At 38.4% G+C, this 221,676-nt stretch overlaps 2 protein-coding genes and 1 long non-coding RNA gene across 35 annotated transcripts; 2 read left to right on the forward strand and 1 right to left on the reverse strand.

Moving 5' to 3' along the window:
• Window positions 1-4,159: 4,159 nt before the first annotated feature.
• On the forward strand, window positions 4,160-22,157 carry HTATIP2 (HIV-1 Tat interactive protein 2). 7 transcript variants are annotated; one of them, XM_035266023.3, is made up of 6 exons: window positions 4,160-4,209; window positions 4,634-4,911; window positions 7,592-7,699; window positions 16,844-16,981; window positions 20,609-20,670; window positions 21,383-22,157. In XM_035266023.3, the coding sequence occupies exons 2-6, from the start codon at window positions 4,717-4,719 to the stop codon at window positions 21,618-21,620; spliced, it is 741 nt and encodes a 246-aa protein (XP_035121914.2). In that variant the 5' UTR covers window positions 4,160-4,209; window positions 4,634-4,716; the 3' UTR covers window positions 21,621-22,157. The 7 variants fall into 7 exon arrangements, with proteins under 7 accessions (XP_035121914.2, XP_035121916.2, XP_078196894.1 ...); XM_035266025.3 differs by having other exon boundaries at window positions 4,716-4,911; XM_078340768.1 differs by having other exon boundaries at window positions 4,209-4,257.
• LOC144578141 (uncharacterized) lies at window positions 20,990-24,795 on the reverse strand. The gene is made up of 3 exons (XR_013523359.1): window positions 24,664-24,795; window positions 24,494-24,508; window positions 20,990-21,116 (listed from the first exon to the last, which is right to left on the reverse strand). It is a non-coding gene; the product is annotated as an uncharacterized LOC144578141 (long non-coding RNA).
• Window positions 24,796-25,940: 1,145 nt separating this feature from the next.
• PRMT3 (protein arginine methyltransferase 3) lies at window positions 25,941-164,536 on the forward strand. 27 transcript variants are annotated; one of them, XR_001914452.4, is made up of 18 exons: window positions 25,941-26,169; window positions 26,412-26,544; window positions 28,116-28,198; window positions 29,871-29,920; window positions 30,589-30,691; window positions 37,686-37,845; window positions 39,433-39,577; window positions 44,462-44,527; window positions 59,146-59,267; window positions 72,202-72,301; window positions 95,019-95,097; window positions 107,801-108,006; window positions 110,325-110,411; window positions 141,307-141,426; window positions 143,681-143,852; window positions 148,885-148,935; window positions 149,128-149,215; window positions 163,564-164,536. XR_001914452.4 is itself a non-coding variant. In XM_054242167.2 (18 exons), exons 1-17 carry the CDS (start codon window positions 26,142-26,144, stop codon window positions 149,445-149,447), a joined length of 1,701 nt encoding a protein of 566 aa, XP_054098142.1. In that variant the 5' UTR covers window positions 25,941-26,141; the 3' UTR covers window positions 149,448-149,463; window positions 163,564-164,536. The 27 variants fall into 27 exon arrangements, 22 of the variants coding, with proteins under 22 accessions (XP_054098142.1, XP_054098143.1, XP_054098144.1 ...); XR_013523358.1 differs by having other exon boundaries at window positions 107,819-108,006; XM_054242167.2 differs by lacking the exons at window positions 141,307-141,426; window positions 143,681-143,852 and adding exons at window positions 120,796-120,893; window positions 149,346-149,463.
• Window positions 164,537-221,676: the final 57,140 nt, after the last annotated feature.

Below are 221,676 nucleotides of genomic sequence, written 5' to 3' on the forward strand. Positions count from 1 at the left end.
TATAAAAATAATATATATAATATATAAATAATATATATATAAAATATATAAATATATATATAAATAATATATATATAAAATATATAAATATATATAACTCTGAAGTGAAGATGCATGGATTCCTGATCCTAAGGATTCTAAATCTGACCTAAATACAGTTCCAGTCTCCATTAATCCCCATCCTACAGCATATCCTGTTTTGAAATTTCTCTGAGATTCTATCTCTCTTGTACATGATGTGTAGCCTTAGAATATTCGCCATCTTTACTCAAGTCAGCATGAGTCAGTCTCTGTTCCTTGGAGCAAAATGAATGTAATGAAACAGTCCCCATCTTACAGATAGGGAAATGGAGGCCAAGATATATAAAGAGACTTCATCAAAGGCAAACCTGAACGTGGCAGGCAGGTCTTTGGCCAAGGATCTTTCCATGCTACCTCCGTTTCCTTATGTCCCCTTTCCCTCCTTTCCTATGCTTTCCCCTTCCCCTTAGCCCTGAATTTTTGTGGTCTGGTTGTTCTAGTAGCCTAGGTCTTGTCACATTATCTGAGCACCTGGATAAGAAGGTTCTAGCTGTCAGAGAAGGAAAGGCATGGACTTGTTTTTCTCTGAGTTTCCTTCTATTTCTGTACACTCATTTTGGCATTCAGCATGTGCTACCCTATGAAAGATTGGGGGATGTTTTATAATGTCACTTAACTTTATTTAGCTTCCCAAGTATTTATGACTTCCTTCAAGAGAAGAGTGAATTTGGCTGGTATCTGATTCATCTTGAAAATCTATAGTGCCTAGCACAGTATCTGGCTCACATTAGATAATCAGTAAATATCCATTGACAAGATTGACTAAAAGAATCTTACATTAGGCAAAACGCTGGTTAAGCTGCTGTAACAAAATTACAGTGGCTCCAACATAACAGAAGTTTATTTTTCTCTCGCTGCCCAGAGGTGTGCAGACAGTTCAGGATGGGTAGGCAGCCCTGTTCTGTGAAGTCATCCAAGGACTCCTTGCTCTGCTCTCTTATAGGGTGTCTTTCTCCTCATGGTCAGAGCTGGTTCACCAGCACATTCACATTCCGTCTTCAGGAAAAGAGGAAAGGGAAAGTGAAGGGAAAAAAGGTAACTTCTGTATAAAGATGTGATTCAAATCGGCACATATGACCTCTGATTGCATCTCATTGGGTCAATCATTGTTACGTGGTCATGCTAGCTAGCAAGTGATACTAGGAAATATAAAATCTTAATGGGCAGCCACATGTTCTAATAAACCTATGGACCATATTGCTAAAAAAAAAAAAGGCAAGGATAGGCATGGTGGCTCATACCTGTAACTCTAGTACTTTGGGAGGCTGAGGCAGGAGTATAGTTTAAAGCCATACACCTGGCCTTAAGGCCAGCCAAGACCTGCCTGGCCAACATGGCAAGATCCTGTCTCTACAGAAAATTTTTAAAAATTGGTTGGCCATGGTGGTGCACACCTGTGGTCCCAGCTACTCGGGAGACTTAGGCAGGCAGATCACTTGAGCCCAGGAGGTCAAGGCATGATAATGCCACTGTACTACAGCCTGGGTGACAAAGAAAGACCCTGTCTCAAAAAAAAAAAAAGAAAAAAAAGAAAAGAAAAGAAAAAGTAAGAGAGATGAGAGATGAGCTATTTGACCCTGGTCAAAACTAAAAGACTGATGATACCAAGTGGGTGGAAATATTATATAAAATGATACATCTATCTTAGAGAATTCTTTAATCATAGTAATAAAAACATATGTCCAAGAATGGCTGGGCATGGGCCTATAATCCCAACACTTTGGGAGGCCGAGGTGGGCGGATCACCTGATGTCTAGAGTTCAAGACTAGCCTGGCCAACATAGCAAAACCCCGACTCTACTAAAAATACAAAAATTAGCCAGGCATGTTGGTGCATGCCTGTAATCCCAGCTGTTCAGTAGGCTGAGGCAGGAGAAAAGCTTGAACCTGGGAGGTGGAGGTTGTTGCAAGCCAAGGTTGTGCCATGGCACTCCAGCCTGGGCAACAGAATGGGACCCCATCTCAAGAAAAAAAATACATCCAAGAGTAATGAAAACATGTGCCTGCAGAAAGACTGGTCCAAAAATGTTCACAGGAGCCTTATTCATATAACCAAAAGGTGGAAACAAACCAAATGTCCATCATCAACTGGAGAATGTTTAAACATGTTATGGGCTATTCATACTGGAATACTGGAAGGCTACTCAATAATAAAAAGAATGAATACCTGATACATGAAACAACCAAGGCTGATTTACTCATTTGGCACAGTAGGCACGGTTCTGGGGCCTGTGAAAATAAACATTTAGGTGGAGGAAAATGTTTTATTATATTGTCAGATTCATCTTTATAGGTATATAGTCATAGACCTAATTTTGATTCTATAAATGTGGGGTGTGTGTGTGTGTGTGCATGTGTGTATAAAATGAAGGGGCTCATGAAGTGCTTAGGGCCCGCAGAAATCATAATGCAGCCCTACAAGCAAATAAATATCTTAAAATACGTATTAAGCGAAAAACCTGGGACACAAAAGAGTACATGCTGTATTCTTAAATAAAATTCTCGAACAGGCAAAACTAATCTATGATGATAGTGACCAGAAAATGGTTGCCTCTGGGGTGGGAGGGATTGCCAAGAAAGGAATGAAGGCACTTTCGAGGATGGCAGACATGCTCTATATCTTGATTTTGGTGGTGGCTACATAAGGGTATATACAATTTTATAAAATCATGGAACAGAACCTTTAGGATCTATACATTTTATTGTATATTAATTATGCCACAATTTTCAACAAAGGGAGAGAATGGACACTAGAGTACAGTGAATATGTGACAGATTTGATAAATGAATTACTAGGACAATGTTTGCCGTCAAGGTTTAACATTGCATCCTCATAGAAAAGCTTTAGGAACTCAAAGGGAAGAGCCCAGGCACTGAGACAGGCTAGTGGGGAATGAACCACGCTGCTCTGTATCAATGAAGCTTTTTGATTACAAACAGCAGAATATATCTGGTAAACTTACACTGTACAGGATTTTATTAGAAGACTAACAGGAAGTACTACTGTGAATATTCTGTATATTCACAACAGTCTCTGAAAACAGGCAGGAATTAAGGAAGAAAGACCAGACAAGATCAGACCATCAGATGGCTGGTGATGGATCATATGACGCCATCACCTTATACCCTTTCCTCACCCAACCCACATCAGTCTCAGGCCTTTATTGCATCTTTTCATTACTCCTCCAAAACTGAAAAAACTATGTGGGAGCCTTTGGTTGAGCCTAGGAAAAGCCTACATATAATAACCACCAAGGAGATGGAAGAGAGAATGTGTTTCATTGGCTTCTAGATGGGAGATGGGGCCCCTAAATGACAAATGTTCCCAACACAACCTGAACAATCTGAAATTTTCAGATTCCTGCTTGTCATTCTAACCTCTGTTCAGGACTTCCAAGACCCAGGATAGGCCCAGTATAGCTAGCTATGTTCCAAACCACTTATCTGGGCTTTGAAGCCTGAATCACGGGTGTGGAAGGTCACCGGGGGTTCAACCATCTAGGAGACCAAAGTAGGCCAGTTCTTGGGCAAGGAGGCCAGTTATACTTCGGAGATATGATGATAACTTGAATTACATGGAAGAAATATTTGTAAGGCAGATGGGATAACAGGGCTTGATGAATCTGTAGTGTGGAAAGGTTAGAAAAAAAAGAAGTCAAAGGAGATAGTCTGATTTCTGACTTGACAGGGTAGAAGGAGGTGTGTGTGTGTGGTGTGTGTGTGTGTGTGTGTGCACAGTGACACCTAAGAGAGGCTAGGAATACGTTTGTTTTATTCCTGTTTAGGGTGGGTGGTTGTGTGGTTGGGTGGGCAGGGTTAAATTTTTGATACGGTTAATTTGAGATGATGGCCATATACAATTGACATTCCCGTCTGGGGGGCCATTGAAGATCAAGTCTGGGAAGTCTATTAGCAGGGGCCTTGGTGAGCTGAGCCCAGCAGGTGAGGAAAAACACAGGGAGAGGGTCCTGCAGATTCCTGACTTAGGAAAGGTCTCAGCTCTGTACACGTGCTATCAAGGTCACCTTCCCCGCGCGGCTGCGAGTCCCGGGAGTTTGTCCCCAGGTCCCGCCCCTGTGGGCGGAGCAAGGTAGCGTCGCCGCGAGGCCACCCGGAAGACCGAGCCCGGTAGGCGCTGGTCCCGCCCCCTTCAACCCTCGGGGTCCAACCGGGAAGGTGGGATGCTCTGATGGCCGGGCCCGCGGTGGTGAGCGCGGCGGCGGCGGCGGCGGCGGCGGCGGCGGCTGCGCTGGTGGCCGTCCTGCTCCTGCTGCGGCGTGAAGACCCGGGGCCGGGGGCTGGCCCTAGGTAACCCCTCCGCGTCAGGGACCGAGCTGGGCCCGGACTCGTGGCTGGGCCCGGGGATACCGTGGGGGATGCCCTGTGGTGACAGTAGCTTGTGGAACCTGGGCGCACCCTCCAGCTCGGGCCCCTTCGGATGGGTCGGCTGGCTCAGGTGCGGGGATGGCCCAGCAGCCGCGCCCTGCACGTGACTCAGCACTTTCCCCTGGGCCGGGACTGCGGAGAATAACAATATCCTCTTCCCGATCAGATAAACAGCCCTTGCTCCTCCGGAAGGACAGGCAGTCCCCCTGACACCCTAAGACCGGCAACTGTCCATGTTATTTTCCCAGCATGGCCGAAACAGAAGCACTGTCGAAGCTTCGGGAAGACTTCAGGATGCAGAATAAATCCGTCTTTATTTTGGGCGCCAGCGGAGAAACCGGCCGAGTGCTCTTAAAGGAAATCCTGGAGCAGGCCCTGTTTTCCAAAGTCACGCTCATTGGCAGGAGGAAGCTCACCTTCGAGGAGGAAGCTTATAAAAATGTGGTGGGTATTTGAGCTGGGACTCAAATGGACCCCCAGTGATTCTGCGAGGTGAACATATTTTATGCCTAAAAGCTGAACACTGCTCTGCCAGTGGTGGGGGTAGCGAGAGGCCGTTAAAACTTGGCCAAGAGTGGTTTGTGAGAGTCCCTCCCAGAAGTTCGACTCCTGGATTGTAGCCCAGGTGTGCCCTCCTCCTTCTCATTGTGTGGCCTCGGGCAAAGCCCTTCTCTCCATCTGCAGCCCTGTAGAGCTGGGTCTGGGTTGTAATGTGGGTGGGGGCTGCTGAGAGAGAAGAGCATTGTTTTCAGGGTCCTACAAGCTGGCTTCGAAGAGGCAGCCCTGACAATTTTCTCAGCAACTTTGCCGATTTTGTCAACCTGTGCACTTCACACTAATGTCAGGAATTCTGAACTGCTTTGCAGTGAGAAAGATCTGTGGCAGTGAAAGTTGGGGTTATTCACTTATAAGAATAACCTTGCCCTGCCTGACTTCCCAAGCTCGTGTCTGGAAATGGAATATTCCCTTCACTCAAAGTTACACTTTTTTTTTTTTTTTTTTTTTTTTGTGATGGAGTCTTGCTCTGTTCCCCAGGCTGGAGTGTAGTGGCATGATCTCGGCTCACTGCAACCTCTGCCTTTCAGGTTCAAGTGATTCTCCTGCCTCAGCTTCCCGAGTAGCTGGCACTGCAGGCATACATGTGCCAACGCGCCCAGCTAATTTTTGTATGTTTAGGAAAAGACAGGAGTTCACCATGTTTGCCAGGTTGGTCTCAAACTCCTGACCTCAGATGATGCTCTCGCTTCAGCCTCCCAGAGTGCTGAGATTACAGGCATGAGCCACCGTGCCCAGCCCAAGTTACACTTTCATGATTATAGATATGATATACCAGACTTCTGTATAGTCATAACTCCCTAAATATCAGAAGCCTGAGTTTCTTGGAGATTCTGTTCTTTAATTAAAGGGAATTATCTGTGAACTGCAAGAAATTAATATAGTGTGATCCCAAGATACCACAGCTACAGAATTTGGCCCCACAGGTTTCATAGGAAGAACATTTCAAATAACAAGCCATCTTGCAAATAAATGTTCTTAATTCTCACAGGTCTGCATTGAGGTGTGAATGCCTTTGGTCCGTCAGGGCTTGTCTATTTAAAATAGACGTCTTTGATCAGGCTGAGACAGATAATGTGTTCTTACCGGCTTCATTGTTTGTGTCAGATATTCAGAATAATTAGAAACTGAAATTGAAGACTGGGTGCTGTGGTTCATGCCAGTAATCCCAGCACTTTGGGAGGCCCGAGGCAGACGGCTCTCTCGAGGTCGAGTTCAAGACCATCCTGGCAAACATGGTGAAACCCCGTCTCTACTAAAAATACAAAAATTAGCCGGGCATGATGGCATGTGCCTGTAATCTCAGTTACTCAGGAGGCTGAGGCTCGAGAATCATTTGACCCGAGAGATGGAGGTTGCAGTGAGCAGAAATTGTGCCACTGGACTCCAGCTTAGGTGATAGAGTGAGACTCCATCTCAAAAAAAAGAAAGAAACTGAAATTGAAATCCGTGCTTTGAGTGTCCAGTTTTAGTGGCACATCTTTTGACTAGGTACTTTGTGAAACTCTATTTTTCCTTTTTTTTTTTTTTTTTTTTTGTTAATCAATGAGCGCATGTAACGTTGCTCAGGTTGGCCTTGAATTCATAGTCTCACCTCCTCAAGTGCCAGGACAAGGCTGGAGCCACCGTGGCCCCTGTGAAACTCTATTTTTCTTTAGTGTATGCAGTATCAAGAAAATTCTTTTCAGAGTTCATGGTAAGGATGGAAACTAACATTTTATCTGAATTCCTGGATGATAGAAATTTCTTTCTTTTTTAAGTTATACAGCAAACTTATAAGGTTAGGTGGGGGTTCTTAATCTTCTGTGTGCATGAGAATTAAGGTGGGTACTTGTGAAAAATGCAGACACACACACAGACACACACACACAAGATAATCACTTGTTAACCGAGGAAGTAGCCCCTCACCAGACACTGAATCTGCCAGCACCTTGATCTTGGACTTCCCATTCTCCAGAACTGTGAAGAATAAATGCTTGCTGCTTAAAAAAAAAAATGCAGACTCTGATTCAGAACTATTGGTGGGATGAAGAAATATGCCTTTCTATCAAGCACTCCCTGACTAATTATAATGCAAAAGGTTCATGGATTGGACTGAAGGAAAGATATATCACCCACATTTTACAGGTGAAAAAAAAAGCTATAGTGTATGATGAATAACTTCCCACCATTACACGTCTAGTGAGTAGCAAGCCCAAGATTTGAAGCCAGGTCTTCTTTAAGATGCCAGACACCCTCCCTTGCCTTCACATCATACCTCAGTGGTCTCCTTCCTGGTAAGCTACACACAGGTCTTTTATTTTTCCAGAGAGAGATTATAATTGAACCTGGCTTCAGAAATCTGGACCACCCCTAGTCCAGTTATATGAGTTATATGGACTGTGGACATACGTGTGTATTATTGAGTTTCATTGCTTTTTGGTTGGAGAAAAGGAATTTGTACAATTTGATGATGTTAAGTGGACAGGCCTATCAGTAATGTTCTGTAACAGTCTTTAAATCTAGAGGGATTTTTTGGTCTGTTGTTTAAGTAACATGAAACTACACATAACTTTGTGTCCTTGCCTAGAATCAAGAATTGGTGGACTTTGAAAAGTTGGATGACTATGCTTCTGCCTTTCAAGGTCATGATGTTGGATTCTGTTGCCTGGGTACCACCAGAGTGAAAGCCGGGGCGGTAAGGAAGTCATTTGCTCTTTTCCCTTTTTGCTGGCCAGTAATATCAAGGATTCTTTTCTTGCTCACTCTTTTTCTTTGGGCCTATTGCAATGCTTAAATGTGAATAAGCCCTTATTGTTTAAAATTCTGTATGCTGCACCAACCTTTGCTATCCTTTTAATAGTGCTGTTAAGTCCATCTTTCAAAGTAATCCTTGAGTTCAGGTCCCAGTGCTGGAAACACTGTAAATATTCACATGATTGTGAATATCGCTATTATGAATATCGCTATCACTACATCCCCTGAGTAAGGCAAACCGCGATGTCTGAGTAAAACTAATTGGTTTATGCTGTTAACAGTCAGCTTTTTTTTTTCTCTTAATAAATGTTTTACATTTGAAATGTTCTCTCTCACTTTCTCTCACTTGAGCGATTTGCTTTAACCTATTCATGTCAAGCTTTAAACTTCTGTGATAGAACATCAAAACACAGGCACAATTCAAGCAGCCTCCAGCGATGACTCAGCCCTCAGCAATGATTCAACCCCAGTGATGATTCAGTCTTTACTGACGCAAAACTCTTTTAACACACATTTTATTTTCTTTTCAATAGTGTTCCAAATTGAGTCAGCTCCTATCCAGAAGTCAGAGTTTACTACATAGTTAGAAGTCAGAGTTTACTACATGGATTCTGGTCAAATGTTAATGCAGGTACATCTTATTTAATTTATTCCTTGACTTTAGTTTATCGCTCTGGCAGAATTTACTTGCTGGAGCTGATCAGACCTGCACGTTCTGCACATATATTCTACAACTTAAAGTAAAATAAAAAATGTACAATAATGAATACATAAAACAGAAGAAAGTGAAAAAAGTAAATAAATAAAGTTGGTTAGCCCGGGCACAGTGGCTCATGCCTGTGATCCCAGCAAAAACTTTATTTAAAAAAAAAAAAAATATATATATATATATAAAATATACATATAGTGTATGTGTATAGTATATATAAATGTATAAATTATACACACACACACATATGACTCTGTCATGGGAACTCTCTTTAGGTTTATAAGCCAGCCCCTTTCACCTGAATTATTAAGGGAGCATATAGTGAAGAATTATTCATTTATACCAACCGAGTAGTTAGATTCAGATGTATTTCTCTGGGCCTCCTTGTGATGCAAATCATAATTCTATGTATGCTTTCAATCAAGATGTATTTCCATATCTTCTGTGGTTCTGCATCTCTACCCTGGAAATCATAATTCTATGTATGCTTTCAATCAAGTTGTATTTCCATATTTTCTGTGGTTCTGCATCTCTACCCTGGAACACAGCTGGGATTTGAGCTCTGTGATGGGAACTATGGATTATAGAGAAGTTTAACTCTCCCAGGAATTGGCACATTATCTCTCCTAGAAAGGGTCATTCTCCTGCCTAACAGTCTTTTCTGTCACAAGTGGTGTGCCCCCGAAAAGCATTGAGAAACTTTTGTTCCAGGACACTGCAGGTTTGTCTCAAGTGCCAACCTGGTTGTGGTGGTGAGTCAGCAAAACAAAATGCTGCATTAGGCACAGAAGGGCTGATTTTCATGACATAAGGCAAATCTCATTATAGAGTGTGCCAGGGAAAAGTCTAAACTGCTTTTTGTGTTCAAATTGGATAATGCAATTTTAATCAGAGGAATTATGTGTCTTCACTATCCAGAATTTTCTTTTTTAATAGGGTTGGTTCTCCACCTCTCACTTTACTCAATACCTTTTGTTCTCCTTTAAAATCAATTTGGAAAGATAAAAGTAATTAACTAATAAGCAACAGTAGACTAATGAGCCTAGACTATTTACCTGACTTAGAAATGAATTAGGACTTAAATGATTTAAGAGGTTAGTGGTGGAAAGCAAGCTGGCACTTATACCAGAAAAGAGTTTTGTTTGTTTTTGAGAGCTTTTTTAAAATTTTAAACTAATTTGGAGTGGGTACAATATAAGGGAGGTTGTGATAACTTTAGCCAATATGAAAGAGGTGACAGTTGATAAGTGGCTAAGTATCAATAGTGTTTTAAGTGGGGGTTGTGGATTTCCAAGTTTATCCCAGCTGGTGTTCTGGGTCAGCAGTCCTCTCTGTAGAAAAGAGTTCATTGAGTGGTTTATCGGATGAGTACTACAAAGCTAGTGGCAAACATAGTACACTTTACTGGGGATTTTGTAACTGGAACACCCCATATATTGCCTTAGCCATCTGGGTTTCCAGTAGAGAATCTTCAAGAAATTCAGAGTTTCTGTCTCAGTTTTGAGATCCTCTGAGTAGCTGGGTTATTTCCCTATGATGTTGAGTGTATTAGTTTACTAGGGCTGCCATAACCCAGGTGGCTTAAACAGCAGAAATGTATTGTCTCACAGTTCTGGAGGGTAGAAGTCTGAGATCCAAGTCTCAGCAAGTTTGTCAGTGCTCCGAGGCTGAGCCCTGTGAGGTTCAAGGCTCTCTCTTTGACTTATATAGATGGCAGCCTTCTCTCTGTGTCTCTTTACATGGTGTTTTCACTGAATACCCTGTCTATGTCCACATTTCCCCTTTTTATAAGAACACTAGTCATATTGGATTAGGGACCACCCTATTTAGTATGATCTGATCTTAACTAATTACATCTGCAATGAACTTATTTCTAAATAAGGTCATATTCTGAGGTCCTGGGTGTTAGGAGTTCAACATATACATTTTGCGGGGATATAATCCAACCCATAAAATTTGGTCTACTCAGGTTTCTGATGACACTGGTGCTAGGGAAAGGTTTATTAGCCTTCTTCAGCTGTTTGGAAGACTATTTCCTTTAGCAGTAGCTCAGTAAATGCCAATCTTCCTTTTCACATTCACAGAACATAGTTGTTGAATCAATGCACTGGCTCCCTGAGTTGGCCCTGATCCAGATCTGCTGGATCAGAATCTCTGAAGTTGGAAGCTTGGAATCTGTATTTTTAGCAGGCTCCTTGGAAGATCCTGTTGCAGTCAACTCTGTCCTTGTTGAACCTGCTTTCAAGAGGCATTGGGGCGTATTAATTCTCCTCACTTGCCGGTTTTCTGGGTACTGTGGTCCTAGATAACCTTCACCTTGCTTTAGTGAATAACTTGTTGCTAGTGAAGATTGAAATAGCCTTCAAAAACCAGATTGGTATTGTCCTGGAGTGGAGCACAAAAACTTAAAGATGCCAGTGAGAATAGTTCATTTCCCCTTATTTGTATCAAGAGAAGGATTTGATTAGTGAATTAAAGGTGGTTCGATGTGGTTTCACCTTTCCATTTTCTCCTCACCTGGTAGTAGTAGGCTCCAGAAGTCCAGATTCCTGGATTCTGTTGAGTGGATGATGTCATTAATGTGATTACTGTGGCCACTGTAACATTTATTAGGCTTCCTTAGAATTTCATGGCTTCTGATTCTAATGATCTACTCTTCTAATTCAGAGGTTTGCACTACAGCCTGTGGGCCAGATACAGCCTGCCACCTGTTTTTGTACAGCCTGTGAGCTAAGAATGCCTTTATATTTTTAAATGGTTAAAAAATTCAAAAGAAGAATGTCATACCACATGAAAATCTAAAAACTTCAAATTTTATTCTTTATACATAAAGTGGTGTTGGGACACAGCCATGCTCATTACTTTATGTATTATCAGTGGCTGCTTTTGTGCTATTAATATAATGGTAAAGCTATATAGCTGGAATGGAGGCCTGCAAAGCTAAAAATAGTTACTGTCTGATCCTTTACAGGAAAAGTTTGCCCACCCTTGTTCTAATCTCTATTGTTTTATTTGATGTCTAGGAGGGGGCTTGTGAAGTGGCGAGGTCCCACCCAGATCACAGGCCCTGTTTGGATGCCAAGTAGCTGTGGAGCCTGGAGTTTGCTGGTTAGCTTTTGGAGGCCACTGCCTCCTTGTCTGTCAGAGGGACATGACCAGTGAACCCACCTTACTACTGCAAATCTTAAACATTTCTCTTTTTTTTTTTTTTTGAGACACAGAATGTGTCTGGAGTGCAATGGTGTGATTTCAGCTCACTGCAGCAGTGTGATTTTGGTCACTGCAGCCTCGACCTACCCAGCTCAAGCAATCCTCCCACTTTAGCCTCCCAAGTAGTTGGGACCACAAGCACACGCCACCACTGCCAGCTAATTTTTGTGTTCTTTTGTAGAGACAGTGTTTCACCGTGCTTCCCAGATTGGTCTTGAACTCCTGAGCTCAAGTGATCTGCTTGCCTCAGCCTCCCAAAATGCTGGGATTACCATGAGCCACCGCACTGGCCTGCATAATTATTTGACTCTATGAAACACAGAAGAATGTCCAAATGGAAAGCTTTTTTTGAGAACATATAGATTGAGCCAGGGATCCTCAGAATCTCCTTCATTTTATTTACCTATCCAGAGTTCTTTCCCTAACCAAGATCTTTCCCTACCATTGAACATCAAATATAGAGATGCCCTCCAGGACATAAACAAAAGGTGCCTCAGATTATACCATTTGGTGTCCATCAGCATCTTTGTTTTCTGGTCTAATTTATAGGTTGGATTGAAAAGGGAGTGAAGGAGAAAGAACCTGAAGCAGCAATATGGCTAAGTGGGACAAAAGTGAGACAGAATGATAGATGGACCTTCTTGGAAAAAGATCCCCATGATTTACTTTTTTGGTAAATTAATTAATTTTTTAGAGACAGTATCTCACTGTATTGCCAAAGCTAGACTCAAATTCCTGCGATCCAGCAATCTTCCTGCCTCAGCCTCCTGAGTAGCTGGAACCACAGACCATCGTGCCTGGCCCCATGACCTTCTTGAGTCGTTTAGATGTGCTTACTTGTGTTATCAGTTAGCACTAAAATACTATACCTTGTTAGGATGAGTTGTTCTTAAGCCAGAGTGTTGCCTCTAGTTTTCAGGCACTGGTAAGGAAGATGAGAAGAAATATTTAGTAGCTTTGGATTTTAGTAAGACGTAAGAGTAGTTGGAGAATTTGTTGCCTTTGATGTTTGTGAAGCCTATGAGGATATTTCTACTGAGTGTGGTATACTGTGTTTATTCTTTTTCAGAGGGTGCTGGGAAAGGACTTTATAGTGGGAACTTATTTAATTAATTCTTTTTTCTAGAAGGGACTTGGGTACCTAGCTTAGAGTAAGACACACTGGCTTGTGAAGACACAATGGCAAGTGGACTTAATACTCTCAGAAGAAATGTCTGTCTTTTCTCTTGCCACTTGGTTAGGGAAACTAAGTACAGTTTTTCCAAAAATTGTGTTTCTGAGATATGAAGTAGCTTATTTTACTTTTTCTGTTGTTTTTTAATCGAGCTATTGGTGAACAATAAAGGATATGAATAAGATTTTAAAGATTGCTCCTTTCATCTGTAAATAGAATCTTCCTTACTCCAAAGAAAATTGGTGTGTGTTGATATCTCCTAGTCAGTCACCAGGACCCATGCTTCAGTTTGATTTTTAAGTCTTTGAAAGTTGTTGACCCTTTTGCCTTTGAGTTTCATTCACCAACTAAAAGGCTACGCCATCAGGGTGACGGAAGTGAAATTCAAAATTTAGTGGGCTTGGAAAAACGCGTATTTATAAGCAGCTTGAAGGCTCAGAGGATTTGTGAAATCATTTTGGATTAACAGCCATTGATTGCTAATAAAACAATATTTAGCTTTGTCCAGAGAACAGCAATGGAGAAAGGTATGGGCACCTTGTCAACAGGCCCCATTGAGCAGGGATGATGGGCTAAGTGTGGGGGTCTCTGTAGCAGCGTGGGTGCTCGTCCTTTAAGGAGTGGTTGTCAGTTGTTAGCGAGGCTGTTGAAAGGAAGGACGCCAGACTCTGATGGCTGGGGTGGTATTGATGTGCCTTAGCTGACTAATCAGATTGAAAAAGTCCCATGGTATTTATGTCACTTTAATTTTCATCAAACAATTGGAGACGACAGCACTCTATTAAGGAGAAGTTGATCCAGAAATAAAGCCCAATAAATTAGGGTCTCAGTTTAATCAAATTATCCTTTTACTGGCTCTGGATTAAGTGAGAGAGACAGCGTCGGTTCAGAGACTTGTGATTGGCTGAATCTTTCCCTTATTTTTAAAGAAGCAGATGAAAGAAAAAGTATTTTGACAGAGACAACTATACTAATCCTTCCCATCAATCGTGCTAAAACAACAAAAAAACTGTATGTCTTTCACTAGTCAGCTGTGTCATTTTGTTGTGAATAACTAACCTGTCGTTAAAATCAGAGCTCTGATGAACTGGCATGAGGGGAAGATATAGATGTGGAAGAAAAATTTAGTGTTTTAGAATTTTTCTATGTAGTTTTGGGCTGTTTCTTGGCACACTTTTAGCACATCTAAAGTCTCAATCTGGAGAATGGCTCTGAGGATAATCACCTCTCTCAGGATGTGCTGAGTATTAAAATTGGTTTGCTTTACACTGATTTTAAAAGCAGTAGCATGAATTTGAGTCTGTATGTAGACAGCTTGGCAAGTCTGTTGTTTAGAATTCAGTATCAAAGAATACAACACAAAAGGACATGATGATGACTCATGGGTAAAAAGGTAAGGTAATATTACCCATAAACTAAGATAGAAAAAGTAAGGCAGAAATATAACAGTGTCCTCCAGGTGGTGGATAGAGTTACAAATGTACTTGTGAGTGATGGGAAAGGAGGATGAGGAAGGCTTTTAGGGTAATGGTAATGTTCTATTTCTTGATCTAGGAACTGGTGGCAGAGCATGTTCAGTTTATGAAAATTTTTTGAGCTCTATACTTATGTTTACTTTTATGATATACTTCCATGCAAAGTTAGAAAATCCGCATGAGCCTATTGTTTTAAAATTGAATTCTGTATTAGTTTCCTATTGCTGCTTTAAGAAATTCTTCAAATTTAGCAGCTTAAGACAACACAAATTTATCATCTTAGAAGTCTGACATGGGTTTCCCTGAGATAAAATCAAGGTATTGACAGAGCTGCATTCATTTCTGGAAGGCTGTAGGAGAGAGACCATTTCCATACCTTTTTCAGCTTCTAGAGCCCCCCCCCGGCCAATTCCTTGGCCTGTGGTCCCCCTTCCATCCTCAAGGCCAGCAATGTGGTAGCCAAGCCCTTCTTATGTTACATCACTCTAACCTTCTCTTCTGTGTCCCTCTTTTACTTTTAAGGGCCCTTGTGATTACACTGGCCCACGTGGATAATTCAGACTAACCTCTCTATCTCAAGGTCAGCTGATTAGCACCCTAATTCTAAATGCTGAATTTCGAAAACACTGAATTTCTCTTCCACATCTATTTCTTCCCCTCATGCTGGTTCACTAGAACTCTGATTTTAATAATGGGTTTATTACTCACAACAAAATTGTACAGTTGACTAGTGAAATAAATTCAGGTTTTTTTTTTTGTTGTTGTTCTTTTAGCATGATTCATCTTGCTTCTGCCTAAATGCCATCTATGATGGAATTCCCCATTGTCATATAACCTAACATATTCACAAAGATTAGGACATGGGCATCTTTGAGAGGCCATTATTCTTCCTACTCTAATTACAGATTAGTCATTTTGATCAACGAGAGAGTGGGGGTATAAGAAGGAACATGGGTACAGTGAAAAGAGCACTGCTCAGAGTCCAGAGTCTGTACTCTGCTGTTAGTTCTCCCGCTTCCCAGCTGGCAGCCCAACCACTGGACCTTGGTTCCCATCTACATCATGAGGGGACTGGATGTGATAATTCCTAAGGTCCCTTCTAACATTCCATAAAAGATACATATCACCATACCAAATAAAACATTTAGAATCAGTTACTACTACAGAGGAAATTTTCAAATAAAAAATCAGGCCAGGCGTGGGTGGCTCACGTCTGTAATCCCAGCACTTTGGAAGGCCGAGGCATGCAGATCACCTGAGGTCAGGAGTTCAAGGCCAGCCTGGCTAATATGGTGAAACCCTGCCTCTACTAAAATACAAAAATTAACCGGGCATGGTGTTGCACGCCTATAATCCCATCTACTCAGGAGGCTGAGGCAGGAGAATCGCTTGCAGGAGAATTGCTTGAACCCAGGAAGCAGAGGCTGTGGTGAGCAGATATCACACTACTACACTCCAGCCTGCATGACAGAGCAAGACTTTGTCTCAAAAAAAAGAAAAAAAATAATTATGTGGGCAGTAATCCAGTCTTCAGATTTGGAATTCCTACTACTCTAAGACCTGATTCTATGATTATGACTACCTGTGAAGTTCAGCTTCAATAGACTTTAGACTTCTCTTCAGCTGTCTTGGGTTTGAGAATGCCAGAATTTATGGTGATCTCAAGAGACTGTTACTCTATGGAATTCCCTTTTCTGGGTAAAGGTGCATGTCTTTCAGTTAGGCCCTGGAAATAAGTTTATATTCTGTTGTGTTATTCTCTACCCTTCTCCTTTTATTGCCACTTAGTTCTGTTTTTTCCAACTGGATTTACCTTTTCTCTGCTTTCATTGGATTTTTGTTCATTCATTTTTGGAGCATTTACCATATGCTGGACATGTGCTGATGCTCAGAGACGAATTAAGTAAAAAGACCCAGCCACTACCCTTCACTGGATTGACTCTAGACTGTCTCCAGACATTTTTGGTTATAGACCCACTAATAAAAAATTTGAGGATGCATTCCTTACTAATGTGTGAGGTACAGAAAAATTGGGAATTAAATAGACTTTGTTCTATTAGTGCCTGGGGAGTATCCTCACCCACACTCAGAGACCCTACCACATGAGAATCAACACAGAACAAAAAAAAAAAAAAAAGGAGAGAGAAAACATAGAAGAGTGTAAGTTGTAAAGTTCTTAAGACAAAGAAAAAAATGTGCGGCTTAAAAATAATTTCTCAGCCTGATCTTATTGTTCCCTTAGTTCTTTGCAGATTTGTTTGGTGTCGGTGTTTCAATGTCATCCTCCTTGTTTCTTTATTGAAGTCCAGCCTTGCTGCTAAAGCTGGTATGTCTATCCGGAGGACCAGACCTGGAGCCTTTCCCAAGGTCTAAGCCTGAGTTTCGTGTATTGCTTGGACACATTTTATTTAGATCTCCATCTCTCCAGGCCTCCCAGCCTGCTACCCAAGCCAAGTAGTAATCTTTAAGATGAACTTGCTGCTTTTTGGAAATAACTCACGTCCTTTTCCCCCTCAGGAGGGATTTGTTCGGGTTGACCGAGATTATGTGCTGAGGTCTGCAGAGCTGGCAAAAGCTGGAGGGTGCAAACATTTCAACTTGCTATCCTCTAAAGGAGCTGATAAGTCAAGCAGTTTTTTATATCTACAAGTTAAGGTTTGTGCATGTTTCTGTCTTTCATACACTTTAAAGAACCCTAGCTATTTGGTGGTACTAAAGAATATAAAATACTACATAATACAAAAAACATCAAATATATTATATTATGCATTTTTATGGCTATGGGACTGCAGGAATATATTTAATAAACAGGAATGATTTGAAAGATAATTTCCAATGTCTTCCTCTCTATTAATTGTCCAGCAACAAACAGAATGAGATATGGCATCTCCAGCCTTGACTGTCAGGATGGCAACTTAGCATTGGAGAAACTTGGAAGCAGTGATTCTTAAACTTTTACATCAGTTTTCCTAATGGCTGAGAGGAAAGAAGAGCTTTTATTTGTCTGGAGATTTGAAGACATCTATCCCAAAGCAATATTCTGGTTATAAGCTCAACTTTTTCTTTTCTTTTTCTTTTTTTTTTTTTTTTGAGACAGGTTCCCAAGCTGGAGTTTAATGGCGTGATCTTGGCTTACTGCAACCTCTGCCTTCTGGAGGATTAAGTGATCCTCCCATCCCAACCCCCCAAGTAGCTGGGACTACAGGCACAAACCACCATGTCTGGCTAATTTTTGTATTTTTGGTAGACATGGGGTTTCGCCATATTGCCTAGGCTGTTGTCAAATTCTTGAGTTCAAGCAATCCACCCATCTCAGCCTCCTAAAGTGTTGGGATTACAGGCATGAGCCCCCGCGCCTGGCCTCAACTTTATTAAAAGTCTTATTTTATCTTTCAAAAATGTATGCACATTTTGCTATTCTTAGTACTATACATATCCCTGTTTATTTTAATTTAAAAGGTTTCTATTAACTGACCTTTGAGTTAAGTTGATGCTGCCGGATGATAAGACAAGGCTTTGTGTTTGTGTGCCTCCCAGTGTACCCTAAGTGCCCACAGTTTAGGAAGCAGAGCCACAGAGGCCATTCAGCTATAGACTTTTCCTAAGTGAAGTCCTTTTATAGAAATTCATCTCTCTTTTGCTTAAATAACCTCCAGCACTGCAGAGTTTACTATCTCATTAGCCAACTTTTTCTATTTTTGGTCAGATCCACTTGTCCAAAAGTCTTTACCTTGAAGTGAAATTTATTGCTAAGTAAATGCTAATTGTTATCAGTTCTGCCTTTTAAAATAACAAAAACAAGTCCAGTCTTTCTTTTGCATTGTAGTTTTTAAGACATTTGGAGATTATGGCCTCCTTAACTGTATGTTTCCCAGGCATAATACCTTTAAATCCTTGCACCATTCTTTATGGGTTCCTATGTCTAGCTCCTTCATGATAACAATTAGCATTTACATAGCAATAAATATTCATTAGGAATGTTTATTCTACTCAATGAAGTTTCAGTTGCATTCACTCACAGTGGGCCAGCTCTGGGGGCCTGGATCAACCATGCGCTTTATGGGCCCTCTGCTGGTGCTGTGGGGAGATGTGTCGGGGTGTGGAGCCCAGAGCACTAGATGGGCCCTATCCTCTGTTCACAGGGTTTATAAGCTTTGGTTTCCTCATCTGTTCAGGATGAAGGTACACTTTCCAGACATGTGATATTTTATTATTGGGTATCATCCTTGACCTCAAGGAGTTTATAATCTGTCTGTATTGGGGGATCCCCAAAGATACACCCAAGTTTGGGAATTCACTGGAAGGTTTCATAGGACTCAGCCTATAGTCATACTCACAGCTACAACTTATTCTATTGAAAGGATATAGAGCAAAATCAGCAAAGGGAAAAGGTGCGTAGGGTGAAGTCTGGAAGAAAGTAGGTACAAGCTTGCAAGAGGCCGCTCCCAATAGAGCTTGCATAGGACGTGCTTAATATCTCCAGCAATGAATGTTTTCTGCCACAGAAACTCATCTGAGCCTAGGGATGCAGGGTTTTTATGGGAGCCAGTTACATAGGCACATCGGCCTAGCAAAATTACAGCCCTCCAGAAGAAAAGCAAGTTTTCAGTATAAACCACATTGTTCGTACAGAGAGTTTAGGCATAGTTCGTTACCCTTATCAGATAGGGAATGGTGGGAACACACCCAAAATCCAAGTTTGCAAGCACAAGCAGGGGCCAACCTTGCAACAGGCCTTTCTAAGGATAGCAGTCTCAGCCTGCTATGGTATCCCTTTTAGGCACACTGCTAATAGAGACTAAACACATCTTCTAAAAGGCTAAGAAATGTGTGTCCACATAAAAACTAGTGTATGACTGTTCATAGCAGCATTATTTATAATGGCCAAAGAGTGGGAACAACCTAGACGGCCACTGACTGATGAATAGATGAATAAAATGTGATATATTCATGCAGTCAATGTTATTCAGCTATAAAAAAAAATGATACACACTACAACACAGGTGAACCTTGAAAATATTATACTAAGTATAAGGGGCCAGTCATAAAAGGCCACATATTATATGATTCCATTCATATGAAATGTCAAGAATAGGCAGAGCTATAGAGATAGAAGGTAGACTAGTGGTTGACTAGGTACCCAGAGGGTAGGGTATGGGGAGTGACTGCTAATGATATGGGCTTTCTTTTCAGGGTGATGAAATATTTTAAAACTTAGATTGTGATGAAGGTTGCACAGTTCTGTATCTATTCTAAAAACCACCTAAAAAAAAAGAATGGCTAAGCATGGTGGGCTCATGCCTGTAATCCCAGCATTTTGGGAGGCCCAGGCGGTTGGATCACTTGAGATCAGGAGTTCAAGATCAGCCTGGCCAACATGGTGAAACCTCATCACTACTAAAAACACCAAAATTAGCTGGGCATGATGACGGTTACCTGTAATCCCAGCTACTCAAGAGGCTGAGGTGGGAGAATTGCTTGAACCCAGGAGGTTGAGGTTGCAGTGAGCCAAGATGGTGCCATTGCACTCCAGCCTGGGTGACAGAGTGAGATTCTGTCACAAAAATAAATAGATTTCAAAAAATAAAAATAAAAACATTTTAAAGAAAAAGATATTTTTAAATAGGTATCTGAGTCTATGATGTGACAGGTTATGTGCCAATTGAATGGTACACACAAGAAGAGAAAGAGGAGTGGATCACTGTGTGACTGGTAGTTCACAGGCCTTTGGACGTGCCTGTGGTCTGAGCTCCTCAAGCATTTTGTTTCCAGAGATGCCTGCCATGAAAATTCATGCTTTAACAAATTAGATTTAAAGCATCATCTAGACGTAATCTGTCGATCTTAAAATTTTGTGGGGTTTAAGAAGTGAGTAATATGGTGGGTCTAAGGGTTTTCTGACCCACTGGAACTACCTATAAACCAAAAAAGGTTAGTGTCTGCTAGCATGCAACATGAATTCTGACTAAAGGGAGGATTTTATTTTATGATTGTACTAACATATTATACTAACTGAATCTGTTTTAATATCAATAAAGTGAGAGGACTGACTATGCTGCCCTTCACTCATTTAGTGGATCTTTTAAATGCGCGACTACATATCAAGATTAAATGATCTCTTCCTTAATATCCCAAACTCCTTGGAACCCAAAATTCTAGATATTTTGAGTATTGAGACCTGCAAAAGCAGATTATCTTCAAAACTGCAAATTATTCTCTCTTAAACTTCACATAGGTGAGCTGCTCTTGATTGAATACTAAAAATGTGTTTTTTCTGAATAGGGAGAAGTGGAAGCCAGGGTTGAAGAATTAAAATTTGATCGTTACTCTGTATTTAGGCCTGGGTAAGTACAGTATTTACACTGTCTGAGAGTATGCCACTGTTACTTAATCCCTAGATGCTAGAAGGCTGACAGCTAAAATATCTAAGATATGAAAGACATTGGCTAGAGGTGGATTGCTTCTCTGAAGGACACACCTTTTTGCTTAGAAAGAAAGGGAAGATGGTGGCCCACTTCAGAATAGCCTGGAACTTCCTGGACAGTATTTTCTGCCTTCTCAAATCCTCTTCATGCACCAAATAAAACCTTAAATCTACTTTATTAATCTGCCCTGGTTGCCATAACAGAATACCACACAGATTGGGTAGCTTAAACAACAGGTAATTATTTTCACATGGTCTGGAGATTGGACGTCCAAGATCAAGGTGCCCTCAGTGTTGATATCTGGTGATGCCTCTTTTCCTGGCTGGCAGATAGGCGGCCTTCTGGTAGTGTCCTCACATGGCCTTCTTTATGTATGCAGAGAGAGAGAGACCTTTGATGTCTTTTCCTCTTATGAGGACCCCAGTCTCATCACACTAGTCCTGTTCCATCCTTAAGACCTCATTTAATCTTAATTACTTCTCTTAATGCCTTATCTTCAAAGATAGACCCATTGGGGTTAGGGCTTCAGCATTAGAATTTTGAGGGGATACAGTTTGGTCCATAATGCCCACTGTGGTCTCAGTGCAATTTACCACCTCTTCCTCTGCTTTCCTTTCCGTTTTTTTTAAAGAGTTCTGTTATGTGATAGGCAAGAATCTCGCCCAGGTGAATGGTTCGTTAGAAAGTTCTTTGGCTCCTTACCAGCATCTTGGGCTAGTGGGCATTCTGTGCCTGTGGTGACTGTGGTTAGAGCAATGCTGAACAATGCAGTGAGACCAAGCGACAAGAAGATGGAACTGCTGGAGAACAAGGCCATCCATGATCTGGGGAAAGCGGATGGCTCTCTCAAGCCGTGCACACTAGAGTAATTGTTTTTACTGTCAACTTTAACACCCATCACCAAATCGGTAATTTCAGGGTCTAAAAAAAGCCAGCATGTTTTAATTTTATTGTTTTACTATTCTCAGGCATCCATTCCAATCAAGAAATGATGGTGCTCTGCATCAGTGGTTCAGAGCCTGTTATATATATATATATCACCCAGGGAGTTTTGGAAAAATAAAGATTTGTAAGCCCTATCTCCAACTTGAGTCACAATTTCTGGGAGTGTTGGCACAATAATGTGTAATTTCCTTGTCCATACTTCCCCTGATGCCACTGGTTGGGAAGCCTGCTTTGAAATGATTGTCTGCAGAGTCACAGCAACAGTGAAAATCTTATGACCATGCATATGAGCTCTGCTCTAAAACTGTTGACATTCTTCTCTCTGAATTACAAAAGTGCTAATTAACTACATGTAACTTCTAAGTAAACATTGTGCCTTTACTACTTCTTTATGTAATAGAAGTTATATACCTAAGAATACATGTGGAAGATTAAATAAAGGAATAAAGATAAATGGACAACTCTTGGGTACCTCTTAGATTGTTTGAAAATTCCCATGTAATGACAGGGCACAGTGGCTCACGCCTGTAATCCCAGCACTGTGGGAGGCTGAGGCAGGCGAATCACAAGGTCAAGAGATCGAGACCATCCTGGCCAACATAGTGAAACCCTATCTTTACTAAAAATCTAAAAATACAAAAAAAAAATTAGCCAGGTGTGGTGGCACATGTCTGTGGATCCAGCTACTCGGGAGGCTAAGGTGGAAGAATCACTTGATCCCAGGAGGTGGAGGTTGCAGTGAGCCAAGACTGTGCTACTGCACTCCAGCCTGGTGACAGAGCAAGACTATGTCTAAAAAAAAAAAAAAAAGAAAGAAAATGCCCATGTGGTAGTGGTGATATGATGCAGCATTTCAGCCTATGGGGTGATATGCTTACTAAGTACCAGGCTTTACATGTGTTATCTGTGCTTTAACCCTCCTTATAAGCTATCCTTATAAAGTTATACTATCATGATCTTCATGTCTTAGATGGGGAAATGAGGCTCACTGTGGTTAAGTGTCTTGCTCAAGAGTCCAAAGCTGAAGAACTGAAGCTAAGAAATGACAGTCAGGATTCTAACCCAGGTCTGCCTGATCCCATTAGATCTCACAGATGTGTTTTTAATGACCCTGCAAGATCACTCTGTTTCTGTATATTTCCAGGTAGTTCCAGTTAATTGTTACTACATGTTGTGGATGAACAAAATGGAAATATTTGGGTTTCTCCTTTGTTCTAGTGATTAACCACAAAATGTTCACATAGCCAGTAAAATTCTATGCCACCAAACTTTAAAGTGCTCATGCTGCTGCACTTTAAAAATTAAGACAAAGGAAGATGCCGAAGAAAAGGTCAAAGCCAAGGGGAGCACACATTGCTAATTTCCATCATGGAACAAAAGATGGTGAAACTTAACGTCTACACCAGGAAAGCAAAGTGATTTGAGTGATTCAGTCAATTTTTCCAAGGCCTGCAGTGTGTCAAATACATTTCAAGCTTCAGTATACACTGGAGGATAAAGGCCATGCCCTTTAATTTGGGGTGTATATCCTTAGAAGGGAGTAGACATTCCCAATGTCAGTCACCCAGAAAAGAGGCAAAATTTAGGGCACGGTGGAATCTTGAAATGTGAGCTTTAGAAGGAAATGGAATTATCTTCCTCCTGCCAGGTGGGGTTCCCTGGGAGCTGGACTTTGAAGAGCCTAAATGTGTGGTTTTGGTGGTGAAAAAGCATGGGCTGAAAATATGCTGAGGCCTCTGGGCTCTGAAAGCAGCTAAACCCAGTGGCCTGTTTTAAGTTATTTTCCTTATATTATTTCCTTACAAACCTTCGAGCAGGTTTTATTCAACATGTTATAATGGTCTCAGTAGTGATGTGGGATGAGGAAGGGTCTGTGTTCACCTTGGGAGTAGAGAGAAAAGCAGCCCTCTCTTGAGCTCTGCATTGTGATGAGATATGAACTTTCTAAGGAACAAGATTCTTGGCCAATCCTCCACACTGGGTGTTAACTTGTTTTATCGTCAGCAATGAAAGGACTGAGTGTTCCATTTAGTACTAAGGGATTCAGGAAGTTTTCCACCACATTTTACACACACAGAAAAAGTTTATGTTGGAAGGATGAAGGGAAAAGTTGGATGGGCCCATGTAATCAAAAGTGTTTAATTCATTGATTCATTCAGCAAATGCTTATTCAGTGCCTCCTAGCAACCACTGAGCACATAGGCATTGGGAATGCATCCATGAACAATGACTCCAACTCAAGGGAGCCAGCAGCTATTTTGACAATGTCCTAGAATGTAAGAAAGCTTCCAAACGAATATTTGGGCCAGCCACAGTGGTTCACGCCTGTAATCCCAGGACTTTGGGAAGCTGAGGTAGGTGGATTACTTGAGGACAGGTGTTCAAGACCAGCCTGACCAACATGGTGAAACCCTACCACTACTAAAAATACAAAAATTAGCCGGGCATGGTGGTGGGCGCCTGTAATCCCAGCTACTCAGAGAGTGAGGCAGGAGAATCTCTTGAACCCAGGAGGTGGAGGTTGCAGTGAGCCAAGATCACACTGCTGCACTCCGGCCTGGGTGACAGAGCAAGGCTCTGTCTCAAAGTAAAAAAAAAACAAAAACTAATTATTTGATGGATTCTGTCCTTTAGGAATTTTTCAATGAAGGGAAAGGAGTACATTCAGAAATACATTTAGCAATATATAAGACATAATTTTCATTCAGTAAATAAATTCAGTGTCTATTAATACTATGGGCCAGACCATATATTATTATGTGCCAGAGAAATGAAAGTAAAGAGACATGGTCCTTACCCTTATTGTGCAGCGCTGTGGGGTATCACCAAAAAAGAAAGAAAAAAAAATCAAGTAAGCAAATGGTAGGTGCTAAGAAACGAACAAGATACTTCTGAAGCAATGGTGGAAACTATTTTGGAAATGGTGGCTTGAGGAAAGTGTTTCTGGTTGAGACCAAAAGGACTTACCCACTTGTAGAGGATTCAATGATTAGCAGTAAATAAAAGGCTGAGGGCAAGTTGGAAAGAAGCAGGATTATGCAGGGCCTGGTAGGCCAATTTAAACTGTGCTAGGGCCTCGGGCACTCCCTCCTGCGAAAGAATGCTGGCCTAAGAAAGAATTAGGGGCTCAGGCCCGTAATCCCAACACTTTGGGAGGCGGAGTCGGGCAGATCACCAGGTCAAGAGATCGAAACGAGCCTGGCCAACTTAGTGAAACCCCGTTGCTACTAAAAAAATATAAAAAATTGGCCGTCGCTACTAAAAAAATATAAAAAATTAGCCAGGTGTGGTGGTGTGCACCTGTGTGCTACTTGGGAGGCTGAGGCAGGAGAATCACGTGAACCCGGGAGGTGGAGGTTGCAGTGAGAAGAGATCGCTCACTCCAGACCCGGCAACTGTGCGAGACTCTGTCCCCACCCCCCAAAAAAATTAATTCTATGGTTTGAATAGATATTAGGAAAGGAAGAAGGAAGTGGCATGAGGCAGGCAGGGGAACATTTGTATTCTTCCCCACACAGCACTCAGAATGTTACTTTCTCAACAAATCCGAGAGCATCACTGCCTTGGCTTAAAAATAGTTTAACCGTTTCCCATTGTTTAGGACCAAGTGTCTGAACACTTTACATGTATTAACTCATTTTATCCTTACTATACTGCTGAGGTTAGTGCAGTTATTATCCTGGTTTTGTATTTGATGAAACTGAGGCAGAGAGAGGTCGAGTAACTTGCTCAATAGTTACAAAGTGACGTGGGTAGGATTCAAACCCAGTAAGCTGCCTCTGGCGTTCACGCTCTCAGTTAACCAAAGATTAAAATCCATTTTGGGGGCTTTGGCTCCTATCTGTCCCTGCAGTAGACCCGTCCAGGCCCATACAGTTCGTTCCCTTTCGCCAGCTGCACCCACTCCAGGACCTGAGAGCCCAGAAACCAGCCGAGCCTCCAGCGTTTGGCCTCATCCGCCACCAGAGGGCGTTAAGGGCCGGTCGCCCCTCCGCTAACCGCTCTGTGGGGCGAACAGAGGACAGGATGCCAACAGCAAAACCACTGCGGCGTCTCTCTGCCTCGGGGCTCAGGGCTGCGGGCCAGGACCTCCCGCTAACGCCGGCCCCAGCCCAAGAAGGGGACAAAAGTCACCTCCTGGGCTGCAACATTCAGCGTCATCAACGCGCCTCCTCAGCGCGCGCTGCGTCAACCTTGCGTCAGGAGAGGGTGGAGCCCCCGTTTTCGCCCCGCCCCCACCCCACGTGACCCGCACCGCGCCTCGAGGCCGCAAGCGCGCGCGCTCCGGCGTTCCCGGTGGTCTGCGAAATTACCGGAGCCCCCGGCCTGCCGCGGGCTCGCGCTTCTCCTCGCGCTCGTTCCCGGAGTTGGCGGCCGCTGCGCGCGCTCGTTGCCCAACCCGGTCCCCGCCCCCAGACACGCCGGGCTCTTCGGGCACCACAGCCATGTGCTCGTTAGCGTCAGGAGCTACCGGTGGGTACCCCTGGCCCCTCAGCACCAGGCTCGCTCGCCCCCAGGCCGCGCCTCTGTGGGGCCAGTGGAATACCCTATTGGACGCGGGCCCGAGCGGGGTGGGGGGCTCCCAGGGAGCACGGAGGAGTTGCTGAATGAGGGCCGCGGGCGAACAGGAAGTGGGAAGCCCATTCTCACCTGTTCCTCGAGCACTTGGGCCGCACCGGTATCCGAGGCCTATCTGATTGTTGTGCGTGTGTTAGGCGGCCGTGGCGCTGTGGAGGATGAGGACCTGCCAGAACTGTCTGACAGCGGGGACGAGGCCGCCTGGGAGGATGAGGACGATGCTGATCTCCCCCACGACAAGCAGCAGACCCCCTGCCTGTTCTGTAACAGGTTCGTCCGCCTTAGCGCCTGGCCCCTGCCCTGGGGTGCCCGACCGCGTGTGGTCTATGTGCCCAGGAACCACTTCGGGCAGGAGGCGAACCAGAGTGGCCTGTCCTTGAATTCTGCAACCGCTGGTCTGGGGTGAGGGCTTGTGGAAGAGGACCCTCTGTAGTAGAGAGGGGGAGCCGTGAACTGGAAGGCCGATTGTACTACGAGCTTTTGACTAGTAGTGCATTGAATCTGTGGTTCCCAAATCTTGTCCCTTGAGACTGAAAAAACGACAACAAAATGATGCTGAACTCTGCACCTGAATCCTTCTAAGTCAGGAACAAGGTCTAGGAATCTTCTGTTTTTATAAGGACAAGATCAGAAGTAACAATGAAGTTACTAATGAGTAACAAATTTGGGAGCCACACTGAACTTAAGGAGCCTTCCAGCTACATGCTAATTCTTTGAGCAGTAGAGAGCTTCTCAGGTGAAACATTTCTGTTGTATTTGAGCGGTTTAGGTGGTCTAAGAAGGAAGTTCACCTTCCTTAAGTAGGATATTTCACTTAGGGAAAAAGAGACTGCAGTATCAATCATTTGCTCAAAGTCACAAAGCTGTGGTGTGCTTATTTCCAAATTCACATTCCTGCCACTTAAAATTGTGACTGTTCGTCTTGGGAAGCCTTGGCTGCTGTCCTAGGCAAGTAGGCATGTAAGAGGCCCTGTTGGCATTGGCCAGTGTTACTTTAATACATTTTCCAGTATTCTCTGTATCTGGACATGGTGCTGATTGGTGGTGTGTTAGTGTTCTCATCTGTCGCCCCATTGGGTAGGTGGAATGCCTGCATATATTCTAGTTGTCATAAAATATTTATTGAGCACTAGGGGTGCAGTGCCTGGGATAGCATTCATAAATACTCCAGATAACCTATCTCGGTAAACATTTGTTGAAAACTAATGCTCCACATGTGTTAGGAATAGAGATACGGTATGCAGCTTCTCTGCTGTGTATTCCTGTCTTTAAATGTCCTTCAGATTTGCATGTCACATAATAAAGAGGTTTGATGCTCGCAGTGTCTGTAATGCAGGTATGTTGGGAACACCACAAGATCACTTTTGAAATAATGCACTTTGTTAATATGCCAGCTGTAAAATTACATTTTATGCTTTATTTCTAAAAGCAGTTTGAACTGTGCCAGTTCAAAGCCTCTGAAAGCAGAGTTGACACTTAGAGGAGAAAAGAATCTCAAGTAGGGAAATTGTATGACTTAAGAGAAACAGAATCTATCAAAGGGAACTCTCTTAAAAGCCTTTTGATAAAATCAGTGATATTATTTGACAAATTAATTAACTTTGACATTTAAAGGATAATTGGTTTTAGGTGTAAAATGGGACTCAGAAGTACTAATTAATTCCCTTTGGAAGTGCTGAGTTCCATTCCTTTCAGATACAAGTGTGTTTGTTTTTTCTTAATTGGAAATAAAACTAGAAACCAGCAGAGTAAAAAAAAAAAAAAAAGTGTATATGTAATATAAAATCAGTATTTAGATTTCTTAGGGGACTATTCCATGAAGCTGTTGCTTGATTTTTCAGGTTATTCGCGTCTGCTGAAGAAACATTTTCACACTGTAAGTCTGAGCATCAATTTAATATTGATAGCATGGTTCATAAACATGGTGAGTATTTTTTTAGAATAAAGGCAATCCAAGTTGTGAAATTTGGCCAGGCATGGTGACTAACGCCTGTAATCTCAGCACTTTGGGAGGTTGAGGTGGGTGGATCATTTGAGGTTGGGAGTTTGAGACCAGCCTGGCCAACATGGTGAAACCCCATATCTACTAAAATACAAAAATCATCTGCGCGTGGTGACACACACCTGTAATCCCAGCTACTCAGGAAGTTGAGGCAGGTGAATCGCTTAAACCCGGGAGGTGGAGGTTGCAGTGAGCCAAGATGGCACAACTGCACTCCAGCCTGGGCGACAGAGTGAGGCTCTGTCTCAAAAAAAAAAAAGGTGTGAAATTTAAGTTCAGATATTATAGTTTTCCAGACCCTTTTTCTGTACAAGTCTAATATGGTGAATCATACAGCAACATCTTATGTGGAAATGGAGTTTTTTGACAAGTGGTCCTTGAGGAAATAATTACTCTTCTAGACAAGAGTCACTATATTTAAGCTTATATTAGCTTTACAACTAAATGGAAAAACAGGCTTGGCATGTGATTACATTTTTACATTTTATGTGATTACATATTAGAATTAGGGAGAGCAAGCATAGAGATAGAATTTGAAAAAGGAGGTAGGTCATTTGAAAAAAGACAGCTCAAAGCATGACATGAATTTCACGGCCTGTGAGACTGCGTTTTGTACAAAGTTTGGTAGACACTGGAAAAAGAGTAATGAAGCAAAACATTCAGGTGCTGTTTCTATTGAAACCTTTATTTAAACAAACTTGCCTTACAATTAAGGCCTTCCACTTCTTTAAATGGATATAGAAGAGCTACACTACAAAAAATTAACTAAATACAGAATTGGTCTTTTGGTCCCTATATTTGTTGAAAACTAAGGAGGGACATTATTGAGGAATAGCAAATACTAGACAGATACTTCAGTGTCAGATAAATACGTGGTATCGCATGTTTATAACTCATAAATTCAACTTGAAGTACTTTTGTAAGGTATAAATGACAGCCTCATTTTTAAATGTTTTTAATGTTGTATTTCTAAAGTATTAGAATCATACTTGAGATATAATTTTATATTTGTTTTCACTTACCAATATAGGGGGTTTCTATACTATTAAAGCTTTCTCATAACAACAGTTTTATGAGAAATAATTGGTTAGTTGGATATATTACTGCTTTCCTTTGTTATAGATGCTGCTTCATTTCTGGAAAGATATGAGAACCAGATAACAAACCTCATTGGGTTTGTATCATTTAACTTCATGTAAAAGCTAGTATACATCATGTCCTGGCAAAATTATAATTTCATACAAGCCATAAAAATTAAGGATTTAAAATTTTTAGCTGATAACAATTATCAAATACTTGGTAAAATGTAGGACCTAATTTTCCAGATTTGTATTGTTCTGACAAAGGAATAGAATTTTAAAAATCAATTTCCCATCTTTTTAGAAATACGACAAAAACTTTAATTTGTCATCTATGGCTGTTTCTCAGAATATTCAGAAGTATTATTCTAATTCTTAGTACAATTCACAATATCAGTTGTAATTTAGAGTGAGAAGTATTTTATTATTTAATCAGAGATCCCTTATAGAACAGGTCAATTAAACAAAATTCACATTATGTTAAAACAGGTGAATTTTCTTTTTTCTCTCTTTAGGACTTGAATTTTATGGATACATTAAACTAATAAATTTTATTAGACTTAAGGTAAGTTGACAGCCTAATTTATAATTTTGTTTAGAAATTAAAGAAATGCTACATTGACTTGAGTCTACTGATGATTTAATCAGTCAGACTACTGATTATTTAAAAGAATATGTGGAATTGTTATATGAAGAACTGTGTTAAATTTGGTACCCATATTGGGGGACTTGTGGACATTAGGAACTAGCATAACAGAAAGCACCATGTAAATGTCTACCATAACTAACAGGTGTTATTTTCACTGCATCTAAGAGATGAATCAGTGTATGTGAAAAAGTAATTCAGTGTCAGATAAAGGGACGTATTGATGGAGAAGATCTGTGAAATCAGAAGTAATTTCTAATGTCATTTTAAGTATTTTGGTTCTTTTTTGTTCTGTTTTTTCAAATACTTTGTGGGTGTTTTTGTCCATTTAAAGGAATCTTTAATGACATGACAACGCTTTCCCCAAATCCAAATAGTAAAAAAAAAACCCTCTGCATTGAAACTACTGATTAAGCAATCATCCAACAAGTTAATGAAATGACAAGTATATACAGACTTCTTAGAGATATACTGATTTTGAGTAATGCAGATGTGATTTCCTTTTTGTTAAATTTCTGTAGTTTTTACTAAGGAGATTTTGTGGTTATATGTAATGGAAAAAAACATACAATTAATTTTATATCCAGAATCCTACAGTTGAGTATATGAATTCTATACACAACCCAGTGCCTTGGGAGAAAGAAGAGTATTTGAAGCCGGTATTAGAAGATGACCTTTTACTTCAATTTGGTAAGATGAACATAAGTATGTCTACAATTAACATAAGGCCATTTGTTACGGCAAAATGGAGGTAAAGTGTTTTAGGAATAGACATGCCTTTTAAATTTTTCTAAATGCCTCATCAGGTAGTTGGTTTCAATGGAAAAGTTAAGTTGCTTAAAAACTAATAATCACACTAACATTACCAGAAAGGAATTTAAAAGTATGAGCTTGTGGCCAGGTGTGGAGGCTCCCACCTGTAATCCTAGCACTTTGTGAGGTGGAGGATCACCTGAGGTCAGGAGTTTGAGATTAACTTGGCCGATATGGGGAAACCCTGTCTCTATTAAAAAAAAAAAAGTAAAAATTAGCTGGGTGTGGTTGGTGGACACCTGTAATCCAGTTACTGGGGAGGCTGAGGCAGGAGAATCACTTGAACCCAGGAGGTGGAGGTTGCGGTGGGCCAAGATCTCACATTGCATTCCAACCTGGGTGACAAGAATGAAACTTGGTCTCAAAAAAAAAAAAAAAAAAACAAGTATGAGCTTATTTGAACATTTTGTACAGTATGTTTTAAAACAGGGAGACTTGAGAGAATAAATTTGTTGACAAAAAGTCAAACTCTAATATTTGAGAGATTTATTCCGTGCCAAATATGAGGACCTTGACACAGCTCTAGGAGATCCTGAGAACGTGTGCCCAACATGTCAGGCTACAGCTTGGTTTTGTATGTTTTACAGAGACATACCACATCAGTCAGTACATATAAGAAGTACATTGGTTTGGCCCAGAAAGGTGGGACAACTTGAAGGGATGGGGTGGTGGCTTCAGGTCATAAATGGATTCAAAGATTTTATGATTGGCAGTTGATTGAAAGAATTAGTATCTAAAGAACTGGAATCAACTGGAGGGAATGTCTGGACTGAGATAAGGGATTATGGATACCCAGGTTTTATGATGAAGATGAAGTTCTAGCAGGCTTCAGAGCTCTTTTTAGACCTAAAAAGTAACCAGAATGGCTGGGCGTAGTAGTTTACGCCTGTAATCCCAGCAGTTTGGGAGGCCGAGGCAAGCAGATTGCTTGAGCTCAGGAGTTCAAGACTAGCCTGAGAAACATGGCAAGACCCTCGTCTCTACTAAAAATATATTAAAAAAAAAAAAATAGCTGGGTGTGGTGGTGCACACTTGTGGTCCCAGCTACTTGGGAGGCTGAGGTGGGAAGATTGTTTAAGCAGGGTGGGGGTGGTGGGGAGGTTGCAGTGAACTGAGATTGTACCACTGCCCTTCAGCCTAGGTGACAGAGTGAGACCCTGCCTCAAAAAAAAAAAAAAAGGTATGGGTGTCTTAGTTAATTTTCTGCTGGATCAGGGCAAAGGCCTGGAAAACTTTTTTTAAATGATGACACATTCTGTTGGTGAGGCTGTGGGTTAGATAGGCACTCTCACTGTTGATAATAGAATGCAAATTTGGCAGTACTTAACAAAATTATATATGTGCTTTTTAACTTAGCAATCTCATAGGAATCTATCTTGAAGGTATACCTCCTACATTCTGAAACTACATGTACATAAAGTTACTGATTTTAGCTTTGTAATTTCAGAATGTTGGGAACAACTTAAATGTCCTTGCATAGGAGAATTGTCACATTTGGAGTAGTACACACCTTTTAAAAAGAACAAAGCTCTCTGAACTGATACAGAGTGATATCCAGGACATACTGTTAAGTGAAAAAGGGCAAAGCCCAGAAGAGTGTGTTGTGCTACTCTTTGTGTAAGAAATGAAGGGATTTGGCTGGGTGAGGTGGCTCACACCTGTAACCCCAGCACTTCGGGAGGCAGGCAGATCATGAGGTCAGGAGTTTGAGATCAGCCTGACAAACATGGTGAAACCCTGTCTCTACTAAAAATACAAAAATTAGCCAGGCATGGTGGTGCACGCTTGTAATCTCAGCCACTTAGAAGGCTGAGGCAGGAGAATCACTTGAACCTGGGAGGCGGAGGTTGCAGTGAGCCGAGATGACGCCACTGCACTCCAGCCTGAGTGACAGAGCAAGACTCTGTCTCAAAAAAAAAAGGAATTTGAGCAAATGAAAATGTTGCTCATTTGTGCAAAAGAAATGGAAGAAGGATAAATCAGAAACTAAAGGGTTTCTTACTTCCAGGGGTTAGTGGGAAAGGGATGAAAAGAAGGGTGCAACGAGAATGGGTAACAGGGTAATGAAGGAGTGACACTTCTGAATAATATTTTTTTGTTTGGCTCTAACTTTAGGGATTATAGTAGTGTTTCTCGTAGTCGTCCTTTAATCAAAAATAAACAATTGAAAAAAACCAGGATGTGGAGGGGTAGGTAGGGGAGGAAGGTGATGGTACAAAATGGAGTACAAACACTGACAAGTAAACATTACCGTATTACAAATGAAAAGCATAACTACACGGAAAGGACTGGGGGAGAAAACTAAATAACTGGAGTCTTGATTAGATACTGTGGCAAGGCTAAAGGTAAAAAGAACTACATAAATGCTGTAATTTAGTAAGTAAAAGTGTTTCTTATGGGTTATGGATTAGCAATTCTGACAACTTTTTGTGTATCCTAGAATTAAAAAGTAAATATGTATATTATGGATGATAAGAGCCAGATTTCTCACTGCTAGAGAAAGAACTTCCTAATAAGAAACTGGAAAAGAAGAAAATGAATCCTGTGATGATAGATTGGAAATAGAGCTATCAGTATAAACTTACAGTTTTTAATGTATACACAGATAGATACAGAAATAGTAGATGTATGTGCATGTGTGGGTTAGTATATATGCATATATTTCCTGGCTCTGTTTGCTGAGAGGGCCTAGAAAAACCCCAATGGCAATGAATGCACCTAATGCCCAAATCTTAATTTCTAATATTTTCTGTAATAAAAGGAACCAAGGCTCCTTAAAGTGATGATTGACTCTAGGCATGGGGGAGGAAAAATACAAGATGAATCTGGGACATCTTGTGCCAGAAAATAAGGAAGTACTTAAAGAAGAGGAATACTTATCAAAAGAGCACAGGAACTAACCTGAAGGAGTTTCTGATGGCCAATACTAGAATGATTTGAACAACACAGAAAATAACAACAGCATTAGATTTCAGTCTGTTGGATGAAGTAAATATCCATGAGTCCATGCAAACAAAAATAACCAAATAAATAAATGGAAAAGGAGCAGCTGAACCATAGTACAGCATTCCTATTAATATAGAAGGAAAGAGAGAATTAGAAAATCCCCTTTAGGCAAATACCGCAATAATTACTTGCAGAAAAGATCCACCAATTGAGGCTACAATAACTGGGCAAAAATTTAAGGCAAAACAGGATTTGTATAGATCAAAGTATCTTCCAAAGAAATGTATTAACTACAAAGGAGTAGGAAACTTTAATAAAGAAAGCCAGTGGACAGTTAACACAACCAAGTAGAAGAGTTTAATATGACCAGTAATAAGACATAGTCACCGCGAAGCCTATGATGTGATGCACTGAGTTTTATCTGGTGTTATTGCCAAAAATGTATAACTTCATGCAATCATGAAAAAATATCAGACAAACCCAGGTTGAGGGGCATTTTATAAAATTACTGATCAGTGCCCTTTAAAAGTGTCAAGATCATGAAAAACAAAGACAGAGGAACTGTTACACACTGGAAGAGACTAATGAGAAGTAACCAGATGAGTGCATGGCATAATGTATTATTTAAACTTCTAATGTTTGGTTTTTTCCTCGAAACAACTTTTTATTAATTGATTCCTAATTTTTATTAATTGATTCCTAATTTGGTTCCACTGTAGTCAGTGATCATATAGTGTCATTTCAACCATTTTAAGTTTATTGATATTTGGCACTGTAATCCTGTAATCCTAGCACTTTGGGAGGCCAAGGCAGGTGAATCACCTGAGGTCAGGAGTTCAAGATCAGCCTGACCAACATGGAGAAACCCTCCACTAAAAACACAAAAAATTAGCCTGGCATAGTGGCAGGTGCCTGTAATCCTAGCTACTCAGGAGGCTGAGACAGGAGAATTGCTTGAACCTGAGAGGCAGAGGTTGCAGTAAGCTGAGATTGCACCATTGCACTCTAACCTAGACAACAAAAGCAAAACTCTGTTTCTAAATATATATTCATTGATACTTGGTTTTATGCCCAGGCACGTAGACATAGTTTTTCTTGGTGAACATACTATTTACATCTGAAAAGAGTATATATTCTCCAGTTACTGGGTACAGTATTCTATAAATGCTAATTAGGTCATGGTGCTGAATAATTTTATTTAGATATCTTTTATGTCTTTTTGGATATATTTTATATAGTTCTTTTGATTGTTGAGAGGCATATGTTTAAATCTCTGTGATTGCCAGGCACGGTGGCTCATTGGGAGGCTGAGGCGGGTGGATCACTTGAGGTCAAGAGTTTGAGACAAGGCTGGCCAACATGGTGAAATACTGTTTCTACTAAAAATACAAAAATGAGCTGGCCATGGTGATAGGTGACTGTAATCCCAGCTGCATGGGAGGCTGAGGCAGGAGAATCGCTTGAACCTGGGATACAGGTGACAGAAGAAGACTCTTAATTTTGAAAAAAGAACAAAATTCTGTGATTAAAGGATTGTCTGTTTTTGCCTTTATTTGCTTCGGGTATTTTGGAGCTCTTATGTGAGGTTTATACACATTTATAATTGCTATATTTTATGGAAAAATTGGCCACCTTTTGCTATAATTTTTCTCTGCCTAGAATAAGTATCCAGGTGATTTGGACATCCTGAAACAGAAGGTAGATGTGGAAAATTGTCTTTCTGAATATGGTTTAGGCCTTTAAATTAGACTATTTTAGCATGTTTTAGTTAGGAATCTACTGTTTACTGAATCCTTTCTCCTTTTCAAATCTCTAAGTTTCATCTTTAATTGTATAATTATCTACCTGTTCTTAACATTAAAAAGTTTTTATTATGACTAGTTTTTATTGCAGCAGAAAGCAAAACAGAAACTGCCCAAAGAGTTTGAAGAATTTTGAAATCAAAATACAAAATGAGGTTTGTAGTAGGAAGTAGAAAATACGGTACACCAGCCTTAAATAGTTTGGAAATATTTTGTTGTGCTTATTAATTTTTGGTGGATTAGATAATGAATGCAGTTTTTAAACCTCAGTGACTCAATATTCTTCCAGAGTAATGAGAAGCTAGTTACACCCTGCACTGCTTTTATAACAGGAATTCAACTTGGACTGTAGTCTCTTATGGTATTATGCATCCGTTAAGTTTAGCTATTTTGTCCTCACTTTGAAGACGTATCTTCACAACGAGAAACTGAATAGGATTTTTTACAAAGTCACATTTCTCCCAGTGCCATCCTGAGGGGAAAATGTAATATTTGCACTACTTATTGCCTTAAGTTGGTCTGAAAGTTACACCAGTAAATGGGCATTGATTTTGTGAAATTCACTAACTACATATGTTAACTTCTTTTTGCAGAGCTGTTAATTCTACAGAAGTCAGTGATTTAAATGTAGTGAAATTAAAATTAAATCAATAATTTAAAAATAATACTGGGAATTAGGATATTTAGTAATATCAGCAATGACTTAGTGTATAGATTTCACTCCACCTTGCCTGGTATGAGAAATTGTTGAATATGTGGAATTCTTTACACACTGTTAGGAATTTTTTTTCCTCCAGGTTTATTAAGATATAAATGAAAATTGTGTACATTTCAGGTACACAGTGTGATGATTTGATATGCGTATACATTGTGAAGTGATTACCATAAGCAAGCTGATTAACATCATCACCTTTCCATTTTTTATTTTTGTGGTGAGAACACTTAAGATCTACTGTCTGCAAATTTCAAGTATACAGTGCAGCATTTTCAACTACAGTCACTGTACCATAGATAGATGCCCAGAACTTACTCATCTTGTAGCTGAAAGTTTGTACCCTTTGACTAACATCTCCCCATTTCCCCTGATAATCAACCTCTGGCAACCACCTTTCCACTCTCTGCTTCTGTGAGTTTGTTTTTTTTTTAATTTCACACAAAAGTGGGATCACACAGTATTTGTCTGGCTTATTTTGCTTCACATAATGTCCTCCATGTTCATTCATATTGTCATATATGGCACGGTTTCCCTTAAGGAATATCTGAATTTAATACCTGCTATAATAAGGACATGGGCTAGGAGGTCGCTTTGTGTAATGGCAAGAACATGAACTGGGAAGGCAGGTGTGGGTTTAAATCTTAGTTCCTCTATAAACAGATATATAACTTTGGAATAGTCAATTTGTCTGAAATTTATTTTTTCCATGCCTAAAATAGGGATAAATATATCTTAGCTTTGTTTTAAGAATAAAATGAGATGTAATGATGTACTTGAAAGATACCTGCTGATCAGTAAATATTAGTTTTTTTCTTTCTACTTTTTTCTTTCTTTCTGGATTTGGTTGAGTATAATTAATACTTAAATATGTGTTCAGTTTAGCGAAGTAATGAAAAACTTAGACTAACAGCATGCTCTTTGAATTCAAACTGAAATAGTTTAGATGATGAATATTAATTAATATATATATTTTTTTGAGACAGAGTCTTGCTCCGTTGCCAGGCACCAGGCTGGAGTGCAGTGGTGCAATCTCGGCTCACTGCAACCTCCACTTCCAAGGTTCAAGTGATTCTCCTGCCTCAGCCTCCTGAGTAGCTGGGGCTACAGGCCCGCACCACCAAGCCCTGCTGATTTTTTATATTTTTTTAGTAGAGACGGGTTTTCATCATGTTGGCCATGCTGGTCTTGAACTTGCCTCAAGTGATCTGCCTGCCTTCCAACCTGCTGGGATTACAGGCATGAGCTATTGTGCCCAGCCAAGATGATAAATATTTAATAAAAAGTACTTTCACTAATCTTTCTCAATTGGCCACATAATAGAAACTTAGGGCATGTTTATTCCTAACATATTTTTACTTGTTTTATCGTTATAAGACGGCCTGATAATAATGTCCATTTATTTCCTTAGATGTAGAAGATCTTTATGAACCGGTGTCAGTACCCTTCTCATACCCCAATGGACTCAGTGAAAATACATCTGTTGTTGAAAAATTGAAACATATGGAAGCCAGGGCACTGTCTGCTGAAGCTGCCTTAGCTAGAGCACGTGAGGATCTGCAAAAAATGAAGTAATTTATCAATCTTACGAAAATTAATTGTTTAGATCCCCAAAATAATACAACCAATGGCAAGGTAGAATATAGTAGAACATTTCATATACTGGAAAGTACAATGTTGGTATTTTATCTTCATACTGTTAAAGATATGCATCATTTTTATACATTATGCATGTAGTTAATATAAAATTTTATGGTTTTACCTATTCTGATATGTTATGACAAATGTTTTCATTAATGTTTTTGTTCTTTAATATTGCCTTCCTTTCATTTTTTCCTGTTTCTAGTTGATTTCTCCTGTTGCTTTTTCTATCCTAGATTTTAAGTGGAGGGATTAATCTTTTTGAGGTTTGGGGGAAAATACAGGGTTGAAATTTTTATTTTTAAAGAATCAAAATGTAGGCTGGGCTTGGTGGCTCACGCCTGTAATCCCAGCACTTTGGGAGGCCAACATGGTTGGATCACGAGGTCAGGAGTTTGAGACCAGCCTGGCCAACATGTTGAAATCCCATCTCTACGAAAAATACAAAAATTAGCCAGGTGTGGTGGTATGTGCCTGTAATCCCAGCTACTCAGAAGGCTGAGGCAGGAGAATTGTTTAATTCCGGGAGGTGGAGGTTGCAATGATTCGAGATGGAGCCACTGCACTCCAGCCTGGGCAACAGGGCGAGACTTTGTCTCGGTGACAAAAAAAAAAATCAAAATGTAATTATGGTATAGTGTGAAACCAGAAAACCAGATACATGGTGACAGTTTTTCCATTGAGTAAATTAGCATTCTACTGGTGTAGTACTTTTCAACGTTTAATGTGCATAGGAATCAACTGGGATCCTGTTAAAAATGCAGTTTCTGATTCAGGAGATTGAGAGTAGGGCCTGAGATTCTGCATTTCTAACAAGTGTACCTCACAGATCTTCCTGTTGGATTTGTAAGCTGTTTGCTGTTGCGTTAGTACCCATTTGAGGGTTTGCCAGAATGAATGTCCAGCAGGAAAGATAGTAGAGCCAATTGTAGTTCCTCTTCCCTGTGTCAGAATTTTTATGCTAAATAACCTAGTAACCAACACCAACTTGACCTTCTGCCCCTTTGCACTTTCCCCTTATGTGTACCTAATAATTTTCCTAATATGTCATGATCCGAGAGGGATCTAAGTTTAAGAGCTGGAGTGGGTGGTACTGGTGTATGTAGATAATTACCTAGTTGGGTCTACTTTCTGCTTGAATAACATTCCCAATAAATTAATATAGTTTTTAAAGAATGTTAATAGATCTGAAATATGCTATATTGATTAAGTTGCAAAAAAGGGATTTTAAAGCAATAGAAATAATAGAGGATAATAAAAGTAATATGCTTATTTTGTTCAGTTGAAAGACATAAAGAGCTATAATCTGCAGCTGGCATTGCTTTCATAGTTTGAAGGAATGCATAAAATTGTTTTTGAATATTGCCATTGCTTCAGATCCAGCAGGGGGAGCTTTCAGTTGTTCAGAGGCCCATCACACTCTGCTCCGTCCTCTTTCCTCTTCCTCAACCTCTAGGCTTTCCTTTATTCATGGTCCAGTAAACCTGTCTCAAGGGTGTATTTCAAATTGATTACAGACAATTTGCTCAGGATTTTGTGATGAACGCAGATGTCAGAACCTGCTCGTCATCTACTAGTGCCATTGCGGACCTCCAGGAGGATGAGGATTGTGTTTATTTCAGCTCATACGGGCATTATGGGATACATGAAGAAATGCTAAAGGTTAGAAAAGAACACAAGTGCGCCAAATCCTTACTAAAGGAAAAATAGAACAGGTTCTTTCTTAATATATATGTACACTGCAAGAGACCTCTTTTTTTGGGGGGTGGCGAGACTGCTTTTTAAATACCTCTTTGGTGCTTATTAGCTCATTTGGGTTGAAAATATTACAAGGGCACAGTGGCACACGCCTGTCATACCAGCACCTTCGGAAGCCAAGGCAGGAGGATTGCTTGAGCTCAGGAGTTCGAGACCAGACCGGACAATATAGTGAGACCCTGTCTCTGTTATAAAAAAAGAGAAAGATTACAGAGCCATCTGTCACTTTTACTTTCCATTTAAAATCATTATTAATCTTTTTATGAAATCACCTTTTCCTTAAAATACTGGAAAAACTTGACTATTTTAGTCTTCTCAAGAGCAACTATTAAATAGGAACAATTAGATGGATTAAATTATATATTTGCCTTTTAATGTGTTTAGGAAATGATTAATTTCAGTGTTTTAAATAGCCATACTGACTTTCAATTGGGCCAATAATTCTTTGATATAAAGTTCAATTATAAATCTTACAATTACTATGGTATAACTTTTTTACATTTGAAATAGGAGTATTTCCTGAATTGGTGAAATAGTTAAAATTGTGCACTGCATACTGATGTTTTGGTCAATTAAACTACATATGTGATGGTGCTTCCATGAGACTATAATGCCATATTTTTACAGTACCTTTCTATGTTTAGATATGCTTAGATACACAGATACCATTGTGTTACAGTTGCCTACAGTATTCAGTACAGTGACATGCTGTACGGGTTTGTAGCCTAGGAGTAATAGGCTATATTATAGAGTCTAGGTGTGTAGTAGGTTATATACTATCTTCATTTGTGAAGTATTCTCTATGATATTCACATAACAACAAATGTCTCAGAAGTATCCCTAGCATTAAGCAACATGTGACTGTACTTAAATCCGGCTTGTTTTATTTTTATAATGGTCTTATCCATATAAAATAGAAGTTGATTTCTAGCTGTACTTGGTAATTATACATTTTATTAAGTATTGTAGATTATAAAATACGAAGATGTAATTTTTAGTTCAGTGAAATTGAGAATACTATGTAGAGTGAAATAAATGTTGGAGTGTAAAAATTGAAAATTTTAGATGTTTATCTCTGAATTTTAGATGCCACCATTACCTGTTCTTAAAACCAACAAACAAAATATCTCTTTCTAAATTCTTCCTCCAGATACTGTTTTATTTTGTGATTTCCCTGAAGCATAAGCATTTAAGCTAACCAGAGATATTTGATAACATGTATATATTTTGTTGATTCAGTTTTGCTGGATCACAGAATAGAAGCTTGGTAATTGATAATTGTACTTATGTGGGGTCTTTTAAAACTGTCATGTCATTACTAATTACATGTGATGATTGTGCTTTTTGTTGTCACTTGAGTAATAGCATAGCATTATAAATAATAGATACCTTATTGTAAGTAATACATTAAGTCTCAGTGGATTTGTTGAAAAGAAATTGACTTGCTTCATTTTTTAATTAAAATTTATTTATTATGTTCAGAATATTTTCTTTAAAGAAGTTTATCTAGGTCTATGATTGTCATTTTAAATCACCCCATTGCTTAAATACTATAAACCTTGAATTCCTTTGGTATGGAAATTGTGTTTGCTTTTTCAGGCATGTTAAAGGTCACTGAAACTTTTAATAGATATGAATGTTGTAAGTACAATCATTAGAGAAATTCAGGTTGAGTACTTATAATATACAAATCTTTATCCTGGATGCTTATAGCTATATGTCAGTAACTGTAAGATTTCACACCTGATCTGGTATCTTTAACTCCTTTTGTTGTACCTATCGATTTAAGAAGTTCCAACTTGAAATTTCCAATGCCACCTCTTCCATTTGAGAGAAGCACTTAAATATCATTCTGTGTGCCTTAGCTGCCTTTAGTTTTTATGCAAGGTAATTTCCTCCTCTTGGAAATGATCTGATTAAATGTCTATAGGAAATATGGATAGTTGATTCAAAAAGAACTGTTTAACCATTTTGCTAGGTTATGTGCTGTGCATAAATGTGAAGCATGCCTTATATCACAGCTTTATTTCTTGTTTCTTATTAGAACGATTCTTAGCACACATAAACTGTTCAAGGTATATTACTACTAGAATCTTACCTAATTTTTATAGATCACTTAAAATTGAGAAATCATATTTACAGGACATATTTTTATGCTTCGAATTGGCCTTGTTTTTATACAGTATAATTTGGATTTTTTTGTTGCTTAGTTTCATGTCTTTTAGTGACATTATTTTTGGTACATGTTTTGATTATAGTTTTAAGTAAAATTAGGTTGTGATCTTATTTCTTCAGATAAGATAAAGATACCTTTTTTGAATTCCAGAGATATAACTGATAGAGGGACAGATTACATGAACTTTCAAAATTCCTTACCACTTTATCTTTTTGAAGAAGAGTCATGGCTGACTAATACTATAAATTGAAATGCGTCACTTTTCTTTGCTTTAAGAGAAACATTATTCATCCTGTTGTACATTAATCACAGATCATAGTACCATTTAGTAAATTGAAATATCAGTAATTTTCCTTTACTGCATTCTCTTTATCATATCTGCACCTGTCTCATGCACTCGGTCCACCTTCACGAGCTTGTCAATTAAAAACATACTGTTTGTATATGTAATATTTATAGCATATAACTTTTTTCTTTACCTTCGTTCTTTTTTAAATATTTGTGGGAATAATTTCATGATACTTTACTAGGCTTAAAATATTATCTTGCTCCTAAGCATTGAAGCTATAATTTTGTTATTTTATTTTTCTTAGTTTCAAGGTTGATATAAAAAAATTTTAAATTTCTGCTTATTGTTTTTTATTGACATGTTAGCCTTTGTTAGAATAAATTTTTAGAAATGGTTATAAAGGCTACTCTTTTGTTTGCTCGCATTTTCATATTTATTGGATTTTTCTTTTTCAAAAATTCAGTGACTAAATTGAAGCTCTACTATATACAAGGCACTATGTTTAGTATACTTTGGATTTTGTTACACCAGCATGAGCATACAAACAAAAACAGATGAATATATTGAAGGAGCCAGAATGAAAGATTGTAGTTTAGCTGAGCAGCAGTGCCTGGAGTTAGGACAGCAGTTGGAATTCTATTGATTAAGTTGAAGTAGTGGTGAGGCAGATGATTGGTGAGAGCTTTCTGAATGACTGCATTCCTGACTGATGTTCACCCTGTGTAGGTTTTGTTGTTTCAGCAGAAATCACTGGTTATATTATCAGAAGAGTATAAAGTTTGTACAAATGCATGAAATGGTATGATTTGAAAAAATGAGTTTTAAAATTATATAACTAATATATATAAATTTATCTAAGTAATTCTTAAAATAACTTTAGGAAAAGATTTAATAAGGCTAATTTTAAAATTTTTTTGTAAAGCATTGAGAAATAATCAGAAAACATGGAATTAAGTATAGACAGTTTCCTTTTTAGGTCTAGTACTTAAGTAAAACAACTTACCCTGTAAGATCTCCTTTTATGCTTTTAAAAAATTTTCAATATTGGCATTAAAATGTTTTGGGGATGTGATTTGTATAAAATTTGATATTGTAGCAATTGGTGTAATAGTTTCTTTTCACCCTAATGTGAAACTTAAAACTAGAATTCCCATTCTGTGATATTTACTTTTATCACACTCATATTTTACTTACTTGAGAGCATGCAGACAGTATGTGTTTTAATCTAGGGAGTCAACTCTGTTCATTAACCAGCATAAATGTTAGAGTTGCATGATTGCCTTGGTCACAGGTTATATGAGACTTCAGAATGTAGGAGCCTTATAATGTGCGCTGCAGGGCTCAAAGGATTTACTTTTAGGCTTATAAGCGTTTAAACATCATTTCCTGCTAAAGAAATTTTTACAAACAAAACAGGAATGTTAATTAGATAGGTGGTGGTCAGTGACTTTCTTAGAAAAACATATGCAGTTCAGTGTAATATTTCATATGTAGCTATAGTGTTTACATTTATTTGTTTGATCGTTTGTTTATTTATTTGCTTATTTATTTATTTATTGAGACAGAGTTTTGCTGTTGTTACCCAGACTGGAGTACAATGGCACGATCTCGGCTCACTGCAACCTCTGCCTCCTGGGTTCAAGCAATTCTCCTGCCTCAGCCTCCTGAGTAGCTGGGACTACAGGCACGCGCCACCATGCCCAGCTAATTTTTGTATTTTTAGTAGAGACAGGGTTTCACCTTGTTGACCAGGATGTTCTCGATCTCTTGACCTCTTGAGCCACCACGCCTGGCCTATTTGTTTATTTTTTATCTCCCTTATTTTTATTTTTGTTTTTTTGGAGTCAGGGTCTCACTTTGTTGCACAGCCTGGTCTCAAACTCCTAACTTCAAGTGAGCATCCTGCCTCAGCTTCCCAGAGTGTTGGGATTACAAGTGTGAGCCACTGCACTTGGCTTCTCCCTTATTTTAATATAGCTGTAGTACAGGGAATCAGACTATAGTTTCCGGGAGGTATTGAAAGGAGCAAAACATGTTTATCTTCTATTAGCTTTAATTATTACAATGATAATGGACGTAAAGAGGAAAATATATACATTTTTAACAACTTGGGTCTTATTTTTCAGTCTTCTTAAAATATTTTATTTGTGTTGTTGCTATTTCTATTTATTGTATTCTTAGGAGAAGAAATAAGCTTGATATCCCAAGTATAAAAACTGCTATGGAAACTAGCAATGTGTGATAAAATGGCAAATATATCCCTTTAAAAAAATTTATTTGTTTAGACTGTCCTATAAACAGTGTTTTCCTCTCTTCACCCTAGGACAAAATACGAACAGAAAGCTACCGAGATTTCATATACCAAAATCCACATATCTTCAAAGACAAGGTAAGTAGCATTAAGTTATAGAATTATACATTTTATGTTTTTTGGGGGGCAGTAGAAATCCTCTCTTGGGTCATCCTTGTGATAGCAATTGATTTAACATTCTCTGTCTTTATTTCATGGAAGACTTTTATGATGCTGCTCTGTGGTGCAGAGTACTGATAACAGAAATGCTGATTGCTGCTGTCATTCAATATGCTCTTTTTTAAAATTGGAAGTTAATTACAGTGACATCGCTTAGTTAAACTTTGCTTATTCAGATAATTTTGCTTAAACTGTATTTTTTACTTAGTTAGTCCCATGAATTTTAAATGTATCAGATAAGCACCATGTCATAGCACACTTTTAGTTATTACTCTAGTGTTAAGTAATTGAAAATGATTTTAAGAATAATAATAAGTAGGGTTCACTATTGTAATATGGTATTTATTTTATATGCTTTATTTTAATACTTTACTCCTTTAAGAGATACTTTATATTTTATAATTAGTTTTAGTATTGCCTCAAGTTATTTAAAAAATGATCTTATACTCTGTGTGTGCATGTGCCTGTGTGTTTGAAATTTGTGTTTTTTGACTTTTCTTCCTTTCACATTTATTTTTTCCATTTTTTCTTTACTCCCTTTTCCCCTCTCTCTTTTCCTCCCTTTCCACATTGGCATGGTTACTTAAAAGTTTGGGTTTTCTGTTTGTTCTTCCTGATGGGAAATTAGTCCCCTAATTTAATCAGGAATATTATGATCTCTTCCATTTATATACCTTTCCTTGGGAATTTTTTCCTACTCCTTTTACTTTGAGAACTGGTATACTGATAATGTATCAGGCTGTTATAATTATTGGTAACGTATCAGGCTGTTATAATTCCACTTTCATCTAAGGTTATTTCATAGGCTTTACATGATATGACAGCAGCAGCAACCTTTAAGTTTTAAAAATCCTTTTTCCTGATTTTTATATTGTTTGGAATATAATCTCTGGATTGGCTTTTCATTTTCCATACCTCTTTTTTAAGAGCAGTCTTTCACTTGTGAGTTAGCTTAATTGGATAGATGTACTGTAATTTATATAGTGCGCTGATATTTTTTGCCAAAGCATTGCCCCAATGAAAGATTTATAATTGTTTATGCTGACTCCCACCATAGACAAATAAATGATTTCATTTAAAAATTATCAGTTTTTTATATTTAGCGTTTTTGTATGCTTTCTACATATTTCTGTAGTGGAGAGCTTTCATAGTTGTTTTATTTGCAAAATAAGTGCTGGAAAGTTGAATGTTTGTCTAAAAACCACGTTGTTTCTAGTGAAGCAAATTATGTTACTGTCAATAATGTTGCTTTATATTTCTGGTTAGATTATGCCCAGATTTTTGTTTTATTTTTTCGTTAATATGTTGTGTAGAGATTAAACATGAGAATCACTAATCCTGGCTAGTTGGAACCAGTTATATAATTTTGGGCCAAGTGGTAAGTCTCTTTGGGCCTAATCTATAAGGTGATTGTAAAAATTATTTCCGGTTCTAAAATTCTGTGGGCTTTGTTACGGTGAACATCATCATTGCCTTTCTTTGAGCCATCTTCCTCTTAATACTCGATGATAGGAATACCAGAGGAGCTTATTAAGAAAGTAAGTTAGAATGTTCCTTCAGTATGCTTCTGAATGTACTTGTCTTATAATAGGTAAGTAAATATTGAACAGCCTTAAGTATTAGTAATCACAAGATTAATCATCAAGATATTAAGTATTATTATTAAAAATGTTTTCCTTCCTTTTTCCCTTCACTTCTCTTCATTTCTTCCTCCCAGCCTCCTTTTCTTCCTTCTTTTCTTAATATTGTTTCAAATCACAAAGCTCCTGTGGAGGCCATATGGTTTCTCAGATTAATTTAACTTTGGGTAGTATTTAATCGTGTTGTCACCCACTCATAATTAATTTCTGTTTGTAGTTTATTGAAGAAATTCCCAGTTAGGTGCCTTTATGCTTCTGGTTATTATCTACAGTTACAGTTCAGTTTTTTTTTTTAAGAAAAAAAATGAATCAAATTTTCTCATCATTTTATAAAGTAATGTTGATTCATTCTATTCTACTTCTTTGATTCTATCAAATTTTAGTTTTTCTGCCTGATCACCTAATTCTAAGCTAGATATAATAAATAATTAACATACAATTAAAAATAAGGGTTTTCGAAGCAGAACCTGTGTTTGAATACCGGCCCTACAATTTACCGGTTGTATGACCCTGGACTGACTTCTTTATTTTTATTTCTTTTTTTTTTTTTTTTTTTTCTTATTTTTTTATTGCATTTTAGGTTTTGGGGTACATGTGCAGAGCATGCAATACAGTTGCATAGGTACACACATGGCAGTGTGTTCTGTTTGCTTTCACCCCTTCACCCACATTTGGCGTTTCTCCCCAGGCTATCCCTCCCCACCTCCCCCTCCCACTGGCCCTCCCCTTTTCCCCCCAATAGGCCCCAGTGTTTAGTACTCCCCTTTCTGTGTCCATGTGTTCTCATTTTTCATCACCCGCCTATGAGTGAGAATATGCGGTGTTTTATTTTCTGTTCTTGTGTCAGTTTGCTGAGAATGATGTTCTCCAGATTCATCCATGTCCCTACAAAGGACACGAATTCATCATTTCTGATTGCTGCATAATATTCCATGGTGTATATGTGCCACATTTTCCCAATCCAGTCTTTCATCAGTGGGCATTTGGGTTGATTCCAGGTCTTTGCTATTGTAGACAGTGTTGCAATGAACATTTGTATACATGTGTCCTTATAGTAGAATGATTTATAGTCCTTTTGGTATATACCCAGTAATGGGATTGCTGGGTCAAATGGAATTTCTATTTCTAAGGCCTTGAGGAATCGCCACACTGTCTTCCACAATGGTTGGACTAATTTACACTCCCACCAACAGTGTAAAAGTGTTCCTTTTTCTCCACATCCTCTCCAGCATCTGTTGTCTCCAGATTTTTTAATGATCGCCATTCTAACTGGCGTGACATGGTATCTCAATGTGGTTTTGATTTGCCTCTCTCTGATGACCAGTGACGATGAGCATTTTTTCATATGATTGTTGGCCTCATATATGTCTTCTTTCGTAAAGTGTCAGTTCTTATCCTTTGCCCACTTTTGAATGGGCTTGTTTTTTCCTTGTAAATCTGTTTGAGTTCTTTGTAAATTCTGGATATCAGCCCTTTGTCAGATGGGTAAACTGCAAAAATTTTTCCCCATTCTGTTGGTTGCCGATTCACTCTAGTGACTGTTTCTTTTGCCGTGCAGAAGCTGTGGAGTTTGATTAGGTCCCGTTTGTCTATTTTGGCTTTTGTTGCCAATGCTTTTGGTGTTTTGTTCATGAAGTCCTTGCCTACTCCTATGTCCTGGATGGTTTTGCCTAGATTTCCTTCTAGGGTTTTTATCGTGCCAGGTCTTATGTTTAAGTCTTTAATCCATCTGGAGTTAATTTTAGTGTAAGGTGTCAGGAAGGGGTCCAGTTTCTGCTTTCTGCACATGGCTAGCCAGTTTTCCCAACACCATTTATTAAATAGGGAATCCTTTCCCCATTGCTTGTTTTTGTCAGGTTTATCAAAGATTGTATAGTTGTAGATATGTTGTGTTGCCTCCGGTGCCTCTCTTTTGTTCCATTGGTCTATATCTCTGTTTTGGTACCAGTACCATGCTGTTTTGATTACTGTAGCCTTATAGTATAGTTTGAAATCCGGTAGTGTGATGCCCCCCGCTGTGTTCTTTTTGCTTAGAATTGATTTGGCGATGCGGGCTCTCTTTTGGTTCCATATGAAGTTGTGGTTTTTTCCAGTTCTGTGAAGAAAGTCAATGGTAGCTTGATGGGGATAGCATTGATTCTGTAAATTACTTTGGGTAGTATAGCCATTTTCACGATATTAGTTCTTCCTAACCATGAACATGGAATGTTTCTCCATCTGTTTGTGTCCTCTCTGATTTCGTTGAGCAGTGGCTTGTAGTTCTCCTTGAAGAGGTCTCTTACGTTCCTTGTGAGTTGTATTCCAAGGTATTTTATTCTTTTTGTAGCAATTGCGAATGGCAGTTCGTTCTTGATTTGGCTTTCTTTAAGTCTGTTATTGGTGTAGACAAATGCTTGTGATTTTTGCACATTGGTTTTATATCCTGAGACTTTGCTGAAGTTGCTTATCAGTTTCAGGAGTTTTTGGGCTGAGGCGATGGGGTCTTCTAGGTATACTATCATGTCGTCTGCAAATAGAGACAATTTGGTTTCCACCTTTCCTATTTGAATACCCTTTTTTTCTTTTTCTTGCCTGATTGCTCTGGCTAGAACTTCCAGTACTCTATTGAATAGGAGTGGTGAAAGAGGGCATCCTTGTCTAGTGCCAGATTTCAAAGGGAATGCTTCCAGTTTTTGCCCATTCAGTATGATATTGGCTGTTGGTTTGTCATAAATAGCTTTTATTACTTTGAGGTATGTTCCATCGATACCGAGTTTATTGAGGGTCTTTAGCATAAAGGGCTGTTGAATTTTGTCAAATGCCTTCTCTGCATCAATTGAGATAATCATGTGGTTTTTGTTTTTGGTTCTGTTTATGTGGTGAATTACGTTTATAGACTTGCGTATGTGGAACCAGCCTTGCATCCCCGGGATGAATCCTACTTGATCGTGATGAATAAGTTTTTTGATTTGCTGTTGCAATCGGCTTGCCAATATTTTATTGAAGATTTTTGCATCTATGTTCATCATGGATATTGGCCTGAAGTTTTCTTTTCTTGTTGGGTCTCTGCCGGGTTTTGGTATCAGGATGATGTTGGTCTCATAAAATGATTTGGGAAGGATTTCCTCTTTTTGGATTGTTTGAAATAGTTTTAGAAGGAATGGTACCAGCTCCTCTTTGTGTGTCTGGTAGAATTCAGCTGTGAATCCATCTGGACCTGGGCTTTTTTTGTGTGGTAGGCTCTTAATTGCTGCCTCAACTTCAGACCTTGTTATTGGTCTATTCATAGTTTCAGCTTCCTCCTGGTTTAGGCTTGGGAGGACACAGGAGTCCAGGAATTTATCCATTTCTTCCAGGTTTACTAGTTTATGTGCATAGAGTTGTTTGTAATATTCTCTGATGATGGTTTGAATTTCTGTGGAGTCTGTGGTGATTTCTCCTTTATCATATTTTATTGCATCTATTTGGTTGTTCTCTCTTTTATTTTTAATCAATCTGGCTAGTGGTCTATTTTGTTGATCTTTTCAAAAAACCAGCTCTTGGATTTATTGATTTTTTGAAGGGTTTTTCGTGTCTCAATCTCCTTCAGTTCAGCTCTGATCTTAGTAATTTCTTGTCTTCTGCTGGGTTTTGAGTTTTTTTGATCTTGCTCCTCTAGCTCTTTCAATTTTGACGATAGGGTGTCAATTTTGGATCTCTCCATTCTCCTCATATGGGCACTTATTGCTATATACTTTCCTCTAGAGACTGCTTTAAATGTGTCCCAGAGGTTCTGGCATGTTGTGTCTTCGTTCTCATTGGTTTCGAAGAACTTCTTTATTTCTGTCTTCATTTCATTGTTTACCCAGTCAACATTCAAGAGCCAGTTGTTCAGTTTCCATGAAGCTGTGCGGTTCTGGGTTGGTTTCTGTATTCTGAGTTCTAACTTGATTGCGCTATGGTCTGAGAGGCTGTTTGTTATGATTTCAGTTGTTTTGCATTTGTTGAGCAGTGCTTTACTTCCAATTATGTGGTCAATTTTAGAGTAGGTATGATGTGGTGCTGAGAAGAATGTGTATTCTGTGGATTTGGGGTGGAGAGTTCTGTAAATGTCTATCAGGTTTGCTTGCTCCATGTCTGAGTTCAAGCCCTGGATATCCTTGTTGATTTTCTGTCTGGTTGATCTGTCTAATATTGACAGTGGAGTGTTAAAGTCTCCCACTATTATTGTGTGGGAGTCTAAGTCTCTTTGTAAGTCATTAAGAACTTGCCTTATGTATCTGGGTGCTCCTGCATTGGGTCCATATGTGTTCAGGATCGTTAGCTCTTCTTGTTTTATCGATCCTTTTACCATTATGTAATGGCCTTCTTTGTCTCTTTTGATCTTTGTTGCTTTAAAGTCTATTATATCAGAGATGAGAATTGCAACTCCTGCTTTTTTTTGCTCTCCATTTGCTTGGTAAATCTTCCTCCATCCCTTTATTTTGAGCCTTTGTGTATCCTTGCATGTGAGATGGATTTCCTGGATACAGCACACTGTTGGGTTTTGGATTTTTATCCAATTTGCCAGTCTGTGTCTTTTGATTGGTGCATTTAGTCCATTTACATTTAGGGTTAATATTGTTATGTGTGAATTTGATACTGCCATTTTGATGCTAAGTGTCTGTTTTGCCCGTTAGTTGTTGTAGATTCTTCATTATGTTGATGTTCTTTAGCATTTAGTATGATTTTGGAATGGCTGGTACTGGTTGTTCCTTTCTATGTGTAGTGCCTCTTTCAGGAGCTCTTGTAAAGCAGGCCTGGTGGTGACAAAATCTCTGAGTACTTGCTTGTTTGCAAAGGATTTTATTTTTCCTTCACTTCTGAAGCTCAGTTTGGCTGGATATGAAATTCTGGGTTGAAAGTTCTTTTCTTTAAGAATGTTGAATATTGGCCCCCGCTCTCTTCTGGCTTGTAGTGTTTCTGCCGGAAGATCTGCTGTGAGTCTGATGGGCTTCCCTTTGTGGGTGACCCGACCTTTCTCTCTGGCTGCCCTTAGTATTTTCTCCTTTATTTGAACCTTGTTGAATCTGACGATTATGTGCCTTGGGGTTGCTCTTCTTGTGGAATATCTTTGTGGTGTTCTCTGTATTTCCTGCATTTGAGTGTTGGCCTGTCTTGCTAGGTGGGGGAAATTTTCCTGGATGATGTCCTGAAGAGTATTTTCCAGCTTGGATTCATTCTCTTCGTCCCCTTCTGGTACACCTATCAATCATAGGTTAGGTCTTTTCACATAGTCCCACATTTCTTGGAGACTTTGTTCATTCCTTTTTGCGCTTTTTTTCTCTAATCTTGGTTTCTCGTTTTATTTCATTGAGTTGGTCTTCGACTTCAGATATTCTATCTTCTGCTTGGACATTTCAGCTATTGAAACTTGTGCATGCTTCGCGAAGTTCTCGTATTGTGTTTTTCAGCTCCTTTAATTCATTCATATTCCTCTCTAAGTTATCCATTCTTGTTATCATTTCCTCATATCTTTTTTCAAGTTCCTTAGTTTCTTTGCATTGATTTAATACACGTTCTTTTAGCTCACGAAAGTTTCTCATTATCTACCTTCTGAAGTCTAATTCCGTCATTTCGTCACAGTCATTCTCCATCCAGTTTTGTTCCCTTGCTGGTGAGGAGTTTTGGTCCTTTCTAGGAGGCGAGGTGTTCTGGTTTTGGGCGTTTTCCTCCTTTTTTCGCTGGTTTCTTCCCATCTTTGTGGATTTATCTGCTTGTTGTCTGCGTAGTTGCTGACGTTTCGATTGGGTCTCTGAATGGACACCCAGGTTGTTGATGATGAAGTATTTCTGTTACTTGGTTTTCCTTCTACCAGTCTAGCCCCTTCGCTGTACGACTGCTGAGGTCCACTCCAGGCCCTGCTTGTCTGGGGTGCACCTCTAGCAGCTGTGGCACAGTGAGGGATGCTACCAGTTTCTTTTTCTGCTATCTTTGTCCCAGGATGATGCCTGCCTAATGTCAGTCTTTTGGATATAGAGGGGTCAGGGAGCTGCTTGAGGAGACTGTTTGTACTTTATAGGCGCTTAATTGCTGAGCTGTGAGCTCTGTTGTTCATTCAGGGCTGTTAGGCTGCTATGTTTGATTCTGCTGCAACAGAGCTCATTAAAAAAAACCTTTTTTTCTCAAATTCTCTGTGTTGGGGGGTTCGGGCTTTATTTTTGGATGTGGGTTGAGGTGTCCTGCCCAGGTAGAAGGCAGACTAGCCACTGCAGGCTGCGTCAGCAGTGGGCGTGTATCTCAGTAGGGACGGGTTGCCTCGGCAACGGCTGGCTGCATCAGCAGTGGGCTTGTATCTCAGTTGGGGCGGGTTGCCTCGGTAATGGTGGACGCCCCTCTCCCACAGAGCGTCTCGGACCGCCTGCATGGGGATCGTTTGAAATCGCGGTTTTGTTCGTCCCACTGGGCTACCCCAGATGCTCTGTCCCTGCAATACCCTGGGCTGGCCCACTGTCCAAGTCTCGTTCAGCCTCAAGTCCAGCCCTCTCACGTCTCAGGTTGCCGGTTCAACAGGGCACCCGGACTAGCGCGCCCTGTGGGAAGCGCTGGGTATGGCTGGCTGCCGCCACCCCGGCTGCCGGCTTCGCCAGGCAGAGGTACTGCCTGGCGTCCCGCGTCTCCTTTATACTTGGGAATTTCCCCATTCTGTGGGCAACAAAGATCAGTCTGGAAATGCAGCTCTGACTCACCTCTCCGTGGATTCAAGGAGAGCTCCAATCCTGGGTTTTTGTCACAGCGCCATCTTGAGTCCTCCCCCCCATTTCTAGTTTTTTTTGAGATGGAGTCTTGCTCTGTCACCAGGCTGGAGTGCAGTGTTGCAATCTTGGCTCACTGCAACCTCCCCCTCCTGGGTTCAAGCAGGTCTCCTGCTTCAGCCTCCCTGGTAGCTGGGAATACAGATGTGCACCACCATGCCTGGCTAATTTTTTGTATTTTTAGTAGAGATGGGGTTTCACCATGTTAGCCAGGATGGTCTTGATCTCCTGATCTCTTGATCCACCCACCTTGACCTCCAAAAGTGCTGGGATTACAGGCGTGAACCACCATGCCTGGCCACCCTGGACCTATTTCCTTGCCTTCCTACAGCTCTCATTCTTCATTTGCAAAATGAGGATTAAATAAGGATTTTTACACTTACACATATATGTATTGTATATACATTATATCTGAATGTGTGTTTGTATAGTCTTACCAAAAAACACATACTCTAAGTGGAGTATACTAAACATATTCTTCTGTACTTAACTTTCTTTACTCAGCAGCTTTTCTTGGAGATCATTCCTTATTATCTTTTTTCCCCATGTTTTCTCTTGTGGTAAAATACACATGACATAAGGTTTGCCATCTTCACTATCCTTAAGTGTATAGATCAGTGGTATTAAATTCATTTATAATGTCATGCAGCCATCACCACCTCTATCTCCAGAACTCTTCATCTTATAAAACTGGAACTATTCCGATTAAAACATATTTCCCTATTCTCTCTCCCTCCCAGCCCCTGGCAATCACTATTATACTTTCTGTCTCTGTGATTTTGACTACTCCTATACATCATGTAAATGGAATCTTATAGTGCAGTCCTCCCTCAGTATCTGTCACAAAGGAAATACAGTCAGCCCTTTATATCCCTGAGTTCCAGGACCCTCCGGATGCCAGCATCCACAAATCCTCATTTACTTGATATAAAATGGTATAGTGTTTCCATATAACCTGTGTGCATCTTCCTGTATACTTTAAATCATCTCCAGATTACTTATAATACCTAATACAATGTAAATGCTATATAAATAGTTGTTATACTGTGTGTGTGTGTGTGTGTGTGTGTGTGTGTGTGTGTGTTTTAAGAGAGTCTCGCTCTCTCACCCGGGTTGGAGTGCAGTGGCACAATCTTGGCTCACTGCAACCTCTGCCTCCTGGGTTCAAGCGATTCTCCTGCCTCAAGCCTCCCAAGTAACTGGGACTACGGGCACATGCCACCATGCCCAGCTAATTGTTTGTATTTTTAATAGAGACAGGGTTTCACCATGTTAGTCAGGATGGTCTCCTTACTTCGTGATTCGCTTGCCTTGGCCTCCCAAAATATTGGGATTACCGGCGTGAGCCACTGAGGCCGGCCTATACTGTATTGTTTAGGTAATAGTAACTAGAGAAAGAAGACTTCATGTTCAGTACAGTTGCAAATTTTTTTCCCTAATGTTTTCGATTAGTGGTTGGTTGACTGACTCCTTGGATGGGGAACCCGGGGATACAAGTGGCTGACTATATTTCCTTTTATGACTGGCTTATTGCACTTAGGGTAATGTCCTCAAGGTTTGACCTTGTTGTAGCAAATGTCAGAATTTTTTTTGTTCTTAAGGCTCAATAATCTATTGTATGTATGTAGAATATTTTACTTATCCATTCATTCATCTTTCTATGGATGTTTGGGTTACTTCTATGTTAAAGATATTGTGAATATTGCTGCTATTAACATAGGTGTACAACTATCTCTTATAGGTCCTGCTTTTAATTATTTTGGGTATATACCCAGAAATTTCATTTCTGGGTCATATGGTAACTCCATTTTTAATTTCTTGAGGATCCACCGTGCTGTTTTTTGCAGTGGGTATACCATTTTGTTTTCCTACCAGCAGTACACAAGCGTTCTAGTTTTTCCATATCCTTAGCAATACTTGTGGTTTTCTGGTTTTTTTATAATAACTATCCTAATTGGTGTTAGGTAATACTTGTTTTGATTTGTGTTTTTCTAAATGATTAGTGATTTTTGAGCATCTTTTCATTAATATTCTTTTAATGGTTCATATATCCACTGTAAGAGTGTCCATAAGTTGTTTCAGTTTTTATATTAGAAATAATGCTTCATATAAAATATTAAAAATATATATAAATATTATATATATATATATATATATATATATGGGAGTACAATTATAAAGTAATTCTTTAGCAATGGTCTCCCTAAGTCAAAAAGGGTATATACCATGTATGGTGTCACCAGTTGTGCTACCAGCTTGTCGTTGGTACACAGCAAGGGAGTGTTGGTCTTCCCGGATACTATCACCAAAGCACTTTTAGTGAACTTCTATATTCTACACTAATCTTTTATTTTTAGTTTTTTAGTTTTGTAAATGTTTTATTTTAATGAGAGTTTCTGGAAACTTATTACATACTATTCTATTGTGTGTATTTTTCTATTTTATTTTCATTTTCTTCCATATATTTCAAGTTGATGTACTTCAATTGTACTATATACATATATACTATATAGTATACTGTTTTCTTGCTACTTTGGTTAATACAATTTATCTGGAACTTTTAAAAAATCCTTTTTGTTTGCAATGATGTATATAGATTACATGTTAAAGTTCTTAATGATTGTAAAAGTATTTATGTTAAGATCTATTTACTCACCCAGACAGGCCAATGTGTTCAAGAACAATCAAATTCCCACTGAAACCATCTGGGCGTAAGATAGGAAGCACAAAGTAGTAGCCTTTCGACAACTTTATTTCTTCAGTGGATATCAGGCTATTAAGATTTTTCTCTCTTCTGGAGTCAATACTAATAAATTATATTTTCAATATATAATGGAAGGAGCTGGGCATGGTGGCACCCACCTGTAGTCCCAGCACTTTGGGAGGCCAAGATGGGCAGATCATTTGAGGTCAGGAGTTTGAGATCAGCCTGGCCAACATGGTGAAGCCCACTTCTACTAAAAACACAAAAAAGTAGCAGAGCATGGTGGCACACCGCTGTAATCCCAGCTACTTGAGAGGCTGAGGCAGGAGAATCACTTGAATCGGGGAGGTAGAGGTTGCGTTTAGCTGAGATTGTGCCACTGCACTCCAGCCTGGGCAACAGAGTAAGACTCTGACTCAAAAATTAAGAAAATAAAGATATAATGGAAGGAAAACTTCACTTATAATAGTAAGTAATACAGAACTTAAAATGCAAAGAAGTGAACGACTAGAAATATGCAGCACTTATATAAGAAAAGATTTTTTAAAAAAACAACTAAAGTACCTAACAGACAATTTAAACGAACTGGAAGTCATACCAGGTTCTTTAATAGGAAAACTCACAATTCTTTTTCCTGAATTTTAGTTCAGTTCTCATAAAAATGCTAAGACTTTTAAACCTAGACAAACCAATCTCTTGCTTATATGGAAAAATAAACATAAAAAGTTTTCCAGAAACAATGTGGAAAAATATTTGCAGTGAGCATGGACCAGACTTACTAGATATTAAACCATTTTATAAAGCTTCAGTAACTAAAATAATTCCTGGCACATGAATATATAGATTAACAGAACTGATTTAAAATCCACTAATAAATGCAAATATACACAAATATTTAAATGAATGTTAAAGGTCACATATCAAATCAGTGGGGGAAATCTTGTTTAATAACTGATACTGGGACAAGTGGTCAGTCATTTGAACAAAATGTTGGAACCATGCCTCCTAGTGTATACCATGGTTGAAAAACAAACTATGTTAATGAAACTGTGAATGTACTGGAAGGAAATGTATGAGGATGAAATGGGATAGACTGGAGAAGGCCTATCTAATTATGATCAAAGTCCAGAAGACATTATAGAAAAGATTAATAAGTTTAATTGTAGGTAAAGAATTTGGGCATAGCAAAAATCACTAAGTAGAATCAAAAGACAAAAATACATGCTCTGAGAAAACACTGCATGTCATACTCTAGAGGATTATAGAGGGCTAATCTTAATTTACGTAGACCTCTTATATGCTAAGACAGATTGATAAGAAAAGGACTAGCAACCGCGTGGAAAAATGGAGACAAGATAGTTCACATAAAATTACAGATGACTACCTGGAATGATGCTAAATCTCAGAAATGCATATTAAAACTAAATTAACTTGTTATTTTGTGATTGCCAGATGGGTAGACATCCAAAAGTTTCATTATATGTTTCATAGGCTAGTCTCACCTGTGAGGAAATTGGTACTAATTCATTGCTCATTGGAGTCTTCATTAGCGGAATTGCCCTGTAAGATCAATTTGGTTATATCTAGCAGAATTAGAGATATGTATATACTTTTTGACATAAGTGTTTTCACTTCTAGGAATATATTCTTTAGATTACTAATTCATGGGAATGGGCTTAGATATGAGGTTATTTACAGCATTTATTGTCCTACTAAGATTTTGAGAACACCTAAAATGTTCATCAGCAGAGAACTGGATTGTGATACAGCCATAATGTGGAATCCTATACAGCTACATAAAAGAAAGGAGTTACATAAATTGTTATGGAGAGATCTCTAATTTGTATAGTTAAGAAAAAAAAAGCAGTATGTAGCACAGTGGGTATAATATGCTATCATGTGTAAAAGGAAAAGGAAAAACATGTATTGAATTGTAATGTACATAAAAAAATTTTTAAAGGATAGGAAATGTACCTGATGTTTAAACGATATTCTATTGCCTAGTGAGAAAAAAAATTGGTATACAGTAGAATCGATTCTGGATTCTACTTTTATTTTTCTTAGGATAGTTTCTCATTACTCAGAGTAAAATCCAAGGTACTCTGTGATCTGACTTCACCAAGTGTCCTCTTTCTGAACCCAGCTCAGCCGCACTGGCCATCTTGGCTTTGCCTGGAATATTGGGCCTTGCAGTTAACACCCTCCATGACTGAAATGCAATTCCCTAGAACTTTGCATGACACTCTTCTTTATTCAGTTGTCTGCTCACATGTATCAGAGAGATATTGTCAGACCTATCTAGAATGGTACAAGAAAGAGTGTTTTTCCTCTCCTCTGGTCTTAACCTCTGCTCTGCTTGATTTTTCTTACTGCCTGACCTTATTGTATGTTCTTTGTTTATTCATTATCTCTCTCTCTCTCACAAGATTGTGTGTGCCATTAAGTCAAGGATTTGGTCTTGTTTGTTGCTGTACCCCATCACTGAAATCAGTTCCTGGTACTTAGTAATGCTTAGTGAATACTTACAGTATGAGGGTACTGAAATAACTTCATATTTTGGAACAAGTATATATGATTTTTAGGCCGTTGATAATGAAAGATTTAAAGCACTAGTTTTCAGTAATTTCACAGAATAATATACTTACAAGGATTTTGCTAAATGTGTTTCCTTGGTGACTTGCTTTTGTTTTTACTGTAAACTAAGTAGGCTTCCCTATACTATTCCAGGGAAAATCATATTAAATTATTGACGTAAATAATTGCTCCCCACCCACTCCTGATAGCATCTTAAGCTTTTGGTTCTAATAAATACTTTTCTTTCACCAAGAATTACCATTTTTATAACTTAAACTCTCAAGTTACTGAATTTTGACAGCTAACTTATTTTTACTGTACTTTACTGTTAAAATGGGCTGAATATTTAATTTTGGGGGTAGGAAGGATGTAGTGATATTCCATATCCTTGATTACTTTATAACCCTTTTTAAATTGTATTGAATCAGGCTATCCTGCTCAAGTTAATTCCTGCCTCTCAAACTTGAAGAAATTTATTTCTGTTAAAATGTAGAATTAGCCTAAAATAGAATATACATACAATAGGGAAATTAAAAACAGTAATTCTCTATTAAAGCTACAGACATAATTTTTTTTTTTAGAAATAATTTTTTTATATAAAAATCTCTTAAATTTAGCATTGTTGGATCTAATTACAACAGACTATGGCCAAGTATACTGTTATTAATTTAAAACAACTCATAGTAATAATATCTTCAGTTTTCCCAATTGGAAATTACTGTGTATTTGTTTAGTAAAGTTTAACATTTTTTATTGTGATCTTTTTCTAGTCAGAAACATCATAATATATGGATAGAATTTAATATAAAAGACCTTTTTGATAACATCTGTTTTTTGTTTGTTTGTTTGTTTGTTTTATTACCACAGGTAGTTTTGGATGTTGGGTGTGGAACTGGAATTCTCTCTATGTTTGCTGCTAAGGCTGGGGCAAAGAAGGTTCTGGGAGTTGATCAATCTGAAATACTTTACCAGGCAATGGATATTGTAAGGTACACATATTTTAAGCCTTCATTTAAGATTATTTTAAAATTTAATGATTATTTAACAGATTTTCTTGTCTTTAGTAGCTCTCTAAGAAGACTAAAGACATTTGTCTTTTTGTAAAATTTCACTCCAGAATAATAAGATTTTAAGTTGAATTGAGCTAGACACATTTGAGCTGTGCTGCTGAATAATTTTTTCATAGTTCTCATTGAAAGAATTATTTTTATATAGTTTTCTGGCTTTCTGACTATGGCTATAAATATGCTAATTCTAATATTATAAAATTAAAAATTATTGATACTAATGATAATACGGACAGAGGACTCCCTATAGAACTAAATATATTAGTAATATTTTCTTTAGCAAATAGCAGTTACACTGAAGACTAAGAGTTATTTGTCTTTTTCTTTTGTGACAACACTGGCCCATGTACCTCCTTCAAATAAAGTAAATCCCAAAGTTGCCAAAAACAAGGCAGAGTGGATTTAGTTTATTATCCCCTAAAACATCTATTCTCTAAAAATCTCTGTCTTTTGAGTATTTAGCTGGGTGGACTGATTTTACAGTTGGTTTATGCTCTAATAAGAAGGCCTTTATTTGAGATCCAGCTGACACAGCTGGATTTTTTCCCTGTGTGCTTAACAAAAGCACGTTAAATTTGGAACTTAGGAGTCATTTTCAGAATACATAATTAATAGGAGTCTTCTCATAGCAACTTTTAAGTGATTCTTCAAGTTAAACTAATGTTCCACTCTTAAAACTGATTAATGTTGGCTGGGCATGGTGGCTCATGCCTGTAATCCCAGCACTTTGGGAGGCTGAGGTGAGAGGATCGCTTGAGCCCAGGGGTTCAAGGCCAGCCTAGGCAAAATAGTGAGACTCTGTCCTCTACAAAAAATATTTTAAAATTAGCCAGGCATGGTGGTATATGCCTGTAATCCCACCTACTTGGGAAACTGAGGCAGAAGGATTGATTGAACTGGGGAGGTGGAGAGTGCAGTGAGCCATGATTATGCCACTGCATTCTGGCCTGGGGGACAGAGTGAGACCCTTTCTCCAAAAAATTTTTTTTTAATTTGGTTAATGTTGGTCTTTTCTGATTAGTTAAAAAATTTAAATATGATTGTGTAAAATACTTAAATTTGTTTAGATATTATTTTGCAATGTAGAAGAATAGTGTTGTGAGTAGAAGAAGAAGTTTGAATCAAGCTTGGGATGGAGTCCTCACTCTACCATTTAACCAGTATTTTGAACTTGGGTTAGAGTACATCTAATGTGTTAGAAATCTCAGTTGTTTCACTGTCAAATGAACTAATAATGGCTGTCTTTTGTGGTTGTAAGATGTATAAGTTATAAGTAAGACATATATATATAAATCAGTTTGGCCTATCGCCCATCACATACTAAATACTTTGAGATGGGGAAGTTTTAAGTAATGTAATATTGGGGTCCAAGGGTTCCGGGTGCCCTCAGCTCCCCTGAGAGGACGTTTCTCCAGGTTCTTGGTCTCCTGCCCTCTCATGAATGAGAGAGGGGACCACGGTGCAGTGCGCAGTAAATGATGGACTCATAAGTGTTTGTAGAAAGTGATTTATTTAAAGAGAGAGAGAAACAGGAGAAGGAGAAAGAGCTCTCACACTGAATGGGAGAATCCAGAAAGATGGAATCCGGGAGAGGAAAGCAGCTTCCACTAGAGTGTTAGGGAATAGAGAGAGATGGAGTTTAGGAGGAGAAGACAGGTTTCCATGAGAGAGTGTGGAAGGGGACTGTAGAGGGAAAATCCAGGATAGAGAAAAACAGCTTCACAAAGGGAGTGTTTGTGGAAGGGGATCCAAACATGGAGTCCAAAGGAGTGTGGAAGAAATTAACCTGGGAGGAACCCCCACCTTCTCTAAGACCCCAGGCCAATGAAAGTTCTTTAGAACTTCTGCTGCAGTGATTGACTCTTCGTTCCTTCCCATGCCTGCGAAATTCAAACACAAACCATTGTATCTCCAGGATGGAGAGAGATGGGAGGGGGGCATGGCACTATGAAGTTCTTGTTCTTAAAAATATGCCCCCTTGTGGACCCGGAAAGAGAACACCTTCCCTCAGTAAGATACACATATAGATAAATTTGGCCTATTGCTTGCCACATAGTAAATATTCGGAGCGTTAGCTATGGTTGTTATTAACAAATACCAAATCGGTGTTAATGGAAAAATCGCCCTGAATTTGTTTAGGTTTTTCATAGATAGTAGTTTGTGGTTGGGATTTTTGTATTGGAGAATATATATATATATATATATATATATGCACACACATATATACACACACACGTTGCAATTGTAATTATAGAGTTGCACATACATATAGATAGATAGACAGATATCTAGTAAAGTTTTTTCTAGCTACTATTAAGTACAACATGATCATTTGGGGGGTTCCATAGAGAGTATCCTCAATTGCTTGTTCATTGCCATCCAAACAAATATGAGAACCACTGTCCCAAAAAAGAGATTGTTTTAGAAAAATTCTCAAAAATTTATTGTTGATAGTAAAATGATGAGCTATTTCTACTAGAATTTCTAGTCTTATGAAAGAACATGGACATTTATGAATTAGTCATTTTTTTATTACTATGAGAGTAATAAATGAGAAATGTGCTCTCATTTTGATTTCTGAGCTCTATGAAAGAAATGGAAGGGAATTATACTCACTTTGATTTGTTTTGTATTGTTTCATTTTATTTTACAGAAGTCCTGATTCCCAGTGTCTCTGTAGAAACATGTTTATATAATGATTACACCTACAATTCATCATGTGTGATATTAATATTTAGTGCTAGGGTGTACAGTGTCCAAGTTTCTTAATAAAATATTTAAAATGTTTCTAATATATACATTTAACGTTTGGTTACTTAAAATCATGAGGAAAATGTTTTCTGACAAATTATTGATAGAGGGAAATTGATTTTCAGTTCCTTTTTATTTGCGATCATCTAAACACTTCATAATATATTACTTTTGATCTAGAGTAAACAGTTTTGGAGGAACAAGACAGTGGCATTTGTTTGTTTCTAGTATTTTGATGAGCTCCCAGCAAAAACAATCGCTTAAAATATTATATTTTATGATTATTTTTCAAAATAAGTGGTCAGCCAGTCTGTGTATATCTTATAATTTAATACTAGTATTAAAAACTTTGAAAGTATATTAAAATATTAAAGATATCACAGTAATTCAATCCAGATTTAAGAATAATTTTTTTTCTCCTCACATAATCCTAAATATTTTTATTAGTTAGAAGAACTTCTAAGTATATTTGTCAGTGGTGCAGAGCCCAGAATAGTTTGGGATTAATATTCTTTGTTTTTAAAGTCTCCAGGAAAGCTGTCAGCATACTTTCAGTTTCATTATAGGCAGTATTTTTGCCGGTCACTACTAGAGTCATGACCATGAGCAGAGGGAAGCAATTGTTCACCAGAAACATTTTGCAAAAACATAAATTATTAAAATTTTGTTCACAAAACTGTAGAATAGTTATGTAGTCTGACCCCCCGCCTTTGCTTTGAAATATCAAAGTTATTCCTGAGAATTCCTTAAAAGGATTTTTGAAATTTTCAGCCATACACGACAGTAGAGAATGATATGAATTCCTGTGTACCTATCACCCAGCGTCAACATTTATCAATTTTTTTACCATCTTTTTTGATCTATTTCCCTCCCACTTTTTTTTGTTTCTTTTTTGTGTGTGTTTGTGTTAGAGTATTTTGAAGTAAAACTTATACATTATATCAGTAAATGTGTCCTAATACATTTGAGTGTTGGCACATGAGAACATTTATTGAAAATGACTTAGCACTCAATCTTTGTATATCCCAATTTAATAATAAAATTGCTAACATTAATTTAGTTCTTTTTACTGAATCTCCTTTCGTGCAGGGATAACTGAACTTCCTTTGATGTAGATTGTTACACCTATTATAGAGATTAAGAGGCTGAGTGTGGTCGTGTGTGCCCGAGGCTGGAGAATCACTTGAGACTAGGAGTTCCAGGCTACTAGTGGGTTTGAATTGCACCTGTGAATAGCCAGCATACTCTAGCCTGGGCAACATAGTGAGACTGTCTCTATAGTAGGGTCAGAATTAGTTCTCAGGCAGCCTGACTCCACAGTCTATCCTCATAGCCAATTTGCCATTCCTTATCTCTGTTTAACTACTTACAGGGGATGTATTGGTTATATTCAGTAGTTAGCTTTACTTAGAACCTATAGATAGTTTGAAAAGCAGGCCCTTTTGGTTTTGGATAAGCCAACATTGTACTGTTTCTTCAGAAATTTTCTTTAACTTTTTTATATTGTGAAAAGGTAGTTATTTTTATGGTGTTCATATGGATCTCTCCTTGGTCTTCCATATGAAATTTTAAAATTATACTGTGGAGTAAAATACCTTCTATTCCTCTGTAAATGTACTTCTGAAAGAATATGCAGGAAACAGTTAATTGTTAATATCCCCACAGTTTACTGACTCATTATTCTAACCAATTGAGGAGGCTGCAGAGCATGCTCATCTCAGCATCCAGACATGACTTGAGTTCTAAGTTTTCTTTCACAATTAGCGTTATAATCGTGGGCAAATTATGCAACCCCTTTAAGCCCTGATTTCTTCATTTATAAACTGAGGTTGATCATGTCTATCTCATAAGACTGTTATAGGAATTGTATCCATTATGGTGCTTTGCAAAATGACTAGCCCTGTAACTGCTTACTAAATGTTAGCAGTAATGATAATCATGTTAATTATTAGTAGTGGTTATATGTTTGGCTTGGCATCAGTGCCTCAAATAATATTTTACATTTGGTTGGTTATGTTTCTAAAATGGACATTTATTGCAGCTATCTTGTCAAAATATGACTCACTTTTTTGTCTTTATTTCATGAGCTCTGTTCTCTTATACCATAAAACTTCGAGCTTTCGTCATACTCTGTACTCACTTGCCTCTCTTGAACTCTATTCTCAGCTTCTCTGATACTTATCTATTCTTGCATATTGGAGCTTTCTATAATTAACATCAGTCAACAAAAGCAGCTCTTCTGGTTAGAAGGCTCTAAGTTGTCTTTATCCCTTCTGAGGCCCTTTTCTCTGTCAGAAGTCTATATACAGCACAATTTCTTCTGTTAAAGTCCACAAGCCTACATCCATAAAAGGCACTTTAAATTCTAAAAGATAGTTTTAAAATACAAAGTCTCTTATTTTTTCAAACACATGCAATTTAACAATCTTTGGATTATGTTTAAAATAATTTTTGGCTAAGCATGGTGGCTTAAACACTTGTAATCCCAGCACTTTGGGAGGCTTAGGAGGATCCCTTGAGACGAGGAGTTCAAGACCAACCTGGGTAACATAGTGAGACTTGTCTGTAACAAAAACAATAATAAATACTATTACTACTAACAGTTTTTAATCTCTTTTTTATTTAAAAAGGTGATCTAGCATTTCTAAAGAAATGAGTTTAGGATGGGATAAATTTTGGTTGTTACTGTAAACTGACAGTATATCAGGTTTTGAGAAGACTGGGCTGGCTCTTCTGAGGTTACAGATATGTATAAAACAATACAGATTTTCTGAGATGTTATGTTAGTAAGGGCAAATAGGTCTCAAAGTGATATATGAAAGAGAATGAGAAATTGTTTATTATTCTTGCTATCATACTTTGAACTCTGCAGTGAAAGATCATTTCAGCAACATAAACTTAACCTAAGGATAGCAAAGCTATTCAGTTGTCAGACAATTGTATACTGTGTTTACTACCCCCAGGAAGCACAGGTAGCTTCTGTTTAATATTTTTACCATCATCCTGAATGTCTTTGGTTTCTCATTGACACAGCCATGGAATAGCTTATTATTCAGACTTTCAAATGTTACTGCAGAAGAGTGTTTAGGAAAAGGTTGATCCATCATATGGCCACAATGCAATACACTCAATCTCGTTATGACATAAAAGATGCAATCTTTTATATTGCCTGTGTCTAGAATACTGTTAGAAAGAAAACATTAAGAAAAGCCTAGAGAATATTTTTATTTATTGTCATGTTTATGTAAGTGTCTTTCTCTAGACATGAGGACAGGACAGGAGCTTTGTCTTCATCTTTTTATCCCTGACACCTAACAAAGTGTCTGATGCACATGGTAGATGCTTAGTTAAGGTTTTCGAATAGAAGTAAAAGATCTTAGGGCAATGATTTTAAAGATTGTGTGTGTGTGTGTGTGTGTGTGTGTGTGTGTGTGTGTGTGTGTGTATTTTGGAAAAAGATTACAAAATACACCAGCAAAAATTCTTGAAATAAGGGATGCTGCTTCATCTTTTGTTTATAAATTTAATAGAAATTACAGAAATGTAAATTAAAGCCAAAGAGAAATTTGAACCACTGATTAGGCTAAAATAGTTTTTTAAAACATTTGTTCTTTGAAAGCCATAGAACTCTGGTTAAAGTCATGAAGTCAATAATCTTACAGGAAAATTTATAATTTATAAATTAAATTAATAATCATGTATCCATTATGGTGCTTTGCAAAATGACTAGCCCTGTAACTGCTTACTAAATGTTAGCAGTAATGATAATCATGTTAATTATTAGTAGAGAGGCTCTGCAGCCTCAACTGGTTAGAATAATGAGTCAGTAAACTGTGGGGATATTAACAATTAACTGTTTTCTGCATATTCTTTTAGAAGTACATTTACAGAGGAATAGAAGGTATTTTACTCCACAGTATAATTTTAAAATTTAATTTATAAATTAAATTTATTTCCCTTGCTAGTATACTGCAAAGCCCCCTCAATTTCTCATTCACCCAGTGGTTCTGTCTTTGTGGGGAACATTCCATGACCACCCACTGGTTCAGTGATTTACTGGAAGAACTTACACAATTCAGTATAAAGCTATACTCATAGCTAACATTACAGGAACTGGTGCAGTGCAGAAACAGCAGAAAAGAGATACCCATAGGCAAAGAGGTCACAGGCAGACTTCCAAGGTATTTCTCTCTCTTTCACCACAAGAATTACACAAGACATTTTCTTCCAAGCTTCACACCTCAGAGGCACATGTGAGATGTCTCTACCCAGGGAAATGTGCTTGAGTCTTAGAGACTGTAGTTCTCAAAGTTAGCTGGTCAAGTAGGCTTATTTCCGCCATGTGACCAGCCATGGCATATACTCAAACCAGGTAACAGGTGTGCATGACGAATCTTGATTTTACTTTAAACATGTTGTCAACCTGGTTCATCTGAACCTACTGTCTCAGGTAAATAGAGTAACATCATTATTCTGTAATCATTCGAGTGGTCTAGGAATTTGTGTTTTTAGAGTTTGATCAAGAATCATTGCCATGGCCATGGAGATCTACACAAGAACTGAGTAAAACAAAACAGACCTGCTGCATTAACTCTTTTTTTCCAAGTTGTAAACCTGGGATTCGTACTTGACATTTCTTCCCCTTTACCCAACATATCTGTTGGAGACAGAGTCCTGTTGAGTATCCTTAATGTTTCTCAAATGTGTCTCTCTTGTATCCATGATGTTTTTCATGCCTTACTTTACATTCTTAGATCTCTCACCTGAATTAATGCATCTTCACTTAACTGGACCAGTTGCTTGTACTTTGTCTTTGCCTCCAGCTACTCTCTGTCATCTGTTCTCAGTAGTGCAGCCAGACTGATTTCCCCACTTGATTCTCCTCTACTTTAAATAAAAAAGGAAGAAAGGGGGAAGAAGGATATTTTTGTGTTGGGAAGACATACAAGAGACAAATTACATATGATCCTACTATCAGAGATCACTTTCAAAATTTGGTGTATTTCTTGCCACTCTCAAAAGTCTTAGGTCACAGGAGATGAAATCCAGAGGAATGTAAACTTGGATAAAATATCAGCTCCCTACAGTAAGACAGGAATTTTTCTTTTGTTCATTCATTAATGTGTCCCAACTACCTGGGAGGGAACCCAACACATCCTAGGCATTCAGTGTGAATACTTACTCAATGAAGAATTAATCAATTTTAAGACTCAGGACATGATATATTCAAAACCAGGTAAATCATCGTCACCAAAGCCTGAAAACCCATTGTTTCTGATAGATTCCAGATGATGCTGTTTATCTTTTTTCACTTTATTGGAACTGAATTATTGCTAATTTCAAACAATGAATGTCCTCGGTGTTAATAATTCTACAGCTACACATCTGTAAATAAAGATGATACATTTGGGAGGGAGCAGCTCATAGAATAGCCTTGTTATGGTTCCAAGTCTATGCCCCATACCTTCTTGGTAGTATTTACTTCTCATGGAATGTGTGTAAATCTGCCCCCAGCTTCATATGGTTAAGAAGTCTTGCATTTTGTTGACATTTGTGAATGAAGGACTAGATTCTTTAATAAAGGCATAGGTTGTGTCTCTGAGGGGAGGAGGAGGAGAGTGGTCAGTTTACAGTTACCCTAGTAATGTTTTTGTCCCTTTATCACTCCCACTTTGTATACCTCTTGCCTCAAGGGGTTTATGTTGTAAAGAATGGCTTCATGTCCACTATCATGTTCGCTGGTATGTGCACTGAGTACAGGGTCCTTTTTCACAGGTGTACAGCATATTTCATTACCTTTTTTTCTCACTAAATTATGAGATTCTTTGGCTTTTTCTCTCACTAGATTGTGAGATTTTTTTCCCAAAATCTTCATGCATTTATCAGTATCTTACATTTTGTATTACTGTAATTTCACTGTGCTTAGGGAGCAAAAGAGAAATAAATATGTATACTTTGATGACATATTGAACTGAAAGTAAATGAATAGTATGTATTGTACCTACTTATATCTACTAGGATATTCGTTTCTTCTCCTCCATAAGCTGCCATCCATATATTCTAGGTGAACTTTAGATTTGTTTTTTCACTGACTTTAAATGCACTTGATTAGGTGTTCATTGTATGAACTCCCACATACTTTTTGCTGTTTATGATGTCCCTGTATCAGGAAGTGAAAGTTAAATTGCTACTTTTAAGATAGGAAAGTATGTGTTCTAACGAAATTTCTTCTCAGAAAAAGTTGATAATTTCATTTTTATTGGATTAATTAAGAGAATTACTTAAAGACATTCTTTTTATTACCTTATCATATTTCTTTACATTAGAATCAAGCTAGTTTTTCAGTAGGTGTTCCGAAGATAAAGATTCATTTCGTTTATTCTGAAGTAGGATTTAGTGAGTAGCCACTTGAGAAAACTTAGTAAAATCTATATATTTTTTTCCCGAATGGGAAGTGGCAGTTTCATCCCAAAACTGTCTCCCATCCCCAGGTCCATGGAAAGATTGTCTTCCACTAAACTGGTTGCTGGTGCCATAAAGGTTGGGGATTACTGATACAGAGTATCTACAGTAACAAAACCTGTAGCCAGTATCTTGACGAAGCATTGAAAGCATTCGCTTTAAGTTCAGGAACAGGATAAGGATACCTTTCATCACCTCTTCTATCCAACACCATAAAGGAGATCTTAGCCGATGTGCTTATATAAAAACAAAACTATAAGAATTGGATATGAAGCAACAAAACTGTTTGTATGATGTTTATGAATACAGACATTAGAAAGAAGCTATAAATATATTACAGTAATAAAAGTACCAAGATGCTGAGTACATAATTAATCAGAGCTTATTATTATTTTTTGTTTGTTTGAGACAGAGTCTTGCTCTGTCCAAGTTGGAGTGTACAGTGAGTGGTGAAATCATGTCTCACTGCAGCCTTGACCTCCTGGGCTCAACTGATCCTTCCCCCTTGTCTGTAGAGTAGCTGGGCCACAGGTGCACGCCACCATGCCTGGCTAGTTTGTTTATTCTTTGTAGAGACAAGTTCTTCTTCCTGTGTTGCCTAGGCTGGTCTTGAACTACTGGGCTCAAGCAGTCCTCCTGTCTTGGCCTCTCAAAGTGCTGGTATTATAAGCGTGAGCTGCCACAACTGGCTTATTGTCAATATTTTTAACCTCCTCCCAGACAATGCAAGGACATTAAGTCACTTTAAATGGAAAATTCACCCTGGGGATGAACATCCCCCAATAAATGTTGGCTATGAATCATGGGTCAGCTGTTTGAATTTCTTCCTCCCCACTACCTTCTGACTTTGATCATTATCTCCTTGCCGTATATTTCTCAGCTATCTTTGGTTTTATTGTTTTCTGCAGTCACTTATGCAAAGAATAAGTTTGTAAAACCATTAATGACCACCAGGATTTGAACTGTCCCCTACAAAACTTGTTAATAATTTCTTTGTAGAAGCCTCATCTGATTTCTTTTTCTCATTTTTCAAAAATGATTGAGTTCTTCTCAATGAGCTGGTTGTTTTTTCCCTTCTTTCTTTCCTCTCATTGATTTTTTTTTTCCTTTCTATATTAAAAACATTGGGTGGTCTCCGTACTTGTTAACTGAACCAGTCAATCAGATCGTGCCTCCTGAATTCTTGGCCTCCTAAGATTACATAAAGTACTTGGGAATGGGGAGTTGCTAATTTCTACATACATTGTCACCTGTGTTCATAGCATTAAATTATATTGTTATCATAAAGCCAATTTAAGTTCATTTGTACTCCTAGCATGTACTCCTTCAGAAGGACTGTTTTCTTTATATGTGGGGAAGAGAGAACGGCAGTTACCCTTCTTTGGGAAGGTATGCTGCAATCCTGCTTTTACTCACTGTGGCAGATTGGTTGTCATACCACCTGGAAGAATCTCATCACAGCCATTTGGGGATCAATCATCAATTCAGTTATCCCGTCTACTCAGTAGTATATAAAATAAGTGGTGTGTTTCCCTGATAATTTATGCCAGTACTAAATGTTGAGAGTTTTTGCCGATAGTGAATCACCAGGCTTTTTGGTATTTCTCTGTAAAATCGTATCTTGTCTTTTTTACTGAGTACTCTTAGAACATAGTAGTCCCCTAAACTTGTCCATTAGCTGCATTGTCTTTGTGGCAACTCATAGTTTTACGTTCATTACTGTCCTAGTGAATACTTCATCTTTCCAGGTAGACATAAAAGCATAAAGAGGTCTTTGTGAGAGGAAAAACTGTTTCTCTTGCCATCATTTCCTCTTTGAAATGACTGATATTTATTAGAAACTCTAGTAACAGATAGAGAATGGGATTTTTCACTATCTTCTCTTCTGCATACTATTCCCTATCAGCCCACTAGCTAGTTCTCTTCATCTTGCCATTTCATACCAAGGTTAGGTAGGCAAACATCCTAGGATTCAATCCTTTGCCAAATTTTAAAAAATTCCTCCTCTTTCTTGCTAGAAAAATTTCCTTAGCTTTTTTGATTCATGGGTATAACAGAGAGTCCTGCACACAGCACTATTCTGAGCTAACATATTTTCAAGTCAGACTCACATGAACTTAATTACCCAATATTACCGAGAGATTACCCAGCTTTAAATTTTATTAATAATTTCAAAGGTACAGTCAATCAGGAGACTTAGAAGAAGTAGAGATTAATCTGGCACATAGAGCAAGGCTTCTTACTGTGTGAATTGATAACCTGTGCACCACATTTGAAGACCTTTTCTACTCTGGGCCAGAGATTGTATAGTCATATAGGGAAGGAAGGACTGAAGCAGCTGCTTTTAATATCCCAAATCTCTTTAGTCTGTACCTCTTGATTCCCTGTATTTTAAAAATTATTTTTAAAGCTTGACACTGGATAAGATCTCTGGTTCATGTGAGTTAGATTTGACACTCTGATCTTATGTATTCATTCACCCACACATGTCCATTCATTTTTCTCATTCCTTCCTTTTTCCTGACCATCTAGGACCAGTTTTCTTTTTCTGAACTAATTTTTTAATATTTCCTTCATTGTCCATTTATGTCAGTAGCGAAACAGAATGTTGTCTCTTTATCTGAAATGTATTTTGCCTATATTCTTGGAGATATTTTTCTCTACATAGAGAATTCTATATTGGCAGTATATTGTTGTAGGATAGGAGTTGGTAAACCTCAGTCCATGGGCCAGCTACCTGTTTTTGTAAGTAAAGCTGGAACCCGTCTGGGCCTTTTTGTTTACATATTGTCTATTGCCTCTTTCATGCAGCAACAGCAGTTGAATAGTTGCAATAAAGATCATATGTCCTGCAAGTCTAAAATATTTTTACCTTGGCAGTTTAAGAAAAAGTTGTTTCATATTACAAAAGAACGGGAGGTTGAAAATATGTGCTAATCTTATGATCAAGCATATAAAAATGTCTAATGAATGTCATTGGTCAAGGTTAAATAATTTTTGATAGTGATAGGATCTCAGGTTTTGTATGACACTTAATGTTTTGCTGTTGATGATAACGTCGTTATTGTTGATAGATACCTGTATAACTTTCACAAGCATTTGAGCCTAATAGCCTGTGAAGTAAATAGGGTCAGTATTGTCATTCTCTTTTACACATGAGCAGCACAGGCACAATGAATTTACTTAAAAATTTGGTGAAGGTCCACATAGCTAACAAATGCTAGAGTATCTGGGGATTAAATTAAGGGCTTGGGGCTTCACATTCTCTCATCCCTTTGACAGACACACTGCTTCCCTTTAAACCATACTTTTGTATGTCTTACATGTCTGTCTTCACCACCTTGTTGTTTTTTTGTTTTAAAGACACGTAATTTCATTGACATGTTATTCTTGATAAAGTTTGGATTACTTTTTAGACTCAAGTTTTAAATATTGGTTTACTTTGTTGCCATATTAACCAGAAACATCTTGGGCATTCATGGAGTAACCATAAAATAATTGTATTGTCCAAAGAACAACTAAACTTTGATTGAACATACTTTTTTGTTCCACAAAACAATATGAGTTGTTGGCAAAAGTTATGTAATTTGACTAGCTTTCAGAATCTGTTTAATCTAATCTAATTCATTGTGATAATTTTCAGACTAAATAAACTTGAAGATACTATTACACTAATTAAAGGAAAGATTGAAGAAGTTCATCTTCCCGTAGAAAAAGTGGATGTTATTATATCTGAGTGGATGGTGAGTGTTTACAGAAAAAAACTACCTTCATTAGTAAAATGAAAAAATATTATTTTAAGTAATGAGTAATAGTTTTCTTGAATTTAATTATATTTGATACATGGCAGAATGGTGACATTATTTTTTAAATAGCTACATTAGATGCTATAATGTGTAATTTTAAAAAACAGCTACAGTCTTATGATAGTTTATTCTGAAATGGTGCTTATTTATTGGCTATTCATAATTTTTAAAAAGTGATAAATTATTTTCACCTTAAAAATCATAATAAATTATTTTTCTACTCTTTCAATAATAAAAGTATCAAGATGCTGAATACATAATTAATCAGAGTTTATTATTATATTTTGTTTGTTTGGTTTTAGATGCCTAAATGTTTGCAGAAAAGTTTTAGATACCTAAGTGTTTGCCCAAAAGCCTCTAAGGACTAATAAGGACTTATTAGGACTGTTTCATCAAAATTAACATGCTGTTGCCACTATTGTCATACTGAATGTCCTATCTTTCTAATCTATTGGGCTATGTAATCAATGTCTGTTATCACATAAAATAGAATTTATTGCTGTTATTAAAATACTAAAAGGAAGGTATATTATGTAGCTGTATAATTTGCTGTTAAAATCTTGAGTCAAAACAGAATATTTATTTTTAAATATATGAGAAAATAAAATTAATGGAGGCGGGGTATGGTAGCTCACATCTGTAATCCCAGCACTTTGGGAGGCTGAGGCAGGTGGATCACTTGAGGTCAGGAGCTCCAGAGTAGCCTGGACAACATGATGAAAGCCCATCTCTACTAAAAATACAAAAATTAGCTGGATGTGGTAGCAGGCACCTGTAATCTTAGCTACTCTGGAGGCTGAGGGAGGAAAATGGCTTGAACCTGGGAGGTGGAGGTTGCAGTGAGCCAAGATCACACCCCTGCACTCCAGCCTGGGTGACAGAGTGAGACCCTGTCTCAAACAAACAAAAATTAATGCTATTTGACAGCTGATTTGACTTACTGATATGTCAATTTGACAGAAATAAATTAGATAGTATTTCTAATAAAGATTTTAAAATTATTTTGAAATAATTTTTTTTCTTAATGTTCTATTTGGTAGATATATTTTCATGAAATAAGTTTATCAGAAAAAATTGAAAATGAATTTTGCTTTATAATTTTTTTTATAAATTTTGAATGAACAGTTATAATCCTAGGAAAACAAATTTCAAGGAACTTTTGGAGTATTCAGATTTAATGCAGTAGCGTAGGGAGTTCCATTCTAAAGCTGGTGACAGTCACAATTGTTGACAGTTACTATTTTGTATGAGAAACAGTATGTTGTTTTTTTAATGCTAAGATTCACTTTATACAATCTTTAGTCATATCAGTATTCTTACACCAAATAATTTGTATCAGGACTCTGATTTCTCATTAATTGAAGTAGTAGATATGAATTAAAAATTTAACATTTCTTTAAAGACTATGTAAAGATGCTTCTGAGAAAGCACATTTGAGGCATATATGACAAGAGTTTTAAGTAGTGTATGCCGTATATTTTACTTTTCTTGAAAAATGCATCTTTTAAATTACTCCAACATAGATTTAATAGGCAAACTAAAAGAAGTCTAAACTTCCTGTTACCTCAGTTGAACATTATTACGTATCTGATTACAATAACTAATGGGATAGTTCTTGCTCTGCCTAGCAGAATTATAGTTCTGGATATTGATGTTCTAGGATTTTTCACTTCCAAATCTGAATGATGATCTAGAATTATTAATATGCAATTATGTCTTAGACCAAGCTGTTATAATAACTGCAATTAGCTGAATTGAATGAATTCATGAGATTGTCTTTAAGATGTGAACTTTAGGACTGGGCGCGGTGGCTCACTCCTGTAATCCCAGCACTTTGGGAGGCCGAGGCGGGTGGATCACGAGGTCAACAGATTGAGACCATCTTGGTCAACATGGTGAAACCCCGTCTCTACTAAAATTACAAAAAATTAGCTGGGCACGGTGGTGCGTGCCTGTAATCCCAGCTACTCGGGAGGCTGAGGCAGGAGAATTGCCTGAACCCAGGAGGCGGAGATTGCGGTGAGCCGAGATCGCGCCATTGCACTCCAGCTTGGGTAACAAGAGCGAAACTCCATCTCAAAAAAAAAAAAAGATGTGAACTTTATTGAAAGTTGTACTGGTCTTGGGCTAGTTTGCCCTCAGATTTCTTTTGTACCCTTCTGCTTTCTTCTGTACTATGGAGGGCTAACCCCGGAGGCTTCCTTTCCCAGGCTCCAATGATGGCTGACTTCTATTGAGTTTGGAGAACCCAATAGGAAACACTGGAAATTCTAAATATCCCAAGATTCAAAAAAAGGAGAAGCCAGGGCATTTCTTCCCTTCTTTCTTTATCTCTAGTGTGTTGCTGACAAAAGCTGTTCTTTTGTGGTTCCAATTCCCACTGGACAGGCATGCTGTAATTCCAGCATCCACTGTGTAATCCCAGCCCTGGGTTCTTGTAGCAGTAGCCTAGGAATGCTAGCTTCTTCCGGGCATTACTAAAGTCTGGTTGTGTCACTCTCTTCTTGATGACTTCTCATATCTTTTATCCTCTGTATAAGTGACTTTTGACATTATTTTCCTCTATTTTAAATAGCTTGTGTGGTTTCTCTTTTTTTAGTTTGTATTCGTAACTCGACAGTCCCCAGACTTCTTGGCACCAGGCACCAGTTTCATGGAAGACAGTTTCCCCATGGACTGGGGGGTGGGGATGGGATGGTTTTGGGATAAAACTGTTCTATCTCACATCATTAGATTCTCATAAAGACCATGTAGCCTAGATCCCTCGCATGCGCAGTTCCAACAGGGTTCACGCTCCTTTGAGAATCTGATACCACTGCTGATCTGACAGGAGGCGGAGCTCAGGTGGTAACGCTTGCCTGCCACTCACCTCCTGCTGTGCAGCCCAGTTCCTAACAGGCCAGTACCTGTCCATGGCCTGGGGTCTAGGGACCCCTCATCGTACTGAAATAAAGAACACCTTTCACTTTAGAGCATTGGTCGGGTAAGACCTCTGCCTTTATCAGGAAGCCAGTCACTGGAGCCTGAGATGAAAGGAGCCAGATGTTTGGAAGCCAAGATGCTTGGAAGCCCTGAAGTAATGAAAAGCAAAACAGTGTGTCCAGGAAGTGATAAATAAGAACTTGTTGTCTTCCTCACCACAAAGGTGTAACTTAAGCATTTGCATTATCACACTGTCTGCCTTTCCTTGCTTTAAGTGAGTTGAAGTCTAGCAATTGTTTTAAGTGCTCTAGGTGGGACATTGGACACTGTAACTAAGCAGCAGTTATTCTATGGCAGTCAGCTCTGTATGGCCTTATTTCTCTAATAAAGTTTGCATTTAAGGCACTAAGAAGGCTTGTGCTAAATTATTTTGAATCATCTTTGTAGATTGGAAATAACATTTATGGTATCTTCTTAATCCTTAGTCCCTAACTTTATTTGGTACTTTCATTAGGATTTTTGATTAGTTACATAATTAAACAAGGGCCAGGTATGCTTTCTAAAATTTATTCTCCACGTTTCAGTCACATTGGCTGAATAGTAGGCAAATGGTAAACAACTATTTTAAATCTATAGCCACATTTTCATGAACCAGCATTTTAAACTTAAATTGCACAGACTCCTGTCTTTATTTATTTATTTATTTTTTTTACATACAACATAATACGGATGCAAAAATCTAAAATGAACCATGGTTAAGCATTTTTTTCTCTCTTTTTACAAGTATTTCCAACAAGGAAAGACAAAAATGGAGAATTGGGCACAGATGTTTAATGGACGTGTAATCCATTATAGCAGTGTATACATCATATATTGCAGAGATGTACGTCTGTTTTCTTCTACTGTGGTCCACTAACTATTCCATGGCTTAATCTAAATATGATTTTTGTCTGCACCTGTTCATGGATTTCCATCTTTATTTTGAAGGATTTTTCTGGATAAGAATAACTATAGTCCTCATGCTATATATTTTTATTTTTATCAGATGGAATTTGTTTGACACAATTGTTTCAGTTAAATGTAAACAGTTTAATCCCCGGAAGATGTTAATACATATGTCTTTATGTATGTGTCCTCATTTTTTCCACTTTAGTCTACCAATAGAAGTTCTTGTTTTGAGAGCTGTTCTTTATGACTTATTTCTGACTGCTTAATAAAACTGTTCAAAATAACCCTCCCTAATTCTGACCCAGTAAGCGAAATTGACTCATTTGGTACTGCTGTACTTCCTCTGTGTTTTCAGCATGACTTTGCAAGGACATAGACTAAATCCACAAGGCTTAGCATAAGTAAATAATGACAGAATGTGAATTTTAAGGGAATGTTCCCAGGCAGAAATTTGCCGGCCACAGACATTTGTAATTTTATGTACAGCACATGAAGGCATGGAGGTAGTATATGACAGGGTTAAGAATGTTGCTCCAAAGGCAAACTGCCTCCATTCTTGGGCACGTTACCGCTCTGTACCTCGATTTCCTTCTCTATAAAATGGAAATAATAGCATTACCCACTTCATAAGATTTTTGTGAGGATTAAATTAGTTAATATGTGTAAATTTCTTAAAACAGTTTCTGACACATAAGATCTCAGTAATTAGCTATTCAGTTTTGAAAGGTATACAAACTTTTGAGTACTCTGTAACTCACGAGAGCTACTACACTAATTCAGTAAATAACAGATGAAAATAATCATTTACATGAAGTAAAGAATATTAATTCTTGGAGGAAGAACATTCTTAGGGCTTCTCCCTTGCTCACAGCCCTTTGTAAAAAGCAGAAGACTTTCTCTTTCTATGACTAGCATTTACTAATTGACTGTCCATGGTTGGTGTGCAGAAGTATGAAAATTAGCTGATGAATATGAGTTATTGGGATTTGGGGTATTGTTGGTATTTTTCTTAACATTAGCATAATTCTGTTTGCTGCCTTGTAAACAGTTTTTAGGCAATGCTGACAATGCCTAATAATTTTAGATAAAATGTAAAATTTCTATTTTACAGTACTATTTTCGAGTACTGTAAGTATTAAACAGGGAGATATAGTACTTGAACAATGAAAGAAAAATTGTGGTTTGTATTTTTTCATAGATATGCTAACATCTGAATCAAGAATAAAATGAAAGCAAAGAGAATAGAAATCTAAAGAATAGGTCCTGTGTGTATAATTATTTCGGTCTTTATAATCTTTTGTTCTTGTCTATGCTCTTAACCACTTCCTAGCATTTCTTTTCTTCAGTCTTCAATAAGTTATAAAGTGTTATAATTATGAAGATTAAAAGGTTAAGTTATTCAGGAACATGAATCAACTGCCCTTACAAAAATTTTTCAGGTAAGCCCTCAGAGAACACAAAATATTGGTTAATTTTGATTTTAAACTCTAAAATTGTGTAACAATTTATGAATATTTTGTCAGTAATACCGTTTACTTCTACTTGGAAGTAAAAGAAAACCTTTCAAATTTACAGCTTGTATTTGTAGGTACATAAGCATTTATTATAAATACAGATTATCTTTTGTAAACTGTGTATTTTAATCCATTCAACTCTTTTTGTTTGGCTGGTTTTTTGTTCATTTGTTTTGAGATGGAGTCTTGCTCTGTTGCCCAGGCTGGAACGCAGTGCCGCGATTTCAGCTGACTGCAACCTCTGTCTCCCAGGTTCAAGTGCTTCTCCTTCCTCTGCCTCCCAAGTAGCTGGGATTATAGGCACGCACCACCACGCCCAGCTAATTTTTGTATTTTTAGTAGAGTTGGGGTTTCACCTTGCTGGCCAGGCTGGTCTCTATCTCCCGACCTCGTGATCCACCCTCTTCAGCCTCCCAAAGTGCTGCAATTACAGGTATGAGCCACCTCCACCTCTCCTGGCTGCATTCAATTCTTTTTTTTTTTTTTTTGAGACGGAGTTTCGCTGTTGTTACCCAGGCTGGAGTGCAATGGCGCAATCCTGGCTCACCGCAACCTCCACCTCCTGGGTTCAAGCAATTCTTCTGCCTCAGCCTCCCGAGTAGCTGGGACTACAGGCACGCGCCACCATGCCCAGCTAATTTTTGTATTTTTAGTAGAGACGGGGTTTCATCATGTTGACCAGGATGGTCTCGATCTCTTGACCTCGTGATCCACCTGCCTCGGCCTCCCAAAGTGCTGGGATTATAGGCTGAGCCACCTCGCCCGACCCTGCATTCAATTCTTAATAGACACTTAGGTTGATTCTGTATCTTGCTATAGTGAATAGTGCTGTTGTAAACGTGGGAGTGCAGATACCTCTTTGACATACTGATTTCCTTTACTTTGGATATGTATACCTAGTAGTGTGATTGCTGGATCATGTAATAGTTCTATTTTTAGTTTTTTGAGGAACCTCTATACTCTTTTTTATAATGGCTCTACTAATTTATATTCTCAACAGTATATAAAAATTCCACTTTTTCTGCATCCTTGCATCCTTATTTTGTCTTTTTGATAATAGCCATTCTAACTGGCATGAAATAATATCACATTATAATTTCAATTTTCATTTCCCTGATGATTAATCATGTTGAGCATTTTTTAATATACCTGTTGGCCCTTTATATGTCTTCTTTTGAGAGAGATCTATTCAGTTTATTTGCCCATTTTTGATCAGATTATTTGGGTTTTTGCCGTTGAGTTCTTTATAAATCTCTTGATGGATAAATAATTTGCAAATATTTTCTCCCACTCTGCAGATGGTCTCTTTACTCTGTTGTTTCCTTTGCTGTACAGAAACTTTAATTTTTTAGTGGCTTTTTTTTTTTTAACTTTTAGATCTGGGAGTACATGTACAGGTTTGTTATTTATGTAAACTTGTGTCCTGGGGGTTTGTTGTACAGATTATTTCATCACCTCAGTACTAAGCCTAGTACCCGTAGTTTTTTTGTTTTTTTTTTTCCACTCCTCTCCTTCCTCCCAACTTCTACCCTCATGTAGGCCCAGTGTCTTTTCTCTTTTTTGTATTCATGAATTCTCATGATTTAGCTCCCACTTAAAAGTGAGAGCATGCAGCATTTGGTTTTCTGTTCCTGCATTAGTTTGCTAAAGATAATGGCCTCTAGCTCCATCCATGTTCCCACAAAAGACATGATCTTGTTTTGTTTTTGTTTTTTGTTTTTTTAATGGCTACATAGCATTCCGTGGGGTATCTGTGCCACATTTTCTTTATCCACTCTGTTACTAATGAGCAATTCCAATTTGATGTCTTTGCTATTGTGAGTACTGCTGTAATGAGTACTATTGTGAGTACTATTTTATAGTAGAATGATTTTCATTCCTCTGGGTATATATCCAGTAATGCGATTGTTGGGTCAAATGGTAGTTCTTATTTGTTTTGTTTTGAGGTAGGGTCTCACTCTGTCTCCCAGGCTGGAGTGCGATCTTGGCTCACTGCAGTCTCCGCCTCCCAGATTCAAGTGATTTTCCTGCTTCAACCTCCCAAGTAGCTGGGATTACAGGCCATCATGCCTGGCTAATTTTTTTGTAGTCTTAGTAGAGACAGGGTTACTCCATGTCGGTCAAGCTGATCTTGTACTCCTGTTGTCAGGTGATCCAGCTGCCTTGGCTCCCCAAAGTGCTGGGATTACAGGCGTGATCCACCACACCTGGCCTGCTTTCTTGATTTCTTGATTTATTACTTTACCTAGGCATAGAAATGCTACTGATTGTTTATGTTGATTTTGTGTCATGCATCTTTACTGAATTTGTTTGTCAGTGCTAAGAGGTTTTCAGATTTTATGTATAAGATCATGTCTTCAAACAGGGATCATTTGACTCCCTTCTTTCCAACTAGTGCTGTGTTGAAAAGTGGTGAAAGTGGACATCTTTGTCTTAGTCCATTTCTTAGAGGAAATGGTTTGAGCTTGTCCCCATTCAGTATGTTGTTGGTTGTGGGTTAGTTATTGATGGACTCTGTTGTGTTGAGTTACGTTCCTTCTATGCCTAACTTATTGAGAATATTTATCATGAAGGGATGTTGAATTTTATCAGATGCTTTTTTTGTGTCTATTCAGATGATCATATGGTTTTTGTCCTTAATTTTTTTTTCAAGTATCATGTTTATTGATATGTGTACATTTTGTCATCCTTGCATCTCTGGGATAAATCCTACTTCATCAGGGCAAGCGATCTTCTGATGTGCTGCTGGATTTGGTTTGCTAGTATTTTGTCTCCAAAGCGCTTGGATTACAGGCGTGAGCCACCATGCCTGGCCAATTTGCTAGTATTTTGTTAAGGAGTTTTATATCTGTGTTCATCTGGAATATTGGCCTGCAGTTTCTTTTTTGTAGTGTCTTTGACTGATTTTGTTATCTGTATAATGCTAACCTCATAGAATGAGTTTGGAAGAAATCTCCCCTTTTGATTTTCTGGAAGAGTTTGAGAGTAATCAGTGTTACTTCTTTAAATGTTTGGTATAATTTAGCAGGGAAGGCATTTAATACCAAGTTTACTACTAAGCAGTAGATTTCTAAATGCAGTTTAAATTTGACTACATTTTCTTTTCTTTTAGAATGTATCTCATGAAAATGTATAGTCAAAATACTGTTGTTTTTTAAGTCACTTGTAGTGGCTATTTTCTCCTTTTATGTTACTAACTTGACATACACCAGATTTCAGTGTTTTCTTTCAGTTTTGGGGAGGATTGCTTCTTTTTCCCTTGTTTAGTTTAATTTTGTGTTTTAGTTATGCAAAAAAAAATTACCAAGTTTTTAGTAATTTTTATGTACATTTTAAGATAACAGGAGATTATATTTTTTCTTCTTTCATCTTCCTTTGTGGATAGATGACCATTTTCTTTTTATCTTTGGGGTTATTTTGAATATATTAGATACGTATGTGTTCACCCTTATGCCAAAGTTAGCATATTCTAGATATTATTTTATACTTTGCTTTTATTCAGTTAAAAATTCTATCTTGGAAATAACTTCATTATTCTATAGAGAGATTTCTCCTTCCTTTTTATGGCTCTACACACATGTGCACCAACTTTCTTAGACACGTATTTGATTGATTCTGCACACACCCCCAGCCTAGACTAATAAGTATACTGCAAATATAAGTTTTTTTATTCTCATAAAGAATAAATTGTATTGATAATTACATTTCTACATAATTAATGCTCATTAGAATTTTATTTTTTGCTATTATAAATATTGTATTGAATATTCTTGTACATGTGTAATGTCATTTTATATTGCTAGAGGTAGGACTGATGGATCAAAGGGTTAATGAGGGCTGGGCATGGTGGCTTCTCCCAGCACTTTGCAAGGCGAAGGCAGGAAGATTGCTTGAGGCCAGTTCTGGAGGGATGTAGAAAGGGAGGGAGAGGGCAACATTACTGGTTATTGCCAAATTCTCCTTGTACCATTTGACTTTCTTACCAACAACAGAATGAGAATTCGCGTTTTCCCACAGTGTTACCAAAGAGTGTAGTGAAGGGTTATTTTTAAATTATTGACTTTAGGTTTTTTCCTGCCCCCCCGGTGTTATAAATCAGGGTTGTATGTTTGGGGTCTGTCTTATGCTTATTGGAGATGGGGTGGAGTTAGAGAGGAAGTATGTGTTTGACTACTCAGCACCAAGGTTCTAAACTGTATTGGAGCAGTGGGCGACAGCAGATGAGATTGTAAATTCACATTTGCTCTGTAGATATGTTTGTCCCAGCTCTGTTATTTAGGGCAATTTCTTCTTAGAGTCCTCACTGTGGTTGAACTATTAGCTTTGTCTCCTGTTTCCTGTTCATTCACTAGGTTTAGCAAATGCTCTCAAGGCGAAAGCCAGCTTACTGATGCATCCAATAAGATGTTCTTTTTTTCCTCCTAGCATATCTTTTGTATTCAGAGTGTCAGTAGATCCTAAAATGTATTGTGCTGGAAACAGAATGAGGTCTTGTTCTTTATATACTGAGTCATACTGTCAGTAACTATTTCCTACAGCTACTAAAGTCTACAAAGTATTCTAGAATCACTGTGTCTTAGTCTGTTTGTGCTGCTATAACAAAATACCTGAGACTAGGTAAACGAAAGAAATTTATTTCTCAGAGTTCTAGAGGTTGCAAGTTCAACATCAGAGTTCCAGCAGGTTGAATGTCTAGTGAGAGCCAGATCTTGACTTCCAAGATGGTGCCTTGTTGCTGTATCCTCATATGGCAGAAGGAATAGACGGGAATGACCCCAGTTCCTCAAGTTCTTTTTTTAAGGGCCCCAATCCTTTCCAAGCTCTCATGACTTAATCACCTCCTGAAGACCCCACCTTTAAATACTATCACATTGGTAATTAAGTTTTAACATACTTGGGGAACACACTCAGACCATAGCACACACTGTTACTATGTAATACTATAATTCTCTTAAAATGTATTGTTTTTAAGAGATTACACCTGTAATCCCAGCACTTTAGGGGGCTCAGGTGGGTGGATCACTTGAAGTCAGGAGTTTGAGACTAGCCTAGCCAACATGGTAAAACCCCATCTCCACTAAAAATACAAAAATTAGCCTGCCATGGTGGTGTGTGCTTGTAATTCCAGTGTAAGAGGATGGCTTGAACCTGGGAGGCGGAGGTTGCGGTGAGCCAAGACCATGCCACTGTATTCCAGCCTAGGTGACAGAGGGAGACTCTGTCTAAAAACAGGGAGGGGGTACTTGGTAATACTGTAGTTTTACTTTCCTTTTTTGAGAAAGAGGGTCTTGCTCTGTTGCCCAGGGCTGGGTGCAGTGGCACAATCATGGCTCAGTCAGCCTTGACCTCCTGGGCTCAAGCTGTCCTCCTGCCTCAGCCTCTGGAGTAGTTAGGACTATGGGCATGTGCCACTATGCCCAGCTAATTTTTAATTTTTTTTTTTTTTTTGTAGAGAAGAGGTCTCCCTCACTTGCTCAGGGTGATCTCCTGGGTTTAAGGGATCTTCTCTCTTGAGCCTCCCCACTGTGGAGATAACAGGTATGAGCCACCATGCCTGGCCAACATTAATTAGTTTTAAGAGTGGAATATCCAGTTATCATTAATGAATTTTTTCACCCACCATGGTGGATTGGCAATATTGTATTAGAAGCTGTTTTTGTGCATCTGGAATAAGATCCACACATGCCTTTGGAAAGATTTTAAAGATTCACTTTTTCTTTTGATAGACTTGATTATTGGACAGTTTTCCACAGTTTGTGGGAAAGGACGGATTTGACTGTCAGTCTTTTGTTGATTAAGTGAGGGTGCCATCTAGTGGGAGAAAAACTTAAACTAACACAAGTTTTTTAAACTTTAGAACATGCAGAGGAAATTATTTCTTGTGCTAAGTTATGTTCTCCAGAAGTCCACAAGACTTAAAAAAATGGGACTGTATGTTGGAAGGTGAGAGAAATGAAAGAAAGTAATCTTGCAGAACAATAGCAAGCATATTATAGGAACCTAGTAAGTGGCAGTTATCACCATGATTCTTATTCTTGCATGGAAGGTAGTGATCAAGTTAAGTAATAGGTAAATAGGAGCTTTTCTGACAGATATTTGTGACTAATACATGTAAAATTTTATTGTCATTTTTTGAGTAATATATAGATATAATAAATTTTATCTTTTTTTAATCTTTAACCCTATTACTCAGGACCCACCCCTAGTCCCCAACAAAATCTGTTACCAGTTTCTAGTATATCCTTCTTAAAATATTTTACTGTATTATAAACATGTATGTATATTTCTGCCCCTTGACATACTCATTCATCTAACAAATAGTGTGGCTACTATATACCTGGCACTGCCCTAGGTGAGATAAAGTAATGAACCTCATATTCAGTGTAAAGTAGGCATATTCTACATACTGTTCTGTACTTTGCTTTTTTCATCACATTTAAACCTATACATTTCCCTCTAATGACTGCTCTAGCTGCATTCGACAAATTTACTCAATTCAAAATATACCCTTGTGATTTCTGCTTTGGTCCATGGATTATTTAGAAGCATGTTTAACTTCTAAGTGTTAAGAAATTTTTGAAATATCTTTCTGTTATTAATTTCTAATTTAATTTGGTTGTGATAAGAGAACATGCTCTATATGCTATCATTCCTTTAAATTTGTTTAGACTTGCTTTATGGCCCAGCATATGGTCTCTCTCATTGAATGTTATACATTGATTTAGAATGAAGTACTCTGTTATTGTTGGAGTGTTACATAATTACCATTTCAGTCAAGTTGGTTGATTGTATTGTTCAAGTCTTTAAAATCCATATTCATTTTGTCTACTAATTCTGTTAATTACTGAAAGAAGAATGAAATTTCTACCCAGGGTTCAGGATTGTCTGTTTCTCTTTTCAGTTCTTTCAGGTTTTGCTTCAGGTATTTTTATGTGGTTATTAGGTGCATACACATTAGATTATTATGTGTTATTCATAGTTTGGCTTCTTTATCATTATTATTGTTCTTTGTCCCCGATAATGTTTTTGATTCTTTAGTCATCTTTGTTTGGTATTAATAATTAACTATAATTTTGTTATGGTTAATGTTTAAATGTTATGGGTTTTCCCACCCTTTTTGTTTACATATAAAAACATAGATAGGTTAAAAGTGGGTTTCTTCTATATAGCACTTGATTGATTTTTTCTTTTTTAAACCTCTCTAACAATCTTTTCCTATAATATTGTTTCTTTTTAAAAATCAGCCACACTTTTTCTTTCCAAAATAAAGTATTGAAAACTATTGTCTTTTTAGCTTGTGATTATTAGCCTTTTTATTTTTATTTTTTAAAAATTTTATGAACAAATAGTATATAACCATGAGACAAAATTCACAAGATATGAAAGAGTTTATATTGAAGAGTTAGTCTCCTTCCCTTCCTAAACCTCTGCTATTATATTCCATCCACAGAGGCAATCAACTCTCTAATTGTGTACAGTTCCACACATGTTATAACCATTTATAAGCAGATATGAATCTGTTCTTTTTGCTTTCACCCATTTTATTGTATATTATATATGCTAGTCATATAAATCTTCCTTGTATAACCTTTTTAGTTATGAAATGTAATATACACAGAAAATTACATAAACTTACAGGTACAGGATAACAAATAGTTATATAATGAACATCTATGTGTTTATCAGCCAGATGAAAATATAGAAAGTAGACATCCAAATATCATTTCTCAGTTATAGCTCCTACCCCAGAGGTAACCACTCTCCTGACCTTTATGATAATCACTTCCTTGCCTTTCTTTTTGCTGTTACCACTTATACTTACATCCCTAAACAGTGTAGTTTATGTTTACCAGTTTTTAAAATTTATATGAATAGAGCAAAACATATATTTTTGTTTTAAAATGTGTTTTTTTGCTTTCTTCACTGAGTCATGTTCATAACATTCATTTACATTGCTTATAAGGATAATTTATTTTCATTTCTATAGATGCCCTTGTATGAATGTACCACAAGAAAACACATCTTAGGGAAGTGCTTTTTTTAATTTTACTGTTGTTGGGCACTGGATACTTTCCAGTTTTTTGTCATGCAAATAATAGTATTATAGTATACTTGTACATGTGTGCTGTTATACTTAAGCATTCATGTCTAAGTATACAATTAGGATTAAAGTTGCTAAATCACAGGGTGTGCTGCTCTTACACATTATTAGGCAATGCAGAAGTACTGTACTTTTCCAAAGTACTGTAGAAAAATTTTATTTCATGCCTCCATGGACTTCTCAACCCTGGGTATTGTGTGACTGCTAATCTGGTAGTCATATAGTAGTCTCTCATTGTGTTTAAATTACTAATGAAGTAATATATTTTTGTTTTATGAAGTAATTGTATATAATTATTTTGCCCATTTTTCTTTTGGGTTGTGTACTCTTTTTTAACAATTAGTATTCTTCATTGGAGACGTAAAATGTACACGTGTATATGTGTGTGGCTGGCCAATATCTTTTCAGACTCTGTGACTTAATTGTTTTTATGAGCAGAGGTTCTGGATTTTAACATAGTCAAATATATTGATCTTTATGATCAGTAATTTTTTCCTGCAGGAACATGAAAATATTCTCCATAAACTCTATACCTTTCCCTTTTACATTTAAGTCTTTATTCCACTCATAGAATTGTGGGAATAAAAATTGTCATAGTCTTGTGGGGCAGTTTGATGATACATATCAAAATTTTGAATGTGTATATCCTTTAAGAATTCTATGTTGAGAAATTTATCTTGGCAAAATACCTTAAACACTGTACAGAGATGTCTGTTTGTATGTATAGATGCCAACACAACATTTTTCCTACCTATTCTGTGGCAAATAAGTGCAAAGGGTAAAGGTATCCCTGGTGAGTGATATCATCAGCCGCCAGTATTTTGCCAGGTGCATAACAGTGTAATATAATTTTTATCAGTCACTGTGGAGCTGTAAGGAAAGCATCTTACCAAAAAGGATGTTATATAATTACTTTGAAAACTCTTGTGTAATTTCATTATCACATTTATGACAAATTAGGTGGTTAGCATTAGCATATTTTAAGATGGAAGGGTCAAGTGATGGGCTGGGGAATTATTGAAAAACTTTGCAGTTCAAATGTTTAATATCTGAGGCTATTATAACAGTGAAGTAAATAGAGATTACATTGCATTCTGTACACCTTAACTTTGATACTTTTTTGTTTTTTTGAGGTGGAGTTTCACTCTTGTTCCCCAGGCTGGAGTGTAGTGGTCCAATCTCAGCTCACTGTAACCTCTGCCTCCTGGGTTCAAGCGATTCTCCTGTCTCAGCCTCCTGAGTAGCTGACATTACAAGTGTGCACCACCATGCCCAGCTAATTTTTTGCATTTTTAGTAGAGACGGGGTTTTATCATATTGGCCGTGCTGGTCTCGAACTTCTGATCTCAGGTGATCTGCCTACCTTGGCCTTGCAAAGTGCTGGGATTACAGGTGTGAGCCACTGCGCCTGGCCAACTTTGGTACCTTTTTTTTCTTTCTTTTTAAGCAGAGAACACAGTAGATTAGGAAAGAATGCTTATTTATTTGTATTTCGGATACCTCTAGAACAGTGGTTTTTCAGTGACGTGGAAGAGGAGACAATTTCGCACTCCTGGGGATATTTGAGTCATGAGCAATCACTGGAAACATTTCAGATTGTTAGAATTTGGGACTGTGGATTGGGTGGGGATAATGGTGTGGTGGGTAGTGCCTAGAAATGCTGCTAAACATCCATCAATGGACAGGAAAGCCCCTACAAATAAAGTTATCTGGCCCAAAATGTCATTAGTGCCAATATCGAGAAACTCTGCTTTAGAATGATCATTTCTATGCATTGATAGTAAGTCAGCTTGTAATTTGGGTCATATTGTAAAGGCTACCTGAGCTGGTATGGGACATCAAGGAGGATTTTCTTGGAGAGGTGACATTACGACAATGTATTTTGTATTTTGTGAAATCCAGATTCCATAACCAACCTGCATTTAACTAATTCACCAAATTCGTGATGTTCTGTGTTCTTTTTATGTAACACATTGCTAGGTTCCTGTGGCTCTTTCTGAACACATAAACCCACCTTCAGCATGCTGCCACTGCTCTGCTTCTCTCAGTTGGCATTGTTTACCAAGCGCTTATTGTGTTTGTTTGCCTGCTTATTTATGTAAAATTAGTTTAATAGGAATACAAACTATTGACAAGACTATATAAAGGATACAGTTGGTTTTTTTCCCATGCAAACCAAAGTGACTACTTTGGAAAAATTGGGGAAGGAGAAAACACTAAACAAATGCTGTGGAATGGAGTAAGTAAAATTGTTTTACTCACAAAACAATTGTAAATAGTCTGTAAACAAATTGTTTTACTCACACCATTCCACAGCATTTGTTAGTGTTTTCTCCTTCCTGAGTTTCCTCCTCCTAGTTTGAAAGACTAGGAGGAGGAGGGTAGAAATCATGGAATTCCAGGAGGATTCTTTACTTGGCAAGAGCTCATAGATTTGTTTTTCTTCTATTTAAAATAACCAAACTTGGATATTATCTAAAATCTGGTTTAGAGAGGGAAGATGCTGAGGATTCCCATCAGTGGATATATCCTCAAAAAATGCTGGCAAACAAATCTGTTTGTTTTTACTTAAAATGTCTTGTTTTCAGTTAATAACTGACTGCTAGCTCCAGTCACATAAAAAAAATTGTGTCTGCAGTGAATGTTACAGAATTTGAGAGTAATATTGGAAAAAATGTTATCAAATACTTACTATGTTTCAGAGATATACTACTTGGAAATTGTGTAGGCTTCTGTATTTGTTGCAGGTAATCTTTTATCTTTAAATATTTTTGATTATCGATTCTTTGCTAACATCCTTCAGTTTAACTCTTCCACTTTATTTGTAACTCTCCTTTTCTTTGATAGTCAAATTTTGCCTAGAGGTGTACCAGTAATTCAGTTATTTGAACTAAAAAAAGTTAGAAAACACCTTATACTGAAGGTATCAAAAGATTCATTTATCACTAATGTATCTAATCCAAGAAGATATCATAAGCAGCCATTTTAAAAATAAGATTCCCACTTCAGTGAATGACTTTAATATTCCCTGATTTAATTCCATATGTTCTTTTTTAGCAATAAAGTATAAGTGCAATATTTAATTTTTTTAAAGTAAATGTCACTGTTGGAAGAAAAATGCCCATGAGTATTATGGGAGAAAATATCAGGTGTGATCCTCCTTCCAGATGGCACCCCTACAGGTGAGGCAGCAGCCTGTGAAATTACAGTCTGAATTACACTGCAGATGAGCAGGGCATTTGGACCAAAGCCTTCTGATATCAGTAATAAATGACTTGGTTCAGAACCAAGGACAATTCCCAGGAATTTAAAAGCTGTCACATAGGGAGCCTGTCGTAAAATGAAGTTTAACAAAGTGGAAAGTTGAGAGAAAGGACAGTGACCATTAGCAATACATATATGAATCTTTTCATCTGCTAATATTTTAAACTGGGTATTTTATCTCATGAATATCATATTAGTTCTGTATATATTCTAGTATGTGCACTGATTTTTCAAAACTAATATTTTCACAGTAAATGGTGGCTAAGAGTCAGTTGCAACTGAGATATTATTCTGAAATGATCGCATACCTGTTGTAAATTCTAATCTTGTTTAATATGGTCTATGGAAAATTTTTCATTTTGGGAATGCTTGAATCCTTTACTACAAATGTAGTGTAATACACCTACTAAATCTTATTTTCTTTTTATTTATTTATTTATTTTGTAGGAAGGGAGGAAGGCAGGAAGGGAGGGAGCGGGGAAGGAAGGGAGGGAGGGAGGGAGAGAAGGGAAGGAAGGAAATCAGGCAATGAGAGAGACATTGCCAACCTGGATCTAGAGGTCTACAAGTTGATTTCTTTTTTTTTTTTTTTTTAGAAAAGGAAAGAAAAAAAAAGGAGTGAAGGAGAGGAAGAGGGAGAGAAAATGGAAATGTTGCTTTATTCTAAAAAAAAATGGGTATTCATAATGGCCAATCAATATTTCATTTAAACCTATGAGTAGGTGTGATGTGGTATTGACAAGAATGTATATTTTGTGTATTTAAAGTGGAGAGCTCTATAAATATTTATTAAGTTTACTTGTTCCGGGTCTGAGTTCGAGTCCTTGATATCCTTATTAATTTTCTGTCTCATTGAGTCTTAAGTCTCTATGTATCTGGGTATTAGGATCGTTAGCTCTTATTGTTGCATTGATCCTTTTACCACTATATCTTTGTTGCTTTAAAATCTATTTTATCAGATACGAGAATTGCATCTCCTGCTTTTTATTTGTTTATTTATTTTTGCTCTCTATTTGGTTTGTAAATCTTTCTCCATCCCTTTGTTTTAAGTCTTTGTGTATCCTTGCATGTGAAATGGGTCTGGATGTAGCATATCGTTGGGTTTTGGCTGTATCTTTTGATTGGGGGATTTAGTCTATTTAAATTTAGGATTACTGCCATTTGATGTTAACTGGTTGTTTTATCCATTTGTTGATGTAAATTATTCTTTATATTGATGGTCTTTACTTTTTGGTATATTTTTAGAAAGGCTAATACTGGTTGTTTCTTTCTATGTGTAATGCTTCTTTCAGAAGCTCTTGTAAAGCAGGCCTGGTGGTAATAAAATCTCTGAGTACTTGCTTGTTCATAAAAGATTTTATTTTTCCTTCAGTTGTGAAGCTTAGTTTGGCTGGATATGAAATTCTGGGCTGAAAGTTCTGTTCTTTAAGGATGTTGAATATTGGCCCCCACTCTCTTCTGGCTTGTAGAGTTTCTGCTGAGAGATCTGCTGTAAGTCTGATAGGCTTCCCTTTGTGGGTAACCTGACCTTTGTCTCCGGCTGCCCTTAGTATTTTCTCCTTCGTTTCAACCCTGGTGAATCTAACGATTATGTGCCTTGGGGGTTGCTCTTCTTGAGGAATATCTTTGTGGTGTTCTCTGTATAACCTGGGGTTGAATATTGTCCTGCTTTGCTAGGTTAGGGAAATTTTCCTGAATAATATCCTGAAGAATATTTTCCAGCTTGGATTCATTCTCTCCGTTGCATTCAGGTACACCTATCAAACGTAAATTTGGTCTTTTCACATAGTCCCACATTTCTTGGAGACTTTGCTCATTCCTTTTTATCCTTTTTTCTCTAATCTTGTCTTCTTGTTTTATTTCATTAAGTTGGACTTCGACCTCTGATATCCTTTCTTCTGCATGAACAATTCAAGTGTATAAACCTGTGCATACTTCTTGGTGTTCCCATATTGTATTCTTCAGTTCCATTAATCCACTTATATTCCTCTCTAAGTTGTCTATTCTCATTAGGATTTCATCAAACCCTTTTTCAAAGTTCTTAGTTTCTTTACATTGGGCTACAACATGTTCTTTTAACTCACAAAAGTTTCTTATTATCCATCTTCTGAAGCCTGATTCTGTTAATGGGATGCGCTCATTCTCCATCAAGCCTTGTTCCCTTGTTGATGAGGAACTGTGATCCTCTTTAGAGGGAGAGGCATTCTGATTTTGAGTATTCTCAGCCTTTTTACACTGGTTTTTTCCCATCATTGTAAATTTATCCACCTGTCGTCTTTGTAATTACCAACTTTCAAATTAGGTCTCTGAGTGGACATCCAAGTTGTTAATTCCCAGGGCCGAAATGTGAACTACCCACTGCGCCAGCCAAAACAGCGGCGTTAAGACTGATGGTGCTTTTCTGCCTGGGAATCTCCAGTCTGGCTTCCCTCTTGAGTCCATAATAGGCGACTCTGCCTTCCTGGAGCTCCAAACGTCAGTCACAAGGGGAACCAGTCCGTTTTACTCTGCACCAAGAGCTGCTGCGCTGAGGTGCTGGCAAAACCACTGTGTCGGCCACAAGAGTCACGCTCGCAACCCATGCGGATCCTCCAAACCTCGGTCAGAAGGGGAACCAGTCCCGTTTACTCTGCACCAAGAGCTGCCGCACCGAGATGCGGGCAAAACTGCTGCGCCAGCCACAAGAGTCGCGCTGGCGACCCGTGCAGCTCCTCCACTGGTAATCTGCTCTGTGAGCGACCAAAATTTGTCTGAAAGTGTGGCGTCCTCTCGTTCTCTGCGCTTTCACTGGGAGCCGCAATCCCGAGATGTTAGCAATCAGCTGTCTTGGATCGTTCCCCTAAATCTTATTTTCAATTAGGCAAATCCATTTAAGAGGCAACATAAAAGCGTGATTCAGAACTTTTGTAGTTAGATCATGGTTCAAATTCTGTCTTATTCACTTCCCATTTGTGTATCTGTGAACTATGTTTTTAGATCTCAACTTACTTAAATAAATTAAATTGGAATGACAATAAATGGTGCTTTGGGGAAGAATTAAATGAAATAATTCTTATAGAGGCATTATAATAATTTTAACAATTATCACTATTGTCAGTTTTAATTTTAGAAAACAAAATGTTGTTTTTAAATGACATTTTAATTTGTACTACAAACATAAAAAGCAAGAAGTTTCATTTTAACAAATGTATTACACACATATAACATTAATTTTTATTCATTTTAAAGTTATGTATTGAATTCCTACTATGTACCAGACACATTTTCAGCCCTCAGGAATATAGCCTCAAACAATATGCCGAACTCCTTGATCTCGGAGCTTACATTTTAGTAAGGAGGCAAAATAAAAGCAAATAAATAGTATTTTAATTCATAAGTGCTATGATGAAATACAAAGCAGGATTAAAAAGTGGAGCTTAGTGAAAGAAAAGATATTTTATGTAGGAGCATTAGAGAAGTTCTTTGTGATAAGGTAACAGCTGAGCTGAAAGATAGAGCTAGAATACTAGAAAGCAGTTTGACAGTGACAAATCAATACTTAAACTATTTTTGGCCTTTGTATTTAATGTGTACTAAAGTGTGAATTTTATTTATTTTATTTTAAGTTTTAAAACACAGCAATCTTGCAAATAGGGGCTTTTTTATCCCACTAAATCTATTAATAGTTTTACTAGCCAGTGTTTTCCTCATAAGTTAGATGCCCTCCATTTAATAATTCCTTGGCATAAATTGTAATTCACTATAAGCAACAGTTGAATGCCTATTTATAATAAGCATTTATTTGCATAATCCGACTTTGACATACTACTGAAGTACTCTATCCAGAAAAACAAGTTTCTGCCAAATCCTAATTTTCCTAAAGTAACACATTAATAAACAAGCTTTGTTCCTAAGCCTCTGTTTCATAGGCAGTTATTTTCATATCAATGAGTCGGTAGGTTGGGAAGAATAGGTTAACATCAGTGTAGAGTTGCTAGCAATTCAGTTCAGTTCCTTTATTCAAGCATGAGAGCTATATTTTCTGTACATTAAAATTGATGTTAATCTCTTGGGAAGATTATCTGTTCTGGGTTTGCAGTTTTTCTGTTCTAGAGAAATTTTTTTTTTTTTTGAGACGGAGTTTCACTCTCATTACCCAGGCTGGAGGAGTGCAATGGCGCGATCTCGGCTCACCGCAACCTCCACCTCCTGGGTTCAGGCAATTCTCCTGCCTCAGCCTCCTGAGTAGCTAGGATTACAGGCTTGCGCCACCATGCCCAGCTAATTTTTTGTATTTTTAGTAGAGACGGGGTTTCACCGTGTTGACCAGGATGGTCTCGATCTCTTGACCTCGTGATCCACCTGCCTCGGCCTCCCAAAGTGCTGGGATTATAGGCTTGAGCCACCATGCCCGGCCCGAGAAATCTTTAAAATATTTTTTGTTGATGTGGTTAAAGAATATTATACTTACCCCACTGGGCATTTATCTGTGCGCAGAACAAATGAGTGCATGAGAACAGTTTTGGTATAGAATACTAAAGTAAAGGTAAAATTCATGTTGGTTCACCGTAAGCAATAAGGTGGTCTGTTTGCTGAGCACTTGACTTTTCCTGCTGCTTTGAGCAGTTGGGGGGTTGGACCCTAGAGGGAGATAGACTGACTGAAACTGGTAGTGTTTTTCTCAGTCATGATTATTTGTCATTTGTATAATAAACCGAGTGTAGTATTAGAATGTAGTATATTTAAAAAAAAGAATCTTGTATATTTGTGACACCAATAGTGGCAAATTCTTTTTTCATTTGTACTATATTATTATCCTTTCTTGGTGTAGGATTCATTATCATACTCTAAAATCAGTAGTATACCAGGATCATATTTCATGAATTATATTTCCATAAACACTAGTTCCGCAAGGTGTTGATAGATGTTAAATAGGAAAAAAGCTCTGTAGTCAGAAAGTAGGTAATACTTAAAATATGTTCGGCAGTTCTCTTCACCATAACAATTAGTCAGAACTTTGTGTGTGCTCATGTGCATTATGAATGGGGGATATGGCAGCTGGTGTTTCTTAAAACTTTTTGACTAAGGATCCCTCTCCTTTCTTTTTTTCTTTTTCTTTAATATACCAAAAAGAAAGGCACTAGACAGGAAATTATTTGGGAAATGGTTTTATAGACTAGAGCTTCTCAACCTTAGCACTATTGACATTTTGGACCAGGTTGTTCTTTTTTGTGAGAGGCTGTCCTGTGCATTGTAGGATGTTTACCAATGTTCCTTGGCTTTACCCAGTAGATGCCAGTAGCATCTTATTCACCCCCCACCCCCAGCTGTGACAATCAAAAATGACTCAGACATTGCTACATGTTCCCCAGTGGGGCAAAATCAAGTGGATATTGCATCATTCTGGGGAGTTGTAGGGCTTGTTAATAATTTGTATCTTAATGTTTTTTAATGAGGAAGAAACAGTAGTCTGGAAAGTAGAATCATAAAGAAGATTCAGTATATTTTACCACAATAAAGTTTCTGGGTTCACTTTATAAGCTGGCCTGGTTTTCTAATGACTTACTGTAAAAATATAGTTTCAGATGTTGTAGAATATTATTAAATATATGGCAGAAGCAAAAATTATTTTGTAATTAATAGAGTAGGCCCTGGTTGGCTAGGGGAGGCCTAGCAGGTGAGTGAGGGACTGGGGAAGGGATAGCATTAGGAGAAATGCCTAATGTAGATGACGGGGTGATGGGTTAAGCAAACCACCATGGCACGTGTATATGTATGTAACAAACCTTCATGTTCTGCCCATGTACCCCAGAACTTAAAGTATAATAATAATAATAATAAAGAGTAGCACTGATATTTAAATTGACCTGCTTATGAGGATGTTGCACCCTTCTAAACTCTTTTCTTCCCCCCCTTTTTTATGCAGGGCTACTTTCTTCTGTTTGAGTCTATGTTAGATTCTGTCCTTTATGCAAAGAACAAATACTTGGCAAAAGGAGGCTCAGGTAAGTATCAAATTCTGGTTTTAATAATCTTATTTTAGTCTAGCAGAACCAAATGAACCTTTGGATTTCACATAAACTATACATGGCTGTGAAAGTTCCCAGTAGAGATGAAAGATGTTTACATTACAAGAAGGTTTAAGACATTTGTTTACTGTATTGTCTTACTATAAGAGATTTGTTTATATATTGTTGAAAGAATATTATATAAGATATGCAGGACTCCAAGGTAATGGTATTCTCAAGAATGCTTTTTGTAAAGAGCTCCCTTTAATAAACCTATGCAAAACCATTCAGGACATAGGCATAGGCAAGGACTTCATGACTAAAACACCAAAAGCATTGGCAACAAAAGCCAAAACAGACAAATGGGATCTAATTAACCTCCAGGGTTTCTGTACAGCAAAAGAAACAATCATTAGAGTGAACCGACCACCAACAGAATGGGAAAAAATTTTTGCAATCTACCCATCCGATGAAAAGCTAATATCCAGAATCTACAAAGAACTAAAACAGATTTACAGGAAAAAAAACAAACCCATTCAAAAGTAGGCAAAGGATATGAACAGACACTTTTCAAAAGAAGACATATATGAGGCCAAAAAAACATGAAAAAATGCTCATCATCACTAGTCATTAGAGAAATGCAAATCAAAACCACATTGAGATACTATCTCACGCCACTTAAAATGGCGGTCATTAAAAAATCTGGAGACAACAGATGCTGGAGAGGATGTGGAGAAATAACACTTTTACACTGTTGGTGGGAGTGTAAATTAGTTCAACCATTGTGGAAGACAGTGTGACAATTCCTCAAGGATCTAGAAATAGAAATTCCATTTGACCCAGCAATCCCATTACTGGGTATATATATCCAAAGGATCATAAATCATTCTGTTATCAAGCCATATGCACATGACTGCTCATTGTGGCACTGTTTACAATAGTAAAGACCTGGAACCAACCCAAATGCCCATTGATGATAGACTGGACAAGGAAAGTGTGGCACATAATACACCATTGAATGCTATACAGCCGTAAAAACGATGAGTTCATGTCCTTTGTAGGGACATGGATGAATCTGGAAACCATCGTTCTCAGCAAACTGACAAAAGAACGGAAAATCAAACACCGCATGTTCTCACTTATAGGCGGGTGTTGAACAATAAGAACACATGGACACAGGGAGGGTAGCACCACACACTGAGGTCTGTTGCCAGGGGCTGGGGAAGGACAGCATGGGGTGGGGATGTTGGGGAGGGATAACATAGCTTGAAATGCCAGAGATAGATGATGGGCGGGATGGAGGCAGCAAACAACCTTGCCATGCATGTATGTACCTATACAACAATACTGCATGATCTGCACATGTACTCCAGAACCTAAAGTACAATCTAAAAAAATAAATATCAAAAGACTAGGGTTTGTAAGCTTTTAGATACTGAAATTCAAATCTAACCCCTTTTTATTTTTAATCCTTATGTCATTTTTTCCCCTTTTTTGCCAATGGCATGTTTCATACTAAATTGGAGATGATTCTTGACTTCACTAAATATGTAAAAAACCTGACTTCTCTGTGATTTTTGTGAGAATATTTAAAGTAGTGACTGGTTTCTAATAAGTTTTAAAAGTGCAACATACCCAATCCTCATATAAATGGATCCTAATGAATTTGGAAGGCTTTCTTTTTATGTTTCTGGTCTGTTTTTACAGACCTTCTGCTGTCAGAAATTGTAGACAAACAAAATAATTGTTTTTCAGGACAGGGATTATGTTTGTTTAGCTTTAACTCTTAAATGAGCTTCACTGCTTCTGGGATGTAGATGGAGCATCTGTCATACATGTTTATGGAATTAAATCATTAAAACAATCGCTAAAACTGAATTGAATGGCCTCTGTCCTCCTTCACTTACCTCCCTGCATCTTACCTTTCTCAAAGTTTCAAGAGCAGCAAATGGTTTCCATGGTCAGAATACAGTTGGTAAAACATGAAAGGGGGAGGCATTTCAAACTAATGTAAAGGACTTCACTGTAGTTATGCCTCTTACCATCCAAGTTCTATGAAATTACTTTGGCAGTTCTGGTACAGTTAAAAATCAGTGAGGCTAAAACATAAAGAACAGAGAAAATTCTCCAGAACAAGAAAGTTCTTTTTATAATAACATTTAAATGGATTGCCTTTCTTTTTCAAAATATGCCCATTTTATCACTTTATCTTCTGCAACCATTTCAAGATATGTTCCCAATCTCTGTCAAGAACCTGGATAGAAGTTTTAGATACATTTTACCCTGCAACAATTGGCTATAACTTCCTATGATTGCAACGGCTTTGTTTTTTTAATGCTACTACAGGTTGAATATCCCTTATCCAAAATGGTTGGGACCTTCAGTGTTTCAGATTTTGTGTTTTGGGAATTTTGAAATATAGTCTTTGCATTATACTTACTGGTTGGGCATCATTATCTGAAAATTTGAAATCTGAAATGCTCCAGTAAGCATTTCCTTTGGGTTCATGTCAGTGCTCAAATTCGGATTTCAGATTTTCAGATTAGGGTTACACAAATTGTAACATTTAATGACTTAAAAACAATGTTATCCATCATTTGTTGACTGTCTACTGCTGCCAAACAGTATGCCTTTATTCATGTTATTAGATGTAATCTTCACAATAGCCCTTTGAGATTTTAGAAACAGTCTTCTTAAAGTGTCCTGGATGACACATATTAAATGGCATATCTTGATTTTTTTTTAAATTCAGATCTGCCTGCCTCCAATATTCATGTTCTTTTTATTATGTTGATATATGATATATGTAATATATGTTGATATATCATATATAACATATATCATATATGTATGTAATATATAATATATATAACATAATATAAATGATATGATATATAATATATATTATGATATATGTATATGTATAGATGATATATATCATGATATATATTTTTTATATATTTTTTTTCTTTTTTTTTTTTTTTTTGAGGCAGAGTCTCGCTCTATTGCCAGGCTGGAGTGTAGTGGTGTGATCTCAGCTCACTGCAACCTGTGCTTCCCGGATTCAAGTGATTCTCCTGCCTCAGCCTCCCGGTAGCTGGGACTACAGGCACGCGCCACCATGCCCAGCTAAGTTTGTATTTTTTAGTAGATTCGGGGTTTCGCCATGTTGGCTGGGATGGTCTCTATCTCTTGACCTCATGATCCACCTCAACCTCCCAAAGTGATGGGATTACAAGCATGAGCCACCGCACCTGGCCAAAATGTATTTTTTAAATATGATTATTGCCTTGAAGTTCTGGGTAAGATTCAAGTAACTGTTTCCAGACCTGCCTGAATTGATCTTACTAAGGAACTAACAGCAACTTAATACATTTAAATTGAATTCTCTGTGAAATTCATTAGCAACCTACAGCAATGTGAACAATGGCAGAGCTATTTCTTATCATCAGAAGGATAAAGTGGAAGCTCATATATCTAACCCTTTCTATACTTTCATATGGCTTATATTAGTGGTAAGATAATACAGAGATGTATTTAAGAGGGGTCAGCATTTAACTCCTTAAGCAGCGCTGTTGAATGTTATTTGTTAACAGAATCAAGAGGAAGAAAGAAAATTTAGAAAAGAATAACGTAAAGTAGTTTATTTGTGTATTTGAGTATGTCTTGATGAATATTACCGGTCATTTCTATGCTCATTGTTTTTTATTGCAAAGCAAAATTTTTCTTTGTTTTTCTGAAGGAAAGATTTACCAAATAATTAGTGGTGTAAAGATTATAGAGGCCGAGAGTGGTGGCTCATGCCGGTAATCCCAGCACTTTGGGAGGCCCAGGTGGGCGGATCACGAGGTCAAGAGATCAAGACCATCCTGGCCAACATGGTGAAACCCAGTCTCTCCTAAAAATACAAAAAAATTAGCTGGATGGGGTGGCACGTGCCTGTAGTCCCAGCTACTGGGGAGGCTGAGGCAGGAGAATTCCTTGAACCCAGGAGGTGGAGGTTGCAGTGAGCCGAGGTCGCGCCACAGCACTCCAGACTGGTGCCTGGTGAGACCAAAGATTATAGAAAGAATGAACACATTATGGAGGGAATATTGAAGACCCATACAAACCTGATGGGACCACACTTTATTTTTACATGAATTTAAGTTCAATTTATGTCTCATCATACATACTACGGTAAGCAGTAAAGGCTTTATAAAACCCAGATGATAACTTGGATGTTCATTTACCCCATTATTCATCAAGCAATTCCACTGTATTTTAAAGTTACATAGTTACTACCCTTCTAAGAAAACTAATTTTGTAAAGTTAGTGAAAGCAGTTCTACTAGCAATGATTTCTGCTATTTCTAGCGAATATTTACTAAGCACTAATTGTGTGTCAGGAATTATAATGTTTTACATGCAGCCAATAAGAGATGAGGAGGAAAAATAGGAAAATATTGGTTATAACCAATGGGTGTTTTTACAACCGCAATTAAGACTAAAATAAACATGTATTTTAGGATGACAACATAGAATATAAATGTTTTATATACTAACAGTGTCAAATACTGCATCTCACAAAAATTGGAAAGGGAATGCATGTGGCAGGTAGAAATGTTTACATTGTAATTGCTTTATCTTTAATGATAGGTACTATGGAATGTTATTTAAAGCTGGCAGATCAAGTAGTCGAATTATTGAGTACATTTAGCACTACAAAGCTAACATTAAATTGAGTGATGAGGTTGGTGGTGGTGGATCCTGTCTATGTCTCTTGACTTTATCAAAGCATGTGCAAATATTCTCACCAAAAAGAGTGAGTTTTGCTACATGTGAATTATATTTCAGAAAAGTGACTTTTTAAATCAACTAAAGTAGCATTCCCCACCTCCTTTGGGTCAAATGAATTATGACATGATTCAATTCCTAATTTTTCTGAAAAGTACTTTTCTTTAAAACTGTATACTAACTCTGTGCCCACCTCTGTATTTGTTGTTAGTATTATCAGTGCAACTCTGTTTTTAATATACAGAAAAAATTTGGTGTTCAGAGAAGGTCCAAAGAGAGTGTGAGAAAAAGAGGAGAAAAGGGAAGGAAAATGATAAGGAAATATACAATTTTATTATTACTTAAGGTAGGAGTTTAGTAAATAGTGTTGAAAAGAGAGAACTAAAGATATTATACTGAAGTTATAAAAGTTGGCTACTAAAACAAAAATACAAAGATCTTTCTAAATATAAAGATTAATACTTGGGAAAAAATCAAAAGACCATGTAGTGGACAGTTTTTAAAAAAAATTTATAGATACAGAAAAAACAGAAAATGGTAGTGTCAGGAACAAAAACAATCTGTTTCTTATGTCAATCAGTATAAATAGGCTAAACTTAACTATTAAAAGAAAAAGAATTTCAGATTGGCTCTCCAAAGCCCAATTCTATGCAATTTATAGAGCCACACCTATAGCAAAATAATTGAGAGAAGTTTAAAGAATAGATAAAGACTTTCAGATAAATTCAAACAAAATGCAAACAGCTGTCATGATGTTGATACCAGGCAAGAGGGAATCAGGGCCAAAATACTATATAATCAATCATATTAACATGAGTAGGGCTAAAGAGCAAAATCATGGGCCCTCCTTCATAGATAGCTAGGTGTAGTGGCATGCGCCTGTAGTCCTAGCTACTTGGGAGGCTGAGGTGGGAGAATCACTTGAGCCCAGGAGTTTACTAATATAGTGAGCTATGTTGGTACCACTGTACTCCAACCTAAATGACAGAGACCCTGTCTACAAAAAAACAAAAGGATAAAATTAAGTTTATATGGAAAAATAAACAAGAATCACAAGGAAGACTCTAAAATAGAAGGATCCATGATGGGGGGGTAGCAGAAAGAATAGTGCTACCAAATATTAAAGCACATAATAAAGCCTTAATAATTAAAATAATATATTATTGGTTCTTGAATGGACAGATGAGTTGAAGAGAATGATATAGACCTAACTATACATGGCATCTCATATAATTGAGCAAATGATTTACTATGGCAAATCGTATTGAGAAAATTGTGTAAAGTTTAATCCATGCAGTAAATTGTACAATGTGAGTTTCAAATGATCAAAGATTAAATACAGGAAAAGTCAAATGGTAAAAATATTAGCAGGAACATAGGTTTATAAACTTGGGGAAAGGGAGTCTTTCTAAATAAGAACTTAAATTCAGAACCCTAAATGAAACATTGATACATCTAATTGCATCTGTCTGAATTTCTAAATGGCAGAATATGCTATAAGCAAAGTCACAAGACTACCTACTGAAAAAAAATTTTCAACTTTTATCACCAACAAAAAGTTAATGTCTCCCACATATAAGTAGATTCTATAAATAAATAGACCACAAACCCAATAGAAAATTGGACAACTAATTGGTGGCTCATAAAAAAAGGAAATACAGATGACTCTTAAACATGTGCTTAGTCTCTGTCATATTAAGAAAAATTTACTAAGAAATTTCTGCTTTACTCAAGGTCACACAGAATTTTCCTGTGTTTCCTTCCTGGAGTTTCAGTTTTTACATTTATGTCTATGATTTATTTGAAATTAATTTTTGTGTATAGTGTGAGGATTGATATTAATATTTCCTAGCACCCTTAATTGAAATGCTGTTCTTTCCCATGAATTGCTTAGCATATCTTGAAAATTAATTGACCATATTCATGTGAGTCTATTTCTGTGTTCTTTTCATTTGATATTTAAGTCTGTCCTTTCACAGTACCATACTGTCTTAATTACTGTAACTTTATACTGAGTCTTGGTCAGGTAAAGAAAATCTCCTGGTTTTGTTCTTTTTTAAAATTGCTTTGATAGTTTGGTTGTGTGGCATGGGGGAGTTGAAAATAAATTTTAGAATCTGGCTATTTCTGCTTAAAAAAAACTGCTAGAAATTGGATTGAATGAATATATCAATTTGGGAATAATCAGCATTTTAATAGTGAGTTTTCTAATTTATGAGCATAATGTATCTTTTCATTTTTAAGTTGTCTTTTATTTTTTATTTTTATTTTTTTAATGAAGTCTGGCTCTGATGCCCAGGCTAGAGTGCAGTGGTGCCATCTTGGCTCACTACAACCTTCGCCTGCTGGTTCAAGCGATTCTCGTGCCTCAGCCTCCTGAGTAGCTGGAATTACAGGTGTCTGCCCCTGTGCCCGGCTACTTCTTTGTATTTTTAGTACAAATGGGGTTTCAACATGGTAACCAGGCTGATCTCGAACCCTTGACCTTGCTTCCTTGCTTTCCCTTTTTAGTGTTTTTGTTTTTGCCTTGTCATCTCATTCCTTTTCTCAGAGCAAAATAAGTAAGATAAATGTTACCATTTTCCTTACTTTGTCCTGAAATTTTACTTACCTCCAATCTTTCTAACACCATTTCTCCTTCCTTTTCTTCCAACAAGTATCTGTTTACCTTAGGAAAGTGGGGTTCCTCTCTCTTTTTCTTCCATTCGAAAAGCATTAAAATGTGGCATCATGCATAATGGAAAGATATGGACTTTGCAGTTAGACCTTAAGTAAATCTCTGCTTTGTCAGCTGATTAATTATCAGATTAGCTGAAGAAGACCAGGTATTTGGGCAAGTTATCTGTGTCCAAGTTACTCTCTGAATTTCAGTTTTTAAAATTTATAAAAAGATTATAATCCAACTTTATAAATTTATTCAAAAGTCTAAATGAGATGCTTGACACAAAATAGTTGCTCAATAAATGTTAATTCCCAGTCCGAGTTACAGCTGGTGAACATGAGATTAGCATTAGGTTTATACTTCATAGAAGTTATTAGATGAATTTAGCATTGTGGTATTAACACTTATCTTTTGTACAGCACTTCACATTTTCTACACTTTTGCATAGATTATCTCAATATAATCAGCCACTGGCATTGGTTCGTAGTGCTTAAAGGATTCCTTTAGTATTTTTACAACTGTCTACTTCCTCATCTTCAGATCTGCTTTTTTCACATTTATTAATTTGAGTTTGTTGATAGAGCAGTAGTATCATTTTCTGTTTTTCAGCATATAATTTTTCAAAGCATATTATAGCTATATGTTAGCCTTAGCTAAGTTTTAGTGGCGCTAGTCATTATTTATAAATTAATGATGGGTAAATGAGTTCAATTTCCAAATAAATATTACTTTTTAAAGATACCTTCATTATATAAACTAGAAACTAATTTTTAAAGTTTACTTAAATTCCCATTTGGTGACTTTATGGTAAATTTTCTTTTACGCTTATCAAGCATTTTTGCTACCATTGTTATTTTGCTAAAATCTCCATATTGTTTATATATATTGTGAAAAAAGTGGTTTATTTTGACTTATTTACTATCTCCTTTGTTTTAAATCTTTTTACTATGTGGTTATTTATATACAAACAGTGATACTAAATTTCTACTGTCTACTAGAAATTGTTTCTTTATGCATCTCTGTCTTATCCTTTAGTGTCCACAATTTTATGAGGCATTTCTAAGGGATAAAGGATTTCCCATCTTTATCTATTCACCATGTGAGCCATTCTAGTGACAAATGAATTCTGGTCAGTGAATCGAGAAGGACACAGATGTCAAAGCCATGAATTTATAAATGGTCTGTTAAGAGGGTGCTTTTGTCCAATCAGCATTTTGTTAATTTCTCCTACAACAAGGAATAATTATTCAATTATAGCTTCTATTTGACAAAAATCAAATGACAAATGTGTCAGAATGTGAAGGTAAAGGGTTAGTCAGGATTCTGGCAGGTGGTTCAAGATTTTAGCCAGCTGTGAGGAGGTGGATATAGAACCAAATTGACCTATAACACTGATTATGTATCCTTATGAATATTCATAGATCTTACTACTGGAAGATTAAAAATAATTTCATTTCTAAATTTTAGCAATATAAAAACTGCTTTTCTGTATTTTTGTGAAAGACAATTTGAAAAATACACAACACTCAAAAATAAAATCATGTTCTTCTTTAGTTTGTTTCTCTTCTAATTACTAACAATTTCAAAATTGTTTTATTACTTTTAGTAAGCTATAATTTTTCTTATAAAAAAGTTATCTTTATTTTTTAATGGTAGTACTAATATTACTTAATGTAGAGCCAGAGATCAGTAAATTTTTTCAGTGAAAGGCAATATAGTAAATATTTCCAGTTTTATAGGCCATAGAGCCCCTGTCCCAACTATTCAACTCTGCCACTGTAGCGCAGTATGATTATAGACAACATGTAAACAAATGAATGTGGTGGTGTTACAGCTAAACTTTATATATTAATACAAAAACTGGCAGCAGGCTGGATTTGATTATGGGCTATAGTCTGCTGATCCTGATAGACTGATGGCATTTTAAAACTTCAGTAAGATTTTAAAAGATATTCTAAAATAGCAGAACTGTATGAACTGTGTTAAGTATCTTGAATGTCTGTGCACTGCACAACTCCAGAGGATATTTGGTTCCCATGAACTATATAGTGTGAATAGCACTCCCTGAAGTAGGACCATATGGTGGCCCTGATAATCCCACCCCCTTCCATTTCTCCTCATTTATATCAAGGGTATGTATGTCTAGCCTGCTGCTTGCTTTGTAGATAAAGTTTTATTGGAACACAGCCATGCCCATTTGTTTACATATTGGCTGTGGCTGCTTTCACACCAACAATAGCAGAAAGCAGTAGTTTCAACAAAAATCATTTTTGCCCACAAAACCTAGATAACAGCACAAAAAAATGTTTGCTGACCCCTGACTATAGCTTTATTATGTTCCTCTTTAATGATGAAATAACAGGGCATAATGTGGGAAAGCTTCTATAATTTTCAGTCCAACAAAGGATATATCAGGAAGTTAGCCACGTACCTAAAGTTCCTTCTAAATTCTTATTTTTTTAATTCAGTGTTTCTCATCTTAAGGATCTGGTTCAGCACACTAAATATACTTCCTTATAGCTGATCCTCTTACTGAGTTAACATTTTCAATAACAAATCAGTTACTTTGAAGAATTTGTATCAATCGAGAATTTAAACAAAATCCAGAGGCTTTACCTGTTTGTGGAAGAAGGGGAGAGTTTGCATGGCAATGGACTCTGGCAGGTGCAACTAGCATACCTCCCTCAATGCCAGTCAGGGAAGACTTGAGAAACTTTTTATCATCAACTTAGTACTAGGTAGTTTTTTCTGAGTATCTCACAAGTTAGGTTTGGTAGCAGTTGCTTTGATGTCAGATCTTAACATGGGCTTTATTTGGAGAATAATTTTGTGCTGCTATCATTGAATAGTAAAATTGGTATGGCTGTGTATAAAAACATTTGGTGGGAGGAGAGGGTAATTTTTCTACTGTTAACATCTGAAACCTGGTCAGTAATCTGGGGTTTTTTTTTTTTTTTGCTGTATTTGGTACATTTATACTTGTTTCAGTTTGCTGATATGAGAACATGTGATTTATATTTTTAATTCATGAGTACTCTAAAAGTTGATATTTGAGATATTGGAAAGACAAGTTAATTCTGTTATTTATTGTAAAAGAAAAAAAGGATCAGCATTATATATAAAGTTTTGTGTTGTGAAGTTCTTTACTTGTTATTAGTGGAGAGTTCCTCCCTCAGTCACTCTTTCCCTAACTCATGTAACACTTACCTTCCTGGTTTTCTTACTTTTGTGGTCCCCGTTTCTCAGTCAAGTCCCTTGAATTCTATTATTCCCTGGGTCTATTATTATTCCCTAGGTCTGTTCTCCTTAGGTCTCATGAACTCCCATTACTTATCTTTCATTTATATGCTTATGGTCTCCAAATTTATGTCTTGAACTTAGCTAATCTCTTTTGAATTTCAGACCTTTATATTCAGCTACATTTCAGGCATTTTTATCTGTTTGTCTCTTAAGCACTAACTGCTCCTTTTCCTTTTGAATCTGCTCATATTTATGTCCTATTACAATGGTTAGTACAACAATCTGTGCTGTTACTAAAGCTAAATATTGTCATCCTTGACCTTTTCCCCCACAGCCAGTCAGTCTCAAAGTCCTCTGAATTCTACTTCATAAATATCACTTGAAAAACTCATCCTTTCCATTCCTACAGCAGTGTCCTCATTCAGATCACCTGGTTTATTTTAACCATCTCTTAGTTTGTCTGTTTTCATCTTAGACCCTCCATTATTCTCCACATTGCATTCCAGGTGGTTTGTCTAAAATCAAAATCTAGTCATGTTGCTGCCCTATGTAAAATTTTTTACCAGATTATCATTATTCATAGAATAAAGTTTAGTTTAGTAATTTGGTTTACTTGGCATATAGACTTACCTTTCTAGCTCTGTGTCTGTTTCTAATTAGATTATATATAGTCTATCCCATCTATTGTGACCCTTTATACACACTGCTGCTCACTTTGCCTAGAATAGGCTTTTCCTCCCCACTCTCAACTTACTGGGCTTCAGTTCTTATCTTACATATTATCCCTTCTCCCCTTCTCCAGCCAAGTATGAATTAGCTGTTGTTATATGTGAATTTTCGGTACTGCAAAAGAAGTAGCACTCGAATATAAATTTAATTTTCTCAGCAAGACAACTTTACTTTTTGCAGAAAGGGTGCTCCCGTTAGTCATCTTGCCATCTGAGGACACTGAACAAAGGAGGCGGGGCCATTTATATCTAACATATCCGCCCTGCTGCTATGTTCTGATTCCATTGGCTGGAACTGCACTTTACACTCTAGGCTGTACCTGATTGGCTGACAACTTAAAACTTTCCTAATGAGGTAAAGGCAGAGGAGAGCAAAGGAAAAGAGGAAGTAACTCGAGGAATGCTTAGAGAAGCAGTAGCATTTCCAAATATGGAAGGGGAATAAGCTTTGACCTAACATTTGCCTGGGCTTGTCCAGGCATGTCAGTGCAAATATCTAGGCTAAAGTATACGAACTAAGAACATTGGATACACTTATTTCTTCATTTTGAGTAACAGCTACTTTAAGATTATTAGCAAAAACTTTAAAATAAATTAACCTTTGAATAAACTTATTTATTTGTATTGAACTTAGAGGAAAGCTTTGAAGAGGAACCTTTTATTTATTCTTATTTCCTACAGCTGTTTTTTGCTGTGAGCTCCCACAGTACCTTGTACACTCCTGTTCTTAGTATTTATTACCTCACAAATAATTGTGCATTTCTTTGTCAAAATTTTCTAAATGTAAGTTTATTGAGGGTAGCGTCCATACTCTGTAAATTAGATGGGCACATATGTCTGGCACATACTTGATGCTTATATTTTTCTATTAAATGAGAAGAATATGAACTAGTCTTCTGTATAACTATAAAACCCCATTACATGATTTTATTACATGCTATATATCTTTTTAAATGATTTGCCCCTTTTTGCATGTTTTTAGAGAAAAATAGGAATAAGTAAAGATCTAGTACCTTTTAAGTTAGCACACTTTAAGTTTTAATATCAATAAATACGTTTATTTCAGGATTGTTTAATTCTATGATCCCATTTTAATTCAGACCGTCTCATTGGAATCCCTGTTTTAATCTTAGCATCATGATAATGGGTATCTTTTTTTAAAAGAGGCTACAAGATGAAACCTGATTGTTTTTCCTGATCTTTAATCTCCCACTGCGAGTAATCCTTACTGGATTTGGTAGTAGCCTTTTAAAAATTATATTTCATAATAAAGGGAGCTAATGCTTAATTGTCAGACATTTTATTTGTTACAGTCTACCCTGACATTTGCACTATCAGCCTTGTAGCGGTGAGTGATGTGAATAAACATGCTGAGAGAATTGCTTTTTGGGATAATGTCTATGGCTTTAAGATGTCCTGCATGAAGAAAGCTGTTATTCCAGAAGCTGTTGTGGAAGTTTTAGATCCGAAGACTCTCATTTCAGAACCTTGTGGTATTAAGGTAGGTGCTCTACCAACTTTATTTTTTATAATGGTATTGCTATTTTTCTTAGTTCAGCATTTGAAACATATTTGAAAATAATATATTGATTTTATATGTGGGCTTTCAAAACAGTACCCTTCTCTTTATAATCAGTATAAAACAAATTGAGGTCATAATATTTACCAGTTGACTATATCATCTCTTTGGAATTACTTCTCTCTATATTAAAACTCCTTACACTCAGTTTTACAATCCTTCAAATCTAACTCTGAACTGATTGAATAATTTATATTTACTTTGCCTTAATCAAGGTAAAAAGTCCTTCTGTATTATCATTTCTGCTTCATCACCTCCTCCTAGCCTGATTTACAGCCAGATTTTTCATTCATATTATATATTCCACATGATTTAACTTCTCTCATTCAGATTTCTTCCAGCATTATTACGTATAGTGAATTTGCCCATGAAACTAAAGCCCTTCTATGTTCAGATTTCTTGGTTACTTCCTTTTGTGTTTTGTCATCTTATTTTTTGCCATGTTAATCTCTGGTTTTATTGTGAATTTTTTTATGTTGAATTTACATGGGTTCACTAGTTACTTTGCAGCAAAAAATAATATTGCTTTTCTTAACTCCATAATTTGTCTGTTTCAACTAGATAATCAAATAAATATACAGTAATATGTTCAGTGTTAGGTTCAGGATATTTCGTCTCTGTTTTCTTTTTGAGACCCAGCCTCACTGTGATACCCAGGCTGGAGTGCAGTGGCATGATCTCGGCTCACTGCAATTTCCGCCTCCCAGGTTCAAGCGATTTCCTTGCCTCAGCCTCTCAAGTAGCTGGGACTACAGGCATGCACCACCATGCCTGGCTAATTTTTTGTATTTTAGTAGAGATTGGGTTTCACCATGTTGGCCAGGATGGTCTCAATCTCCTGACCTTGTGATCCGCCTGCCTCAGCCTCCCAAAGTGCTGTCTTCTCTTTTTAATCATGCTGTTACTTTCATGTAGCATCAATATTTCTTCTCTGTACAAAGTAGATATTTAGTACATATTTAATTTTCTTAAATGGATAAAGCATTAAAAGTTAGTATAGAGTAATAAGCATGAAGTTTCTTAAGAGTAGGCTGATTAAAATTGCATTCAGCTTTTAAGAAAAAAAAACAGTCTGTTTGATGGTTATAAGAGTCTTCAGTCAGTACTCTGGTACACCAATTGTAAAGGGTTTCTTTGGACTCTTTGGCTAAGGATAGGAGTGTACCATTATAACCAATTAAGCCTTAAGGTTAAGCAGAAAGAGGAGAGTTGGTGGAGGTTGCTGATTTCTCTCTGTACTGATCTCTGCTAAATGCAAAAACTACTATGAATAAATAGTTGAAATAGAAAAATTTAGAACTGAAAACAAGGTGTTTAAAAATGTATGTACCCCCTTCATTAAATATGTATTTAAATAAATAGTTTGTTCTTTGTTCTCCAGTCCTCCTACAAACACATTGCACTTTTAAAATTTTTTCTGAAATTGTTTTAAATACTGCCTCAGGTGTGTGGTTACATTAACTGCATTCACTGGGTTATGATCTACTCCTGGCTGGTCAGCTGATGACGGTCTTTACAGCATACTTCTGGTTAGACTGCTTAGTTGAAAGGTCATTCCATTTCTTTTCCAAAGTATAATGGAGAAGGATTTGGAAAAGAGCAGAATGGCAAAATAAAGATACTTGGCTGTTTTTTCCCTGGGATGAATCACCATAGTTAGTTTTGCTGTTTGTTTAAATTGAGTGGTTTTTTCTCATATCTAACAAAAGCTATCTTCAAATACAATTATAGCCATGAATTTTAAAACAACTTTCTTTTCATTAGCATTTATTTTCAAGTTGGCAGTTTCTGTAAATATATTGACTGTTATCACACGATTTATAGCAATTATGGCAAGTATACTATACACAGTAGGCAACATGCTGTTAGGTGAAACACAGGAAAACATTTTTTTTTAAGTATTTATTTTAGTGTGTCAGGAAAACTTTAGCACTTTAGAGCTATGATTCACTATTATTTACTATAGAGTATTATTTACTATAATACTATTGCTTACAAGGAGTCTTAATTATGAAAAAGGAATTTGATTTAAATAAAAATTAACAAAATGGAAGTACTAGTATTCATTAAACGTATAAATAATTCCAAAAACTAGTGTGTGAATGGTTAAAGTTTCAGAACATTGGTTTCCAATAATCATTTGTACATAAAAGAAGTAATGTTTATCTGGGTTGTTGGGGTTGGTTTTTTTTTGGACTATTTTTACTAAGCTCTTTCTTCCACTCCTTTTTCATGGGTAGTATATAGATTGCCATACAACGTCTATCTCAGATTTGGAGTTTTCGTCAGATTTTACCCTGAAAATTACAAAGACATCCATGTGCACGGTAAGCTGTTTCATTCTGCTTTCATAAATTTCACTAGCAGTGCAGTTGATTGGCAGGCTAATGAGCTTAATTACCAGGCTTGTGACAAATGAAAACGACTATTGCTCTGACAGTCTACCATGACCTTCATTAGGCCATTGAACAGATCTGGTTAATAGGTCAGTAAAACCTCAAAAAGTTTAATTCAGTAGAAAAAGTATTAGGAACCCCTGTTTACATAATGGTTTTATAGAGTCTTTATTATTTTCTATCACATAGTCAGGAACACTCAACTTTATCTTCAAAGACCAAAGTTCATACCCTATTCCTTCCTTTAACTCTTAACATTTAATTTAGATGGAAGATATGTTTATTTGGTAGAATATTTTATATTTATATATGAAAAATTACTAACCTCCTGTTGAGTTAACTTTCTTTCAAAAATCAGCTTGGTCTAATAGAAAAAATGCTTTGGAAAAATTAGGCAGATCTTGGTTCATATGTCATTTTACCACTCGCATTTCGTTGTTCAAGTTACCTAAGTAATCTGTGCTTCAGACTATTTTGTTGCTTTAAGAAAAATGGGGATAATTCTATTTCAGTGTATCATTACATGGATTAATGAGATATATGTGAAGCACCTACCATATAGCCAGAAATGTTAGCTTACTAAAATATAGAAGTTTTTTCCTCTCTGAAATAATTTATAAATGTTCATTATTTTTAAGATAATATTTACTGCTGTCAGGATACTCATATTTTTAATAAAATGTGCTCCTTAAAGTATGAGTTTATATAGGTGGTATTAACATGAATATTTATATTATGTTAAAAATAACCATGGTTTTTAAAACTATGTCCTCAAAAGTTAACATTTTTATGGAAACTTGTATTGTCAGAATCTGTAAAATAGATTATAAGTCATGTTAACATTGAGTTTTCTGCCTACTTCTTTTAAATACTTGGTTCAGATTGATATACACAAGACTTCATGTGTTCTTTACAGTAGTTTCAGTTCATTTTGATTCAGTGATTATTTTATATCCAAATAAGTTTAACAATGTACTTTGATGTTTTGAGGGATTCTTCTTTTAGTTGAAGTTGGTTTTATACTTTTTTAAAGTTTAAATATCTAGATTCCAGATTTGTGACTTTGGGGCACTCATCGTAATCATTTGTTTAATTAACAAAAAGCAAAATTTGATTCTTTTTATTTTCCATGCATTTTCTAATTCTGCTTTTTAGTAATTTAAATGATTTTTGTCAATTGAAATTAGAGGCTAAAGACTTTAACTCGTAGACTTTCTCTTTGATGTTAATACATGAGAGTTAAAAGAAGACCATCCTGATTAATGAAAATTCATCAATCATCTGTAAAAGAATTCCTAGATATAAATTGTCATATCACCAATATTAAATATATATTTCAAATATATTTTCAGTAACTATCACATGAATCAAAATAGAACAGATGTAAACCTCTAGTGAAGATGTCAAAAATTGTTTTTAGTTGTACATATTTGTGAACTCTATATAGATAGAAGAGTTTATTGACTTTGATTGAAATGTTCTTTTTTTCTGGTTTATTGATCAGGGTTCTTAGCTCTTAACAACATAATTTAGATCAGCTTGTTTAAACTGAGAGATTTATTAGAGAGAATACAGTAGTTTCCAGATACATTGGGAGAGCCAAAGGAACAGACTGTATTTCAAACTTCTAGAAACTTCTAGAACCACACCTTTGGCCTGCTACAAGGCCCCTTATTTTAAGTAGCCTACCACTATAGGTTCTATTTACCCTAATTCCCCTGGCCCACTCAGTGTTAGCCACCACTGACAACCCCAGATGAACAAAACCCTTTACTACCATCCTGGTTCCTGGCCCTCTGTCCTCCCAACCCATGTAGGCCATTTTTTCCTTCCAAATCTTCATTCAGCATTTCTGCTTGGTGAATCTAGGTCTTGTGGGACTCTAGCTGTCAGTAGGTTTTGGAGAGCAGTTTTAACTACAGCTTTATACTACAGATCTAGAGTTTCATAACATATATGGAATTCTTTTCTATTTCCTGGTATTTGGGATTGAGTACAAGAAGTTTTGTATGAAAAGCAACTGTATCCTTTAGTCATCTTAGTTTTATTCCGTATACTTAAAAGAGTAAAAGGAAACAAAACAAGAAAATAACTGGTAAAGTCTCTTTAATTCAGAGATTGGAATTGAACTTTTAATATTGAAGAATGTAAGTATCAAATAGTTACTTGCTTCATTTGTTCCTGTACAAAGAGTTCCATAAGAAAAATGAATTATAAGTAAACTATTACATTATGTTTATAAAGTACATTTTATTTAGATTTGCATTTTTTTTCTTAACTTGACTGAATGGTGTTTATGAAAAAAGTTTGGAAATTAGGTGAGCCTGAGGTTTGTGAAGAAGGTGGCAGGAAGTTGGAGTGGAGTTATAGGTGTATGGTATAACCTAGTTCTGTAACTTACTTCACAAAGAATGTATGAAGAATATATTGTTATAAACCCTTTATTGGATGCATGCCAGGTACTGAAGATAAAACATGTTAGTAGTTAGCATTGAATGTTAACTCTTCTGACATTATCCTTTCAAACTTAGTTAATATTATCAGAGGAAGATAACCTATATCAACAGTCATTGAATACTTGAATGTCAGATAATGTGCTAATCACTTTAAAGTATTATTTAGTTCTCATAACCATTTAAGGTGGGTACTGATATTATTCCCATTTTACCGGTGAAGGAAAATATTACTTTGTTTTACTTGTGAAATAAAATCTCCTTACTCTTTCCTGACCCCAAAAAAAACCTTCTTTGTGGGATTGTACAAACTATTAAAAGAACAAAAAATTAGCCGGGCACGGTGGCGCGTGCCTGTAATCCCAGCTACTCAGGAGGCTGAGGCAGGAGAATTGCCTGAACCCAGGAGGCAGAGGTTGCGGTGAGCCGAGATCGCGCCATTGCACTCTAGCCTGGGTAACAAGAGCGAAACTCCGCCTCAAAATAAATAAATAAATAAATAAAAATAAAAGAACGTAGAGAAACCTATGAATAAGATCTCACAGGGGTAGAAGAAAGCAGGCTTCATGTTGCATTTGAAACAGATTTAACAATGTTTATTTTTGGCAAATAATCCAGCAGTTGGAATGAAGAGGGAAAGAGATGTATAATCTGAATGCACTTTTCCTTTGAGACAGACCTCACAGATTTATGTGATGAAATCAGTCCCATAGTTCATCCTCTTTGCAGCAGATAAAAAGTAGATCTTTGAAGTTTTTCCTCATCCTCTCAGAATAAACTTACACTTATTTGGCTAAGCATCTGCATTTCTTGGAAACCATTTTCCCAGCAGGAGTAAGATTTTGTGGCCTAATGCTTTTATTAGGTTTTCATTTTTTGTGTGGGTCTCAACTATCCACCCATATTTATTTCAATTCTCTTGTTCTTTGGGGTGTTGTAAACTCTTTACCCTCCCTCTTACAGACCTGTGTGTCTGGAGCTACTTAGGCAAGCATGGCCTGTAAGACTACTTTTGAATAGATACATTAGTCACCCAGCTTATGTGGGAATAATCCATAACAAAAGTATTAAAAATGATGAGTACCTAATTGGAACTTTGTTTCCCCTTTATAGTTAGAAGAATTAGTGAAGATATTTAAAAAGTTTTTTAAAAGCCTAGTAAAGGAATAAATAAAGTAACTTTGGGGAGTAAGAGGAAGAGTTTGGGCATTTTTAGATAGAGGGAAGAAGAATATCAATTTGTACTGCTAAGTACAAACCTTCAGATATTTAATAAAATACTGCTTTTCTCGTGTTGAAACTTGAATGCTTAGCTACTGATTAAGGTGGAGAATTTCTCTATTGTAGTTAGCCCAGTTTAAAAATACGTATAACTTTTCTTTTTTTTTTTTTTTGAGACAGGGTCTCACTTTGTTGCCCAGGCTGGACTGCAGTGGCATGATCTCAGGTCACGGCAATCTCTGCCTTCTGGGTTCAAGCGATTCTCCTGCCAGAGCCTCTCTAGTAGCTGGGACTGTGGACGTGCACCACCATAGCCAGCTAATTTTTGTATCTCTTTAGTGGAGACAGAGTTTCACTATGTTGGCCATGCTGGTCTTAAATTCCTGTCCTCAGATGATCCGCCCACCTCATCCTCTCAAAGTGCGGGGATTACAGGCATAAGCCACCATGTCTGGCCATAACCATTTCTTTCTTTCTTTTTTTTTTTATATTGCATTTTAGGTTTTGGGGTACATGTGCAGAACATGCAAGATAGTTGCATAGGTACACACATGGCAGTGTGATTTGCTGTATTCCTCCCCTTCACCCACATCTGGCATTTCTCCCCATGCTATCCCTCCCTAGCTCCCCGCCCCGGCTGTCCCTCCCCTATTCCCCGCAACAGACCACAGTGTGTAGTGCTTCCCTCCCTGTGTGCATGTGTTCTCATTGTTCATCATCCGCCTATGAGTGAGAACATGCGGTATTTCATTTTCTGTTCTTGTGTCAGTTTGAACCATTTATTTCTTAATGAGATTATAAATGTGTGGCCTAATTTAAAAGTTAGACAAAATTGGATCTTACAAAGTTACAGGATGCTAAGAATACCATTTTGTATTTTATTTTAATAGCATGTATACTACAGATTGATAATGCTTTTAGATAGCTTCTTTAAGATTGTTAGAACCTTTCATGGAAAACATTTTCTTTTGCAGTCTCTTCCACCGCCATATACATACATTCCCAAATGCCACAGATGAAATTTGATGGTATTTTAATGTTTTACATTAACAGACTTTATATTTTAGGAATATAACATGACGTGATATTTATATGTAAATATCTTGAATCTTGGTTGCCTATAATGATTGAAGGATAATTTTTCAATGAATACTCATACCACATACATAGCAATTTTCTGAACATTTCTTTATTCTAGGATATTTTTGACAGTTTAGATAAAATTGTCATTGCTTTTATGATAGAGTATGAATGTTTAGTTGGCTTCTGGCATTTTATCTGTCATATCAGCCTGCTTAACCTAGCCCAAAATGAATAATAACTTTTTATGGAAAGTTTATTGTATTCAAAAGCAAAAGCAGCAAGACTATAATAAAATTATTTTAAACTTAAATAAATTTAAAAAAAAAAATTCATGTTTTGTGAGTTTTAATTTATTTGTAATGTCACTTGTGTAATGTTCTCTTACTCTGTATGCCAAGTGGTATTTATATTTGCACCTGTGTGTCTGTAAGCTGCTTAAAGGTACAGAAAGTCATGTTCTTTCATAATTCTAAGTATACATTAAATGATTTTTAATAATGCTTATTACAGAACAAATGAGTTGTTTACCTTAAAAATGAAAATAGTTAAGATGGATTTACCTGATTACAGTCTCAAACACATAAATAATACAGGTTGAGTATCTCTTACACAAAATGCTTGGGCCCAGAAGTGTTTCAGATTTAGAATTTTTTCAGATTTTGGAATATTTGCATTTCCAGTTATTCATTCCTCATGCAAAAATCTAAAATCCAAAAGCATTTCTTTTGACCATAGTATCATTACCAAAAAGTTTTAGATTTTAGAGCATTTCAGGTTTTCAGATTATGGATATTCAACTTGTATCTTTGACATGTAAAGGTTTTTATTTATCATCTCATAACCATTTTTATATCTTAATTTCAGCATTTTTTTTTTTTATCTATTAGCATGTACCAGAATGACTGGTATAGAAATTTTCAGTTTGCACAAACATTCCTTAATATGTTTTTAAATGTCATTTAAAAATGTTATTTTTCCTAGGAATTTTTCTTTTACTACAGTTGTTAAAGATGAACATGTGAGTTAAAAAAGAAACAGACTTTTTTTATGCAGTCATGCATTGCTTAATGAGGGGGATATATGTGAAGAAATATGTCATTAGGTAGTGTTGTCATTGTGCAAATATCATAGAATATACTTACAAAAACCTAAATTGTATAGCCTACTATCCTCCTAGGCTATATGGTATAGCCTATTGCTCCTAGGTTGCAAACCTGTACAGCATGTTACTATATTTCCAACTATAGGGAGCTGTAACACAATGGTAAGTATTTGTGTATCTAAACATAGAAAAAGTACAGTGAAAATATGGTATTATAATTTTTTCTTCAACTTTTCAGTTCTGGGGTTCATGTGCAGGATGTACAGGTTTGTTATATAGGTAAACATGTGCCATGGTGGTTTGCCGCACAGATCATCCCATCACCCAGATATTATGCCCAGTGTCCATTAGCTACTCTTCCTGATATTCTCCCTCCCCCAGCTCCCTCCCTGCAACGGACCCAGTATGTGTTACTCCCTCCTCAGATACCCATGTGTTCTCATTATTCAATTCCCACTTGTAAGTGAGAACATGTTTGGTTTTCTGTTCCTGAATTAGTTTGCTGAGGATAATGGCTCCCAACTTCATCCACGGCCCTACAAAGGACATGATCTCATTCCTTTTTATGGCCACATAGTATTCCATGGCATATATGTACCACATTTTCTTTATCCAGTCTATCATTAATGGGCATTTAGGTTGATTTCATGTCTTTGCCATTGTGAATAGTGCTGCAGTGAACATATGTGTGTATGCATCTTTGTAATAGAATGATTTATATTGCTTTGGGTATGTATCCAGTAATGTGATTGCTGGATCAAATGGTAGTTCTGCCTCTAGGTCTTTGAGGAATTGCCACACTGTAATCCACAATGGTTAAACTAACTGACACTCCCACCAACAGTGTAAAAATGTTCCCTTTTCTCCACAATCTCGCCAGCATCTGTTTTTTTTTTTTTTTTTAATAATCACCATTCTGACCAGTGTAAGATGGTATTTCCTTGTGGTTTCTATTTGCATTTCTCTAATGCTCAATAATGTTCAGCTTTTTTTCATATAAGTGTTGGCCACATATATGTGTTCTTTTAAGAAGTGTCTGTTCCTGTCCTTTACCCACTTTTTAGTGGGGTTGTTTTTTTCTTGTTAATTTGCTTTAGTTCCTTCGAGATTTTGAATATTAGACCTTTGTCAGATGGATAGCTTGCAAAAGTCTCCCATTCTGTAGGTTGTCTGTTTACTCTGATGATAGTTTCTTTTGCTGTGCAGAAGTTCTTTAGTTTAATTAGACCCCATTTGTCAATTTTTGCTTTTGTTGCAATTGCTTTCAGCATTTTTGTCATGAAATCTTTGCCCTTACTTATGTCCTTAATAGTATTACCTAGATTTTCTTCTGGGGTTTTTATAGTTTTGGGTTTTACATTTATGTCTTTAATTCATTTTGAGTTAATTTTTTGTATATGGTTTAAGGAAGGGTCTAGTTTTAATTTTCTTTATGTGGCTAGCCAGTTCTCCCAGCACCACTTATTAGAGACTCCTTTCCCCTTTGCTTGTTTTTGTCAGGTTTGTTGAAGATCAGATGGTTGTAGGTATGAAGTCTTATTTCTGAGCTCTCTATTCTGTTCCATTGGTCTATGTGTCCATTGTTGTACCAGTACCATGCTGTTTTGGTTACTATAGCCATGTACTATAGTTTGCAATTGGGTAGCATGATGCCTCCAGCTTTGTTCCTTTTGCTTAGGATCATCTTCACTATTCAGACTGTTTTTTTTGGTTCCTCATTAATTTTAAAATAGTTTTTCTAATTTTGTGAAAAATGTCACTGGTAGTTTAATAGGAATAGCATTGAATCTATGCATTATTTGAGGAAGTATGGCCATTTTCACAATATTGATTCTTCTGATCCATGAGCATGGAATGTTTTTCCATTTGTTTGTGTCCGCTCTGATTTCTTTGAGCAGTGGTTTGCAGTTCTCCATGAAGAGATCTTTCATGTCCCTTGCTGGCAGTATTCAATGTATTTTCTTTCTTTTTACAGCAGCTGTGAATGGGAATTCATTCATGATTTGGCTGTTTGCCTGTTGTTGATGTAGAAGAATCCTAGTGATTTTGTATCGTGAGACTTTGCTGAAGGTGCTTATCAGCTTAAGAAGCTTTTGGGCTGAGTTTTTTAGTTACAGGACTATGTCATCTATAAGCAAAGATGATTTGACCTCCTTGGAATATGCTTTATTTCTTTCTCTTGCCTGATTGCCCTGGTTAGGACTTCCAATACTACGTTCAGTGGGAGTGGTAAGAGAGGGCATCCTTGTCTTGTGCCTGTTTTCTAGGGGAATGCTTCCACCTGTTGCCCATTCAGTATGATATTGGCTGTGGGTTTGTCATAAATGGTTCTAATTATTTTGAGGTATGTTCCATCAGTACTTAGTTTGAGAGTGTTTAACATGAAGGGATGTTGAATTTATTGAAGGCCTTTTCTGCATCTATTGAGATAATTGTGTTGGTTTTGTCTTTGGTTCTGTTTTTGTGATGAATCACATTTATTGACTTGCATATGTTAAATCAACCTTGCCTCCCAGGAATGAGGACAACTTGTTCATGGTGGATAAGCTTTTTGATGTGCTGCTGGATTCTGTTTGTCAGTATTTTGTTGAGGATTCTTGCATTGATGTTCATCAAGGATATTGGCCTGAAGTTTTCTTTTTTTGTTGTAGCTTTTCCAGGTTTTGGTAACAGGATAATGTTGGCATCATAGAATGAGTTAGGGAGGAATTCCTCCTTTTCACTTGTCTGGAATAGTTTCAGTAGAAGTGGTACCAGCTCCTCTTGTACCGTACCTATGGTAGAATTCAGTTGTGAATCTATCTGGTCCTGGGCTTTTTGTAGTTGTTGTTGTTAGGATGTTTATTACTGCCTCAATTTCAGAGCTCATTATTGGTCTGTTCAGGGAATCAGTTCCTTCCTGTCTCAATCTTGGGAGGGTGTAAATGTCCAAGAATTCATCCATTTCTTCTAGATCTTGTAGTTTATGTACAGGTTTTTATAGTATTCTTTGATGGTGGTTTGTATTTCTGTGGAGTCAGTGGTGATACTCCCTTACCATTCCTGATTGTATTTATTTGATTCTTCTTTCTATTCTTTATTATCTAGCTAGCAATCTGTTTTGTAAATTTTTCCAAAAATCCAGCTCCTGGATTCATTGATTTTTTTTTAAAAGGGTTTTTCATGTCTCTTATCTCCTTCAGTTCCACTCTAAACTTGGTTATTTCTTGTCTTCTTCTAGGTTTGGAGTTTGTTTGCTTTTGGTTCTGTAGTGTTTTTAGTTGTGATGTTAGGGTGTTGATTTGAGATCTTTCTAGCTTTCTAATGTGGGTATTTAGAGCTATAAACCTCCCTCTTAACACTGCTTTAGAAACTGTGTCCCAGAGATTCTGGTATATTGTCTCTTTGTTCTCATTAGTTTCAAAGAACTTCTTGATTTCTGCTTTAACTTCACTTATTTACCCAGGAGTCATTAAGCAGCAGGTTGTTCAGTTTCCATGTAGGTGTGTGGTTTTGAGTGAATTTGGTTGTGCTGAGTTCTAAGAGACTGTTATGATTTCCATTCTTTTGCATTTGCTGAGGAGTGTTCTACTTCTGATTATGTGATCAATTTTAGAGTAAGTGCCATGTGGCTATAAGAAGAATGTCTTTGTTTTTGGCTGAAGAGCACTGTAGATATCTGTCAGATTCACTTGATCCAGTGCTCAGTTCAGGTCCTGAATATCTTTGTTAACTCATTTATGTCTAGTGTTTCATTATTGGATTGCTAAGCTTGTGGGAGTTATTTATATCCTGCTGCCTAAGGTCATCCCCAAGGTCTGGTTTTTTACAAAAAAATTTGCACCTTCAGCATAAATGGGTTAATTTTCTTTCTCAGTGATTTGTCTAATATTGTCAGTGGGGTGTTAGTCTCCCATTATTATTGTGTGGTAGTCTGAGTTTCTTCGTGGGTCTTTTAGAACTTGCTTTATGAATCTAGGTGCTCCTGTATTGTGTACATATATATTTAGGTTAGCACTTCTTGTTGAATTTACCCCTTTACCATTATAAAATGTCCTTTATTGTCTTATTTTTTTATTAGTTTAAAGTCTTTTGTCAGAAACTATGATTGCGACCCCTGCTTTTTTCTCTTTTCCATTTGCTTGGTAAATTTGCCTCCATTTCTTTATTTTGAGCCTATGTGTGTCTTAGCACCATGAGATGGGTCTTGGATCGTTATCCAGCTTACCATTCTGTCTTTTAATTGCAGCATTTAGCCCATTTACTTTTAAGGTTAGTATTGTTATGTGTGAAGTTGATCCTGTCATGATGCTAGCTGGTTATTTTGCAGACTTGTTTATATGATTGCTTCATAGTGTCACTGGTTTGTATACTTCCTTGTGTTTTTATAGTGGCTAGTAATGGTTTTTCCTTTTCATATTTATTTATTGCTATTATTTATTTTTTTTGGAGATGGAGTTTTGCTCTTGTTTTCCAGGCTGGCGTGCAATGGCATGATCTTGGCTCATTACAACCTCCGTCTTCTGGATTCAAGCGATTCTTCTGCCTCCACCTCCCGAGTAGCTGGGATTACAGGTGTGTGCCACCACGGCCAGCTAATTTTGCATCTTTGGTAGACACAGGGTTTCTCCATGTTGGTCAGGCTGGTCTCAAACTCCTGACGTCAGGTTATCCACCCTCCTTGGCATTACAGGCTTGAGCTACCGCACCTAGCCCTCCTTTTCATATTTAGTGCTTCCTTCAGAAGTTCTTGTGAGGCAGGCCTGGTGGTCACAAATTCCATTAGCAGTTGCTTGTCTGAAAAGTATCTTATTTCTCCTTTGCTTATAAAGCTTAGTTTGGCCAGGTATGAAATTTGGGGTTGGTAGTTCTTTTATTTAATAATGTTGAATATTGGCCCTCAGTCTCTTCTGGCTTGTAGGGTTTTTGCTGACAGGTCCACTGTTAGTATGATGGGCTTCCCTTTGCAGGTTACCTGGCCTTTCTCTCTGGCTTCCCTTAACATTTTTTCTTTCATTTCAACCTTGGATAATCTGATATGTTTCCTGGTGTTATTTTCTCATCGATTCTCTGCAGTTCCTGAATATCAGTGTTGGCCTGTCTTGCTAGGCTGGGGAGGTTCTCCTAGATGATATATCCTGATGTTTTTTCCAACTTGGTTCCATTCTCTGTGTCTTTCAGGTACCCTAATCTGTCATATATTCAGTCTCTTTAGATAAAAAATTTCATCATTCTTGGAGGTTTTGTTCATTCCTTTTCATTCTTTTTTCTCTATTCTTGTCTGCCTATCTTATTTTAGAAAGATAGGCTTCAAGTTCTGAGATTCTTTCCTCTGCTGGGTCTATTCAGCTATTGATACTTGTGATTGCATTGTGAAGTTCTCGTGTTTTGTTTTTCAGCTCCATCAGGTCATTTATCTTCCTCTCTAAACTGGTTATTCTTGTTAACAACTCCTATAATGTTTTATCATGATTCTTCACTTCTTTACATTGGGTTACAACATGCTCCTTTAGCTCAGCGAAGTATGTTATTACCCACCTTCAGAAGCCTACTTCTGTCAATTCAGCCATCTCAGCCTAGTTCTTTGCCCTTGCTGGAGTGGTGTTGTAGTCATTTGGAGGAAAAGAGGTGCTCTGGCTTTTTTAGTATTTTGCATTTTTGTGTTGATCTCATCTTTTTGGGCTTATTTACCTTTGAATAGGGTTTTTGTCAAGCTTTTGTTATTTTTTTTGTTAACAGGGCTGCTGTGGGTCTATTCCAGACCCCAGTTGTCTCAGTTTTTCCCATACGGAGTGTCATACAGGGTATTACCAGTGAAGGTGGAGAAACAGCAAAGATGGCAGCCTGCTCCATCCCTGCAGGGTATCTATTTGTTCCCAGTCTGAACTGCACCTGTAGAAGGTAGCTAGAGACTCCTGTTGGGAGGTCTCACCCAGTCAGGAGGAACGGGATCAGGGACCCGCTTAAAGAAGGAGTCTGGCTCTTTTTTGGGTAGTGCAGCCGTGCTTCGTTGTGGGAAACCATTCCTTGTCCAGACCATCTGGACTCTCCAGAGTCAGCAGGCTGGGACAGTCAAGTCGATAAAACTGCAGACATGGCAGTTGCCCCTCCCCCGAGGGAATTTGGTCCTTCTCAGGCAAATCCCTCTGACTGGAATTCCAAGCCAGTGGGTCTTAATTTATGAGGTGTCATGGAAGTGGGGCCCACAGAATGACACTACTCAGCTTCCTGGATTCAGCCCACCTCCAGAGGTATGTAGGGACAGATCTCTGGCCTTGCCAGGAATCCTGGGCTGGAATATGCAAAACTCCTGGGTCTCTGTGTGTACCCAAGTGGCTGCTCTGCCAGACTCTATACAGGTCTGTGTATTGGACCAAGTCCCTGGTGGCCTGGCACCAGGGGGACACAAGGAGGTCTCCTGGGTACACAGATCCATGGGAGAATCGTGGTTTCTTGGGCAGGATTGCACACTCACTTACTGCTTCCCTTGGCTGGGGATGGAGGGTTCCTTTGGCTTCGTGCCACTCCTGGTCGAGCCATCACCCCACCCTGCTTTTCTTCTTTCTCTGTGGGTCGAGCTGTTTGCCTGGTGAGTCCCAGTGTGAGAACCTGGATATTTCAGCTGAAGGTGCTGAATTCATTTGCTGCTTTCATTCTTCTCTGTGAGTGCTGTAGACTGCACCTGCTTCTAATTGGCCATCTTGGCCTCCTCAGTATTGTAATCATATGGGACCGCCATTGTATATGCAGTCATTGACTGAAACATTGTTATGTGGCACATGACTCCATTTTTACTTAAAAACCTCTTAAAGTCCTTTATTTTGGATTCTATCAAACTTCATATATTAGAGTAGTGTCATAATATTTAATGCCTAAGTCTTTATATTAGCAGATTTAAATAAATATTAAATGCTATGTGCCAAGTACTTGTCTATAAAGCAGGCACATAATAAATAAAACACAGCCAGGCACAGTGGCTCAAACCTGTAATCCTAGCACTTTGGGAGGCCTCAGGTGGATCACTCAAGGTTAACATGATGACACCTCACCTCTACTAAAAATACAAAAATTTAGCTAGGCATGGTGGTGGACACCTGCAATCCCAGCTATGCCGGAGGCTGAGGCAGGAAAATCACTTGAACCCAGGAGGCGGAAGTTGCAGTGAGCCCAGATTGTGCCATTGTACTCCAGCCTGGGCAATAAAACAAAAACTCCACCTCAAAAACACACACACACACACACACACACACACACACACACACACACACACTCTCTGCTCTTAAAAGGCACTTAAATGAAAGGAGGCAAGTACTATGAACATTTTAATGTGAATGTAAAGGTTTAAAAATAGAGATACACAGAGGGTAGTCTGGGACTGGGTTTCTGGAGGAAAAATGTAGTTAGTAATTAAATTTTACAGCCGAGATTCCATGAGGAAGTGAAAAACTTTGCCCCTCCTAAAAAGAAACACTTGAAAGAAGAGACTGAAGTACATTAGTCATTTAATAAGCTCACTTTTAGATAATTTTTTTACCTACTTTTTAATTCATTGTGTTTTTACATTTTTTCTGCTGTTTATTATTGGCCAATAAATATTTTTATTTCAGATTTTTTTGAGTTGTACAATTTCTATTTTCATTTTTAGAGTTATTTTTATCTTTTTCACCAGTTTGATCCATCTTTTGATCTAAATACCTTGACATTTTTAAGATATATTTGCTAATTCTCCGAGCCATCTGTGATTTTGCTTCTCTTCCTTTTTTCTTTTGACTACGAGTCACATTTTGAGTTCTCATATTTTATTCTAGACATTGTATACAAAAATAATACAGACTAAAGTAGGTAATATTTTCCCTTAGAAGAGTATCTCTCAGATAGCGAGGAGGAGGGGTTGATCCCTTTTGATTTCCACTGTCTTAAGCACAAGATCAGGCCCTTTCCTCTGGCCAAGTTCTTGGAAAGACCATCATAATAAGACTGAGTTTATGGTTTACTACAGTAAGGTTGAGCACTACACTGACAGCCTTAATAGCATCTCAGAGGAAGGACGTGAGAGTATTTATGAAATTTTCAGCAGGTCTTTTGGTTTGTTGCATTGGAGAGAAAAGGTCCTGAGTGGAATTTGGCATGAGTTGAGAATTGGTAGACATATCAAGGGGTGGGTTTTAAAGTGAGTCTTGGCCGGGCATGGGGGCTTACACCTATAATCCCAACACTGGGAGGCGGGCAGATCACCTGAAGTCGGCAGTTCAGAACCAGCCTGGCCAACATGGTGAAACTCCATCTCTACTAAAAATACAAAAATTAGCCAGGCATGGTGGCACACATTTATACTCCCAGCTACTCAGGATGCTGGAAGCAAGAGAATTGCTTGAACCTGGGAGGCGAAGGCTGCAGTGAGCCAACATAGCACCGCTTCACTCCAGCCTGGGTAACAGAGCAAGATTCTGTCTCAAAATATAAAGTCTTGAAGAGTAAACAGGGTAGTGAGTCATCTGTTCTTGAGAACAGGGTATTTACTCTCCTAAGGATTCGTTGATAAATCTGTTGTTCAAATAAATAGATTTTCCCGAGGTACCTGAAATAAATACCTTCTTCTTTCTAAGCAGTAGCTTCTGGAATAGCAGAGAATTGAATAGTAAAGTCATGTTAATAGAAATAGTGAACTGTGTCTATGGCCATACCACCCTGAACGCGCCCGATCTTGTTTGATCTCAGAAGAAATAGTGAACTGTGTGACTGCAGAAGGTTTGGCTTAGGAGAAACCTCCTTCTCTTCCTGCTTTGCAGCACAATCACCAGCTTCATTCACCCCAGTAATTAACATGAGGGAGAATTGGTTTACAGAGAGGACCGGCTCTGCCTTCTGGATTTCTCCAAATTCCAGGGCACTATACTAGTGCACCAGTGCACTGGGCCTGGGTAGTAAAAGTTGGCTGGTTTCTCCTTGTCTTAGCAAAGTTTTTGTGCCTGTGGCATTTTTGCTACTTTACCCACCACGTGCATCCTAGCATTGGGTAAATGCTCTCAGGTATGAAAACCACTGTTTTTGCTCAGCTAGGAAGAATTTATTTCTCCCTGGAGACAGTTTATTCAGGCCTATTTGCATGCAAGACTCCTCTTTGGTTTTAATGAGAAATGTTTTGTCTGTCTAGTGTTTTCTTTTTATTATGTCAGAGTAAGGGTCTTTTGCAAACCTCTACATCCTAATTAGAAGTCATTCCTGGATAAAGTGTGTTGTTGTTGTTGTTGATGATGAGAGGGAGTCTCACTCTGTCACCCAGGCTGGAGTGCAATGGCGTGATCTGATCTCGGCTCCCTGCAACCTCCGCCTCCCTGGTTCTTGCAATTCTCTTGCCTCAGCCTCCCAAGTAGCTGGGACTACAGGTGCCCACCGCCATGCCCAGCTATTTTTTTGTATTTTAGTATAGACAGGATTTCACTGTGTTGCCCAGGCTGGTCTCAAACTCCTGAGCTCAGGTAGTCTGCCTGCCTTGGCCTCCCAAAGTGCTGGGATTACAGGCATGAGTTTTTTAAAGTCCAAACTGGAAAATAAATCTAGGCCTACATAGTTAGGATTTTAGAAAGTTCGGGAATAGTTAGGAAAGGTAAATGAAAGTAGACATAAGTTAGTGAAGTAAAAGTAAGTTTTATGTTACCTTTCAGTTCAATTCAGTTCTTTGCTTTTTTCTTTGATGATATACTTGATAGGAGTTCAAGGCTGCAGTGAGCAATGATTGATTGTACCATTGCACTCCAACCTGGGTAACAGTGAGATCCTGTCTCTTTAAAAAAAGAAAAAAACAAAATACTTGACAAGTGATAAAGATATTTAAGAGGCACCAATATTTAGCTTTGGATAGAGTCAAAACAAGTCTTTCACTTAGTCAGTTTTTTAAGGCTAATGCAATTCCTTTTAAAAGAAACTTTAAAATTCAAACCAGTGATTTCATAGTCATAATACTCTTTGTTTTCATTTTACTTTTTAATTAAGCTTTAACATTTTCTAATGGCTTAAGAAGAAAAACTTCAAGATTAGCCCATTTATTTGCAATTACGTTCTTTAAATCTTATAAGGCTTCTGGAGTATCTCTGACAGCAGAATCCTACTAATTCTAAGCTCTTTTTTAGGTATTAAATTAGCTCTTAGTACTTTCTGATGTAAGTTGACCTAATTTTGACCTTGCAAAGCTAATCAGCTAACGAAACTAATTATTAAAACACATCTGTGCTGCTTAGAAATAGTAAGATTTGTCTTGAACTTGCATCATAGGTTTTAATGGGACATCTGGTATATATTTTTATAGGCTTCATCAAGGAAATTTTATGTCTTGAGGAAGAGCATTTCTAATTATGTGATCCCACCTCTCCAGTTGGTTTTAGGTTTCTCCTTGTGAATGACCATGTGGTCTAAAGTATGGTCCTGAACTTTGCACTCTTCTCTGAAATCTGAACCTTTGTGCTGGGCTTATATGGTGGTGAGAACATTCAAATCTCTTAGTTTATTCTCCAGAAATGTTCTTTGAGTAGTAGGACATGTTAGGAGCTGAGGGGCATTGGGAATGTAGTAACAAACCAAAACAGATAGTTCCTCTATTCATGAGGCATTAATAGTGGAAACATAATAAAATTTACCCTATGGATATTAGATAATACTAAAGAATTATTGAAAATTTGGTTACATGCGATAAGGACATTCTAGTTATCTAAGAAAATGTCCATCTTTTTAGAGAGGCAAAAACTGCATTTGTAGGGAAGAAATGACATAAAGTATTTGCTCGGAAGAAAAAGGAGGCAAAAGGGAGAATAGGTGAAGTATGTTTGCCGAATATAGGTGATACAGAATATCAGAGGTTCTGTAATTGTATATGTTCGAAATTTTTCGTAGTAGGGTTCTTGTTAAAGAATCTCACAAAAATAAGAGATGCTTAAGAGTGAGGAGGCAGAAGTACTGCACTGAGATAAAGATATCTCTGTACATCTCAGCTGCCTGCTGTAGTTACCAAAGCTGAATACATGTTTACCCTGTGTCTTAACCGTTTCCCTCTTAGGTGCTGATACATGCACAAAAATATGTTGATAAGTTCACCAAAAAAAAAAAAAAATGTTCAGTAATGTCCATTGCAGCCTTCTTCAGCCGCAAGCTAGAAAGTAGGATAAATAAATGTGATATATATGGAATAAAATACAGCAATGAAAAAGACATGAGCTTGGCAATACAGCACAACATGGATGGTTCATGAACAAACAGTTCATTTAAAAAGGGGGGAAAGGCTGAGTGCAGTGGCTCACACCTGTAATCCCAACATTTTGGAGGATCATGTGAAGCCAGGAGTTTGAGAACAGGCCTGGCAACATAGTGAGATCAATCTGGTCATGGACAGCAGAATAGTTATTATAATTTGTGGGGTGACTTTGATTGGAAAGGAGCATGAAAGAGGTTTCTAGTAGTGGGAGTGGTCCATATTGTGGTCTGGGTAGTGGTTATACAAGTGTGTTCACTTTGAAAAAGTTCACTGAGCTGTATCTCAATGATTTGCTGTGTCTTCTATCTAAAAACAGTAGTTCTCGCATTAGCTAAAGGAAATCTGTTTTCTTGCTTGTATGTAATACTTCAGTTGAAAAGTTGACCAAAGCCAAAAAATGTCTATTTAGTGCTCAGTAATTTGATGAGTTCAAGGAGTTGAAAGAAGCCTAGCATGGCTGGGGCGTGTAGATCATTGTGCTAAGAGATGGAGAGCACCTTGTGCTATTTGGCCATTTCAGTAGTGATGTTTTTTAAGCAAGAGTGTTGTGATTGGAAGGGCCCTTTAGAAAGATTGTGGCTAGAAATATGGAGAATAGAGAGGAGATCGGAGTGGATGTGGGAGGCCAGTGGTAGGTTTTTCTAGTAGCTCAGGCAAAAACTTGTAGTGACTTACACAAAGATAGTTTTAGTGGACTTGTTCATGAGTTATCTCAGAGATAAAAGTGACAGGACTTGAGAATGGATTATATAATGGGGAGTGAGTACAATAATCGTCATTGCTCCCGGTAACAGGGATGACTCCAAGATTTCTTACTCATACACTTTGAAAAATTATGCTCATGTTTTAAGACAAAGAAAACTGAAAGAACAAAAAATTTAGAGGTGAGGATCAGATGGCCAATTATTAGTATGTTAAATTTCATACCTTTGAGTTATATAAGTAGTGGTATCCAGTAGGGAATTGAAATATAGTTCTGTGACCTGTCAAATCATACTTGTGACATATTTGGCCCAGATACATGAAAGTAGGAATCAAAGATCATTTTGTGGAAGACTATTTTGAAAATATCCCCACAAATAAACTGCTGACACTGTTTAACAAAGCATTTTAAACCATCATAATATTACATAAATCACTCTTGAACTGGGATGTATTTTTTAACCTATGCTATTCTTTGAGGCTCTTGGGTTCCAAAAGCTTTTTTTTTTTTTTTTTAAAGCAAAACCAGTAGAGTGGTATATCATATGCAGGTATGATTCATGCAAATACTTTAAGCATTCAGCTAAAAAAAAAAGTCTGTGAGAGAAATAATGATCTCAGTAGTACAGATGATTCTGCCCTCCATTTTATTTTATTTTTTTTAATTGTATTTTAAGTTCAGGGGTACATGTTCAGAACATGCAGGTTTGTTACATAGGTATACACGTGCCATGGTGGTTGGCTGTATCCATCATCCCATCATCTCTACATTAGATATTTCTCCTAATGCTATCCCTCCCCTACCCACCCAGTCTGTTAGGCCCCAGTGTGTGATACAAGTGAAAACATGCGATGTTTGGTCTTCTGTTCTTATGTTACTTGGCTGAGAATGATGGTTTCCAGCTTCATCCATGTCCCTGCAAAGGACATGAACTCAATTCTTTTTTATGGCTGAGTAGTATTCCATGGTGTATATATGCCACAATTTCTTTATCCAGTCTATCATTGATGGGCATTTGAGTTGGCTCCAAGTCTTTGCTATTGTGAACAGTGCTGCAGTGAACATACATGTGCATGTGTCTTTATAATCCTTTGGGTATATACTGAGTAATGGGATTGCTGGGTCAAATGGAATTTCTATTTCTAGATCCTTGAGGAATCGCCACATTGTCTTCCACAATGGTTGAACTAATTTACACTCCCACCAACTGTGTAAAAGTGTTCCTATTTCTCCATATCCTCTCCACCATCTGTTGTCTCCTGACTTTTAATGCTTACCATTCTAACTGGCGTGAGATGGTATCTCAATGTGGTTTTAATTTGCCTTTCTCTAATGACCAGTGATGATGAGCTTTTTTTCATATGTTTGTTGGCTGCATAAATGTCTCCTTTTGAGAAGTGTCTATTCATATCCTTCACCCACTTTTTGATGGGGTTGTTTGGGTTTTTTCTGTAAATTTATTTAAGCTCTTTGTAGATTCTGGATATTAACCCTTTGTCATATGGATAGACTGCAAAAATTTTCTCCCATTCTGTAGGTTGCCTATTCACTCTGATGATAGTTTATTTTGCTGTGCAGAAGCTCTTTAGTTTAATTAGAACCCATTTGTCTATTTTGGCTTTTGTTGACATTGCTTTTGGTGTTTTAGTCATGAAGTCTTTGCCCATGCTTATGTCCTGAATGGTATTGCCTAGGTTTTCTTCTAGGGTTTTTATGGTTTTAGGTATTATGTTTAAAACCTCAATCCATCTTCAGTTAATTTTTGTATGAAGTGTAAGGAAGGGATCCAGTTTCAGGTTTTTGCATACAGCTCGCCAATTTCCCCAAGACTATTTATTAAACAGGGAATCCTTTCCCCATTACTTTTTTTTGTCAGGTTTGCCAAAGATCAGATGGTTGTAGATGTGTGGTATTATTTCTGAGGCCTCTGTTCTGTTCCATTGGTCTATATATCTGTTTAGGTACTAGTACCATGCTGTTTTGGTTACTATTGCCTTGTAGTATAGTTTGAAGTCAGGTAGCATGATGCCTCCGGCTTTTTTTTTTTTCTTAGAATTGTCTTGGCTATACAGTTTCTTTCTTGGTTCTATATGAAATTTAAGGTTTTTTTTTTTCCAATTCTGTGAAGAAAGTCAGTAGTAGCCTGATGGGAAGAGCATTGAATGTATAAACATTGAAGAGGTCTTTCATATACCTTGTAAATTGTATTCCTAGGTATTTTATTGTCTTTGTAACAATTGTGAATAGGAATTCACTCATGGTTTGGCTCTCTGTTTGTCTGTTACTGGTGTATAGGAATGCTTGTGATTTCTGCACATTGATTTTGTATCCTGAGACTTTGCTGAAGTTGCTTATCAGACTAAGGAGATTTTGGGCTGAGACAGTGGGGTCTTCTGAGTATATAATCATGTCGTCTGCAGACAGACATTTTGACTTCCTCTTTACCTATTTGAATACCCTTTATTTCTTTCTGTTGCCTGATTGCCCTGGCCGGAACTTCAAAGACCATGTTGAATAGGAGTGGTGAGAGAGGGCATCCTTGTGCTGGTTTTCAAAGGGAATGCTTCCAGTTTTTGCCTATTCAGTATTATACTGGCTGTGGGTTTGTCATAAATAGCTCTTATTATTTTGAGATATGTTCCATCAATACGTAGTTTTTCGAGAGTTTTTAGCATGAAGGGCTGTTGAATTTTGTCGAAGGCCTTCTCTGCATCTATGGAGATAATCATGTGGTTTTTGTCTTTGGTTCTGCTTATGTGATGAATTATATTTATTGATTTGTGTATGTTGAACCAGCCTTGCATCTCAGGCATGAAGCCAACTTGATTGTGATAGCTAAGCCTCTTGATGTGCTGTTGGATTCAGTTTGCCTGTATTTTATTGAGGATTTTTGCATCACTGTTCATCATGGATATTGGCCTGAAATTTTCTTTTTTGGTTGTGTCTCTACCAGGTTTTGGTATCAGGATGATGTTGGCCTCATAAAATGAGTTAGGGAGGATTCCCTCTTTTTCTATTGTTTGGAGTAGTTTTAGAAGGAATGGTACCAGCCTCTCTTTGTACCTCTGGTAGAATTCAGCTGTGAACCTGTCTGGTCCTGGACTTTCTTTGGTTGGAAGGCTATTTATTAATTGCTGCCTGAATTTCAGACCTTGTTATTGGTCTATTCAGGGATTCAACTTCTTCCTGGGTTAGTCTTGGGAGGGTGTAAGTGTTAGAAATTTATTCATTTCTTGTAGATTTTCTGTTTTATTTGTGTAGAGGTGTTTATAGTATTCTCTGATGGTAGTTTGTATTTCTATGGGATCAGTGATGATACTGCCTTTAGCATTTTGATTCTTCTCTCTTTTCTTTATTAGTCTGGCTAGCAGTCTATTTTGTTGATCTTTTCAAAAAACCAACTCCTGAATTCTAATTTAATTGTGCTGTGGTCTGAGAGACTGTTATGATTTTCATTCTTTTGCATTTGCTGAGGAGTGTTTTACTTCCAAATATGTGGTCAATTTTAGAATAGGTGCAGTGTGGTGCTGAGAAGAATGTATATTCTGTTAATTTGGGGTGGAGGTAATAATCAATGTCTATTAGGACCCCTTGGTTCAGAGCTGAGTTCCAGTCCTAAATATCCTTGTTAATTTTCTGTCTCGTTGATTTGTGTAATATTGACAGTGGGGTTTTAAAGTCTCCCACTATTATTATGTGGGAGTCTAAGTCTCTTTGTAGGTCATTAAGAACTTGCTTTATGAATCTAGGTGCTCCTGCATTGGGTGCACATATATTTTTCTTCTGGTTGTATTGATCCCTTTACTATTATATAATGCCCTTCTTTGTCCCTTTTGATCTTTGATGGTTTAAAGTCTGTTCTATCAGAGACTAGGATTGCAACCCCTGCTTTTTTTTTTTTCTTTCCATTTGCTTGGTAAATATTCTGCCATCCCTTTATTTTGAGCCTATGTGTGTCATTGCACATGAGATGGGTCTCCTGAGTACAGCACACTGATGGGTCTTGACTCTTTATTCACTTTGCCAGTCTGTGTCTTTTAATTGGAGCATTTAGTCCATTCACATTTAAGGTTAGTATTGTTATGTGTGAATTTGATCCTGCCATTATGATGCTAGCTGGTTATTTTCCCCATTAGTTGATGCAGTTTCTTCCTAGCATTGATGGTCTTTACAATATGGTATGTTTTTGCAGTGGCTGGTACTGGTTGTTCCTTTCCATGTTTAGTGCTTCCTTCAGGAGCTCTTGAAATTCTGGGTTGAAAATTCTAAGAATGTTGAATATTGGCCCCCACTCTCTTCTGGCTTGTAGGATTTCTGCCGAGAGATCCGCAGTTAGTCTGATGGGCTTCCCTTTGTAGGAAACTGACCTTTCTCTCTGGCTGCCCTTAGCATGTTTTCATTTCAACCTTGGTGAAATCTGATGATTATGTGTCTTGGGGTTGCTCTTCTCAGGGAATATCTTCATGGTGTTCTCTGTATTTCCTAAATTTGAATGTTGGCCTGTGTTGCTAGGTTGGGGAAGTTCTGGATAATATCCTGAAGAGTGTTTTCCAACTTGGTTTCATTCTCCCCATCACTTTCAGGTACACCAATCAAACATAGATTTGATCTTTTCATGTAATGTCACATTTCTTGGAGTCTTTGTTCATTTCTTTCTTTTCACTCTTTTTTTCTCTAATTTTATCTTCTCAATTTAATTCATTTGAGTTGATCTTCAATCTCTGATCTCCTTTCATCGGCCTGATCACTTCAACTATTGAAACTTGTGTATGCTTCACGAAGTTCTTGTGCTGTGTTTTTCAGCTCCATCGTGTCATTTATGTTCTTTTCTAGACTAGTTATTCTAGTTTGCATCTTGTTAAATTTTTTTAAGTTCTTAGCTTCCTTGCATTGGGTTAGAACATGCTCCTTTAGCTTGGAGAAGTTTGTTATTACCCACCTTTTGAAGCCTGCCTCTGTCAATTTGTCAAACTCATTCCCCATCCAGTTTTGTTCCCTGGCTGGCAAGGAGCTGTGATCTCTTAATGGAGACGAAACGTTCTGGTTTTTGGAGTTTTTACCCTTTTTGTGCTGGTTTCTTCCCATCTTCGTGGATTTATCTTCCTTTCGTCTTTGAGGTTGGTGACCTTTGAATGGGGTCTCTTGAGTGGACGTCCTTTCTGTTGATGTTGAAACTATTTCTTTCTGTTAGTTTTCCTTCTAACAATCAGCCCCCTCTGCTGGAGGTCTGCTGGAGATCCACTCCAGATCCTGCTTGCCTGGGAATCACCTGTGGGGGCTGCAGAACAGCAAAGATTGCTGCCTGTTCCTTCATCTGGTAGCTTCAACCCAGAGGGGTACCCACCAGATGACAGCCAGAGCTGTCCTATATGAGGTATCTGTTGGCCCCTACTGAGAGGTGTCTCTCAGTCAGGATACACGGGGATCAGGGAGCCACTTGAGGAGACAGTCTGTCCCTTATCAGAGCTCACATGCTGCGTTGGGAAATACACTGCTCTCTTCAGAGCTACCAGACAAGGACATGTAGGTCTGCTGAAGCTGTACCCACTGGGAAAAGGGGTGGCCAGATATTCTGTCCCAGGAAGGTTGGGGGGCTTTATTTATAAGTCCCTGATGGGCTGCTGCCTTTTTTCAGAGATGCTCTGCCCAGCGAGGACATCTAGTGAGACAGAGCCTACAGCTGCTGAGCTGTGTTGGGCTCTACCCAGTTCAAATTAGCAGGCAGCTTTACTTACACTGTGGGGTTGAAACTACCTACTCAAACCTCAGCAATTATGGACGCCCCTCCCCCTACTGAGCTCGAAAAACCCAGGTCAATCTCAGACTGCTGTGCCAGGTTAGGAGAATTTCAAGCCAGCAGATCTTAGCTTGCTGGTCTTTGTGGGGGTGGGACCTGCTGAGCCAGACCACTTGGGTCCCTGGCTTCATTTCCAGGGGAGTGAACAGTTCAGTCTTGCCTGCATTCCAGGTGCCTTTGGAGTATGCAAAAAAAAAAAAACACCGGGGCTAGCTTGGTTTCTGCCCAAACAGCCACCCAGTTTTGTGCTGGAAACCCAGGGCCCTAGTAGTTGTATAGGTACCAGAGGGAACCAAGGGCTCTTGACTCTCTGGGTTTGGAAAAATGAAGGATAGAAGGAAATCAAATAGAAGTAAATTTTGAGAGCAATGCATAGGGTGCACCTGGACTTCAGTCAAATATGGAAAATATTAGAACTAGACAGAATCCCTTTGAAACGTAGAGTAATAAGACAAAGCATTATTTTATAGTGGTCATATTCTGCAGAGGATAAGTCACATCTGGGAAAAAAATCTCAAAACTACCTAGGAAAATCTGTTAATAAGATGTGCTATTGGAGACTAACATAAAAACTGTCCCTCAGTAAGTTCAATATAACTCGTTCTTTAAGCAGTGGTATAAATCACCATTTCTTTGGCTGGGCTCCTGATGAAGTAGATGGCTTATAGTAGAGTGCCATATTGCATTAAAAATACATACTTTTATAAAAACAATCACATGCAGTCTGGCAAGATGCTCATACTGTAGAAATACTTGGAGGCTGATAACTGCTAAAGAAACAGCAGTTATGTTTCTCACCTCATATTCATTTTGGGACACATGTTCAAAATTAAAATGGAGGGCAGGCTGAAACAGGGTGGGGCGTCACCTCACCTGGGAAGCTCAAGGGGCCGGGAAACTCCCTCTCCTAACCACGGGAAGACGTTAGGGACTGTTTTCTGCACTCTGGCCTAGATGCGCTTTTCCCATGACCTTCAAGACCCACAGAACAGGAGAAAATGGACTTGAGGATTTTAGCCTTTTTTAAATCTGATTTTTTTTTCAACCCATTCTTTGTGTCTAGTTGCTCTTCTGTCTACTCTTTTATACTCTCCTTTTAGAAACAAAACATTACCATTATGAAAAAGTTTTTAGGAAGATACGTTTTCTGCTGCAAATTAACTTTTAGGTATACGTCCATTGCCTAGAATAGTGGGAGGAATTGCCTGTAATATTGAAATCATATTTAAACTTAGAGAGAATGTAAAAATCCGCAAAATGAGAAACACTGCAGTTGAGTAAAATAACCTATCCATAGAGTTGTTAGAGATTCATGTGCCTGATTCTCTTTTGAAAGCCATGCTGAAAATAGTTTCTGAATTTCTTTAATTCATTATTTAAATTTCAGAGGCATTAAAGATAGTGTATCAGCATTTTTAAAAATTCATTAATTCTGATTCTAAGCCTCCAATTCAGTGATATTGCTAAAGGATTTGAATATCAAATTGTTCTAAAATACAATTTGAGTGTAATCTTACAATTCTTAAGCTATATTATAATCATTTAATTCTAGATAGGCATAGGTTTTTGCCTGAAATCAGTGATGTCAAAGGACAATAATTTCTGAAAGAAATAATCACACTCACACAGGACTAAAATATCTATCTGAAGGATAGCAATAAGCACAAAAATAGTGTATTCATCAAATAATAAGAGTAGACTCTTGTTTAGAGATGTCCAAGGGTTCTCCCTAGACTTATCACAGGGGCTGTCAATTAACATTATTCAATGGTTTTAAGAAATGATTTTGACCAGGTATTTTCCTTTTTGATTCAGGCAGTTACTCCTAGAGTAATGACCTTATAAGGAAGTAATCTTCCCAAGTTCAGATTTATTTTGACTTAGGCCCTGACAGACACCATCATGAATATGGGCATTAAGGTCTTCTAAAAATCCTAAACATAAGGTTTACAGATATCTTATGTATATGTATGTATTAAAGGAGGAAATCAGTCCTCTTGGAAAGATGAGTCAAATATTAGAAAAATAAATCTGATACATATACCAGTTAGCTCAGAATGTACCTTATAATATTTGCCAAAATATTATCTCTTTCTAAGAGTTCTCTAAAAATCAGTTGTCAACAGATGAAAATAAAATCAGAGGAAAGTTTAAACAGTGGTAATGTAGCACTGTGGTTAAAACTTCAGCTTTTTCATCTCAAATGGAGGTAATAACACCAGTACCTACCTTCTAGGTGTTATTTTCAGTGATAAATGAGATAATTCATGTAAATATTTTCCAGTAACATGGCATATAGAAAATGTTCAACAAAAGAGCCAAGTAATATTTTTATTCACTCTCCTGTCTTACTGTATCCCTAAAGAAAGGACCATCTGTGTTTATTTTTAACTTACTTGCTTATGGAAATTTAGGACTGTGATTTCATAGGTGGGATTTACTTATTTCACAAACTAACTGATTTGACTTTAAATACTACCTCAAAGACCAGTTTCTTTACAGGCAAAGGTATGCAGTGAAAACCCTTAGGTCTCTCTGTACACTTGAAAATCTAAAGAAATTAGTTTCTTTTGAAATGCTGCCTTTCAAAGCATGACCATATCCCTCCTACCTACAGTTTTGCAAAGGATCATGTTTTTAATTTTACACCACTAAGACAATGATGTCACTATTACAGAATGCCCTTTCCTTTAACAAGAAATATGTCCTGGCTCTTTTTTTCATTCAGCCTCTAACTCAATGGTTATGGGATGGGCCACACTTAATTTGGGCCCCAGAGATGTAAGTTGTTGTCTCACCCAGGAGTGTCCAGAAATTGCAACCAAAAAAACACTTGAAATTACAAAGCCAGAACAAAAGATAACTAGTATAATTATCTTTGAAAAATGGGCAACTTCTTTTGTTTTTTTTTTTTGAGATGGAGTTTCGTTCTTGTCGCCCAGGCTGGAATGCAGTAGTGTGATCTTGGCTCACTGCAACCTCTGCCTCCCGGGTTCAAGCAATTCTTCTGCCTTAGCCTCCTGAGTAGCTGGAATTACGGGTCCCCACCACTACGCCCAGCTAATTTTTGTATTTTTTAGTAGAGACAGGGTTTTGCTATGTTGGCCAGGCTGGTCTTGTTCTCCTGACCTCAGGTGATCCGCCTACCTTGCAGGCTCCCAAAGTGCTGGGATTACAGACATGAGCCACCACGCCCAGCCAAAAAAATGGCAACTTCTAAATGAAAAACATAAATAAGTACTACCTGATTTTTAGTTTCCACCCTGCATATAGGGTACATAATAGAAGGGCTTAGGTGGTGAGGTGGCAGCCATCTTTTTACCTTTTCAAAAGAGCAAAAAAAAAAAAAAAAAAACTATTCATTTCAGAAAATAGGATGTATCACATCTTCTATCTGTCCCCCTTTTATTGTCTGTTAAATAGTTCTTTCAGTATTCCATCTGTTAATTTATACTATTGAAGGATTATAAAGACAAGTAGCATTTGGTAGAATTTGGTTACCTAGACACAAAAATAAGTTTTAATAGTTTTCAGTTTTAAGCTTCAGCAGTCACAAAAGTAATTTCTTTTTTGTCCTGCCTTGATTTGAAAATTCAGTGTATCTGCTGGTTTGTTCAGGTGAACGAATTTTTGTTTGTTTGCTTGTTTATTTTTGAGACAGAGTCTGGCCCTGTCACACAGGCTGGAGTACAGTGGCACAATCTTGGCTCACTGCAACCTCCGCCTCTCAGGTTCAAATGATTCTCCTGTCTCAGCCTCACCAGTAGCTGGGATTACAGGCACCTGCCACCATACCCAGCTAATCTTTCTATTTTTTAGTAGAGTTGGGTTTCACCATGTTGGCCAGGCTGGTCTCAAACTCCTCACTTCATGATCCACGCACCTCGGCCTCCCAAAGTGCTGGGATTACAGACTTGAGCCACCATGCCCAGCCACAAACATATTCTTAAAATATACTGTTTACTTAACACTGATAGTATTTTCTGCCATTTGAGGAACTAGTAATGGAACATAGGGCCTTTCCATGGGTAGTTTTTAGGGAAGATTGGAAAGCAGCATGAAAAATGGAGTATAAGGAAACAGTAATTATTTATATCAAGTAGTGGAAAACTGATGATGTGTAAGGGAGCAGGAGGAGACAAATCTAGAGAAGCAGTGGGCTGCAAGCCTTTTTTAAAAATTTATTATACTTTAAGTTCTGGGGTACATGTGCAGAACATGCAGGTAACAAGGGAGGTGAAAGACCTCTTCAAGCAGAACTACAAACCACTGCTCAAGAAAATAAGAGAGGACACAAACAGATGGAAAAATATTCCATGCTCGTTGTTACAAAGAATCAGTATTGTGAAAATGGCCATACTGCCCATTGACTTTCTTCACAGAACTGGGGGGAAAAAACCTTAAACTTCATATGGACCATAAAAGAACCTGCATAGCCAAGACAATCCTAAGCAAAAAAAAACAAAGCTGGAGGCATCACGCTACCTGACTTCAAACTATACTACAAGTCTACAGTAATCAAAAGAGCATGACACTGGTACCAAAACAGAGATGTAGACCAATGAAACAGAACAGAGACCTCAGAAACAATGTCACAGATCTACAACCATCTGATCTTTGACAAAGCTGACAAAAAAAAGCAATGGGAAAAGGATTCCCTATTTAATACATGATGTTGGGAAAACTGGCTAGCCATGTGCAGAAAGCTGAAACTGGATCCCTTCCTTACACCTTATACAAAAATTAACTTCCAGGTGGATTAAAGCTTTTAACATAAAACCTAACACCATAAAAACCATAGAAGAAAACCTAAACAATACCATTCAGGACATAGGCATGTACAAGCCTTTTTAAATGGCAGAGATTGCAAAAAAAATTATCAACATCATTTTTCATTCAAACAACATGTACTGAACACTGTGTGTGGGCTTCTGTGCTAGGCACTATGAATACAACAAATAATCAAAATGTAGTTTCTAGGTCTGAAGACATTCATTTAGAAGGAGAGGGCAGCATCATAAATGGAGAAGTGTAATGTCGTGTTCTGTAATAGAATTTAATAGCAGAGGCATATAAAAGACACCTTCAGCCTTGCATACTCTTCCTTTCCCTGATCCCTGCTCATCTTTAAGGTTTTACCCTAAGTGTGGCTTCTTCATGAAAGCCTTTCTAATACCATATGTATTGTATTAGTTGGAAGTGATTAATTGTACAGATGACAGACTATGTCTCTGAAGTAGTTACATCTGATCTCAGTTTTGATTTACAAATAGGAAGTTACAAGATAAAGCATCATCATTTTCTTTTACCAAAGGTTGGGACAGGTTGAACATATTTTATCTCTTTATCACTTAACAAATAGTTTACTGAATTAATAAATTATACTGATTTCGTATAGTCCCTGAACATTGCAGGATATTTCATGCCTTTGTAACCCAGGCATTATGCTTAAGCAGTGAGGCTACAGAGGTGAACTAAGAATTGGTGAGACTGCCCGTAAGGGGCTGTTGGGATCTACAATTGAACAGACATTGAACAAAATGTATTATAAGTATAGTGAGTGTTATTACAGGAAGTGGAGGAACATTTAGTGGATATATCATAATCTACTCTGGGATTAAAGAAGGCTGCCCAGAGGAAGTAATGTTTAAACTGAGGCATAACAAATGAGGAGTTAGTTTAAGAATTGGGGGAGAGTTGTTATAGTGACAAGATTTGGGTGGGGATGCAGGCAAACCATATCTTGAATTCCCATATATTGTAGAAGGACCCACCAGGAGGTAATTGAATCATGGGGGCAGGTCTTTTCTACACTGCTTTCATGACAGTGAGTCTCACAAGATCTGATGGTTATTATAAGGGAGAGTGTTCATGCACAAGCTCTTTTTTGCCTGCTGCCATCCAAGTAAGATGTGACTTGCTCCTCCTTGCCTTCCACCATGACTGAGGCTTCCCCAGCCATGTGGACCTGCAAGTCCAATTAAACCTCTTTCTTTTGTAAATTGCCCCGTCTCTGATGTGTAGGTAGGGGGCCTTAGGAAAAAGATTAAATTGAATAATCTTCTTCCTGTAGTGATGAGCCACATAAAATGGAGAAACGCTTTTGCTGAGAACAGCTACAGATGTTTAAAAAAATGTTAAATGTGATTCATTTGAAGTTATCAAATAAGGAAGTACTACCAAGCCAACACTCAGAAAAGAAGGTAATCTGAAAAATGAGACTAACATTTGGGGCTGCTTTTGCCCTGTAGGCATTTACCAATTCAGAGGAAGGAGCTAAAAGACTTGTATAGCCCTTTTGATATAGCCTCATATGGGTAGGAATACAAAATGAGACCCTTACAGTTTTGCAGCACTTTGCGTTGAGACCAAAGACTGCCCAACAGTAAGGTATGAGAGAGGTAAAGGAACCCTTGCATGGACTACAGCACAGCTTCAAGTCATCTGGGTGGCCCAGGAAATCTCAAACCGTGATATTAGATTAAGATCTCAGTTTGCTCATGCCCCTGGTTGTTTGCAGTAACAAAATTTCTTTCTGAAAGAAGTTTTTCAAATACTAATGTTCAAAACATATTCAGAGGTTGTCAGTTACACAAGGACACAAAACAACATGAATCAAGAAACAGTTGAAACAGTAGACGATAAAAACAGAACTGTAGGTACTCTAGGAATTAGTTATAGCAGACACTGCAGCCTGGGTGACAGAGCAAGATGGAGTCTTGCTCCATCTCAAAAAACAAAACAAAACAAAACAGCAGGAAGCCTGGAGAGATGCAAGGATGAGACATAGGGAAGGGCAAGAAATAATGTGGGTACAGAAAAGGTCTAATTACATATACATGTAAATGAGAATCCCAGAGAAAAGGAGGATGAGAATATTACAATATTTGAAGAGATGATGGCTAAGAATTTTCCAAAACACATGAAAGACAGCAACAATTTAAGAAATGCAACATAACCTAAATAGTCTAATTTTAAAATGTCATCCAATTGTAGGTGTATATCTAAGAGAAATGAAAACATATGTCCATGCAAATGTTTATAGCAGTATTATTTGTAATATCTAAGAAATGGAAGTAATTCAAACATCCATCACCTACAGAATGGATAAGTAAAATTTGGCATCCATTCAATGGAATATTATTCAGCTGTAAGAATGAATGAAACATGATTACAACATGGTTAAACCTTAAAAACAGTATGCTAAGTAAAAAGACCATCTCTTTTATGATTCCATTTATAGGAAATATCCAGAATAGGTATATCTGAAGCCACAGACTGAATAAGAGAAGAATGGATGGAAGATTTCTTTTGGGGGAGATGAAATGTTTTAAAATTAGATTGTAATGATGGTTACACAGCTGTGAGTACACTAAAGAACATTGAATTGTACAATTTAAATGCGTAAATTACATGGTATGTGGAATTATATCTCAGTTTAAAAGAGGGAAGAGAAACCCACACCTAGACATATCGTAGTAAAACTGCAAAAACCAAAGGAAAAAAAAAAATCTCAAAGTTGGTGGAGCTATGGTGCTGGAATTATCTTTAAAGAAGAGCTAAACAGACTATTAGATAATTTCTACAGTTGGTAAATTTTCAAACAATACAGCTGTGAAACTCACACCCAGATGAAAAAACAGAGCATCTCAACTCCCTAATAGTCCCCCTTGTACACCTAGCTAATACAAGGCACCCTATGCCCTATATTAGCTAGGTGCACAAGTAACAGTGGAATTGGGGGAGCAGGGGACAGGAACAATGGAATCAGAAGAAATTGTAATGATGATATTATCACTGTGCTGCCAGAAAATAACTGCCAATCCTGAATTTAACCAAACTGAGATATCATTGAAAAATGAAGCTAGACAACTTGGCCAGACGCAGTGGCTCATGCCTATAATCCCAGCACTTTGGGAGAGCAAGGCAGGCAGCTTGAGGTCAGGAATTCGAGACCAGCCTGGCCAACATGGTAAAACCCTGTCTCTACTAAAAATACAAAGATTAGCTGGGCGTCATGGCATATACCTGTAGTCCCAGATACTTGGGAGGCTGAGGCAGGAGAATCGCTTGAACCCAGGAGCAGAGGTTGCAGTGAACTGAGATTACACCACTACACTCCAGCCTGGGCAATAGAGCAAGACTCCATCTCAGAAACAAACAAAAAACAACCACAAGAAGAATGAAGCTGAAACAAAAATATTTTCAGAGAAGCAGAAAAGAAGAGAAAGAATTTGCCTAGAAAACTTGTGCCAAAGGAAGTACCAAAAGATACTCAGGCAAACAGCAAATGATCCCTGATGGAAGGCCAGAAATTCAGGAAGGAATAAAAGTGAACAAATGTGGCAAATATGTACAGACCAGTAGTTCTCTTAGGTATATGCCCAATGGCCATGGGTACACATATTTACTAAAACTGTTCAAGTGCCTGTCAGCAGTAGACTAAATTATATAGTGACATATACCTTACAGCTGTGCAAATGATCTGCAGTAATGGAGATGAATTTCACAAACAATATTGAGGAAAATTAGCCAGATACAAAGGACTACCTGATGTATGATTCTGTATATATTGAAGTATAATAGGAACAATGAATCTTTGCATCAGGATAGGTTGTTAGAGGCATAGGTGCCTTGCAGAGTCTAGGTGCGCAAGGGGGACTACTAGGGTGCTGAGATGTTCTGTTTCTTCGTCTGGGTGTGGGTTTCACAGTTGTATTCAGTTTGAAAATTCAGCATGATGTACAGTTACATTCACTTTTCTGCATGTACATTATATATTAAGCATTTTTAAAATAAAAAATAATTTCAATGAATAATGGTTGTGTAAAAGAATTTTGTGTTTATAGCTAGGAAGAAATTCGAGCAATTAAGATATCAATTAAGGTGAGGTATCAATTTATGAAATGTCAAAGTATTTGTGTTTTAGACTCTGAAAATGATTTTTGCCCCCTGAAACCACCTTAATAAGCAATTTTGAAATTACAAGGGAGCAATCCCAACCAAATAAATGTAAAATGAGTTTCAGTTACCTTGGAATATTCTAAGTATATCAGAAATTAATTACATTGTGTTTTTCAATAAAAAGTATTTTTAAAAATATTTTTAGACCTATAGACCTATTATCTGTTTTACTACTGCATAATGCTTGGTCTGCTTTTTAACACCACTCAATCTGGAAGTATCCCTTGAGAAGTATATGGCACTTAATGTGTATTGTTCCCTAGAGGAATCATGAAAAGAAAGAAAAGGTGCAGATTTTCTCTTGGGATACAATAGAAAATTAATTGAAAAAGGAAGAGCCCATAATTTAATGTATAGTTACGAATGGGGAAAAAAATCATAATATATAATTTTCACATTTGTTGATTATGTCTTAAATGCCAGTTATTAGACTAGCACAATTGATGCTCTGTATGTGGCAGCTCATATAGCTTGTGTTTGTATTTTCATCTACTTGGTTTATATATAATAATCTTAGCTGTAACATTCATTTTTATGCATTGTCTGCTTACTTTTTCTTTGCTTGCTTTAGACTCATCAGTTGGCTTTTGCATTCCATATTAAGATTTTGAAAGAAATACTTCAACCAAAAATGAACTGTATTTTTGTTATAGTGATTCTGCTGCATGGATTACAAGCACTCTATCTCCATGCTTGGATAAACTCCATCAAAAGCACATTATCCTCCTACTTCTGTGGCCAGCTGCCTAATTGTATCTGCTGTAACCACATGCTGTTGGAACATGATACCAATGAAGAACAGAAATGATAAATTACTCCCTGCAGGTGATAGTGATAATGATAATTTTTAATTTCCTTCTTCCTCATAAGGTCTAGTCTGATCTTATTTCATTGGTTGCCATCCTATTACATACACGTGATGTATCCGCTCTAAACAAATACTCGTCACGTCAAAATACATGAGAAAGTCATTTATTTTTATCCCAAATCATTGTTCTTCAAATGAGTGTATATTAAATGAACTGCATTTACCTTTATACATATAAACAAGCAAAACATGGCTTAAAACAGATTTTTTTCATGGTTCAGTTTACAAATGTCATGAGTTTTCTTCGTTTTTGTGAAATCCACAAAGAGATGAGCAACTCATTCTAAAACTATTCTATGCTGAGGAATATTTTAAATGTTCAATAAAGTTACATGCTTGTATTTTCTTATGTGCATCAAAGTAACTGTGGAGGATTCTCATAAAATTTCAAGAGTGATCAAACTATCCCAGAAATTCACTCTGTGCATGTATTTTCCTTTCATTCTGTTTTCTTCTATCGTTGTTTTTGTTTTATTATTAATTACCACTCATTGTCCCTTCTCTCACTCTAAGGAACTTTTATAACTGAAATTTTAGTTGTAAAATTTCTGTCTGTGGTATAATTCAGTGGAATTTTATTTAATTGTGATTTTGCCTTTGCAGATTAACCCAGCTCCTGCAGATACATTTTAATGCTTTTTTTCCCTCAGCAGTTCTCATTGCCCTGACAAGATATAGATGTGAGACAAAGAAGAAATTTCTTTGTCTGTAGTCAGCCTTCAAACCTCCCTGATCTTTTACAAGCACATGTCAAGTTGTAGCTCCAGTTATTTATTGCCATTGCCTATTAGTCACTATTTCCTATGGTTGTTTATTCTTTTATGTGAACGACTTCCACAGAGAGAATGTATATTCATTGAAATTAACGTTTAAAAAATGTAAAGATAGGTTGTCAAAGTGATGGTAGCAAGGTGGCCAAACTGTAATTGAAAATAGTGGCATGTTTATATTTTTCTGACAAAATGAATCATTTTATTCCTGAATCAGCTAATGTTTGGTTATATCATTATTCCTTATTTTTAAATAGCTTTGCAGCAATAAAAACTCTAATCATAATTCATTTGGTTTTATGTTACTATGTTTCAAAATTTTTTCCTTAATCTCTTTTAATTAAGAATTAGTGGCATGCATCTGTAGTCCCAACTACTCAGGAGGCTTAGGCAGAAAGATCCCTTAAGCCCGGGCACCATGGCAGGACTCCATCTCTTAAAATTAAATAAAGTTTTTTAAAAGAATCACTTACAGTGAAAAGGAAAAAAAACAAACACACACACCACAAACCCTGTCTCTGTAAAGGGCATTCTAAATCATGTTGGTGTTTGAGGGTAAATGCCCATTTTAAAACCAGAAACTCCCTTTTTTTCAGAGCAAAAATCTTCTCCTTTTTCAGCTGTATGACTGCTGTCTAACAAGTAGATAGATTATCTGTACACAGTTTTTAATTTCAGGTGAATTTTTTTCTAATTTCTCCTCATGCTTCTATGGAACTGATTTAATATTACTGTAAACCAAACCTCATTAGAAATGTAACTGTGCTTAAGTAGTCAAAGATACCATGATACATTTCACATAGATGCAATTTCAGATTTTTGTCATAGATCCTTTCCAGTGCTTATAATGAAGTTAACTATAGCTTTCATTTTTCTATGTCTTAAAACTTAAGATTTCTTTCACTGTATTATTTAAGGGCTGGAAATTTTAAAGTGAAATTCATATGCAGATTTGGAGATTGATTAATAAGCATTTGTGGATGTTGTGGCTCACACCTGTAATCCCAGCACTTTGGGAGGCCCCTCCAAAAAATGTGGGGAAAAGCAAATCCTAGTAAGCTAGTATAAGCTTTTGTGAAAATAAATTTGGGTTTAAAAGCAGCTTTTATAACATATTCAAATATATGAAGAGAAACATTTCTAATTCTCATTAAAAAAAAAAAAGACTGGCAATAAATTTAGTATAACAGTTATAAAACTATAATTACAGAAAGATGAGAGGCTGATACATGTTTTTACCAAATACACTAAATATTTTTAAAACTAAAAGATATTTTAGAACTATGGGTTTTCTGTTCTTTTTCCAGGTTACCTTTTGGTAGCATTTCCCATCAACCTAAAGAACATCTTTTAAAATGTCTTCAAAAAAAAGTTTATTGAAAATGAATTTTAGTTTTCCTTGACTTGAAAATGTCTTATATTTTGCTTTCATTCATAAACGATATTCTTACTAGATACAGAATTTTAAAACATGTTCTTCATCAGTAGCTTTTTCTTTTCTGTCTGGACCACCAATGACATGTTAGATCTGTAGGTCTCCAAGGTTCTATAACATGCATTTTATTGCAGTCTTTTTCCCTTCTTCAAAATGGATAATTTCTATTAATCTTTATATTCATCTATTTTTTTTCTGTCATCTCCATTCTGTTATTCAGCCCAGAAGTTTCAGTTCTTGCATTTTTCAATTAAAATTTTTTCATTTGGTTTTTTTTTATGGTTTCTGTTTCTCTGCTGAGAGTTTCTATCTTTTAATTCATTCCATTGTGTTTTCTGTTACCTTTTGGAGCATAGTTATAATTGCTGCTTTAAAGTTTTGCTTCATAGTACCAGTATCTGGATTATCTCAGAGGTGGCATCTGTTGTCTTTTCTCTTGAGAGTTGTTCAATTTTCTTGATTCTTTGTATGTTGAGTAATTTGAGATTGTGCTTCGGATGTCATACATGCTATGTTGTATGGACTGTGTCTCTTGTTAAAATCTTAAGAATGTTAATGTTTGGTGTTGCGGTCAGCCCAGGTAAATTAAGACCATAAGTTCTGTCTTAGTGTCCAAGTAGACAGTTGGCCATATCTCAGTCACATTAAGCCTTCGTTATGTGTTATGAGGCTTTCTTGCTCATTCCAGTTTACAGATTAGTCTGAGACTTTTACAGGTTTTTCAAATCTCAGGTTAGTTCTCTAGGCCTTTACTTGTTGGTTTTGGTTTTTTTCCATGCATGTTTTATTCAGAAGTTAATCCTGAGACTTGCACCAGTGATTCAAACTTTAGTTCAATTCTCTAAGCTTTTGATATGTGGGTTTGGGTCTCACCTGAAAATGCATAATTTGGGGGGTTAGGCTGAGACTTCTGCAATTCCTAAATACAGAATTTTTTAGGAATTTCCTAAAGTAGATATTTTCTAGCTCTCTCCTCTCTATATTTGTCCCACATATTCCGTGCTTTTCAGAGTTAAAAATTATTAGTTCCATTCAAGTTTTTAGTGCTTTAATAAACTATACTGACTATGTAATAAGGCTAGCCATATTTTAGACTGAAGATGGGTACATGCCTGTAATCCCAGCTACTCAGGAGGCTGAGGCAGGAGAATCACTTGAAAACCTGGGATGGGGAGGTTGCAGTGAACCGAGATCACATCACCGCACTTCAGCCTGGGCGACAGAGTGAAACTCTGTGTCAAAAAAAAAAAGAGATAATGAAGACTAAAAATTTTAATTTGGCTAATATTTATTGAGAACCTACTGTATGACATTGTATTGGGTAAGGGGCATAGAAGTGAATTACAAATATGCCCTCTTAAGTAAATTGCAGTATAAGGCAAACTACAGTATGCTATCATAACTAATATAATAGAATGCATAATAAACACATTTGCTCAGCCAATATTTTATTGTATCCTATGGGCCAAGTACTGCTCTGGGCACTAAGAGTATAGTGGTAAACAAGACAGGTATACAGGAATAAATTTAAGAAAACAATTGAATTAGTCTGTGAAGGGGCATCATAAGTGTTCAGAAATCAACTGAAAAAAGTTATGTTTAGAAATATTCTAATTAACCACATGGTTTGTATGATAATCTGTAGCTGAGTACTACATTGCTTTATAATTCTATGTGGCAGAATTAATAGTATTTTGATTCTGTCTTGGTATCTAAAATGTAATAAACCTCAATGTTAAATATTGGATTTGCTTTGGACCCAATCCATATTAACCCTACAAGATCAGTAAAATGTCACATTTTTAACAAAAGCAGCAGAGTACACAAATTAGCTTTATCGTGATTTTTGAAAAAATCAGTGTCCTGTTTTTTTTTTAACACTTTATAAGCTTAATGTAGTGCCAGTTTTAAAAAATGATTAAGTCCAGCTACTTCTATTAGTGAAAGAAAAAGGAATGATATTTAACTTTAACCAAAAATATCTGAATATGTTAATTTCTTTAGGAGATCTTTCTGTATTATCACAGTAACCCTTAGAGCTCACTTTGGAGTTTCTCCTTTGAATACTTTCTTCAACATAAGATTTGCATAGTATTGTTCATTTAAAAAAAAATAGGTAACATTTAAAAAATCTATTCATTCCATCACAAAAATAATCATAGTATTTGACTTAAAAATGGATGTACTAGACTAGAAGAAATTAAGTGAACTGGCTTTGTATAAAAGAGGGTGTTTCAATTATTTATTGCTGTATAATAACCCACCTCAAAACTTTGGCTTGAAGCCAAAACCACTTACATCTATTTGTTTGTGATTCTGCAATCCAGACTGAACTTAACTGACTAGTGCTCCTGCTGGTCTTCCCTGGCGTCTTTCATGCAGCTACAGTTGTCTGAAGGCTTGACCAGAGCTGGAGAGGTTGAGATGGCCTAACGCACAGGTGGACATCTCAGTTGGCGAGTGAGGATCAGTGAGGGGCCAGCTGAGCCTCCCTTTCCGTGTGTCTTTACCTTTCAGTGGTCTAGCATGATTATTTGTGTAATAAAACACATTGATTATGATTAGCCTTATTATCTTTATTATGTTGCTTCTGTGAGGAAAGCCAAATTACATTATTTTGTTTTTACTTATAACATTTTTTTCCAGGAAAGTATTGAATTTAAGAGGTATTTAGTCTCTGAAATGGTTTCATTTGGCATGTCTTAAAAGACAATAATTAGTTATTACATTATATAATTTGTTTAGTAAGTATTTGTATTTCTTTTTTAAAAAAAAAAAAAACAGGCAATTGCTGGCTACTTTGATATATATTTTGAGAAGAATTGCCACAACAGGGTAAGTATCATGGTTTATCTCATAAAAATTATTACAGAAGTACATTATGTTTTATTTTGTGCCCCAAGGTGTTAATCAGAAGCATTTTGCTGTTGTAAGCAGTTGGGGCTTGTGTTTGGTGTATAAGATTAATGTACCATGATATTAAAAATCTTGTACTTCATCAGATACTTTTGAACTTTACCAATTCAGGTTGTGTTCTCTACGGGCCCTCAGAGCACCAAAACACACTGGAAACAAACAGTATTTCTACTGGAAAAGCCATTTGCAGTTAAAGCAGGTGAGAAAGAATAGTAGGGGGGCAAGTGTCTTATTCATTCTGAAGTAAATGATATTCATTTTATAACCACTTTTTATGTGCACACTATATTTGATGTCTTTTTTTTTTTTTTTTACTTTTTCTGAGACAGAGTGTCATCCTCTCACTGAGGCTGGAGTACAGTGACATGATCTCAGCACACTGCAACCTCCATCCCCTGGGTTCAAGCAGTTCTCCTGCCTCAGCTTCCTGAGTAGCTGGGATTACAGGTGTGCATCACCATGCCTGACTAATTTTTGTATTTTTAGTAGAGACAGGATTTCACCATGTTGGTCTTGAACTCCTGGGTTCAAGTCATCCTTCTGCCTTGGCTTCCCAAAGTGCTGGGATTACAGGCGTGAGCCACTGTGCCTGGCCTGCACACTATATTTCAAGCAATATAACAGAAGTTAAGATGTTCTGAGAGCTTACCATCTACATAAATTTTAGATGGCGTAACATTTAAAGATATAATTTAAGAAATTTTTTTATTTTACATCCAATGTCTGCCAGCTAAAATAATATTACATAGCTCTTAAAGTATCAAAAAATAATTCAGAAAACTTTTTTAGGAAATAAATAGTATTTAATAAGTTACAAATGTAACTAAAAGAAAATATTTTCTTTCTCCAAGTGACTAAAGAGAAATATCACCAATAAAATATAAGTTAAAGACTATTTCATTCAGTAGTTACTGTAGGCCAGGCACAGTGGCTTATGCATGTAGCACTTTGGGAGGCCAAGGTGGAAGGACAACTTGAGGCCAGTTTTTGTTTTTTGAGCTAGAGTTCCACTCTTGTCACTCAGGCTGGAGTGCAGTGGTGCAATCTCAGCTCACTGCAACCTTCACCTCCTGGGTTCAAGCTATTATCCTGCCTCAGCTTCCCAAGTAACGGATTACAGGTGCCTGCCACCACACCCAGCTAATTTTTGATATTTTTAGTAGAGATGGGGTTTTCACCACATTAGCTAGGCTGGTCTCGAACTTCTGACCTCAGGTGATCTGCCCACCTCAGCCTTCCAAAGTGCTGGGATTACAGACATGAGCCACCACACACAGCCAAGGCCAGTTTAAGATCAGCCCAGGCAACACAGCAAGACCCTGTCTCTACAAAACTATCAAAATTGGCTGGGCAGAGTGGCACAAGCCTGTAGCCTTATCTGCTTGGAGGCTCAGGCACAAGGCTCACTTGAGTCTGCAGTGAGCTGTGGTTACACCACTGCACTCCAGCCTGGGTGACACAGCAAGACCCTCTCTCAAAAAAAAAAAAAAAAAGTTATTACATTCAAAATGTATTTGTCTTTATATTCCCTCTACTGCCTCCTCTCTACTCATCCAAATCTTACGCAGTGTTGAAGGGCTTCAAATTCTATTTTTTGTTTTTAAAACTCAAAGATTGTTCACTCACATTAGTACCTATAGTTCTGACATACTTTTACATTTCACTCTAGAAGTCAGAATTTGATTATAGGATTTAAAAATGTAAACTGCTTACTACATGTAAGTCTTCTTGTACCACCTTCTCTGAAAACCTCCTGAGGTCAGGAAAGCTGAATGTATAACAAGCTTCAGTGAAAAAAATCCAACTTTTCTAATAACTGGGGGAAAGGCTAACTGAAACCATGAGATACTGTTTCTTGCCCATCAATTTGGGGAAGACAATACATACAGTTTAACAATGTCAAGTGCTGGCAATACTGTAGCCAAGTGGAACTTTCATAGTCTTTTGTTGGCTCTTTTAATTAGTAAAACTTTAGAGAACAGTTTGATAGTATCAAGCTAAGTATAGATGTACTATCCCTACAGCCAAGCAGTTTTTTCCTAGGCATGTATTCAGAACAGTCTTTCTCACAACATATAAAAATCTTCATAGCAGCATGGTTTATAGAAGGAAAAAATTGGATATAACATTAATTGTCCATCAGTAGAAGATAAATAAATGTGGTAGTTGCAGAATGGTATCTAGAGCAGGTTAAGTTATGTATGTATGTTTCTGTCAAAAACAACATTGAAGCCAGGCATGGTGGCATACGCTTATAATCCCAGGTACTTGGGAGGCTGAGGCCAGAAGTTCTCTTGAGCCCAGGAGTTTGAGGCTGCAGTGAGCTGTGATTGAGCCGCTGTACTCCAGCAGGGGTGACACAGCGAGACACTGTATCTTGAGGAGTTAAGGTAGGGGAGGCAACATTGAGCAAAAAAGAAAATTGCAGAATGAGTCTGACAAGATACCATTTATGTGAACTTTTAAAACATGTAAATCAACCGAATATACTCATATCTAATAAAAGTATGAAACAAGCCATTCAGATTCAGCATAATGGTTACCTCTGGGAAAGGACGGAAATAGGATTAGGGCAGGCTACAACGGGGGGGGGTCGATGTCATAGAAAAGACATATAAAAGAAAACTATTTGTTAAAAATTGAAGGAACTATGATAGAATATTAAGATTTAACAAAGCTGAATGGTGGGCTCTTTATTACAGTGACCAGGTGATTATCAATCTCTGTTTTAAGTATTTTATAAATTCTGTAGCTTCAGTTTCACTGTTGGCACGTAAGTTGAGTTTAGAAAATGAAAATAAATAGCAGGATGAAACAGCACCTTGTCATTTTCTCACTTTGAAGTTGCAAGTGATATGGAAATAAAACCTTTGCTGTCATTTTCTCTGTCTGCAGAAAGCTTGAGCGCAACGAAACTGAAATGAAGCAAAAACAAATGAGGTCCTTTTAGCCTCATTTTTGGTTTTCTGTAGCTTTGGTATCTGGATTGCTTATCAAACATGAAAATGTTGCTTTATTCTTCACTGTAACCATTTTAAAGGCAGTACTAGTTCATAATTTAATCATGAGGGAGATTTAAGGTAGCATTTGATTCTCAAAATTTTCTCCTACCTCATTACAACAAAATATCGTTTGATGACTGGTGAAGCTTTGAAATCCTAACTGTTCTTTACCCACTAATCTTTAGAGTAACTGGTTAGTGCTTTGCTCTTAGACATTTGTAGAATATCATGAAGGAGGTATGTGATGCAAATGCTGCCTGCTAGCACCACCTATGTTTCTTTTACTATTGAGATGTATGCATCTGTATTTAAATAGTAAGACCAATATATCACAAAATATTAAAATCCCCTAAGAGCACAAGCTGAAGAAAAATTTTGAGAGGAAATTTTGCAGTTGGAAAAACAGTCATTTCTTAGCTATGAAAGTATAAAGAAGGGATCATGTAAGTAAGTGTAACACTTTTTTCCCCCTTAATCCTGCTAAGCCTTTGATGGTAGCACTAATGAATAGATGTTGGAAGTCATAGAGCAGAGTACTGAAGTGGATAAGTTAATCAGAAGACAAGCTCAAAAAAATCTATAGGAAGACTCCTTGAGTTTTACACAATTAGCAAGTTGTGTATGGAGGATGAAATGCACGAGGTCAGGCAAAGTAGCTGGAGCATATGTGTTCTAAGGAGTTCTCAGTTCACACAGGGCTACAAGGGGTTCACATTTCTAGCTTAAAGGCTATCTAGATCCTCCATAACAAATCTTAACGGCAAGCCTTAAAAGGAAAAAAGCTAAACTGCATGTAACTTAGTGCCAACAAAGGAAAACCATAAAACGGAGACATTCAACAATATAAAATTCTTGATGTCCAAACATTGGACAGTATTCAGCCAAACATTGGGTACAGGAAAATGTCTGATAGGAACAGACCCAGAAATGATGAAATTAGCAGACAAGCATTTGGAAAAAAATATTGTAACTATGCTTACAGGAACATAGTGAAGAGAATGATACGAGAAGACATTTAAAGTGACAATGACATTTGTTGGAATTAATGGCAGAAGAAAAGATCAGTGAACTTGAATACATAGCAATCAAATGTATCCAAAATAAAGCAAAGAGGAAAAACATTTAAAATAAAAATGAACACATCCACAGTAGCTTATGGGAAAATATCAAGCATTCTATCCTAGTCCTTGGAAGAATCTGAGGGAGAAATAGGGTATGGTGAGATGACCGGGACAGGAAATATATTTGATAAAAGCTATAACGCACAGATTGAAGAAACTCAATTAACCCGAAGAAGGATAAACTCAAAACAACACCAAAACATATTAAAGTGATTTTTTTTTTTAAATCTTAACCTAAGCCAGAGTAAAAGGAAACATCATAGAGAGAAGGACAGAGAAATAACCTTAGAATAGTCATCAAAAACTGGCTCGGTATGGTGACTCATGCTTGTAATCCTAGCTGTGGTGAGCTATGATTGCATCACTATACTTCAGTCTGGGTACAGAGCGAGACCCTGTCTCTAAAAAGAACATTTTTTTCTTTTAAAGAAGATGGGGAAAAGGACATAAACAGATGAACAGATAAAAAACAAATGGTAAGATGGTAGACTTAAATTCAAAAACAAATAGTAAGATAGACTTAAAGTCAGACTTAAATAGACTGATAATTACATTAAACATGAAGGATCTGGACATCTCAATTAAAATGTAAAAATAGACTGAATAGAACTAAACTCCAAGAAACACACTTTAAATATAAAGGCTCTGAAATTCCAATCCTAGGTAAGGTCTTAGTAGCACATTCTATCCAACCTCTCCCACCAAATATAGCTATAAAACCAGAGAGCATGGAGCAGCTATTAAGATCTCTGAAAAGTAAGTAAAAATGGGAGGTGAAGACCAGAATTCTAAATACCACCAAACTTGTGATATATTTATGAGGTTTTCCTCTAATATCCCCCAGCTTGGACTCCAGATAACCTGAAACCTAGTCGGTGATCAGCACAGACAGCCAGAGCTCCTGAAGGAGCAATGAATAATTGAATTTGTGATTTAAGAAACAATACCATTTACAGGAGCATCAAGAAAAATTAAAATCTTAGGAATAAATATAACAATATATGCAAAACCTGTACACTCAAAACTATAGAACAGTGCTGAGAGAAATTAAAGAAAACCTAAATAAATGGAGAGATATACTCTGAATTGAAACACTTAATACTGTTACTGTGTCACTTCTTCATAGACAAATTTTCTTTTTTAATTCAGTGCAATCTCAGTCAAAATCTCAGTTTTATAGAAATTAATGGGCTGATTCTAAAACTTACATAGACATCAAAAGCCTAGAATAACCAAAATAATTGAGAAAGAACCACATTGGAATCTTTATGCTGTATTATTTCTAAACTTACCACAAAAGGTTACATTAATCTGTGCAGTATAGTAGCAGTGTATATTATAGCCATATAAGTCAGTATAACAAATAATCCAGAAATAGACCCACACTTGTATAATTAAATTTTTACAAATGGGCAGTGTTGATTTAAAAGGGTAATCTTTTGACTTCTGCTAGAACAAGTAAATATTGGTGTGAGAAAATAATGATTCTTCACACCATATTCAAAAACTAACATACATAAAAATTACATGGATCATAAATGTAAATCTAAAAGCTTAGAACTGTTAAACTTTTGGAAGATGAAAGATAATATTTGAGACTTTGGGGTGGTTTATGAAAGTGATATTGGCAAGATTCAAACACATTTTATGTAAGTAATGCCTTACTCCTCCTTGGACAGTCAGTACAAACTCCTTACCATGACTCTGCAATCTGACCCTAGTTTTTCATCATATCCAACCCCATTCTTTTACAACCCCAGGTAAGCTCATATACTCCAGTTGTACAGATTGCTCATTTTCTTTTTCTTGCTTTTGTCCAAGATATTTTTCTATCCAGAAGATTGTTTCGACCTTTTCACTTGATAAAGTCCAACTTACGTTTTATGACATAGCTAATTTCTGTAAAATTTAAATGTCTTCAAAGCTAATTGCTCCCTTCCTTGATTGCCGAGGTAAATTCATACACACTTTTGTTAACAACTCTAGTTGTAATTGAAGATGAGTTATTTACCTCCCTCATTCCTTCTTGATCTGATGTAGTATTTGACATATTATAAATATTCTGCTGAATACATGAATAAGTACAATAATATAGTCATTGAAGTCTAATTTTCTCTATCACCTTGGGTAACACTATGCCAAGGTCATCTAGTGTCCATATTTGGTTGGCCCATTTTGCCGACTTTGATGTTATCAGAAATTTCATCATGCTATTGCACTTGAGCAGGTTAGTATTCATATTTATCTTAGTGTGGCTGAAATGAGTTCTCTGTATTTATATTTAAACTAAAAGTAGCTTTTGACTCAATGCACTGTACGATTTTTAGATGAAAGTAAATGAAGCTGTGAGTCTAATTTGGAAAAATTACTGTATGTAAAGCTTAGCGTTCAGAAAATAATATGACAAGATAAGTAAAATATTGTCAATGTAACTTAGTGTTATTTTGCCTAGATGTGTGTGTATTCATGTCTTCAGTAATGGCAGTTTTTTTTTTGGTAATGATGACATGGGATTCTTTTGGTGCCACTTTGCCAGCTGGAAATCTCTGCAGCCAGCAGTGCCTCTGCCCAGGTTTTACTCAGCTCTGGGCTCACTCTGCCCACTTGGCCTGGCAGGCTGCACTGGGCTCATGCCCTGGAATCCACACCCAGCCCACAGCTAGGCTGGGCGTGCCTAACCTGCTTCAGCCTTGGGCACCAGCACCTGGATGAGAGGATGCAACGGTGCTTGAAAACTGGAAGATGCCAGCAACTGCAGAGCCTCAAGGGGTGTTATGACTCTCAACCTAGGGAGTTCCAAGGTCTGAGCCCCCAAGAACTGTTACAGCTCTCTCTCCTTACTGCTGCCCACAGCACTGCAAATGGGAGGCATGTTACATGTTTGTGTTACAGTTCATTTGTTCCTACTGCCCACAGCGTGGCAATGGGGGATTGGTGCACTTGCGATTTAAGAAACTCAAGCCTTGCTTGGCAAGTTGGAGGGAGAGTTACCATGTTACAGCTCTTTTCACACTTACCATTTGGCAGGTTCCAGGTTCTTGTCCCGCAACCAAGAAGAATGCGATTACATGGACACTAGAGTGTGAGCAAAGCTGGGAGTAATTTTACTTAGTGACAGAAAAGCTCTCAGCAACTAGAGGGGACCCACAGTGGGTAGACCTCTGTGTGAAGGGGGCCTGAAAGCAGGTATCCCCTTGTGTAGTGAGTCTGGGGTTTCTATGGGCTCAGAATGGGGGAGTACAAGTTAATTGGTCCATGGGTAGATCTGGAAAAAGCACATTCGGTTAGCTAAAAGGCATCAAGGGTATTCTCTGATCATGGACTCTCCCCAGCACTGGCAGCTCAGTTTTAAGGCTTTAAACAGTCTTTGGCTTGAAGGTTGGGTTTCACTAGTGACCTGTTCCTATCTACCTAGGAATTTGGTATGCCTCCTGCTGATATCAGTAAGTCTGTCCTTGGGGGCAGACTTGATAGTTAGACAACAGAAAAAAATCAATGTGAGTTTCTCAGACTAACAATTTGCCTAAAATAGTAATTTGGCTATAATACATTTGGCTAAAAACAAAATGGAACTATAAAATAATGGGTCTAATTTTTTTAGTTTCATTTGGTTTTTCTTTTTAATCACAACCTAGTTTTAAAAATTATTCCAGAAGAGGCAGGCTAAACATTTGAGCACTTCCAGCATTATGGGAATAAAGGACCAGCCTTCTAGAATGAGTATTTGTATTTTTTTAATTCACCACCAAATAGAATGAGTATTTGTAAAGGAATTAGAGGACACCTAAAGTTTAAATTCAGGGTGGTTTTTCCCTTTAAAATTCATATACAATTTTATTGTGTAAACTTTTATTGTAAGTAAATATGGCAATATTTACTTTAAAAATTCAAATCTTTTTCATGTGATTTGGCTTTGAACATATGATAAAATCAAGCTATTTCTCTTTGTCTGTGCAATACATAGTAAGCTTTTATATGATGGAGAATCTGGGAGGTTTTTTTCCCCTTTTTAAACTCTAAATTTTAACAGCAATCAATATTGACTTGTGTGTTTTTCTTTCCTTTTCCTGGGAAAATGAAATGTTATTGCTCTGGAAGAAATTAATTCTACAAAATATACTATAACAATTACAATGAAATCAATTTTGTTCTTGAACTGTGGCACTGCTTTGTGGTACACCAACAGCCGTCTGCTGATGATAAAAAACAAGTTCATGTGGCTCAGCTCCAGAGTGTTCTTTCCAGCTCTCACCACAGTGCACACATATAACATCAGTCATTTTATATCTATTTGACACTGATTAATTACTCTGATTCATTCTGGTATTATAGCCACCACCTTGGCACTTTAGTAAGGTCTGAACGATTGAAGGGAGTTCAGCAGTGTGAATTATGTATGTAGCATTCTGACCCTTCATGGTATTTAATTAACTTAAATGAGTGTGTGTGCACCCACATCTTTGAAATTACAATTATGGAAAATAGTTACTTGTATTTCATTTTAAGAAATGAAAATCTTAGTTATCAGCATAAGCTTATATATATGGCAGTTATGTTAATTTTACAGCTATTTAATATTGATGCTTAAATTTTTTTCTTTCTTGAAAAATTAACAGAACTATCCATTACTAATTCATTTTGACTGGGCCTTTTATTTCTAAACTAAGGAATGCATAGAACTCTTATAGGTGCATCCTTTGAGCCTGAAATGAATATGATAACTGGATTTATAAGCACCATGGAACATTTCTGTTTTGACTTACACTAAAGGTTGAATAGGACTTTTATAAACAAGACAACTTACATATTTTTAATGCTCAAAAGGCAGTGTAAATGAAAGAGCAGCAACCATTAGAGCAAATGTACTAAAAGAAGTATTTACTAGTGATACCTCGTATACATCAGTGAGAAAAGCAATAAGGTAATTGCACCAAACAGATTTTTTAGATGGTAAATAATTGAAATAGTACTTATCACTTCTGATTTGAAATACAGATCAGAGCAATCACATTCTGGTTGTTGTTTTCATTTACTCTTTATATGTTTGGTTTCTAATAACAATGTTGATAAAAATGGCAGGAATGTGACACTGGAATATATTTCATACCTTTTATGAAGGAATTACACTTCTGATAATCCTAAGGAATCAATTCAAAATTCAGACTTAAAAAATACTTGCTGCACGAAGAAGTGAAAAATAAAACTGCTTTAATTTGTTTTTCTTTCTTTAAACTACCTTCCTTTATAGAATTTTTTCATTTTTTAATTTTCAGTATTTTATTTTTTATTAATAATTTTACATATTCATGGGGTACATATTTTGATATGTGCAATGTATAGTGATCAGATAACGGTAATAATTAGCATGTCCGTCATCTCAAACTTTTTTTAAATTCTACTTTAAGTTCTGGGGCACATTTCTGTCAGCCTTTTCCTTTTGGTTTCTGGCTTTGGCTTCATCCTTTAAAGGATGCAATTATATTCAATTTAATTCAAATATACTATTTTTGTATGATTATTGAATCCTTTCCCCAGTGACTTAAAATGCCCCACTTACTACGTATTGAATCTCCATAACTGATCTGATTTCTGTACTACATTTCATTTGTCAGTGTTTGTTCTTAAGGTACCACATTTCTAAACATAATTTACATATAATTCACACTTCTTGATTCTACAGCTCAATGAATTTTGAAAATTATATATACCATTGTGGAAATACAGATTATTTTCATCACTCCAAAAAGGTTTTTCTTAGCATCTTTTTAAGATTCATCTATCATTAGGTTGTTCCTTTTTATTGCCAAATAATACTCCTTTGTATGGCCATGCCACAATTTACTTAGGTATTCACCTGCTGCTGGACTTTTGGATTGTTTTCCAGTTAGGGGCCATTAAGGATAAAGTTGCTATGAATATTGATGTAAAAGTCTTGGTGCAGACAGATGGTTTCATTTCTCTTCGGTAAATACCTAGAAGTAGAATTAGTCTTATGGTTAAGTGTATATTTAACTTTATAAGAAACTGACAATTTTTTAAAAATTACTATCTAACATCCCTAAGACTAGCATCACTGTGAATTCAGTTGTTCCACCTCATTTTTAAGACTTATGAAAAAGATGCAGTATCCTAATTTAAGCCACTTTACTGAGTATGTAGTTATAGCTGTGCTTTTAGTTTTCCTTTGCCTGATGTGATGTTGAGCATTATTTCATATATGTATTGACCATTTTTATATCTTCTTGTGAGATTTCTGCTCAGATATTTTGCTTGACTTCAAGTTGGGTGGTTTGTCATCTAATTGAGTTAAATTTAAAAGTTAATAATAGTTCATCTTTTCCCAAATGTATATTCACTTGTTCCATTATTATTTCTTAAAAAGACTATCCTTTTCCAATTTAATTGCCCTGGCTCCCTTGTCAAAAATTAATTGACCATATGTATATAAATTTACTTCTGAGCTCTCATTTTTTCCATTGATCTGTGTATATGTCCTTATGCCTTTAATACAGTTTTTATAAGATTGAATAAGAAAAAAATGGCAAGATTTACACAAACAATTGTTTTAGCTATTCTGGGTCCTTGTTATTGCCATATAAATTTTAAAACCAGCTCATTAATTTTTAATGAGTCCTAAAAAAGACTGCTAGGATTTTGACTGGGATTTTGTTAAATTTATAGATTATAGAGAATTGACATCTTAACAACATTGAGTCTTTCACCCATGAGCAGAGTGTGAGTTGTTTTGTAGTTTTATGTAAGTCAGACATATATTGTTAGATCTATCTAAAGTATTTGTGTGTGTGTGTGTGTGTGTGTGTGTGTGTGTGAGAGAGAGAGAGAGAGAGAGAGAGACTGACTTTCACTCTGTCGCCCAGGTTGGAGTGCAGTGGCATGATCTCTGCTTACTGCAACCTTCACCTCCTGGGTTCAAGCTATTCTCATGCCTCACCCTCCCGAGTAGCTGAGACTACAGGTATACACCACAATGCCCAGCTAATTTTTGTATTTTTAGTAGAGATGGAGTTTCACCGTGTAGGCCAGGCTAGTCTTGAACTCCTGGCCTCAAGTGATCTGCATACCTTAGCTTCCCAAAGTGCTGGTATTAGCACCACACTCGGCCTTTATGCTTTTTTGAAGCCGTTGTATGTGCTGTTACATAAATTCTTCATTGCTAGTATGTAGAAATAGATTTATATCTTGATCCTAAATCATAAGACCTTCCTTAAACTTGAATAAATAGTTCTAGTAGCCTTCTTTGCATATAGCCATAGGATTTTCTATGTATAAAACCATGTGGCATGCAAATGAAAACTTTAATTCCTGCCTCCCTCACCACCCCACAATTTATATCTTTTTTTCTCCACATTTTAATGTCCTGACTAGGACATCTGGAGTACTTACTTTATGTCGGGTCTGTGAAAGTCATTTTATTATTTTGAATCTCAAGTATATACATTATGTCTTTTCATATATGAACTACTTTATACCGGCAATTAAATTAAGTACTTTATATAAGACATAGTGCTTATAAGTAAAAAAGGAACAAGCCACTGTGTTGTAAAAATCAAGCTTGTTGATTCAGTGTTGGCAATTCAATAACAGAAGTTAAACCTGATAAGAAAGTTGGCAATTACTATTCTATGTCATGTATTTACAAAAACAATGTCAGTTTATTATAATGTGGTTGTTTGTTCCTAGTTTTAATGTCAATAAATAAATAGAAGTTTTAAAATGTTGATTAAAAAAGAAGCAGTTAAACAGCCAAAACAGAAAAGTCAAAGTAGAAAAATCTTAAATGTGTTTAATATACTAATAATCGACCACAAGGCAGTAAAATTTAGGCCATTTCTTGTTCATTATTGTATACTTAAAGCTATAGTAATCATTTTTTTTTTTAGATGGAGTTAGGGACATACCAGAGTACAATTGAGGAGCATGGGTTCTGGACTTAAACTGCTTAAAATCCTAGTTCTTTCACTAATTGGCAGTATGACCTTGGGCAAATTACTTACCCTTTCTGAACTTCATCTTTGAGTAATGAAACTACACTTACGTTATAGTAATATCTTGTGATCATTAAGTGAGCTAAGTCATGTAAAGACCTTAGAATAGCGTCTAGCCTAGCGCAAAGTATTGAATAAATGTAAGCATAAATTATCTAATGATTAGCCTGAACTTCATAAAGTTTATAGAACTATCTGCACAATGTCCACCATCGGTGAACATGTCGTAATGAGGTAGTTTTGTATCATTTTCTTAACAAAATAGAGGAATAGGCCAAATATAAAAGCTAAAGCCAAATATACACATTAACATGCACCTACACAAAAATTATTATTTTTTGTTGAGTGGATTGCCCCTTGGGCCACGTTATTTCTTCTGTTATTCAGCTCCTTAATTTTGTGTTAAACTATGAGTCTCACCTTTTTTGCTAAGATGCAGAGAATGTATCAGTGATGGAATCTTTTTTTTTTTTTTTGAGACGGAGTTTCGTTCTTGTTACCCAGGCTGGAGTGCAATGGCGCGATCTTGGCTCACCGCAATCTCCGCCTCCTGGGCTCAGGCAATTCTCCTGCCTCAGCCTCCTGAGTAGTTGGGATTACAGGCACGCGCCACCATGCCCAGCTAATTTTTTGTATTTTTTAGTAGAGATGGGGTTTCACCATGTTGACCAGGATGGTCTCAATCTCTTGACCTCGTGATCTACCCACCTCGGCCTCCCAAAGGGAATCTTTATAGTCTGAAAAAACATAACTATTAGGTGGTTTGTTATGTTGTACTTGTGTTATTTCACTACCATCTTGAAAAGCATTCAGATAATTTTCCTTGAATATGGGGAATTTGCATTTTTAAAAAAGACGATATTGATTCAGTACTTTAATAGTTTTACATAGATTTCCTCAGTCATTATATGGAGCCTCATTGTATCCATCCAGATGCTAAAGCTATTCCTGATTCTACTTGGTGTTATCTTTATATTATTTGAGCAAGGAATAGTGATCAAAGACAACTAGCAGGGTTTGTTTTTTTTTTTTTTGTGGTGGGTTAGGGGACAGAGTGAGACTCTGTCCCCCCGGGCTAGAGTGCAGTGGTGCAAACTTGGCCTACTACAACCTGTGCCTCCCGGGTTCAAGCGATTCTCCTGCCTCAGCCTCCTGAGTAGCTGGGATTACAGGCACCCACCACTATGCCCAGCTATTTGTATTTTTACTGGAGACGGGGTTTCACCATGCTAGCCAGGCTAGTCTCGATCTCCTGACCTCGTAATCCACCCACCTCAGCCTCCCAAAGTGTTAGGATTATAGGTGTGAGCCCGGCCCTGTTTTGTTATTTTTTAAACAGCTCTTTAAAATAAATGAAAAATTAAGTATTTATAATTAGAAAAGTACAAAGATAATTACATTTTGGAACATGATAAAATTTTGAACATACAGAATTTAGGAGGTCAGCCTTTGCAAAAATAAGTCATTTATTTGTGTTAATTGTTTCATATGTGTAAGTTGTTTCCCTTTTACAGCACCAGTGCTTTATTGGCCAATGGCCTTATCACGTGCCTCTACATTGTCTCAGCTATGATTTTCAGTGCCTCAAAATGCCATTCCTGAAGGTTCTGTATTTTTTCTTCCTTAAATACCATTACATATACATTCCTTAAGCCTGGCTAACCATGACTTTATCCCTGGCCACGAATAATTCATTAATTCTTGTGAAACCTTGCCTTTAACTGCCTTCTAGCCATCCCCAGTGCTCACCTCCAGCACACTTTAGACACATGTCTATTGTATAATTGTTAGTATAGCTTTTTTCTTCACCCTTAATCACAAACTCTTTGAGGGCAGGGACCTCTTTTTCCTAGATGCCTGGAACCCACCATAGGCCTCAGAAGCAGTTTCAGTAAAATGCTTCCTTTGACCTTGCATGACCATGGTAGTTTTACTCTCTTTCACAAGGATTTGACACTGTGGTGTGTGGTTAGTTCTTGCTTCATTCTAAATTAATGAAACAGGGCTGGGTGCAGTGACTCACACCTGTAATGCCAGCACTTTGGGAGACTGAGGTGTACAGAACACCTGAGGTCAGAGGTTTGAGACCAGCCTGGCCAAAATGACAAAACCCCATCTCTAAAAATACAAAAGAATTAGCCAGGCGTGGTAGTGAGTACCTCTAATCTCAGCTGCTCAGGAAGCTAAGGCAGGAGAATCACTTGAACCTGGGAGGTGGAGGTTGCAGTGAACTGTTAGTGTACCGCTGTACTCCAGCCTGAGCCACAGAGACTCTGTCTCAAAAAGTAATAATTTTAAATTAATAAAGTTAAAAAGTAGTAAAACATCACAGCTAAAAGAACTGCTAGGTATACATTATTTACTTTCTGCTACACTGTCTTCCTTGAATTCTTAACAATTTTTGCCTTTCTTTTACAGGGGAAACCTTGAAAGGAAAGGTCACAGTTCACAAGAATAAGAAAGATCCACGTTCTCTCACCGTGACCCTCACATTGAATAATTTGACTCAAACTTACGGTCTCCAGTGAAAAAGCCATAAAAGCACACTACCTTGCAGTTTTTAATGTGGGGGTAGAGTGGGTCAGCAGGAGGGAACAGGTTTTGTGTGAGCAGATGGATGGATGATGGACCCTTTTCTAATGAGCCTCCTCAATAAGAGAGAGATTCTTATTGTGAAGATCTGACATAGTTCGGCTGAGGAAGGGAATCAGCTGATCCTCGTCATCTGCCACGTAATCATTTTCTTAGAAGTTGGCTCAGCCAGATTTAACCAAATGTAACTCCCACATTGAGTTTATCTATATTGAAAATCACTTATATTGGCCTATATTTGGAACAGTAATAATCTTTTGTTTTTAATAAGTTCTTACTACAAATTTTAAACAGTAGAAATTGGTTATTTGGGTAATGTTTTATTAAACTAGTAACAGATAGTACACATTTTATTACAGATTCCTCTGAGGAGGAGTTTTTAATTGTATTTGCTAGAAAATCAGGATGTAAGAAACTAAAATATGGAAAAGAGCTTCAGCCTTCTTATACAAATCATGTATACAGACAGCCTAGTTGACTGTCCTGTCTGCCACACTCAAGGTTATCATTTTGTAGTCTCTTCCCTCTTTGTGACTATTCCTTAGCCCTATAGATTTCTAGTACTGCCCAGGAAATCTAATTTCAATACATTTATCCTAGGTTTCATGACAGTTTTTAAAGATTGGGATAAATATGTACTTATTTGCTAATGTATTATCTTTTTCAACCTAAATTTATGTGCAAAGGTTAAATATGTAACTGTTACTATACTTAGCACTCAATAAAGCTGTGTCATTTACAGTTACTGATTCAGTTTGAAATGTAGAATGAAAAAGCTTCAATAAAATGTATGAAACAACTAGTAGCATTATAAAATATTTCAGCTGGGTGTGGTGGCTCATACCTATAATACCACCATTTGGGAGGCCAAGGCAGGAAGATCATTTAAAGCCAGGAGTTTGGGACCAGCCTAGGCAACATAGACCAGGTGTGTACCAATTTTCTTTAATTAACCAGGTGTAGTGGTTAGAGCAGATTGCTTGAGTCCGAGAGTTGGAAGGTACAGTAAGTCAAGATCTTGCCACTGCACTCCAGCCTGGGTGACAGAGACTCTGTCTCTTAAAAAAAAGTTAATTAAAAGTAAAAACAGGCTGGACATGGTGGTTCATCTATAATCTCAGCACTTTGGGAGGCCAAGGCAGGAGGATTTTTTAAGGTCAGGAGTTCAAGGCCAGCCTGGGCAACATAGGGAGAGTCCATCTCTACCAAAAAATTAGCCAGGTATTGTGGTGCACACCTGTAATTCCAGCTACTCTGGAGGCTAAGCCAAGAGGATCACATGAGCCCCAGAGGTCCAGCCTGGGTGACAGTGTTAGGCCCCATCATTCATTAATTCCTTCACTCATAGATAAGTTTCAACATTAAGGCCTTTTGTAAAATCAGAAGCATTTGAAACAAGTCTTGCTTAGCAAAGGGATTATTTTTAAGAAAACAAGGATTCTAAGGAGAGGGGTTCCACATGCCTCCTTTAAGTTCAGCAGTTGGTTCTTTGTCAAAACAAGACATACGCCAGGCAGCTTAGCATAGTGTTGAGAAGCATAAGCCATGGAGTCAGTGCCTCGGTTCAGATCCTAGCTCCAGCTCTTACTTGCTGCATGATCTTAGTCACTTTCCTTAGCTTCTTTCTCCCTCCATGAACGTGCCAATTTATGAGTTCATAAATGAATTTAGACCAGTACCTGGCACATAGAAAACAATAGTGGGTGATAGAATCATCATTATCATTCAAGGACTCCCCTCCAAGAATATATGGCATGTACATTAGATCAGTTTTAGAATTGTCTTGTTCATCAGATATTAATTCCCCTAGTACATGAATTGGTGAGAAGATTATGATGGACGTTAATATTTAAAGTGGCAAAATCTGTTTCAACAAGAAATTGTCTTTGGTGTCTTAGAAAACTGGCCTAGCAATGAAGGGGAAAACCTCTTCACATGATGGTTTGTGGTTTTGTTTTTTTTGTAACTAGAATAACCAGCATACAAATGATGATTTTAAGACCATAGTCTTGCCTTCCTTCATAAGCATGATTTGCTTTCACTGGGTAAACCAGTCAGCTTGTTTTCACCATGGATTTGAATTCAGACCTTTACTAGAAATGTATGGTGCTTATAATACAGTTTAAACTACTTGCTATTTTGTTTTGAATGGCTTCCTATACAAATTCGAGTAGGTTTGGGTGATAAATAAGGCCCAGAAGAGTTAATGGATTTTTAAAGTAACCAAAAACTATCAGGTTTTTTTTGTTTTTTCTCTTTTGTAAGTTAATACCAAGTATTTTCTATTGTATAAACTACTTGTTAAAAATTATTTCTCTTCAGAACTCTTGTTAGGTTTCCTTGGGATTTTCATCCAGTGACACTTCTTATTCTCTTCAGGTTATGACTAGCCCAGCTACGGTTAGTGGGTTTTTGTTCATTTCAATTAGCCTTCCCAGACCAGGACATTCTTATTTGTGTATCCAAGCATTTTATGAGAACATAACTGTCCAAATGTTAGCTCTTCAATTCGAATATTCGCCTTCAAACTGCTTTGAAAAATAAGTACTTTGTAGCCTTTGACAGTGATAAATACAGTGTGCTTTTATGTTGTGACAGATGCGCATTTATAGATATCAGTTTACTCTGTTCCAGGGATTTTATTTCCATTAGGAAAATACATTTTCCTCCAATCTTCCTTTGAGAAAACTAACATTCTATTGAAATGCATGGAGCCATCTCAATATGATGGTCATCTATAGCAGAACTGTGGTCTGAAGAGAGCACTTCAGAAGGAGTGTTCCAAGAAAACCGAACTCTAGGAGGTGTACAGAAGGTCCAGTAAGTAGCTGTAATGACCGTGGAGCACACTCCATGGTTAATCAGGCAGCTGTAGTTTAACTTTGAATCAATCCCTGTTTGGTCCTACAGAGTTGTTGTTCTGTTTTTGTTTTTTTGTTTGTTTGTTTGTTTTGTTTTTATCACTTAATGTGGATTAATCAGTGTGGTCCACCTGTGTCCTTCAGCATTCTACCTCTCACTTTTTATGATGGATTATGTAAAATATATTGTGTGAAGTTAGCAACTTGAGATCAGTCCATTAGAGAGTCTTAACAGACATGCTCTCAAGCTTTCATCAAGAGAAATTGAAACAATATCATATGCCACTTCGCTCTTAATGACCATGCTAAAACTTGTAATTTAAGCTACTGGGCTATAACATACACATATACCCAAAATAGCCAGGTATTCAGGTTTTTTATGTAGCAGAATAACAGAAACATGTTAGGTTTGCAACACTGTCATAGAGTTTCAGCCACACTTTAAATCATTTGCTAAAACAAAATAGTTTAAAAACTTTATACCGTTTATACTGTTTCACTCCTTCAAGAGAGACTAACTTGTGGTGAAAGACCAGATAAGTGAGATACCCGAGGTCCAGCCCTGTCTAATGCAGGGTTGGCAAACTGTAGGCCCGAACCAAATCCACCTGCCCCGTTTTGATAAATAAAGTTTTATTGAACACAGCCACACTTAATTCACTGTTATACGGTCTATAGCTGCTTTTGTACTATCATGGCAGAGTTGAGTAATTGTGACAGAGATTGTATGGCCCAAAAGCGGAAAATATTTACCAGCTGGCCCTTTACAGAGAAAGTTTTCCGACTTCTGGTCCTATAAGGCTTGTGAAGGTAGCAAGTTACATATTTGCTCTTACAGCTGAGAGTGAGGTGATAATAGGGAAGTAAATTCTGAGTCAAACAAATTTAGATAAGATTTATAATCTGAGGCTGGGCGCGGTGGCTCATGCCTGCAGTTCCAGCACTTTGGGAGGCAAGGTGGGTGGATTACCTGAGGTCAGGAGTTTGAGACCAGCCTGATCAACATGGTGAAACCCTGTCTCTACTAAAAATACAAAATTAGCTGGGTGTGGTGGTGCATGCCTGTAATCCCAGCTACTCAGGAGGCAGAGGCAGGAGAATGACTTGAACCTGAGATTGCAGTGATTACAGTGAGCTGAGCTCGAGCCACTGCACTCCAGGCTGGGCAACAAGAGCAAAACTCCGTCTAAAAAAGAAAAAAGATTTATGATCTATATAGAAAACCTACTCAGGCCAGGCGCAGTGGCTCACGCCTGTAATCCTAGCACTTTGGGAGGTCAAGGTGAGCAGATCACAAGGCCAGGAGTTCGAGACCACCCTGGTCAACATGGTGAAACCCTGTCTCTACTAAAAATACAAAATTCGCCGGGTGCCTGTAATCTCAGCCATCTGGGAGGCTGAGACGGGAGAATCGTTTGAACCTGGGAGGCAGTGGTTGCAGTGAGGCAAGACCGTGCCATTGCACTCCAGCCCGGGTGACAGAGCGAGGCTCTGCCTAGGTGGGGGGCAGGGGGTGGAGAGAAGAAAAAAGAAAACCTACTCAGATGAAATAATTTTTTTTTTAGTAGCAGCCAAGAAAGGAGCAGAGATGGCTAATACCATAGATACAACTATTTCTTCATAGAATTCCTTAATGGTGATGGCAGAGAAGATATGAATGCACAAACAGAACACATAGATTTTGAGAACTATTTTTTTTAATGTGGAGCTAAGCAACTGGATGTACTACTCTGTGAACACAGGATTGATTAAACCTAAATTGCTTTAAAAAAAAAAACTATTTACATACATGAAATTGATCTTCTGAGTTGTAACAATTAGTGCCTGGTATAAAGGGAATTAGTCAACTGAAACTTTGTAGCTGATTACCAACTTTAAAAAGACTTAATAAGACCAGAAGAAATGTGCAAACAGAGCTTTTGTTTGTTTTTTTGTTTTTTTTTTTGAAATAGGGTCTCACTATGTCACCCAGGCTGGAGTGCAGTGGTGCTATCTTGGCTCACTGTAGCCTTGACCTCCCACCTCAGCCTCCCTAGTAGCTGGGACTACAGGCCCGTGCCACCACACCTAGCTAATTTTGTATTTTTTGTAGAGATGGGGTTTCACTGTGTTGCCCAGGCTGGCCTCCAACTCCAGAACTCAAGGGATCCACCCACCTCATCCTCCCAAAGTGCTAGGATTGCAGGTTTGAGCTACCGCTCCCAGCCTAAACAGAACATGTTAAAGCTAGAGATGGTGCCCCGCTGCCTATGAGGTACAAAATAACCCAGCTAGCGAATGACTTCTGAGCCTTAAAGAAAGTAATTGCAGTGGTCTTCAAAATAGCTCCTAACCCAAAACTATCAACCTTAGGAGAGACAGTTGGGGAACTTAGCAGTTTTAGCAAGTCTTAGGACTCCTTAATGGCTTTCCTGCTTGGATGTCACCCAGAACATGACACCACTGTTGCACTGAGGCATGGGGCCACAGCAAGATACGTAAAGTGCCTGCACAGCTATCCACACGCGCCTTGTTGGCTTGAAGGCTCATCTGTCTTAAGTCTCTTCATGATTTTGAGTGTTTCCTTGCTATAAAGTTAGAGGAAACTTTTCAAGAAGAATGATAAAGCACTTTTAACATATCTTAGTAATTCATTTGACCTTTCCAATAAAGTTTTCATCTATTGTCTCAACATCCTGGTTCATGTGGAGCTGTTCACATTGTTAGTCCTAGAGTGTAGCTAAATGTACACAAAAATGTTCTCACTTCATTGTAATTAAAATAAGGCTAATCTAACATTGATAATAAAGGAGGCAATTAATTACAGTATATTTATTTTGTGGAGTATTATGCATTCAAGAAAAGTCAGTATGTCGTCAAGGCAGCATGGAAAAGCTCATGATAAAAATGTTAGATAAAGCAAGACGAGGTTACACATGCTAAAATGCTAAAAGAAAAAAGTACCAGTGATTGGATAAGTGACTTTTTCCTGCAATTAAACTTTCTGTAATGTTGTATAACTTTGTAAGTTTTTAAAATATATTCTTAAACAAAACTGAGTAGCTGAAATCATTTTGCAAAGTGTTGATACAAGTGAACCCACCAGACCAGACCAGACTACCCCATCAGCTTAGATGGAATGTGGAACCCCAAGAATTCTGCATGCTCTGGCAAGACACAAACCTCTCTCTCTGCCAACAATCCCAGCCTTGAAAACATTGTTTGGGAACCATCAGGACTCATTTCATGATGCCCTTTGTTCCTATTAAGGCCAGTCACCCCAAGATCCCCGGGTCTCACAATTCAGTCTTCATCCCCCATTTCTAATCTTCATGCAATGCTAAATATCCCCATTTTCTAATTAAAATCCTGAGGTCATAGTGAGATCACTGCTTCAGCCGAAGCCTTCTTAAATGGTAGCTATCTTCTCACACACCTCTCATCACCCCAGACTTGGCTATGAGGTGGGAGACTTGCTCTTGGTTGTCAATCATAAACCATTCTCCTTACTTCTGCTTTTACATCTTTAATCAGTTGTCATCAAGACTGTTAACACCACCTAACCTTGTCAGCATCATCACCCCACCTCCAGGTCACTCACATCATTCCTGTTTTCTTTCCATTGTTTTGCCAGTAAATTGCGCACATTTCCATTGCACAGTGGGATGAGTTTTGACAAATGTGTACACTCTTGCAACTATCACTTCTATCACATCCTTAAAAATGTTAGCCCCTGACTCACTGCCCACTCTTCTCCCTAATCAGTATCTGTTCTCATGTGGATGATCCTTTATTCCCTGACCTTTTGGTTCATTGACCTCCTCCAATGATCTGGTCTCCACCTGACCTCAACTACTCACCCCTCTGGTCATCCTCTAGAATTGGCTGTAACCCAGAACTCCAACGACAGTTTGATCTCACTACCTATTTTTTCAGCTCAGTCTGTAATATAACCAAGCTTCAGGTACTTTAGGCCAACGCCAAGCCACTCTCCCCGTGCCTCACACCCCACTCCCTTTATTACTCATGTTTTGTCAGCATTTCTCCCCTTTCCCCTGCATCATCACCGTCTCCCTCCACAGCTCCAGTTAGCATGCTAATAGGCTCTAGTTCCTATCTTGACTCCACTTCTCTTTCCTGCTACTGCCAACATTTCTAGTTTTCCCTTTACACTGAAAACTCTCAAAAAGAGTTGTTCGTGTTTACTGTTTTCTCTATTGCCATTGTTTCACCTATGATTTATATACAATAAATTGCACACATTTTAAATTAATGAGTTTTGACGAATGTATACAAGCTTGCAACCATCACCTCTATATTTCAAACACTTCCTTCACCCCAAAAATTTTCCTTATGCCACCTTGCAGTCAACATTTGTCCTTGAGTTCCTCCCCACGCAAGCACTAATCTGATTTCTAATCAATGATAAATGTTTTGCCTGTTTTAGAACTTCATCTAAATAGTGATTTAGTCCATTTGTGCAGCTATAACAATACCACACATTGGGTAATTTATAAAGAACAGAAATTCATTTTTCTTACAGTTTTGGAGCCTAGGAAGTCCAAGATCAAGGAACTAGCAGGTTTGGTCATCGGGTGAGGGCTGCCGTCTGCTTCCACGATGGCACCTTGTTGTCGCATCCTCCAGAGGGAGGAACACTGTCCTCACACAGCATATGGCAGAAGGGCAGCTGGGCACAGTGGCTCACTCCTGTAATCCCAGTACTTTGGGGAAGCTGAGGCAGGAGCTTCGCTTGAACCCAGGGGTTCAAGACCAGCCTGGACAACAAAGTGAGATCCCCCCACTCTCTACAAAAAGAAATTTAAAAATTAGCCAGGCATGGTGGCACACACCTGTGGTCCCAGCTACATGGGACGCTGAGGCAGGAGGACATTTTGAGCACAGTAGGTCGAAACGGCATTGAGCCATATTTGTGCACAGCACTCCAGCCTGCGTGAGAGAGTGGGACACTGTCTCAACATAAAAGAAAGCAGAAGGGCAAGAAGGCTGAGTGTTTTTGAAGCCCTTTTATAAGGGCCTTCATCCAGTTCAAGAGGAAGCAGCCTTGGCTGCCTAACCACCTCTCGAAAGCCCCACCTCTTGTTACCATCACCTCGGCTTTTAAGTTTTAACACCTGAGTTTTGGAGCAGGCCCATTCAAACCACAGCAAATGGAATCATGCAGTGTATACTCTTGTTTCCAGCCTCACGCAGCCTTTTTTTTTTTTTCACCATGTTATGTGTCAGTAGCCCACTCCCTTCTATCACTCAATACTATTCTATGTTATAAAAGGAATACCACTCATTTGTTTAATCCATTCACCTGGTGGTGTACATTTGGGCTGTTTGCAGGTTTTTGACTGTTATGAATTAAGCTGCTATGAACATCTGTATACAAATCTTTCTTGAGCCCACCCCCACCAGGCCCTTACCTCCACCACCTCATTCAAACTAGGTCTCATCAAGTTCACCAGTGAACTATGTTAATTCCAGTGACCAATTCTCTGCTCTAATTTTACTTGACTTAACCAGCAGTATTTGATTCACTTCCTTCTTGAAACACTTTGCTTGGTGTTATGGATGGAATGTTGACATTCTCCAAAAATTCACTGGGGCATACCTCAGAGATACTGCAGGTTCAGTTCCAAACCCCCACAGTAAAGTAAGTCACACACATTTTTTGGTTTCCCAGTGCGTATAAAAGTTATGCTCACACTATACCATTAAGTGTATGATAATTTGCATTATGTCTAAAAAAAAGTACAGACCTGAACTTAAAATTACTTTACTGCTAAAAAATGCTGACATACAGATATGAAGTAACCACATGCTGTTGGAAAAATGGCACCAATGACTTGCTCGACACAGAGTTGCCCCAAGCTTTCAATTAAAAAAAAAATGCAGTGTCTTCGGAGTGCAATAAACTGAGGCACAACAAAATGAGGTATGCCTGTATGTTGAAATCCTAATCCTCAATGTGATGATATTAGTGGGCCTGGTGGGGGGGGCGGGGGCGTTTGAGAAGTAAATAGGCCATAAGGGTGGTGCCCTCGTGAATGAGATTAGTGTCCTTAAAGAACTCTCTTGTCCCCTTTCTGCCAAGTGAGGATACATGAGAAGTCAGTGGTCTACAACGTGAAAGAGGGCCCTAACCAGAACCCAACCATGCTAGCGCCCTGATCTTGTACTTTCAGCCACCAGACGGTGAGAAAATAAATTTCTGTTGTTTGTAAGCCACCCAGTCTAGAGTACTTTGCTGTAACAGCCTGAACGAAGACACTTGGCTTTCCCTGCCCTCCTCCCTCCTCCCTGACCACTCTTGAGTTTCCCTCATTCTTCCTCACCTCCTCACCTTTAACATGTTGGCACCTTCATCCTGGGATCGCTTTCCTGTCCCTCCCTTGGAGATTTTATCCAGTCTTACAGCTTTGAATACCTAGATACTGATGAATCCTAGAGGTATTTATCCATCCATCTGTCTTCCAGGGCAGTCTCCTATGTATAACTGTGTACGTGGCATCTCTCCTTGGATGTCAAATGGACATCTCAAACTTTGCATAGTCAAAGCTGAATTTCCAGTCTTCCTCCAAATCCTTCCTGCTGTCTTCCTCCATCTCACTGAATGGACTCCATCTTTCAGGAGCTCAGGCCAGAAATCTTAAAGTCATCCTTGACTTCTTTCTCTCATACCATATCCAAACTGGTTAACAAGTCTAGGATCTGCCTTCAAAATTCATCCAGAACCAGATTATTTCCCACAACCTATCCTAGTGTCACCCTGGTCCAAACCATCATTATCTTCCATCTAGATCACTGATTCTCAAAATGTAATGCACAGACTCTGGCAGTTCCCAAAAACCCTTGCTGGCAATCAGGAGCGAAAAACTATTTTTGGCATAGTACTAACACATTGTTTGCCTTTTTCACATTGGCCTTGATGGTGCAACAGCAACGGCAGGTCAGCTTGCTGGCTCCTTAGCACAGATCAAGGCACCAAACTATACTAATGGTCATTGCATTCTTTATTACCACATACTCTCTAAAATATCCTTGATAAGCTGGGCACAGTGGCACATGCCTGTAGTCCAGCTACATAGGAGGCTGAGACTGGAAGGATCTCTTGAGCCCAGGAATTTCAATCCAGCCTGGACAACAGAGCAAGATCTTGTCTCAAAAAAATAAAAGAAAAATTCTTGGCTGGGTGCGGTGGCTCACCACCTATAATCCTAGCACGTTGGGAGGCTAAGGCAGGTGGATCACCTGAGTTCAGGAGTTTGAGACCAGCTGAGCCAACATGGCGAGACCTCGTCTCTACCAAAAATACAAAAATTAGCTGGGCGTGGTAGCGCCTGCCTGTAGTCCCAACTAATCTGGAGGCTGAGGCAGGAGAATCACTTGAACCCAGGAGGCAGAGGTTGCAGTGAGCTGAGATCACGCCACTACACTCCAGCCTGGGCAACAGAGTGTAACTCGGACGCAAAACACAAAATTAAAAAAAAAAAAAAAGGAAAAATTCTTGATGAAGCTGTAAAAAAAAAATTTTTTTTATTAAATTCTGACCCTTGAGTATATGTCTTTTCAATATTCTGTATGATACTAATAAAGCATTTCTGTTGCATCCTGAAATACAATGATTGCCTTGAGGAAAAGCACTTACGCAGTTGAACTGTGAGCTGCAGTAGACACTTTTTTTATGGAACATCATTTTTGCTTGAAATCAGCTTACTTTGAATTACTGACAAACCATGGCAGACGTTTTCCTGCAAAAGAAAAAAGTGAGCTTATCACTTCAAGTAAGACAACTGATAGTATTTGTTACTAATGATAAAATTCAAGCTTTCAAGCTAAAATGTGCATTTTAGAAACTGTGAGCTTGAAGCTTCCCAACTTTTAGATTTTGAGATAAGTGATAATAATAAGAAATATGATTTTTAAAATATTGTAGAACAAAATATGTCAATGTTTGGAAGATCTGTATAACCCAGTGATCTAATATTCCCCCCCAAATGGATGATCTTACAAATACTCATTCAATGGGCAAGATAAACCACTGGACTGAATGTAACAACACAAAACTTTACTGATGTGATTTCAGATTCCACACTGCACCTGACATGTAAGAAACGACTTGTCAGGTTCTGGTTTAGTATTGAAGAGGCCTATTGGTGCGATGCCATATTTTCTTCATAAACTTCAGCTAAAACAACTTACTGTTAACTGACTGAATGCAGAAGCAGCTATGAGAAACCAGCCAGGTTCTACTAAACAAGACAATAGGGATTCGTAAAAATGCTAAACACCACCATTCTTTTCATTAAATATTAAAAAAAAAAAAAAAAGGCTGGGTGTAGTAGTTCCCACCTGTAATCTCAACACTTTGGGAGGCCAAGGTGGGAGAATCACTTGAGCCCAGGAGTTAAAGACCAGTCTGGACAACATAGTGAGACTCCATCCCTACAAAATAAAAATTAGCTGGAGATGGTGGCACACCTGTGTTCTCAGCTACTGGGAAGGGAAGGTGAGATGGGAGATCACCTGAGCCCAGGAGGTGGAGGCTGCAGTGAGTTGTGATTGTGCACTCCAGCCTGGGTGACAGAGCAAGACATTGTCTCAAAAAAAAAAAAAAAAAATATATATATATATATATATATATATATATATGATTACCATCAAAAACATGTTATTTCTCTCAATATATGGTTTATTATTTTTAATACATTAATATAAGATTTTCTCAGTTTCAATGTCTAATACGGTAAATACTAATAGATGTAACCCACATAAAGAAAAACTCTTTGGGATATTTAATTTCTAAGAAAGAAAATGGGTCATGAAATTGAAAAATATTTGAGAATCACTAACCTAGATTATTTCAAGCCACTCCTAATTGGTCTTTCTACTTCTGACTTACCCCCATGTAGCCTTAATCAGACAAAATAATTCTCTTAAAATATAAATCAGATTGTTACTCCTTTACTCAAACACTCCCAGAAGCTTCTCATCTCACTCAGAATAAAAACTCAAGTCCTGACATTTGCATACAAAACCCTGCACCTCACACCCCATTACATACTTCTCTGAAACCTATCCTAGGACCACTTCTTTCCCTGACTCAGCTCCAACCACACTGACCTTCCTCTCCTTCCACTCCTCTGACAAGCTGTTCCTTCTGCCTGAAAAGCTCTTCCTCCAGACAGCCACATAACTCACTCATCACCTCTTTCAGATCTGCCTTCAAAAATCACTTTCTCATTGATGAGCATTTGGGTTGGTTCCGAGTCTTTGCTATCATGAATAGTGCATGACAGACTGGATAAAGAAAATGTGGCATTTATACACCATGGAATACTATGCAGCCATAAAAAAGATGAGTTCATGTTCTTTGCAGGGATATGGATGAAGCTGAAAACCATCATTCTCAGCAAACTGACACAAAAACAGAAAACCAAACACCGTATGTTCTCACTCATAAGTGAGAGTTGAACAATGAGAACACATGGACCCAGGGAGGGAAATACCACACATCAGGGCCTGTCAGGGGGTGGGGGTGCTAGGGAAGGGTTAGCATTAGGAGAAATACCTAATGTAGATGATGGGGTGATGGAAGCAGCAAACCACCATTGTATGTGTATACCTATGTAACAAACCTGCACGTTCTGCACATGTACCCTAGAACTTAAAGTATTTAAAAAAAAAATCACTTTCTCAACGAGGTTTCTCCAACCTGCCAATTAAAAGTTGTCAAACCCACACTTAGTTTTCCAAACCCCATTCCTCCTTTGTTTTTCTCATAGCACGTATCGCCATCTAATATACTCTATATTTTACCAATTTCAATTTTTTATTTTATTTCTCCCCAACCTAGAACATAAGCTCCAGAAAGACAGGGATTTTCATGTGTTTCATTAACTAGTGTATTGTGCACCAGGACAAAATAGTAGCTCAATAAATATATGCTGGGTGAATAAATGAATGCAGCCTCTATTGGCTGATAATCTAGACGGGTACCTTACGTAACTATAGCAGTTATCTTCTTCATTTGTTTTATTGTCTATAAATTACTTTAACCTTTCTGAATTAGGAAACCTTTTGTATATCATTAGTATATATTTAAGTATTTCTTTTTTTCTCAACCACTATGATATTTTAACATTTCAAAGCCTTAGACCATGGGATGGTCTGAGCCCACAGAAAAAACCCCGGGTTTGCATAGGAATGGGGCATTTAGTCAATATATACACATTTAAATAGGTGTTAATTGACTTGCATGTTGATCCTTTTTAAAACATAATCTGGTAATTTTAGAATTTGCAAAGGCTAACTCCGCTGTATTGATAAGTGCACAGATATAGTTAAAGCTTCCCTTAAAAGGTCAATATAAATTCTAACACATTTTAATATTGTTTTGTTTACTTATGAATTAGTAGGTAAGGAAACAGGACAAAATTATGAATGGCACCAAAAATCTCTTCGATAATAGCCACATAAACTACTAATATTTATAATTTGGATATTTTAATGAGGAATCTTGATCAGATAACTTTTTAAAGCCTTATTGAGTTTTATAAAAAATAAGGACAGCGGCCAGGTGCAGTGGCTCATGCCTGTAAGCCCAGCACTTTGGGAGGCCGAGCCCGGCAGATCACCTGAGGTCGGGAGTTTGAGACCAGCCTGGCCAATGTGGCAAAACCCCATCTTTACTAAAGATACAAAAATTAGCCGGGTGTGGTGGTATGCGCCTATAATCCCAGCTACTCAGGAGGCTGAGGCAGGAGAATTGCTTGAACCCAGGAGGCAGAAGTTGCAGTGAGAGGAGATTACGCCACTGCCCTCTAGCCTGGGTAACAGAGACTCTTGTCTTAAAAAAATAAAAAATCATAAGTAATAAAAATAAAAATAATGACAGCAAGGATTCTTGTTAAGCATTTTTCTACCTATCTCTATTCTAAAGGTTTATGAAGGAACAAAATCTTTTGTGTGGTTTGGTGTCTTCAGGATGTTTTCTGAAAGTAAACGGCACATTTTCCCCCTCTTTGGAACCGAAGCTGAGGCCACATTAACATGAACGGAGCTCCAAGTCTTTCTTTCATTAGTGTGTGTGTCTCCAGTGAGCCTCCTGCTGGGAACCCTAATAGGATTCCCCCCCTCCCCTTACACCTTTGCTTGCCCTGGCTCCTCATGCTTCTCTGTGGTGTTTGGTTTAATGAGACAACTCCTGTGATCCAGAATTTTTAAAAAGGTGGGGGTGGGGAATGCTGTCTTTCCCTTAAATAGACAAAGGTATAGCTAAGGGAATTCAAAATTCTGCTGTTTCCTGGCACTTTATGTTACCAATATGTGGTGGCAATCCTGAACACACTGGGCCAGGAATATCACAGCAGCCATTTAATCTCAAAAACTCATCCACAACCTGGCAGACTGCATCTAACAGAAGTCCGTTTAGCCTTAATAATGTGGAAAGACAGAAGACGTTAGCTGGAGGGTCAAGGAGTGGGTAAGGAAGGCAGAAGAGAGACTAGGAGCTCTAAAATGTTTCTTCTAAAGTGAGAACTTGAAATGTAATCTAGTAGGGTGCAATCTAAGTACACGAATAAAACAGGTTAAAGTCACTACGGAAATAAGAACAGTAATAGACGCTGGGAAGGTGAGGGGACTCAAACAATCCTCTATCACAGAGAAGGGTAACCATAGATAATCTAAAATGGAAACATCAAAAAACAGAGACATAAACATAATATTTAGGAATATAACAGTAACCACAAGAACAATTTAAAACAGAAACTAGCAAATTAAAAGAGATTGTTTCTGGGTGGGAGGACTGTTTCTGGGTTTGAAGAGGATTGAGGCAAGGAAATCTTTTATGATGACAATGATATTTTGTCTTCTTTGATAGTATAACAAAGTATACATACTGCCTGGATAATAAAAATAAAATATTTTAGATGGAACCAAAACTATTTTGGTGGTCTGACCTATTTGATAGTGGAGTTGGGGCTGGATAAAGAGGTGAAATCGAGTCTGGCATGTCAGACTCAACAGTTTGATATAAAGTGTCAGCTTTTGCTGTCGACCATTTTCAAGCATGAAAGAACAAGAGGATTTGGAGCGGCCTCCAGTGGTCCTGGCGTCTTGGCCTTGCTGTGAAAATGTGGGTACAAGACAGGTGAGAGCTCAGGATAGTAAAGAGCATTCCAAGGGAGTTTCAACTGAGTTCTTTTCATATCCTGTGGATAGCCTGGAGAAACGGACCTATCCTCCTAGAGTTACCTTAGAGAATTACAGGCACAAAGTAGCTCTGGGACACAGAGGGACCCTTCTCTGCCTCAGCCCTGTAACAAACGAGTCATGCTTCAGAGAGAGAGAGGTCTTGACTTTGTCCTTGCTGTTTTTGCTGGGGCTGGAGGAGAAATGTAACTCTCCACTGGTTCGTCCAGAAATCTCTTTTGTGCTAGTGGCTTTCCCCACTTGTTCCCAAGTGCAGGTCTGTGGTTCATCTGCAACAGGTCTCAGGGAGCTTTATTTAAGGACATATCTCTGGGCACCCTCCATGGAGATCCTAATGCTATAGGTCATTGAGGAATCTGGTGATGCTGCTGTGCAGCCCAGGTGTGGGAGCCACAGCTCTAATCCAGTCTTGTTTATGTGTGGTCCTTACAACCATCTTCAGAAATAGAAGACCAAAGTTCAAAAATGAATTGTTTTCCCCAAATCACACTTAAAGTCCATATTTTAAGCATATTTGTCTGCAGTGGTAAATGTTTAACATCCAGTTTTCTAAAAACAGACCTCCTCTCCTTCAAACGGGCCTGATTTGGAGCCTTTGCCAATTTTTGTAGCGTAAATACTCTTACGCTGCATGATTTCAGGCCGCCAACAGAACACTACTGTATGTGGCATTGTAAAGAGATGCTCAAGGACACACAAATATGTCACATAGATACACTAGACATAAATCACCTTAAGAGCATAGATTATATTAAACTGTAGCAAAATAATTAGGAAATAATACATATTGAGTCTTCATTACCTTTGTAATGTTACTTATTTAACTAAGGTTATATAATAAAGATTTTAATGATGCCTGAGTTTGACAACCAGCCCTCAATGTTTTTGAAACTTGACAACTGGCTCTCATGAGCTGATGCAAGCCAGCTCCAGCAGGGCCTGTGTGTCTGACTTCAAAGTCCTCGACACTACTGTTTAATACCATGTGGTCTGTGGAATACTGGTTCTTTACAATCTTTTATGAAACAAGATTTAAAGAGTCAAATATGTTTGGGAAATGCTGCATGGTTAATTTGCTTCTTTAAAATCTACCATTTAGATGGGCATATCACAGGCCGTAAGAAATGCTGAGGTAATGAGACCTATTCATTTCAACCCCGGGTTTCCTTTTTCATGTAATAGCATTCAGCATCCTGCAGGATCAGTGTGTTTGTGGTTTTGTTTGTTTATATTTCTTTTTCTTTTCTTTTCTTTTCTTTTCTTTTTATTTGAGACAAGGCCTGGCTCTGTCCTTCAGGCTGGAGTGCAGTAGTGTGATCTCAGCTCACTGCAACCCCTGCCACCTGGGTGGTGTATGAGGTGGATGCTTAAGTGATCCACTTGCCTCAGCCTCTGGAGTAGTTGGAACTACAGGCATGCACCATCATGCCAGTCTAATATTTTTATTTTTTGTAGAGCTGAGGTCTTGCTCTGTTGCCCAGGTTGATCTCAAACTCCTGGGCTCAAGTGATCTTCCTGCTTTGGCCTCCCAAAGTGCTGGGATTATAGGTGTGAGCTACTGTACCCAGCCATCAGTGTATTTTAGCATGCACTTTGAAAAATGCTCTGCATTTGGGGAAGTTCTAGTAAAGTAATTAAAGCACCGATTCTGGAGCCAGACCACCTGTGTCTAAATCCTGACTCCATCATTTACTAGTTGTGAGTCCTTGGGCAAATATAATCTTCCTGTCTCAGTTTCCTTTGAGCTATAAAATAGGAATAATAATAATAACTATTTCATATGGTTGCTGCAAGGATTAAATGAGTTTATATATGTGTATAGTACTTAACACAATCCCAAACACCGAAACAATGCTATATGAGTAGAAGCTATTATTGTTGTTGTTATTATTATTATTTTTTTTTTTGACGGAGTTTTGCTCTTGTTACCCAGGCTGGAGTGCAATGGCGCGATCTCAGCTCACGGCAACCTCTGCCTCCTGAGTTCAGGCAATTCTCCTGCCTCAGCCTCCTGAGTAGCTGGGATTATAGGCACGCGCTACCATGCCCAGCTAAATTTTTTAAAATATTTTTAGTAGAGATGGGGTTTCACCATGTTGACCAGGATGGTTATTATTCTTATACTATCCAGCTTCTAGCAAAATCATCCCAGTCTCCCGGACTCTCAGATTTCCTATCAAGCTATACCAAAGAAGGCACAATGATGGAAAGGATGGGGCTGTTGACGTTCCTTCCTGAGTTCAAAGCATTTATAGCCACACTAGAAAGATTAAGAATTTGCCATTTTCTTTCCAGAACCTGCCAACTGGGACTGTGATTTTAGATGTGCATACATTTAAATAAAGACTTCTTTAAATAGAAACCATTTAGATGTCCCATGGCATTGGCTACAGAGAAATTTTCTCTTGGCATCAAGAAAATAACAGGCCTTTTCCTTCTGAGTCAGCATCACTGGGAGCAGGAATTGTCACCCTTCATGGAAGACTGGTCCAGGTTCTGACCTTCCCGAGTCATCTTACATCCATAGCTTTTTCCCAGTCAGATGAAGGGCATGAACCCCTCCAATGCCTTGTCTTCTTGCCAGTTGAGCTAACTGCATTCTGCCTTAGGAAAGGGGATGATGGCGACACCTCAGAACAGAATTCCACAAGAGTCGGGTTAAGAGAAGCTAGCAGTAACCTCATCCTCATTTTGTGAAAATCTGATTATATTTGAAAAAAAGTGATTTAAGCAAAAGTCCTAAAAAAGTAATCCACAAAAAGAAATATAAATGGCCAAGGGAGATACAAATATTTCTAACCTCACTTATAATCAATGACATGTAATAAAAATCTAAATATGTTTCTTCTGTTAGAATGGGCAGCTGGGCATCATGACTCACACCTGTAATTCCAGCACTTTAGGAGGCTGAGGCAGGAGGATCTCCTAAGGTCAGGAGTTCGAGACCAACCTGGCCAACATGGTGAAACCCTGTCTCTACCAAAAATATAAAAATTAACTGGGCATGGTGGCAGGAGCTGTAGTCCAAGCTACATGAGAGGCTGAGGCAGGAGAATTGCTTGAACCCAGGAGGCAGAGGTTGCAGTGAGCTGAGATTGCACCATTGCACTCCAGCCTTGGTGACAAGAGTAAAATTCCATCTCAAAAAAAAAAAAGAAAGAAAGAAAGGAAAACAAAAGGATGGGCAGGAGGGTTTTTCGTTGTTGGTATTTTTGTTTTGTGTTTTTGATTGGCAAAACCTGTAGCAGAGAACATATGATGAAACCGACACTCTCTTGCATGATTACTAGGACTACACGATCTTTTTGGAACATTCTTAGATAATATGCATCAGTATTTGAAATGCATATATCCTTTAATACAGCAATTTGACTTTAGGATAATTAGACAAGTAAACAAAAATGTGAGCTCAAATAAGTTTAAAATTAACTGCCTACATGGTAGGTTGAATTGTTGGTCTCAGTTTTTTTTTTTTTTTGAGATGTAGTTTTGCTCTGTTGCTCAGGCTGGAGTGCAGTGGTGGGATCTCAGTTCACTGCAACATCCACCTCCACGTGGCTGCAGTGAGCCAAGATTGCACCACTGCACTCCAGCCTGGGTGATACAGTTAGACAAGACTCTGTGTAAAAAAAAAAAAGAAAAGAAATGTTTTGAAAGTAGGAAAACACCCTGTGAAGGATTTGTTCATATATTTATTCATTCCCAAGTATTTATTGAGTGCTTACTGTGTGCCTTGCACTGTGTTATAGTCAAGCAGATTTGGTGGGAGTGGGGTTCAAGGGATTCTCTTGCCTCAGCCTCCTGAGTAGCTGAGACTACAGCTGCATACTGCCATGCTCAGCTAATTTTTTGTATTTTTAGTAGAGATAGGGTTTCATCATGTTGGTCAGACCAGTCTTGAATTCCTGGCCTCAAGTGATCCCTCACCTCGGCCTCCCAAAGTGCTGGGATTACAGTCAATGAGCCACTGTGCCCCACCAGGGTCTCAATTCTTCACCCTACCCTGCAGTTATAAGTCTTCATCATAAGCAAGGTCTATTTCCCCATCCCTTGACTGAACTTGACCATGGGATATGCTTTGGAGAACAATCTATGAACAGAAGTGACATTAAGTCCAGACCTTAAGAAACCTCAAGTATTTCTGCTTTTCCTCTTGTGTTCCTATATTCTCCAAAATAAAAGCAAGTCCCAGTTGGCTCTTTGGTCTCAGAAAGAGGATAGGAGACACATGGAGGAGAGTCAGCCTTGCTAGCATATGAACAGAGCAGCTATGAGCGAAAGCTAAATACACACACACACACACACACACACACACTCTCTCTCTCTCTATATATATATATGTATATATATATATATAATATTATATAAATATATATACATGTAAATATATATATTTTTTAATTTTCATTTGAAGCCACTGAATTTGGGAACAATTTGTTATGCAGCAGTAGTTAACGAATACAATCCCTCAATAGAATATGCTATATGTAATACCATGCTAAGCAGCCATTATCAATGATGAAATGATCTATATATTTTTACATAAAAAATCTGTCTACTTAGTATTGTTAAGTAAAAAAATGGAGTTTGAGAATATAATCTAGGAACAGTTACACAAATTAACATATACACACAGATAATAAAGAATGTATTACAGTGGTTATTTCTGCATAACGGGAATTAAAAAATGTATAATATTCTTTTCTCTGTAGTTTTGTATGTTGCTTAATTTCATTTTTTCAAAGACCGTTCATCTTTTTTATAGTTGGAGATATGGCAATGGCAATTATTATATGTACTGAGAAAATAAAGACCAGCATTTTTTGAATAAATGCAAATGCAGTTAGAGAGGAGAAAGGGAGCCCATATTACAGGGAGCCTCGAAAGGTGGATAGCGTTCAGATATGATGTACAAAGAACTAGAAGTAGACACAGTAATAGTTAACCTTGATTTGTGCTTACTCCGAGCGCTCCGATAAGTGCACTCTCTCTCATTTAGTCCTCATCGCAACCTTATGAGGTCATTATTTTAATTGTCCTTATTTTTGTTTTCTTGGGTTTGTTTGTTTTGAAGCAGAGTTTCACTCTGTCACCCAGACTGGAGTGCAGTGATGTGATCTCAGCTCACTGTAACTTCTGCTTCCCAGGTTCAAGCAATTCTCCTGCCTCGGCTTCCCAAGTATCTGGGATTACAAGCATGCACCACCACACCTGGCTAACTTTGGGATTTTTAGTAGAGATGGGGTTTCTCCATGTTGGCCAGGCTGGTCTTGAACTCCTGACCTCAGGTTATCCACCCACCTTTTCCTCCCAAAGTGCTGGGATTATAGATGTGAGCCGCCGTGCCCCACCGAATTGTCCTTATTTTACAGAAAAAGGAACTGAAGTTCTGAGTGGATGAATAATTTGCAGTAGATCACACAGTCTAGATGTGAACCCAGGTCTCTGTGACTCCAGGACCCTTCTTGCCAGTACACATGCTTACTCCCATTGCACAACTTGTGCAGAGAGTGACTCAGAGGCACCAGGTATAAAATCCAAATACCTAAGATCTTACAGAGTAGGGGACCATAATGCAAGTCCAGTGGAGGGCATTATAGCACAGAGGATAGGCCACAGAGTCAGCTAGCCTCGGAAGGCAAATCCTGTCTCTGCTCTTAGCAGCCAAGTTACCAGTTACTTGACTTTCACTCACCCTGGCTCATCCCTCCTTGAAAACATAGAATAGATAAGAAACATCTCCTTCATAGTTATGAGAATCACTTCATCGTCTGACAAGTAAGCTGCCAATACATGGTTAGTAATATTACTAATATCAGTAAAAACCACTTGGAAACTGTAAAAATGTTAATCAGTTACTAATAATTGCAGTCTACAATTTTAGTGGACACAGTATTTAGGGGAAATTGAGCAAGTGAGCTGAGGAGAGATTCGAGTTGACTGAGACTGCGCTAGAAAAATAATGCTGAGCTAGAGGAAGAATGTTTCATTAATGATTCATCAGAAATGTGTTGAGGTGGCCTGGTGCAGTGGCTCACACCTATAATCGCAGCACTTTGGGAGGCCTAGTGGGGGAGATTGTTTGAGACCAGCCTGGGCAACATTTTTTTTTTCTATAGAATACAAAAATTAGCCAGGCATGGTGGTATGCACCTGTAGTCTCAGCTACTCATGAAGCTGAGGTGGGAGGACCACCTGAGCCAGAAACGTAGAGGCTGCAGTGAGCCATGATTGCACCACTACACTCTAGCATTGGTGACAGAGTGGGACTCTGTTCCAAAAAGAAAGAAATGTATTGAAAAGTAGGAAAACATCCTATAAAGGATTTGTTCGTGTATTCATTCATTCCCAAGTATTTATTGAGTGCTTACTCTATGTCTTGCACTGTGGTGTACTCAATTAGATTACAGTGTGATGGTAGTGGAGGAACAAATTTTAATCAAGTGATCACACAAATAAATGTAAAATATACCTGTGATAAATCCAAAAATAAGACAGAACTAGGGTTATAGAAGCATAGTGAGGCAAAGTGTTTACTGAGAAAGTGACCTTTCAGCTGAGAGCTGAAGGATGAATAGAAATTTAAAAGGAGTTTAGTAACAGGTTGTTACTAAATGTTACCAGCATTCTGACAGGCAATTTATATTTAGCCATGGAAACCAGAGGTTCTCAAATTTGAGGGTGCATCTGAAGCATGGGGTGGGCTTGTTAAAACACCGATTGCTGAACCTGACCTTCTATTTCCAATTCAGCTGGTCTGTGTGTGGCCCACAGAGGTGCAGATGTAACAGGACCTTCCCAGGTGATGCTGTGGCTGCTGATCTGGGGACACTTTGCTGAACTTGGGGCCACTGTTCTAAATTAACACTCATACTACCTCTTGCCAAGTAATAGAAAATGAAACGTGAGCAACTTCTAACAAACGTCTTCCAGATTGCTCACCACAAAAATCAATTTCAAAGCCTTTTGGTTGGCATGTTTTTACACTAGGGTGAATGTTAACATTACATGTTCAACCTTTCAATCCTTATTGAAAAAAATAAGAAATAAAAAACAAAAACAAAAAATGCCTCTGTAATTATAGTAGAATCACCCTGCAGTTAACTCTGGGTGAACAAATGTCAAAGCAATGTAAACAACACTCACGGCATATTTAAAAGGAAAGGATGAATGTCTGGCCTCCTAGACTGCAGTGGAATGGAAAGAGTTTTGGCTTCCAGAATGAGACAAGGGATGTTTTGGGAGGAGAGGGTTCATTTTGGATGATGCTATCATTTACAGCACAAGACTTCTTTCTGTACCTTGAAGGGTGGGGAAAAGGAAACTGCAAATCATCAATTGCTGATATATTTTAATAATTCAAAAATTTATTATTAAGATTACACCAGTAATGTATGAATATATTGCCCTTCTAAATAAGTTAAATCGGTATAGAGCTGAGCCTCCTAAGATTAATTCTGTTTCCTTCCCCAGAAATAATTTATGATGTCCATTTGGTCTTTCTGTTTCTAGACCCTCTTCTAGGCATTTCAAGGGGAACAACTGATTATTATTTCATGTAATGGTATCAACTCTATGTATTCCACAATTTCCTTTTTTTAACTCATTGTTAAGACATATAGATTTTTCCCTACCAGTACCATAACTCCATCATATTTTTTATTTTTTTTTTTGAGACGGAGTCTAGGTCTGTCTCCAGGATGGAGTGCAGTGGTTTGATCTCGGCTCACTGCAACCTCCTCCTCCCTGGTTCAAGTGAGTCTCCTGCCTCAGCCTCCCGAGTAACTGGGATTACAGGCACATGCCGCCATGCCCAGCTAATTTTTGTATTTTAGTAGAGACGGGGTTTCATAATGTTGGCCGGGATGGTTTTGATCTCCTGACTTCGAGATCCGCCCGCCCCAGCCTCCCAAAGTGCTGAGATTACAGGTGTGAGCCCCCATGCCCAGCCCATCATATTCTTTTTAATTTTTTGTATATAATTGCAAAACATAGAATTAACAAGGTTTATTTACAGAGCTGTTTCCTACTCTCTGCAGTTTATTATTTATTATTATTATTTTTTGAGACTGAGTTTCTCTCTTGTTGCCCAGGCTGAAGTGCAATGGCACAATCTCAGCTCACTGCAACCTCTACCTCCTGGGGTCAAGTTATTCTCCTGCCTCAGCCTCTTGGGGTAGTAGCTAGGATTACAGGCATGTGCCACCATGCCTGGCTAATTTTGTATTTTTAGTAGAGACGGGGTTTCACTGTGTTTGCTAGGCTAGGCTGGTCTCGAACTCTTGACTGCAGGTGATCCACTCGCCTTGGCCTCCCAAAGTGCTGGAATTACAGGTGTGCGCCACCACATCTGGCCCAGTTTGTTATTCTTTTAGTGACAACAAACGATGTTGGCATAAACATTTTTATCTGTGCCTTCCTGTAGGCATATGTGGGTGCTTTTCTAAGGGACAAATTGAGAAAGATAACCACAGAGCCACTGGATTTTGAATATTTTACATTTTAACAGTTAATGCCAAATTATTCTTCTATCCCCATAGATAGGGCCGCTGCTTGCTTATACATTTGCCAGTAATTAATATTACCAAATATTTGTTACCAAACCTAGAGGTGAAAAATAGCATTTCATTAATTTTTTTTTTTTTTTGAGACGGAGTTTCGCTGTTGTTACCCAGACTGGAGTGCAATGGCGCGATCTTGGCTCACCGCAACATCCGCCTCCTGGGTTCAAGCAACTCTCCTGCCTCAGCCTCCTGAGTAGCTGGGATTATAGGCACGTGCCACCATGCCCAGCTAATTTTTGTATTTTTAGTAGAGACGGGATTTCACCATGTTGACCAGGATGGTCTTTGATATCTTGACCTTGTGATCCAGCCGCCTCGGCCTCCCAAAGTGCTGGGATTACAGGCGTGAGCCATGGTGCCCGGCCTCATTCATGTTTTAATCTTCATTTCCTTCATTACTAGTAAATTTGAGCATGTTTTCATATTTTCATCATTTGTTTTCTTTGCTGTAAACTGCCTAGTTGTGATCTTCTCCTTGATCTTTATGTAGTCTAGCTTCTAGTCTTTTTTTCTCTGCGTATGGTGCAAATACTTACCCCAGATGTTTTTATTTTGACTTTATGTCTTATATCATGGAGAATTTTTAAATTTAGAAATTAGGCCAGGCGCAGGGGCTCATACCTGTAATCCTAGCACTTTAGGAGGCTGAGGCTGGTGGATCACTTGAGGTCAGGACTTTGAGGCCAGCCTGGCCAACATGGTGAAACCCCATCTCTACTAAAAATACAAAAAAATTGTCGAATATGGTGGCTTGTGCCTCTAGTCCCAGCTACTTGGGAGGCTGAGGCAGGAGAATCACCCAAACCTGGGAGACCAAGGTTGCAGTGAGCCGAGATCGTACCACTGCACTCCATCTTGGGCAATAGAGCAAGATTCTGTCTCAAAAAAAGGAAACATTCAACTTTATCATTTTTTATTCCTCTTTAAAGATTTTGCTATGTGTGTCTTGTTTAAGAGAGCCTTTATTTTCATCTTCAATGATTCTGCACCCACTTATGTGGATTACCTTTAAAACAGTAAGTCCGGCTGGATGCAGCAGCTCATACCTATAATCCTAGCACTTTGGGAGGCTGAGTCGAACTGATCACCTGAGGTTGGGAGTTTGAGATCAGCCTGACCAACATGGTGAAACCTTGTCTCTACTAAATACAAAAAATTAGCCTGGCGTGGTGGTGCATGCCTGTAATCCCAGCTATTTGGGCGACTGAGGCGAGAGAATCGCTTGAGCCCGGGAGGTGGTGGTTGCAGTGAGCCAAGATCACACCATTGCACTCCAGCCTGGATGACAGAGACTGTCTCAAAAAAAAAAGAGTAAAATACCAGTAAGTTGTCTATGCAGACTAGAGCAGTGCAAGGAATAAATGAAATAAAGAGACACTGAGATCTGGGAAGTGGGAGCATCACTAACAAATGGGTTCAAATTCAGACTGGCTCAAAAGGGCACATTCACACAGAGGCACCTGAATGCAGGCTTGTTGATGGTGGGTTCCTTCTGCTGGAGTATATGCATTACGACCACAGAGACTCTTGTTTACTGCTGTTTCCCCTACCCAGAACACCACTCGGAGCATATAGGCCCCCAATCAATATTTATTTCCATTGTCTTTCTCCAGAGACACTAACTGGCTTGACTTGTTGTGCTTTCTTCCCCCTCCTGGGGAAGAGATAGGCACGGAACTAATCTTTCTTCCCCTTCCCAAGAGAATGGTGCTCAGTGGCTGCAGTTTTGCAGATGAAGCCTGAGCCCCAACGTCAGACGAGCCAGAGGAGCAGGCAAGCAGTCATCCACAGTCACCAGTCATGGTGCTCTGGCTGGGCTGAGGGCAGGTGAGAACTCAGCCACGGAACTGAAACTGCAGGCAGAAGGTGGAGAGCATTATGACATTTTCTTCTGATTTACTGCTATTGTAAGAAGTGACTCATGTCCAGAGAAGTATGAAGATAAGGTAAAGATCACTACAAATACTGCAATCCCGAGGCAATACCATTAACACTATGATGAATATCCTTGCAGGCATTTCTGTATGCATATGCAGACACATATGTGTGCATATATTAGGTTATATTCAGCTATGACAGAAAACCAAAACAACAATGATGTCACCGTGATAGAAGCTCATTCCTCTTTCACATGGAAGTCTGGGTGGGAGACTCAGGACTGGCAAGGCTCTCCATGGTGTCAGACACCTAGACTCCTTCTGCCTTGTTACTAAATTTTAGGTAACCTCTACCTCATGGTCCACAGGACAGAATCTGCAGTCTAGGAAAGAGAGAGAAAGGAGCCGGGCACAGTGGTTCTTGCTTGTAGTCCCAGTACTTTGGGAGGCCGAGGTGGGTGGATCAACTGAGGTAGGGAGTTCAAGCCCAGCCTGACCAGCATGGAGAAACCCTGTCTCTACTAAAAATGCAAAAAATTAGCTGGGCATGGTGGCACATGCCTGTAGTCCTAGCTACTTGGGAGGCTGAGGCAGGAGAATTGCTTGAACCTTGGAGGCAGAAGTTGTGGTGAGCTGAGATCACACCATTGCACTCCAGCCTGGGCAACAAAAGCAAAACTCCATCTCAAAAAAAAAAAAAAAAAAAAATTGAGAACGAGAAAGGAACAAAACAAGAGAAAGGGGATGGGGAGTGGGGCAACAGGAAAGGAATACGTGTTGCTCTTGAGGAAGCTTCCACATATTTCTGCTTATATCCCATTGGCCTGAGCCAAGTTACATGGCCATACCCAGATACAAGGGACATGGGAAATGTAGCCATGTGCCTAGTTAAAAATCCTATTAGTGTGAAAGAAGAAAGGAGTTTCAGCAGTGTCTGTCACGGTGTCTATGCAATATTACATAATAGGATCACAGAGACAGTATAATAGTGATAAAGATTAGAAGCCTGGAGATAATTACAGGTTGAAATCTAGTTTAGACACACTATTCAGTTTACTTGTCTGTAAATTAGGGATTATAGCAGAACAAACCTATTTCATAGGATTGTTTTGAAGATTGAATGAGCTAATATATGTAAAAGGGCTTAGCATGGTGTTTGACAGTAAGGCAGTGAGCTCTCAGCAAAGTCAGTTATTACATTTTCTGCCTTTCTTTACACTCACCAATATAATACGGATAAGGTTCTATGCTATCATCTGTAGATTCCTTGTACTATCTTTGTAAATGGCTGCAAAGAATTTCATTATGCAGAGATAACATTACTTAATTTGTTCACCACTGATTGCCAACACAGATTGTTCTTCATTTTTGCCATTATCAACAATCCTTGCATCAACATCATTTTGTACTTGCATGATTACCTCCTTACAGTAAATTCCTATCTGTGGGATAGCGGGGTCAACATGTGCCTATTTTACACACAACAGTATATTGGCACACTTAGGCAAACAGCTAGCTTCTGAAGACACTGGAGCATTCCGTTGTAACCAACAGTTTTCGGGCGCCTACTAGATGCTGAGCCTTGTGCTAGGGGCTAGAGAGTGTCGAAAGATAAATTAAGACATGTACTACAATTAGAGAGGAAATAACCCCTAGAGTTTATTAAACAAAACAAACAAAAAACACAAAGTTCAGGATGCTGTGAATGTTGATGATGACCGAGGCTTGAGCTCGGGTGGGAGTATGGGAAGGTCTGCCCTGGGAAGTTGTATTGCACCTGGAAACTGAGGCCCAAAACATGTGTGCATGGATGGGGAGGGACGGATGGGAGAAGAAAAGTATACTCCAGGGAACAAAAATGTGTAGGGAAAAGTATGGTGTGATGGCTAAGAGTATACATTTTGCAGCCTGGGTATGTCGGTCCAAATGATGGGATTGCTGGGGCATATGTTAATTCTCATTCTAGATCTTTGAACCACTGCTACCTAAGAATGACTTCTTTGTACCTCAGTTCTCTAACATTGACAATGGGATAATAGCAATATTAATAATAAGGTTATTGTGTCTCACTGTAAGATCTGGAAGAAAAAAAAATAAGGTTATTGTGAAGATGGAATAAGTTAATGCACAGAAGCACTTAGACAAGCTCCTGGCAGACAGAAAGTATCCTGTATCAGCTAATATCAATACTTGTATCTTCTTGTCTTTGCTTGAAAGTCTTTTTTAAAATTAAAATTTAAAGTTTAAGTTCAGGGGTACATGGGCAGATGTGCAGGTTTCTTACATAAGTAAATATGTACCATAGTAGTTTGCTGCACCTATCAACCTGTCAGCTAGGTACTAAGCCCAGCATGCATTAGCTATTTTCCCTAATGCTCTCTACTCCCCCATCCTCTCCCAACAGGCCCCAGTGTGTGTTGCTCGCCTCCCTGTGTCCATGTGTTCTCATTGTTCAGTCCCACTTACAAGTGAGAACATGTAGTGTTTGATTTTCTGTTCATGTGTTAGTTTGCTAAGGATAATGGCTTCCAGCTCCATCCATGTCCCTGCAAAGGGCATGATCTCATTCCTTTTTATGACTGCATAGTATTCTATGGTGTATATATACTACGTTGTCTTTATCCAGTCTATTGTTGATGGGCATTTGGGTTGATTCCATGTCTTTGCTATTGTGAATAGTGCTGCAATGAATATATGCATGCATAGATCTTTGTAATAGAATGATTTACATGCCTTTGGGTATATATCCAGTAATGAGATTGCTGGATCAAATGTTATTTCTGATTCTAGATCTTTGAGGAATTGCCACACTGTCTTCCACAATGGTTAAACTAATTAACATTCCCACCAACAGTGTAAAAGCGTTCCTATGCTCAAAAGTCTTAACCCAGGGTTGTGAGAGTTCAACAGTCAGCCTCATAGCACACCCTCTTCATTTTCCCCTTGAGTTTCCTCATTCTTTCATTCAATAAGCATTACTGAACACCTCCCAGGGTGGTAATGAAATAGTCCAGACTCAGGCTTCAGGGTACTGTCTGGTGGTGGAAGATTTTTTAGATTAAAAATCCCACACAAAAAGAAGACCAGTGAGCCACAGACCACTCTGTGCCATGTATAAAAACACAGATGATCTGTGAGAGCCCATCAGGGACATGTCCAGAGGGGACATGACAAAGAAAATGACAAAGAAATCAAGACCTGGGGCAGTAGGAGGTGTCAACCAGGTGACCAGTGTTGGGGTATAGGGTAAACCATGCAGAGGAAACAGCCTATGGGAAGAAACCGAGGAGGGAACGTTTAGCACATTGGAAGAAGTGAGAAGAGGCCATTGTGCCGTGTGGGCATTGGAGAAGTGAGGGATGGAGAGGGGCACCAGGCAGGGAGGGGAGGGAGGTGGGGCTGGACTGCACGCCATCAATCTCTAGCTCTCAAAGGTGATCCCCAGAGTCTAAAGGTGAGAATGGAGACCAAGTCCTATCACAGACGTCTCAGTGGCCCTGCCAAGGTCTTCATTTTTGCTAACCAAAAGGTGCCTCTCTTAGTGTACCTCTTCATATCTCTCCTCCAACTTGGCTCTTAAACAATCCTGGGACTCAGAAGAAAAGTCCTCCATACCAGCTCTGTTTTCAGAAAAGACATAGCATTTATTGAATACCTATTATGGGCTAAGGAAAGTCCTGGGCCATTTATGCTTCCTCCTTCCTTTACTGCCCAACAATCCATAAGGTAACTGGTATTAACTTTCTTTTGGATAGTTAAGAAAATAGAGACTTAGAGAACTCAAGTAACCTGTCCAAAGCCATACAGCCATCAAATAGTAGAGTCAGATCTCTGGGCTCAAAGTCCTGATCATTTGTTTCATATTGCTCAGAGCACAGGAGAGGCCTGGTCTGTTTTATTTAGACTTGTTAGAATCTCAGGAAGCCACTTCATTGTGTAGAGTGATACCATTTCAGGCAGCAGCGAGCTGAAAATTGAAGAATCCTCTCTTTAACCAAGTGTGGAGTTCATTAAGCTGCAGGGAGTTCTTAATATTGTCAGCATTTCAAGGCCACTCCGTGCTACCTGAATAAAGGAAAGAACTAACACCCATCTCTAAAAAGGTGAATGAAAGTCTTTGCTAACTAAATACTTCACATAAGCATCTTCCCCATTTGGCTGCAATTACCTTGGTCCCAAGTTACATCATTGCTAGTGAAATGATTAACAAAATAATGGTAATGATACTGATAGTAAATTAAATGGAAATAAAAGGAGCTCTGTGTACTGTTCAATTTCCCACTTGGGGACTACTCGTAAGCTGTGTTCTTCAGCTTCCCACCGGGAATTTCCACATGTAAATAAATATGCCTGATTGAAACTGCAAACTTAGATGTCTATACGGGGCAAGCACTGAAATGTGAGCTTGGGATTATTCCCTGCCTCCCAGGTAGTTCCCAAGGCTAATGTCAGTGAAGATGGATTTTCCTCTATGAAATGTTCCAATGAATTATGTAAATAGAGACAAACACCTTATAGGACTGACCTCTGCCACAGAATTTGACATCCTCCTGCCCTAGCCAAACCAAGTGGAAAATTGGATTTAAAGAAAAGAATCAGGACTTCATTACAACCCACGTGCTTTGTGGTGTCTGGATTCTGATCACTACAAATCAACACAACCCCACCAAGAGAAATTGCCAAGAGATGTGACAAGGGATGGACATGGCAGGTGGGACCCAGTTCATGTCATCAGGAGGCTCTTATCTTGCCAGAAGCCCTTTATTAGGGTTTCAGCAACAATCATTAGTTTTTCTAATAGGACACCATACAAAGAGATTGAGAGCTCTGGGTTTAAAACCTAGCTTTGCTTCGTATTGACTGTGTGATTTTGAATGTGTTACTTAAAATGCTTTCTGAGCACCAATTTTGTCATCTTTAAAATAAGGATAATAATAGTACCTATTTACAAGGTGGCTTTAAGAATTAAAAAGAGAATGTATGTAAAAGACCCAGACTAATTGCTCAAGAAATGGAAAGTTGTTTTTTTTTTTAAAATCATTATTAGCCTTAAATTAAAGGTTGGTTCTATTTCAGGATGAATTAGACTCTCAGGTGTTTGTTTTTTTTTTTCGGACAGAGTCTCACTTTGTCTCTAGGCTGGAGTGCAGTGGCACCACCTCGGCTCACTGCAACCTCCGCCCAGATTCAAGCAATTCTCCTGCCTCAGCCTCCTAAGTAGCTGGGCCTATAGGTATGCACCACCATGCCCAGATAATTTTTGTATTTTTACAAAATACCGAGAGACAGGGTTTCACCATGTTGGCCAGGATGGTCTCAATCTCTTGACCTCATGATCCGCCTGCCTCAGCTTCCCAAAGTGCTGGTTTGAGCCACTACACTCTGCTAGACTCTGAGTTTTTAAATATGACTTGAGTGCCTCTTTGGTCTTGAAATTATATTGATTTTAGGCTGTACAAAATTAAGTTGGTTTTTAAAAAATTACTTATTGGCCACTTAGTAGTGATATAATTCAGAGCAAATTCTATCTTAACTGGGTCTTAGTTCCCTTGTTGGTTTAAATGAAATAGTCTAAGCAAAAACCATAAGACTCTCAGAAGAAAGCAAATTTTCCTAATCATTAATTAGGCAGTGGTTTTTTTAGATATGACAAAAACGCACAGTGATAAAAGAGAAGACTGACAAGTTGCGCTGTATCCGAATTAAAAACTTTTATGCTTCAAAGGACATCACTGAGAAAGTGAAAAGATAACCATAGAGTGGTAGAAGATATCTGCAAATCATGTATCCTGATAAGAGACTTGAATCTAGAGTACACTGAAAAACACTTACAACTTGGCCGGGTGCAGTGGCTCAGGCCTATAATCCCAGCACTTTGGGAGACCGAGGCAGGTGGATCACCTGAGTTTGGGAGTTTGAGACCAGCCTGATCAACATAGTGAAGCCCCATCTCTACTAAAAATACAAAAATTAGCTGGGCATAGTGGCACACACCTGTAATCCCAGCTACTTGGGAGGCTGAGGCAGGAGAACTGCTTGAACCTGGGAGGCAGAGGTTGCAGTGAGCTGAGATTGCATCATTGCACTCCAGCCTGGGTGACAGAGTGAGATTCCATTTCATAAAAACAAAACAAAATAAAACAAAAAGACAAAAAAAAAAAAAAAACCACTTACAACTTAACAACAAAAAACAACCCAATTTTTAACATGGGAAAAAGATTTTGAGTAGATACTCCTCCAGAGAAGATATACAAATGGCCAGTAAAGGGCCAGGTGCTCAGGCCTGTAATTCCAGTACTTTGGGAGGCTCAGGTCGGCAGATCGCTTGAGCTCAGGAGTTTGAGACCAGTCTGGCCAACATGGCAAAACCTCCTCTCCATTAAAAATATAAAAATTCACTGGGCGTGGTATAGTCCTGTAGTCTCAGCTACTTAGGAGGCTAAAGCAGGAGAATCACTTGAACCCAGGAGGTGGAAGTTGTAGTGAGCCGAGATCGTGCCGCTGCACTACAGCCTGGACGACAGAGTGAGACACTGTCTCCAAACAAACAAAAATGGCCAATAAGCACATGGAAATATGCTTGGCATCATTTGCCACCAGGAAAATACAGATCAAAACAATAATGAAACAGAATTTCATATCCACCTGACTATAATAAAAGACAATAACAGGCATTGCAGAATCCATGTGCATGTGGAGAAATCCATTTCCATTGCTACTGCAGGTGTAAAATGGTATAGCCACTTTGGAACAACAATCTGGAAGTTCATCACAGGATAAATGTAGAGCTCCTGTATGACCTAGCAATTCCACGTCTGGTAATCAAGAGAAATGAAAACAGGTTTCACGTTCATAAAAACCTGTACATGAATGTTCACAAGAGCATTGCTCATAACAGCCACAAAGTGAAACAAACCAGATGTCCACCGACTGATGATGAACTTTGAGCACATTAGTCTGCATGAAAGAAGCCAGCCACAAAGGACTGCATATTATATGATTCAGTTTTCACAGAATGTTCAGAATCAGAAAATCCATAGAGATAGAAATTGGATGGGCAGCTGCTTAAGGCTTGGGAAGAAGGGTTGAGGAAAAATGCGAATGACTGCTAATAGGTACAGGGTTTCTTCTGGGGGGAATGAAAATGATTCGAAATTAGACTATGGCAATGGTTGATCAACTCTGTAAATATACTTAAAAAAACATTAAGTAATACACTTAAAAAGAAGTAAATAGTCTGGATGAGATGATTTATTTGGATCTTGCCCAATTTAGCATTTTATGGAATAGAAGCCCATTTTACAACGAGGTTCAGCTCTACAGGAAAGGAATGGCTCTGTCCATGATAGTGCAGAGTAAAAGGAAGGAATTAAGTAGCTCAGCCAGTACACAGCGATGAAATCCTACCACTCTCTTATAAAAATTAGCTGATTCATAAATTAGGTGCTACATACGCAAACTGTTGTTAAGCGCTTAGTAGCCATGATGTTTGATGGGATACTCAGTGTAAGCCTAGTTCTGTTCTTTCCATGGATATCATTTAATCCTCACAACAGCTCTAGGAAGCTTCAGATGAGAAACTGAGGCTTGGAGGTTTACAATACAGACAGGAGGCAGAGGGGCCAGATGCAAATACAGGCAATTTGACTCTAGCCTGTGTTCATGACCTCTGGCTATCCTGCCTTGCTTCCTCCATGCAATCCACCTGGATGCAAAGTGTGTGCTTAATCAGCAGAAGCAAATAACCAAGTCCAAAATAACCTTGTAGTTTCTTGCTCTATTTTTTAAAAGCAAGGGGTGTGATCATCTCATTTTTCAAAGCCCTGAATTCAGCTTTTCTTACGCTCAGGCAGACACTGTCATTTGCTTGCAAGGCACATACTCCTGGCTTCCTGGGGCTAGATGTGCTCCTCTTATCTAAGCCAGGCTGACTGTTTTTTTTTCCTTTTTCCTTTGTAAATGTCTGTAAGCCAGTGGCTTCCCAGCGGGCCCCTGGAGCTCCAGATTGCTCTACACCTGAGAAATTTGCTACAGTGCCCTAAAGAAGCCAGATTTCAAAGTGCATGCTATTTGTTTTTCCTCTCACCTCCAGCCATAATGCTTTGTTGGCAACACGGTAATTGTTCCACAGCCAGTGATTCCTCCATCATAAACAGAAGAATATGACTCTGGGAATGTAGTGAGCAGTAGGAGACGACAAATTGTTCAGGCGTGGCCTTTCCAGCAGGCTGGTCCTGACATCAGAGCCTGTGCTGCCTTGGCGCTGGCCTCTCCACAGCCCTTCTCTTCCTGCCCGCACTAGATGCTACTCTCGAGCCCGGACACAATGCAAGGCTGAAGCCCAAACCCAATGCAGGCTGCACAGAAATGCCCAAATGTCTGCTCCTAACTGAGAAAGCACAGTCCAGCTTTGGAGCTTACCATCGGGATCAGGAAGGTCAGTGCCCAGCCCTTGACAGGAACTGCCAGGTTCTTTTGGTATGGACACCCAGGCCACCAGCCAGTGGCACAGAATGCACCTGTGTGGGAATGCATGTGAGCACCTGGGTCTGTGAACTCCCAGCCTGCTGTGCGGGCCTCATGAGTTCTGTGTGGCTACCTGGGCTTCATGCAGGCAGCTGGGCCTTGGTGTACACACCTAGGCCTCTGTGTGGGTACACTCACCTCTCTGTGAGCACCTGGGCACACTGGATCTCTGTGCCCCCCAGTAACACCTTTTTAGCATCTTGGCCTGTGAGGACACTAAGGCCCCAGCTAAGTCTCCTTCCAGAGGCCTTTAATCTTCCACAGTTCTAGCAAAGAATAGGGAGGTGCCCCCAGCCCTGGGATTATCCAGAGCCTTGGAAGGCAGGTTGGCCTGGGATGTGGGTGGCAGGCAGAATATGGGACTGGTACAGAATAAAGTGGCAATTTTTTCAGGAAAGGGGGCCTTCTCCATGGAGGGCCAGGCCCTGGCAGAAATGCCCCAAGCCTTTTCTTCGTCCTCTTTCTCATGCTCCTCCCTTGGCCTCTGCCCTGCCTCTGCCCTTCTTTGCCAGCTCCCCCTCCCCTATCTTGTCTTTGTCTCCTTCCCTCTTTCCTCCTTCTCTGCTTTTCTGTTTTCTTCCTTTCTTCCCTTCCTCACCCCATTCCCTATCTCTCTCCACATTTCTGTGTCTTCCAGTCTCTGTTTCCCCTTTTCTCTTTCCCTCCTTGCTCCCTCTCTTTCTCTGAGTCTGCAGCCTTTCCCCTGTTTCCCATCTATGTCCTCTTATGCCCACCAGGATTCCTCTCTGGGCTGCCCTCCAGGCCCCCTGGAGCACACACAGGACTGCTGGATTGACCACCTGATCCCCATGCACCTAGGCAGGGTGAGGTGAGGCCATTGTCCTGCCCAGGTCCCTGCCCAACACACACGGCACTGCAGCCAGTCGCTAGGGCTCAGTGGACTGCTGTGGACAAAAGTGGCCCCTTTGGAAGGACACTTCCTTTGCAGATAACTAGTGCTTGCACAAACGAATTGCCAAGGTCTGAGCTTAAAAAGAAATCTCCAAACTAAAAGCCAGAGTGCTATAATGACCTCGCCTGGGGGTGACATCAAGCCCAAACACTGATTCCTATCTCATTCCATCCTCCCTCCAGTTGGGAAGCCCTATGGTCTACGGAGGGCCACAGGGCCAGTCACCACACCACACCTTCCTGCAGAGCAGATCTCTTACAGTCAGACTGACTGCTCTAATAATCTTCTTTTCTTTAACTGCCCAGGCAGCCCAGAGAGTGGGAAGAACCTGACCAGAGAGGGTGCAATGCCTGGTCAAAGGGCAAATCAACTGTCTCCAATCCCTCCAAGAAGGGATGAGAAAGTGCCAGTGAAACATAATAGAACAGAGATAATTTCCTTTTCCAAGACTCTACTGGGGGAAGGTGACACAGGCCTACTTGGGTAAACCACTTGAAGTGGGTGGAGGAGGTTGAGACCTTCCAAACATGTTTTGCTTGAGTTAAAGCAGGTAAGCGCTGCCCCCTTACCTGGGAATGTAGGTCAGGATAATTGGAGGGGATGTAGGCAAGTCTGGGCCAGAGCTGACAGCTTGGGCAAGGAAGGTGAGAAGCTGGACCCTGCAGAATGTTCCATCTCAGCCTTTCCCACACGGGGCTCAGTCATGTCTTTAAATGGCACAGAATATTTTATTGAAGAGGCATCTAATCATTAGGCCCCCAGGGGCTGGTCTTGGTGGCTCTTGCCTGTTATTCCAGCACTTTGGGAGGCCGAGGCAGGTAGATCACCTGAGGTCAGGGGTTCAAGACCAGTCTGACCAACATGGAGAAACCCTGTCTCTATTAAAAATACAAAATTAGCCGAGTGTGGTGGCACATGCCTATAATCCCAGCTACTTGGGAAGCTGAGGCAGGATAATTGCTTGAACCCTGGAGGCAGAGGTTGCAGTGAGCCAAGATCGCACCATTGCACTCCAGCCTGGGCAACAAGAGCAAAACTCCTCTAAAAAATAAAAATAAAAAAATAAAGGGCCTTCAGGATCCTTGAGACCTAGTCTGGCTGTGTGGCTGCCTCAGTTTTCCAGTCCCCACCACCCTTATCCAGGCCTCCCTTTATGCATTTGAAGAATGTGGGGCTGGACTTCATGAGTTTCTTTAAGTCCAGCCTGCTGAGTCAACCTGTGAGTCTGTGCTGTGATTCACTCTGAAACCAAGGCTGAGTGATAGAATTGGAAGTTCTTCCTGTACATTCTCTCTCCATGGTTCTCTTGGGTTTGTTTATCCCTCACAGTCTCTCTGATCCTGGCCTAAAAGAACTGGGCCACAGTCTGATGATCAAAACAATCGGTGCAGGACAATTGCTTTGATTTGCTATTGGCTTCAAATCTGGATTACTGGTTGCCTTTCTAATTAAGCCTCTGAGCACAGGATTTAAAAACTCACAAGTATCAGGGTCCTTAAAATGGATCAGCCCCTCCCACTCTGTCTCAAGTCTCCTTTTCTATTATATTAAAAAAAATTTTGTAATACCCTCTTTACTATCTTGAAATGAAATTCATAAATAGGCTGGGCACAGTGGCTCACTCCTGTAATCCCAGCACTTTGGGAGGATGAGGTGAGCAGATCACCTGAGTTGGGAGTTCAAGACCAGCCTGACCAACATGGAGAAACCCCATCTCTGCTAAAAAATAATGCAAAATTAGCCAGGCCTGGTGGTTCATGCCTGTAATCCCAGCTATTTGGGAGGCTGAGGCAGAAGAATTGCTTGAACCCAGGAGGCGGAGGTTGCAGTGAGCCAAGATCATGCCATTGCACTCTACCCTGGGCAACAAGAGTGAAACTCCATTTCAAAAAAATAAAAATAAAAATAAATTCATAAATAATATAAACCACTTATGCACATGATTAAAAAGTCATTATAATATTTTTAGTGCATTATATGGGAGACATATAAAGAAACAAATTTATTATAAAATAATACATATTTTAATATGGAAATGTTTGATTACCTCCTAACTAGAGACATAATGAAGTAGACAGAAGTCTACACCTACACATAGAATCAGGATCTACTGACACATAGAATCACAGGCTATACCTTTGCATTAAATCATGGATATACTTACACATAGAACTACACACTATACCTATGAATAGAATCATGGATACACTTACACATGGAACCACATGCTACACCTATGTATAGAATCATGGATATACTTACACATAGAATCACATGCTATACCTATGCATAAAATCATGGATATACTTACACATAGAATCACACACTATATCTGTGCATAGAATCATGGATATTCTTACACACAGAACCACATGCTATACTTACGCATAGAATCATGAATACACTTACACATAGAACCACATGCTATACCTATACATAGAATTATAGACATACATAGACCATATGCTATACCTACACATAGAATCATGGATATACTTACATGTAGGCCACATGCTATACCTATGCATAGAATCATGAATACACTTACATCTAGAACCACATGCTATACCTACACCTAGAATCATGGATATACTTACACACAGGCCACATGCTATACCTATGTATAGAATCATGAATGCACTTACACATAGAACCACATGCTATACCTACACATAGAATCGTATATATACTGATGCATACATGATTCTATGTCTATGACTGTGACCAGTAGCACTTCCCATGCACATGTATGCAGGAGTGGTATGTTGGTGACTCAGATACCATGAGCAATGTTGATTTTCCAAAAGAGTTCCAAAAGAGTTTAAACAATCCTTGATTTTTAAAAAATTAAGTAATTCAGCAATTCTACCTCTAAGTATATGCCCAAGACAAATAAAATAAATGTCCTCTCAAAGACTTATATAGGAATATTCACAGCAGCCAAATTCCTAAGAGCCAAAACCTGGCAACAATTCAACAATTCAGCTTGATTCATCCATCAAGCTGGTAAGTGGATAAACAAAATATTGTTTACTGCTATGGAATACTATTCAGCAATAAAGAGAAACAAACTATAATCCATGGTGCAATGTGGATAAACCTCAAAAAAACAGGATGCTAAGTGAAAGGAGAGAAATACAAAAGACTATATATTGTATGATTCTTTATATATAAAATTTCTGGAAAAGACAGATCTACAGAAACAGTGAACAAATCAGTGGTTGGCTGGGGCTGGGCTGGTAGTGATAATTGACAGCAAACAGGTACAAGGAAACTTGTTGGAGGGAAAGAACTGTTGTGGAGCTGGATTTTGATGATAGATGCCCAACTCTCTCAAATTTACCAAAAGCATTAAATTGAATAAACACATACTAAATTGAGATCACTGAAAAATGAATTAATTTTATGGCATATAAGTCATATTTCAATAAAATTGTTTTTAAAAGATGTGCATTTCTTTTGATTTATATGGTAATTCCATTTTCAGAAGTTCAACATACACTGATACTGTGCAAAAACAACTTGTCTTCTTATTTTAATAAGAGCTAGTTTTTATCTGACCAGACTCAGACAATTATGAAGAAGTTTTTATCTACATGAGTATCTGGGAGGAGATGTGATCGTTGTGCAGGATGTGGGATGGTTTTTCACTATGAGGGACTGTCCTGTGTACTACAGGTTATCTAGCAGCTGCACCCCTGCCCACTAAATGTCAGAAACAACGTCTAGTCATTCGGACCCTAAAAAATGCCCCCATACATTTCCTGATCGCCTCCTGGGAAATGGTTCTCCCCCATACCTCACTGAGAATCCCTGAGGTAGCCCAACATCACATAAGGGAACTGAGGCCAAGTGAGGGGGAAACCTGCCCAGGGTCACAGAGTGAGCTGGGGTTTAGCAGGATTGAACTCAGACATCCTAAATCACAGTTCAGAGCTCCTCAGCTGACTCCAGGCCTTTTCAGTGGTGCTTTTCTTCATCTCCAGACTTTTCCATCATTCTGATTCTAGCAGGCAAACAGCTCAATCTCATTCAGAATTCTAGAAAAGGCAGGCAGAAGGCCAGAACTTGTTGATATTATGCTGACACATGAATGCCCCCTCAGGGAATTCAAGCAATGAAGGGTAGCCATCCTAAGGGTCCCAGATATGAAGCTGTGGTGGGAATATGGACCCAAGGATGTCAGATACCCACTATGCAGGCTGCAGGTCAACCTCTTCTCCCCGTGGTAGATACTGATAGTCCCCATGGTAGACACTGATCATTGGCAATGGTGCACTTCCCATCTGAGACTGGATACAGACTCTGCCTCCTTCTTAAGGCAGACATTGTCAATTAACTGAAATTTGCAGAAGGGACACAGTTACTATCCTGGGGTGCTATAAAAAGCTGGGTGCAGATCTGAGATCAAAAACCAACATTAGTCCAGAAAGTTCAGCTCAGGAGAGAGGACGAAAAGGGGGACGTGATAAAGAAACAGACAAAAACAAAAGACTAGTCAAGGACACTGGAAACAGAGTTTCAGGCTTTAGCTCAGGCAGATGGGTCCTCAGAGAGCAGATGCTCAGTAACTGCTTGATGAATGACCACTGATAGAAGAACAGGGACTGTTTGTCCTGGTTTTACAGCAGCCTCTTAGTCAGTGCCCAGGCAGGTGTTTGCTACTCCCCAAAGTGAGGCTGGAGTTCCCAGGCCTCTGAAGCTTATCTCACAGTCTGGGCTTTGTGGAGAGTCCTTGACTCTTAATAAAGAAGTTCAACCTAGGCTCAAGTTGTTCCCCAGCACAGTTAGGGGGAACAACAACAGATTTCTCTTGGAGGCAACCTGAGAGATTCATACAATGTCTGAGCTTTGGGGCACTGGAGTGCATAGACTTTGAGATCAGACAGACCTGAATTTGGATCCCAGTGCTGCTAATTAATAGCTGCCTGATCTTGAGCAAGTTGTTTCTCCAAGGTCACTTTTCTCATCTCTTACTGGGATCTAATTCACAGCATGTTTGAGGATTAAATGAATGGACATTCATTTGGCTTTTCAACATCTATTCATCTCTTCCTCCATTTGAAAGTAGCCATGCAGTTTGGTTAGAATAGTCTGCATCCCAGACTCTAGGAACAGGCCATGGTTTATCCAATCAATTAGGATGACACCAGCCCTGTTGCTTGCTACACTGATGGGTTAAGGGATGGGTGACCTAGTCTGCGCCAATCAGCATGTGAATCTCTTTTGGCTAGTTCAGTTTGTTTTGGTCAGAGTAAGCTCAGAAAAGTTCTTTGATGGGTCTGAGTGTGGTGCCTCACACCTGTAAGTAACTCTAGCACTTTGGGAGGGGAGAGTGGGGAATCACTTGAGGCCAAAAATTTGAGACTATCCTAAACAAAGTGAGACCTTGTCTCTACAAAAAGTACAAAATAATAATAATAATAATAATAATAACCAGGCATGGTGGCATGCACCTGTAGTTCCAGCTACTTGGGAGGCAGAGCTGGGAGGATTGCTAGAGCCCAGGAGGTTGAGGCTGCAGTGAGCTATGAATGCACCACCATACTCCAGCCTGAGTGGCTGAATGAGACCCTGACTCCAAAAAAGAATTTATTTGATGGTAGATATTGTTTGATGGTAGAGCTCTCCATCCCTGTGGCTCCCTAAATATGAATGAGGAATTGCGTGGCACCAGTTACTACCAGCAACCATTTTGAATCCATTAATAAATCTAGCCTAAGGAAAGCCAACACATGAAACTGGGTGAAGCTGAATTACAGGGAAGATAGGTCAGAGCCTGGATCAAATTTTACCCTGTCTGTGAACTTTTAAGCAACATTTAAATGGGGCTTCCTTTTACTTAAAACATAAAAAGCACATGTAAGTTTTCAGTAGGAAATTCTAGCAATCAAAACTGTATTATAATCAAGATAATTATTATTGAAGTCCCAAAAAGAGTTTATATTTTCAGCATATGACACAACAACTTTCCCAATGGTACTCATTTATTTCACCAATTTTCCTCCTCCTCTCCTCTTCCTCCTCCTCTTCTTCTCTCTTCCTCCTCCTGCTCCTCTTTTTTCTCTTTCTTCTCCTCCTCCTCTCCTCTTCCTCCTTCTTCTTCCTCTTCTCCTTCTCCTTTTTTCTTCTTCCTTCTCCTTCTCCCTGCATCTCTTCCTCCTTTTTCTTTTTCCTCTCCTTCTTTCTCTTCTTCCTCCTTCTCCTCCTCCCTTCTCCTCCTCCTTCTTTTTCCTTCTCCTTCTCCCTGCATCTCTTCCTCCTTTTTCTTTTTCCTCTCCTTCTTTCTCTTCTTCCTCCTTCTCCTCCTCCCTTCTCCTCCTCCTTCTTTTTCCTTCTCCTTCTCCTCCTCCTTCTTCAAGACAGGGTCTTGCTCCATTGCCCAGGTTGGAGCGCAGTGGCACAAACCCAGCTCACTGCAGCCTCAACCTCTTGGGCTCAAGCAGCCTTCCCAGCTTAGCCTCCCAAGAAGCTGGGATTACAGGCACATACCACCTTACCCAACTAATGTTTGAATTTTTTGCAGAGACAGGGTCCCACTATGTTTCCCAGGTTGTTCTCAATCTCTTGGACTCAAGCGATCCTCCCAACTTAGCCTCCTGAAGTGCTGGGATTACAGGAATCAGCCACCATGCCCACCCTACCAATTCTTCAAACAAATTAATTCAGCAAATAATTATTGCCTTTCTACTATGTGACAAGCCTGGCTAGGTGCAGGGTTAGAGTGGTGAGTAAGATGGACATGATGCTGCCACCTCAGAATTTATCATCTAGAAATTAGGTAAGCATTTGAAGTGTGATAAGTGTTAACATGGAGAAACACTAGCAGGAATGGATAAGTATAATGATCCACTGGCCAACACCTTCCCTCCACATCCCCTCATCTCTGAGAAGTTTCTTTCTCACTAAGCAGAAAGAAAAACCTGCACACTCACAAACATGGGCATATTTAAATTGAAAACCTTGCAAGATGACAGTGCATGGAGAAACTCTACATCAAAGTCATGTATATTTTTGTATGAAGATGCCAGGACTTCCCTCCCTCCTTCCCTCCCTCCTTCTCTCCCTCCTTCCCTCCCTCCCTCTCTCCTTCCTTCCTTCCTTCCTTCCTTCCTTCCTTCCTTCCTTCCTTCCTTCCTTCCTCCCTCCCTTCCTTCCTTCCTTCCTTCCTTCCTTCCTTCCTTCCTTCCTTCCTCCCTCCCTTCCTTCCTTCCTTCCTCACTCTGCTTCATCCAAGCATGTCCTTTACCTTCCTCTATCTCCTTACCTTCATCTACCTTTAAGACCCAGCAGAGAGGCTCCCTGGCCAAGGTAGGTGCTTACATTCTCCCTCCTGAGACCTTGCATCTGTTTCTTCAACAGTTCATCCTATTCCACTCCTTTAGTTACCCTGGGGTCTCCTGGTACCCAACTGCTCATTCTTCCAGCTGATCATCACTTTGTCTTGTGCTCTAGGATCTGAGTTCTTTTAATTTGCATTTGCCTCAATGATATCTGTATTAGTCCATTCTCACACTGCTATGAAAAAACACCCAAGACTGGGTAATTTATAAAGCAAAGAGGTTTAATTGACTCACAGTTCTTCATGGATGGGAAGGCCACAGGAAACTTACAATCGTGGTGAAGGCACCTCTTCACAGGATGGCAGAAAACAGAATGAGTGCTGAGCAAAGGGGGAAGCCCCTTATAAAACTGTCAGACTTTGGGAGAACTCACTCATTATCATGAAAATGGCATGAGAAAAACCCCACCCCCATGATTCAATTATCTCCACCTGGTCTCACCCTGGACACTTGGGGATTATTACAATTCAAGGTGAGAGTTGGGTGGGGAAACAGAGCCAAATTGTATCATTCCACTCCTGGCCCCTCCCAAATCTCATGTCCTCACATTTCAAAACTCAATCATGCCCTTCCAACAGTCTCCCAAAGTCTTAACTCATTCTAGCATTAACCCAAAAGTTCAAGCTCAAAGTCTCATCTGAGATAAGGCAAGTACCTTCCACTTATGAGCCTGTGAAATCAAAAGCAAGTTAGTTACTTCCTAGATACAACGGAGGTATTGGCATTGGGTAAATACACCTGTTCCAAATGGGAGAAATTGGCCAAAACAGGAGCTACAGGCCCCATGCAAGTCTGAAACCCCATAGGGAATCCAATAAACCTTTAAGTTCCAAAATGATCATCTGTGACTTCATGTCTTACATCCAGGTCATGCTGATGCAAGAAGTGGGTTCCCATGGCCTTGGGCACCTCTGCCCCTCTGGCTTTGCAGGGTACAGCCCCACTCCCAGCTCCTTTCACAAGCTGGCATTGACTATCTGAGACTTTTCCAGGTGCATGGTGCAAGCTGTTGGTGGATTTACCATTCTGGGGTCTGGAGAATGGTGGCCCTCTTCTCACAGCTCCGCTAACCAGTGCCCCAGTGGGGACTCTTTTGGGGACTCTGACCCCACATTTCCATTTTGCACTGCCCTAGCAGAGGTTCTCCATGAGGGATCCATCCTTGTAGCAGACTTCTGCATGGACATCCAGGCATTTCCATACATCCTCTGAAATCTAGGCAGAGGTTCCCAAACTTTAATTCTTATCTTCTGTGCACCCACAGGACCAACACCACATGGAAGCTGCCAAGGCTTGGGGCTCTAAAGCAATGGCCTGAGCTGTACATTGGAGTAGCCGGGATTCAGGGCACCAAGTCCTCAGCCTGCATACAGCCGGTGGGGGGCATTGGTAGTTGATACCCTGGACCTGGCCCATGAAATCATGTTTCCTTTCTAGGCCTTTGGGCCTGTGATTAGAGGGGCTGCTGTGAAGGTCACTGACATGCCCTGGAGACATTTTCCCCATTGTCTTGGCAATTAATATTTGGCTCCTTATCACTTATACAAATTTCTGCAGTGGCTTGAATTTCTCCTCAGAAAATGGGTTTTTCTTTTCTACTGCATTGTCAGGCTGCAAATTTTCCAAAGTTTTATGCTCTGTCACCTCTTGAATGCTTTGCTATTTAGAAATTTCTTCTACTAGATACCCTTAATCATCTCTCTCAAGTTAAAAGTTCCACAAACCTCTAAAGAGACTGGTTAGCAAAATACCACCAGTCTCTTTGCTAAACTATAGCAAGAGTCACCTTTGTACCAGTTCCCAACAAGCTCCTCATCTCCATCTGAGACCACCTCAGCCCAGATGTCATTGTCCATATCACTATCAGCATTTTGGTCAAAGCCATTCAGCAAGTCTCTAGAAAGTCCAAACTTTCCCACATTTTCCCACCTCCTTCTGAACCCTCCAGACTGTTCCAACCTCTGCCTGTTACCCAGTTCCAAAGTTGCTTCCACATTTTCAGGTATCCATATAGCAGCACCCCACTCCCAGTACCAATTTACTGTATCAGTCCATTCTCATGCAGCTATAAAGAACTACCCAAGACTGGGTAATTTATAAAGAAAAGATGTTTAATTGACTCACAGTTTGGCATGGCTGGGTAGGCCTCAGGAAACTTACAATCACAACTGAAGGAAAAGCAAACATGCTTCACAAAGCAGCATGAGAGAGAATTGCTGAGCAAAGTGGCAAAACTACCCCCATGATTCAATTACTTCCCATTGGGTCCCTCCCACAACATGTGGGAATTATGGGAACTACACTTCAAGATGAGATTTGGGTGGGGACACAGCCAAACCATATTATTATCTAACCCATTGCTCTGTCCTAAGAGCTTGTTTTATACTGTCCATATTCCCAATTGCTTACAGGTGGCTTATGAAATTCTGAAGATAATTCAATTAGTTTCTGTCCCTCAGCCTAGACTTTGCTGGTGCTTAAACAAATTCCTACTGCTAACATAATGGGGATAGTGCCTTCTCCTGACTCATTGCAAAGAAGATAAGAAAAATGCTCCGTTGCTATCTCATCTTCCCAGCCTTACTTTACTTTATTACATATATATATATATATATATATATATATATATATTTTTTTTTTTTTTTTTTGAGATGGAGTTTCGCTGTTGTTACCCAGGCTGGGGTGCAATGGCATGATCTCGGCTCACCGCAACTTCTGCCTCCTGGGTTCAAGCAATTCTCCTGCCTCAGCCTCCCGAGTAGCTGGGACTACAGGTGCTCACCACCACGCCCAGCTAATTTTTGTATTTTTAGTAAAGACAGGGTTTCACCTTGTTGACCAGGATGGTTTCGATTTCTTGACCTCATGACCCACCCACCTTGGCCTCCCAAAGTGCTGGAATTATAGGCGTGAGCTACCATGCTTGGCCTATTATATATTTTTAAAGCAAACGAATAACACATGTTTAAGGAGAAAAACTCAAACAGTATAGCATTTGGTAAAGTAAAAAGCAAAAACCTTCCACCTGCTGTTCTGTAGCAGAGACAACAATGCTACCAGTTTGATGTGTAGCCTCTGACCTAGGGTAGTCACTTGGGCGCTAAAAGCAGGTCACATGGATACAAGCCCAAGCCCTATCACTTAGGGCTTAGTTGTAGACTGAAGCAATTCAGCTAACCTCCCTATGCCTTCGTATATTTATCTACAAAAGTAGGATAAGCCAGACATGGTGGCTCACATCTGTAATCTCGGCACTTTGGATAGCTGAGATGGGAGGGTCATTGAGTCCAAGAGTTCAAGACTAGCCTGGGAAACATGGCGAAACCCCATCTCTACAAAACACACAAAAAAATGCCAGCTGTGGTGGTTTGCACCTGTAGACCCAGCTACTGGGGAGGCTAGGAGGGAGGATTGCTTGAGCCTGGGAGGTCAAGGCTGGAGTGAGCTGTGATTGTGCCACTGCACTCCAGCCTGGGTTATAGAATAAGAAATCTGTCTCAAAAAATAAAAAACAAACAACCAAAAATTTCACCGGACTAATAACAATATCTTCTCATGGGGTTACTGGAAGGGAAAAACTAAAAAATATACAGAATAACAATTGGTGCTTGGTTAAATGCTTAATAAGAAAAAATAATTATCTACTTTGCTTTTAGTATCAGCTGTATAAAGTAACTTATGGTAACTATTGGTAACTATATTGATAACTGATGTGGTTTATAAACTCACTGCCTAGCTACCCCAAATTCATAGTCTAATACTGAGAACAAGTATTTGAAGCTGGGCCACTTGTAAAATCTAGAATATGTGGTTTTGGTATTCTTTTTCTTTTTTCTTTTTTGGAGATGTAGACTTGCTGTGTCATCCAAGCTGGAGTGCAGAGGCACAATCTTGGCTCACTGCAACCTCTGCCTCCCGGATTCAAGCAATTCTCATGCCTCAGCCTCCTCCTGAGTAGCTGGAAGTACAGGTGCCTGCCACCATACCTGGGTAGTTTTTGTATTTTACTAGAGACAGGGTTTCACTATGTTGGCCAAGCTAGTCTCAAAGGCTTGACCTCAGGTGATCTAACTGCCTCTGCCTCCCAAAGTGCTGGGATTACAGGCATGGACCACTGCACCTGGCTGGTTTTGGTTTTCTTATTTGGAATCCAGTGACATTGCTTATTAAAGCTTCCTAGTCTTCACTTGCTGGCTAGAAGGTACTGCAAGAGACCATTTCTAGCAAGGGCCACTTCTTTATTCTTCTAGACGTGAGGTTCTCAAGCCAGGTACCATTTCTTTCCACCCAAGTCTATGTCCTGGGTAGCCAGCACCTTGGGTAATGAATGCTGCTCTGAGCTGGGATTACTACCTAGTAGAAATGGGACAGTTTTTCTCTCTGCTTTTCAACATGCTTGGCTGGCAACATCCTTGCCTCCTAGCAGGTTAAAGTGACCACAAGCATCTTTGTTTGAATAGTCCTCTTTCCCAGAGAAAAAGAAGGGAAAGAAGCAACCCAGACCAGATGGATCTAAATTGAACACACTTTTCTCGGCACTTAATTTCCCCTACACAGAGCACAAAAGGCCTCCTGGGAATACTTTAAAGCAGTGTCTGGTGTTTTAACCATTCGACAGCCGTTAACCATATTGAGCCTCACAGGGCTCAGCTCCCCACCCCTACCAAGGAGCCCAATCAGAACTACCATTTACCCTGGTAAAATGTCCTGAAAGTAGCACCAACCAATCTTCCCCAATAAAAGGAGACCACAGTGATGCTAACAACTATGCTTGGCAGAGCCTTGATCTGTAGATGCAGATGAGGAAAGAAAAAAAGAAAGGTCTAATATAGCCCCTGGAAGCAAATTTTCCATCTTTCCCAGTTAAGATGTCCATTCCATTGCTGTCCCCTTTTATTAATGGTGCTATCCATTATTAATGATGGGGTCAAAGGAAGATCAATAGGAGGTAGAGTTCTCAGACATTCTTTTTCACACCATATCCAATCAGCTGTCAGGTTGTCTACTCCATGATGAGTCTTACAGCCATTCCAAATTTGGAATCTCTACTGTCTATTTTCTAGTTTAACAAAGTATATAGAAAATATTGGGTATTTTCTTGATGCTCAGTCAAGGGCACAAATCGTAGCAATGTTATTTACTAATTGGAAGACCTCTAGCAAGTCTCTTAATCTCACTGGGTCTTGTTTGTCTCATCTGTTAAGAGGGGAATCTAATGACTAATGCAGAGTACTATTGTAAAGACTAAATGAGAGCTGTGTTACAAGTGTCCAGTGCTGTTGATATCTACTAGGTACTCAGAAAACATCTGTTGGATGAAGAGGAAGTGAATGGAGACTTCCAGTTAAATGTGATGAATGTATATTTACTTTTACTTTTTCCCAAAACCAAACTAAAATAATAAACCGTTTTTTTTTTATTGCTACACCTATCAAAGCCAAGATGGGTTGATAGGTGTAGCAAACTACCATGGCACATGTATACCCATGTAACAAACCTGCACGTTCTGCACATGTATCCCGGAACTTAAAGTAAAATAAGAAAAATAAAAAAAAACAAGTCTAAGTCAACAAAGACACATAGATAGAAACAGCATAGCCTTGATCTGTGTGGTTCGTAAATGCAGAGGAAGGAAATGCAACCAAACACCTCTGTATTGGTTATCACTTGCTGCATAACAAACCACCCCAAAACCTAATGGCTTAAAATAAAAATCATTTTACTTGCTCATAATGACATGAGTCAGTCATTTGGGCTAGGCTCAGGTAGGTGGGTCTACTGTTGGTATCAAATGAGTTCATTTATTCGCAGTCAGCTGGTAGCTGGTATGAAAGGCTGGGTTCTGCTAGAAATGGGATGGTTTGGCTTCTCTCCATGTGTTCTCTCACCATCTAGGAGTCTAGCCATTGGTTGTTCACTTGGTGAGCTCAGGGTTCCTAGCAGTCAGAGACTAAATCCCAAGCAGAAGCCTCTACCTGCCACACATTTGCTAATATCCCAAGTCACACGGCCAGTCCAGATTCAATGTGGGAGAGAGCTACCCAAGGTCCTAGATAACTTGATTCATTGGGGGAATTGCTGCAACAATCTACCACAACCACTGAAGCACATTTACCAATGTTACCATCTTTTGCAATTAAGACAACTACGACTCTGTTGTCTCTTGTTGATAGAAATGCTTTCTAGCAGCACTGATAGAGTCAAAGATAGATCAAAAGACATAAAAACAAGTGGGTGAGTGAAATTCACTTAGACCAGAGAAAAAGGAAACCAAAGTCTGAAACAGGAGAAATCAAAAAGGAAGCTAGTTCATCCAATAGAAGCCTAGAGATTCAGAAATTGAAGGCAGGAAGTACATCAGTAATTCAGCGTGCAGGTGGGGCTAAAAGAAGAATGAGCTAAAGTTTGTTTAAGAGGCATTATCTTGACTTCTACATCTTTTCTCCTGCCCTAAACAATCAAGTTATATCCTGCCCTTGTTATATTCCAGAGCCTGGAATTATACTTTGTGGAGGTGCTGAATCATAAGGACTCTTCTCTTGGGATATCGGGTACTGCTAAAGGCAAGGGCACCATACTGCAAACAGGGGCATTATACACTTGACAGTAAGAAAACAATGGTGAAAAACTTACATGATTCCACAATTCGCTAACAGGAATTCTCGAAAGAAAGAACAGAGGAAAAAGATATGATGAAATGATCAAAGACTTCAATACATTCTGATAAACTTTCCTAGAAAGGAGTTTGTAGACTGAAAAGACCTACTAATTACCTTGCAGAATGAATTAAAAAAAAGAAAACAGAAAAAACAGAACTAAGGTAAATTATTGTGATTTCAGGATAACAGAGATAAACAGAAAATCCTAAAATCAGCCAGAGAGAAAAGATCAAACAAACAAACAGAAGTCAACAGAAATAAGTCATATACAAAGGTTCAGACATCCACAGGGCATCAGACTTAGTGGCCACACTGGATGCTACAAGATAAAGGAGCAATGCCTTCAAAATAATGAGGGAAACGATCTCCATATTCAGCCAAATTATAATTGTGATGGTAGGCTAAGGATATTTCAGATATGAAAGATCTGCAAAGGTTTACCTTACATGCATCCTTTCTTAAAAAGTTACTAAAGGGACAAAAATTAGGAAGACATAGAAACCGGAAAACAGAGTGTACCTGTTATCTTGTCTTGCAGCTGCAAGCCCACAATTCTATACTCTGCTACATGACTCTGGGGCTCAGTCTCCAAAAATCACTCTTCACCTTGCCAGCTGGTTCCCTGTTAATTTCTTTTAGGGGGGTGCAAGGTTGCTAGAGAGAGACTGGAGGACTGAGGAAGGAAGAAGGGATTATTATTATTCCTTCCTGTTTGCTTGCTGTCCTCTTGCAGGTCCTGAGAGCATCATATGGGCAACATTTCTTCCCCCTGGCAGCAAAAGTTCCTGCTTATAGCAACTGTTAATCCAGTTGACCGTGTTCCCAACACTTTCAAAATCAGCTTCCTATGCCCCTCAGAGATACCAGTACCAGCTAAGCCACCTCCCACCCTCTGGTCTGTTAAAAGAACTGGCATTATTTCTGACACCTGACTGATATACAGAAAATCTAGTACAAGAGAAAAACAAGAACTCAAAGGGTGATGGTGGAAGGGCACCCTGGGACAATAGTTACGTACCAGACTGGTAGATTGCTTAAATTGATAGCCCCAGTTGTAACCTTCTTGTATCCATATTCTTTGCAAAGTGACTTTTCAGATTCTTCCATCAAGACATGGAGTCTGTTTTTGTACCCTTTGATTCTTGGCTGGCGTTGTGACTTGTTTAGCCAGTACAAAGTGATAGAAGTCACAGTGAGCCGTTCTAATCCTAGCCTCAACAGGCTTTGCATATTTCCTTTCTCTCTCTTAGATCCTTGTCTCCACCGCTGAGCCTGGGCTAACCTTTATAAGTATAAGAAATCATACTATCCAATAGCCAGCTACACACCACCCACCAACCTCCTGCCCCAAGCATAGCTACTTGATGAGCTGCAGTTAACTGCAGATGTCTGAAGGAGTCCTGCCGAGACCAGGAGGACCATCCAGTTGTGCTCAGTCCCAATTGCCAACCTGAAGAATTGCAAACTAAGTAAATGAACTAACTAAATAAATGATGGTTGTTTTAACCACTAAATCCTAGGGTACTTCGTTTTACTGAAATACCTGATACACAGGCCTAGAGAACAATGAGTTCACTTTGGCACAGAGGAATTGGAGGCTCACAGATGGAGACCTTCAGAAAAAAATGTGGTATTGTTATACAGCTAATATGTTTGAATATATTGAGAAGAAATTTACATTACTAGTAAAGATTAAGTAACAATTTACTTTTAGATTCCTAGAAGGCAAGGCAATTTGTTATCCAATATATTGTATAAGAATGAAGTCATAATGTTCCGAATGTCTCATCTATGAAGAGTAGTCACATGGTCATAATAAAGCAAACAATAAATATTGTTTTAACCCCAATTTATGATAGATAATGACGTTGGAAGGCTCAGAGGAGAGGACTTGTGTGTACATGTGTGATGGAAGGTGAAGTGGTGAAATGGAAGAAGCCCAAATCCTACTCTCCATAGTTAGAAGTCAAGAAATAGCGGAAAAATCATGTTAAGGAGAAGTGTGGGAAAAGCATAGAAGAAACAGCTGAAATATTCAGTAGATGCCTCTAAGGGGTGGCAACTGTTAGTGGAGTAAATTGGGGCAAAGGACATCACTTTATTTATTTATTTATTTTTGAGGCAGGGTCTTGCCCTGTTGTCCAGGCTGGAGTGGAGTGGTGTGATCACAGTTTGACAGTGGTTTCTCATTGCAAGCTTAGTGAAATGATTTTATATGACCTATGTATGTGTATAACAGACAGAAATAACATTCAAATTAAACAATGAATGGGCCAGACATGGTGGCTTACTCCTGTAATCTCAGTACTTTGGGAGGCCAAGGTGGGAGGATCACTGGAGCCCAAAATTTCTAGACAAACCTGGCAAACAAAGTGAGATCCTGTATTTACAAAAATTTAGCCAATGTGGTGGCATGTACCTGTAGCCCCAGCTAATCATGAAGCTGAGGTGGGACCCCAGGAGGCAGAGGTTGCAGTGAGCTGAGATTGTGCCATTGCACTCCAGCCTGGGTGACAGAGTGAGCCCTGTCTCAAAAAAGAAAAACAAAGAGTAGACTGTACAGATTTTATTCCATAGTAGTTGTCACTTACTTGCTGTCGGGCTTTGCTCCTAAACCCAATCATAAAGTCTTTGATTCTACCTCCTAAAAGTGGTGATCTACCCCTTTCCATCACCATGGCTCTATAAGAGCTCAAGACACCAGCATCCTGCACCTGGGCCTCTGCAGCATCTTCTCAACAACTTTTCCTCCCTCTCATCTTTCCAATACCCTTCAAATGTTCTTTACACAGCTGTCAGATGATCTTAACAAGTCACCTCAGGTCACTACCATATCTAAAATCCTTTATTGACATGTCTTTGTCTTTAGGACACAATGTAAACTCCTTAGGCGTAGATTTTCATGCTCTGGGCTTTCCGATCCCTTCCAGCCTCATCTCTTGCCATCTGCCAAGCTAGTCTCCAGCCATACCCAAGATCTTTTCACCCTTCTTTTTGTCATGCTCTGGTTTTCTGCCAAGCTTTTGCATGTGTGATTTCCTCTGCCTAGACCATGATTCTCTTTTTTGGCAGGCCTGTTTGTTCCCTACTCAAAATTCAGTATTTCCTATTTGCCAGGAGAATCCAGAAAATCTCTTAGTCTCAATGAAGGTAGGTGCAGACTCTGGTCTAGAAGTGGTGTATAGTCCAGTTCTAGTTAATGATTTTTTAAAGGAAGTCACTTCAGGACATCTTGAGAGATTTCTCCTTCTTTACAAGAAGAAGACAATGTAAGCAAAAACTCTCAGCCCCATACTTCCCTAGCCTTCTCCTCTAGAAATTGATTATGAGACCTGCACCTGTCGAGAAAGGAAAGTGACGTCTATGAGACGTCTGACTTCCTAGATCCCCTGGACTAATGCTAGAAACCACTTACCACCAGACATTTTGTTACGCAGAAAAACAACCTTCTCTTTCTTTCTGCCAGCGTTGGCTGGGTTTCTGTTACTTGCAGCTGAAAGCATTTATACACCCACCCTTCCCAGGCTGAATCCTGTTTGTCCTACAAAACTCAGCAAAGTTACCACCTGGACCACCTGAACCAGATTAGAGAACACTGTTTCCCCACTCTGTGTACCTGGAGCTTCTTTAATTACAGTACAATGGCTAAAAGCACCAGATCTAAGCCAGATTGCCTAGGTTCATAGCCCAGCTGCCAACAAGTTGGTGACCTTGGGCAAGTTGTATATCTGCTCTTTGCCTCAGTTTTCTCATCTTTTAAATGCAAATAAGAATATTACCAACCTTGGGCTGGGCGCAGTGGCTCACGCCTGTAATCCCAGCACTTTGGGAGGCTGAGGCAGGTGGATTACAAGGTCAAGAGATCGAGACCATCCTGGTCAACATGGTGAAACCCCATCTCTACTAAAAATACAAAAAATTAGCTAGGCGTGGTGGCGCGTGCCTGTAATCCCAGCTACTCGGGAGGCTGAGGCAGGAGAATTGCTTGAACCCAGGAGGCGGAGGTTGCGGTGAGCCGAGATCGCGCCATTGCACTCCAGCCTGGGTAACAAGAGCGAAACTCCATCTCAAAAAAAAAAAAAATCAGCAACTTAGTGAGTTCTAGAAGGCTACTGCAGGAGAAATTCTCATTATTGGCTCAAAGGACAAAATATCCAGGTGCTTTATTAGCTGCAGAGTAGTGAGATTCACTCAATCAAGAAGAAAATTACCTAAACAGGCGGGGCGCAGTGGCTCATGCCTGTAATCCCAGCACTTTGGGGGTTGAGGCGGGTGGAGCATGAGATCAGGCATTTGAGACCAGCCTGGCCAACATAGTAAAACCCCGTCTCTACTAAAAATATAAAAAATATGCTGGGCATGGTGGCTGGCACCTGTAATCCCCACTACTCAGGAGGCTGAGGCAGGAGAATTGATTGAACCTGGGAGGTAGAGGTTCAGTGAGCCGAGATCACGCCACTGCAATCCGGCCTGGGTAACAGCATAAGACTCCATCAAAAAAAAAAAAAAAAAGAAGAAAAGGAAAATTACCTAAACAGCCAAAAGATATTCTCATAGTCAGTGTTGGGCCAATTGTCCCAAGAGCATTTTACCTTGACCTTGTCCAAGTCTGGCCTTCTAAAGATAGAGTCTGGAATCAAAGATCAGTTACAGAAAATAACAATGAATCAAAGTGCACCAATTCAAGGTAACCACACTGCCAGTATCTTTCCTGTTTCATTTTGGTTCACAGTGCTTTTGCCACTGACAGCCAGGAGGGCGGCCCCCACTCTTTCTTCTTTCTTTTCTCTATTTTCCTTTTATGTTGTTGCATACCAGCCACTCTCTGTCTTTCAACTCATCCTTATCCCTTAGTTGGAGCTTTATGATAAAGTTATTTTTTGGTGTGTTCATGTGTACAAGAAAGTAGGGAAGAAAAAAATCTAGCTGAAAGATGGTTGCATGCAAGTATTTTCTGGTGAGTGAGAAGTTTTATTCTCCTATGTCTGACAGGTGAGACAGGGCACAGTGCTCTTTGGGTCTTCGGAAAGCTTCCACCATCGATCTTCATGATAAGTTACTTTCTTATCTCTTTCTTTTCCTTTCACCTTGAGCAGTTATGGCATCTTTCTTTGCAGAAGCTCAGTAATTGGAAAACTGGTTTACAAATCTGGTAACTTTTTCTTCTTTAAAGACTTTTTCCTTATCACTTATAGAGCAAAGAGAAAGAAAAAAAGGCATACATTTTAGTAAAACCTAGAAGGATAAAAATCTAGTGTATTTAATATTCCCACTTTTATCTCTCAAGAAGAACTTGAAGAAGGGCACAGGAATTTGATCATTTGGGTAACTCAGGGCTGAAACCATATTAGTGATTTTCTTTTAAAAATGTGTTTTAGGCTAGGTATGCTGGCTCATGCATGCCTGTAATCCCAGCACTCTGTGAAACCAAGGTGGGAGGGTAGTTTGCTGTGTAGGAGTTCGAGACCAGCCTAGGCAACACAATGAGACATTGTCTCTACAAAAAGTTTTTAAAAATTAGCTGAGCGTGATGGTACATGTCAGTAGTCCCAGCTACTCAAAAGGCTAAGGTGGAAGGAATGCTTAAACCCAGGAGGTCCAGCGTGATTCTGCCACCATACCCCAACCTGGGCAACAGAGCAAGATCCTGTCTCAAAAAAAAGAAAAAGTATTTTTAAAAGACTTATAGCCTCTAAATTGATTTTAAACTACATTTGCAAGAGGGCATTGGCTCCAAGGATTACTTCATAACCAAGAGAAAATAATAACAACAATAATATTGGCAGCAGCTCACATTTATCAAGGATTATACTAAGTGCATTACTTCATTCACTCCCAACAAGTCCATAGATAGATTCTATTATTTTCTCATTGTAACAGAATCCAGAGATAGATTCTATTATTTTCTCATTTTCAAAAAAACATAACTAAAGCTTAGAGAGATTGAAAGCAATTTTCTATAGATCATGGAGCTAGGAACTGGAGCTAGGAACCCAAACTAGGTCTAACTCCAAAGCCCGTGCTGTGAGCGACAGTGCAAACTCACAGAACCTGTTTGACCAGCATGAGAATCACCTTAAGAGGTTATCTGGACCCATTTCAAAACTACCTCCAACTTTTTCAGGCTTCTTCCATCTAAGTGCTCATGATTTGAAACCTGCTATTGATCAAAGAGGTGGCTACAAAGAGTACAGGCAGGAGGTGCGATGTACAGTTGGCGTATGTACTTTGCTTGCTCCAGAAGTATTTTAAAGACAGCGTAATTAGGCAGGTACTATATTTCTCAGCACTTGTTTCAGGGATGCTTCATATATTGATCTTGCACACCTGGCCACTGTAGGCCTTTCAATGTGCCATGCCTGTTTCATTCAGAGCTGGAAGGAGATTTAAGAAATTGTTTACTCTGACACTTTCATTTTGTTGGTTTTTATTTGTTGGCTTATTTCTATGTTATACTATTGTTGCCTTGTGCATTTTATGTCTGAGTATCTGTGTATCAGCTAGCTTTCTCCAAATTATGTTTCAGTAACAAACAATCCCCCAATCTTAGCAGTTTACAACAATAAAGTTTTATTTTATATATTAGGATTCCCTAGAGGGATAGAACTAGTGTGTGTGTGTGTGTGTGTGTGTGTGTGTGTGTGTGTATGAATATATATATATATATATATGAAGCGGTGTATATTAAGGAGTATTGATTCACACAATCATAAGGTGAAGTACCCCAATAGGCTGTCTGCAAGCTGAGGAGCAAGGAGGCCAGTCCAAGTCCCCAAACTGCAAAAGTAGAGAAGCTGGCAGTGTAGCCTTCAGTTTGTGGTTGAAAGCCCAAGAGCCCCTGGCAAATCACTGGTGAATGATTCTGAATACCATAGAATTTAAATATGCCACCCTTCTACCACTCTTTGCCTAAGATTTGCCAGGCAGGGTAATATCAGTCCAGGAGCTCAAAAGCTAAAGAACTTGGAGTCTGATGTTCAAGGGCAGAAAGCCTCCAGCACTAGAGAAACATAAAGGCCAGAAGACTCAGCGAGTGTGCTCATTTCACTTTCTTCTGCCTGCTTTATTCTAGCCATGCTGGCAGCTAATTAGATGGTGCCCACCCAGAGGGTGGGTCTACCTCTCTCAGTCCACTGACTCAATGTTAATCTCCTTTGGCAACACCCTCACAGACACACCCAGGAACAATACTTTGCATCCTTCAATCCAGTCAAATTGACACTCAGTATTAACCATCACAGATTACATACAACCTTTGGGATTGGCTATGACTCTGCTCTATGACCTCTTCACTTGGGGATAAAGGGTAAAGGGAACAGTTTCTCTATGGGATATGCTGTTCTCATGGCAGAAGGAAAAGGGAGGCAGAAGAACTATTTGATGCCTTTAAGAATTCTGCTTGGAAGTAACATATCGCTTCCACTTACATTTTATTGAGCAAAGCAAGTCATATGGCCAAGCCCAATGTCAATGGTGTGTGAAGTATCATTTTCCATGAGAGAAGGGCCAGCTAAGACTTTGAAAAAAAAATCTTCCTAATCTACTTCCTTCCAGTTTTTTTCTAAAAAGAACATTATTATTCCTATCGAATTAATACATGTCTACTACAAAATGTTCAGAAACACAGAAAATGTAAAGAGATAAAACAAAATTCAGCCCACCCCTTACCTTCACAGGCACCCATTGTTAATATTCACACTATTTCCTTCCAGTCCTTGTTCTAAGTAATTTTTTTTTTTTTTGAGATGGAGTCTTATTGTGTCACCCAGGCTGGAGGGCAGTGGTGCAATCTCAGCACACCGCAACCTCTGCTTGCTGGATTCAAGAGATTCTCCTGCCTTAGTCTCTAGAATAGCTGGGATTACAGATGCCTGCCAACATGCCAGGCTAATTATAGTATTTTTAGTAGAGAGGAGGTTTCACCATATTGGCCAGACTGTTCTCAAACTACTGACTTCAGATGATCCGCCCACCTCAGCCTCCCAAAGTGCTAGGATTACAGGTGTGAGCCATGGTGCCCTTTTTTTGTTGTTGTTGTTGTTACAGAATAAGATCATACTGTAATTGTTTTTTGCTTAACATTGAATCATAATTAACTTTTTGTATTCTTAAGAATGGCTTTATAATACTTTATGGCTCTACACCTTAACTTACTCAATTCTCCTATTTTTTTCTACATTTTGTTATTGTAAATGGTGTATCCTTGTGTATCAAATCATGTTCACATTCTAGAGTAACCTATTTGTTAGAAGAGATGCCTGGAAGATTAACTTCATTCTTCAGATGAAAATTCAGTAGTCAAGAAAGAATGTTGCTGAATATAGTACTTGTGATCAAAAGGTGGACTGACACCAAAAGAGAATTGGAGAGGAACTACTACAGAATTTAAATATGCCAGCCTTCTACCACTCTTTGCCTGAGCTATGCAAGGCAGGGTAACATCAATACCAGCCATTGATATGAGTGTTTCCCTTCATTCCTAACCTCAGAACCTATGATAATTGAGTTCTAAAGCTTTTATTAAGCAAATATGCCCTCAGGTCCTAGAGTTAATTATAATTCCTAGTAACTGAGAATATTGGATGGAAAAAACTGAAGGAGATCTAAATTTTCACTGTCTGTTTGGGGTGTGGGGAAACAAAATCTAGATCTAAATAAATTTTAAGTTTTGCCCGAGGTATCAAGGTCTTAGCTTATTTGGAACATTAAGGACAACGTAAACTTCTCAAGATACATTGGTCAGGGTTCTCTAGAGAAACAGGACCAACAGGATATATACAGATATTTAGAAAGAGATTTGTTATGAGGAATTAGCTTATGTGATTATGGAGGCTGAGGAGTCCCACAGTCTGCCACCTGCAAGTTGGAGGCCCAGAAAAGCCAGTGGGGTGATTCTAGTCTAAGCCCGAGGGCTTTGGAATCAGAGGAACCAGTGGTGGAAGGCCTGAGAACTAGTAGCCATGACCTCCAAGGGCAGGAGAGGATGGATGGC

Source organism: Callithrix jacchus, chromosome 10, assembly GCF_049354715.1.
Source record: "Callithrix jacchus isolate 240 chromosome 10, calJac240_pri, whole genome shotgun sequence".
Taxonomy (NCBI): domain Eukaryota; kingdom Metazoa; phylum Chordata; class Mammalia; order Primates; family Cebidae; genus Callithrix; species Callithrix jacchus.

Bases quoted from the DNA above. Each gene is read 5' to 3' on its own strand.
- HTATIP2 (XM_054242176.2), top strand. From the start codon at position 4,271: ATGGCCGGGCCCGCGGTGGTGAGCGCGGCGGCGGCGGCGGCGGCGGCG. The intron at 4,912-7,591 runs GTGGGTATTTGA...GTCCTTGCCTAG, and splicing joins AGGAAGCTTATAAAAATGTG to AATCAAGAATTGGTGGACTT. The intron at 7,700-16,843 runs GTAAGGAAGTCA...TTTCCCCCTCAG, and splicing joins CCAGAGTGAAAGCCGGGGCG to GAGGGATTTGTTCGGGTTGA.
- PRMT3 (XM_054242167.2), top strand. From the start codon at position 26,142: ATGTGCTCGTTAGCGTCAGGAGCTACCG. The intron at 39,578-44,461 runs GTTAGAAAAGAA...TCTTCACCCTAG, and splicing joins TACATGAAGAAATGCTAAAG to GACAAAATACGAACAGAAAG. The intron at 59,268-72,201 runs GTACACATATTT...GATAATTTTCAG, and splicing joins CAGGCAATGGATATTGTAAG to ACTAAATAAACTTGAAGATA.